Source organism: Lagopus muta, chromosome 3 (assembly GCF_023343835.1).
Source record: "Lagopus muta isolate bLagMut1 chromosome 3, bLagMut1 primary, whole genome shotgun sequence".
Classification (NCBI taxonomy): domain Eukaryota; kingdom Metazoa; phylum Chordata; class Aves; order Galliformes; family Phasianidae; genus Lagopus; species Lagopus muta.
The window spans coordinates 38,866,674-39,119,151 of record NC_064435.1 but is presented as its reverse complement, the minus strand read 5'-3'; the positions used below and the strand labels follow the sequence as shown (position 1 = coordinate 39,119,151).

The window sequence follows — 252,478 nt, the reverse complement described above, 5'->3', positions numbered from 1 at the left end:
TCTAATTTCTTACCTCACTGATGGTACAGGATACACTATATTATTCAGTTAATTTGTCATGGATATATATGGCATTCTTCACAGAACATAAATAATATAGCTAGTAGTGTCAAACATTGTTCTCTATTCTACAATATGTCAAGTTTTTGTTAGGAAGCCCAAGGACTGAATTTCATTTCAATTTCTACTCAGTTTTTTTTAGTAGGTAGACTTACAAATCTATCTCAAACATTTTGTTTTGCCCAACCTCTACAATCAGTCCTGCAAAAAAAAAAAAAAAAAAAAAAAAAAAAGGAAAACGAACAAGGTCACTCTTTCCACTTAGAAGAGTGTTTTCAACTTTTTCATTGCATTGTGTATCTTTTTCTGCAAGAGGAAAAACCTAACATTGATTCTTTGAATTTATCTACATTTTCTGTTTTCAAAAGTACTGAAAACTGTGTCCTCTGTGACCTCATCACAATCAGCAACTGCTTCTTGGTGACAATAAGAAACTTGGCATTTCTCAAGGTTACTTCCAGAGGGGATTTTCTGTTTTCTTTTGACTTTGGTTTTCCAAGTTAGAAAATCTACTTTTTTTCTGAAAGCTTCAGTAGTGTATTTTATCCATAAAAGTTCCCATCTAGAATCTAAAACAAAGTACATCACATCTAAGTTCAAAATAAGCAGTACTGAAAAACTTCCCTCATAAATATATACATATGTGTGTACACAAAGATGAATGGCTTGCCTTTGAGAAATGCCCAGTGATGACTGGTTTGGACTTCAGTTATTCTTTCTAAACAAAGTTGGAGGCTACAGCATAGGATTACATTATCTAACTACTCTTAGCAGTGATGTTTCTTTCTCTTTAAGGGACTATAGTTTTGAAGTCCTGCCTTTAGAACATGTGTTTTTCTTTCCTGCCATCCTGATTGTGTATACTCACAGTGCTTCCTTGCAAACCTTGCACTTTGGGCATGCACAACAGAGTACCCTGTACAGCACCCTTCTGCTGCTCATCCACTCCTCTTTTTAACTGATTTTTTTGACAAAATAGAAAAATTACAGTTAAGTTCAGACAAATCCTCAAATACTAGGGCAAATGTGTCAGCAGGTGTTCAATTCATTTAGACATGCTGGTGGCTGTAGTTCCCCAGTTGAAAACCCTCAGAACTTGTTCAGGAACAGGAGAGGACAGGGCACCAAGACACCTGCAACCCAGCAAGAATTAAAAGCCTAAGAAAAGCAGAGACTACTTTATGCACTGTGTTTTAGGATACAGAGATGACTATGACAGTATAAAAAAAAGAAAATAGGTATGTAATTTTTTTTTTTAATAGACATACTGAGATTACAGAAATCATTGCAGCTACACTCATGCTGATGAACCATATCACCTTTCAACTTTTGCCCAAAGACAGGCTGTGCACCTCCTTCCAAACGCTATGCAAGTTGCCATGGATACCACTAGTGTGACTGCAGAAATGGGGAGGAATTATAGATTTCATCCATACATAGCTCATACGTATACTGTGTTTTCACAAACACAAAACATGAAATGACACACAATGGCAGGCTCCCTAAGCCATTTTCACACAACAGGAGAAAGGATGCCCATACAGAAGTCACCTTTGCTGATCCTCACCTCTTCAAACCAACGGAACCCAGAAGGAAAGCCCATCAGTAAGCCCTGTCCCTTTTCAGATGAAAAAAATAGGGCAAAATGCCAATCAATGACTGTTTAATTTGTTTTAACTGTCAAAATTTGCCACTAGTCACATTTTCCTTTACTTCAGTTTTGCACATTGTTCTCATATATTGATATAGCATTTAGAATATGAAACATTATATATAAAGGGAGCATATAAGAAAAGATAATGACTTTTTGCAGTCTCAGTGACAGAACAAGGGGGAATGGCTTTCAGTTAAAACAGGGGTGATCTAGGTTAAGGGTAAGAGTGAAGTTTTTCACTGAGAGGGTGGTGAGGCACTGGCATAGACTGCACAGAGAAGCTGTGGGTGCCTCATCCCTGGAGGCATTCAAGGCCAGGTTGGATGGGGCCCTGGGCAGCCTGAGATGGTGGGTGGCAGCCCTGCCCACAGGGGGCTGGAACTGTGCGGGCTTTAATGCCCCTTCCAATCCAAGCCATTCTACAATTCTATGTTAGTGGAGCATTTCAACCAACCCTAACAGCTTTCTAACAAGATACGAGACACAGATGTCTCTGTCTCAAGATAGTCATCTGAAAAAAAAAAAAAAAAGTAGATGCAGAAACAGGAAACAAGATAATGGTTAGCTCTAGTTTTAAATTTCATCCCATCCTTTTGAGAGACATATATGCCTATATTGCCTGGTAAATTCAAGGACAAGAGGTTAAAAATACCATATATATATGTATATATATATATATGTGTGTGTGTGTGTATATATATATATATATATATATATATATATATATATATATATATATATAAGAAAGCAAACTGTAGAAGGGGAAAAAACAGAGGTAGGGGACTCTACTAATTGTTCTTGGGTTTTATTGTTTAAAATGCTCTTAAGGAACATCAAACAATCATCTCGTCAGAAAACTTTCATATGGCTGCTTATGGAAGGATGCAGTACACTGGAACATTCATATCAGGTTACTCTGAATTATTTTGTGTTGTGTTAAATAAATTCTGTTTAGGTAACTCAAGAGATTCTGACAATAATTTTTTATTTTTTTCTTTCTTTTCTTCAGTGAAGAAAAAGAAATGCCTTCTAACTGGCTGAATTGTATTTTTTGTAATTAATTTAGCTTCATCTTAATATGTTGTACCACATTTTTATTTTTACTGCTTTGTCCTGCTCTTCTGAGCAAAGAAAAAAATTAAAAGGTAAATTACATTTCCTCACACAACTTTCAGACTTATAAAAACTAGGCAAGCATTGCAAGTTTAAGACTGGGGAAAAGGAAAAAAAAAAAAAAAAAAAAAAGGAAAAAAATACATTCCCTTTCTAGGCCCCAAACCACTAAACATTTATCTAGTCATCAGCACATGAGTAAGTAAATGAATTCTTGGATGGAAGCTAGTAGATATTAAATTTGTGCCTAGCCAATGCACACAATCTGTTTCTCAATGTGATATTTACATATACATATATATTGCATTTTCAGAGACTAGAAAAGCTGTTTATAAGCCAGAACAAAAGGCTAAAAGTGTGATTAAATTCATCCTGAAAGTCTTTCTGTTGATATGGTGAAGCACTGAATAATTTTGTTTGTGAAGAGATTGGAAGAACACGGATTCATGCAATTTACATTTAGCTTATTTTCAACTAAATATGGCAGGCAGACAAGCTATGAAGTGCAAACAAGTGCTATGCACAATTCAGAATTTCAAGATAGCTAAATGCCATAGAGTGGTTTTGATATTACCTTTTTCACTGGCATTGAAAGACAGCTGTGAGTTAAAATTACAGCTTAATTGGTATTTTTGCATTTTCCCAAAAATCATAGAAGTAAAACAGCATCTTTTTTTTTTTTTTTAAGCTGAATGTGAAGAAGAAAAAGAATGATTTTTGACTCTCCAAGGAGAATTTCTTCAGTTTGACACGAAAATTGAACTAAATACCATGAAGGATGAGATAGCCTAATGTTTCCAGTCTCAAGTTATGCAGTCTTAACTGTCAGATAATAAAGTTCAACTTTTCTTGGCTAAGATAATATATTCATATTTTTGTAAATACCCTTTAGGAAAGACAGGCAAAGCTAGAGTTAAGTAAATAGAGATGCTTCCACCCTACCACAAACCAGGCATTTAAAGAAAAGGAGTAAATCCTGCATATTTTTTTTTCATATACCAATAACCTGATCCTGTTGTAAATTTGCCTCAGTTGTTCCGTTTGGCTTAATCCCCCACATACTCACAAATTTGAAGAGACACCCCTAAGCTCTCTTTCAAATCCTACTGATATCAACAGTATTTACGTTAAACTCAAGACAGCCTGAAGTTAGATCTTTAAGGGGCTTTATACTTATTGTTGCTACACTTGGCCTTTACATTTCTCATCCTTCAGGAAATCTGCTTGCACACAGAGACTCTACACACTTGTAGCCAGATCTGGCGATACAAAGAAGATGAGGTTGGGACACTAACATAAGTCTTTGAGGAAAAGGGAACTTAGTGCTTATTCTGGTCCACTAGAAAGGAACTCACACTGCTCCATTCAAAGCTCAGTAAGATCAGCTAACAGTTCCTAGTTCTCAAAGTCAAGATGAGGCCAGATCCTTTTTCCCAGAGAAGGCTGTAGGACTCTGCTTCACAGTCCAACAGTCTACTGAAGTGCCCCCTTCTTGTCACCAATAAGAGATTCATTGCTTATAAATTGCAAATGTGCTTTTACTCTTGTCCAGTGATTTCAATTGTATAAAGATCTAGTTATCCCCCTTATGGTAAAGGGAATAGCTATAGATCTGAGGACTTTAGTCCTTATGTCTTCTGAAAACAGATCCTCATATTCTTGTATACCCAGAGAACAGAGAGAAAAAGATCCTAAAGATGTCACTGTAAAAGAGAGAGGGATATCCATCTCCTCTTACAGGCAAAATCTGTGATAAACATCTTGGAAATTCTGATCCAAGAGGATTATTTTCTCAGAACCTTCAGTAGGTGGCCTTCCCTGCAATCTCCTCTCAGAGGACCAACACTGAGTACTGACTCCTCAGCTTTGGAAAGCCTCTTTCCTTTACTTTAATTAAAAAAAAAAAAAAAAAAAAAAAGCTGCCCTCCTTCGTTAGAGGGAGTGAGCATTGAAACAGAAGCAAAGGACAGTATTATCACATCTCACCACATCACATATCACCTATATTGAAAAAGCAGACATAAAAGCCTGAGTGATGGGAAGTTTTTTTTTAAGCTATCCAGACTTAAAGAAACTTTTCCACAGCTCCAGCAATTTTTACAGGTTCACTGCAACGGATAATACATTTTCTGCAATAAAATAGCGGTTACCCATCACAGTGCAATTACAATATCAGTTTTGAAACGAACATTCTGGTTGCCCCCATTTACTAGGCTTAGGTTCATAACGCAGTCTCAGCACCTGCCAGCTGTATCCCCTTCAGATGAAGGTAAGGAGCACATTTAAGAGTGATAGTGGGTTCCCTAGTCCAGATCTAGCCCACGTACCATGCTTAACCTGCAGGAACTACACCATGATGTACCAAAATAAGCACTCGCTGCCATTTCACTCTATGAACTGCTTTCGTTGTGCCTCACTAAGTGCCAATGCAGACATTGTTGCCCTGCATTGTGTTTAAATCTCATTTTGAGGACTGTTGCTCAAGAAAAAATTGCTCAGAAATCGGTCAGAAAAAAATTGCCTTAAAAATCCTCATAAGATTCAACTTTAAGAATAAGAATAAGGTTAACATACAACGTGTCTGTCTACACCAAGAAATGTTTCAGTGCTCTGGATATTGTCCTATGCAGGAAGATGCACAGCAGTTGTAACAATTTTGCCAAATCCACAAAGTGGAAGGTACTTTCAATTTGATGCTTTTGAAAGTAATAATTTCATCAGCTTCAAAAAACAAGCAGAAATAGATCTACATAAGTGTCCCCCTGTGTCCCCAATCTAAATTTATTTATAATTTTAAAGTAATTAAAGTAAGCACTCACAGTTTATGAGTAGTCCTGAATATTCAGTATATATTCAGTTAATGTTGATAGGTTCTCATCTATGTAACAGCCCATCAGTGCTGATTTAATTTTGTTTTCTCACTTAACTTTTTAAATTTCACTTTGGTGCAAAAATGACTCAGAAATTCATCTTTCTATACAATCTTTTGCATATTCTGGCTTGTTGCTAAAGCTTATTTTGGAAGTGTCGGCCAATGGTAAGACTGCATCTTTTTCCTTTCATTTCTGCCATAACTTTATTCCAACACTGTATTTTGACAGAAGAAACGCTATTCCCATTTCATAGGCAAGAACAGCTCTTTTTCCACGCCTAGAAATTCCTGCTGCCTGTGAAATTGCTGCAATAGGTGCCGATGTTATGTGACAGCAATGACTCAGAGAAACAGCACTTCTGACTGAAGGAAGGCACCATGACAATTTTACCCTTCTGTGCTCTTTCCTTCTCCGCACACTGTTTCAATCCTATCTTTTGAGAACTCCCACACACTTTGTTCCTGAGCTTTTCAAGGTACTTATCAACATTTTCACGGCGTGGGAGCGCAACGTGCAGCGTTAGGCAGAATACACGACACTTGTGTTTATGTTGGGAGCATCAAATGCTCTGAGCTAAATCCAAGTGTCATGTTAGCTCCACTGATTTCATTGTTTGCACACCCATGTTCACAAACGTACACAGAAAGTTCATTTTAAGACTTTCTACCTCCCTCCTCCAGCTGGAACGATCTCCTTCAAACTATGCAGTGAGCCTGAGGATACTAAACACTTTCGGTAACACATTTTCAATTTTCTCAAACCATATCATATAACAGGTCTTTCATTGCTATAAAAATAATTAGGGGCAAAAATAAATTCACTGCCAAGGTATACTGTAGTGACTAGAAATCATAATGGATTCTCACTGCCTCAATCAAACCATCTCAACTGAGAAAATTAAACTCAAAAATTGACATTATGAAAACTTTTTTTAAGATAACAAATACATACAAATATATATTTTTAATGACAGTTTCTGTTAAAAAAAAAAAACTGTATTTTTATTTTCAGTTAGAACAATACCTGTAACCCATTTTCTACTGAGCCAGGAAATGCCACAAAACTTCACATATTCGTATAACGCCAGTAAGAAAATAGGAAGAGAAATATACAAGTAAAATCTCAGTGATCATCAAATAAGTTACTTTGTAAAAAAATTACCTCTCATTCTCCTCCCCATTTTCTAAATAACAACATTACTACAATGGGTTGTAAACTACACTAGAGTTCACCGTTCATTTGCAGACTGAAATTCATTTTTAACCATTTTAATCTTGAATAACACTGCTGACTTCTCTCTGGTTTAATGAAATATTTGTCTTTTGTCATGCTGACTTTTCTATTTTACTTTGCAGTTGCTTCATTTTCCCAAACTGATGGGTTTAGAAGGCAAAAGCTTAATAATTTACACTAGTAGTTCTCTTCTTTAACAAAATTCCATCCTTCCTTCTCAAAAGAAGAATGTTCTTAACTGATTGCTAGAGAAAGCATCTGGGGTTAGGACAAGGCACACCTCTCATATTACCTGGCACAGGAAGCTAAAGGTCCTAATGCTAGCTGTCCTCTCCCCAGGCAAATCCATCTGTGCCCTTCTGTTTTTCTTTAGAGGCTGAAAACTGCTCAAGTCATCACTTGTTATTACTGAATATATAATCTCTGCAAAATGGAACCCTTGAGTCATTTTTCTCTTTTAAATTACACAGCAGAGCAAAGCAGACTTGTTCTGGGATGAGGCTTTCTGTTTTCTTACCTCAACCACTATTATTATTCTCTGGAACAGATCCAGTCTGAGTGTATTGCTGCTTTGCCTCCTCACTGCTGCATTTCCACTTCTGTTGCATTCTCACAAGAGTGAAGGTGAGGTGAAAAGCTAGAAGCAAGGGGATGGCTTGTGTCTTTTGAAAGGATTTCTATATGCAGCACAAAATAACAGTTTCTAATTGAAAGCAACTGAATAAGCCATTCCTGCAGATGTTTCAAAGCCTCTCATCATTCACAGATGCGCATGACAGTAATATTAAAATTCCTTCCTCTTTCCATCCAAGCAACGTAAGCTGCACACATTCACTAGCAGTGCACTTCTGTTACCAGGATAACGGCATGGTGAGAAGAGCAAGGCCAGCAGCACATTGGGTCCCTTGTTGGTAGGCGGGATGCTAAGATTCCTGACCCACAGCCAAAGGGAGGACTGACCCAGGTCAGACCCAGGGCACAGTGCTTGTGTGTACACTCTTGTACCTGGATCAGCCAAGTGCATCTGTGCTCATACTACGCACAGATCACATTCATCACGATGGTAACTTGGGAAAGTAATTTGAGCAAATTGTGAAGGTTGCTCATGGTTATATTAATCATAACAAAATATCTTGCTCTGACTTAAAGAACACTTTCTTTAAATACCTAACTGATATAACCCAGTCTCATGTCTTATTCTTTCTGGGAGCCATATTTCTCCCCAGACTTAAAACATTATCTCAATAGAGTTTAAAGAGAACATAATCTTTAGAAATCCCCATCACTTAGGAGATCTGTCTTTTACTTAATATTGACAGAATCAGTTTTTTTTTTTTCCACAGATGAAATATTTTGTCTTAGACTGTAGAAGTCCCTATTTACAATCTCTTTCATAACACTTATGGTAATTATAGCACATTCTTTTCCTGACCACAAAGTTGTCATAAAATGGAAGTGTTACACACTCATCTACATCAGAATTGCCATGAGAATTAGCTCAGTCCAGATATAAGTTACTACAGTTCCATATTACTGATACTGAATAATACCACCTATATAAACTTCCAACAAACTGCAGCTGCTCTTTTATGACAGAGCATTTGTTGCCTGACCTTTTCATAGCTTTTTTTTTTTTTTTTTTTTTTTAATTTTCCTTGCAAATTCTGGCTAGAAAAAGTGTCATAATTTTTGTATTTACTGCTTGAACTTTTTCCCCTTAAAAATTGTATTGTTTTATTTTATTTCATTTGATTTTACTTTAACTGCTTGTCCTTTTTACCTGAAAAAGACAAAGCTCATTTTAACTGTGATGCCCCGGCCATTCTAATGTAAATATCCTGAGCAGAGAAGCTTACCTATTTTATTTGTTCTTAGCCTGGGAGAAAGGCTTTGTTACAGGCAGCTTGAAACCTGGTGTACTTAACATGCCCAGCAGATATTAACACTACCTCCTCAAACAATCACAACTCTGTCTCAAAACAATATCTCCAAAGGCATCAAAAATTAGAACAGCCGTTTGACAGATGCTGATAACAATTTGTGCTTTACTAATTGGTTTTAGACAATGCATTCTTCAGCTTGCCTACAGGGTGTTACTTCAGTGTTAATCTGAAGGGCCAGAACAGTTTATCCTTCAGTGAACTCAATGAATATTAAAAGATGTTAAAGAGATTTAGTCTCTCTAATTTCAACTGTTTTTATTTTTAAAAGTTATAAAGAAAGAAGCTTTGGTAGAATGAGTGAATTCTAAAGAGAGTGTTGCTAATGGCATAAGAAAAACACAAAGGCTAGAGCAGAAAAAAAGAAAATAAGCAGGAGGTAAACTTCCAAACAATCTAATTTCAGTAGTTGAACTAATATAAACAAAGCCTGAATCCAAACTCTATATCAGCTCTTTCATTATAAATAACCAGTAAATCCAGCTTAAACATTTAATGTAGAAGACTACATAGAAACAGATCAAAATATTCTTTAAAAATGTGCAACTAACCTTTTTTTGTAGTTGTATTGAAATACTGAACATCATAGCCAAAAAGTTTTCAGATACACTCTGACTGTTACTGAAGATTTATTTAGCTTACTAATGCAGTTTTAAATAATTACTCTCAACTCCTGGTGAGAGTACAATTCTTCACTAAAAAAATATCTTCTTTCTGATATGCATTTGATTTCTGGACTTTAACAAATTGGAAGTTCAACTTCCTTCACTTGAAATGAGTAACATATTGTACTAAATTATCAGAGCATCCCAAAAGCAAGGCGATAAACGGTGATCTCAAAACTGCTGAATGGGCCTTTGTATCAGCAGTATTAAGTAGATCTGTCTCCTATATCATATATATTACCTTCAGGCTATTGCTTCTGCCTTGCAATAAAAGTGTATCAGAGAACATCTTAAACTTTTCCAGAATTGAAGTACCATTCCATATCCTAAAAATGACTGTCCAATATGAATGGACATGAGAATTCTTTTTGCACTTAAAAAAATGTAAAATTTTCTTGTTCATCAGGTCTGCAATAAGTTTACATGCTTTCAATCCCCATGTAGCAGTTTTTATTCATTTCTGTAGTGTTTTCATTGTAGCAAAAGTCTTTCTGGGCCAAGGATCTGGAATTATAGATTAGATAAAGAGTAGACACCATCAGTATTTATTTGCCAATGGCAGTAGCAATTATAATTCCTTTCCTTGAAACTGAAGAGCAGTAGTTAGAAGAAAAAGACCCTTAGAATGGTTCTGAAGTGAAGAGTAGGTAAAGAAGGAATTATTTCTCTTGGATAAATAGACCTTGCTAGTAATGTCAAGTAAAACATCTGCGTGATAAAACAGAAATGGGTGGGAGTGAAAAAGGATTGAGAAAAATGAAGGAGAGAAAAGAGAGCAAGAAAGATAAACTTGTGAATAGGAAACAAGTCAGTCAGGATTAAAGCAGAGTAGGAGGTTTTTTTTCTAAAATAGATCATGGCAGAAAAGGAATTAATGAAAGTGAATCTAAAGGATGTGGTTCCTCTGTCACTAATGTCACTTGATCCTCCCATGATCCCATGAAATTCAGCAAAACATTGTTTCTATTGTTGATGATGAAACTTTGAGAGAACAAGCTGACCTCTTCCAGATACAAGAAAACATGAGATTTTGAAACAGAAAGCTGTACCAATTTCATGCCACTGAATGGTACTCCAGTATTATCAAATAAATTGTTCAATTCACAAAACAGCTGTTCTTAAAAAAAATATATTAATGTTTCTAGAGATTAATCTTTTCAGTCAAAGTTAAATTTCTGCTTACAACACTCTGCACTAGAATTCAAGAAAATTAATTTATTCTTAAAAGCCAATAAAAATATAAACGTAAAGCTTAATATTTTAATTTTAAACCTACCACCAATAATGTTATGACCCAACAGTAGTCCAATACCAGTAAAAGTCCACTAAACATTTTCCATGACAACAATTAAGAATTCTCTTCCAAACCTTTTCCTTCTGAGACTTTCAAATTCCAAAATTAAAAGGTTAACATTGCGTTGTTTGTTTTTAATTTGAGTAGCATTTAATATTTGTTCAAAACACCAAGCCATTCCTCTTCTGCTCACCAAAATGACTTTTCCTGGCAATACTACTAAATAGAGCTAGGAATGGCTTGCTTGTTTATTTCCCACAGCTTTTAGAGGACACTTCACCTCTTTGGGCTTCTATTTTGTTTATCTCCCATTTTCTTCTTTATCTTCACCCTGTGAGCATCTTACTTTTTAGAAAGATGATGTCTACAATTCACTCCATTCAATTCTTTGTCTGGCATCTTCAGAAACCTCTTGTGAATACCTGATGTCTTTAGAAAAGCGCACAAATAATTACATTAAAAGAAAATTTGTCACTTTCCCAAGCAAGACATGTTTGCCATTTTGATTTCAGTACATTTGCAGTACTTTCAGATTCTAAAATCATTAAGTCCTTCCCAATATGTGTACATAGCATTTGATTTTTTTCCCCCCAAGACTTCCCTATTTGTTTTTGTATTATTGTAGCTTTAAATTGAATGGGCTTTTAACTTTAATGGTTTTTAGTCTATAAATTAAGCCTGTTAGCTCTTGGGTTGCACAAATTTCTGAAATAGTTTCCCTAAATCAGTGGAAACAGAAGGTATGCAATTTCAAGATTTCTCATTGCAGAATATCTTTGCCAGAAGGAAAATATAGAACATCTGTGAGATTTTTTTTTTTTTTTTCTTCATTTAAAGCATACTGTAGGATTCCATAACAAATAAAATTCTTAGGATTGTTAGGACAACTTGCTGTGCAAAGTTCATCCTTCCAAGCAAAACGCTATACTGTTTTTCTTTACAGACCAATATTCTGTAACTTCTGTATTAAATGTAACTTAAAAATTCACTCAATTTATAACCCTAGATTATATAGGATTTTTTAAAATCCTTACTATGGAATGATTAACAATAGCCAGGAAGAAATATCTGTCCTGCACGTGCTCCACCTGCACATCAATTTGCAGCAGGCAGGAGTTCTTTTGGCCTTTTCTTTCCACTTTGTGGCAAATTTCTCCTTCTAGTCCCCAGAAACATAATCTAGGACATCAACACCTTTGAATCAATTAAAAGCAAAAAGTCTTCTCTGTTTCTGCAACAGATTTGAGCTTAGTCAAAATAGTGAAACACTAAGTTTAGGCTTTGTCTTAAGATACACACTGATGTCACAGCAATACTTAATTGCTTTTGGAATTTAATTTTTGGAATTGCCTTTGGAATTTAAGAAACTGCTTTAAAGTCTTACTCCAAAAGCAAAGAAGCTGTAGAAACAATTGATATCTGAACTTCATTTTTGTTGTTGTTCTATTCATATATATATATATATATTTTATATATATATATATATATAAAAAGTATTAATTTATTTTCTTAGCCTGATTCCACTAAGGTGACGAAAATGTAAACTACATAATTGATTTTTTTCTTACCAGACCTAGTTTCTCAAAGTGGCAAATCTTGTAACATCAATCCTTCCCAGTTGCTCAGCAATCACCCAACTGCATTTGAATGCAGGCCCAAGCCTGAAAACTTGAATGTTGGAGACTTTTATGTAATACATCAAAAACTCATCTCTTATTGCTGAATTCTGACATGTTGCATTTCTAGACCCTTTGTGTCAGGATCCAGTTTACTGGAGATTGAGAGATTTGCTGGTGTAAAATTTATTGCTTTGAAAGTGACTTTTTGTTTATTTATACCAGACCACAGTATTACATGGCTTATTATGCCTCCAGTATTTCAGTCACTTGAAGACAGTACACAAAATCTGTTTCTCACATAGTATGATAAACCCTCTGTTTGTCATGCCTGGCATATATATTTAATTGCAGCCGACAGTGTGTGGGAAGGTCTGAACTGTAGGAGGACAGAAGTGATAGTGACAAACCCTGTGGGATCAATACTGAGCTGCAAAGTTGCCTGTAGGCTCCTACCACCCCTCAGTTCCATCTTTGCTTTACAGCATTCCCCTGGAATTGGCATGACCTCAGCCATCTGATCCTCACACCCATCCAGGACAAGAGGAAAGACAGCTCTGAACCCCTCGAGAACATCCTAACATATATGCTGACCTACCTTGTAGTTCATGACTGTGTTAGACTTCAAGTTTGATTATTGCATATGTTCTAATAGAAATCAGAAGACAGCCACATAGCAAGCTTTCTTTCTTTGTGAATACATAAGAGACAAAAGTAGGTACATACAGCCTTAACCTATTTACACCTTTACTGCCCAAAGGACCTGGAGCATGTTCCTAGGGAAATGCCACTTTCACTCCCATCACCACATGTAGAACATATTTTATATTAGTGCCCACATAGTCCCACATTTTTAGAACAGCCACAACCAGTTCCCACATCAACTCATTGTGAGGAAGGAAAGAGCTAAACAGCCTACACAGTATCAACCATATTATTCAAGACTGTATGGAAAATGATGACAACATGGAATAGCTATTATCCACTAGTGAATTGCTTGAACAATTACTCCATCTCAAAAAATACCTATTTGGGACAGTGCAAGCCCCAGAAAAAAAATGCATTAATTGTCTATCAATACAGTATATAACAAATGAAATAGTTTTTAACATTCTCATAAATGCACTTTGTGCAACAGAGTAATAACCTGATTTGATATCTAATTGTCAAAATAATTTTTTGTTCTAATTTCCCTTCTGTGTACATTCCTACTGAATTGTTGAGAAATTGCCGTGTAATTTTTAAGATGTTTAAATGTTTTTCTAATCTTAGTCTTTGCTTCACATACACTGTAAAGTGGTTACAGATAGACAATATTTTAACTGGAGTTCATAGAATCATAAAATGGCCTCAGTTGAAAAGGACCATGAAGATCATCTAGTTGCAACCCCCCTGCTATGTTCAGGCTCGCCAACCACTAGATCAGTCTGCCCAGAACCACATCCAGCCTGGCCTTGAATGCCTCCCGGATGGGGCATCCACAACCTCCTTGGGCAACCTGTTCCAGTGCATCAACACCCTCTGAGTGAAAAACTTCCTCCTAATATCCAATCTACACCTCCAGTCTCAGTTTAAAACCAGCCCCCTTGTCCTATTACTATGTGCTGTAGTTGCTAAAGATAACCATAGCAGACATGCAACTGCATTTCACATCAGACCAAATCTTGGAAACTTGACAGGTGATTTTTTTTTACAGTACAGCAGAAATCAAGCACTGAACTGACACTCGGCATTTCTAAAACATGCATGGCAGGATCCATTTATTTGATCCTATCATCTCTATCATTCTTAGCAGAAATGACCTTTCCTCTAAATACAGTAACAAATACAGAAAATGCGCAAAAAGAAAAAAAAGAAACAAGAATGAAAAAATATACAAGTTCTGATCTATGCATTGTATATATAAGTGAGTGCACTTAAGCATTTTTTCCTCAGAGCGTATAATTAGTCCAGTTGAGACGTGGCAGAAGACACTCAGAAATCCAAGGACATACTTACTAAAGGTAGAAGTCAGACTCTACTGTGCACTAATGAGGACAGTGATATACCCAGCATAAGTCAGGAAACCCAAGCACTTTCCCTCTTGTATTTGGTAGATAGAAGAACTTAAGATAAATAAACAGAATATTACTAGACAAAAGCCTTCATCAAGTTCCAGAATATTTAAATTTAGATTAATCACTGCAAAGTACCTGAGTGGTGGTGCTTTGGCTGGAGGAATTCACATCCGCTGTGCTGTGTTGCAAAGTTAGAAGTCAGATTTCACTTTTTGCTTCCCTTATGTTGTTTGCACAAGATGCTGCAAAGCACCAACTTGCCAAAATTACTTATTGGAAGTCTAATGTGTAAGTGCAAGAGAAAGAAAAGCACTGAATTCTCTGCATATATGCTATTAAGTGTTTAAATTGTGCTGTTTTGTTGGGTTTTTTTTTCCTCCCCCTCTTTTTTTCCTTCTCCAATCTTGCCAGTTCCCACAATCCAATTAGGAATTCAGGACATTCAAGTTCTTAGTTATTAACTGTAATTTTGTCTGTACATTAAGGTACAAGCAACCATTTTCTTCCTGCCTGCAACCTTTTTCATTATCATCACACCCATACTTACATGAAGACATTTTCCAAACAGATGATAAGAGGCCAAGTTCAGATTACGGTTAATTCATTTCTGCTAGACATGAGGTCACTCTTTCGTGTCTTTATTAGGAGATGAACACCGTGGCTCTTTTCATTACTATTACACATTGTTCATTTCAGCCCTCCATTATTCTTAGACTGTAGACTCTTATCGTACTGTATTCTCTTTCATTAGCTGCCAATCATCCTATTTTACATGGAGCCTAATGGTCTCAAGTGCCATTATTAGTCACTGAGTTCCTCAGCTATAAGTGAGACTTTGAGTGCACTTAACTGAAATATTCTTTTTTTTTCCTGGTAAAAAATCTGAATTGAAAGAAAAATATATTTAATAGTCATGCATATGTTCTATGAAGCATCTTCCATATTTACAGATGCTTTCTATGCTAGTATCTTGGACTTGCTGATGAAAAACTTCGGGTAACTTAATAGAACTCAGTACTGTGCCATTATTCATTTGTTACAAGACAGATCAGAAGACCAGCATTTTTTTTTCCCAGTCATAATATCCCAAGAAAAGAAGGAAATCATTGTACATGTGCCTCTGAGTATAATTTCTTAGTAATGGCTTTTAAACCCTGTGACCAAATGTCAATCAAAATTGTCAGAATGATTGGCTTCCCAAGCATATAAAATTTCCACAGAGTTCATGAGGTAAGGTACCAAGTTAAAGAAGAGAAAAATCACCAACAGCAACACTAATAAATTCAAGATGCAGCTTTTATGTTGCATTACCTTCTTAAGCTTCACATACTATATGAGCTCTAACATTCACAGATGGGATCCAACAATTAATGTAGGCATAATTTAGATTCTGAAATGTAAGTCAAACCAGTCATCAGGACTTCTGCCTTGATAGGTAAGTCACCAAAGTGCACAAGCACTGGTTGTGAACATGCCCACACTTCACTCTCATCTGCTACCTCATGCTTTCAGCCAAGACTTCTATTAAGAGGGTTCAAATATCCAGCCAACCTTAGCAGCTCACTTGAAAAACAGATGGTTATTGTTGTTTTCAAAAAGAAAGGAAGTACTGGCTTTCACACAGAATGGCACTCTCTTCCCATAAATTTTCTTCAACAGCCTTCTGATCTGAGACCTCAAACATACAGCGGGGTTTTTCTCTATCCCAACAAAACCAAAGCTGTTACACTTTAAAGACACTGCCAGAAAGGGTCAGGAAAAATAAAAGGAAAAAACTGTGACTATCATTACTTCTCAGACAGCTCTCTTGGGAAAATGAAAACCCTCTTTTGCAACCATATTTTAAAATTTATTTCTGTCCTTGTATTACTCAACCATTAGCTGAAAAGGTATCTGTACGGCCTACTGTTTATTGCATTACCTTAAGAGCTGAGAGCTGCTTCAGAGTCCACAGGCAACAGCAGAGTGTGAAACTGGGAGTTTTACATTATAGGTAAATACTTGCACTCCTACAATAATTTGTAATAATTTGTCCAAGTGAACCACTTCAGCACATTCCTGAAAATAAATTGACTTAGAAGCTTTCAGAGAATGTGAGTGAATCCTGGCATGCTCACAGGAACGATGGTTGGCCACAGGCTTTCCAGTATGGCAGATGTGTTGGGGTCAACTCTGTGGGGCCACTGCCTACTGAATGTTCACATTTTTAAAACACACATAACTGAATAATGACATTCATAGAGGTCCATGCAAAAACAGACTTTGCTTTTGCAAACAGACATTCCAGGAGTGAAATACAAGATGTGTTTCGCATTTGGCCATTCAAGATGTTCCACTTAAGGAGAAAAAAAAAAGCAATGAGGAGATTCCCAAGCACTGTATAACCTATATGCTTCAGGTGACTTTAATGGAACTAGAAATCACAACATACTACAAACTACTTTCAATTATAAACAGCTGCTGGATATCTTTAACAAAGTGTTACAATCTTAATGTAAAACAAATCAACATGAGGATACTAAAATTTGTACATGATTTCCATTATTTTGCAGTTACCCATGTCAAGTTTCCTGCTATGTTCTCACCTATTTACTTATATATTTGCAAAGTCTTTTATGATTTTCACACATGACTTTTTTTTTTTTTTTTTTTTTTATACCTTTGCTCCAGTATGTCTCCCTCATACATGAGCCTTTCCACCATCCCTACATTCTCTCCCATGCTGGAATCACTCCTCAAAGGTTTCCCCTCTTACATAAAAGGAGTTCCTCATTTTCCTAGTTCTGGAAGCCAGTTTCTTGTGTACTACTGTATTCGAAAAGTCAGTGGAATATGATTTGTTCCAAACTTTTTGTTCTTTCACTGCACTACAGAGCTTCTGTTTCACAACTAATTTCAGCATTTACACAGCAAACGTTCTGAAGTTATGAGATCTGTTTAAGGACCTGAAGGAGTCCTAAAGGAAATGGCACAGTAAAGCGGACAAAATATAGGTGGAGTTCTGAGTGCTTATAACTCCGCATAATTCAGTGTGAAACCATAAACTGCAGGAAGATAAAATTCATCTTCAAAAGATAAAAATGATGGAAAGGAAGAAAAAAAAAAAATCAAAAGTCTAGAAGACTAATAGACTCTAGAAATATATGTATCTTGTTCCTCCTGCAACTCATTGAAGCCACAAAGGAGGTCAGGGTCTACAAAGAGATCTTGTGTTTATGGGCTTCATAAGAACATAATGCACTGACAATAAATATTGTAATTCACATTCTTGTCAAGGTGAACGCTATTCATGCTAGAAACAAGGATGAAAGCTGACAAAATGAAGTCTGCAGATATCACAGCAGGTACTAGAAATAACAAAGTTTTTCAAGGTCCTCTAAGAGAATATACAGTAGTCTTAGTAATTTCTGCAGAAATATTTGCTGATTTTCCACAGTCAGCTTTACATGGAGTTGGTCTACATAAATAAATCCAATTTAATCTTGTTAGATAAATTAGCAAGTTAAAATTCATTGAACATAATTCAATATCTGAGTGGACAGTTTCATTCAAAATTAAATTGAAATCAATATAGTGTGGAATAATTCATTTTCAAAATGAACAAAGTAAAACCAAATTTTGTCTTGGTTCCAACAAAAGTAAATAAAAACAAAAGTGTGGTTGATATTCTTTGTCACTAAGCAATCTAAATTAAAGGTCACTTTCTTAGTGTCAGCTTCTGGTTTATTCTCTGGACTTGCCTGAATGAACCTAGAAATAATTGTAACAATATATGAAAAACCTTTAGTTCATCCCAATGGGATTTATCTAAGGCAAATTCCCAGCAAATTAATAAATTGTAACAAAAATCATGAAGTATATTTGACTTCTGATCTTCCTTCTCCAGAGAAAAACTTTTGCAACAATTTCTCCCTGTATCGACAAATAAAATAATGATTACTAGCTAATGAAATGATTCAGAAGCAAAAGTCTCAGAATTATTAAGACAGCAGTTCTGACAAACGTCTGTTTATTAGCAGTTAAAATTAGAATACAGCCTTTTACCTACTATAAGATTTTTCAACCCTAGTCCTCCATTAACGTAAGAAGGAAATTAAAGAGCAGACAGACAGCTTTCCCTGGGGAACTTCACCTTCCTTTTACTTCATTCTTTTGAAGTTTGAGTATTTTAATAATCCACTGAATACACAAAGCCATTCAATTGATTTTTATTTCTCTTACTTAGTGCACAATAGCAAAGCCTATTTATAGCACTTTAGGTTAGATTAGACTCAGACTGACTTGTCTGTAACATAACAAACGCTGCTCTAGTATGTCAAAAGGTTCTTATGAATAATTAACATACTCACGAGTGAGTCACTCACAAATGGAAATTAAGAGGAAAAAAATTAAGTGTGTAAATCAATTTAACAAGAAGAATTTAATGAGAGGCTTACTTTGCATGTTAAGGGCATAGCAAACAAATCGGAGAACATCACTGTTGAATATCGCAAATTAAATACTTATGCTCATCTGGCAGTGTTTGACCAATTTCTCATAAAAAAAATACAATAATTGTACTTGGTCCTTTTTAAAGTATAATTCTTTCCTATCATTTCCTCCTATGAATCGATACAGCTCTAACGTGCCTCTATTTTTAAACAGATAACTATCCTCTTAGCTTCTCCGTAAATTCAGTGTGACACTATATAATTTTAAAAACAATAATGTGTAACAGTTTGTTGCATAGAAATCATTGAACAGTAAACTGGGAATGACCTCATTCAGCTTTTCTGTGGGGCAGGAGCAAGTAGGAACTAGGCCACTGCTCACTGAATGCTTGGTCCTCAAGAAGTCCAATGGTGTGGGCTCCACATCCTCACTAATCTTCCTACCGCAGCTCAGAAATTTATCTTACAATTACAAAGTTCACATGAAATTTTACATTTTCTTTTTGAAGCCCCATACAAATGCCAGTACTATTACATTTCCCAGTCTTTCTTCTTAGTGAACGAGCAAAATTCATTTGATAATCACTTACACTGTTACCTGGGCTTGTACCTGTTGGCTCACATCTTCCTTGGTCCAAAATTGGACCCTGTCCTCAGCAGAAACTTCACCACCATTGGAGGAAAAAAGTTGGTTTGGATGATATCAGGGCTTTTGTAACACTGCCATCACTGAGTGAAGTAGTGCGAATGACACATTACTCCTGTAGAGCTTCCTTCAGCAAAGCCTCTGAGGCTGTCATTTTCCAGCTCTGACTTTGTTAATGATGTGAGCTTAAATGTGCAAAATACTCACATAGGTAATTGCTTCACTTAGGAACAAGAGCTAGGAAAATAATCTGGCCCAGAATACCATTTTGTTTTACTTCTCTTATGCAAGGATTCTTCATATTCAAATACTGTAAGAATAAAACTACAGTTACTTAGAAAACTCCACCTTTCTTCAGAAAAATCTAGGGCTAGTTCTATACACTTTGCCGCACACACTTTTCTATAAAAGATGGATATGCAATTGTTAAATGGGAAATTGACTAATATTTTCTCCCAGACAAGTCTACAGTATTGAGTTATATTTGAGTTTAGTAAGCAATTTTCTAACTTTTGTTGAAGTTAGAAAGTTAGAAATATAGACATCAAATTTCCCAGGTAGAAGTATATTGCACATGAAGTACTTCAGCAAACCAATTACAGTAACATCATTGCCATCACTGCCAGTCTCAGAGGGATCAATAACTCATTAGCACCTCTATCAGGGGCTTTTTACTTACACCTCTCACTTTGCGCACATGCAGCAGAATGTACTGGACCATAAAAATCACAGCATGGCAGATGAAACTTTTTAGAACTATCTGATGTACCCTATGCTTAATGGGGAAGACTTACCTTCTCTTGAGATATTTTCCTTACGAAGGAGGGGGAAGAAACTAATGTACTTGGCTCAGAAAACTATGCTCAGCTTCTTCCCCCCACCCCCCCATGTTCAGTTTTTTCTAAGAACTTATTTTCACTTAGAACTTGATAAAAGTATGCTTTCTCACTCACAGTTTCTTGGTTTTAATAAGGAAAACCACATAATTTAAGATAGAATATTTTATCTCAGGAATATGCCAGCTGTTCTTATGTATATAATTGAAAATCACCTAGGCAACCTGCATAACTTCTTGGCCCATTAACATCCTCCAGTAATATTGTTTCTGACAGCTTGTACTTAATCATTTTCTTCTTCAGTCAAGAGCAGTGCATAGACTTGCATTTGTGCAGAACGTCACCTTCTCTAGAGATGGCAGCTATTTCCCTCAAATTCATCCTGTGTACAAGAGCCAGCCAAGGCTAGCATTAGGTTTCTGGGCTTACCTTCCTTAGGCTGACCTTGCAGGCAAAGGAGGAAGGCAAGTTCCTCTGAAAGATAGGTGAAAGTGCCCCTGCCTCCATTGTTTCTGGAGGGAATTGGAGGCAGAGAGCTCAAATAGACTGAAGATAAAAAAAATGTGGATCCTAGTCTCCATTCATGCACGGTATGTTGAAACCCCATGATCCATATCTTATTCCAATGAAATTTTTCTTGACAGATTAAGCCCTTTGCAAAAGTTCACTCAATTCAGCAACTGCTGATAGCAAAACCAATAATTTGGTTGTCTAACTTTTAATTAGAAGTTTTTTCTGGTCTCATAGTAGTTAGTTCTGTGCAGCTTCATATTCACTGATGCAATGTAAATTAAACACTTGATATGCAAAACAAATAATGTGTCTAGCCCTGCTAATAATTAGAAGTAAGTAGACATACTTGATTTCATGCTGTGTCATTTTTAACTAAAGGCTAAACTCAACACTAAAAATAATTCCACGCATCAATCACAATGGTGACAAAAGCATACAGCTACCAAACAAGCCAATCTGAGCAGAGTTCAGGTAAAAATTTGACCACCAGCTAATTTACCATCCTGAACTATATTTATTAATGAAACTTCTTAGTCTTCTGTGTGGCATTAACCTACATAGCCTCTTACCTTCATCCTTGCACAGATACAGTTTTCAACAGGAATGTAGTACATTTATGTACACAGGTTGCTCCAAAAGTAACACATCCTTTTTATTTCCATGAAAAATACAATTTTGTCTCCACAAACATTCAGCCAGCATCAATAACATTAATGGTTGCTATTTATTTTGCATGGAAGAATTCATATTATAAAGGAACAATATTCCTTTGCCTCACCCACACTTCCATGTCTGACACCATTTTTTATTTTTTTTTATTTTATTTTTTTGTGTGTGTGTGTGTGAGTGCCCCTCTGCTGCCATCTGTCACACAGCAACAAAATGTAGTGGGAATGTTTAACCTCTACTGCCATACTACCACCATTGCCTCTGATATGGACCAACATCATAAAACAGGAGGATACTGATAGTGTAGTGTAAAGAAATAGTGACCAAGTTGGGAACAGATAAAGAGAAGCGCCAAGGGCAAGAGTTGATATCAGATTTGACAGTGAAGTTTCACAGCATGTCTGACAAGTCTTCAAGGTAACATAGGATATGCCTAGGGTTATCTCAGTGACAGGGAAGTTTAAGGGTCACGGGTATTAACTGTATGAGTATTTTCACGTTCCTACAACATTCATCAGAAAACCTCTCAAAGTCAAATAACAACAATAAAAAGTCAATAAGACTGCAATTCTGAAGCTCCATGTTAAAAAAAATAAAAAAATAAATAAATAATCCTAAAAATATCATAGAGATAGTCCTCAGGAAGATGTGCACCTGTTACAGTTGGTGTTATAGCTGGAAAGATTACTGTGGTGAAAATAGAAGAAGAAACAAACAGGGAAGGAACACTCACCTACAGCCAAAGATGCAGATTTACAGGAAAGACTCCATGGGGTGGAATCTCCAGAAAAAGATCCCTCCTCAGTGGCAGTCAGCCCTTAAATGGGATCTAGGAGAGGCGCAGCCAGCCTCCACCCCTTCCACTCACGCAGGTGAATCTCCTTCACCTGTGCTCCCAGGGCTGACTCAGTCCTTGCCTCCGTGATCAATCAGTGGTTCAGGCGGTGACTCAACTGTTCTCATACAGTGGCCTACTACATTTAAAACAAATATCAAGGTAGTTGACTTCCATGTTAAATACGCTGTCATTTTATTTCTATCATTTCTTAGAATAAAATTATATTTGTGTTGTTTTTCTTGAACTATCACCAAAATTATGTAAGCTGTTGTTATTTTCAGGCACCATTTCCATCCCAGAGATTAATGAAGGGCAGACAATCTCAGCTGTACTTCATAGAATCGTGGAATCGCTTTGCTTGTAAGGGACCTTAAAGACAATCCAATTCCAACCCCTCTGCCGTTAGCAGGGTTGCCATCCATCAGATCAGGTTGCCCAGGACCCCAACCATTCTGGTCTCGAATGCTTCCAAGGATGGAGCTTCTACAGCTTCTCTGGGCTGCCAGTTTCCATCAGAGCTAGTTTCACATGAATGCTATTTAGCTCCACTTGTTGAAAACAAATTAGCAGTGTGGTGCTGAACAGAGCTGACAGATGTGCTCTCACTTACACCCAACACCCTCTGTGCTTTGGCACATAAAGGCCCAAACCTGATAAAATCTCAAATCAATCAAAATGTTACCGTCATGAGCTGAGTAATGAAAGAGGGAGAAAGGAAATAACTGAAAAAGAGAACACTTTTAACTGAGAGCAGCTGCTCAGACTGTCAGAAAGACAATAATTCAATTGGTAACAAGAGGCAAAAGTGAGACACTTGAAAATGTTTAAGGGGAAGAGAAAAATCTCAGATGCAAACATGACAAGCCTCCCACACTGGTGCAGCTGGCCCATCTCCTGCTCCTCCCTAAGCGGAGTTGTCTCACTTCTCTGCAGCACAGTATCACAGCCTCTCGATCTGGGTCTCACAGAACTGCACTGGCTCAGCCTGCACACAGTTCACTTTCTAAGGCCAGCCAAGAAGTCAAGCATCGCATCATATCCCTTACAGCTCCTCCAGATAATGTAGCTTGTCTGGGAACACCCGTGCAGATCATTTCTGTGTTGGAATCAGTTGTTCCTGGGTCTCATATCTCCAGAGAAGACATCTGCACAACTGGAAAGTGACTGGGAAAAAAAACTCATGTTTAGTGATGAATCCTTTTTTCTAAGAGGGAAGAGATCCCTGTCTGAGGCCCTGAGCCTCTATATTTTCAGCTGTACTGAACCCCAACCCTCACATCCCCCACACCGTCAGTACACAAGCAGCCTGAATTGCAGCCCTTCTGGAGGATGCTGTGTTTGTTTTCACTAAAAATGATTTTGGTGACATTTCCCCTAGAAAAGTTTTATCAGGAAAAAAACAAACAAATTTAAAAAAAAAAAAAAAAAACCTACAAAGAAATTTGGGTTTGATTAAACAATACTTCTAGAGATAAGTACAGCTTCCCTGGTTGCATCCCAGCTGACACATCAATGTATGCTGACTACTGGGATGTGGTGAGCTTTGTGCACTGTTTACAGTAATGAGGGCATAGGCATGAACTTTTCTTGTCAGCTGTCATAATTAGCAGTAAGTTAGTGTTAGCTGAAGAAAGCTTCTAGAAAGCTGTCAACCAGAAAATTGAAAATCAAAGCAAGAGCATTTATCAGACTTGAAAATAAGCATGGCTTTAAGCATATGTGAAGCAAGGTTTGGTTTTACTCTGTACAGCCACTGTATGTAGAGTGGAAACAAACAGAAGGAGGTATCTGTTGAGAGAGAGGGAAGGGAAGAGATTAGCTGACAAGGGGAAAAGTGTTACAGGAATTTGCAGGGAGATAAAAACAATTTATCTTCTTTACTGGAAATTTCTAGAAATAGTTTGTAGTAGAAGCCCTTCTTTATTTTTCCCCTTTTGTGTATCTACAGAAGAAATCCACCTTTCACTCGTTCCTCAAGTGCTTTTGTCTCCACTGATAGCAATGAAGAATAAGAATGCTGAAGGGGGAAATGCTTAATCAATAGCAGTAAAAATTTGCAGGATTCACCATGTCAGCTGAGTCTGTTACTCTAGAAAGATCAGAGTACTTCTGCAGCACAGATAAATTATTCTGCAGAGGGAAATGCACAATGCATCTCAATCCAGGTTAAACAGAACAGCTGCATATCACACTTGCATTTAACCATCTAGTTTCTCGTTGATTTTTAATACCACTAATAAATGTTATGAAACATGATATCTGATACAGTTTTTCCATATGTAGCTACAACAAGAATGTGTTAATGAGGAAAACAGTTAAAATGAGCCATCAAACTGAGGGCGTTAGGACTTGTTAAGAATATACATAAAGATAAAAAATAATGATGCAGATGAAAGCCCACCTATGCCACTTCAGGGATACATGACTTTCCCTTTATTATTGGCAGAGTTGTTCACAAGGCATGTCCTGAGGTGAGGGAGAAGGGATTCCAGAGGAATACTGAAGAGATCGTGTGGAGGATAAAGAAACCCCCCCATTGCAGACCCAGAGAATACAGCTATCCTCAGGCACCACAGGCACCAAGGGTATATGATGCAGCTTTTTCTGTTGAGCTATATGCAATTTCTGTGAGGGTGCAGCCCACAGAAACATTAGACACAGTGACATTAGATTATATAAAAGATAGATGTGTGCTTACAAGTGAACACAGATCTGAACCCATGGAAAAGGTCTGCTTATTGTTGGTGGGCTGTCTGCAGCTGATATTTGTGATTAGAAGATGAAATGTTTGGAAATCTTGAATTGAAAGTCAGCAAGCCCAGTTTAAAAGATAACTACTTAAATAGCTTTAATTCTTTTCTTTTATTATTATATGCTCTAACAGCCTTCACCAAACTTCAGTAGGTAAATTTTCCTCACAAAGTGAGGAAACGTGCATGAGTCTGCATGGAAGCCTAAAGCAAGAAGGAAAATTCATGCCAAACTAACTCCATAAAGAAAAATTACTTAAGTAGTAAAATTTCTGTTTGCAGTGTGGGTGTAATAGTCTCAGAAAACAGCAGCAGGGAGAAGGGTGATAATCTATCTAACCCACACCCTGCTAGCATGTCTGCTCCCTCCAGCCTTCAAAATAATATTGCAACTTCTCTGAGGCAAGATCATGTGGCTTCTCAGATTTAATTCTGAACATAATGACAAAATTGAAAATTCCCAATGGTACACTGAGGACAGGTATCACTCTAAAGGACAAATTAACAGGGTAAATACTTCCCACCATCTCCAGCTGCCCACGAATGAATGGCCAGCAGCTGGAAGGGGCTGGGAGAGAAGTGGGGGAAGGTCAAGGAGAACAAAAACACCACATTTTTGTATGTTTTTGTATCCTCTCTTTAGGTATTTATCCACACTGATGAGTTCCCCCGACCTTCATTTTCTCCAGGCTGAACAGGCCCAGCTCTTCAGTTTCTCCTATCTTTATAAGTAACTACTGTGAATGCAACATGCAGAAACTAATACAGAATGCAAATCAAATGCAGTATTTTTGCATTCACCTTACCTTGCAAAGGCCATAAATTTTAAAATTCAACCTGCTTACCTAATCTTTGCCCTTGAGCTAACAAAAAAGCCTGTGCTCTTAAGCCACTGCCAGGTGCCACAAGCAAAAATCTGCTCAGGATGTCAGTCCAGCTCCTTTAGCAACTACTGGATACCTGTCACAAGCTGGTGATGAGATTGGCAGGCCACATGCAGTATGCTTTTTCTCCCCAGCAAAGAAGAAAAAAGTATCTGTTTTTATCTCACATTTTCCCCAGTTTGCCATAATGTTTTTCCAAAATGAATTCTATATTCAAAATAGCTGTATTAAGAAATATGACAACTTTCTCTATCTAACAACTTCTTGCCTACTAAACAGCAAATTCTAATTTCTTTTCTCCATTTATTAAAGAGTTATGTCAGATGTGCTGCCAGATTGGATCAACTGAAAACATGATCTCTGTAATTTTCCTTCCCTAACAGGAAAAAAAAAAAAAGTCCTTCCTTCTTGTAATTAAGCGAGCTTAAAAACAGATTTATAGCATCTATGAATAATGTGGTGATAAAGGAGAAGACAAGGTAGATTAATGTATGTAACTAATATGCATGTTTGCACTGAGACTGGTGAAAGGGGTTGGACCTGATGATAGTTAGGATACAAGTGGTGTTAATCCATATTCTCACTGGAGACTGGAAACATTTATTCACCTATGTGTTCCTAATTTCAGCTTCTTCAAAGTCATTCTCACTGAGGTAGAGCATAAGAATTAAAGCTTTCCAAGAGAGAAGAAGAGCAAACCTAAGCTTTCCATTGCGCTGCCTCTGATGTTACAGGGCCATAAGATGCCACTCCAGAAATAGCTGGTACATCAACCTTTGAACTTTCTTTACAAGACACTGCAACTCTGTAAAACAGAAGATCCCTAAAGTACCATCAAAGGGACTAAAAATCTTCTGAAAACAGCTGTTCAGATGGGTGATATCCTGTGAAGGAAAGCCCTGCTTTGGAGCTGCAGGCTCTAACAGTGATTCTTCTCTTTGAGCTCTACTCATGCCTTTTCTCCAGTGCTAACTCCAGCCCTGTTTCCTGTGTGCTTTCTTATACTTATTTAAATCAATTGATTTCCCTTGCTATCAGCGACTGCTCTCTGGGGACTTCTCTGCTGTAAAGAACATTAGAAAGACAGGGAACTTCTGAGAGAGTCCAACAGAAGGCTACAAAGAGGATTCAGGACCTGGAGCATCTCCTGTGTGAGGAAGGGCTGAGACATCTGGGTCTGTTCATCCCAGAGAAGACTAAGAGGCAAGCTTATAAACATCTAACGGGTGGGAGTCAAGTGTATGTGGCCAGGTTTTTTCAATGGTACCCAGTGACAGGAGAAAGGACAATGGGCACAGGAGGTTTGCTGTGAACATATGAAGGAACTTATTTGAGGGTGACAGGGCACTGGAACAGGCTTCCAAGAGAGGTAGTGCAGTCTTCTTCTCTGGAGATATTCAAAACTCTTCTGGATGTGTTCTCATGCAACCTAATATATGTAACCTGCTTTAGCAGGATGTTAGACTTAATGATCTAGCAGAGGTCCCTTCCAATGCCTACAGTTCAGTGATTCTGCAAAATCATAGCATTTTCTTCAAACTGGCATTTAAAGAAAGATCTTCCCACTTCTCACCATAACTAAAAAGGTTGCTGCATTTCTTCAGTAAAGATATTTCTATTTGTCATATATATTTTGTAAAGTACCTTGGGACAATTTTGTAATCTATCTTGGGGCAAATGAAAAGGCTATAAAAAGATACAGTTTCATTATTTTATTTCCAAATCTGAGACTTCACAAAAATGTCTGCCACAGAACAACACACTGCTTATCCTGACTGATTTATTTTTCAAGCCGTATAGATGTTATATATCCCTATATAAAAATCCTTGAGTATTTTTCAACCTTAGTTAAGAAATGAACACAAATAACTGCACATTTGTTGTACAGAGGAAAACCTATCTGACATGTGGCGTATGTGACAACAGTTAATATTATTTGAATAAATGATATTCAAAATCATTGTGCATTCAACATTTGTTTGCTCCTGGCCAGACCTGGTACACATAGGTAAGCTTGTAAGATGATAAAAAGAGTTCTATCTTAGTCATCTCATATTAATAAGGTTTTATTTACAGCTCTGATGTTCATGAGGTTACCATTAGGTCACACAGACCTAATGGTATTTTCTTTTCTGCTTCGAAATCACTTATCAGAGTGAAATCAGAAGTGTAATTTCTGTCACACACAGAACTGTTACGTTCAATACAAAACATGAGATGAGAAAAATCTACTTTAACTATTAAGTGGAATTTAACAGAATTTTATACATCAACAGTGCATTTGAGATTTCCTGCCCATCTACCACCTAACTCTACAGAAGTCCAAAGTCTTATATGTTTTCTTGAATGTTTCTACGCATCCAGACCTTCAGTTTGTCTACGCTGTGCCCAAGCCAAGCAACTCCTTGCCTAGATCATGCCTTCGCCTGACAGTTGCAGCTTGGAAATGTCTCCCTTATGCCTATTCAAGTTCAACATAGAGTGCAGTTGTAGCTTTCACAATCTGGTGTTCAAATAGGTGAATATAACACTGTAGTAAGAGCACTAACTTGATGGCAGGGTACTCCGTGCTATGCTGAAACCCAGCTCGTGGATTTTATGCTTGTATCACTGCTGAACAAACCCCAACAATGCACTTCAAACATAGAAGAGTTTTCAAAATTTCCTGAAAGTTGTGGAAGACTTTATAGAGAGAAATCCAAATCTAATCTGCAGTATAATAATAATAATAATAATAATAATAATAATAATAATAATAATAAAAACACAATGTCCAGAATTGAAGAGTTCTCCTGGGATGAGGATTCCTCCTGTTATCTTCTTGATCTCAGAGATATGATATGCATTTTTGCGTTCAAAAAATGCAATGTCACAAAATGCTTCATTTTATCAAAAAGAATTTCAACTACCTTCATAATATTTTATATGAATAATTTATTATGCTATTATTATTACTGTTATTACTCATTCTTATGGCTGCCAAACCAAGGAATCAGTGTGTAAGTATTTCTCGGTTGCAGAAATAACACTAAATAAGTTTTTTTAAAGAAAACATAAATGCATGTAAAATCATCTATGTTCTTAATACCTACAGTGTGCAGTAGAGTGATTAAATTTCACTTCGCCCTGTCAGAAAGGAGGCAACTGCCAGGGGAAAACTCAGTGTGTGCATTCACACATTGGGCAGAACTGTAGCATCTGCCATGATTCACATAGGGCCCAAAAACTATATTTTTGATGACACATATAACTGCAGGTAACCACTGAGTTTGGGGGATTTAAAGGAGTTGTTAAGATCAGAAGAATTAAAATTAAAAAAACAATAAATAATAGGAATAACAATTTAAAAAGATAACAGAAACACAAAGCTGATAATGTACACATAGCAGTTCTATGCCTAAGCATAAAACATCTAAATCTGTTTTCAGTCAAGAAGACAAAGCCTGAAAGTGGAACAGGAGAGGTAAGATGCACAAGATAGATCTAATCCTTATGGCAGGACCAGCAGCACCTCTTTTAGTAGTTGCAGTGGCCCATCTCTGAGCACCACACAGCCTGTGCTTCTCCCTCTCCCGTCCCGGATGTTTTTCAAACCCTGAGACAAGCTGGAGATAAGAAGCATCTCCAGGCTGAGGGGGAAATGGTGCCCTGAAAGCACAAAACATCAGCTTACCTGCTACAGAAGACAGGGTATTAATGCTGCTTTTGAATTGAATTAGGCCATTTTTAAATAAGGGTATTTTTTGTCATGCAAAATTGTTCTTCTGGATGGAAGAAAACACAGGAGGGATGTGTATAAGAATCCCTAAAATGCTTCCTGACATTTCCTTGACTGACTGACAGTGCCTTTGGCAAGTACATTACAATTTCACTGTACAAAAGTATTTTCACAAATCGATCAGCCTATTGTCCAACAGGCAGAGAATTTCAGTGCTGGATTTCAGATCTTTAGAAACAGAAAATAAATACATTCAGTAGGGTTCTTGTCCATAGTATGCAGCAATAGCTAAAGATCAACCCAGGCCTTCATGAATGCTTTCATGTTGCTTTTTGAAAACCTTCTAATACAGCAAAACACTCAAAGGAAGGTCATGGCTTCTTTGGAGAGAGACAGTTAAGTATTTGCTTTGACAGGAAACAGTCTGGAACAAAATGCATCAGCAGTAATAAGCAGCCCCTCAAGACACAATGACCTCTTCCAAGAAATTCTTCAGTATTTCACCGAAGTCTCCAAACTCTCTTTTTAATTCTACCTCTTTTCCACCATGTCACATCTCACAGGGTTCTATATCTTCCCATTACCATACTCACAGAATCTCGCTTTAAGGTGACTAGGCAATCAAGCTGCCATATATGAAGAAAGATATAAAGCTAAATATTTAGAACAAGCATTAGGAGAATAAAATTCTATTTCACCCCATGAAAACTGACACCTTTTAACTTCCATGATTTGTGAAATCTGGATCTACTTTCAGTCATCATTTCTGGACTAGAGCAAAACTAAATCCATGTTTAATTCTGGAGCCCTGTGGGATGTTTCATTTCTGAGAAGAAACAAATGAGAAAGTCAGCTGTTTCTTTGAGGTAACCTTTGTAAAATAGACAGAGGGAAAAAGAGAAGAGAGAGATCTTATACGTTTACACATAGATATATGCATACTTACACAACCTATTGCTCCTATCTTCTAATTTTTATATTCTCCCTGAACATCTAGTCTCACTCACTGTCACCATTTATTCATATAAGGTGCCCTTCTCATACTTCCAAGTTTTCACAACGTTAAATCACTAAATGAATGCAGATACTTGCCACCACAACTAATCATTTATGAAGAAATGTACCTCTACATCTATGAATTACCAAAACAGCTGTATATTGGCTCAAAATTTTATATTTTCCTTCAGAAGAGAATATTTGCTACCTTCTGAAAAAAGCAGGAGGTCTCAGACCAAACATTATAATGGATAGAAGAGTTTGAAGATGATGTTAAATCTCAGCTTTCTAATTATCAGCTGTCACACAGTTCTGATCTACTCCAAGGGTATGCTCAAAGCTGACAGATTTCCACTTAGAGCCATAGGAGTCAATTTTCCCAGAATTTCTAAATACAATCAATCTGAAATTACAATCAATCATGCAGATTAAAAAAAAAAAAAAAAAAGATATTTTTCCCTCCTTCATGTAAAATTTTCTAACTACCAGTTCTCTGGAAAAGTTTCTTTAGCTTTTTATTTGCAATCACAGTAAAACAGACTTGCCTCTGGAGATAATTCCTGAAGTATGGTATTAAGTAATGCTGAGTAACATAGCCTGCTTGCATGTGGTATAGACATGGCAGAATGGAGGAAAGTGTTTACTTTCCCAGTTACCTTATGATTAGTCATGGATACTTTGAGGCAAGTATTTGCATTGATTTTCGAGATGAAGAAAAAATGTGTGCTTTTTGAAAACAGGATTATTTTGTTTATTACCCTGATATCACTCATGCAGAGCACTGTTTCAGATAATGAAGAAGAAAACACAGAATCAGAATCACAAAATCACAGAATAACAGAATAATTTCATCTTTCATCTCTTCTGTTTTTCAAAATTACATCATTTAACACATAGTAGAATATTGACATTAGGGTAAGAAAATGTTTAAAATTTGGGTGTAGACCAAAATGGTTCCATTTTAAAATTTTAATTTCTCACTCTTACTGAGAAAAGCTGCTGCTTAAGCTCGTTTCCTTTCCCATCACACACTGATTCAGCCTAAAATCCCTGGATATCCTTCACAGAGAGACATCCACAAAAGTGCTGTGATGTTCTGAGTATGGATTTGGAAAAAAGCTGGACACCAACTTCCCCGGTGGTAGCACCTGCTATGTATCCTATAAACCAGAATTTGTGTTATATCCCTGGCCAGCTTCATATTGGCATAATGTCAAACATCCTCCTAACTTTAAAATTCAACTACATAAGTAATTTTTTTGGACTTTATCTTAGCCATTGGTTTTATACATAAAGGATATATTGTCAGTACGTTGTTTTCATATGGAGTCTATCAAACATGCTACAACAAGCAATTGTATCGTTTCAGTAGTGGTCTGTTTACATTGACCATAACTTGGCAGAACCAAACAGGTCTGAAATTCTAGGAAACATTCTGTTCCCTGACAAGTGACTGTTTTTAAAGAACATTCTCTTTGAAGTTGGAAAGCAGTTTGGCATGTTGGACATCCCATCAGGAGCTGTTGTGGTGACAACATTTAATTGACATCTTTGTTTTTCCAAGTGTAAGATTCTGTTAATAAATTAATAGAACCTGTCTTCCTTTGAATTAATTAGCAGTGAGTATCTTTAAAATAAAGTGTTACATCACTGTAGGGAAGAGGTATTTAAAGGCACAAATGAAATGAGATAAGCAAGGCCTACTAGAAGCTCTATACATCATTTCATGAGCATTTCTGAAAGCTTTTCTTTGACCCATGGGACGTAGATTGTATGACAAATTTTTTCCCCTAGGACACTGAACAGTCAATTCTCTCAGATTTGTGACAGTGAACAACACAAACCACGTTTTCTCTGAGACTACGGGAAATAATACTATTCTCATAGTATGTTAGTTTGCTCTTTTGGTTCCATCTGGTATCAGCACAGAAAAACATGGAAAAGAGCATAATCTATGCAAATCTGAAGATTCCTTCTCTGCCCGGTTTTTCAATGTAAGACAGTGTGAGCAGCAGCTTAAGTTAGGTACTTTGGCAGATGCTAAACAAAAACATTTAAGTGCAATCCAAAAGAAGATTCAGCATTAATCACCTCAAACTGAAACAGAAACTGCCTGAGGTGTTATCTGCTTCTCTTCACACTCAGCATCAGAACATCTCCTTTATTTGTTTTATAGTAATGATACATAATCTTCTTCTAATATTTCATTTATCCATGTAGATAGAAAACTATGTGATGAATATTTCTTTTCAATTTGATGCATGCTGAATGTAGCAGTGAGACACTGAACAATTTTCCATACACACAAGTGTGCACGTGCAATTCAAAATCGTTTCTCATGTCACAAGCATCCCATCCTTCATGTTATCATCACTGTAGGTAAGATCTTCTGCATTTGCATGGCAGTAACCATACTTTCTTCCAATTTCTAGACTGTCTCTCTCTTGGAAATTAGTTACATATTTTGTCTCTCTTTCTGTGTCTTTTCACTTGATTATGAGTAAATCATGACTTCCATTAAACAAAACAAAACAAAAAATCTGATGTAATATAGTAATAATAATAATGTAATATAGTCTTGTACCGTAATTAAAAATGCATTACTGAGCTGTAGCTGAGGGAAAACCTTGTGAACAGCTTGGTTTTTAGAGGGTAATGTCAAACCTAGGCAATAGCTTTCATATTGGAACAGAGACATTTTCAATGTGTAGAAGAAAAGTGAAGGACATTTGACACACAAGGATTTTACTGGGATTTTTCCCAGCTTAAATAAATAATAGAAGAATAAAACCACTGTTTTTCCTTGAGGAGCAACTCTAATACACCAACATCCATGGACTCAGTTAAATCCCCAGGTTCAGAGACATTTGAGTAAGAATTCCAGTTATTTTTAACACCTTTTCAATCTACATTAAAAGATGAACAAAATTAACCATAGGGCTTGTCTAACAGCAAGTGCAAAGCAGTTAGCTAAATTTGCAGTGGAAAGAGACATGACACTGAAGCAGCCCTCCATTCTCTAATTAATCCTGTACCTCTACACAGCAGAAGTCTGAAATTATGGAGAAGACATTTAGCCTGCAGTAACTCAGCAGTAATGCTCTTCTGCTGTGCTTTCTGAAGCACTGACAAAAGCACTGGAGAAGAATACTATTTCTCATGTAGAAGATTCTGGAATTGAATGAATCAGGGAATAGAGAAGGTGATTCCCTAACACTCCCTCTAGACAATACGGAGATGACCCCACTAAAAGGTCAGATGACCTTGTACTATACATCTGCAACACCAAATTTTTGGAACCTGTCAAGGAAGAGAGTTGAGGCCAGCTGCAGTGGGAAAGGCTGATTGCCAGGCTGCCTGCACACATCTATCCCATGTTGTTTTTTTCCAGCAGCTGTGGGGCAGCAAACCCCTTCCCCACTGCCCTGTCCCTTGCCCACCACAAGGACTGGAAGTAGGAGACTACACAACAGTGAAGGCAAAATATTCATCCAGAATCACACAGAAATTAAGGTATTTTACAAGGCTTCAGTACAGGTTTCCAAAGTCAGCATGCATGACTTTGAGGATAATTGTTTTTGTCAGTTGGTCATTCCAGTCTGAGAACTTCTGAATGAAAAACGGGAATTTAATCATATGGAAACAGGTCCAGTGAGCAAAACCATAATATTTTTCTACTTATTATATCTTTAATCTCATCAATTGTATCTATTAAGAAAAAAAAGAAAGGAAGAAACCTTGGGCAACTTTCCCTCACTGTTCAATGAACAGCACCTAATTTTGCAATAAATCCTCCAAGACGCCCTTCAGCTACATCTGGATTAATCTGACTGTTAATCTTCCATGGAAACAGATCTTTAGAACACAGATCATATGGCTGTAAAAGCCTTGTATATCCATAACACAGAAAAAAATGTTAAGATCTCATTCTTTCCTCCACCTATTATAGGGAAGATGCTCTTATTACTCAAAACATACTCATTAAAAAATCGACAGTTAGCATGCTTCTTTCTTACACGCTAAGAACATCGATTTTTCTTTGCAATTCAGATCAGGGTACATGATGTGAAGAGTAATAATTCTATTGTACTACAGATATACGCATGCAGCACAATAATATAATATGAAAAAAACACGTGATTTGGAGTGCAAATAATTCATTAAGCCCTAGTTCTTTCACAGTACATTTACTGGTAATTTGATAAATACCTCTGACTGTCAATTTTTACTGCAAGCATTCCTTTTTTTTTTTTGTGACTATTTAAAGGTCAGAACTTTATTTATTATTATGTATGTATGTTGCAGAGAAAAATACCAAAAAAAATAAATTAAATTAAAAAAAAAAAGATGGAGATAGAGTAGGAAGATAGAGTTATACAATCAGATTTCTGAGCATCATTCATTTCCTTGGGCAAATCAAGTACCCTGAGGTCAGTTATTCACTTATTATGCATACACTGTCAGGAAGTGCTAGACTTGTCAAAAAATAATTATCTTCACTATTGTTGTTAACAAAGATAATTGCATGAGTGCAGTTAGTTCCCAAGTACTTAAACTCCAGAGCCAGAATCTCAAGCCTCTGCTTCCCAGAGCAAAAGCATGGGAGTAGACACCAGTGATTGTTCAGCACTGGTCTGACAATGTAGAAGCACTACACTTATCTGCTTGATAACAAAAATATGTTACATATGTGACTGAATTAATAGTAAAAGATGATGAAGTTATCCAGAGGATTAAATTTCCACTATACTGTCAGCTACAAGAACAAATTTCATTATTTATACCTGTGTGCATAAAGGATTTTTTGTTGGTTGCTCCAGTAGGACCAAATCAGTCTGTGTTTCTCAGAAAATTTGCTATGCAGTGAGGACACCCACACCGAACATGATTTTGCATAAGGACTAAAGGTACCAGAAAGATATCTGGTGGCCAAGATGAAAAACTACAAGTTGAAGTTTAGGTTCAGTTTTACCTCAGATTTACCCTCAGCAGATTGATAATTAGTGTTGTTGTGCTTTAGTTTCTCCATCTTCATAGGAAAACAAATGCTTATATGAGTTCATAGGACTGCATCAAAGAAAATATGTAATTATCAAAAAATAAAAAAAAGAGAACCATCAAAAGAAGCATGGTCTGCATCAAAAGAAGCATGGCCAACAGGGTGAGGGAGGTGTTCCTGCCCCTCTGATCTGTGCTCATGAGACCTCACTTGGAATGCTGCATCCAGATGTGGAGTCCTCAGTACAGGAAAGGCATTGACCTGTTGGAGTGCATCCAGAAGAGGGCCACACAAATGACCCAAGGGATGGAACACCTCTCCTATGAGGACAGACTGAGAGAGCTGGGGCTGTTCAACCTGGAGAAGACAAGGCTCTGAGAAGACCTGGTAGCAGCCTTTCAGTATCGAAAGGGGAGCTGTAAGAAGGAATGGGACTGACTCTTTAGCAGGGTCTGTTGTGATAGGACAAGATGAGGAGAAATGGTTTCAAACTAATAGAGGGAGATTTAGATTGGCTATCTAAAAAGAAGTTTGTCACAGTAAGAATAGTGAGGCACTGGAACAGGTTGCCCCAGATATGTGAATGCACCCATGTCTGGAGACACTCAAGGTCAGGCTGGACAGGGCTCTGAGCAACCTGTTCTTGCTGTAGATGCTCCCGTTCACTGCAGGGGAGTTGGACTAGATGACCTGTAAGGGAGCTTTCAAACTCAAATGATTCTATTACTCTATAAGAAACCAGACAATATATTTAGTCTTCATCTCCTTTGTATCAGTCCAGTTAATCTATTTACTAATTCACTAGTTTCTATCAACAGCTGTTTGAATATTTATTTTGAATCTGCTAATTTCTTCAGGAAAATGAGAACAGCTCTATTTTTATGTATGTTCCATTTACTGAAAATGAAATTGAACTATTTATTCCCATATAAAGAATGTGGCACAGTTTTCCATCAGACTTTTAACAAGTTATGAATGTGAAGCTTTCTAGTCTCTTGATGAAAGTACACTCTGAAAATGAATACTATATTATCCAGATGTATACAAACATCTTGGAAAACCGCACAGAAAACATTACATACAGGTGATTGATCACGTGCAAAAGATATACTAACAATTTTCCTTAAGTCCCAGTATTTTTAAACACTGCAATGCTTTACCATACACAGACATAATAAAGTCATTTTGATATGTAGGCAGTTCATGCTAAAGCTGCATTTTCACAGAACAGACAAATGTTACAAATACATTAGTTGAGGGGAATGTGGTAGTGTTCTGCTGAAACATAAATAACACTTTTCACTTTAAAAGAATATGACAAATCATGTTGTCAACCTGTATACTTCAGAAGCAATCAATATTTGAGTAAATCTATGCTTTTGGCATAACTTACTGTTATAATTTAATGTCAGTTAAGATAATCTTACAGTGTAAAGAGAAAACCCAGAACTTTCTTTACCTAACACAATAATAAGCTTCTCCTCTTTCCCAAGAAATGTGTAGTAGCACCTGGTCAACTACCGTAATTATGGTGCCAAAATCAGACCACTAATCAGGTCCTCTACACTTGAACTTATTTTCAGAATGTCTTTGTGTGTCAGTAATTGACTTGGATCAACCCACGAGGACTTCTTAAATGTTCCAGAAATGTCTGTGTGAGTCTAGTTCAAACTGCAGTGGTAATCTGTGTCAGTCCGAGATCATTGGACTCTTCTCTCTCTTGCGGACAGTAAGACGACATTTCCACGACTAGTCATACAGGTTTGTTTGTCCCATCTGCTTCCCTCCTATAAGCTGGGTCTTGCACGGTGTTTCGAACTCTGCTGGTACTCTGCCTGTCCATCCTCATCTTAAAGGGGAAGCAGAAGTCTTTGAAACATCTCTTGAAGTTTTCATCCAAAAAGGCATAAAGGATAGGATTGAGGCTGCTGTTGGTGTACCCCAAAGCAATACAGAAATAATAGCTGGATACAGCAGCAGTACTGTGGGACACATCCCCCAATGCTTCAACCAGCACAAAAATGTGAATAGGAGTCCAACAGATAATAAAAACTGCCACAACCACAAGAACCAACCTGGTGATGCGGCGCAGGTTTCGATCTTTTTCTCGAGACCCTGAGAGAAGTCGTACGCTTTTAAGGCGCAGGATCATCAGAGTATAGCAAACAATTATAATGAGCACTGGAATAACAAATGCAAAGACAAAGACACAGATTTTCATGAAGATGTCCCACCACACATAGTCTCTGTCTGGGAACTGCAAGGAGCATTCAGTGCTAGCAGTATCTAGGAAAGAAAGAAGCAAGAAAAAGAAAATTGCTTTATTATTATTCTAAATAATATAATTATCATGGTGTAAGCTAGAGAAAGCGATTATCTTGCATTGTGATACTAATAAAGGAAGTTATCATTAAATCACTCAATGAAAAGCTTTACATTACCACTGAAATTGGTTTTACACAGCTTTCTCTGGAAATTACTTACACAGAGATGGGTTTCTTAAACTGCATAACATTGTATAAATGTAATTTCCCACAGGAGGAGCTAAGAACACAGGCAGAAAAATTAAAATTTATAAAATAGGATGAACAATTTTTTTCCATTTGAATCTCACTGAGATTTAAAGCCAAGAAGAGTATACCAGGTTTAATGGAGTGGAAAACTCATAATTACTATCAAACTATACAAGATTTTGTCTGCGTAAGGAGGCAGATTTTTCATATTATGAATGGTGGCAGAGAAATGAGCTTTTGATTGTAGGAAGATTTTGCCAATGTGCGATAATTGTGTAGTAATCTTTTCCCATGTGTCTTCTTCAGAGTAAATTGAATACACGGAAATTCTTGCATTCAGAAAAATTAATTCCTGGCAACAGATTCTTTTCAGTCACATAGAAGTAAACAAAATAAGTTTGTGTGCAGAGTCAAATGGAAGCTGCTCTTTTTGCAGATCACATCACTGAAAATTCAGACTGCGCAGCAACTGTGGGATCTGAACCACCAGTGCCATCCCACTTCCTTTCTCCTTGCCTATGCCAGGATTCAAAGTCACGAGCTGTCACATTATTTTATGTCCCAGAAATATTCCATCTGACAGGAGGCTGCTAAGGTGTGAAATATTTGAGGTTTCATTTTCTGACCTCATGGCCACCTTCCAGCATATAAACCACATAGCAAAACAAGAGATAAGATAAATAGCAAAGCAAAACAAGGGGTAAATTTATAACTACTATCAGCAGTTAAAATTCACTGAAGACAAGCCAAGGTAACACAAGGTATTTCACTCTGAATTGTATCTTATATTTTCTCCTGCCAAATCTGCATTATTCTTTGGTTTGCTTTTGTTTTGTTTTTTCCCCTAGGGAATTCATCATTCCTCTGCAAATTGGTATCTACTGGCTATGTTGAATCAGACCAAAGGGTGGAAAACTTCAATACACTGTTGCACATCACTTTTTTATATGTCTCTGTAAGACTAGTCAGAAAAAAAATCCATCAAACTGTATTTCCTTGCTATCAAAATGCTTCACAAACCAAATTGATGTTGCTGATATTGTTGTGAAGAAGGGCTGTTTGCGTGTGCCTGCGTGTGAAGTTATCCTTATGGTATCATACAGACATGTCCATGGATAGATATCAGAAAGGTGTCACTGGATGAGTTAAATTCTAAAATAACAAATAAAAAGTTGAAAATGAAGCTAAATATTTTGAAATTTTGTTTCAGAGAATATAACTAATGGATGATTCTGAAAGCTGAAAAGTGAAAAGACATCTTTCAAGACTGACGCAGAATGATAAACTGATAACACAATTATAATGTCATAGGCCTGAAGCTTTCAATCAACTTCTCTTAATCCTCTGTGATTATATGTTGACGAAGTAAGCTGCTCTTCTGATATTTTATTCTAGAAACTTTAATAATGATCTTCAAGGAAACTTCCACATTGATTACTGCTGTTATTTGTAGTAGACCACAGCCTAGGCGCAGCAATCAAAACAGGATGAAGGTACAACAGTTAGACCAGTAAGCTGCAGCTAGATATGCAGCTGAGATAAATGTGAGCTGTGATTGATCAGGGATGACTGCTCTACGCCACATCCATTCATGCACTGAAACTGTCCCTCTTCACAGATAATTTCAGGGATTTATCCAAATTATTAGGTTAGAAAAAGCTCCTGCTGATTAAGATGTTTATTCCAATCAAATCTTCCTGAGAAAGCCAGAGGAATCCACGCGTTTTGCTGCCACTTCTGAGAGGGTAGGTGTTACTGAACATCTGGAGTCACGCTGAAATGAAAGCCTGGAACTTTCAGATGCAGGTGGAAGAGCAAGTATAGCCCAGCCACCATCCCCCAGCAAAGGGCTCAGAATCCAGGCAGCCCTTCCAGTAATAGAAAAGGAAAAATCAGAAATGACTTAGAAATTGTACTGTGCCAACATTATTCTATCCTAATCAAAACCATCTGGAAAAAAACAGGTTTACAATGTTTCACATTCTGTGAATTTGAACAGATAATTTTGACATTGCTTTTCATTGAAAAAAAATCTTTTAATTTTACAGTGAAAGATATTTAAACTGCACTTAATTACTGAGATAAAAAATGTGTAATTAATTGTATTATAAATATAAGCAAATATTTTAGTATTAAAATAAGTATTGATATACTAATATACTAAATAAGTACGAATATAATAATACTAAATATAATATAATAATAGTACTAAAAATACTAATACAATATTAAATTGAATATACACAAAAATAAAAATAAAATATGGGCATAAGTATACTCTGAGAAGGTTAAAAAAAAAGAAAAGCATTAGTATACTTGATTCAATTTTAATTTTGGAAGCTTTTTTAATAAGAATATTCACAGAATCACAGAAACACCAACGTTGGAAAAGACCTACAAGATCATCCAGTCCAACCATCCACCTATCACCAATAGTTCTCACTAAACCATCTCCCTCAACACAAAATCCAAATTCTCAAAAGAAATGCTTTATCTCCTTCAGAAGATAGACAGAAAAAAAATCTGCAGGTCCATGACCCCTAAATACAGTTATGCTTGCTACACTTTATATAATTTTGTAAATGACAATGGTATTTCAGGAGCCAATAAATTACTGAATATAAACGTAATGGCTGTTCAAGATTCATAACAATTTACTTAAGTCCTATCCTAAATTCATAGTGTTGTCTCTCCCAATGACATGGATGCCATATGGAATCCATTTACTTTTTCGTGGTTTACATTGATGGCCAACAAATATCCCTGTCAGAGATACACAATATCACAATCATATTCAGGTGTTTGAGGAAAGAATAAAATGCAGGGCTCTTTTGGGCTACTTTCTGCCTGAAGAAGTTCAGAACTAAGTAGAGTACAGTGTCACAAAATGAGCATTTAAAATTTCAGTGTCTTGTCCCACTCTGAAGCCAGATATTCCAATATTTCAATGTACTTAAAGAAAAGTACTTCACTTCAGATGGTACTTTTGTATAAAGGTATATTAAAATATTTGATAAGCTACCGCTTAAGATTCATCTCAATCCTTGTACAGGATATCTATTTCTGTTAAATGTCTTAGTAACCTACTGCCTTCAGGCATTCATACTTCTCTCTACTCAACTGAGTTATTAAACTGGAGCCTTTTCTTTTCTAAAGCAAATGCTTCTTCAGCAATAAAGGCTCCATTAAGTCCAGAGAGGGAAAATTTATACAGATATAAGGAAAATGCATCTGGAAGGACACTGCAGGGAGAAATCCTGCATTGTGAGAATAAAAAGGACTAATTGAGCATGGGTTTGTAGCTTTAAATATAGTCAGTTTCTGTTTGATGTTGTTTAAATCCAAACCCAACAGAGGCCCTGTAGCATATAAACAGCAACTATTGTCACCAATGTAAAATAAAGTTTCTGTCCTGAGCTCCTGCTGTAAGGAGTATCTTAGTATTCTCCCCTTTGCCACAGCACAATTCATGAACACACCAGAAAAAATAACTGGTAATAAACGCTCAAGAGGCACTGTAGATCAGACAAGCAGGGCTGAACAGTAGGGACTGACAAACATTTACCAGTGATTTCCAACCTCATTTGGCCCAGCTGTATTTCTAATAGGTGTTTCTGCAGGAAAAAATATCTACCTGCCATGAGGTGTGAACAAGGCATTTAATCGTTTCTGGCCTCAGAGCAGCCCCTTGATCCAAATGTGATGATTACAAAATGAAAAGAACATTCTGGTAGTTAAGCATGCTTCAAACAAAACACTTGGCCAATCTTTTATAACCTTCAGAATTTCTTAAGTAGACAGACAAAAATTCTTCTCACAGATGTTCTGAAGTGTTTTTTTCCTGAGCTGCACATGGCTTTATAGAGCCTGCAAGAACTTGATAGGGAAGAAGAGTTACAGCACTGCAAACTGGGAAACTTGAACTCCCAAATGTCTGAAAGATGTTTCCAGAGACGCTCTCCTTTCACATACCCACTGTAAGACTAACAGAAAAAAAAGAATTTGAATATCCTCAATCAAACAAAACAGCACTTGAACAGCTGTTTTATTAATGAACACCATTGTTTTGTTTGCACTGATCTATGCCAAGGAGTTAAACACACTGCATTTATTTTCTCTCCCAGATAAAACTGTGCCCTTATGTAAAGTTTACCAGTTCTCCTGGGAGGAGTGAAAACTTTCTACTGGAATAGGCAGCTAAATCAGCAATTTGTTAATCATTTGTCAAAAGAAAAGTAACATCCCAGACATCACTACTACCAAATAAAAATGTATGCCTTGTATTTCACAGAGCCCTCCATAACAGAATGTCCTCAATACCAGAACATACATTAGAGGTTTTGAAGACACAGTACTGCACCCATATTGCTGCTATACCTGCTGGTAGGAAGTACATATCTCCCCTTTCCTTTTCAAGGATTTCAAAATAAGATTAACTCCCTAGCAGAACATAGTAAAGAGTCACTGGATATAGGGGCTAAATCTGCAGTCCTTCACAGATTACAAATTTCAACAGAGCCTACAGCACCCCATGGTCACATTCATTGACTTTATGTTCTGTAGTTGCTTCCCTGCCATGCTCTGTGTTCCTGGTTCCTCTGCTGATGCTTCTCAGCCTTTCCAAGTCTACATACATGTCCTACTCCTTTTTAAATAAGAATTTCTGACACTGTCATTTTCTCAGCATTTAGCTTACCTTTTTTCTCTCCAGCTACTGTCTTTCTTCCTTTTTTCACCATATCTTTAAGTTCTGTGAAATGGTTGCTGACAAAAAGCTCCCAAGCTTTAATAGTAATGCTAATGAGAAGCAAACTAGTTTCTGCTCTTGAAACCTCATCAGAACTACTCTCACAATGCCTACAGAAAAAACTCTCAGCCTACATTTCAAGTTTCATCTGGTCTTTGAATTTTCAGCCATGTTCAAATACCTGACTACTTCCCCCTGCTGTCTGTTGTTATTTTCTTATGGTCTCAGTCTAGCACAAATAGTGCTTCAAAGTGCACTTGATTCTTTAAGTCGGCAAGGATATCTGAGCTTAAATTCTTTATACGCCATATTTCAAAATGTCAGAAATTTAGGCACACTTTTTGAAACAAGGAATGTGAATGATCTTCTATGTGTAAAGTTTGCACAAATTACCAAAGTCAAAATCAATCAGGTTTAGTCAATATTCCAAGCAATGTTTTACATTCAAATAAAATGAAGTCTCCGCTTTGCATGCTCACACTCACCTTCCCTGACTTTGGTACCTCCGAGAACTATGGCAGATATGCCAACAGATGAGGACAACAGCCAGATACAGATGTTGATTATCTTTGCCTTGAGAGGAGTACGGAAGTCCAGAGCCTTCACAGGGTGACATACAGCAATGTATCGATCAACGCTCATCATGGTCAGTGTGAATATGCTGGTAAACATGTTATAATAGTCGATCGAAATAACTATTTTACACAGCACATCCCCAAATGGCCAAGAGTTCATCAGGTACTCTGTGCTTTGGAAAGGCATAGTCGTGGTAACTAGTGCATCTGCCATAGCCAGATTGAAAATGTAGATGTTGGTTGCTGTCTTCATCTTTGTATATCTGAAAGACAAAAAAGTAAGGTTTATATGACTGAGTACATTCAAATACGTAACAGTTTTTCAGACAATCTGCAGTCGTTATTTTTTTGCTATCATTCCTAATTTGTGACAGAAGTGCACATATTCAGGACCCTTGAATTAACAGTAAACACCTTTCATTCAGTCCCTCAACCTGCATGATCAGTTACAGCTATCCAGTACGCGTAAAACCAGATAATGAATAAATTTAATCTAATAATCCAAACAATGATTTCCATGCTACCTTCTCAACTACATCTACAAGCAAATATCATTGTTACATTTGCAAGTGACAAAATTGTTTTGTGTTTCCTTTTCTTATTGCTAACTGTCAGTATTTACAAATGTATTGTTTGTTTTGTTGTAGCAATAGACATTTCATGGATGTAGGAATCTCTGTTAATAGTTACTTTTGCTGGGCCAGATTGCCATCTTGTACAAGTTCTAGCAATTTATCTTCTTTTCTCCCACATTTCCAATTTCTCCTCCTTCATCTCCAGATTTTCCCTGCCTACTCTTCCACAACTTCTATTATAAAAGATGATAACTATTTAAGTAGAATATCTCAATGGAAAAAAGTACCATAGCAATGCCTTCTCTGCATCCTTTAATTTCACCAAAATGAAGCATTTGTTTTTTCCATGTAGCGAGAACCTTAACCTACACAGAGAAATATGATCTTAAACAGGACCATGCTTTCTTCTGTATAATGCTAACTTTAACTCTGTGGGCACAGGTTCTGTACCAGGGTGAAGAGGACTGCTGCCAGCTCTACTATGGACACAAAGCATCAATCAGAGAATCATAGAATTACAAGGTTGGAAACGACTTGCAAGATCATCTAGTTCAACCGTCCTCCCATTACCATTGCTACCACAAGCACTAAGCCATATCTCATCCAGACGTCCCTTGAACACTGCCAGGGATGGTGACTCCACCACCTCCCTGGGCAGGCCATTCCAGTGTTTGACCACTCTCTGAGAGAAAAGTTCTTCCTTATGCCTAACCTAAACCATGAAGGAGAGCCTCTCTCATTTCCATTATTAACATAGGAATATACTTAACTCTCCTCTCTGAAATGCTTTTCCCCTTTCACTGTGTAACTTAATGTGAAAGTTACTTTTGCTCATTGCCATCAATTTATTACAAGATTCAATGACAGATTTTCCTTCTCAAAATTATTTCATTATTTTGAATGTGTGCCCAAACTAAAACACATACATTCAACACACACAGAAACACATCCAGCTAGATCTTGTTATTCATTGTTAATGAGCTTACAAAGGAAATATTAGATCTAATCTGTTCAGCTTATAAACATGTTGTTTAATGTGTCTATTTGTCTTTAAAACTGTGACATGTAAAATCAAAATTAATTTGAAAAAACTATATCTAGCAGAGCTTCAAAGTGCTGTCAAAATATGCCTAGTCAGTAAGTCAAATATTAATTAAAATATGGGCCAGTATGTAATTTAATGACCAACATGAAGCGTGAAAAATAGCGTTCATTCTTCTATGCTACTCTTACTAGAATTAATTGAGAAAATAAAGCAGAATTGCTGGTTCAAAGCACAGAAACAAGAACTGAATGGGAATAGAAGGTAAAAAACCTCTCAACTGAGATGCCAACAGCCTGCAGCAATTGCTGACATGACTGCAAAGATTCTTGGTACTTGCTTCTTGGGATAGTGCTCTACAGCTGTGAGTGCTCTTCCCCTTACTCTGGTCTCCCTCTGCGCTCATTTGAGATTCTCCAAGATCAAAGGCAGAATAAAGATGGGAAAGAACCCACCAGTCAGAGCTGGGCTTCTCTACAACCAGCCTCCTTAAACATGTCCTCAAGTAGAGGAGGTTATTTGTCTTGTAGGCCATATTACAGCCCATAAGACACTGTGAAAACAGAAATATGAGAAGACAAGGTGAGGAAAAACAAATACAAGTATTTGTATTTGTAAATTTGTATTTGTATTTGTATTTGTAAATACAAGTACAATACAATACAAATACAAAAAACAAATACAATAATTTTCTCCCTTGGGAAAAAAGAAAAAGCACTCCTGATGGTGATTTTAGTTCTGAAGATATCACTGAATACTGAAATTTGGAATTATTGCCTGGTTCAAAGTAAAAAAAAAAAAATAAATAAAAAAAAAATTATGAAAATACAGAAAACACACCTTATTGTACCACAAAAATAAGTCAATTAAGTGGAGAAAATTGTTACTGTGTTTAACATAGAGAGCGCAAAACAGCTAGCTGATCAAAAAGAACACTGAGAGCTGGCCTGATTGGAGAGTCTGGAGTTCTTCACAAGGAGAAAATATCAAGGTCTGAAGAGCTCTTTCAGACTGGAAAGAAAAGTATAACCAGAACAAATACATGAGTCACAGCCAGAGAAACTCAGCTTATAAAGAACGACAGATATATCTCAAAAACTGAAGTGATTATTATGGGAAATAAATTTCACAAAAAAAAAAAAGGAGTAATTTTTCCTTCTTTTATGTCTTCAAATCAATGTCTGCAGTTTTTCAAGTAGCTGTGCTTCAGTCAAAGACAAGTTACTAGGCTCAATACAGGAATATTTAAATTAAATGTAATAGCCTGTGGTAAGCAGATGTGAAATTACTGCTAGCTCTTCTGAATCACTAATTTTGTGGATATTCAAAAATTCCCCAAGCATTTGGATAGGAAAAGTTTGCTTTCACAAATGGAAGAAATTCCTTGATCTTTACCCTTTAAAGAAAACCAGAAAACTTTAATAAGAAATATCTAAGAGGATTTCATTAGTGTTAAAAAATCAAATCTCTGAAAGCCTTTATCTCTAAAATCTCTTGTTCCTTGCAAACTTTTTTTATGTGCGTGTATAACATAGTTTAATTATGTGTCAATGTACATTTTATTTTCCCAGTAGTCTTTACCCCTCACCCTCACGCTTGCACCCTCATCCTAGCACCCTGTGCACCCTTGCACAGAAAAGATCCCCTGTAAAATAGAAGTAATTTTTTAGATAGCTTCCAAATTCAAAATTCTGAAGCTGGAACATGAATAGTGTTCTCTGTATACACACTGTGTGTGATATTATAAACATAAAGTGAGCAATTTTAATTTTTTAGACTCTGTATTACATGCACATGTAAGTAAAATAATACTCCTCACTGCACTGATCTAACAACAAGGATGTCTTGTTATTTACAGGTATTAAGAAATTCAGAGTCATCCAAGCATCAGAATTTATACGACCTCCAATGTAAGCAGATGAAATTGATATGCACATACATGCTTATATAAAACAGTGTGCCATTCCATTTATAAAATTCTGTGGAAAGCTTTGGTTCATTTCCTTGGCACATGCACATAATAGTGCTAGCTTTGATAGCCTTACCTCCTGTGTGCCCAGTGCTTCCCCATAGCTCACTGCCCTGGCAGGCCCATGACCAGTTGGCCTTGCCCAATTCCCTCCCAGTTCAGAAACCACGGGCAGGTGCTGCTTGCACTGTTCTCTCTCAGTCAGAACAGGCACTTGAAAGACTCTGACCCCTTCTCTGTCAGACTTTGAACAAGAAGGAGGAAGACTAATAAATACAGCTCCAATTAATACTTTATTTTATTTATTTAGGCAATCAATTCTTCCAGGTACAGCCAAGCAGCGATGGGTACCTAACTCAAGTTCACTGGTTAACCTCTGTAATGCTAAGTACAAACACATTTTACTGATGCCACCCTAAATCTCTTTTATGTCACAATAATAATGGAAAGCTTGAAGCATTGGCCTTCACTTTGGTAAGATATTGGCCTTTTAAGCTGTAGGCAACATGGATTAAATCACACATTAATTTAGGAGTTCATAAATTCAGAAAATCCTTTGAGAGTCTGAACTCAATCATCCAAACTTCTTTTGAATTTTTGGAATTAAACATCCAAAAAATATTAAATGCTTAGACGTCGCTGAAGATATGTGTTTGCTGGCTTAATCAAAAGTCCAGCTAAAGTAATAGAGCAAGAACTGTGGCTGTCAGACAGTTTGAAGTGGACCCTGATAGAGTCTTGAGTCTAATTCTAGATGAGAAAATTGTCTGCTTTTCTACAACACTTTTCTATTGCACTGAAATATAGGAGGCAATATTTTTTATGGTTTGAGCATTCCCCCTATGCCCAAATCTGCACAAGAAGAAGATGAAAATAGTCATGAAGTAAGGGAGTAAGGGAATCATATTTAAAAAATAAACAAAATTATTGATTCAAATAGTTGAATGTTATTTAGGGGGAATATACTATAACAAACTTAAATTACTCTAGCAGAGTAAACAAGAGTGATACAACACAAGAATGGAAGGTCTCACAGCTAAATCAGGTGTTAGCATCTTATTTCAAGAAGCAGACAATCCTTCACTGACTTAAGCGAGTTGGTAGATTTTGAGACTACTGGTTAAGCTATTAGGAGGACTCAATCCTCTGCATGCTTTAAATAATCAGTGAATACATGAAAAACCTGCAGAAAATAGTCAAGATGAGAAAGAAAACTCTGCTTTAGATGTAATTTTTTGGATATATATATGACAGTGTTTTTTAAGAAGCAACATTAAAATCAAATCTACATACATATCACAAGAAAATTTCTTGTAACTATCACAACTTAGCCTAAGCACGTTTTTCAAAAGTGGAAAGTTCTCTGAGGCTGGCTTTAGACTGACCTTGAGAAAATTTTCCCCATCTCTCACTTCAGCCATCACTACTGAACTTTTCCTCTTGGCGCAGAATTTACTTTGCGCATCTTTTTAAGACACTAAACAGGAAAAAGGAATTGCACCTCCAATCAGTGAAACTGTGGTTATGGAAGGAGGAAGCATGCTAGCAAGAAGTTGGCATGCTTTCAGAAAAAAATAAAAATGCATTAGTAAACCTACTAGAAGAGCCCCTTAAAGGCATTATCTTAACTAGAAGGGAGGAGCGTACATGCTAACATACAGCATAATATTAACAAAATTAATACAAGCTGAAAAGGAGACTCTGGTACAGCTGTAATAGGCTCAGATTTTCCCTGTGGTATGAAATGGGGGGGGAGGGGGAAGGGGAGCAAGTCTAACAGGTATACTACAACAACAAGCTGCAATACCAGAATGAAAATACAAAAGCATGAAAAATACAAGCTATAACAAACATATTTTTGGCAGATACCTGAGTCAGTGAATGTAAATGAAATGCTAAGCATGTCTAAAAGCAAATTGCAAAACCACCTATCACCAGAATGCAGGCACTGTTCCACTAGGTTCCTCTGGGTGATGTATGTGGAGATTAAGCAGCTGAAAAGCTTATTCATGAAAGCTCTAAATCTCTGTATTCACGGCATGCTCAATATCATATTGCATCAGGGGAGGGAGGGGGGAAGGGGGAGGCGGGGGGAGGGGAAAGAAAAAGAGGAGGAGGATATATTCCAAACATATTAATTCAAAAGGATGACTCAGCCATCTTTTGGATCTTCAAACTCAATGTAAGAGATTTATGATAATATGAAGTTAAGATTGAAATCATTTGAGGAACACAAAAATTACTACTTTTTGAACGACAGTCAGATGTTGCAGTGGAGAAGGCGTCAGAAAAACATTTTAATTGAAGGTGAAAGTTATTATCACACATGCTTAAATGTTGCCTGTCTTTAACATCAAAATCACAAAAAGCCTACAAAAAAGTTGTATATATTGCCTTCAAAATCACATCCTAAAGTGGAATTCTGTTTATTAATAAACACCTCTAGGTGTTTATTTTTGGGCAACTTAAAGAGGCAAAACATGATCGTGGCTTTCATGTTCCCATCAGGGAGCATGATCTACTTAAATTTCAGAAGATGCCATTAAAACCCTTACGATTTACTACTATCAGTATTCCTCTGACCTAGCCATAGGCTGAGCCAGAACAAGATCTTCTAGATTTAGATGTGGAAGATTTCCTTCTTCAGCCTAACAACCAGCATCTGAATTAGGGACAGGAAAAGTAAAGTTTACATATATCCGGGTAAAAATGAAAAATGCTCACTACTTCATAAGAATGAATATTTTTTTCTGCTTCTGTGATAAGGACTTTTAATATTTTTGTGTGATTTCAAGAGCATCTTTTCTGAGAAATATATTTAGTGTTAGAAACACCAATACTCCAAAATTTGTTCGTACAGCGTTTCCATCTCTGATGGTGTCCACTTTTCCCTTTGCTCTTAAAGCCTTGAAAGGATATGCTTCTCATGGAGGGCATTGTGAGTCCCAAAAGCAGAGAAAAATGCTTCTTCTATGTGGAAGAGGGAGATTATTGGAACAGGCTGTCCAGGGATAGTGATGGAATCAGCATCCCTTGAAGCGTTCAAGAAACATGCAGATATGGCACTGAATTTAGTGGGCATGGTTGTAACGGATTGGTGGTTGGACTTGGTGATCTCTATGGTAATTTCCACATTCCATAATGATTTTGTTATTCTATGATTTTAATAAATGAATTTTCTTCTGTAGGTCGGAGATTGGCTGGCAAAGAGAACAAATCTCATTACTCAGAAGGAAAAGGATAGCAGGGATAGCAGATTTTTCAGGGCCTTTCCAGCTACATAAGCAGCTATGCATGCAGACATTGGCTGGAAGCAATCAGGTATAGTTGAACATTTTCTCCTAAGTAGAAGTTTCTGCAGGTAAGAAATAAAGAAAGAATTCAGAAGGCTCTCACATAGGGAGGTCCTGGGAATTAATACTGTGCATACCAGCTGAGGATTGTTTAGTCTGGAGAAGAGGAGGCTCAGGGGAGACCTCATTGCATGCTACAACTTCCTGAAGGGAGGTTGTGATGAGGAGGGGTTTGGCCTCTTCTCCCAGGCAACAAACAGGACCCAAGGAAATGGCCACAAGTTGTACCAGAGGAAACTTAGGATAGACATAAGGAAAAATCTTTTTCTCTCAGAGTGGTCAGGCACTGGAATGGCTGCCCTGGGAGGTGGTGGAGTCACCATCCCTGGAAGTGTTCAAGAGGTGTCTGGATGAGGTGCTACAAGAGATGGTTTAGTGCTTGTGGTAGCAATGGTAATGGGAGGATGGTTGGAGTAGATGATCTTGCGGGTCATTTCCAAACTTGTAATCCTATGATTTTATGAGCACATATTTTCCATAGGAGATGAGGCAAGTTAAGTGCAGGAAATATTAAGACAGTCAACTGAAAATCACGGCTGACAGCTCCCATGAAAATATTTTTCTTTTCCAGTGCACCTTTACAAACCAATAATTCAGAAAGCCATATCTAAGATTAAGATGCAATGCTATCCAACAGCCGGCAGCATGGTAAAAAATTCTGCATGTGAACAGTAAATTAACGTATTGAATAGCTTAATTGAACTAATTCAAACATGCAGGTTCTCATCTACCATTTCTCAAGTAGAACTTTCTTAACTGCCCTATGTTAAACACTGTGGATAGTCTACTGACAATGCACTGGGAAATGCACTTGTCTATCCAGCCAACCAGCAAATATGAAATCCCCTGTCCTCCAGGTGCACGGTAGCTAGGTTTGGGAACCCTAGATGTTTGCTCACAGTGCGCTTCAGAGTAGCACTAACCTCTGCAGCGAAGAGCAGCCAGGCAGAGTGCTGTGTGCTGCACTAGTGGTTTGACGGATGCAGAAAACAGAAAGGTTCTCCATGCACTCTTGCCGCGCATTAACAGAAACTCATGCATTGAAGAAAAATATGTTGGGCTCCAATATTCACAAAGAAAAAAAAAAAAGAGCTTTCATTTTAAACAATGTCTTGAAAATTGAAAATAGCAAATTTCCTAGAATTAATTTTCACTTCTCCAGGGATTAGAAGCTGAGTCTAATGAGATCTGAACCCTCTGGCTTTAGGATAATTAAATATTTCAAAGATGATACACAGACTAGCATGCAAACTTCCCAATAGGATCATAAAAATGCTTTGCATCTTCATATATGCCTTATTTATATCTATTTTATAGGTCGGAGAATGCCAGCACTGGTCAGACACTCCTCTTTCCACGTCCTCTATCCATCTGTACACACTCCTTCCCCAAAGTTAATTCAGTTTGTGCACTCATGCCAACCAGTAGACAAGATGGCATTCATACTAATATTTCCTAATGCCTTTCAGGCTCCACAAAAGAGCATAGCAATGATCAAAGCACAAAGTCTGCCTTCAAGAACAGAGCACAGGGTCTGCATTTTGAGACTTATCTGGTTCTTACAGACGGAAGGACCAAAAGATAAACATGAGGTAATCTTCCTAGAAGTAGATTTTATCAAAGTCTTCCTGGTTGCTTTTCCTTTGGAAAGCAATATATAACTGAAATTAAATTTCTCCTTGACAACTCACCTGTGTCAGAGAATTTCAGATAGAAATCAACTAATCACAGTTTGAATAGATAGTAAGTAGCCAGTAAAGATTATCCCTCCCTACCCTTAGCACATCCCAGGACAAAGTCACTAAGTTAAAGATGTCCCACCATGACACCCTTCTAGCAAATTCCAAATCTTCTTTGGGGAAAAACAAAATTAAAAGTCCTCAGTCTTCCCTTTTTCTGTCTCCTCACCAAGGACTAAGCCAGTCTGTCCCCACTGTCTCCCTGCTACACCACATGTTTCTCAGGGACATGCTTGCATCTTGCATTCCCCCTGCTGAGGACTGATCATCTGTCTCAAACTTGCTGTCTCACCAGCAGCCAAATTGGCAAGTGCTTGTATGTTTTCACTTTCTGTCAGCTCAAAAGGACTCCCCATAATTTTTCTTGCTCTAGTCATTAATACCAGTTATGCCTTTCCCTGAAATAAATGACCACCTGGCTGCTAGCCCAGTGGAAATGTCTGGAAAGATAACAAATATCTTTCCACAAGCCAAACAGATTACACATTATAAGCAATAGCTTCCTTCTAATATTTTCTCTAATAAATATTCCTTCCAACCCCTTCCTGTGTTCTCTCTAGTGTCTCAGTATCAGCTCTTCTTATCATAGCATCTTTTTGGGAACTCATGTTGAGTTTCTTGTCTCTTATAAATCCCAGGTCTCGCTTACTTATTGTCTAGTAGGGTATTAAATAAATTAAAAACATTCAGATTTTGTTTAAATAAGTGATGCTTTTCAAGGTACCAATATTTTCACTTATAAACCTGTTCTCTTTCTACTACCCTGGTCTTTGTGCCATCTGTAAAAGCTGGCAGTAGTGATTAGTAATCAAAGTCTTTATGAAAATGGTGCCATGCTAGGCCAGATCCTGAAGAATCCACCAAAAGAACCTTCACTCTGAGAGGTGAGGCCAGACATTCCCTCAGGTCCCATGATGAACTGCTATCAATCCATTTGATACTTCTGTGCTAATAGTAAGATGTTGCCTGTTCATCAGGTAAAAACAGATTAAAAGACATAAAGTTCAGACACAAAGTTCATAAAGTATGCTGCAGCTAGGTCTTTACTTTTAGCAGCCAATTCCATAATTTCATTAAAGAATGAAATCATGCTGGCTACAATTAATAGAGAACAGGCAATTCAGTTAGGTTGACTCTTCCGCAGCTTCTGAAATTTTTCATTTCAGAATATTACTTCAAAATGTAATTTAATAAAATTAGGACAATAGTTTAAAGTGCTATCTTTGTGTTGCCAAAATCTAGTTATTAATTTAAACTTGTATACTGAATCTATTTCATTTTTTATATATATGTATTTTAATACTTTTATTATTGTTTAGAATGAATCACAGAAATCACAGAATTGTAGGGGTTGGAAGGGACCTCCAGAGATCATCGAGTCCAACCCCCCTGCCAAAGCAGGTTCCCTACAGCAGGTCGCACAGGTAGGCATCCAGGCAGGTCTTGAACATCTCCAGAGAAGGAGACTCCACCACCTCCCTGGGCAGCCTGTTCCAGTGCTCCGTCACCTCACTGTAAAGAAGTTCTTGCGCACATTTGTGCAGAACTTCCTATGCTGCAGTTTCTGGCCATTTCCCCTTGTCCTGTCTCCACTCATCACTGAAAAGAGTCCGGCCTGGCCATTCTGCTCCCCACACTTTGGATATTTATAGACCTGGATCAGGTCCCCTCTCAGTCTCCTTTTCTCAAGGCTGAACAGACCCAGTTCACTCAGCCTTTCTTCATAAGAGAGATGCTCCAGGCCCTTCACCATTTCTGTGGCCCTCCAGTAGACGCCTTCCAAGAGATCCCTGTCTTTTTTGTACTGGGGAGCCCAGAACTGGATGCAGTACTCCAGATGAGGCCTTACCAGGGCAGAGTAGAGAGGGAGGATCACCTCCCTCGACCTGCTGGCCACGCTCTTTTTAATGCATCCCAGGATGCCATTGGCCCTCTTGGCCACAAGGATACACTGTGTCGTCCACCAGGACATCCAGATCCCTCTCTGCAGAGCTCCTCTCCAGCAGCTCATCCCCCATCCTGTACTGGTGCATGCAATTATTCCTCCCCAGATGCAAGACTCTACACTTGCTTTTGTTAATCCTCATTCGGTTTTTTCCTGCCCAGCTCTCATCATGGAGAAGATTTAGAAACAGTCTGGAAAGGAGTTGAATTTAGCTGACATTTCTTTATAAATTCATTCTGTTGCATAAAATGCCACTCATTTCTACGAATATCACAACAAACTACAAGCTTTCTCTATTCCCCTAGGAATGAATATAGATAACAGTGACACAAACTCCTGTTAAAAGTGCTTTTGCATGCAGAAAATTATTCAGTTCACTGGAAGCATCAATGGTAATTTTAAAAGAAATAACAGGATTGGCTATTTAAGAATTAGATGATAGCAACTGTTCTCAGTAAATGACTTCAGGAACAATGGAGGTAAGGCACATGCAAAAAGTGATTCAGAACTGGGCAAGAGACAGCCACATGGCTCCCACAGAGTTTTTACCAGAGCATGTTTATGTTTTTTGTAAAAGCAAATCCATTGCCAATGCTGTAACTCAGCTTTCATTCAGAGGACTTTTCCTCCCATCCAGCTGTCACAAGAAAGCACCATGTTATTTTAAGCTAGAACTAAATTTTAGAGAAATAAAGTCAGGAGGAGAGGAGAGAGAGAAAGAGAAGAAGAAAGGAAAAGGACTATCATGTTTCCAAGGACAAGCAATTTTATTTATCAACACTGGCCAACTATTTTACTTCCAGAGATTAAAAGTTCTGAGGGCTTGAGATAGGCTTTGACCATGTCAAAATGCACAGAGCTGTATAACTTCACTCAGATGAGGTCAGATAATTTTATCTGGTTTCTACAAACCCATTTCTTGCCTCCTCTTCTCCTCTGTACTGTGCTTCCCACATAGCATTTGCACTTTCTACCACTGCAGCAGGCAGTAAAACTCCCTGTTCCTCTCCTACTGTCTCCCAATGAAAAGAAGCAGTTTTAGGTGAGCATTACATCCCTTGTGCCATACTGGCTGTTGGTCTGACAACAGACCCTTGGTACTTACACATGGACCATGCAGCTGATCTGAACACTGGGAGAGCTCCTGCAAACCATCCACAGCATTAATATCAACTGCAAGGAGAGAGCCAAGGGTGCAGGTTTCATTCCTCTTTCAGCGCATTAAAAGTAAACTTTTTTGATGTGTCTGAATTGTCTGGAGTGCTTACAATAGAACTGGTCTTGTTCTGTTAGGATTTTGAGTGACAGGATTTGGGTTTATAAATCTAACTGTTGTTTTTTGTTTAAAGACAGTAAATATCAATGTATGCACTTTACAAGAGGAAACTGAGCCACAGAGCCACAAATTGACCTTGATCACTTTGATAGGTAAGAACAACGCTTTGTAGCCCTGCAGTAAAACCAAGGGAAGAATGAATCCAGGTTTCCTGAGTCATGGTTTAACAGGCCACACTGGCACCACAGTACTAATGTACTACTCCCACTGTGCCTTCAACACAGCTCTCAATAAGAGCTGGAATGACTGGTCACCAAAATGAGGTGACAAATACATGATCTCTCTATTACCCTATTTCAGCTTGAATGTTTTCCTATCACAGGGATTTCTTAACACATTAAAGAGATTTCAGAACAATGCCATTTCCAATTTTCTCCAACTCATATTCTTTCTCTACATCACTCAAGTGTTGGAAAGATGTACCTACCTCTGTCTCAACTTATCCCTTTCTTTTTAGCTCTGTCTCCCTTATCTGCATGGCTTTCTCTTCTTATCAATTTTTTTTCTATTTTCTTCCTGCTTCCATTTCTGCACTCACTGAAAACACACCCGTTTGTCTCAAGAAGTCTGCAGCATCACCATGAGGGTTGTCTCCTCATCAATGAGGATACAAAAATCTCACTCCTCCCTCATCCCTGGAGATATATGAACACCAGCTCTCCAATCTGGGGAAGAGCAAAGGCCTGTGACACAGCCCATCCCTCCAATAAATGAGCTGTTATGATCACATAGGAAGCATACTTTGGCTATTTGAAAGAATTCTTTTCATCTTTAGTAAGCCACGTAATTACACAATTTGCTTCCTTATCACAACTGAAAATTCATGTGCCAGTAGTGGGTGTTGGTCAAAACAGCAAAGGGAGCAGGAGCAAGGCCTGTGCTGCCTGCCAGTCCAGTAGGTATCAGGAGGAAGGATTTGGGGTTTGGAGACATAAGAAACAGTAAAGAGAAGACTCCTACAAATATAGTGTTCCTGGTGGTAAAGACAAGCCATCGCTCCATCTTAAAATTTCTGTTAGCTGCAGGAAAGTCAATTTGGGATGGCTAGGGGACACGATTACCCCCTTCCTGCTTTGTCTTTGCAGACCTTGGCTTTCCACATAAAGCATCGGTGCAATCTGCATTTTTCAATGGGTCATGAAAACTCATCTTGAGATACACTCGTGAAGAGAGAGAATGAGTGGGAAAGAGAAAGGGAAATTAAAAATTAGGACAGAAATGAAAATACACTCTTGCAATGAACATTTGGAATCTTAAATGTTCCATACTGAATACAATTAAATTTGTAATGTAATTACAATGTATTTAAGACTAAAGAAGGATCTGGCGGAGAGGAAGCCAAAGCTAGCTAGACCTTCATAAAAATAACCTTAGGAGGGTAATAGAAGAAGATAGAAAAAGAAATACATACAAATCAATATGTTCCATCCATGCTGACTTCCAGGGTTCTGGATAAGTTTGAATTTTCTTCCATTGCTTGGACTGGCAAATCAGCACTGTACTGTTAAAAGATTGATGGCTTAGGAAAACTCTGCCTATGGCACTGTGCATGTTAAGATTGGAGTCTCTCTTCTTGCAAAAATAAATTTAATATTTACTCTGAATGAAGAGTAAAATAGCTGATATAATGATGAGATATAAAATCTGCAGCATCACAGAGATGGAGCAAACCCGTTACCCTGCATTGACCACGGGAATCTTTATTTATTGAACTGACTTTTAAATGAGATTTCATTTTTCAAGATATTCACCTGGTTCTAAGACATCTTTCATAAAGTACATCATCAATAACTTCACTGATTCCAGTTAACTCCTCCCATACCAAGTCTGGCAGAGTTATTTCATCATTCTGCAACTGCTTGACCTTTATCATGCACACTTTGTTAACAAGATCAACCTGCAATCCCACCATTTTTCTTCCTATGTTCAAGGTGATTTCATTTATTGATCAAATACACCACATGCCCACCAAAAACAAAACAAAACAAAACAAAAAATCGAACAAACCAACAAAAACCAGAGTTTTTTGCAAGATTCATATAAAATATGATGGAAGAGACTGAAAAGTTTCATGATTTCAATTTCTTTGGTTAGTCATTACCACCCTGCTGAGCTGCACTGTCCAGAAATTACTACAAATTACAAATGGGAAGAACAAAAAGAGAGAGAAAGCATAGCGCAGGAAAAAAAATATAACAATACACCAATATTGATGCATTTCTCTAAGTATTTCAATATGAAAAACTATTTGACACAGATACACAGTTTTCTCCTGTTTCCTGAAAAACAACAGGAAAAGTAGAACCTTCTCTGCATCTGCTTTGTTATCTTCAAGGCAATGCCAACAACTGTAGTTAAACATCACTAAGCAGAGAAACAGCATCCCTTAGCTTACATTAAATGGATGTGATTCTTACTGTTTCCTTTTCTCCTACCTCATTAAGAGAGCTACTAGGTGACAAGGCAGCAAAATATCAGTGTCCACACAGCTGGATACATAAGCCATGTCTAGAGGATTCCTCTCAGGCAAAGAAAAAAATAAAATCACAAAAAGAAGGTACCCTGCAAAAGTTTCTATCTCCCACTTTCTCTCAGTCAAAGGCAGCCTCTCATCCCTAGAGGGCACCCGATGAACACAGCTCAGGGGCACCAAGCACCTTTCCCACAGGCTGCAGGATTCATCACTTTACCCAGCTTCTCCCTTCTCTCTGTAACTGCACTTCCATGCAGGTTCTGTGACTGAAAAGATTTGGGGTCATTCTGGCTCCTTTTTTTTGTTCAGTTCTTGATATATGCAGACTCAGACAGCTTCCATAAATTCCCCCTGAGCTGCCAAATTTCAGGACAGCCGTTTGCACCTCTTTCAAGTAAAGCCCCTTACCTTATGATGACAAACATCACCAGAGAGTTTCCCACCAAGCCAACAACGAAGACCACCGAGTAGACAGCGGTGATGATGATGGGAATGGAGGGGGAGATGCTGGTGTAGTTGTGCTGGGTGTCCCCAAAGGTCCCAGTGGCATTGCTGTCATAGTCTGCCCAGCCCAGGGGCCAGCTGCTGCTGGTGCTGGGAGGGCGACAGGGCCCCGGCATGCAGGTGGAGTCCAGCTCCTCCCGGAAAATCTGTACAGGGGCATCCATAGAGACCACGGCTCCCACAGACAAGAGAGAGACTGGGAGGAGGCTGCAGGAGAAAGGATGCTAGAAAAGGGAAAAAGAGGGAATGAGACAGAGGTGCTATCGCAGCCACTGGATAGTAAGAGCTATAAAATTTGTACCTGTTAAGGGGAACACTGCTGTAGCAAGAAGTGTAGCTTGCCAAGCAGGGATTTAAATAAACCACATTCAAAATATATAAACATAAGTTTTACATCTCAGTATGTAATAAGTGTTTCTCCTCCAGGTGCATGAGGAAAGTTTCCCTCCACTTTCAGAAATTACAGAGAAACAAATCAGATGGGAAGCAGTTCAGATCCACCCCCACTCTTTAACTCTCTCTTTCCCATCCTCCATCTTTTAAGTCAAACAGCATCCTAGTGACAGGGGCTCCTTGCTCCCTAAACTCTACTATAAACAAGGAAAAAAATCTACCACCTCTCTGTATACCTGCTTTGGCATAAGCCCTGCCTAATCTTTTTCTAGATCTCATGCTTGCTTCTAAACAAGAGACAAATTAATGACACGAAATACCTCTCAATCCAGGAGAAGGAGCAGAGTCCTCAGGCAGATATTAACAGGAAAAAAAAAGCATCCACTTGGCTCCTGGGAGTATCACAGATCTTCTAGGACTTTTGAACCCGAGGCACTTGAGCCCTCAGAGATGCATGCTAGCAGCAGAGCTGACTCCTGAGCATGAGCTATGGCATAGTAGCAGCAGCTGCTGCTGTTCCAGCTCCTACCACTTTACCTTTTCCCTCCCAGGCTCTCTCTGCTTCCCTCTCTCCGTCAGGGCTCCAGCAGCACGCTGCTCTGATGCACGCGTTCTCCTCTGCCTCTGTCCCTGCAGCTCAGAAGCTCACATGACTTCTGCCTCTGCGCTCAGAGGCAGACAAAATAAAAGAAATAACTTCTGCTGTGAGTGGGTGCTTGGTTTTGTACACTTTTCCAAATCAACTTTTCTCATTGCCCTCACATTCCCAGGCCTTAAGCAAAGACCCCCTTTGCCTTCCTGAATTCTGCATGCATTTACAGGCTGGTAGATGCTGAATAAAACAGAATTTTTCAGTTTAGATTTCTTTCCTGACCTGTCAGACTTTTCCTGCCTCAGCTTCACAACTGTGGATCCCAAATGCTTCTCACTGGGTAGCTGTGCTCCTCTTCCTTTATGCCTGCAACCTGGAGGAATGCCAGAAGCTGGATCCCACAGCACAGAGAGGCAGGAACATCTGGGAACAGCCTGATTGCTGTCTATTTTTCATTCAAACTGTGCCACGCTGTGAGAAGCCAAGTACATCCTGCTGTGGTCAGGGATGGAGAGGAGGAGTGTGCAGAAATCAAATTCCTCAGGCTTAAACCCTTAAACACTCCATCCTGTGGGGCTGAAAACACACTAATCTTTGTTTGAAATCCCAAGTCCCAACCAGAGTTCCCTGAGTAAGTGGCATCTCCTTTGGAAGGAGCAGAGAATAGGCCAGGCAGGCCGTGCAGGACAGCAGGTCTCTGCAGGCACCTGCAGGGTGTCATGCCTCTCTGGACATTTTCTGAAGCTCAGATGGTCAGGAAAGGGGTTGTGAGTTTCCTTCATCCTTATGAAACTTTACTCCAAGTTCTTCTGATAGGCTGAGGTTTCCATTTTTGAAACATTTTTTTCTTTCCAAACCTATAATCAAGATGAGAAATGGCATCAGCCATAGACTCAAAAGTCTAGAAGGAGTTTTAAAATATACAGAATCCCTTTCTGAAAGATCGAGGCTCACGCAAGCATAGTGATGGCCATGACCGTGCTCACTGGAAAACATCAGCATCTGCTCACTGTCACCTACTTGGAGCTGTCTGGAAGTTTCACCCTTGATGAGAACATCAAAAGTGCAAGGCAACAAACACATGACAGTAAATCCCCTCAACCAAATATATTATAAAGGTGGAAAACTCGCCTGGGACAATAACCGTTACTTGGAAGATAAAGTGAGATCCTAACATAACATACCCCCTGAGCCTGTTTTTTCCTTTTGCAATCCATGGGCCCACATAATTGTACCAAAGGGAATTATTACTGCTGCTTCACCTCCTACATAGATTTATTTGGAGATTTTTAACTTCTTGTGAACACCTTCACTGAACTTCTCCACATTCTGTAATTAAAAAACAGGAGAGCCAGAAGACAGTAATAATTTAGCATTCGTTGCTAAATTCTCTCTTATCAACAATTGTTTGTTGCATTGGTTTTTGTTTGTTTGTTTGCTTTTTGTGGGTGTTTGTGTTTGTTTTGTTGTTGCTTTTTTGGTTTTTTTTTTGTAAGTATCTGAAGTGTGAGCACATACAGCTGCAAAATAATTAAGTGAACACTAAGGGTTAGGCTGGAGATACTGAGGAAGAAGCAACAGTTCATCATTCTGCTATTGCTACAGTTGGATCAGAAATGGAGAAGAAAAGCTTACTATTGCTCTCTGCATAAATCCAAAGCAAAGATAATGTGAAAAATTCAGTAAGATTAGTTAATAGCAGACAAAGAATATTCAAGCCTCAGGGGCTGGACAGTAAGCTCCTCTTTCTCTAGCTACGTTCTGTGCTGAAACTCTTCAGGCATCTTAAAGTCAGCACACACACACACACACACACACACACACACAGTCTATGTGTTTACAGCAACAGTCACTGACCCTTAATGGTGTAAGTATGCATTATATCTGCATGAAGCTGGACTGAGGTGGAGCTCAGCCATGGCACTGCTAGCTGCATGGTGAGGCATATGAGGGGCAACATTTAATTGGCTGGTGCTTTCTGTCTGAATGTGCTCCACTTCAGGGGCTCTATTCTAGCTATTGCTCATTGCAGGTCTTTACAACTCAGTAGAAAAAAAGCATTAGGAATAAATAAATGCCTTTTTTCTTCTGCAATTTTAGACAAATTCAGATAAACTCTTAAAAATAATATTTCCCTTTTGCATGTTTGCTTTTCTGAGGAAAACTTCAATAGCTGGATTACCAGGAATAACTGGCCTCACTGCATATCCTAGAAACTTCTGCAGTGGTGGCTAAAGGAAGCCTGAGGACAGAGGAAGAACCATGCTCAGTCACACCCCCCTCTCCTCCAGCAAATAACTGTTCGGTTGCCACTGGGCCTTTCCAATAGTCCCGAAGTCACAAAGGAAGGAAAAGAAAGGGTTGGCAGGAGGTCAGCTCAATCGGTCCACACCAAAATTTCTGCCAGAACTCCCTGTTCCCCTGAGGGACTCCATTAGATAAAAGACCTTATTCTTCTTGGGGAAAGCAAGGAAAAATCTGGGAAAGGATAAGAGCATAAAAGCACAATATCAAACACACAGCTACAGTCTGTCTCTAGCTCTGATTGTGCACATCTGTGGCTTAAATGCCACAATTTTCTTCTTATTACAACACTATAGATTCAGCATTCAATTCACAGGACTTTAGGAGAAAGAAGAGGAATAAATTGGACTTGTTTTTGATTAAAAACAGAAAACCATACATGAAATTCGATATTTAAGAAACACTATTTAAGTCATGAATGCCAGTCCTCAGAGTTAAAGAAATACCACAGCCAGCTGTCTGATAGCCAGGCAGCAAAACACAGGGGTTCTACGCCTCATTCTTAGATAAACTACACAATATTGCAACATTTAAGCCAGAGGAAAAAAACATAAACTGGAAATTTTGTAGCTGTGAAGTGTTTTCTTTTACAATCCTAGTGAAATTATTTGAATGAATAAAGAACACCGAGGGCAGGGATATGTGTGATGTTTAACAATAGCAGGTGGGAAGGGCTTCCACATTGTCTTCAGGTTTTTTATCTCTAAAATGTAAAATCGTTTATTGCTCAAAGAGCCACCACCATCAGCGCAGTGCTTCAAAATCATCATAATGCACTGGAATATTAATGCAGCCCTGACTCAGAGGTAAGAACAAAGCTCAGTGAGTCATTGGCACGACTCGGGGACCACAGCAGCATGCATGGTTTTAAGTGCCATGTGAAAGTTGCTGAGCTTCCAACACTGTCTCCCTGAAGATCGTGACACATTCCAGGTTTAAGGTGAATTTTCAGAGCAGGGCAGACCTTGAAATCCAGCTGTGAACTTCGAGATCATGTGAAGAGGCCTCTTTTTATTCTAGAAATTGTGAGGGCGGCAAGATGAGTTAAGTGGAGCAGACTATCAGAATGCTTTTTTTAGTCCATAATTGTTTTTCCTACCTGATTGACCAATGGATACAATCATGGTGAACCCGAACAAAGGGAAGAGATGCTGGAAGAGCTTTTCTGTGGCTCCAGTTGCCAGGGAAACAAAGTTCTCCTGTCTGCATTTATCCAGAAATGCCGTCTGGCTGCATGAGCCCACACCTCGGGAAATGTCGCATTTCATCCATCCTTTTCAGAGGCAGAGGAAGGGGAAAAAGAGAGGCAGGAAAGCATAAAGAATGCTTCCTCCTAAACAACTTTCATACCTATATTTTAGTCACAGAGACTGTAAGTATTCAGCATAAGATTCATAGTTCAGTTCTTAATTGCAGATGGCAGAAATTTGTGACCCCTTGGACATCTTCCTTTTGTTTTGCTTAATCAAGGTCCCTAACTGGAAGTTTTCTGTCTTCCTGCTTGTCCACAGCAGGCTGCACCTGTGTTTCTCTTCTTAAGAAATAACTGTAGTATTTCACACATGTCTGTACTTCAGTTCCTACTTCAAAAATAAAAATAAAATAAACCCCCTAAATCTTAAAGTCTATCTAATTGTTTATGCAATGATCGTTCACAATTAGACCTCCTATGTGTAGATCACTATCAGTTAATCATTTGGCATGTTGAAGTGTTGGTAGCTGGCACACAGTTCTGTGAAGGGAATGAGGATCAACCAACGCAACCCAGACTTCAGCTGCAAGGCATGAGAAGCTCTTGATGCCATTGATAAGCTTTATGGGAATAAACAGAAGTCACTAAGATTAAACTGGTGGTTTTTTGCAGATGATGCCATTGGATTGTGTCAGATAAATACTGGCTCTAGATCCTGGAGAGACATCTTTTTGCCTTTTCAACATGAAAAAAAATAACTCATTTCCCAAAAGCAAAAGCTACTATCAATTATATGAATCATGGTTATGGTCGGAAAAGATCAATAAGAATATCTAGTCCAACTATCAACCCATCCCCACTATGCCAGTAAACCATACCTCTCAGTGCTGTAGCTGTGTGTTTCTTAAACACCTCTGGGGATGGTGACTCCACCACTCCCTGGGCAGCCTGTGCCACTGCCCACCACACTGAAAAGACAGTTTTCTTAATATCCAACCCGAACCCCCTCTGGATATCCAAATCTTAATCCTTTTCGCAACAGAATTTGGGCTGGTTTTTTTTCAGTTTTCAAATGCCCAGAATAAATAAGAATCAGTCTGAAAACAAAGATTCAGCTGAAGCAAAGCATATAAAGCAAATTTTACATATATAACTCCAGAACCTTGCCTCTCCTACCTCCTCTGGTATCTTCAGTCACACATAATTAATTGTTTAAACAATGAGATGAAAAAGGGCAAGTTTAGCTCTCAGAATAAGAGGCTCTGCCTGCACCAGCCGACTAAGCCAGTCTCTGCTGACTCCAGGACAGAGTGGGGAAGGCAAACCATCCCCAGTTCCTTTCTTCCCGCCTATCGAATTCTGTTCATCACCCAGCTGATAGAGCTCCTGCTTGAGCCTGTAGGAGTGAAGAGTACATAAAGAGCGATGCTGAGAGCAATGAGTATGGTGAAAAATCAGGCACAGAAGGCAAAGCTGTGCAGGAGCAAGAGTGAAGGAAAAGAAGGAACGTTTAAAGCACAAACAGATTCACAGCAAACCCTGAATTGCTTGAGGGTTTGTTATTTTTTTAATTTATTTGGGCATCAGCGAGCAAAGGGTTAAGAGCTGACAGGCAGTTCCTCAAACGCGAGGCCCTGGGGGAAGCCCAAAGATGCCAAAGGGCACCAAAAGCCGGCAGTCTGAGGGACACATGGAAAAAAACGGGCTGAGCACCGCCCTGGGAGAACGGCGGTGCCTGAGGAAGCAAGCCACGCGGAGAGGTTACGTCTAGCAAGAGCAGAAAGCCACTGAAACATAGCAAAGCTCCTAAACGTTATCCGACACTGACTGCAAGCACACCTAAGCTCCAGCTATGCTACCGGCTCCTCCCGCTGCTGTGTCACCCCAAAAGAGCTGTCGGTTCTGGCGCTGAGCGCTGTTTTCTGAAGCAACAGCAGAGGGTGTCGGTGCCCCGCGCCGCAGCCCCGCTGCCCACCGGCCCGGCCCGGCCCCGCGCCCGCCCCGCTGCTGCGGCAGAGGGGAAGCGGGTGGCTCCGCAGCTTCCCCCACCACCCATCCGTCTGCCTGGCAGTGCCAGCGCGGCCATCCGCTTTTTCCTCAGGTACTACTGCTGTTATCATTATCATTGTCATCGTTAGTGCTCATTGCCATCAAGCCAGAGATAAACACAAACTTTAAGCTGTTTCCTCAATGAGTGAAACAACTGCCTTTCTTAGGACATAAAGACTGAAAGATGCTTCAGCTCTCTTAGAGTATGTCATAAAGTGCACAAATGCGTATTTTTTGGCACTGTTACTAAATCATAGCTTACTAATCGCAGACATGAAGCTGAAAACCCGTGCCAATGCTTTGCAGCATATGGAAGTGCGACGTGTGAGACGTTTGCTTAAATAAATGATGCGAGAAGAAAATGTGTCTGTGATCAGTTGCTTACAGCCCAATTGATTAGCAAGCTGGAAAACTTGTGCTTCACTTCAAAGAGTACTAAATGGGTGCCATAAAATATCAATGCCCAATTTAGTTGCCATCATTTGCTGCATGTAGTGCTATTAAATGCAGCAGTATGGGTTATGGAGTAAAAGTATCAAGCTGAAAATTTCTTTGGTAAAAGACAAGGAGAAGCAGAGAGAAGAACAATATCTCACTAGATTTATAACACACAAAAATTTAAAGGGCAATCCAAGCTGAACAAAATGTACAGAAGAGAAAGAGCTGTACAGATAGCATTAGGGCGAGCAAATGGCACCAAAAAGAAACATCCACTGTAAATTAAGACTTTGGCAGAGGAATAAAGAAAATGAGCAGAAGCTGAGGCACTACTCTGACAACATCCACACGACTTGGCTTCACCTTTTTTAAATTTCACTTTTTTTTTTTTTAATAATTGCCTACTACTATAATTATCAGTATTCATAAAGTACATGATGCCAAGGAAGTTCTTTTTTATTTGAATAAGTTATGATCCCATACCACCTAGTTCACAAAAGTACTTTTCAATTGTGATAAGACTGCTAATTGCTTACTTATTATTAGCAAATGCAAAGATCTTTTGAAACCTCAGGAATACAAAGTACTTAAGTGCCCGATAGTTTTCATTTAATTGTTTCAATAGCATGCTCTCACAGAAGACACCAGTGTGGTATTACTAAGACTATTATCTAAGACTCCCTGTTTACATCATTAGAATGACAGAAACTGCTTCTTCTTGCCAATGGGGACAGTTGGCCAGTCAAGCATTTTGCACGGCCAGTAGTTTTTGCTGGAGCAATCTGGGTTTTATTTCCACAGACTATCAAAGGACAAGGTATGAAACAGCAGAGAAGTGCTTATTTCAACTGGTGCAGAAGAATCACTGAATAACTTCAGAAGACATGACACACACGTATATCTCGTGTGAACATGTAACGATCCTAACATTAACCTTTTGGTTAATTCCCATCCTACAACTCTTTCAAGAAATACTCACCTTAGAGGGAATGAGCACAGACCCTTCTTAGAGAAGGATAATATAAGGATGTGCACTTTTTCTAAGAAAACTGCATCTATATGTATCTATAACCGTAACTAAAGTCAGTGTTAGTCTTAAAAATTTACTTACAGTTAACAATAACAGAAGTTGTGGATGTGTTTAAGCATTTTTACACAACTCCTTGAGACTGTCCTATGATCAGCTGGCAAAGACCATACCTTGTGTGAGAACAGCTTTTTCTCGTGTCAGAAAAGCTCAACATCTGTTAATAGCCCGTTAGAGACTTCTGAGTTTCTTGTATCCATTCTTGCTGAAAATATCTATTTCAACAACATTTTATCACTATGAAAGACTGAAGACAGATGCAAATTTACACATACAGGGAGAGTGGGGGAGAATGAGCTAGCAAATGAGTTGGTGGTAAGGGTTACATAAATTATGCCTTTAGGCATTAGCCTCTCCTGTTGGAGCCAGTCCATTGTAGATAAACAAATATTCAGAAAATTATAGGTAGCTCCCTGTTCTAATAGCTGAAACTCTTGACAACGTAGAAAGCTGAGCTCACCTCCTTGTGCCATGCAAATATATTGACTGTCTTGCTCTCCTGCATGCTAATCCAACGCTCTAGTTACAGTCAGTCCATTAAGGTGAGCCTGTTCTTATTGTGTACTACCAGTAACATATTTATTCTCACCTAGAACCTTTCCATTTCCTCTTCGTAACAGAATATAGCAACTTTTCTCCATCAAAATTATGACCACAAATAATTCAGTTAATACAATAAAGTTTTCTTTTCTTAGGGAAAATAAATAAAAATAATAATAATGCAGCATTACAAAATCCACACCCTCCTAATGCTGCATGTGTGAGCCATACGGCATCATTTCAGAAATCACATCATCACAGAACACTGTTTCAAAGACTTTGATAACTACAGAGATAAATCCTGGTTCCAAGAACATGAAGGCCTAGGTTTCACAGAAAGGCCTAATGAGTATCAAGAATCAGAATAAGGTATTTTCCTTTCTCCTCTACAGAAGAACTAAGGTTACCTCTTGTCAACTTCTCCTCTTTTATTTGAAATATCAACTGTCCTGAAAATTCCAGACTATCTTTTAGGAAAAGAACAGGATGAAAGAAGAGTCAAGAGCCATTCTTCTGAAGTAGAGGTGACTCTCCAAATGTTGTATATAGTCTGAAGAATACAAGAATGAACCATCTGAAAGCAGAAAAACTCAGGCAGAGGCCTCTGTCCTTGTACCTTTGTTTTCCCCAGGGGAAAAAAAAATAATAACAAAATAAAACAGTGAGAACTCAAGACCACAGGAAAAAGTTACATTCCTGGATGTCTGTGTCTTGGGGGGCGGGGGGGAGAAAGGGGTACTAATTAATTACAAGTACTAAGTACTAGTAAGTAGTTCTTGTACAGATGTTCTCTTTTTGTATGTTTATGACAACAAAAATAACCAGGGTTCTTGGTAGTTCACTGCTATTGCTAGTGCTTAGCCCAGCCATGCTGGTCAGATTGATTTTGGCACCCTCAGAAGTGCTTCTCTCTCTCTCACTTACTTTCACACACACACACACGCACACTGTTGTAGGTGAAGGTTTTCTTTTGTAGATGTTGCCATGGAAGCTTTCTTAGTAACCCTGGTATGATAAGCCTTTACGATGCAATTACCAGCTGAGGGTCCCTCAGCACTGTCATAAATCTGAAGATTTATGGTGTGTTCCAGTCGACCCTCAGATTACATGCCCATGGTTGCGTTGGGATGTTAGCTCTACTGGCTTTCCTGGGTCACCCGCTGTCCCTGTCATTCCCTGCAGCTGTGACTTTATGCCATAAGTTAGCGTGTTATACCAAGCACATCTTTCTAAAGGAAGAAATAATGGAATACAATAGATGGTTATTGATAAACTGTGATAACTCAATCACTACTGTGCATCTAAGGTAACCTAATGATCATCAGATTAAATAGTAATCCTATCTATATAACATTTACTTTCTACAGAGACTGTTTCTTCTGTAATTTGTTTCAACGAATTGAAGGGCAGTTTTATTTAGCATTATTCTTTTGCAGATTTTATCACTTGAAAATGTGTGAACTTAACTGTCTTTAGGTTAATCCTTTTGAACCTTTACGTCGTGCGTTATTTTTCTCTGATTCCAGATCAGTAAGGATGGAAAGTAAAAGCATGCCTAATACCATATCCTGTGTATTTCACACTACATGCAGATCCAGCAAATTAGTCTCTTCCATAGTTTGAACATGTCTCTTTTCCCTACAGGGGGACAGAATGATAGATTCCTTAGAATTGGAAAAAACCTTTAAAACCTATCTAGTCCAACTCCCCTGCAATGAACAGGGTCACCTACAGCTAGATCAGGTTGCTGAGTCCCATCCGGGCTGACCTTGACTGTCTTCAGGAACAGAGCTTCCACCACATCTCTGGGTAATCTGGTCCAGTGCCTCACCACCCTCACTGAAAGGGTGGATATGAAAAATGCATTAAAATACAGACTAATGGAAATTTTACTGATAAAAATAACATGGCCACTTGGTTCTACAACTTTACAACAGAAGAATTTACTAGTCAGTATGGATAAGAATAACTTCAGAAATTTAGTAATAGTAGTACTAATGGCTTACTAAGTGCCAGTCTTTAAAAAAGATTGTTTCCACAAATAAAAAAATACATGTATCTAGTTGATAATTAGTACATGTATTGCTGTTTTCCACTGAAACTTATAAATAACAATTACAACAACTATAAAAATGTAATTTTCCTTTCTAATTTCCATTTTACTTCCCATGAATTGCACATGGTCTATTAAAACCTTTCAGTAAGTCTTTATGCATATTTAAAGTTGGAGAAAGATCTCTTAGAAATAATGAATTTATACATGAGAGATGGCAAATCCTCTAAGTATTTTAGCCTTGTGAGCCTTTTAATGTAACCAAGAAATTAGAAAACCAGAAAATAAGAAAGGTTGACACATTTCATAGAATTGTAGAATGGTTTGGTTTGGAAGGGACCTTTAATCATCTAATTCCAATCCCCTGCTATAGGCAGGAAATCTCCCACTAAAACGGGTTGCTCAAAGTCCCATCCAGCCAGGCTTTGAACACCTCCGGAATGGGAGCATCCACAGCCTCACTGGGCAACCTGTTTCACTGTCTCACCACCTTCACAGTAAAGAATTTCTGTCCAAATCCAGTTTAAAGCCACTTCCCCTTATCCTGTCTCACCATGGTCTGATAAGAAGTCCCTCACCATTTAATTGTTCCTTATGACTCTGACAATTAAAATTATTTGGCAGAATCATTTAAGTAAGTCATTTAACTGAATCACCAAGTTTAGCCAAATAAGCACAGATCCATGCTCTCACCAGCATTACTCTACAAAATAGCATCAGCAGTAATCCCTGGAGAAAAATGAGAAACCTTCCCTTGCAATGGACAGGACAGGAGGGAGTCTCCTCAAAACCCTTCCATACCCCCAGTGAAAAGCTTTCCAAAGACACTGCTGCAATACATAGCGATTTCCAACACTTGTCCTACTCGAGACATCATTTTTTCAGCTTTCTGATAACATTTAATACTAGCTCTGTTTGTTTATTCATGCAAACTTTCTGCCTTTAGCTTCTGAGGTATATTGACATAGAAGAAAAGTACTTAAAGCACTTCAGAGAACAAGTTTGATCTGTTTGTTTTACCTCGGCTTCTTGCTCAGGCACTCCAGACTGACACCAGGAGAAAGACTTCAAACATTTTCAAAAAGTGTCACCTTGAGCTAAGAGTATAACTCACATGGAAATTTCTGGAAATAGTGCTATGTTGAAAACTGTTGGAAATCTCACTGAGCAAGTGTCTTGAGGAGATGTGTCAGACCTGGGAAAGTGAGATCACCATAGAACCAGCTAGACCTCAGCTCAACACAACTGAGGAGAAATAAGGAAAGGAAGGGAAAGAGGGGTATCAGATTGGATAGACTGGACAAAGGAGGAGACAGAGGCTGCCAAAAGTATCTGGCTTTAGGCCTTTGCTTGAAATAAGAACTAATACTGCAGATACAATAGGGAAAAACTGATTTCTAATGATAATATCGTGAGAGAGATTGCAGCCTAGGGAAACAGCTTATGTTTTTTTGTACTGTGAGCAGAAAAAGTAAAAATAGCAGTTATGATTACTTAAATACTTTTTCCTTCCTATTCAACTTCAGCATTTCTTTCTTAGTATTTCCTTATTTTTAGTTCTCACTTAGCACACAATAATTGAATAACATATAATAAATCTAGCTGAAAATAGAAAGATTTGCATATCTCCCTACGGTTTTCCAAAATCCAAATATAAGACAGGAGTTCTCAGAAGATTTGTTTCACACAGAGTAACTCAATATACAATATACATTTAGGAGGAAGGTTTATCTGAAGTAAAGTGGTCAAACAGATGAACTGGAAGTGGAGTGGAAGATACTCAAACAGAATAAAGCGATTCCAGACACAGGTAAGAGCTGTTTCTGAAGAATAAGGAAAGGATACCATCACAGAGTGGCCTCAGTCAATGTTGGGAATTCTGAAAAGGAACTTGTATGAATTTGATAGGTGTAGGCAGGAAGACCACCAGTTTGGTGTAACTGTCAGGCATAGCTTTTCCCAAGTGACACTGAAAAGATCTGAAGATTTAAATTCCTGTACAAGCTATGTCTGTAATCAAGGCCCTCATACTCATCCAGTGTTGTTAACACAGCCTACTATTCTCTCTGGTCTTGGGAAATTTCCTTTTACTGAGCACTTACTTTTTCTCTCTGTTAAGCCATTTTACAATCTATCCAGCCTTTTCTTCTACAAGTATTATTCAGCAGGACAACTCACGAGGAAAAAATGTTCAATAATCACATTAATGTTTCCTTTTTAGCTCAGAAGCTCATAGATTGCATTATTATTCACATCACTACAAAGCAGATGAGCAAATTAACCTCTTTTATAATATTTTATATGTTTATTATAAAGGTGCTTTTAAGAAAAATCTTGTAAAAAAATTGAAATTAAATTTGAAAAAGAAAATTATCCTCTCAAGTCCTGCACTTTTTATCAATTTTGCTGCCCTGATACCTACAGGTACTCAGCAGTGTGAGCAACACTATCCTGGTTATCCAGTGGAGTTGTTATTGAAATAAACTTCTTTTTTAGCATTAGCAAAACAAAGATTTTTTCAGGAAATCTATCCTCAGTTGAAGGCTTGTTTCCCCTCCTTCTGGCTTTTCCTTCCACTTTTTTTTCCCCTCAGGACCCTGCAGTTTTTGATCCAAAAAGTAATTGGAGAAGAGAACAGTCACTGCTTCACAAATTGGCTACATAGTTCCAGTACAGAATAAATAAAACTGAGGTAAGAAAAGTTACAGTAAAAGAGATGAAAAATTTCAGAAATTTCCAGCTAACAGAAAAACACCCATTGGCTGCTTCACCATCATGACTGTATCTGTTCATATCTACAACGTCCATTGTTTATGTGTTCTAGAAAACATAGAAATGTTTAACAAGTGGAAGATGGAAATCTTCTACATTTAATTATACCTTAACTGTTTATCCTGGGTTTTTTTGTTTGTTTGTTTCTTTAACATAGTAATTTTAGACAGCATTTCATCCAGCTCTTACATGGACCACCTGACATTTAAGATTCCAGAAGAGTTTGGTGAATTGCTTGGAAGGACACTTGCACTGACATTTGTGTGCTTATATTTAAACCTACAAAAAATAACAATTATTTGTAACTCTCTATTGAAAATAATATTTAATATGAAATCATATTGTTTTCCATTTTAAAGACTACTATCTTTGTTTGATTAATATAGTGTTTAATGTTTGAAAGGAAAAGCAAGGATGGGTATCCAGTGGTATCTTTAAAAACCAGAAAAATGTGTAACAAATATTTATTTTATAATAAGGCTAACTTAACATTCATGCCTAATCTAGAATGCAAAGCTATAAACCCATATAATATACATGTCTATGTAGGTCGCTCAAGAAGTGATGGCTCTTATTTCCATGGAAACTACAACAGACACAAAGAGTACAATAACATATTTGACAGAGCAAATTCCCTGCTACAAAATACTCCTCAGTGTAGTCACCACCATTAGCTATGCATTTTCACCAGCGATCAGCAAGAGCCTGCATGCCACACTCATAAAAATCTGTACTATTAGAGGTGAACCTCTGTTGCTGTCATCTCTGCTGAAACACCACCCACCACCTCTCTGCGCTCACTTCCACTGCTCGATCTCCATAAAAGTTCAGCAAGCATCAATGAATGTCAGTGCATGCAATGTGTTCTGCATGGAGGAATTTAATGACACTCCTTTGCTTCATACACATTTCCATGTCAGAAGACATTCTTTCAGACTGCCCCTCTGCTGCCATCTGTCACCCAGCAACAAAATGCAACAGAATTTTAGCAAGAAGATTCAGCCTCTAATGCCACACCATCAACATACATCTCTGACATTGTGAGCCGATATAACAAAATAGGAGGCATTATGTTCAGAGTAGCTCACATAGTTTATAGCTGTTCTACAAAGATGACATATTCCCAGTCTAGAGAAAAACACAGAGTAAGATGTTGATACTGAAGTTAATCAACATGTCATTCCCAGAGAACCACTCCATCACAGACTTAGAGGCAGTAATGGATTGGTAGATAAGCACTGTTCCAAGTAAATAAATGATGCTCAAGCCAACATTTGGAAAGCACAGATTTAAACACTTAATCATACAGTGCATTTTCAAGTATACTTACTTTGGAAGGAATTAGGCATGCATACTTATCTGTTAGTATTTTCACAATATAATAATAAAAGAGGGCACTACGCCCCAGATAACAAACTTAAGTCAAGTCAGGGCAGTGGTCATCATGGAGACCTCTAAAAGCTCATCAATATACATAAAATAAGCTGTGCTAGTAGTACTGGAACAGCTCCCAACCTGCGTAAAGCCATTTTCAACCTCTTAAGTGAGAACACCTTTATGGCTCCTAATGTTTGCTCTCTTGTCTGCTTAACAGTCCAATTTCAAACTCATTCACATCTGATTTTTATTATTATTATTATTATTATTATTATTTACAAGCAGAATTAAAACTGTCCAATGGGTCTAAAACTCACTAGGAAATACAGAGAGAAGGGTATTTAATTCTTTCATTTTTAACCTAAAAACTATACGTTCAATCTGATACCTTCTGTACTGTAGACATTCTGCAGTAAAATAAGAATATAAGAATATAGTACCACCAATCATGACACGGTTTCACCATTAACCAGCTGTATGCAACTGGGATTTAAAAGAAGATACTATTCTGGAAATGGGCTGCACTACCACCTGGTTTCAACGGAGTCAAGATTCCCTAAGAAGAAATTAGTCTCAAAGAGGTTAAAATGCATAGAAATTTTTCCCATTTCAAGAGAAAGAAGTCCCTACAGCGGAGATGTGTGCAGAGCAGCAGCAGCAGCAGCAGTTGAGCTCCCTTGGTTTGCTCAGCCCAGAGAAGAGCTGAGGGGCAGCACTGAACAGGGCTCTGCTGACAGGGCCTGAGGGAATAGCATGAAGCTGGGGCAGGGAACGGTCATGTTGAATATGAGGAAAAGGCTTTTCACCAGAGGATGGCCAAGCACCGGAACAGTCTCTTCAAGACAGAGGAGAACGTTCTCAGACATACGGTCTGAGTTTTAGGTGGTCCTGTGTGGAGTCAGGAGTTGGATTCAGTGATCCTTGTGGGTCCGTTCCAATTCAGGATATTCTGAGATTCTATTATTCTATTATTCTACAATTCTAGCTCCCAGCAATGACTGGGAGTCATTTTCTTGTAAGTGCAAGCTGGTGACAGTTTGCAGCATAAATGCTGATTCATCACTTCTGCCTTACAAAAGAGGAAGATGAAGAATGTTTGAACACAGGAGTTTGAAATGGAGAATCACTGAGAAAGAGAGAATTAATGTGGAACAAACGGAGGCCTCAAAGGCAAGCAAATTTAGTGAAAAACAAATAAACAGTCAGTAATTAACTATATGCGTCAACAAATACCTAACTGAAGTTTTACTCCATCCAGGACTAGTTTAATAGAGGAAACTACTTCCTAAAGATAAATAGAGGTTTTTTTCAAATTAAAACAAAACCAGTGAAGAGCAATATAAGCAATAAGTAGATTAGAAAAAAAAAAAAAAACTTTCAGAAAAGGGAAGAAATCTACAAGACAGTTCAAAAAAATGAAAATATACATTAGAAAGAAATGTATTTTATTGCACTCAGGCTTTGTTTGTTGTTATGAAAGAACAAGATCCTTTCCTCATCTACTGCAGCTACACTGAAATGAAGCAAGGGCATTGAAGAACAGCCAATTTCCATTCAGTGAAGGAAAAGAGATGCTGGCTAATTGTGAACAGGTCAAAACTAGAGAGAAAAGGAACACTAAATAGTATGAAAAAGACAAGGGTTTCAGAAAAAGATTTTTTTTTTCTCCTGAAGGTGGTTTAATTAAAAGGGGCAGGAAGTACAGTAATGAGAATGCTCTTGTTCTCTGCAGCTGGGAATGAGCAATGAGCTATGTCACAGAGCAGAGTGATTTGAAATAGATGAGAAAACAGAATAAAAAAACTTTACCTCCATTTTTAAGACTGAAGAACAAGACTGATTGACTGATAGCTATTTCTGAGTCTAGAACTTTCAATTATCATCAGTTAGAGTAAACTAGTGGAGTGTATATCTTCTGAAGAATATATCAATGCATTCTTCTGCTGGCCTCTTATCTGGACTACCATTTGAGCTACTAATGAGAGAAGCTGAATTTACAAAATTAGTCATATCTTAATAGGTGCATTATACTCTGTTAGCTATTTACTAACTTTTAGAATTTATGAAGTTGTTAGCTCAGTTCACTCATAAAAAGCTGCCTGTGGAAACCAAGGAGGTGGGTCACAATTTCCTTCAATTCTGTCTGCAGGTTTGAATGGTCCACATGATGAAAACTCAAAGAAATTAGTTGTGGAAAGCCTCTTTGCTTCTGGATGAACCCTGCAATGAGTTTTCCTTTTGTTGAACCAGAATAGCTCACAGACATCCCAAGAACTTGAAACATCGCTGCTCCATTACAGCACAGAAAATGCTATTTCATTAGCAAGCCAACAAGGTCTAATTCTGGGGCACAAAGCCAGGTGGCACCTGCTGCTCTTCACCCAAACCTGCTGCCTTTGCGAATGAACATTTTCTGCAATTCCGTCACACGCAAAAATGGTGGAAAAGCTCCTGCACCTTATTTAATTTCTTGCTCCCTTTTTGCATCAGCTGATGTGATACATCCTCAGGGAAAAGTGATGACTGAGAGAAGCGTTGATTCATTTTGTCGTAAGGTTTTTAAACACCACCTCTGGAAGGCTGAAATCCCACAGATCTGAAAGCTTTTTTGTCTTAAGTAAAATTTGATAAAGAAACATCGAAGAAGCTAGTTGCCTTTTTGCTGCCATGGAAAGTCACTAAGCTTCCTAAGAAATGTATGACATGTTGGCATCCATTCTGCAAGCAGTGATCATTTAGTTCATATGTCAGCCTCTGGTCATCCAAAACAGGATTTTGACAGTGTGAAAAACTATTATCAGCGTTACCTTGGTTTTAAAATAAATTTTAAAAACAGTAGCAAACAACTTGCAACTTTGAACTTAACTGAAAGTTTCTTCAGAACATATGCATTCTAAAAAAGTCATATCTTACTCATATCTTCATAAAACAGAATGTTAATTGCTTTCTGCTCAGCAATTTATTTATTTGCTTCCCTGTTTAAACTCCAATTAATTTACTTTGTAATTTTAAAATACACGTTAACATTCATGCTTTTTCAGTCCTACCTAATCAGTTTTGCATTCTTTGTCATATTTCCACATTTCACAGTACTGATAGTACTTACCATCTATTTCTTATTTTAGTTACATTTATGAAACCTTATTTATACTAAATTTCTGAGAAATCTTACAAAAAATACTTTTAAAGAAATAACACATAAGAGATGCTTTATACCTACATTCATTTTTGAAAATTCAGTAGGAAAGAGGAATCAAGGATTTAAAACAAAGATCTTTTTTACATATGTGTATTACTGTTTTTTTTTCCCTTGACCAGTATTGCTAGAACAATTTAGTATATTGATTAATTTATTGATTAGATGTTTTTCTAGTTAAGGAAATGAATACAGACTAAAGATTTTTATTTTTATTTTTTTACAAACAGATTTCTAAAGCTAGCAGAAGTCTCAGGACAATCTTAAATCAGAGGGGAGAGAGAGAGTAATCCTCAAGAGTGATGGCAGACTTTCATGGAAAGTATTATTTCTAAAGGGTAATGTATGCGAAGAAAAAAGAAAATAAATCCTGTGAAATATTCTGGAAAGTAAACTGCAGTGACAGACTCTGACTCAATATAAATTGTGAAGCAAGCAAAATTAGATTAAAAAAATAAATCACTAAAATTAACTCAGGACACTTTCAAGCCTTGAAGCAGGCACTGATTCAAGTCCTGATGAGAACAGTTCCCTTCTTGAGTAGCTGATCAAAGAGACCAGAAAGGACGCACACCAGAGACCCCAGAGACACCCCTTGGCTGCAGGCAGTGCCATGCAGAGCCCAGCCTACTCCCTGTTTGCAGAGCAGGACCAGAGCTGCCAGTCTTGAAGCCTAGGACTTACAGTGACATTATATTTAGGTGCCTCTAGACGTGTAACAGCTACATCATGGCCTTAATGACTCAATGAGAAGCAAATGGGAAGATGAAGAATACTCGTCTCTGCCCACAAACTACTTTTCCTGCTCTTAGTTGTAAAGCACTTAGACCCTAAAGCCAGCTACATAAAAGACAGGAACTTCACTTCCAACATGACCCAGTTACTGCTATATTATTGTCACCCAGTATCAATTGATCACATTGGCTCAGTTTTCTTAATCAAAGTCCCTAGCATTTTAGATCTCTCCTCTGATATTTATGTGCCAGGAACTTCCAAAGTTACTTTGTGCCAATTTTTCTACCATATTGCAAATTTTCAATTAATAGAGAAGTGCAACGAGAAGCATTTAACATCCATAACTACCCCCTGCCAACACACAGGCAGCAAGGAAATTTGTTATCTCCTTCTAGCACATGCTACTTCTGTACAGCACATAGTCACTGAGCCGCTCTCTCTCCCCAGCACAGAGAAATTAAATAAGTCCCAAATTTCAGTTTCAAATGAGTATTAAGTACCAAAGCCTGTCCTGTAAAACTGGACTGCCACAGAAGCCTTGTGGCAGGTAGCGACTCACAGTCATACATGTTTTCAGCACCGACAGCAAAGCCAGCCACCACAATGAAAACAGCTACTTAAGTCTAGTTTAGGGGAGTATTGTGAACATCACAGGGTTCATATTCCATATACATCATTGCACCAGTGCTCATTTGCAGACAAATTAGCACAACCCAGAATGAAGATTCTTTTTTCCTGAGCTCTCTACACTACAACTGTCATAGATTTCTTATTCACTAAAAAAAAAAAAACCACACCTTTGAAGCCCACCTCAGGTTGGGGCACTTCTTCAGTGCACTGAGCATTTGCTATCTGCTCAGAGTTAGTCCTCCAAAATTCCTCCACAGCTAACAGCAGAATTGCTGACTAAACACCAGCAAGGCTGGCTGGCCAGGTGCTGAAGATGGCTACTGGATCAGGAAGCCATAGGTTAATTTTCTACAGCAATAAATCATGAGCTGGTTGCCCACATTGGATGCAACTTTGAGCAACCTGGTCTAGGGAGAAATGTCTGTGCCCATGGCAGGGGTTTGGAACTTTACCTGCACTTTAAAGGTTCCTTCCAACCCAAATCATTTTATCATTCTATATGAAATCATGTCATTCACTTAAAGGTTGCACTTAGAGAAGAACTCCATTCAATTATTAGATCACTTTGAAGAAAAGCCCAGGCTATAAACAGAATGACTAACTTTTTTAGATGAAAGTATTGCTGTTACACCTAATGTACAGTCAATTGGATTCCAAAGAGTGCCTAACTGAAGCATAACTTCTATAGCTATGGGAGCAATAAGAATGTTATAATTTTGAGGATTTCTATTAGTTCTTGATGAATATATTTGCATATATTCACTATAAACATGAGTGCTTTGTTTTTTGCTTCCTTTAAAATGTGAGCAGTCACATTGCGACTGTTCTAACAATCACATTGTTCTATTTGATCAGACAAGTACTTCACGCCTGTAGACTCGTACTGTTATTCTCTAGCTTGATATTAAAGTTATTTTTAATATGGAAGAAAAATTGAGAACTGAAATTCCTTCCTCCTGAGAAATACACATCTGTTCAGTACACAATAGATTCTGATGCTATGCATAAAAAAATTATATTCACTGCTTCAAATGATAGCCCTCCATAGTGAATAAATATATTTAGTGTTCCAAGGACATTATTGTCCTACAGAATACAAAAAAGTTTTGGCATTTCACAAATGCCTATTTTTATTCTTCCTCCAACTGGAATATATTCTGTCTGGAGAGAAGGAAGGTCTGCTGATCTTACTGATCTATTAAAATTAACTGTGTAAAATTCCACTCAATATATCTATTTAATTGCATGGAAAAATTATCTTATTTCTGTTTATTTTCCCTGAAAATTCATCTTGAAAAACAAAATGTACTTTGAAATTGTCATAACATTTTACTTCTCCAAAACATCAAGACCTACCTACAGTTGAATGCAAGAATTTTTAATCCAAAAAGAATTTTGGATTAAAATTATTTTGTTTTTGCTGTTGGGACATAGAATATATAGAATATCTCCAGTTCATAAAGCAAGAATGGCATTATTGATTTTCATGGTAATTGTGTCTCAATAAAGCGTGCATCAATTGAGAAACAGGCAGTTTTGTTAACCACCTGCACCTTGGAGACTCAACAAAACTGGAAAAGTAGGATGAGTTTATATTCTTTTTTTTCCCCCTTCAGAACAGGAATAAACATTCTTTAAATGAAATCTCACCCTTGTTTGTAGTTCAGCAGTTTCCACATCTCTACTATCTGCTTTTGGAGACAGCTATAACACCATCAGACATTGTATAATGAGATTCATCAGCTCGTCAGAGGGTACAAACTATATCAGATCAGATTTCTTTACTGTGGCACTGACTGGTCCTTCACTTGAATAAAGAGACACACTTTGAATCATGATCAGAAAATTATTTCACTTGATCAAGGTTTACCCTAAGAGCCCCTGGTTTTTGAAATATGACAAAAAGGTTATTTCATTTCACCAAAGCTTACCTTGGGTTTTTTAACAAGGTGGATTTCTGAGAAATATAAAACCAATTATAAACAGCTGATCTGTTTTCATACAGCTGTCACTATCTACTACATGATTAAGATAGATTTCATCATTCTTCTTTTAAAAAAAAAATGTTTCTATTCATATACATTTCTGATAAGAATGCTTGGAGTTTTAATCCTGTCCTCACTAAATCTGTTTATGTCCAAAACTGCCAGCCATTGCCTCACTTCTGCTCCTGTTCCAGCCTATGAAGAATGACAGCAGTTTTTCCAAGTAGATAACAAGAGCTCCAGGGAAATGCTCTTTTGTGATCCTCTCTATAAACAGTTTCTCTTCAGTATAGCACAGCTATCCTTCCTCACTGTGAAAACAAGATGTCTATAACACAAACAGACTTCATACTGCTCCTTTACATCCAGCTGGTTGTCCACCAGGACTTCAAAAGATGTTTTGCACCCACACTGAAAAAATGAAAACGAATGAGTTTGAACACACAATGATTGTAAAATGTTGATCCCTTCACTATTACTGTAATGCCAACAGGAGCATTTATCCTCCTGTGGTAGTGACTGAAGACTTCCTCTCAGCACAGCCAGCAGGAACTTCATCAGCAGTGCATGGGACTGTGCACTACCTTAGCTCTGTGCTGCTCCAGGGGACAGAATTGTGGCACTATAGTACAAAGCTGAGCATGATTTACACTGTCCAAAGGCACAGAGATGGTTAGGTATAAAAAAAAAAAATAACTGAAGCAGTGAGGATGATAGTTCTGCTGTTTTTCTTCTTCGCAGAACCTATCACAGCATGTATTTATTTCAATCAAAAAATAAAAGCAGACAACATCATTCTGATTTGACTATTCTATGTTGCAGTGTGAATATATATTTACAACAAAAAAGTTTTGTCACAATAATCCTCAACTCTGATCCAAGTTTTAGTAATTAGTTAGTATTTTTGTTCTCGATCTTGCCATTAAAACGTTCTTTCAAATGCTTCTGGCAAATACATATTTTTTAGAACGTATTTTTAATGGTTAAATCTTCAATTAAATATATTTGATCTAAGCTAATCTCACAACTTCTTATGCAAATGCATAACACTGTCTATAAATCCATGTGTATGTTTCTGTGTGGGTTTGTATGTCAATACATATACTGAGTATGTAAATAGAGAACTGTAAAAATTGAGTTGAGTATTTAAAGCTGCTTTTATTTCCCATAGCACTTCTCAGATTACTGAGGAAACAAAATTTATCTTGAATTACCATGGTTGCAGTATACTTATTTAAGAGCAGCATTTTCAGTGTGGGGAGCTCCCCAGGCTGAGCATGGAGGATAGAGAAAAGGCATAGAGAGAAACGTTTGGCTCTAGCTTGGTATCATTTGCACAGCAATCCCTCCTGAGCACATGCATTACCATGGAGATTTTAAAGGAGATGAAGTGTTTGATTACTTTTGGGATTTCTGCTTCATGCAGGGAATACATTCAACTGAGAGAGTGGTGAAAAGATAGCTACAGCTTTACCTGCCATGATAAGCACAAACTGGCACTAAGAGCACCCCATCACTGATTTTGCAGTTCCAGGATCCTCAGGTTCTAAGTTATCTGTCCCAGCTTGCTTTGTGACCTTGAGCAGATCCTGCTGGGTATCACATTTGTTTACGCAAGGGCAGCAATATTCCTCAGCATTAAAACGACAAGTTTAGTCTCAGCTAAAGAACATATCACTTGTGATAAACTAAGAAGTTGAAAAGAAAATGAAGTCTTAATTCAATGCTGGGTGAAAATAAGTTGTATGGGCTGTGTGGAACATCTCTCTTCATCCTGAGATCAAGGGTACATATAAAAGCGCTTCTGATCACAGCCCCTTAAGTTTATCAACTACTACAACTGCTTATCTCTGTGGCTGGGAAGAAGAGTGAAAGAACTGTAAATGTATTCAGGCAGACCACATCTACTCACATCCGACTGTGCTCCTATCAGAAATTCCTTAGTTCAAAACCAGGATGAAGCTATATTTGTCTAGATTTTGGTCTGTTGTTCTCCTCTGCCCCAACTGGTTCTTAAATTGTTTTCGTATACTACCCGTGGTGGGTTGACCTCAGCTGGCTGCCAGAGCACCTCCTAGCTCTTTTCTCAATCCCTCCTCAGCAGGACAAGGGGAGAGAAAAAAAAAAAAAAAAAAAAAAAAAAAACACAGAAAAGCCCACAGGCCAAAACAAGGACAGAGCACCTCATTACTAAAACCTTGCCACATAAACCCATTATAATCTCACAGACTCTCATGCAATTTTTCAACTGAATATTGGCTCAAGCTAAGGCATTGTCACAAACACAGTAAAACTTTGAGGACTCTCTCATTCCAATGCATGCATGAGTAGAGAAACTGAGGATTCATAAAATGGCATAAAGTCCTCAAAAAAAGTTCTAAAGAATTGTAACAGTTTACAGAACAGAGAAAAGCATTTTGTGAATTTTTCTGTAATTGTATTTGCTCCAATATCTTTGGCATTTGCTAAAGACAACATTTACCATATTACTCCAGCACACTGCATAATTTGCTTTTAGTACCACCTGGATGACACGACACTTTTCAAAACCCACTGAGAAGGTAGTAAATCAGCCTAATGGTTAGAACAGATAAAATTCATTATTCAAGCACCAGTGTTATTGACAGTATATCAAAAAGGTCAAACGAGCAGATTAAAAACTCGAGTTATGAATTAAACATATCAGATGATTTCTATGACAGCAGTTATATTTCACAGGAGCAAGAGAGGTTTATACATTGTGTGAACAGTTTTGGACACATGTTTTGCACTTTGAAAAAGTGCAAAATAAACGTAAAGACAATCAGATGACAAACAATGATATAAGCAATTGTGATACATTTTTCCACGTGACAAATTTGAAGGGAAATGGTGACTGACAGGACTGACAGTAAAAGAAAGAATAAGTGTAATTTAAAATTTTTTGTAATGGACAATATTTATGAACAAGAGATGAGTCAGAATCTTGTGTAATGGATACTACATATACCAATAGACAGTTTTCCTTTTATAATGTTTAAAAAACCTGTAAAAATGCTTGTAGCCTACACAGTGAATTTGGTTGCTATCTGTAATCACTAGAAACCATAATAATCTAGAATTATTATTATCTAGAAACCATAATAACATAACAGTGCACTTGAGTCCACAGACTAGAGGCCCCAGACACAGGAATGAAAAATTAAGACAGAGCATAATGCAGATTCCTAATAATTACATTAAGTACTCCAGGCTAATCTGCATTGTTAAAAAAAAAGTCAGGAAAAAGGCAAACTGAAATACATTATACCCATCCCATATTATGCTTTCCTTCGGGCCTCTGACAGCAACAAATTTCAAGGAAAGCAGTAGCTTTCCTTGAAATTTGCATTTTTCTCATTGACATCTTCCTTATAGGAAGTCATGCATATACAGTAGAGGCACCAGTGCCTATAGTTAACACTTGCTCAGATAGAAGTCGCTTGAGTTTTGTCAAGATAAACCCACGTATTGTCCTTATAGGTCATGGTCATTGTTATCAAGATTTTCTGCTTTTCCTCACTTTTAGCCTAATTTTCAAAATATTAAGACTACTAGAAACCAAAGCTACTATCTCCTATCTGATCAGGATTAGTTTACTTTTTTTTAATCTCAATTTAAATTGCAAATTGCTTTGTAACAGGAACCATCTCCAGAAAAGCAGGAAAATCCAGCTTGGAAGGGACTGTGGGGATCTACCGCCCCCTCAAACTATGTTGAGCCATGAGGACAGCCCAAGTTGCTCAGGGCTTTATTTAGCCAGGAAAAAAAAAAACCACAACAATGGGAACTGCACTACTGCTCTGGGCAGCCTCACTGTCCTCATGGGGAAAAGTTTTCCCTTTTGTTCAGCCTGAACTTTTCTCATTTTAGTCTGTGCCTGTGGCCTACACTCTTCTTGCCATGCCCTGTTGTCAACAGCCTGGTTTTCTCTTCTCTGTGATTTCCTCAAATACTGGGGAGTTGCTATCGGATGTCCAAAAAAGCAATGCAGTCTCTCCTCACAGGAAAGTGCCCCAATCATTTCAATGGCCGTCTGGTGAACTCACTTCAGTTGATCAGCTTTAAAACAAAACAAAACAAAAAAAAAAAAACCACACAACCTGGAGGACCTAAAAACTAAATGCGGTTTAAAGAATGTTTAATAAAGGGAAAACATCATTTTGCTTGCCCTGTGTTGCCTTGCTGTTGGTACCACCCTGGATGCCATCGGCCTTCTTTCCATCAGGGCACAATGAACTCACATGTACTTGCCTAGCTGCTGCAGCCCTTCCAATCCAAGCAGAACTACCCTCACCAATCCATTCTCAGCCTGCATTACTGCCAGCCATTCCTCATTCCCAGGAGTAGATCTTTGCACTTGCTCTTACTGAATTTCACATGTTTCCTGTTCTCCAGTTCCTCTTGCCTCTCCAGCTCAAACTGGATGGCAACCCCGCTTTTGAGCATACTGACCGGTATCCCCAGTTTGGTGCCCACTGTACATCCACTGATGTTGCACTATCAGTTTCCTCTATAATACTGATAAATATGTAAAACAGAAGAGGTTACAGGATAACCCCTCTGGTACTCTGCTTCTCATCATCCTCCAGGTAGAGTACATCCCATTAGCAATCACACTCTGAGCCCAACCATCCAGCCTGTTTGTAAGACTCGGCAGTGCCAGAAGAACACTTGCTAGAGAAATAATGAAGTAGTATACCTCCATGAAAAGCACAGGGGCTTTGTTTATCCCAGGTCTGATGGTAAGATTTTTCCTAACTTGGTTTTCTTACCAATTATGCACTTTACAGATATCACAAAGAGAAAAATCAAACAGTCTTGTTCATTCACATGAGACTACTTACATTGCACCAGGCCATCTGAGTACTCACGTCTCCAAAAAAATAAAGTGGGCATTCAGCCAAAAAAAAAAAAAAAAAAGAATAATGACCAATAAATCATGGGAGATCGTACAGGGAATCAACAATCATAAAATGCCACTAAGCTGTATCTCAGGAACAGAATAGGAGGACATATTAGTCTGAATCCTATGGAATAGTTGGGTTATTTCCACTGCTGGATTTTTCAGCTTTAAATGACCAAATTTCCACAGGAAATTAAAGAGAAAAAGAAAGTAACTATGGCTGTCTCTGCAGCTGTCAGTGAAGCATGAGAGCTGAATCACCAATGGTGTTACAAGAATGACAGTTACCTTTGGCCAAAAGGAATTCATCCCCGGGAACGTCAGATCACCAGCTAAAGAGAGCAACAACTTCTTGGCTCAATTACTGTTGAAACAGATGGTCCCCTCCTTATTTCATAACAGGGCAGTATCAAGCTTTCTGCTCTGATACCTTCTTTATACACTGGTAATATGCACATTCCTGTGGTATTGAACAAGCATTTTTTAATGCATGCCAAGTATGTGTTTAGACTTTACAAACATAACTCTGTGATAACCTTAATGACTTCCTTGGAAGAGACCAACCAACCACACGACATAATTCTTATCTTTTAACTTGTACATCCAAACCCTTCAACAGCCTAGCTCTATTCATCATTGTAGAACTTCAGCTCCTAATTTGCATTGATTTTCAGCACTCTTCCACCCTGGGTTCTCCTTTTTAATGTAGTATCTACAATTAATATAAGCAACTTTTTATCCACAACCAAAATAAAATACCAAGCAGTAATCCATTGACCGAACAGTTTCTGATGCAGGAGAGTTCTTTGCAATACTTTCCTGTTCTTACTTCAGAATCTCAAGCAATGCAATTTCTACCATGTAGTGTTTTTTCGAGATTTAGGATGCATTTTTATGTCCAGTAAGCAAAATCATGCCCTTCTTACTTACACCCATATGTGGAAGCAAAACAAGTATGTTTCTTTGGGTCCTGGAGCTACTCCATAACTTTTCTTCACACTCAGAATTTTCCTCCTGCTCCCCATTGGGGGACAACCTGAGGATGCTCAAATTAAGAGCATGGCATCTCTACCCTGATCCCTGGAAGCACTGTTTTCCCACAGCCACAACACCACATAACTGCTCTTTGCCTCTACACTCCAGGCTGCTGAGAATCAGAATAAAAACCTCTGTAAATTTTAGAAGGAAGCAGGCATCTCCAATCACACTTTTATGCTGTCATCATAAATACCAAGATGCTGAAAGCTAAAAACATGCTGCAGCCTATATTAAAGTAATCATCAAATCTTACTACAAACAATGCAGTACATAAGCAGTCAAACCACAGATGGCATTTGCATTTTTACTTCCAGAAAGTGAAATAATCCAATTTTAAGTGAAACAAAACTTCCAGAAAGTTTAAGAACAAGCTTAGCTAACACATTTTACAATGAAGATTGTCTGTACTTGCACATTAGTCCTTCCTTCCTGTTTTCTAAAACTATTCAATTGCACAGTCAAGCACGCTGCATTTGCAGCTCTGGTAAGTGGTGAAAAGCTCAAAACCCCTCAACAGTACTTTTCTGTGCCTGCAGATCAGCAGAACCATGTCTGTTTTCCTCTGCATCTGTATTTTCTAACAAGCAATCATCACAAGGTTGCGAAAGGTTAAGAATATCATCATTTATAGCTGATCTGCTGCCCACTGTCACATCAAACTGACATTTTTCAATGTCTGTACCTCATCTGGAACTTTCCAATCCCCCTCCCACCCTAATTTCCATTTTTTCAATTTGAATTTGATTTTACAGTGTTTTGTCATCAGTTCTAATCTATCTGGATAGAAGAGCTAGTCTTTTGATCTGAATGACTTTTGCATTCTGTTACTCCTGTGACTATGCTGCAAATATACCCTTATTAGAAGCTTTTTTTCCCTGAGGTAAGTTATAACCCTGTATTTAACTACACATCTGCATATGCATATAGATTAACATATTTTACAAAAGCATGAGATTGGCTGCCTTTTTCCCTGATCTTCCTAAAATTAGCAGACTCCAAAACTTAATACAGTCATTCCAGCATGTTAAATAACATAAATGTTAAGGTCTCCCATAACAGATCTAATACATCAGATCAGAAAGAAAAGGGATATTAAAGCAACCAAGTGTGTTTGGAGTCCACTAATCTAAGCCACTTTGGCTGTGTCATCTGTCAGCTTGTAATCGCATAAATTGATGCTTAGGCTATGTATAAGGGGGATTTCTTTCCTATGAATTTTACTGCATCTCTGCCTCAGAAAAGAGGAAGAAAAAAAAAAAAAAATCCATGCCACATTCCCCCAGCTTGTGGATGGATCAATACTGTTATTTGACCACAGAAACCAAGCTTTCCACAGAGGAGCCCTTAGCAGTACTGGCACGCTGTGGGCAGCCACATGTTCAAGCCACATTCCTGAATTCACAGCAGACATCCTGAAGCAAAGTTTTGTACAGCATCAGTCTATACTGTCCTCAAGAGCAACAGCTCTTAAGGGGCTCTGACCCAAAAATTCTGATCACCATGTATCAGAGGAACTTTTTTGGGCAACAAATTTTCAGATGAGCTTCAGGAAGAAGAGAAAAGATGAAGTTTTTTACTCTTTTGGCAGATAACACCCTTACTGCAACCTACTAGCTCTGTCAACATAAATTAAGCATTCTCATTCTGTTAGGCCTAGTGCATTACTTACAATTTGTTATGAATATTTTATATGGTGTACTTCATTTATGGGAAGTTGTTTATTCTTCATGCACATACATGGCCTCAGGAAGTTATATAACCAGGCTACACATTCATACATATATACATACATACACATTTGTATGCACTTACCTGGAGGGGCTGTGAATCTAGCTGTTCAGATCAGCCCTCCCAGGGCACAGGGAGAGCTGAATTTAAGAGCCAGCAGAGCCCCCTGAGTCATAAGGAGGTTACTTATGGTTAAGGAGTGATTCCTGCCAATGAAATCTTTCCAAATCATTCACTCTTATGCTGCATATTCCCCAGTACTTCTGGGGAAGATCAAAGGCAATTGAGGGATATGGTTTAGTGAGAACTATTGGTGATAGGTGGATGGTTGGACCAGATGATGTTGTAGATCTTTTTCAACCTTGGTGATCCTGTGACAGGCTGAAGCTTGCTGATATTTAAGGTTCCTTTCAATCTAAACCATTGTGTTGTTCTAGGAACATCTCAATCTCAAACAGAGGGTGGTGACGCACTGGAACAGGTTGCCCAAGGAAGTTGTGGATACCCCATCCCTGGAGGCATTCAGGGCAAGGCTGGATGTGGCTCTGGGCAGCCTTATCTAATGGTTGGCGACCCTGCCCATGGCAGGGGGGTTGAAACTAAATGATCATTATGGTCCTTTTCAACCCAGGCCATTTTATGATTCTATGAACAGGGGTGTTGAAGAAGAAGCTCATGAAAAGAGGTTTTTGTCCGAACAGATAAAACTGTGCATTGACTTAAATAGCTCTTGAGGAGTTCTGATAATCCAAAACTGGAATAGAGCTGTTGAGATAAATCCCTATCCCAAAGTTTCCCTTATGATATTGCAGTTTCTTCCAAAGAACATTTTTAACCCAGCACTTTGATGCAAAAAGCTGAAGCAATAATGGTAGATGAACTGCCTTCAAAATATGAAACATACTGGTATGTAAATTCCCAAGAGAAAGATGCTTGTCAAAATATGTTTTCTCAAGGGTTCTTTCTAAGGTCCCATACCTACCCATCAAGCCGAATTAATCGACCAGTCTCTCTGTTCTCTTTACCTTCATTCTCACTGATTACAACATTCAGTCTTATAGCCATGTCTGTCACTTCTGCAGAACCATTTTCACTTGATTCTCTCCAGAAGAGAGCTGAAACAGAAGAGAAGATAATAAAGATAGTTCCCATTCAAAAACACATGAACAATAAACAAGTGAGCTTACATTAACATCACTGGAAAGTGTTAACTCCCACGGCCAATTCTAGAGTGTAAATTGAAGCTGCTCATTTGAAAGAAACTGAATCTACAGGGTATATAACTTCTTAGAAATGACAGTGATTTATTCCAGCTGAGAAAGTGATAAAGCTGGGATCTGGAAAAAAAATTAATAATAAGCAAAAGCTTTAGCTCATTTGGAACCCTCTCAGTAAAATGCTTTTGCCTTAGGACAAACACATTTCCAAGTGCTTGTTTACAGAAACACCTGGTCTACACTGAGATAAAGATACATTCATTTCTGACTAAATGTGACCCCCAGCGCCACCTGCAGCCTTCTGCTCATACTCTGGGCTTCCTGCTCAGCAGTCACTGAAAACGAGAGCAGGTATGCTCCCATCCCACATTCAGCTGAGATCATTCTGCACTGCTAGAATTTTACCTAAGGTGCACTGTTGTTGTTTCGAAGAAGACAGTTAAAGGGATCACACTCAGCATTTGGTGCGCCAAACGTCAGCTGCCCCAGTCAAATGCAAATGTCTCTCACATGCCTAGATATCAGTGTCTCTGAGATCACCTCTATTTTTTAAGCTGCCTCCCTATTATTGTGGGAGAGCACAAAAGGCCATCCACACTTCTCTTTATGAGTGCTTGCATTCCCATAGGCACATTTCTCAGACTGATGGTTATGAAGAGATAAGGCTGAACAGAAGGGTTGGAGTACTGATCTAAGAAGCCTCTTAGAGTCTGAATAATTCAATGACACAACACAGCAAGGGCACACACAAACACAAGCGAGTTCCTGTTTAAGAAGAAGCAAAATTACTTCTGACAGATTCTTGGTACTACCAGAAAAAGTACCTACAGACAGGCCAATAGTTGTATACAGAAAAAAGAATCATACTCACCCAGCTGGTGAAAGGGTTCTATAGCTATACAACACTCCCTCACAGGAAGCAGCCTAGGTGCGAAAAGAGCCTTCTTTTCAGTAGTTGGCCCTTATACAAACCCAGGCCGCCCTGGGTCTACACCTTCTGATCACCTAGAGAGCACAGGTGCAAACAGTTTGCTTATGTTCCCTGGGCCAGACACAGACCTTCACCAGGTGTTCAATCACTGGTTCAAGCTGTGACCCAACAGTACCCCTAACCCATGCCTGTGATGCTAGCCAACTAATCCTCACTCAAGGCAACCTCCCATGTTTGGTCAGAGTCTATGCCTGCCACTTCTCTTTCTCAGATGTCTTTATCTTCTATTCCTTGATCAGTGGCCAGGTGCAGTGCACTGCACAGGAATAGATATCCTCCAGGATCTCTGAAGGAGAATTCCCAACATTGACTCAGCATTACTTGTGCTTCTCTGGGTAACTGTTGTTCTGGCAGTCAATTGGACATTTCCTCAGTCACTGTACCATGATTTTGCCTTATCTCCAGTAAACCTTGTTTATCTACTATTTTGGAAAAAAAAAAGAACTAAATGTAAATAACTAATTTTTGGGTTGTATTGATTCCTTACAACTCTTCATTTCATTGTGTAGCTGTTGCTGTCAGGATCTGAGCTGTGTAGACCCCTGTGTAGACACAAGCCAGCTTCTCAAATGTCAATCATCTTCTGGAAGAAGCTCATGATCTGCATTTTTTTTCCCTTCTTGACCAACTGTGTACAAAGGTGTACAAAACCACTTGCAACAGAAAGTAGCACTGAGATGGATTGTGCTAACTGCATGTTAAGCCACATTCCAGCCAGCTGTGTATCGCTAGTAACGTACATTTCCCTGTTTCTATATTAAATAACAAAAACAAAACAAAACAAAAAAAAACCTACAAAGGCATTCCATTATTCCATTGTTAGACACCACAGAAGAAAAATCTGGAAGGAAACCATCAGCATCCCTAAATGACAGTTATTGCACCAATCAGTGGAAAAGTGAAGTTGCTTGCCATCGTGTTGTCCTACCTCAGTGAAAACAAGAAGCTAATAGGGTCAAATACAGTGAACTGATACTTTAGCCTAGAAGTGTGTTCTGATTCTCTGAGAAAAGAGGAGGAAAAGACCAATTTTCCATGAATAAACCTGGTATTTTAGAGGACAACTATAAATATAGCTCTGTTTCATCCCATTTTATTACATTTACTATGTTTGAGGAGGAGGAGGAGAAAAGAAGTAAAGAGCCAGCATTCTGTCTGTGAATGCTGAACTGGAAAATGTAGCTGTTTCCCAGAACAGCTATAACAGCAATTGTAACTCTGATTTAACAAACATGGCAGGTTAGTAAGAAATAAACAGAAGTTTTTATTACCAACTTGTGTTCTTGCTTTCATTGAGTATTGTGTTTTCTTTGCCAGACAGAATATTGTTTTCTTCCTTTACATCTCAAATGTCTTAAATCTCTACAAATGAGGTTTTTTATTCTTCAATTACACTTCTACATATTTATATAAAAAATGTAACTATGTACAAACAAATATTTTTGTATTAAATATTAATTATTTACAACCAAATTTATATATTATATATACTTAAGACTTTTTCTTCTATGTATATGTCTAAAAACTTCTTTGCAGGAAGGTTTATGGGATCCGCATTTGGAGTAGTTGCATACTTCAGAGAATTTCACTGCGGTTGGGTATCATGTGGCTGAATTCCATGCTGTCCCATTTCTTCACTTTCTTTAACTTCAAGGGCTACGAATAAGAAAAATCGCAGTGCTCTCCCACTTAAAGCTTTTTTTAGAGATCTCCAGTTCAGAAGCACTGCACAAGTGCTATAAGTTTGGTATAAAAATGACAATCTCCCCAGGTTTTAGAACAGACTAAGGTTTCCAAGCCAGTGAAGGACTCAGTTTCTTAGAAGTATATTCCTGAGCCTTGGTGGCTGGGTCAGCTTCTCATGTTAATTGGCGAACCATTTGCCAATTTCAGTCAACACTGTCATTGGAAGAAATGCATGAAGACACATGCATTCTATACACAGTCCTGTCAAAAGTGTGGGGAAAAAATTAACCCAAATGAATGTAATTACTGAAGAAAGGGTGGTATTGCTTGTTTATGAACTCCACAGTACAAATAGTTCAGTGAGCTTAGACTCACCAGGAGAATTTTCTTTTAAACTGTTGTTATTTATTTGTTTTTCTCATTCGACTGGTTTTTTTTTTCTCTCTTGTTTCTTTTTGAGAACAAGGTTTTATACTGGAATTTTAAATTTGAGCCTCCAGATAAGCACAGACTCAGAAATTCTCAGCACATCATTTGCACAGTTTTAATTCCACAAAATGCTTGTACTTGAAGGAATAGCCATGGGCTTTTTCAATGGATTCAGCTGATTTTATTAACTGTGGGAAACAGTTGCCTCTGGCAAAAAATAAAAAAGGGACAGATGTTGCACTGAGGAAGGAAGACTGTTTCCCCTTTCATATTCAATATCTGCTTTAATCTGACCTGCTAAATGATTAAGTTCCAGAGAGACTGCACTGAGGTGTTCCTGAAGAATCACCTCACCAGGAGGTTTTCTGCAACTATTAGGAAGGATTTGATGATCTACCTGTTCAATAATAACATCCTGCAGATAACTCTGCCACTTTTCTGTTTTAAAAATAGCATGTTCCTTTTCTGTCACCTGGTCGCTTCTGTGTGTAGAACAAGCAGACTGCTGTACTGAGCATCAGCAGATTTTTCCCTTTGTACATCTTTTTCTTATAAATTTAAGTCAATAAGAAAGGCAGACAAAAGTATACAACATAAAGATGTGAGTACCTCTCTGTTACTGTTATGCCAGAAGAGCTTTTCACCTTGAAAACGTTAGCATCTGAACACTGATGGAAGGAAGTGACCTTTAGAGACTCCTTCTAGTTGCACATACAGTTTTATCTAGAATGTCCTTCAATGCAAATGCTGGGGTTGTAACTGTTAGATGCAGATTTTCATTGTCTGAAATAGAGATGGACAGAAGAACTCACTAAAGAACTCACAGAAAGCACACCAATAACATTGTTCAAGGAATCATATTTCTTCTTCTCTATATGGAACACTTCACAGAATCTTAGAGACACAGAATCATCAAGGTTGGAAAAAATTTCTAGGATAATCTAGTCCAACCACTCACCTATCACTGACATTGCCCACTAACCTACATCCCTAAGTATTACATCTTCTCTTTCTCCAGACCCTTCACAGCTTTGCTGCACTTTTCTGGACACGCTCCAGGGCCTCAGTGTCTTTCTTGTAGTGAGGGGCCCAAAACTGAACGCAGTACTCAAGCTGCAGCTTCACCAGAGCTGATTACAGAGGGATAATTACTTCCCTGCTCCTGCTGGCTGCTTCTTATACAAGCCAGGATGCCATTGGTCTTCTTGGCCATCTGGGCACACTGCTGGCTCATATTCAGCCAGCTGTCAACACTCTCAGATCCTTTTCCTTTGTGCATCTTTGCAGCCACTCTTTCCCAAACCTGTAGCATTGCACAGAATCACATAATCACAGAATTGTAGGGGTTGGAAGGGACCTCCAGAGATCATCAAGTCCAACCTCCCTGCCAAACCAGGTTCCCTACAGCAGGAGTTGTGACATAGTGCAGGACGGGGCAGTTGGTCTTGCTGAAGCTCATTCAATCAGCCTCAGCCCATCAATCCAGCCTATATGATGAACGTATTTGGTACGTGGCTTTAAAAAGAATGAAGTCTCTGCATTTTGTGTGATATGGAGCCTACTCCAAATCAATGTGCTTGAATTTAACTAAACTACAAAGGGTTTACCTGCCATCTTCTGCATATGCCTTTCCTGCTGCTGTCATAAGGCAATGCAGGGCTATATTCTCTAGGAAGCGGGATCCCATTCAAACCAGACCAAAGTGTGTGTAAACTCATCAGGGCTGATTTGTAAAACATTTTGCATTCTGTAAATGTGGTCCAGCATCACATCTTGGCTTGTCTTTTAGAGCAAGATCTGTAATTAAAGATGGCTTTCTATTCTTCCTCTTTTTCTTTTATTATTTTTTTTTCCAAATTAATTTATATGTGCATAATTCTCCCCTAGGAGTGTTTATCATTTGGATTGCAGTACCTATAGCTGTAGGATAACACTGCAGTGTCTGTGCAATAGGCAGGGATAAGAGGAGTTTAACAATATCTCAATACAAGCCAAGCTGCTGGCTTTGTGCAGAGGGGTGCGCTAAATTAGCTTTGCCACAATCCAGGGAATTTTTCTGGGACTTGGTCTTCCATAATGATAGCTCATCTTAATGAAATAAACCAATATAAATGAGGATAGAGTAGAATTGAATCCAATGAAACTTGGCACTGCAGAATCACAGCAGGAAACCTCTGGGTTTCATCTCTCTTTGCACTGCGTACTCCAGCTTGTCCTTCCTGTTCTCCATGAGTTACAGCAGTAGAACTCAGTGATCAGAGCCAGACAAGGCAGAAAAAATGTGGACAAAATGCTGCTGGTCAACGTCCACAGTTATTCCAGTGACAGAACTGCTGTTCTTGAGATGATTCTGACTGTGTAGGTAGCTTCTGCTAGAGGAGCTTTGCTGTGGCTGGAAAATCTCATCACTTTGTCTGTATGGTTGTCATGTCCAACTTCCCTTTGAATTGAAAAACTTGAATGGAAAATTTTATGAACACTTTAAATACTGTCCTATATAGCATATTTTATAGGTGTCAACATAAATAATAGCCTTCTGTATTCTTTGAGAATGATGAAATAAAAATGCCTACTTGGAGTGAACTGTGTACCAGCTGTATTTATTGAGTCCTTTCCAGGTTTCTACAGTGCACACTTCTCTGTCCATTCTGGAAACTCAAACATTTCAAAATTGGTGGTGGGCTTCCCAAAATCTTTTTTTTTTTTTTTTAATTACCTCTGAAATCATGTGAGACATTACTTGTTTTATTCATCTTACTCATGTATAACTACATATCTAAGTGGCCTTAGCCCCAAGGATAAGGAGCATGGCACAGTTGTATTTTCTTTCCAGTAGTCTCTGCAGAATACCAGCAGTTGACTATATTATTTTTTTTATCATAAAAGGATAAATGAGCCCTCAAGGTCTCTATCATCAACACAATTTGTATTATTAATTCTAAATATTTAAACAGAGATTTTTCCATACGCTCAAAGAATCTGAGTTTCAAAATAATTTAATTACCAAAACTCCCTTTGAAAATCCTGAAGTTATCTGATAGAACTTTTATCCGGGCTTGTCTTTTGGATACAAAAATTAGATGTGTCTCAGGATGTTAACATTAGGATCTGTCTTGTGTGCTATACATAGCCATAGAGCAAGAGATATCATGCACTGCATCAGTTTTAATTTATGTCTAGCAACGTTTACCAGCTTATCAGTTACTGGGATTCTGAATGATCTGCATTAATGCTACTGACAGCAGTTGGAAGATGGATATGACAAATGCAAGAATTTTGGGTGGCAAGTGTGATAGGACTCTGATTAAAGGCTCAGGATGGAGGGATATAATTTACCAAGAATTTAGAGTCCTATTCGAAAGATGATGTTATTTTTAAAAGTACTTTTTATTTGAAAGATGTAGAGATAATCTCATGCAAGAATAATGTGTCTTGATGTGGAGTTAGACTAGCTTAAGGTTTCTCTTATCTTTGTCCAAGTCTCTGGGTTCTCATTGTACATACAGGTCATACTTGTACTGAAAAGTTTTTCTGCACAAATTATGTCCTATAAAATTTTAGTAATGGTCATGATGTGAAAAAAGGAGTTACTTTACCATTAGCGTGGTGAAAAAAGAACCTAGCCTTAATGTTAAGATTACATGAGAATTATGCGGATGAAGGAAAATGAGAAAGTAGAGTGTAATGAAGGAAGTCGTTACATCCCAGGACCTCTGATTTGCTAAACGCAGGTACAGTCATGAGGAGGAGTTGTACCTGGACAGGATCTGCAAAGCTGTAGGAATCAATAATAGAATACCTTCCTGTGTGGGATGTTTTGGGATCCAGAAGAAGTTTCGACACATCTGAATATCAATTTCTGACAACACTGACTCCAAGCAGAGACAGTAGAAAATTTTGAGATCATTTTTAGGGACTTATAAATTGCAAATAAAATCTTCTGTTTAGAAACAGGGGTCAGTTGTAGCTGCCAGAAGTAAAAAAGAGAGCTAAGTATTTCAAATCCTGCTTCTGCCTATCACCTGAATCTGGCAGTGATCACTCCTTATGTTTCCAACACAAAAGGTCAGCACCAATAGCCATACCCTGACAGCTCACTCCCACTAACCTGGTTTTGTGGCACAGGGCTGTGAAGGCTGCATGAGATTGGCATGCCTTAGATTTTGGTTCCACTACACTCAAAATCATGACCATGAAGCACATCTTATGCATATTCTGTGTAAGTAAATAAAGCTGGGAGAACAAGCAGGCAGATGTTACCATTGAAGGATAAAGCCCTGTGTGTTGAAGCAAGTACCTGGGCACCTTACCGTATAGACAAACTGATGGGAATTGCTGGGGACAATCTCCTTTCAGCTCTCTATCTTGGATCAATCAAAGAAGTTTAAATGAGAGTCAAGTTTAGCTGATGAAATATGCGACCAGGAGTGGGATTCCATGCAACTGTTGAAGCAGGACTAGATGAAGTTCTTCTTCTAAGATCTCTATAACTATCTGAAGGGAGGTTGTAGTGAGCTGAAGGTTGGATTCTTCTCTCCTGTAACTAGTGTTAGAGGAGATGGCCCCAAGTTGCACAGGGGAGATTCAGGTTCGACATTAGGAAACACTACTCCAAAAGAGTGGTCAGGCACAGGAATGGGCTGCCCAGGGAGATGGTGGAGTCACTGACCCTGGAGGTGTTCAAGGAACATTTAGACGTTGTGTTGAGGGACATGGTTTAGTGAGAACTGTTGGTGATAGGTGAGTGGTTGAACTGGATGATCTTAGTGGTCTTTTCCAACCTTGGTGACTCCATGATTCTATGATTCTATCAAAGAGGTAGCTGTGAAAAGTGGTTGTTTTATATTTTGCCATTCTGTCCAGGGAAGTATTCCCTGTATTCAGCTCCAGTGTAGCCACACCTCAAATACTGTGCTCAGCATTAATCGGACTAGATGATCTTAGGGATCTTTTCCAACTTTAATTATTCTATGATTACATGATCTCACCCTGGATGCCATACCAATCTGATGGCTCCTCTGCTTAGTAGCAAACAGGTCTTCCCCAGTGCAAGCAACTGTAAGGCAACAACATAGATCAGCCCAGCACTATGCTACCAAAAGACTTACTTCACAAAACAAGGATTCACAAAGCATAAGTAAACTGACCAATCAATAAATTGCCATACAGGATAGCTAAGAAATAATAAGAGTACTGGATATGCACTGCGATCTTTTTATATATATATATATATTTATATAATTTTTATTATTTTATTATTTAAAGGAAGATAAAAGCTTTCCTTTCCTTCCTACTTTCAAAATCTTCCTGGAATATGATGAAAATTTATACTGTCTCCCAAAATAAAGGAATTTTATTAAGTGCATTTGACAGGCCAAATATTATCTGAAGACTTTTATTTTTCAATAATTTGAATAAGAGAAGTTAATCCAGAAAAGTCAGAAATACTAATTTTAATCTAGATTAATTCATCGTCCTTAGCTTTGTCTTCTCAGGAGGAAAGGGACAATTTGCTGTAAAAGCATAACTTAGCAACTCTGAATTCCTCACTAGGGAAGTCTGTTCACCATCAGCAATATATAGAACATATTTTAAAAGCAAATTAACATTTGGTGCCATTTTTTGTTGTTTTTTTGTTTGTTTCTTTGTTGTTTGTTTGTTTGTTTGTTTGTTTTTTAATTAAAAGTGCCCCAGGTTTCCCAAGAATTTTGAAAGATTTTCCCCATGAAATGAGTGCTGGGAAAAGATTGGATATTTTTCTATTTTTCTGTATTTGCATTGCAGGACAAACAGAAGCAAATGCACAGCTGTCTTGGGAAACCTAAAAGTGGTTGATTTCAGGCAACTTGAATCACACAAAAGATCTTCAAGTGCTGCAGGCACCAGCACAACTACAGCTATGACAGAACTGAGACAAGAGTGATTTTCTATATCTATAGTGCTCACTCTGATGAATAAGAGGTGGAAACCAAGTCTTCACTTGGGATATCACATGGGGAGAAAACTAAGTTAGCTTACTCATCCTATAAAGCCCTGAAAAATGTGAAGTGCAAGCAATCCATTTGTTATTCTCACCCCTTATTGGTATCACCTGCGTGTCAGAGTTATTTAATGCAACAGAAAAAGAAACTAATCCTGGGGAGTTTCCTTCTTCCATGGATAATAAAAACAACAGTAAGTCAAAATAACTAGGAAATACAAATTCAAACTTTTAGCATAAAAAATGACAAGACTATGAAATGATCTACATCATCTGCAGGTGGGCCTCCTGGTCACCACATTCATGTATTCAAGTAACTTAACTCTGGATGTCTGCTTTATTTGGTGAACAGGATGAAGAAATTGTTTAGAGGGCAGCCCCACCATGTGTACTACAGTCTGACTGGCTGGAACTACAATGATGATACATTCTTGTATCCATATTATTTCTACAAGATCTGCTGTGCAAGGTCTCCTTGGAAAAGGTTTTATCTGTATATATAATAAGGAAAGAAAGACACAGGAGCTCTATAGACAGTCTAACAAGACAGAGCTAAATTCTTCTGAAACAGTATGTTCCAGATCAGACAAAATAAATACTGAACTGCACAACTGGTTGTAAGTTCCTAGAAAAGTTTCTACAAAATGAAATAATAGAAAACAATCTGGAAGACAGAGCAGTGGCATTTTTCTTACCACAGTTTCAGTTCACTTGTTTTAAGTTAAATATAAAGTATATGGTTTTGCCAATATCCCTGCAAACCCACATACAACAATACTAATCAAAGATTACAATCATATCTAGATCAGCACTGCTCTCAAGTGATCAAAAAGCCATCAGTACAATCTGAAGGTGTATAAGAGCTGATCAAAAGTTTAAGAAATACTCCAAAAGAAAATTTTATTTTACAATTTGTAGCACCAACATTTTTGTTTCTAAAAGTCAGACCTAGTGGTATTCCATAGTGAACAGGCAATGTTGTATCTTCAGAAAACAGGAAAGCACATTAATAAAACCAATCTCTCAACTAACTAAAAGCACTGTTTGCTTGACCATTCCTTTCACATTCTAAAGGCAATGAAAAGCTGTTAGATATCATTTCTGCCAGATGACCTCCTACTGGGACCTGATGCGGAATTCATGAATTAAAGCTTCTGCTGTTGAAGCAGTTTAATCCCAGTTCCTTCTGAATAGAAGAGTGGTAATATATGAAAACAGAAAAAGGGAAAAGGAAAAGCAGGATACCCAGAAAAAACAGACAGTTAAAAAAAACCAAACACATTGTCATCTCATAAATTAATTTCTTGCAAGAAGCAATTTCTTCATTGCTTCATTCCTTGCATTTCAATTGTTTCTATTTTTTAATAAACAAAGTACTTCCCCAGCCATTAATTCAGTTACAGTTATGTGGTGTTCTGTTGTGTGGCTTTATTTATTTATTTAATAATGTTCCCTTTAATTACAGATTTGTTTTACAAATTTCTCTGAGCATTCTGACAAAATACCTTCTATAATTAAAATAGAACTATGTTGTGCTCTGAGGTGCATTATAAATTTCTGTTACTGTTTGGAACATATCCTTTAAAGCATGGTTATCTAAACAGCCAAGTTACCCAAGGATATAGACTCAATAATATTTGGGCTATGAGATTTTGCCTGTGTGCCATAGGAGAGAAGTGAGTTGACAATAAATTTGACATAGGTTTGCAGCATTTCAGCATTGTGATTCCTTGTATTCAAAGCTTCCAAAATTCTAATATTATTCAATAATAGCTTCATCAAAATCTCATTATTTAAATGGTTTTGTCTCCCCCCCCCCCCCCCCCCCAAAGAAAGAATGACAGTAAGTAAATATTAAAATGTGCTTAAGAAAATCTTAGCCAATAGGCCTTTACACTCATGGTATTCAAGACAAATTGAAATGAAAAAAGAAAGATATCTTTCACACCAATCCAGAAATAGGCATCAACACTTTAGGACGTCCATGAATGTGCACTGCTGTTCTCGTTCCCCATAGAAAGCAGCACCACAGCACAGAGAGTGCTTGCTCAGCACCAGAGAGGTTTGGTGCTTCTTTTCCAAACATGCAGAAATAGGGTCCCCGTTCCTGCCCCACTCTTCTCAGATCCCACAGGAACATGCCCACATGCAGCACCCACCCAACTCTGTGGAGCTTTTCCCCTGCAATAGCCAACAATGGGAATCCAACATTGTCTCAGCTTTAACTTTCTATCACTGGGAAGAAAAGAAGATATATTAGGCAGTGAAACACCTAGGAAGACACTGTGTAGCAGTGTTCTCTGCTACTGTGCCACAGCTGCCTTCTGAACCTGATGCATTACCAGGGTCAGTCCCTCTGAGACTATGAGTGCTCAGCGTTGTCATGGAACCAGCATTATCTCTCTAAATGTGCTAGCTCTAAAGCCAGGAGAAAGCCTAGATTCTACACTGCAGGTAGCAATGAATGCTTGGTATGCTTTAGGAAAATATTGTCGAGAGGAGATTTTATTTAGATCATTACTGAAAGAGCAAGTGAGTAGAGCAACCACTTTGCTGTATGAGAGGAGGCTCAGAGAAGACATTCAAATAGGAAAACAAAAGCTACCAGGAGTCAGTTACCTGTATTATGCAGTGCTGAAGACATAACCCTAAGCAATGCAGGAATGCTCCATATGTTCCCATGTACTTCCTTCCAGGCCAACTATACAGTTACTAGCATCAACACAAGAACAGCTATGATTCTGTCTTGGTCTTGTTTATCTTCCTCTGGCTTGAGGATGCTCATAATTATGATGAGATGAACAACATTGTCTCTAAACAACATTGTCTCTATCCCTATAGCAAGTTGAAAACAACTATCCACACTGCTGATTTTCCAAGAATGACTCAAAGAATTGAAACACATACACACCCCTCCTTTCCTTCTGTCTTCTTGTTCTTGTAAAAAATGTCTCCAACTGTATAGAGAATATGGACTGTGCTACTTGGCTAGGACCCTCACAGTGCAATTCATGAAAGCTCTATTGGCTACAATATTCTGAGAACTTTAAGTTGCAAAACTGAAGACATACTCATCAGCAGATCTGAATGCAGCTGGCTTTTCAGCCATTCTCGTGCGTATTTTTTTTCAGCTACAATAAAATAGTTACAAAAGAAAGGGGCAATAATGTTGCTGATGATGACCAAGATTTAAGAGTTTTAGCAATTCAAAACACCATGACATCCAGTAGGGTGAGCTGGAGTAGTCATAAGGGATGACAGATGACAATGAGTAGACAAACGTATAAATTCTCAACTACTTGAAGATAAACATAAGCATTTATGATACAATGATAATGATAAAATCCATTAGGTGAGAGGATGGGAGAGCTCATACAGCATGCTAAGGACAGAGGATTTGTTAGCAATTTCTGATATTATTTCATGAGGAGGTGGAGAGGTTGAAAAGGAGTTTCCAAGCACAGAGTGAAGAACACAATATAGAAAAGTCTTTCCAGAGACAGCTATGTAACACTTTCTATTTCCATTCCCATTCTTTATCAGTGACTTCCTAGAGATTTTGAGATCACCCATCTCTGAGGCAGTGAATTAAAGCTTGCCCATGCTGCCATTCTGGTTTGACATGCTGATGGCTCCTTTGTTCAATTTCATTGAAAAAAAGTAAACTCATCAAAAGGTTATTGAGGAGTAGCTATTGCAGAGCATTGCCATGCAGTCATGTCTTTTCAAAGCATGCAGACATCTTACAGGAGGAAAACCAGCAATAAAGCATAGGCTAGCACGGATAGCAAAGTATCTGCCATTTAACCCTCAAGAAAGATGTGTAAAAAGAGTGCCTAACAAATGTTTTCCTGAAATGGGAGAACTGCCAGACTGCTCCAGGTGTCATCACAAGCTCCAATACCACAATGACTTTCAATCAGCAAAAACCTGAAAGAATTTTGAATGCCTATTTAGCTGAAGATTATTGCTTTCTTTCCATCTAGCCAACTCATGCATACCTACTCTAGAAAATGAGGATACTCTGGCTTTCTTTGCAAGTAGTTTAGCATTCTTTTTCTAAAATAGATTCTTGGAGTCTTCCAGACCAAAAATTACCCTCATGCTAGAGGAGGGCAACAAAGCTGGTGAGGGGTCTGGAACACAGGCCATATGAGGAGAGGCTGAAGGAGCTGGGAATGTTCAGCCTGGAGAAGAGGAGGCTCAGGGGAGACCTCATTGCTCTCTATAACTTCCTGAAGGGAGGTTGTAGTGAGCTGGGGGTCGGCCTCTTCTCTCGTGTCATTAGTGATAGGACCAGAGGGAATGGTTTCAAGCTACGGCAGGGGAGATTCAGGCTGGACATGAGGAAGTATTACTTTTCAGAAAGGGTGGTCAGGCACTGGAATGGACTGCCCAGGGAGGTGGTGGAGTCACTGAGCTTGGGGGTGTTCAAGGAAAGGCTGGATGTTGCGTTGAGGGACATGGTTTAGTGGGAGCTACTGGGAATAGGTGAACGGTTGGACTGGGTGATCTTTTAGGTCTTTTACAACCTTGGTGATTCTATGATTCTATGAATATCACAGTTTTAAACATCATAAAAGATAAAAGATTCTGAGCAGAAAGCCATGCTTAGACTACAAACACACGGAGCAATGCAAACTGAAATAGATTGCAAGTATTTTGGGAGAAACTTGCAGACCTTTGATCCTAAGGCCGTGCAAAGTTTAGCAAAGTACATGCCAAAGAAAAACACCCTGAAAATCTACAAAAAGGATTCTTCCAACAAGCTTTTAATGCTCTCTGGTTGGTCCACAGAGCTGTTTCAGGACAAATCTCAGATGAAAGCAAGCTTTTAGCAGCAAACAACATGAGAGAAATCTATGAAAAACGAACAGACCAGATATTCAGGAAACAGTTTTCCTCTGGGGAAAAAAAAATAAAAAATAAAAATTACCTGACAAAAAATCCCTATAATTTGTTATGTCTCCGGAAGGTTAACAGTGCTTTAGTTTTGCAAAGGATCATGGAATAGAATAGTTCAGTTGCAAAGTAGCTACAAAGCCATCTAGTTCAGCTGTCTGACCTTGAAGGTTAGTTAAAAGTTAAAGCACATCATTAAGAGCATTGTTCAAATGCTTCTGGAACTCTGACATCAACCACCCCTCTAGGAAGACTCTTCCCATGTTTTACCAGCTTCACAGCACAGAAACACTTCCTAATGTCCAGTGTGGCACTGGTTCAACTTTGTTCCATTCCCATGCTGCCATTGGTTCCCAGAAGAAAAGACCAGCACCTCTCTCTGCTTTCCCTGCTCAGAGTGCTGCAGAGAGCAGGGAGGTCCCCTCTTAGTCTCATCCTCTACAGCCTGGACAGCAAAATGTCCTCAGCTTCTCCCCACAAGATGTCTCCAGCCCCGTTACCAGATTTGGTGCATTCCACTAGATGCTTTCAAGGACCTTAACATTTAAGGTGAGGCCACATCAATACTAAATACAAGGAGAAAATTTTTTTGACCTATTTTGACCAGCTGGCTGTGCTGTGTTTAATGCACCCCAAATGCAGTTTCCTCCCTTAGCACCCAGGGCTATACAGTGCATTATCTGAGCTGCTGTCCCTAGCAACCCATGTCTCTTTCTGCCAGGCTTCTCTGTAGCCCCTTGTCTCTAGCTCCATGCTCATTTCTTTTCCAGTTTCACATCTATAGGCAATTGAAATGTTTCTTCTAAATACTATAGTACTTGCTTTAATTCTGTAGCCAAATTAATGTTTGAACAACTTTTTGAAGAAAGAATCAACTGAGAAGCACAGGAAATTAGAAATTCATTCTACTCAGAAAAAAAAAAGAAGAAAAAAGAAAAAGAAAAAAAAAAGTTCTCATAGCAGTGAAAACAAGTCTCAGGCAATAAAACTTTTGCTGCAGCCATTTTAGCACCAGTAATACAGTCATATCTCAGAAACAAGGCTACTGTGGGAGATCTGTTAGGTCACGGCTTGAACTGGTTATTGACTACCTGGTGAAGGGCTGTGAATGACCCAGGGAGCACAGGCAAATTGTTTGCAGCTGTGCGTCCCAAGTCATCAGAAGGGGGGGACACAGGATGGAGCCACACTGGGGTCACATAAGGTCCAAAAGGAGGCCCCTTTTGGACTTAGGCTGCTTCCCAAGGAGTGCTGTATAGCCAGAGATCCTCTTCACTGACTGGGTGACTTTGACTCTTCTTTCTGTCTATGACTATTGGCCTACCTCTTAATATTTTACCTAGTACCACCAAAAATCCATCAGAAACAATTCTGTGTCTTTGTGAGCAGAACAGCTACTGTAAGAGCTTCCCAATTAAATATGTATCCTCCGGTGTCTGGCTCAGACCACTCTGAACTCTGTCTAATCCTAAGCTTCCTCTGGTCGTGACACACTTGCTGTGCACAATCTCTCAAAGGGAGGGGTTAGCTGTACTGACAAAAAAAAGTGTAAGCATAGTGTTGTATTGTGAGCTGTAAATTGAAGCACTTCATATAAAGCCGGATAAAATGTTACTCCACCGGGGGAAAAGTGTGGGGGAGGAAGATAGAGAAGAAGCAATCAGCTTTACCACACTGCCTTCTTCAATGCCATCAAAGTCTGATTGTTAGGCTGACTAGATCTCAGGCAGGAAAAGCTAGAAAAAGCTTAAAACAATCCTAATGGCCATGTGGTATAGAGGGGAAACTAAAAGAGGGTCGATTTAAGGCAGCAAGCTAGTTTTAAACATGCTTGGAAGTGTGAACAAGTCAGTCACCTGTGATTTGCACAGCCAGGATTTCATGCTATTTCCATGTTCTTTGAGAAGAAACTGTAAAAATAAAAAAAATAATAATAAAAAAATCCTACAGTTTTTCCTTCACCACAGGAATAATCCACCTCACTTCAAGCATTAGGTTAGTCCCTGAAAGCTGCAATAACGTCAGCTCTGTGCCCTTAGTTTTAAGTGCGACATTAGAGCAGAGATCATTACAGCATGTGAATATTTTTTCCTTATCTTTTGATAAAGAGTGGCAAAGCCTTTCAGCAGCACATGGAGTTTCATTCCATGTAAGTCCAATTGAAAAAGTTCAATGTATGGGAAAATATCCCTTTTTGAGTAGCTTGTTCAGGGGAATCAACTCCAGCCCCATAGAAGTTTGACTTGATAGTCTGCTTGGATATTTGTTAGAGAAATCTCCTTCAAGTCAAACCACAATGAGAATTAAGGTGGTGTCTTTTATAATTTCCTGGCTCAGTGTTTGTCTTTGAATAAAAAGATGCCTCATTCTTCCCAAACTTTCACCTTAAAGTTTTTCTGGAGTTAAACTAGTTCAGGGTTAGCTAGTAGCTCTCAGATATCCCATTCTTGGACAAGCCCCCATGGTGCTAAATGCAAGGTCACAAGTCACCAAGGCATCATGTAGAGCCTTTCACCATGTCACACCTGTGTAACCACCACAGAAGGAAATTATCAAAGCATGTGTCAGTCAAAGCATCTTTGCAGATTGCAGAGGAAAAGATCTGGTAATTACAGCATTCCCCTTGGGAATATTACAAAGACATTTTAAAAATTCATTCTGGAAATGGCCAGAGAATTTTTTTTCTCTATTTTCAGGAAAGGTCATGTAATTTCTGTTATGGAGGCTATAGGTGACAATAAAAACATTTTCTGAGAAAGATATCAGGCTGTTTGCCTAACAGTCTGGAACAGAATGAGCAGAGATCAAGAAGAGAAGGAATTTATTTCATGCTCAATCATCATAAAGAAAGATTATAACAATTATAACACTGCTACTTAACAAGACCCGCTATTACTATCTATTCATGTCCCAGAGCACAGATGAAGGTTTTCCACCAAAATCTTTCTGATTGGAGAACTCAAAGGTACAGTAGAAACCACTTGATTTAATTTGGTGGAGATGTATATTTGAATGAGCCTCATGTATTTTAAGAAGCCGCCTTTATTGTTCATTCACCTCAGAATAAACATCACTAGAACTCATGCTAAAGGTCATCCTGTTGACAACAATTGGAACATAGACAGCTAAGCCCTATTTTGATGAATGCACCTATGCTGTGACTTCTGGTAATTGCTCCAAAGCACATGTTCTACTATGGTATGTGGGCAAATAATGATAGCTTTATAATGAATGTTTGTATTTTTAAGGTGACATGAGGTAAAACCAGGACTAGACAACTGATTTGAAGTTCCTATGAATTTCATCTACTTTAGCTAGTTTTGAAAAATTCATTAGGATGTAAGTCCAAGATTGATGGTAACATTAGGATTACATTTTAGAACTCAAAAATGGCCCCAGAAGAAAACTGTGCATACTGGGGGATAGAAAAGGCTTGAATAGATGTACCACTGCTATTGCTATTATGTGAGAGGGAGATAGTGATTTGTGGAAGATACCACATGTGTCCACCACGTGTCTGGCTGCTTTTATGCCTCTCCAGCTGGTACACCATCCATCTATATCCTCACAGTGTTCTCACTTTTTTTTTTTTTTTTTTTATCATTTTTTTTTGAGTCCACAGTGAAAGCAACAGAGCTTTGGGAGGAGAAGGGGAATGGAAAAAAAAAAAACAAAAAAACAAAAAACCCCCCACACTTGAGATATTCATCCCACGGACAGGCAATAAATATGTGTTGGCCTTGTTCATCAATGCGTAAGTGATGCTTTTTTTTTTCTCCTTCAGCACTTGCAAATGCTCAGAGCAACTTCTTATGTATGTATAAATTGTTCCTGCTTCTTGGCTTTCCAAGCTTGAAATGGATCCTGCTGATCTGCACTGCCATTAGAAAGAAACACAGTTGCATATTTCTCCTTTTAAAAAGTATTTGGTTTAATCTTCTCATTTCAAAGCTTGATCTACAGTTCAACTTTACTGAAAAGCAGCCCTGAATATGTGTCATCAATGCTTCTGGTAACAAAAATTGATGTGAGGAAATGATCTCACATGATGGAATGCACTTATTCTGTGGTAGTCCCATTTTCCAACAGGCTGATTGCAGCCCAGACCCTACAGAGCTGCTGTTCTGTACATAATAACCACAGTTATGGTCATTCATCTCCAGCTTTGTGCTCTTCAATTTTTCCCTTTGCCCCATTTTTGAATTCCAACAAAGCTGTATTAACACTCCTTGATTTCAGTGGGTTGGCCTCATTATTTTTTGCAGGATATTTTCTGAGATTGCATAACTTGTTCCTACTTGAGCAAGCTGCGTAATCATAGTCCTAAACATGTTTATTTCCCCTTCCTCTTTCCTTATGTTGTTCAGAGACTAAAGTGCTGTGACACTATAATCTCAAACTCAGGCTTACATCTCTCTCTGGACTGTTCTCTAACAACACAGCCATATGTTGGCAATATTATGACCCCTCCCAGAAAGTTGTTAAGTTTAACTGCATTTTGAAAATTATCATCTAATAGTTATACTGGAGTTTACAAACTGCAATAAGTGCTTCAAAAGCCTCTGCATGTGTAATCAGCAGAGTTTCTAGTTCTTGACTCCTACTGCAATAAAAGCACATGCACACTGTTTATGATGAGACCTTTTTTCTTGTGATGAGATCTTTTATATCATCAATAGCATAAAAATTACTCTGTAGTAACTAATATAAAACTCTGATGTTGTACAGTAAAGCAAGACGCAGCAGCTCCAATGTTCCCAATTGCTATTTTCTTTGAAGCCATCCTTCACTCATCCACATGGAGCAGTTTAAGTCAATTTTATACTCTACTCGCAAATTTTTGAGAAATCTAAGACTGGTTTACACACTGTCAAAAGAAGAACATTTACAAGTGAGCTTTCTAGACAGGCAGCCATCAAGCAGAATTGTCTCTTAAAAAGGGGAGAAACAAGGCGCAGTGAGAGCTGCTGGTTAGCTATCAGAGCTGCAGAGGTCTCCAGTCATTTAATTCTCATTAACTTGCCATCAGAGCAACAAAATTACTTTGTACTTCTAACTCCTCTCAGAATACTGAAAAAAAACAAAACAAACAAACAAACAAAAAACCCCAAAAGCTTACTGAAATATTAGCTAATGGGAAGTTTCCTTACAAGATATTGGTACATATGTAATAGACGGTCACAAGTGTAATTCCCTGTGGTTATGGGACTGCTGAATGCTGGACATTTCAATTAGGGATTATGAAAAAACATGTAGAAATTTCTCCTGTTGAATATCAGAATAAAGACTGAGAAAGCTTCCTTCAACTCAGAACATTTTTTCAGACTTGCCTTTTAAATTATGTTTGTCTATAACAATATTGTCTGTGTAATATTTGATGAAAGTTGATAATAATCCAGAATATGCAATGGTATTTCTGAAATATTCAGGTAAGATATCCTTGCATTATCCATTATCCTCATTTCAATGTTAAAGTGATTGAAGGCAGATATATTTCATATAAAATAGCATCTTGTCTTTTCTAAATTACTGTACCTCTCTCTGCATTGTCGTGTAACATTTCTAGGATGAAAACAATCCTTAAAAAGCCATTTTGCTGAAGTGCTCACCTTGAAAGTGCCAGATCTACATTCACATCCTCATTGCAGTGAGTGGGACAGTTCCTGAAGAAAAGACAATTGTGGAGTGTGCAGGAGTTTTTCACTCGGCACGCTTCCCTCAAAATAAAGCGGGGGAGAGAAAGATTTCCCTCCAACCTAAGAAGCATCTTATCAACAGTATTCAGGGATCTAATGGACACACACATACAGTCTTAAAATCCCAGAAAGTATGTGCTAGGATCACTTTTTATAAAGGTAAAAGAATATATGCTCTTGCACCAGATAGAGCTCCATAAACAAGAGTGTCCTGAAAAAGACATTGTGATAGCCTTCACTCAGCTGAGTTGTCCTCAACAGTTATAGCACACATGCAATAGCAGCATCTAACACTGGCCATTGGTCCCAGATATTGCCAGTACATCTAAAAAGCCTTCAAAATAATATAGCTAGTAGAGTCTAGTCCTGGCAAACCAGTGTTCTGAGCTGATTGATCCATAGCTGCCATTGCACTCCTTACATCTTTTGACTGCTCCTCCATTCCCAGTAAATATTCCCTGATGAAAGGAGCATCATGCTGGGGCAGGCTAGAAGTGGATGGTTTCATATTCTTCCTAAGAAGGGGAAAAAGTTCATCCCTGCAAAGAATAAGAACATACTTCATCTTTAAAAGGTACAGAAAGTTTTTGTGTGGCAATGAAAGCAGTTTGTGGAGTGAAATGATGTGTACTGGTGTGTGTGGTGGTGGTAGTAGTGACAGTAAACTAGAGCACACCCAGTATTTTTAATTAAGGACATGGAAAACAGCCTCTGATGTGAATTAAAAATGTATATGTAGGTAAGCATAGTAAGCATATTAAGGTAATCATGGGTGCTATTATGAATTTAGATACCTAACTTTTAAGATTAAGAAACACCTCAGAATAATCTTAAAATTGCCCTGAAACTCTACTTAAGGCAGAATTGTTTACACATAAATCACTTACCTCTCAAACCACTGTATACAATTTTAAAAGCATTTAAGTAGTTTTGGAGTCTAAGTGCCACTGTTTTCCAAAGAAACATTTATAATAGCTAAGCTGTTGCAGAAGTATGTCATTGATATCCATAAGCCTCCTAAGTTTCTATGAAAACACAGACTGTTTTTTGTTACTCATGTGAGCAAAATTAGGTGGATTCTGCTATTTGACAGTTTTTGTCCCAAATCTGTTGCAATACAAAGGGAAAACAGTCATATTTCTGTATAGTACATAAGCATTGCCACTTCTTCTGGTAACATAATAATGTTTATTTTGACAGAAGCTGCTGGGAAATTTGTGAATACGCTAATCTTGCTGCCTACACATTCATCTGCTGAAGAGCTCACTAAGCTGAAAACACACTCAGCTCCCAGAAAACAGATGTTTTAGAGCTCAGCAAAATCTTTTCCCCTGTGCTTATTTTTTCATATATCTGTTTCTCCTTCCGCTGGAGAGGAGGCTGGAGAGCTCTGCTCTGTGGATCTGTGGGTTTGGTTTGAGCCACCTCTTGGTACTTTGGGGATGGGTTGTTACACAAGTGGCTAGCAAGATGTCCCAAAGCAGTCTAGTGCCTGCTTCTCTCCACCTGGGTCTCTGGGAGCAAATGAGTTACCAAATCAAGGTCCCAGCCCATTATGACACTCTGACAGCCTGCTGGAGCACAGAAAGACCACTCACACATGATACAGCACATCCCAATTCTGCAGTGCCAACAGGTGATGGCTGCATCTTGCCCAGAGGGATGGGTTCAGAAGGAAAAAGGGCTCCAGTGCATCTTCAGCCACAGTATTTCAGACCACCAGGATGAGATGTCCTCTTTAAGATGTGATGCCAAGGATGCAAAATGGATTTTAAAAAATGCAAGGCTAATCAAGGCTGCAGCACATAAATATGCATCTCTTAAGAACAAAGCGTGGACCACAGCCTTTGTAAGGGTTTTCTAAGTTGTCGGCTGATGTCTCTCCAGTCCCATTACTTCTTATTTCTCCACCAACACTACCCCATTCTCTCTCTCCTCCTTCCTAATCTAGCTTTTCTTCATGAATAAAACATTACAAGAAGCCCTTTACATCCTAAAGCATTTTGTGCTGCCTGCCTACACAAGATATTCCAGTTTCTGCAACAACAACTGCAGTTTGTAGTATTCAGCCTTCCAGGATGTCTCAAAAGGCACTCTGAAAAAGATGGCAGAAGATATCTTCCTCACAACAGAAGTAAATGGTTAAGAGAGAGCTGGCTGCCCTGTCTTGGAGAAAAGTCATGTACTCTCAGTACCCGCATACAAGTCTGAAACCAGTGCTAACTGGAATTGAAATATTTTGCCTTGTAAATTACACTTCATCATGCACATTTTTACAGAGTTGATTTAGTCTGTAGTTGCAATATGAGGCTACTGGGCATATGAAGATTCAAGGCTCTGCTGCACAGCACAGAGGTTTTCCATTCCTTTATAGCACACAGAAGAGAGCTGCAAATTCACAGCCAAGCACTGCAGGGCCTGATTTCCTGATGACCTCCCCAAAGGACAACAACAGCACAAATTGGGCAGAACCAGGGCAGAGGGAAGGCAATTCACACTACTTGTTTTGCTGCTACATCAAACACGAGAGGTTTGGAACAAGAGGCTCTGTAACTCTACTCATAGCACTTTGGTGTTATACAGCACCATTTGAGAAACTCACGTTGACTTTCCGTCATTTCAAGTTATTGCATAATCACATTTGGGGGGTTGTGAGCTCCCATAGACATTCATATGGCCTGGAAGGTTTCACGCAGCAGAAGAAACAAATGAAAATGCAGAAAGAGAGAAAGAGGCAGAACACAGAAGCTGTGTTGTTCTCAGCAGTCACATCACAGAAGTGCTAATTATCATAATTTGATGTTGTCCAGATTGTAGCACTCTGACAAGTTAATGAATATTAGCATAGTGACAGATTGGTTTTGTTTTTAATTAGGCCACACAGCGTTCTTCTTTTCAGTGGAATAATGTTAGAGTTTTTCAGAATGTTTGGTTGCTTTTGCTGTGAATTTTGTTTTGTTGTTTTCTTTTTTTCATTTGAGGCAAATGAGTACTTTGAGAGAACTTTCCCATTTTTCATCTGTCTATTTAAAAGCACACGCAGTTAATTTTTGTTAACCAGTCCTGCTGTTCACAATCATGCCTAAATCACTCAAATCACATCATTCTTTGCATATCTCCATTCCCCATAGCTCCAGATTGTGCAAAATGTGGTTTTAAGAGTCAAGGAGGTGCTCAGACATGAAAGCGTAATTTCTGTATTTCCAGACTGCAAAAACATGCTGATGAATGAACAGCCTCACAGCTGCAGGAATAGATGGTGCTTTTCTCCCTGATTGCCTCTGCTAGCATCCTCACAGAGGACTTAGGCAGTCTTTTTTTTTGGAATTACTGAAATGCTTTGCACCTAGAGCCTTACGAGCATTGATGCTGTGTTGTTACCAGATGCTTACACAGTGGAAATTCTAATTACAGGATTGAATGTAGTCTAGATGATGATAATCTGTGAAATCAATAAATTATAACTATTGTAACCCAGTCATTGCTGGCACCACAAAGTTTTTAAAATGATTTTGATTCAGAGCAGAAAGTTAACTCCTGCCTCGCAGAAACAAGAAGTAATATTACGTCAGAAAAGGACATATAGACAGATTTATAATATATTCAAAGGCTAACACATAAGGTTCTTCATTTAGACACAGTTCAAGCATTTTTTCTTTCCATGTTGGCCTTCTCCAAGCAGAAATGACAAAAAAAAACCCAAAACAGTAGGAGATAAACAGCTAAAAATGTTGGAGAACACAGACCCAACTCATTAATTACAACTGTTTTGATCAAGGTGTGTAAGGTGCTGAGTGCTCCTTATAGCAGGAGTGAAAGAAAGCTAGAAGTCATCCAGAACTCAACTCTGCTGGACAGTTTCTATTCAAAGCAGTGACTGGTATAGAATTATTGAACCAGTAAGGTTGGAAAAGGCCTTTAAGATTATCAAATCTAACCATCAAAGTGACCTACCAACTCCCATCATTAAACCACATCTTTCAGTGCCGTGTTCATGTGGCCCTTAAACAATTCCAGAGATGCCACTACTTTCCTGGGCAGCTCATTCCATTCTTTGACCAACCTTTCTCTGAAGAACGTTTTCTTAACGTCCAGTCTGTTTTCTTTAATGAAACTCAACACTACGATTCTCTGCTGACTGGAAATAATTGTATACTATGGCTGTGTTTGAGAGAAATAAAATTAATGCCGTCCAAATTCTAACATACATGAAGTTCTTTCATCTTCTCATAGCAAACAAAAACACAAATCCTCTCCCCCATTAGTGAGGAAAAGATTTTATATTTGATCTCATTAGATTTTTCCACTGTAGCTGATAAGTACTTTTTATTAAACTTCTGAATTAATTACCTTGAAAGAAATAATTGCACCACCATCATCTGTGTTTAATATTAGCAAATAAGGGGAAGTAAGAGGGAGGAAAAAAATCACCTAGATCACAGAGATTAGATGGAATTAGATGGATTGGTCTTCAAATTAACAAGCTGGGAGCTAACAGTCATTAAATACAAGACCAAATAATCCTCCTGCATTTTTTTATATGATGATGATGGATCCATGTACCAAAACCTCAATGGACATTTGGATTCCCACAGGCACAGGCAAGAGCTTGTCACTGCCCCATGCTGATGCCCTGAATGCCTGCCTTTGCCTCTAAGAACTGACACCAGCACAAGCTTTATAACATTCTGATTCTCTCTGAGGCTTTCTATCTATTGCTTGGAGCAGCAAAACATAGGACAATTATCCCTCTGATGTTGTTGCTGAATCTATTTTTCCACATGGGTATTTAATTCCTGATCATGAACATGAACTAGAAGAACATAGTATATCTAGAAGCATCAGCATTAAACTCCATTCAATTCCATTGGCTCACAATTTTATAAATAGATGAGTGCTTAGAACTACTGTCAATATCATAAATATTTAACTTACATATTGCCAACAGCTAGAAGAAACAAATTAAGATGAGATTTAACACATTAACAATAATCAGATACAACTGAATCTTCCCAGTATAAAACAATAATTTAATTTAGCTGAGCAAGCCTGCATATCTGATGTGCCTTGTTGCTGTAGCAGCTGGAGCACTTCTTCAGAGCCTTGCAGAGCTGCAGTGCCATAGCCAGAGAATCCATTGCAGCATTCAGCCCTAATTGCACAATTTTGCTCCTGGACCCTGGTTTTAATTTAAGCCACTGGGGCACTTACCCAGAATTGCTCCTGGACCTCACAGTGATGGAGAAAACAGTGCAAAGGTAGATTACTAAATGCCTTGAGAGCTTCTCCTAAAACAAAATCATTACCATTCTTTTGGAATATTTTTTTGTAATTGTCTATGAAAGGTAGATGGAAGATGGAAAGATCATCACGCTTTTTAATTCCTGTAATACAAAATTAGATTTTGCCCTATGTGTTTTAGTTGCAGCATTGTCTATATTCTCCAGGATTCCATATTTAAAAAAAAACACAGTTCAGAAAGGTGTATGTAATCTATGTTTTCCTTCAGTGTCTATGACCTTTAAAAATATTCAGGTTAGTGTTTGACTTAACATTTCAACAGCAAATATTTTAATGTGCTGAGGACTGCTATCAAAGTTCACAAAACTGTTTGCATAACTGAAAGAAGCAGCTAAAAAAAATGTAAAAGAAAAAAAAAGCCATAGACTCCTTCCAGATATAGAATAACCTGAAGCCAGCAAGTTTTACCATATACTCTGACACTGTACGCATCTGAATACACTCAGCTCCAGACCAGCATTTGTCAACAGTTCAGCCCAAAATTCACATATATAACCAGGAAAACTTCCACTATTTTAGTGGAATTGGAACAAGTTTTTCCCACTTATTTTGGTATTTTCCTGAAAACGTTGCAAAGCAGAATCAGATTTTACAGAAAGAACAGACCTCTCACAAGAAAAGTACTTGAAGACACCAAAAGAAAATAGAGGTTACACCACCACCATCCCTGGCTCTTGCCCTCAGACTAGAGTACATTTATCATGCTGACCCTAGTTGTCAAAATGCAAGTGGGAGATTACACAAGATTAACAGAGAAGGTGTCTGGTGGTCTATCTATCCACAAGTGAACATCAAGATACCAGATTTATTTTCAGCGTTCATGGGTCTTTGGTATTCACGGACATGGGAAAACAAGCTGGTGTGCTAGCAAGGCAGTTCTCCTTCCCCATGGGATGCTCTGAATTTACCCAAGTATTTTCTTTACAATGACATAATCTTTGTAGTTACAGCTAGGCAGAGGAGGATTTCTTCCTTGCAGGCAGCAGTATTTTCAAGCCTATAACATCCAGCTGGCATATACATATTCACTGAATATTTAACTCTGTGGGGTTTTAGTTTTTTCAGGTTTTTCAGGAGCAGAGGAGGGGAATTTGCTTTTTCGTTATTGTTATTTTGTTTTTCAATTCCTATATCACTATTATTTTTCTGTAGAGTGCACAGATTATTATTAAGACAAACTGCTTTAAAAATGCAGTCAGCACAGAGTGCTTTTTTCCATTTCATTTCCACTTCCTTTAGCCACCATCCTTACCAGTGGGGTTCTTGCTGATACAAGCAATCCTTTACATGCACTGAAGCTGTACTTGTGGCAAAGCTCCAAGATGAATCTATCAACTTTAACTTTATAAAAGAAAAATAAAAATCTGTGCTTACAAGATGTTCACAGAATACAAATTCTTCTTGATGTACAATCTGATGGGTTTGCTTGTATATTAGACACTGCCAAGCCTGTGGATGCTCAGTCCAAACACCCCACATCTCCAGTCTATTCAGGCTCACACAGGGCCTGTGAGCTGCTTGCTGAGGCATGTGCAGCATGCCAACATTGAACGTGTCTGCCTCAAGTGTCAGATGGCCGCACCTGCATCTTCAGTGCTGCTGGCCATAGGACCTGAGAAAGCTCCAGGTCTCAGACAGATCCAGAGAGGATGAACTCTTTTCAGTCATCCACACAATGAAAACCAAGACCATTCATTCAGAAAAAAGAATGACGGAATCATAGAATATCCCAAGTTGGAAGGGACCCATAAGGATCATTGAGCCCAACTCCTGGTTCCATATAACTACCCAAAATTCAAACCCTGTGTTTGAGAGAGTTGTTCAAACACTCCTGGACCTCCAGCAGTTCGGGGCTGTGCCCACTGCCCTGGGCAGCCTGTTCCATGCCCACCACCCTCTGGTGCAGACCCCTTCCCTAACATCAGCTGCCCTCCCCTGACGCAGCTCCATGCCATTCCCTCGGCCCTGTTGCTGTCACACAGAGCAGAGCTCAGCTCTGCTCCTCCACTCCCTGTGAGGAGCTGCAGCCACCATGAAGGCTCCCCTCAGCTCCTCTGCTCTGTGCTGAGCAAACCCAGGGACCGCAGCCTGTCCTCAGGCTGCCCTTCAGACCCTTCACCATCTTCCTTGGACACTCTCTAATAGTTTCATGTCCTTGTACTGTGGTGCCCAAAGAGCACCCAAGATGAGGTCTACCCAGTGCAGAGAAGAGCAAGACAGTCACTTCCATCACTTCACTAGCAATGCTAAAAGTGTATGAAGAGAATGGTCTATACTAAATCATCTCCACTTGGGGATTTGTTTCTCCCTTTGCCTAGAATAATATATACATATTATTAAACAAAATCACAAGATTCTTCCTGTTTACCACTTCTTTTGAGCGAAAAAGTTGATCTTTTTCCCTAGGTATAGTGGCAAAACACTGCTTTTATTTCTCTAGATGGGCAACTGCTGTTTTTATGACTGTTGTTTGTCTTTTTCTGATGTTACGTTATTTAAAAGTTCAGTTACAGACAGTGGCACTCAGGCTTCATATTTTAAAAATCAATAAAACAAAAGGCCTTCAAAATATTACTTGGCATTGGGCAGGATTGTTTTACCATGACTGTACTGGATTTCACTTTTATAGCAGCCAACACTACTGACACAGTTTATGCTCATAGACATTTGCAGTTAAGAGTAAGCTTCAAGAACATAATGCTAATGAAATATTGGCAATTATAGTGCAAATCATTCAGTGTCCTGTTCTGCTTTGAATATATATTTTGGAAAATTCAGAAGCAACAACACAGAATGCAAGGAAAATGAGATAGAATCCAATTCATCCTTGGATAGATGCTCCCCTAACCTGCTCTCTAGGAAAGCCAACAGACAACTTAAGACCAATTTTTGTTGAAGGACTGAATGAAGCTCTCCTTCTTTACATGAAATACTGCCATTCTAGTTAGAGATTTCAACTAGTAGTATCTCTCAAGACCTAAAAACCAATAAACTTATATGTTTTTAAAGATGTTATGGTTCTTCACAAGGATTTACTCAATGAACAACACAGCTGTGTTTTCACTCAGTTCAGGAAGAAGATTTCTGAGCTACAAGGGGAAATACCTCGAGTCTCTGCTTTCATCCTCACAAAAGGGTAGCAAATGTGTAATTTCTTTCCAACTGAACGCTAACTGGTCAAAGATAAAACAGCAAAAATTGTTCTCTGGAAGACTGGTTGGAATGACCGTAGTTTTTCACACTCTGAGAAATAATATTGTCTCCTCGCCATGCTTATTTGGCTGTGTGGAGGCTCCATGTCAATGTCTGTCCTGAATACAATGCTACGAATATAAAGATGGTCCCCTAAGGGGAACAAAAGGTCTGTGTTTACATGGCACAATTTTGGAGATAACAATTCTGGAGATAAACAAAAATAAACCCTTCTATAGTTACAATTTCTTAGTGCTAAAGGTGGTTAGACTGGAGTACCCTGGCATGGTATGCTACAAATGTGAAGAGTTGGGTTCAAAAGGGCAATGAATGAATCTGTGCAAAATAAATTAAATCTGGAAATTACTAGAGAAGGATTTTGTCCTAAACAAAAACAAACACCCTCAGGTTCCAGAGGTCCATGAACTTTACTGGATTCCATCAACACATTTCAAGAAATTATCAGGACTATATTGCTCTCCCATTGTGCCTGCTATTCTGGAGCTGCCTACTCTTTCTGTACCAAATGAACTTTTGACCTCAGCAAGTACAGAGCTTCTCCTGGTGCCACAGACAATCTCCCTGTGTTGCTATTCCAGTAACCTGCTACTACACTGGGAAGGCTACTCAATATGGAAAGAGCATTATGGGAGTAAAATGAGTCACTAAGGGAGCCATAAGCCCACAGTTTAGTTATTACACCATAAATTGTCCAAGCAGGCGAGTCAAGTTCCACTGATAAAAAGCTTCACTTCCCAGAAAATACAAAACAACTCCTGCAACACATTTTTCCAAGGTATGCTACTACAAGGAGCCCTCAGATAAATTATACCCCAAATTATTCACAGCACAGTAATTTTCCAACAGCTATTTCCCAAAAGAATGGGGTCAAAATACCCACAGAGCTATTCAGCGAGTTACAAACATTTATTGATTTAGCTTTTCAACAGAATAAAGTGTTATCTAGGTTGTTATCTAGCTTGAAGGTTCATATTCCCTCCTCAAGTCCTGACAGAGAAGTAAAGGATTGCTGCCAAACTAGTTTATTGTTATGCTCTTTCCTGCACGGCCATCGATACCACAGAGCCTCATATGTCATCCTTCTGCTCAGAGATTGATTTTACCCCATGCTTTGCCACAGACATGGTGAATTTGGCAGGTACTTTTCTGATGGAAACAGTTTTCCTTCAGAATAGTATTAAAACACTCTCTTCATCCTAATCCAATATATATATATATATATATTTATAACCAGTGTTCTTCCTGCAAACTGCATACTTAAGATTTTTATGTGACAGAGGCAATCATGATATCGAGAGGTACAATCCATTGATGCACCAGATCATTTCCCATACAATTCTTCCTATCAACTCCAGCTGATCAGCTCCTTGTGTTTTGGAAGTCTCAGTAACAAGAAATTGTCTTCATAACAAAAGCTATTTTCATGTACATCTGTTCTACATGACAAAAGTCAGACATGAACAGATCTCAATGGCAATGTATTACTTCCTCTGTACATGGACAGTTCCAAAATGAGCAGATAGTGGGAAAACTTTCTCTGAAACAATTACAGATTTACCAAGATGATTTTGACATGCTTGCTGCCCATTGTACTCGAGTAGGCATTGCACAGTGCATATATATAAAGCTGTTATCCAAGTCTGGTGTTTACCCACTATCTATTTATTAAGCAAAATAATTATGATGCAATCATTACTGTATTTATTTCACCTTGAACCTTTTACCAATCACTGATATATTGTTGAGCTGAGAAAACTGAAATCTCTTCAAATCTCAATTTTCCTTTTTTCTTTAAAAAAAAAAAAAAGTCAGTTTTGTTAGCATGCCTTCTTTTCATCTTTTAAATAATTGGCACTGGCTCAATCACAAGCACACATTTCATCATTTAAAAAGCCTGCAAGTATCACTGTACTCTCTTACTACTGCATAGATGAAGAGCAGCCCAGCAAGCATTCGTTAAACCTATCCTTTGAAGTACTATATTTCTGATGTCATGGACATTTCTTCTAACCTGACCACATGAAAGAGATTATATGCTTTTCACTCTCTCTCATTTGCACCTAACTTGGAGCCTGAGTGAAACAAGGAAAAGAGAAATTATGCCTCTAAATTTTAAAATACATGGGTTTGGATTGTTGTCCTCTCTGTAAAACCAGCTTCTTACTGCTTCTTGATCAGAGCCAGTAACTGCACGCATTAAGAGAGAACCTTATTTTATCTAAGCAACAAGAAGGCACAGGCAGCACACAACTAATTTGCATGCCACTACCAGACCCCAGGAATCTATTTTGCTCGCACTTCACTCCTAACCACCGCTCCTTTGGCACAGCCTGCCCTATACAAACATCTGAGTGTTTGTACATATATTTTTCAGGTCCCTGAATCTCTAAGTGAGAGTTAAGGGTGCAAAGAAAGAGAGAAAGGAAGACCCACAGAACTACAGGATCAGTGAGCCTAAGCTCAACGCCTGGGAAGATCATAAAACAGATCCTCCTGGAAGCTACATTAAGTGCACAATAAGGTGATCCAAAACAGTCATCGTAGCTTCATCAAAGACAGATCATATCTGACCAATCTGGTGGCTTTCTATAGTAGAGAAACTGCTTCAATCAACAAGGGAGGACTTATCAATGTCATCTACATAAATTTCTCTTAGGTCTTTGATATGGTTTCACAAACATCCTTATCGCTGATTTGGAAAGATATGGATTTGAAGGATGGATAATTCAGTGGATAAGGAAAAGGCTGTATGAACACAGCGAGAAAGTTGTGGCCAATGTCTCTATGCCCAAGTGGAGGCCAGTCACGATTGGTGTCTTCCAGACATCCATACTGAGACCAATGCTCTTCAACACCTTTATCAGTATGATCAAGCATACTCTCAGCAAGTTTGCAGACACCAAGCAGTGTGGTACAGTTGATACAATGGAAAGGACTTGAAAAGTAGGTCTATGAGAACACACTGAGGTTTAACAAAGCCAAGTGCAAGGTCAGGACAATCCCAGAATCCCAGATACTTGTAGAGACTAGGAGAAGAATTAATTGAGTGCAGCCCTGCAGAGAAGTATCTGGGAGTTCTGGTGGAGTAAAAGCTTGGCATAAGCCAGCCAACAGTAGAAGGCTAGAAGGCCAACAGTATCCTGATCCACATCTAAAGAGAGTGAGGGAAGAGACTGTCCCCCTCTGTTCTGTCCTCATAGTACTTCAGATGAGGCAGTGTGTCCAGACCTGGGGCCCCCAGCACAAGAAAGATGCAGAGCTGTTGAAACTGGTCCAGAGGAGGCCACAAGAATGATCAGAGGACTGGAGCATCTATCTTAAAATGAAAGTCTGAGGGAGCTGGGCTCATTCAGTCTGAAGAAGAGAAGGCTCCAGGGGAACCTTATAGCTGCCTTCCAGTACTTAAAGAGGGATTATAAAGACGACTGAGAATAACTTTTTAAAAAGACAGATAATGACAGGCCAAATGAACACGGTTTTAAACTAAAAGAGAAAACATTTGAAACAGATGTTCAGAGGAAATTCTTCCGAGGACTATGAGGCAGTGATACCCAAGTATCACAGTACAGGATACCCAAAGAAGCTGTGGATGTCCCATCCCTGGAGGCGTTTAAGACCACGTTGGATAGAACTTTGGGCAGCCTGATATAGTGGATGGCATCCCTTTGCTCTCCATTTTTAAGGTTTCTTCAGACACAAGCCATACTATAGTTTCAGGGCTAAGTGCAGTCTTCATGCAAACAGGGGATGTGTCATTAAATGCTGCATTGCTACAGACATGCACAAAAGTATGAGATGCATTTCCTATTACTCCCCTTTGATGAGCTGTTGGTCAAGCAGATGAGGATATGCTCTGGAAACACTTTTTGCACATATTCTGTTGTCAATTCAGTCCTCAAGCCTTTATCCAAGCATTTCTGGCAGGCTTGCCATTGGCCAAGACTCAAGGTTTACAGCACTGACCCCCCTATCAGGAACTGCTTTGTGCTGACACAGAAAGAGCTCATGCTGTAATACAGAGCATCATGTAAGTATTTCTGCTATAACAACATAAAATGGTTACAGATTCCTAATGTATCTTGCTTTTCACCTTTGAGAACTCTTCTGTATTCTTAGAGTTTCACTATGCCTTCATTATTACAGTCTTTATATAATTGTCTCAGTTGATTTTTTAATCAAAATAACTCTGTTGACTTCAATCTGTTTTGACCTCCATGCTTTTTGCTGAATGCTACATATCAAGAACACATGCCTTCTGTACACAGCAGTCCATAGCCAGCAAGTGAAGAACATGTACTCTCAAATGGAGAATCAGAATCATCAAGGTTGGAAAAGACCTTCAAGACCATCCAGTCCAACCATCCACCTATCACCAATAGTACTCACTAAACCATGTCCCTCAGCACAAGAGAGAACAGTAGAGAGCTGCGCTTTGGGCAACTATAATCTGAAGGTGTCTTTCATGACAGGAATGAAAATATAGCAAAGGATTGGAAACCTGTGCTCTTGCTTTAAATAAACTTTAAATCACACTAAGTATGTGTGAGTATTGCACAAAGTATTGCACAAAGCATGAATGGTAAATTACTAGTTTGGTGGTGGTTTTTTTTCTTGTGCTTTTTCTTTTTTGCCAAATAATCTTAATAGTGATGTTTGTTCCTTCCATGGTTGTATTCACACATCAACATACTTCATTTTTAAAACTCATATTGCAAACCACCTTTCAAAATTTACATGCTGGATACTTAAATTTTCCATTAAATGCTTTTTGTTTCTACCTTTAAATAGAAAAACAAAACAAAGAGAGAGGAAAAAATAGACTAAAGTAATTTGTTTGGATAAGCAGTTTATTCACTGTTGTTTCTCTATCCTTAGCATGATTAAATCAAGAAAAAGAGCCATTGTTATTCTTTCATTTCAAAAAACGAAATGCATGCAAGCCAACTAGGTAGAGTGCATATCAGTACCCTTTTCTGTTTTATTTGAAGACGACTACTAAAGCAGTAGTCTTCCATCAAATCTCTGCCACCTTGCAACTATTTCCAGACCATCTTTAATATCTAAATGCTATAGGCTGACTGTCAATTACAAGTTTTTGTTTCAACTAACTCCATAGGAAAACCAAGCTTGAGAAGAACATAATTCAGGAAATAAAATTATGGAGCCTATTACAATAAAAGATTGCTTTCTCATAAATAACTGATCCACTTTCTTCTCTTATTTCAGTCAACCTTCACAGAAAGGGAAGCACCAGGCTTAGAGCACCCATTCATATTAACAAATGATTTTATTAAAAAAAAAAAAAAGGAACAATAAAACATGAATACACATGTTTCAAAAGGATTGAAACGCCAACAAATAACAAAACACTTGAAATCAACATTGTGCTGTAATAGTGATTATAGGGAAAGACACTTCAACAGAGACCCATAGGAAACCTCTGGGTTTGGGTTTTGTTTGTTTTTATAAAGGACCTAGATAAAAAAGAATTAAAAATAAGCAGATTATATGGCTCAGTATACATATATGTATACGGGGGCAAATGCAAATGAAGACACCACTACAGATATGGCAGAGGATTCAATTCCTCTTCTGACCTGAGCTCTTATATGCAATTGTCTGCCTTTGAATGGCTGTTCCTCAGACAGTGAAAAACACCTGCTGTTTCCATAGATGTTAATCTTTCTATGGCCTAACAGCAGCTCTGCTCCAACAGCTCTTGCAGAAGATCAGAGGATTTAAGATGTACAGCTACCCATTTTGCTGGGCAGCCATAACTTCTTGTTTTTTGAAAACCTGTTGCAAATATACCCCAGAAGGATGGTTTAAACCAGGCATTGTGAAGCTGGCAGAAATATATATATATATATATCTTTATATATATCAGAAATATATCATATTTCTGATACATATCAGAAATATATATATATATATATATATCTTTTTTTCTCTTATCTATGCTCATGAAACATATCAGCTCATGAAACGATAGAAATTCCTGAATCGGAAATACAACTAAGAAGCCAAGACAATGTAACCTACAGAGTCAGTTTATAGGCCCAAGACCTCCTCCTCTACAGAGGAGCAGCATTTGGCACCTCTGGCCTTTTTTACATTCCCTGCTGGGTTTGCCTCAGGTCATGAATGTTCCCAGCAAAGCTCACGAATTAAGCATCAGGTCCTTCTGCCAGAATAGGACAGAAGTTGCTGTTTCTTAAGATAATGTGTGAAAAGAGCTTGCAGATTTGCAAAGAATGCTTGTCAAGGACCTCTCATAACGGATTATCATCTTGTAACCAGAAGGGCTGCAGAGCTGATGCCTCATTCCAGAAGGAGCTGTCAGCTATTCACAGGTAAAAGTGTGACATAAGAAAAATTATTGTGCTTTTCCCTCCTGATGCTGAGATCTGCCTCCCGCCTACCAAATCCTTGCAACTTCTGGCAGTTCTGTTTATGCTGCAGTTTAAGAATTAGGTTGTGTAATAAATTACTGTCTTGGATGTAATCACATTTATTTTGTTTGCTTCCAAGAATAAGAAAACAATACTGCACATATTCAAGATATAATTATATGTAAAAGTACTCAGCATTTAAACCACCAAGGCTCTGCAGCTAGTACAGCACATACAGGATGATGGGCCCTATTTCAGGCCAACAAGTGCAATGTTGCTAGCATGCAAGCAGCATAGCAAAAAGGGCAACAGCCCGCATTGGGGCAGGGAGAAACTACTGTAATCTAAATAATTTGCAAAAGATTGCATTTCATATCTGCAAAGTAGAGATAAAAATAGGCCATTGTGTCTGGAGCTGACATTTCAGATAATGCTTAGGTTAAGATAAGTTTCCCAATCCTCTTCATTTATTACTGCTACCCAAGAGTCAAATCCTTCTCTCCATCCACTGGTCTACAGTTCTTCCCCCAGTTATATATCTTGTGGAGCGTAACAGCTCTACAATAGAAACATTTTGACTTATATAATTACAACAGCTCATCAAGCTCACTAATGGCATCAGTTAATCACATAACTGCTGCCAATAACAACACAGAAAGGAACAAAACCCAGTTCTAAACAGAAAATTAAGTCAAATTAAAGAACAAAAAACTACCGATGGAATCATAATGTGCTCATGGGCATTTTTATGAGCAAACTTCATCTCAAATTCAATAACTTCTGTATCTATCCACTGAATACCACTTCTATTCAAGTGGATGAAATGTTACAGTAAAGTTCAGAGAGAAAAATAAACCACAACATTAAAAATCAAGACAATATTATATTAGCTCTTCTGTGTGCACAAGAGCTATTTCCTATCCAGGTGTTAAGTGGATTAACTTATATTGCCCTATAAGATGAAATCAGGTTTGCCTGGTGGGATTAAATTTCCATTCTATTTACTATATTTCAGAGTTCCCATCAACTCTGAAGCATTTAAGCTATTTGAGAAACTTAGGTCTAAATAGAAAAATCAGCAAGCCTTAAAATAGTGGTTTGATTGCTCAGGTTGTGAATGTTGATGTTCAAACATTTCAGCTGCTTAATTAGAAAGACCAGTTTGAAACCAAGTATCCGTGACCACAGGGGTACTGGGACCACCAGCCTGGCCTTCTTAGAAAACTACCCCATCTCCTTTGCTACAGGAGCTTTAATTTGTACAGATAATTCACTGAGGTAGATATAACCCCCACTTTCTGTTCCTCAAGCAAGTATTCAGACTACTCTGACTTCTAGTCTCTGCCTCAATATTTAGTGTCCTGTATATGGTAGAGAGCAATGCATCAAGAGATGATGTGTTTGCAATATCAGCTCCTCTGATCTAAAAGCTTTCAAAGATGGTGACTATAATTTCTGACCTTCTTCTGATCTCTTCAGCCTTCTGTTACTTTTCCTGGAGGGACTCATGTTGGCATCATTATTTCAACAGTTATTATTTTAAGCATACAGGAAAGTTGGTGTCATGCTCAGAGTAGTTACCTATACCATTATATTTAAGCAATTTAGTTATGGCAAACAAATTAATCTCATAATCCAAACACATTCTAGTAAAAATATTTTATGCTACATTAACAGTCAACTTATTAAACTTCAGAAACATTTCAGGGCAGTTCAGCTCAGGAAGAAGACAGCAAAGCTTCTTGGTCAGGTCTTGCTACATAGCTGAGTGCATGCAAGAAGACTCCTTCATGTCAGGAAAACATATTGCCATACTTTTAAGTCTCACCAAGCACAAACAGGAATTAACCTCTTAGCTCCAGTACCAGAAAAAAAGGAGAACTTCATTCTTTCTGCTAGCAAAACTAGCAATACAAACACATACAAAATATATCCTACTCTTGCATTCAGTAACCTTCTGAAGCATGACAAGCTTTTGCAGGATTATACCAGTTTTTCTCATCAGGAACACAGATGGTGCTCATTTACTGTAATCAAGAATTGAGTTACAGAGGACTGTGTTCTGTGCTGTCAGGCTGCAAAGACCAAACAGAAGGAACAACTGAGATGGGGGAGGGAAAACAGAACTCACTGTTGCACAGCTGTTACACTTAACGTGAAATGAGTCAGCATAGGAAAGGCAGTGACATCAAGGGCTGTGTGATTAATAAGTAAGGTAGCACAAAACTATCTCAACTTTAAGCCTACTTAGTGCTATCTACAACTTTGTATGCATTGAATAAGTTGTGAGACCACTGCAAAGGCACCAATGAAACAAGAATACCTGTGTGATGCTAGCAAAACATCATAGGAGTTGCACCAGAAACAAACTATTCAAAGAAGGAAAACAAATTTGGTGGGAAAAAAACTGAGACTGCAGAAATGACATTTCTCTTCAAGAAGAGAACATTACCATAGAAATAGAATTTTGCAATCATAAATAACCATCCTAAGTCACTTAGGTAAGAGTGAAGTGAGAACTAGCATATTTGACCACATATTCTTTCAAATACAAGACAAAAACAAATTCAGGTATTTATTTACATACGGAAAGTATATTGTCATACTATGTTCGTTCTGTGTGAAATACAAGTCCAAACAGAAGACTCAGTCATAAGATAATGATGAAGTGCCACATTTACAAAAGCTATTTTGCTCCTCTACAAAAGAATGCAAAAGGTAGTTGTGTGTAACAGCCTAACTCTTTTTTTCCTTTTTTATTCTTGTGTCACAGTACTGCAGCCTTCCCCAGAAAACTACAAATCTGACCCAAAAACAAACACAGTGCACCAGTTGGTAACTAAGGCTCTGGTTACTCACCCACTTAGTAGTTGCATGCATGCTTCTCAATCATAGGATTATTATTTGTGTGAGGAGGTATCAGCTCCATTACAGATAACACATACAGCTTATGTGTCTTTAACAACCTCCCCATAATACACGACTTTCATGCCAGCACTTTCTGAAATCTCTCATACATCAGATTTATGGTGCGTTTAAGTGTTTTTTCTTTTGGTTGGTTTTTGGTTTATTTTTTTTTTTCCATTGTGACTTGAGGAAGAAAACAGACTTGACAATACATTTAAGTCCCACTGGAAAGAGAAGCTGTTGGTGTTTCTAGGTGATTTTGCTTGAAATGATCTTAAGAGCTGACTAGTGGGAGCAGTTACTGTTAAAGAAGGTAAGCAGGTATACAAAAATATCACAAAAATAAATTACAGTATCCTTGCTGCTACTATCTGCATTTACAAATTCAAAGACTCATAGCTCTTCATGGAAACCCATTAAGCCCTGGGAAAAATACATGAGGAAACTCAGGAATGTCTTTGTCTCACAGAGCTGCATCATCATTGCAGACACAAAGGTCTAGTCTTAATCCCACATCTCAGGAGAGATCACTACAAGGATCTGCCCTTGGGAACAAGAGATCACGGAATTATGCTTTATAAGGGATGAAATCAGGAGTAGTTCTTATGCTGTGGGCAGTGCAGCAAGACACAGCTGGTGCCTCAGAGTCCCAAGGTGCACTGGCATAGTGCTCACTATGGTGAGCCTGGGGATCCCTAGCAGTGCCACACACTGCTCATGGTGCCCCATCATAGAGCTGGGCCCTACTGATGAGCTCTCTGCTATTGAACAGCAAGTAGTGACTGCTTGATACCTTGTCCAAGAATGGTGGCTTGATGACCCGCTAACTAGGAACCTGCCTCCACTAACTGGATTAAAACCAGCTATTTTCATAACAGAAAATGACATGTTCATGTTCATTCAGACATGTTCATGTCAGAACACAAATTAATTTTGTATGGCCTTTTTAGCTTATTTTTAAATCCTATTCTGCAACAGCAGTTATTCCATAACTTTACTAAGCATTGCAGGATTAATTAAGAAGCGTCATTAAATTACACTAGACAGGAGGTCCCAATAATATTGTAACCTTCATCCTTTCTTCCTTGTGCAAAACAAATCTACGCAGAGAAAAACACCATCTGTCCCCTTAGTATTTTCCAGACACATTCCCGTTCTGCCATTTCAACATCTTTGGGAAAAGGACACGTTTTTTCCATTGTAATGTTTACTGTAAGCAAATTCCCAAATGCCTAGAGAAGTTTAATAATGACAGTGAGGGTGGTGAGGCACTGGAACAGGTTATCTGGTGTTGTATCTGATGCCCTGTCCCTAGAAACTTTCAAGGCAAGATTTGATAAGGCCCTGGGCAACTTGATCCAGCTGTGGATGTTCCTGTTCATTGCAGGGGAGCTAGACTAGATGGCTCTCAGTGGTCCCTTTCAACTCTAAGGATTCTATGATTCTTTGATCCCACTGTAAATGCCTAAACTTTCTTTGGCAATTACTGAATCCAAAGTATCATAGCTAGGAGATACTGAAATACACAAATTGCTACGCAGTTGGGCAGTGTAGTCCACAAAATACCCAGAAGGAGAAAAGTCAGTGCAAAAGACTTTAACCTTTGATCATCAGTAAGAAGTCTCTCTGAAAGTGAAACAAATTGTTATACTTGGCGTTTCAAGTATATAAGGTGTCAGTTAAATTAGTTGAAGTCTGATACCAGGAATTCAACCAGCACATCAGGGCCTCAGAAAGATGGTTTTGTACCTACAGAGCCCAACCAGTACATCCTGCCCCACAGGATATGTATATGAGATGATGTTCTCTCAGTGCACAGGCAAAAAGACAGGAGTACTATTATCAAGTCATGAGCAAGCCTCAGAGATCTGGTTCTATTCCTGCCCCAGGCAATTCAGATAGGAAATAACTTGTCATTTTATGAAGAGACAGGCATGTTTCATCTGCAATTTCTAACAGCTTCTCAAAATAGGAAAAGATGAAAAATAGTTCTGAAGGAAGAAGAAACAACTCTCACCCCCAGAAACGTTGTATGAAACTACAACAGAAAAAAACATGACTTCTGGCTTGACTGGTGTTTTTGCTTTGGGGAGGGAACAGGTCATGCAGTCATGTGGAAAAAAAGAAAAAGGAGGCTGTACATCTAAGTACAGAAGGAAGTAAATTGGCAGAAATTAGGTATACTCAGAACAGACCATGTAAACCCCTCTATTTCTTTTCCAGCCTCCTAGAAAACAAAAAGCCTAAGTGGGACAGCAAGCAATTCTTCAACATCTTAGGAATCAGCATTTGCCTCAAGACAGGGTACAGAAGTATGGTGAAATGCCTTTAGAAGAACATGAGCACTACAGTGATGCCTCAGCTCATGTTCTCAAGGGAGCTTGTTGGTTGTTCTCTTTTCAAAGGAAAGCAAGAAGCAGTTTTATCTACAGAGGTGGGAAAAAAGTCACTGATATAAATTCTTTACAACTTATGCCAAACAATTTGTGAAGAGTTGCAGTGCAGCTTCAGCAGTCATCCTCAATATACTGATCTCTTCTGGAATCTTCTGGAATATTCCCAGTTCAGTTATTACTGTAGGATCCAGGTCAGGCACAAAGCAGAAGCAAATAGCTTGAGATGGCACACCATAGGAATTTCAAATGAAATTCAGCCTGAGACACTGAGCAAAATAGATGGCACAGAACAGTTTATTTTAACTAAGATTTAACTTTTTTTTCATATGTTATTAATAGCCCCTGCATAAGCAGTAGCAGAGGTCATTTCAGAATGTTACTTGAGAGCTGGTTTACATTTCACTGTTACCAACATATGACCGAAAGGAAACTGATGAGAAACAAAACACAAGGAATATTTTTAATAACTTCATTTCATAATTGTTTCATAATTTGAGAGTACATTACATAATTCTACTTGGCTATGGAACCCAACGCACACCAATTAGTTTTCAAGTACCATGCTGGTTATGCCATGGATTCTGCACCTTGTAAGCCACAACCACAAAGAACACAAAATACTTCTTTTACAAGCACTGCATGAAAAAAGATCTTCAAGAACACGGTCTTCAGAAACAAATGTCATAAAATGATGATTACCATGCCATCTTGGGGCAGGAAAGAGAGATAAATGTATTAAAAACCTACTGGTTTCAAGTATCTTATGTATTTATCATAACTGGTGGTGTAGGATTAGACCATAAGAACAAATTAGCTTTTTTTAGCCCAAATCATGATTTGTTGTATCTGCCTAGACTGCAACACTTCAGCAATAAAAGAACTAAAATTCAAGCTACTCTACTCCATTACTGTAAAAAAAAAAAATATCTTTCTTCATATCTTCAAAATGCACAATAGAAATGAAATTGCTTTGCAATTTCCTATTAAACAAGCTGCCAACTTTAAATGTTTTTGTTTTCTTGCCAGGTTGACAGGAAAAATGTTACTTTAGACAGAAAGAGTAATTGTCCAAGATGAGAAATGAGCAGGCCTCACACTTCAAAAATAAAGAGATAGAGAGAAGGATAGTGATGGTATCTGAGGCTGCACTGAAGATGATCCAGTAAAGATGACTGTAGACAGCAGATCTACCTAATTGTTTTAAACAGCCTCTCAATGAAGAGCTTTTTTGTACAAAGCACTGGGTGGCTGGGAACTGTAGCTGCATTTGGAAACAGAATTCATACACTAATTTGATAGAACAGCCAACTTAGCATTTGCAAGTTAAATAAAAGTGAGAAAAAAAAGGTCTTTATATGACCAAAAAGACATCAGATAAAGTAACAACCTTGCCATGCTTCCAGAACAAGGAAGAAAGAGGCAGAAAGAAAAGATAATGGCTAAAACAAAAATCCAAATGAAGACTACATAAGATAAAGGCAAGGCAGAAGATCAGCTCTGTTCCATTCTAAGAGACTAGGATGTCTGTCATGCAACTGTATATAACTGATGCATGATTTCTCATGCAATGAACCAGGTAATAGAAAATTTAGACTGTGTGTTGATGACATGGACACAAGATGGTGAACAGAGTATGAAAAGGATCTCAGGGCTTTGATGGATTAATCCACCACTTATCCTCGATACAGAGCTGCACCTCACAACTCTTATCAAAGCTGGCAACTACTATATCCAGCTAGGAAACAATAAAAAGGAAGATTCAAGTAATCTTCAGCCAAGCTCCTTCCATCTCCAGGAAGGGCACAGAGGCATAACAGGACCCACAGGCTGTTATCAACAAGTTACAACACCTAGTCCCCACAAGACCGCCAAAGTTTGCTCCAGCTCAGCTTTGGCCCAAGATAAAGGCTATTCAGATGGACTAATTAAGGTAGGGAAATGGAAATCTCCACAGAAATGGAATACAACGAATTTATCCTATAAAAGGAATTCATCAATTTAAGACATCAGTATTTCAGTTTCTTAATTATCAGCTAATGTTGATTATGATGTAAAGCTTTGTGATTAGACATCCTACTTATTCCTTTTTTAACCTTCCTCACATGGCCTTTTGAAATGCCTCCAATGATTTTTTGGAAATTATTTAAAGTATTGAAGAAAAATTTAGAAATAGTAAATTAACCAACCTGTTAACCCACTCTGTAATTCTCCATCAAGTGTTAAAGCTTGAATTGAAAGCAGTTCAAAGAACAAACAGACAAAAAAAAAAAAATCAAACAGCAGTGGATTCATACATGCGTATCTGGATAGGAAAGAAACATTTGATTCACGCCTGCTAGCTGGAGAAGTCAAATCCAAAGCAGCTCTCTGAGATTAAAGCATCGTATGATCTCTTAAGCAAAAAAACGTTGCAACATTGAAACATCTTAAAAGTGAAAAGAACGTTTTAAGAAAATTATTTTTGCATTTAGTATTCAAGTCAGATATTTTTTACCTATCTAACCAATCACTAAAGTATCTTGCCCTGCATTTGTATACAACCACAACCAAACAATTAGCTGTGAACCCCATGCAGGCAAACTACATGAATTGTATATTAGCCATCTAAACAAAACAGGAACGTCATATTTTGCACCACTTTCTTAAAGCACACTGACTTCAGTTCTGCATCATTAGTACCTTCTCCTGCAAGAAAAGATTCTAAAAACGTAACAGTTCTGTAGTATTTGAATCAATATGCTTTAACTTGCTTTGCCACAACCACCAACGAGGCTTCTTCAACAATGTTATGGTTGAGCCAGATGTACAGGGCTTTATTAAAATAGCTGATGTCTGCATTAAAAAAGTTCTGTAGTTTTTAAGCTTTGTCTCTACACAGAATCCAGCCAAGGCAAAGTAGCTGAAGAGCCTTTAAAAAGAAAAAAAAAAAACACATCGCAGAATCACAGAATGGCCAGGGTTGGAAGGGACCTCAAGGATCATGAATCTCCATCCCCCTGCCACATGCAGGGCCAACAACCTCCATATTTAATACCAGACCAGGCTGCCCAGGGCCCCATCCAACCTGGCCATGAACACCTCCAGGGACGGGGCATCCACAACCTCTCTGGGCCGCCTGTTCCAGCACCTCACCACTCTATGTAAAGAATTTCCCCCTGACATCCAACCTAAATCTCCCCTCAACTTAAAACCATTTCCCCTTGTCTTGCAATTATCAACCCTTTCAAAGAGGTGATTCCCCTCCTGTTTGTCAAGGACACCAAGATGACTCATGAAAAATGGAACGGCTCTTTGATGCAGGTTTAGTTTTTCCTCAAAGACTAATTGTGCTCATCTAGGAAAATCTGTGATATTACCAGGTTAGAAAAATGTGGTGCCAGTGCCAACATTTATATGAAGAGCTTTAAAAATTCTCTTCAATAAAGATTAAGTTCCCAGAGCACGAAATTTTCTTGGATACAACCAAAGAGCAGAAACAACTAACCGTTATTCTATTTCTACTGTTGTGCTCCTTATCATAGAGTAACTTAGCTTTCAAGCAACAGTAAGGCTAAGCAGCAGGTCACAAAAAACATCCTTAAATAAAGATACTGTTTTTAGCACCTTCAGTACAGTTTTACAGATGCAGTATTCATACCTTAAGGAAAGGAGCTGTAGATCTATTAGATCACAACTCAAACTGGTGATTGAGCACCTGGTGAAGGTGAACTAAACATAGGCAAATTGTTTGCAACTGTGTTCCTCAGGTGACCAGAAAGGGTAGACCCAAGATGGAACCACCCTGGGTTCATATAGGCTCATTTAAGGGACAGCTACTAGAAAGAGGATGTTTCCTGGACCTAGGTTGCTTCCTGAGGAGTGCTGTGCAACCAGAGGGCCCCTTCACTGGTTGGGTGAGTTTGACACTAATTTCTGCAAATGACTATCGGCCTACCTGTAAATACTTTGTCAGGTATTGCCAATTCAGTGTTTGAAGGTTTTCCGGTGTTTGTTTTGTTGTTTTGTTTTTGTTTTGTTTTTTAATATTGATTTTGGAATTTAAGGGGAAGTGAAAATGATTAATGATCATCCTTGTTTCTAGCCCAAAATCTGTCTGCCTCTTCATCCAGGCTACATATCTAACAGCTTGCAGGAGCAATAAACATGTACTAAGCATAGTAAGGCATTTTCCATGGCTCAGCTCCAGATGTCAATACTGTTCTTCCACTTTTCCCTTCTCTCTTCTGCTTTGAATGGTGCCAGGTTCAAGTTCTTTGTATTGTTGTTGCATACTGTAAATCTGGACCAAAAGTTTAGAGAGAATCTTCTGAGAAGATGTAACGTAAACAGCAGAAATTTTAACACCTTGCTTTAGGAGTAAGCTAGCCATCTGGTCCATAAAAGCTCACCTTTGGTAATCTCTAAGTCTCCACTCACCAGAGCAAGAGAAGGAAGCTGCTGGCACCTCATTCTCTTCCCAAAACCAAGCTGTGCCCACACTGTCACCACAGTGCCCTGAAGCACTGTATCTGCCACCACAGCATCTACCTGCAAGTCTGTGCTAGATTTTGGGAGCAACTGAATAAGTTAAGTGAGCTTCTAATAGGTGAACAGTACTGAACAGTCTATCTCATAGCAGTAAAAGCTAAAGCTAATCAGAACTTTTCAGATTAAAAACTGGCACAGTATAAAGTTTTATAACTTAGTTGAAATTTAAAGGCTTCTGAAGTTTAAAAGCTACAGGACAACTCTGTTTTCTGACTGTGAATCCAAGGCCTTCCAGTGCCTACAGGAATAAGGCCTGTCATAGGATGGAAGGTGGAGAACCTTACACATGGGTAGGTTCTTGTACCTACAAATTGCTGCTATGCCAAGGCTCTCCAGGACCTGCAAGATGCAGTAGGTGCTCTTGACTCCTGCAGAAATCCCAACTCTGGCATAAGAATTTCACAGTCCTGGTTCAGATTAGCTAGCTAGTCAAGCTTCTAGGCTTTCTACTGTACAACTGACCCAAGGGGCTCAGTGAAATCACAACTCTTGGGCCAAGCAAGTCAGGGCTGGAAGTGTCAGAGCTCACATGTTTCACAGGTACTAGAGTATCCATACTTCACCAGGCTGTAAATGAAACACCACTTTTTAAATTATTATCTGCCAACAACAAATTTCTCAGGAAAATGAGGGAAAGCACCAAGCATTGCACAGCTTGGAAACTGTGACTGCGTAATTAAGATAAAGTCATAGAATGGCTTTGGTTGGAGAGGATGTTAAAGATTGTCTAGTTCCTGTCTCCTGCCACAAATAGGGTTGCCAACACTAGATCAGGCTGCCCAGGATCCCATCAAACCTGGCCCTGAACATCTCCAGAGATAGGGTATCCACCTCCTCTCCAGGCACCTTGTGCCAGTGAGTAAGAAATTTCTTCCTAGTACCTAAACCTGCAATGAGGTCTCCCAAGAGCTCTCTTCTCCAAACTAAACAAGCCCAACTCCCTCAACTTTCCTTTATAGAAGAGGAAGGAGCCCAGCCTCCAGCCCTCTTTGTGGCCCTCCTTTGGAGTTGTTCCAACAGCCTGCATCCTCCCTGTACTTTGGGAGCATACCGTACTCCAGATGAGGCCTCATGAGGGCAGAGTAGAGAGGGACAATCACCTCTCTCCTTGCTGGCCACCATTTTTTTTGAAGCAGCCCAGGACTCTGTTGGCCTTCCAGGCTGCAGGAGCACACTACTGGCTCATATTGAGCTTTCTGTCCACCAGAACCCCCAAAGCCCTTCTCTGCAGGGTTGTTTTCAAGATCTTTGGAGTTTGTACTCATATCTGGGACTGTCCCAACCCACATACAATACTTTGCACTTGGCCTCATTAAACTACATTAGAGTTTCACGTGCTCACTTTTTGAGGGTAACCAGGTCCCTCTGGATAGCATCCCTCCCTACTATTGTCTCAATTACACCACTCATTTTTATATATGTAGTAACATTAGCAAAGCAAAAGAATAGGCTTTTATAATAGACAAACAATAGTTAGTTGCTTGATGACAACCACATACTCCACAAACTCCTGCTTTTGCAGGCGTGGGTATATACCATCCCCATCCACACTTCACTACTTTGTGCCCAATGTTACAACTGTAACCACAGAACTAACTTCTACAGCACCTTCAAAAGAAGTCTAGGGTTCTACTTATATCAGCAAGAAGTGTGACACAAGGATCTTATTTATGGAGTGAGAGTTGGCACTAAGAAACCGCAGTCCTTCACCCAGCATGCATTCCAAGAGCCTCATTTCAAACCAACTCTTACCTGGTCCAGATGACTGAAAACTTGCCAAGTAGTCAGTGCACACACAACACACATCCTGCAGGTTAGCTTTATCAGAGAGCCACATTCATGCCTCAAACACTCCTGTGTGGTGCCAACTGAAGTGTAAAATCAGGGAAGACCAATTTTCAAGAGCACTGACCCATACTATTCCAGCAGCTTTCTGGACAACCAGTATTCCTCATCACTGTGGGAACATGCAGCACTGAAATAAGATCCATCCAGATAACCCTCAAACTGAAATCAGTTAATTCTATTCAGACCTTATCTATCCTCATGACGCTAACTTCAGTTTCCAATGCCTGTTTCTTACATACATAAGCAATCATTAATCATAATGGGAAATCATTAATCTATATAATTCACTTTTAATCCAAGAAATCATTACAAATTGTTATCTCTCTCACCCTTGGTTGGTGGTCAAATTTTAGTTACCTACAATGAAAATCCAGACTGAGAAATTAGTTTTCCATTTAAGTATCCTATGCCTCTTCAGAAACCTGTACCACACAGATTTAAGTCACATTCTCTTATATCTTATCATTTTAAAAGTGAATCATGAAACACTAAGCAGTTAATGCTCACAAGTGCCTGCAGCCAAGTTCCTGCATAAGCAACACCATTTTTGCATTCCAAATCAATGATCTTTAATTCTCTGATGCTTGTATCATTTGCACTACATGCTAGAAAATTAAAAAACTTGGCAGGCAAATAATTTTACTTAATGTCAAATGAAATATGATGGATTTTAGAATGACACCAAAATTCTAGTTATTGAAAATGTTTGTAAATGCTAATAAAAACACTCCCATGAAATTCCAAGTTCAACTGTTACTGAACATTTTTATTAAAGAGCAAAAATCACTTGATCTTCAATCTATAATTTAAACATTGATTGTTTATACGGCTCCACTAATTTTTACTGCATCAATTTTCATTAGATTTCTTCTTCTCATCTCCCAGCCCATCTTGTACACTTTTGTCTCAGAAAAGGATAAAAACCCCACTCAAAACTGCCCCCACATATTTGCATTTATTTACGATATTAAAACTGTTTTGAGACTCAGTATTTATTTTAGTACTGTTAATCATCAGTTTTCATGCTGTCACATTCTCTACAGAACACCAAATCAAAACTCTTAATTTCTCTGGAGATAATATACAGGGACTTATGTTCACTTTTCCCAGAAAGTCAAAACACTGATAAGCCACTCAAAGAACAGAACATTTTTTCTAGGTTAATTGACATGGAATGAAAATAATATTCTTTATTATGAGAATAAATACATAAAATAAATGCAATATATTAGCCATATTTACTCAGATATATTCAGAACAAGATAGACATATTCATCAGAACTAGTTGAACAAGTTTTTACTAAGCCAACAACACTGGAGGAAAGCTGGAAAGCTTACACACTAGTAGAAGGCAAAGAACATGGACTTCACTATTTTCTTGATATTAGAAGACAAACATTTTAGATAGAAGCATGATCTGCTTTGCACTGATGGAAGTGTTTAGCTCCGTGCAGTGGCCGTTTGAGGTTGTTCTGACTGCAATTGCTTCCCAAGGTACTCCCTGAAATAATAAAGAAAAGTAGTTTGAGAAATATTCTGGAAAGAATGGAGTAATATGGTAGTAGGAATTACAAAGAGAAGTAGTTTTTACATATAGTGTTATTTACATTTAGAGATTCAAATACATTTCACGCTATATTTTGAGCTGCAAAACTAGTCTACTAATAGTAGCTTCAGTTAACTATTTAATATACGGGTACCTAAGCTTTAGGTAGCTATCATCTAACCCTCTGAAAATAAGGCATGAATTGAACATCACAAAAACTCTCAAGAAAAAGCAAAGATTCCATGTTCATTCTTAGGCCTGGCAACAGCTACAAAGCACCCACTAAGCCCACAGATTTTTCTTGCTAAATATGCATGATAAAGGTCATTGCAAAGTATTTTAAAAGGATCTCTTCATGCTGCATAAGCGCATGTAATACTGGTAGAAATATTGACAATTTAACCCATAGGTGAGCAAAATCTTCACACAGCTGAAGAGATGCTGTGGAGCTTCATATTCAAGCTGGAAGAAAGAAGAGATCCAAGCCAGGCCTGCTGCAGACAGGCACTTCATTTACAATGTTTTCTTCGCCTTGTTTTGAAATCCATTGAATCAATTATTTTGTATCTGTAATCTCAACAATCAAACAAACTCTGACCACTCCTCTCAGCAACAATACATAAATCCTATGGAAAACACTGAACATTTAATTTGAGTCTTCCCATCTTTCACTGTTTAACCTAGGATAAGCAATAGAAGCAGTTCAGAGAACTGTTATTCAAAATCAAGTTCACAAAACATTTAAATCCAGAAGAAAAAAGATCAGTTCCTACTGAACATTCTAAAAAACTACTTTTCAGTCTAATGTCTTCTCAAACTGCTATTCCCTATGCATAGTAATTTCTACTGCACAATAGAGTTCGGCAGTTTTAAGACTAAATGGCCAGGAAAGCAAAATTCCAATGGTACAATCCTAACTTCAAATTCAGCTAGTAATAAAAGAATAATAATTTGTATGCTAGAGCCGTGAATTATGATTTAGCACCTTCTCTTCAAAGTTTTATCAGGTGTTTCTGCAGAATCACAGTATTTTAATATGACTTTTTATTGTACTATGTAGTTTTCCATCCTTGAAATAGAGACTCCTGATGACAAAGAAGGAAATCATGATAGAATGGTTCAGGTTGGAAGGGATCACTGTACTCAAAACTGTAATACTGAAGTAATTGAAATTTGACAGCCAACAGAAACTACAACCAACCAGCAACTATGGAAGGGCTTCAAAAATCAAATGTCCACATGCTCTCTCTTCTTGCCCCCCTTCCCCATACATAACTGTGTGCACATACAAGTTCTAGTACATCTTTGCTCACACTCAAGCCCTGAAAGCAATGATGCACAGATCACCTCACAGCACAAGCCTGCCAAATTACTTATTTTCAAAATACACATGGACCACTTAGAACATGAATTTCCTATGAAGTTATTCAGAAGCATAAAAAAAGCTAACAGTCCTTCACAATACAAATTGCATGGTTTATACTGTCTCAAAATTATAGTTGATGCATACTAAAACCCAACCACACCACACTGTATTCAGCAATAATATCTCTGCTGAAAAGGCAGAGAAGCATGGTTAAAGCATTCAGAAGTATTACCTTCCACATGCTGTTACAAACACCAGTTACTCTTCAGGTTATCATTTATAAAATGTGTTTTACTAGGTGACATAGGAAAAGTTTTTGAATGGGCTACACCTGGTAATAGGTAGACTGATAAGACACTCAGTAAAGATTTAGGCAGCTGTGGCACTTTCCTGTGAAGCCCTAGGAGGCTGCCCTGTTACTCTGCCAGGCCTTTGATCACTTTCCACACACCCTCCACTAAAACTCAAGCTACTCTAGCTTCAGCAACCACCTGTTTTCCCTGTTAAAATAAATACTAAAATACATGAATATTCAAAGTGTTTTTTTAAGCGTTCATATTTGATCACATCATGAAATCAAATACTATTGCAAGCTTCAGTCTTCATCCAAGTTGAGTATGGGTATCCATCATCATGCTGTTAACTACAAAGCATCTAAGATGTGATTTATCCCACACTGTTATTCATCCAAATTTTAAAATACAGGCTGAGGTTTCAGAATTAATCTTTATACCACAGAACTGTAGTTATCCTTAATAATGCAAGCATTCCACACACTGTAAGATCATGCAGGATGAAAGATGAATAGATCATCAGCCAAGTAACAAATAGCTTCACAAAATACTTAAAAGAAACACCTGGCACAGACTAGAGGTACATACTACAGTGGAAAGCAACTAGGAATAGAAGTGCTTTCTAAAATAAGCTGTAAACTCACAAATAGGACCATTTCTCCTTATTTTAAACACAGTTTGTTATTTCTTTTTTCCTAATTGCAGAAAAAGACCAACTTTACAGAAGCATAACAGTCAGTCTTTGAGATGGCTCAACTCAGAAGCAAAAGTAGAAACAGTATGACATACAAACATGGCTACCACAGGTTCATGCATGCCTGATCAGCTCAATTATATAGACTAAGGCAAAACACATTCTGCTAACATTTGACACAGACAAGTTTTGGGACTTCCGTACTTACTGTCTTTCACTACACAAATTTTACAATAGTTTTTCCTTTCTAATCAGGCCAAGCTGATCTTTCTTAACCAATATATATTGAGTGACACGCTGAAGGTATACAGAAGTATACTTTATATACACAGCATTCCAGTTGACACAAATTCAATCAATAATTCTTCTCATTTGAAAGCCATCTTTCATCTCGAGTAGGCATCATATTATTGTAGAGAATACTTTAAGCTAGTCAGAAGTAGAAAAGATTTTCTGATTACATGTACAGCACCTGTCCTGCCATTATGTAACACTGATGTGCCCTTCAAATCATTTAAAGGGATGAAAGAAAATGAAATTTTGCATACCAGTAACATCGAACATGCTTCAATAGTATGTAATGCTTTACTGTTTAACCGCTGTCCAGAAAGGGAAGGAAAGTTACCACACACCTACTGGTGCTTCTTCAGGATAGTATCCAGAAAATTTTGCATTCTTAGGAAAAGGCACAAGGTTTTGATCCAACCATCACATTCATTAAGTACAAGGTAAGGAGATCCTGCTTCAAAATTTTATGCTAGTTTTCACATTTAGTAAAGGACTTGTCAATAACAACCCATGACAGATGGAAAATTTTTAAGGTACATAACATCTGATTTCTAGAGCTTGTGTGCTAAAGAAATAAGCTTTGTAGTTCAATGAGTACTTCTTATAGAGTTATACTTCTATTTCTAGTCTGGTTAGATCTACCTTTTCCTTAAGGAACAAAGTGACCTGGAGACTATTTGTTTCAGCAGGCACAGAAAAAGGAGTAAATGAAATATAGCAAAAATGAAGGGTGAGGTTTTCTATCATGTACGCCAATATTTGTTTTACATCTTACCTCCAATTAGAATTAAAAACAAGGTTATCTTAAAAAAACTAAACATTTACAGATTCGATACAATGGTAAGAGATGCAACAAAGCCAAACTGTTAAGCAGACAAGTTATAAAATTTTAAGCCATTTTTTTTCCTGCCCCAAATGGAGATTCTAATGTAATACACGTAACGTAACAATATGAGTGGGCAACCTTAAACGTATCACCTGATTATGGAAAAACAATTCACTGTATGGATGACAGCCTTCCTTATGATGTGAAATTCAAGATTAACACACATTTTCAGATTGTATTAAATTATTTCAAGAGCTTTGCAGGAAGCACACTTTGACTCAGCAGTCTCCTTTCAGAGAGGTTTTTCCCGTTTTTTTCAGAAGCTGCCATAGTTTCACAACTTACATACAGGCCACAATGAAACAGAAGATCAATGAGTCTCTATTACTCAAAAATTTTTAGATTTCCTGAGGAATTCAATTCAACAATATTCCTTCCTATTAGAGAAACAAGATGAAGTCATTTTTTCATTTATGTGATTTGTTATGAGCTAACACTCAGAGACATTCGATGAATTAAAAAGAACTAGACTAAATCATGCAATGTGGTTCAGAAGTGGCTCTGTATTGCAGTTCACTTGGCACAATGAGCTATAAGCAAAATGCTTTCAGTATTTAAGAGCTTCAACCTCGTACATAACACTTTGAAACTGCCATAAATCACTTAACTGCATTTTACAATCAAAACTTGAGGACATCACATCTTTAAGTTAACACTAATTAGAAGTGAAACTATCAGAAATTTCTTTGGTGACATGGTTTTTCTTGTTATTGAGGATAGTGCTTAGAAGTGCTTGAAACTCAAGAAATAAAGTGTGTTTTACAAATGATGCAGATCTCACAAAAAAAAAAAAAAACATTGTACAGTGTGAAATCCCACAGAGCACAAGCCCAGCACAAACAACAGCCCCTGGTGATACTGAATGAGACTGTACAAGGACACATTCACTTCCACATAAAAGGATGAAGCACTAATGCTATGTATCAGATGTGCCTATGATTAACTGGATTTTTGCTCAATTTGTCTCATATCTAGGAACTGTGCTCTTCAAAAAAAATTTAATTAGACTATTTTCTCAAGTTTTTGAATTAGTCAAGTTCTAGTTAGTAAATAACTGAGAAGAAATAGTATTGATAATGAAGACCAAGAAACTGGGTAAATGTTAGATTTAAGCCCAATGTGTTAAGCATTACATCTGCCAGTTTACTATCATTACACTCTGCACTTGGTAAAAGAGCCAGTAAGGTCCAGAAGCTCAGGAGATGCACAGGCTTAGGATAATGTTCAACCGAAAAAAAAGAATAAAAAATCTTGACTGTTCAATATTAACCCTAGAACAACAGCTTCCAGATAGATCACATCACAAATTCTAGGCTGTTTGGTTTTTTGTTGTTGTTGTTTTAAATGTCTCTCAGCATAACTAGCCATTTTAAAAGATGAAGAGCAAGTAATTGTGTCTGGTAAACACTCTCTGAAAAAAGCTCATTTGAAGCTTATCTGAAATCATTGCTTTGTTCAATAGTTTATTAATTTTATTTCCAATAAATGTGCATCAATCATGCATCCTAATTCCCATTGTTAATATCCTCCAGCTCACTCATACTCTGCACTTTGATGTCTATTCACTGAACCACTTTTTATTCTAAAAGCCTACTCATTTGAAGCAGGTCTCTAGCTCTCAGCCCACACAGGTGAAAGGATGCAGCAGAAATTAAGCACCACACCTGAGCCCAGAGGTAACATTTGCAATCCCTCACTAACAGTAACTCACTACTAAGACTCAAGCAGAAAGATGCAACACCACAGTCTAGTACTTTAGTCAGTGTGAACAACAAGTGTGGTTGGACTAGATGATCTTGCAGGTCATTTCCAACCTTGTGAATCTCTGTGATTCTGTGTGTGTGAATAATCAAAGACGCTGCAAGTTCAGTCATTATCCCAACTCAGAGGAAAAATGAACTTGCGGCCAGATCCTCCATGGTTTTAGTACTCTAATGAAAACTGAAAACCTTCAATCTATAGAGGGTGAGCCACCATATTTTATGATACACTTCCATGGAGAAAAAATAGCACAAATAATATAACTCTGCACATCTCAGCCAACAATAATTCCAAAAGAAAGTTATTCCCTTGACATAAGGAGCACAACCACGTTACCATAATTTGTCACCCCTCCACCTTTCCTTCTGCAGAGGTAGAGAACAATTCAGCACAAACCTGCACAGGCTCCTTAAAACAATATACTTCAGGTCTGTCATTTTAGAACTTAATATCTTATACTTTCCAATTGTGCAAAGACATAGCTCCAACTAGCATTAGATTATCAAAATCAGTTCACATTAATAAAATAGTCATGTTGGGCACTGCTCTCTGAATTCTGTCAAAGCCAAGGATGCTTCTCACATATATGCAAAAGGCACAGCAGAAAAAGAGACACAGTAGAAAAGAAATTCTACACCATTATTTCCATGCCAAACTTTCTCATCTGCCAATAACAGGTTTTTAATTGTCATTAGTGCCAGGACTAACATGCTCTTAGTTCAAGTGAAATTAAAGCACAGGATAAGTTACCATTTAAAGACATTAAGTGATGCTAAAAAAGATATGTTCTCTTTCTGCTTCATCAAACGCGTGATCATTTAACGTGCAAATATAAATGGAATATTTCACTTAGATTACCTCACCTGAAAAAAAAAAAAACTGTCAGCAGTTGCTGCCTTTGCCAAGCTAGTTTTGCCATTGAACAGAACAACTGACAGTCTGATTTCCTCCCCATTTATCCCTGACTTAAAATCCCCTACAGAAAAGACAGCTGAGCAGCCTGTAATGAACTACTCAAATTACTTAGAAATTAATTGTATCCAAGTTGACTTAATAGCAGTCTAAGGATACAGGGCTGTTTTAAACCGATCGTCACTTCAGCTGTTCCGTGGCAGTCCCTCACTCTGGTTACAAAAGTTCTCCTCACCCTTATGCTCCAAAGGCACACTACTCACACTGAGCCTCAGCCTGGCAGAGAAAGCCTTTATTTGCTTGTCCTCTGCTAGGCTCCAGGATGTAGGAAGAGCCTCATTGCCTCTGTCATGCATGTACAACAGACAGTAACGGAGGGTTTCAACACACTAATTAAAGTCAAGGAAAAACACTTGCCTCAGTTGAAAAAGGTGGAATTCCGAAGTACATGGAAGCAAGGGAAAAACACTTATTTCTCCATCTCTGAAAATCGAGGTAGGGGAAATGTTGACTTTGCCCAGTAATTCATATTATGGCAAAACAATGCTAAACAAGTAGGCTTTCAACTGCACTATGCAGCACCTAAAGGGACTGGTTTCTCTTCTCTCCACACAAGCTATGAAACTGAAGAAGAGCTCATACTTATCAAAAGCCAGATCTATACAAAGACAGATTTAGCTTCTTACATGTAGCTTGTGCTAAAGAAATGATACATCACTTATCTATTACAAGTGAGCACTTCTGCAATTATCAGTACTGACAAGGACAATGGGTCCCAAAGACTCTCCTTCCAATAAGTATTAATGGAAAAATCCCTACAGAGGTGACAATACAAGTCTGATAAAATGCACTAACTTTTTGACACCTCTGTAGGTTTGAAACTAGATTTAACTGCAATTTCTCTCTCCATTCTCAAGTCTAAAAGTTCAGAAGCTGTGAAAGAAAAGCAGGGGCTGATATGTTCACACTATAGAAAGAACCAAGACAAACCCAGAAGAGCAGATTTGATATATTTAAAATTAGTAGACCTAAGATAGAAATGAGAAAAGCCAGGCTAAGCACCCAGGAAAACTACTGCCAGTGAGGAACGTGCTGGAGAAAGGAAGATTACTATTTTTATTAACAGACTTTCAAGACATTAAAACACAAGCAAATAAGACCTTTCCCCTTATTTAAGAAAAATTCAGTATCTAGGCCTCTATTATAACTCTATATATGTAAGAGAATTTATAACACCAAGAACATTTAATGTTTTTTTTTTTTCCTTTGTGTTGTTTTGATATCACCAAACTGAGAAGCAAGGTGGAAAGCAATACAAAATCCTGTCCCTTAATTAGGTTGTGCCTCACCATACATTTAGTCTCTAACTCCACACATACAGAAAATGAATATTATTTATCAAAGTCCTCCTTACAGGTAGAGAACATTCAGTCTGTATAATTTAAATTTATGTTTCACTGTTAGATAATGCTACCATGGTATGAAAGAGGAAGAAAGACCATGTGAATGTAATAATAAGTATGCAAATTAGAAAACCAAGTACTTTAGAAAGAAAGGGGTAAAGTTACCATTATTTAATAAGAAAATATGTATTGTGGGGAAGGGAATCAGGAGGCTTTTGTCACCCTTCATAGCCTGTTTTCTACAGAGAATAGATCACTTAAAGAATCTGCCAGAATATGCTTGGTAAACCTTCTTCCCGTACCACTTTCACACTCTTTGAACCATCACTAATCAGCCTTCTGAAAACCAATCTGTATAAGCAGCAAAAGCAAACAAACAAAAAAAAAAAAAACACGACAGAAATTGCAGGTACTTCAAAGAACCAACATTTTAATTTTAAACATAAAAAATAGGTACAGTTAGCATACCTAATCTATGTGACAGGTTATACTGAAGCTATGTGAACACTAAAGTTTTTCACAATGCCAGCCCTTCAGAACTTTATCTATAAAAGTCCCATTCTCTCTCTATTGCAAAGGCAGTATGACCTACCAGCCATTTCTATGGCAGAGTTCAAGATTTTTGAAGCCTTATTAGAGAACTAGTCAAAAACCAATGAAAGGAAAAGCCTCACTTCAAACACCATTCTAGGCAAGTGATGAAAGAGAAAGGAGTGAGCAATTTTCGACTTCACCTAAATAAGCAACCCACAAGCTTTTGCTGCTCCAGAAGACTCAAGAAAAATTTAAAGAACACTCCTCAAAATGGAAACAGGAAAATACTAGTGTAGTGTGGTGGAAAAGATTAGAGTAATGAACAGTGCAACAGGCTAGTCAGAAATGCAGATCGCAAAATAACTGCTACTATAGTATTTGATATTATAGTACTCGTAACTACCTCAAGCTACCATTTCATTCAGCTAAGACTAATAAGTTTGTTAGGACATTTATACTTCTTGTTACCACTTTCATGACTTCACAGTTTTGCAAATCTGAACTGCAGCTCAGAACAAGTGTTAAACAGTTCAAGGAAGCGTGTTACTGAATTACTTCAATTCCGTAAGGTCAAGCTATTCAATTCAACTGCCATAATAGCAGAGAATGTAGCTGCAATCTTAGACATTAGCATTAGCATCATAGAACCACAGAATACCCTGAGCTGGAATGGACCCATAAAGATTAAGTCCTTTCCTTAGCTCCACATTAGATGTAGATTTTTGGGTTGTCCTTTGTCAAAGAGCATCATCCCAACACTTCCTAAGATCAAGCAACCTGGAGCTGTGACCTGCCTGGAAAGCCTGTTCCAGCATCCAGCCACACTCTCAATGAAGAACATATTACTCTACTATTTAACGAATGCAGCTTTACCACATGAAAATTTGATTCTGACTCTATACAAACACACTAAGAAATTGGTACCTCTTTCTAGCCCAACATTTCTTACTGTTAAAAGAAGCTTTACATACCAGTTGTGAACCATCAGCTTCTGCACAGCCAGCAGCGCATTATAACGAACTTGTTGATCTTCATGATGCATATGGTTCATCACTAGCTGTTTACCACCAAGTTGTTCAATCACTCTGAAAGAGAGAAAAGTTTTTTCCCCACGTTACTTCAGCTTCTGGGTAACTAGCCCATCCAACTATTTGATAATTCAATGCATCCAAATTTAATCAGCTATCATAGATATTTTATTGAAGTACTTATTTCCTAGCACAATGTAGCAATCAGACAGATCAATGCAACAAGAAAGGTGTTACAACAAGGGTGTGATGACAACAGGACAGCACAATAGAAGAGTGCTATAAAGGAAGGGAAGAAGATTGAACATGGAATCTTCTGATACAAGTGAGCACAGGGGAAAGTTCCACCAAGGAGGGATCTCCAGAAAGAGATCCTTCCCCAGTGGCAGTCAGACCTTAAATGGAGTCTAGGAGAGCTGCAACCAGGCTCCACTCCTTCTGGTCACGCAGTTAAATTGCCTTCACCTGTGCTCCCAGGGCAGACCGAGTCCTTTCCTCAGGTGCTCAATCAGTGGTTCAGGCCATGACACAACAGTTCCCATACACACATACTTTTTATTTGACATGTTACTAATACAAATTTCTCATGCTACCTCCTGAACAAGTTGCTTTTTAGAATTTATTAAAGAATTCACAACATCAGAAGAAAGCTTGCTATCCACTACATACTTCCCTAGTTTTTAACCATCAAGCAATGACCCTTTTCACAAAAAGACTAATTTACCCAACTTGCTAAAGAACTCAACATTGCCTTGAAAAGACAGTATTTTTTATTTCACATTATCATATGAAGTGGAAGGCTAGAGAGAACTTGAATTCTGAGTCTGTGCTATATGCAGAAGGTAAACTCATGAAATGTCAGGTTCTAATTAACTCCTGAAACCTTCAAAAGCTTAAGGATGATCCCCTTAAGAGATGAGGAACAAAAGTGGAAGACATCTGAATTCTTCTAAACCAAAGAAGAGCATCCCTTCTCAGAGCAAGTCATACAAGTGAAAAAAAGAAGTGTGGAACACCAGCCAAGCACAAGAGTAGTAAAGAGCTGAAGATGAAAAACTATAGCCATTAAGTTTTTTTAATCCTTTAGTCCTATAATTTCTTATGTCATACTTAAGAATAAACCAGATTACAATGAATTTCCTTAAAAGAAATATACTGAGGAATTTTAGCTTGTCCTTCAAAACAGAAAACTTAATTTAGGGCTGTGCTCAAAAAAAAAAAAACCCAACAAATGATGTATTAGAAATCATAAGAAGGTTAATGCAGGTTAGAATTGAAGACACTTGTTACTCAATAGTAATCATTCCCTTTAACCAACAACACACTTCTAAAAAGGTTTAACAGCTAAGGAGGACCAGGTGTAGCAACTTAGCAGAGGTGCAGTCCCACCAGTATTTTTTCCCAGCTAGAGACAGAGAAAATAACAGCAATCACAGAAGGGCTTGGGTTGGAAAGGACATTAAAGGTCATCCAGTTCCAGCCCCTGTGGGCATGGTTACCATGGCCAGATCAGGCTGTCCAGTACTCCATCCAACTTGGCCTTGAACACTATGAGGGATGAGGCACAACTTCTCCAGGCAACCTATTCCATTGTCCGAGTAAATAATTTATTGTAGCCCTCAATTGTGTTATTCCAGTTGTGTGATTCATCCCACTATGCGTCCATGACAGCAATTAGTCATAGTTTTCTTGTACCACAGTTTCCAACTCCTTCTACTCATTTCCCATAGTACATGCATTGGTGTAGAGGCACTTAAGCTGGGCTATCAGTTATGTTACCTTCTTGGAGGAGCCCTCCCAGATTCCCCTGGCATCAATACAAAGATTTCTCCTGCTGTTCTCTTAAGTGTCAGCATTCCCTCGCTTTACTCTGTCACTCAGAAATACACCTCCATATCTCATCAAATCCAGCTAAAGCTCAGCTAATCAGTTCAGACAGCTTGCTGCCCAGAACATTCTTGTCCCTCCTGGTCAGTTGTGTTTCATCCAACGTCAACATGTGTATAATCAATGAATGTACAGATGTTATAGTTATGAAATATACCAGAGAGTTTGGCTATGCAGTTATTATACTAAAACAGAATAGATAGAATGCTTACCCGTATACTGGGCTCGCTATGAAACTCCAGGGAAGGGGATCTCCAGAAGAGATCCTTTCCCACTAGTAGTCAGCTCTTAAATGGGTCTACCAGCATGGAGGTAAAAGGTGGAGCCAGGCTCCACCCCTCCTGGCAGCACAGGTGAATTGCCTTCACCTTGTCTATTAAAGATGCATCCAGATCATAGTACCAAACCCTGAGTGCAACACCATTCATACAACCATTCATTCAACTGGTCCATTCCTCCTCCTGCTCAGGTCCTAGTCACCAACCAGGAGAATACCATCCTAGAATACCACCCTATTCACTGGTACAGGTTGGGGGATGAGCTGCTGGAGAGGAGCTCTGTGGAGAGGGACCTGGGTGTCCTGGTGGATGACAGGTTGGCCATGAGCCAGCAGTGTGCCCTTGTGGCCAAGAGGGCCAATGGCATCCTGGGGTGCATCAAAAAGAGCGTGGCCAGCAGGTCGAGGGAGGTGATCCTCCCCCTCTACTCTGCCCTGGTAAGGCCTCATCTGGAGTACTGCGTCCAGTTCTGGGCTCCCCAGTACAAAAAAGACAGGGATCTCTTGGAAAGTGTCCAGTGGAGGGCCACGAAGATGGTGAAGGGCCTGGAGCATCTCTCCTATGAGGAAAGGCTGAGTGAACTGGGTCTGTTCAGCCTTGAGAAAAGAAGACTGAGAGGGGACCTGATCCAGGTCTATAAATATCTAAGGTGTGGGGGGCAGAATGGCGAGGCCGGACTCTTTTCAGTGGTGAGTGGAGACAGGACAAGGGGAAACGGCCAGAAACTGCAGCATAGGAAGTTCTGCACAAATGTGCGCAAGAACTTCTTTACAGTGAGGTGACGGAGCACTGGAACAGGCTGCCCAGGGAGGTGGTGGAGTCTCCTTCTCTGGAGATGTTCAAGACCTGCCTGGATGCCTACCTGTGCGACCTGCTGTAGGGAACCTGCTTTGGCAGGGGGGTTGGACTCGATGATCTCTGGAGGTCCCTTCCAACCCCTACAATTCTGTGATTAGTGATGTGCCATGCCCTGCTTGCCCATCCTAGTCACTCACACTTCATGTGCGTGTGTGGTGGGGAATGTCATGCCACTGCACCTGTCCCCACCTACACCTCCTCATAAACTGTTGTAAGGACTGGGGGTTCCTGACAGTTGTCTCCATGTTCTGGGGTTTCCTCGATTTCAGGACTCCCCCTGTTGCACACATTAATGTCTCCCCAGTCCACTGCAGAACACACCTAAAGAAGAGGTAATTGCCTTAGACACAGATTCTGTTTGTTCATTCATTTGACTTCATAGTTTCAGTGCAGCAACTGCACAGCCATATTAGACCAATCATAATGCCACATTTGAGTGGATATGGGCAAGCTGTTTAAGGATTACAGTAACCATCTAATACAACTCATTCAAAGGGCAGCTTGAAGCAGAAGTATTGTCTATTAATCCTTCAGCTTAGCTTCCTTGAAGGCAGCAGCATGAGTTTCCAGATGAGAAGATACATCGCCTCCACTTGAAATACTACTTGTCATAAATCTCTTTGGAAAATACAGGAGCTATTTGGAAAATATATAGCACTGCTAGCACAAGCAGTATACTGAACACCTCTGGTCTTTCGTAATAGACCTGTAAGAGACAGTCAATTTGCTCCAATAATCTAAAATTATCTTCAGTTCAAATTGCTTACAAGATTTATGAGGCCTGGGAGTCTTTCTAGAGTGCACAAGTCTTTCAAGCAAACAAAGTTATGGTCCGCTATCTTGACATTAGTAGAATCACGTCAAGCAGTACACAAAAGACATATTCATTATTCTAGAGAGGCACACCCAACTTCCAGTTAAACTCTGTACGGAAACCAGAAAAACTGTTTCTTTGCTGCAGAAATTGTCACATGTCCCTTTGTGTGACTGACTGACAAGCATGGTTCCAACAAAATCAAAAGGCCCCTTTCTGCTTCAGTAGTCTTTTCCTTATAGATACAGTTATTCAGCTAGTAACTTATTTGCTTGTAGTTTTTAACACAAAACAAAGTAAAAATAAATGTCTGTATTTTTATATGTTTAAAATACCATTTTCAATTACAATTTGTATTTGAGTAGCAAAAGGAAAACATGAGTGATTACTGAATCTGTACTAACACTACTGAAATTACAATTTGAACTGTGACAAAAGTTTTAAACAAAAATACTTAATCATTGAAATAGCTTATCACCACTTCAAGTTAAATAGTTATAAGTGGCAAAAAATGATACAGTGATTGAATTATTACTAGCTATTTTAATTTTTTCCTATGCACGTCTTCTGCTTTAGACTGAAAAAAGTATTTAAGAGTGCTTTAAACGTAGGTTCCTTTCAATTAGTAAGGGACACTAGAATATACTGAGGCAGATATCTAGTTTGGATTTTCCAATCTGCAACACCTTCTCAGTAAATTACCCTTAATCAACACCTGTGATCTCAAAGTAGCATATTTTAATATAAGAGAAAAAGAAATGCAATCAAGTGTGTACTGTGGCCCAGTGTCAAGAAACACAGTGCCAAACACACCAATGCATACCAGCATTTTGCTTACCGTTTCCCGCGGGGATAGTGCCGCACATATTCTCCCACATCATGAGCAGCTACAGCAAGCACTTGTGGGTCATCAGAAACCTCCAGAAGTTTTGTCAGGATTCTAGGAAAGGATAAGAAACAAAGAAGTCCCAGGTTTCGGTTGTTGCTATTTTGTGTGTTTGTATAGCTTCCCTTGGTCTTTATTTTTGTTAAGTTATCAGCTTAGTTCTAAGTTTGCAACCATACAAACAATAGACATTCTAAAAGCCACACAAACAGCAATTCTTTTTTCCAAATATGCAGCTGCATTTAAAAGAAAGATGACCCTGCCTTCATTAATGAAATTACAAAAAGCATTTGCTCAATTCTCTCTAGTAAGCCACACACCTACAAACAAATACCTATAGCAATATTTACAAATGCCTCCATATTTGTGTATGCTGTGTTCAGGACCATCAGTTTAGAATTCCAGGTAAGCTGTACTTAACAAATGTATAAAATAGGATAGAGGTAGGACTCAAAAACAAAGCACACAAGGCAGCCACTGCTGCTTCTATTGCTCGATAGACTCCAGTCATGCCTGCATGCTGTTCCCCAGCTCCTGCGCTCAAGGTCCTTCACTATGGATTTAGGAACCTACAAGACTCCATTGCTAATGACAAAGCAAAGGGCTGCATCAAGAATGCTATCAGTCAGCCTTTCCCCATCTCTGTTCCTCTCTTCACCTTACAGCAGCAGCCTTCTTCAGCTCAGCACAGAAATTTACACAGAATACTGTCATGCAATGGCATTTAAAAATTAAAAAAGCATCCCAGCATTGAGAGGAAAGCAGCCTGCAATAAGAGTTATGCAGTGTATACAGTTGTGAACTCACAGTTCAAGATCAACAAATTTATCTCAAGAACATTCATTACTTATTGAACTGTTGTGGTCTAAAAAGTAGTTCTGTGAAGATAAAAATAATACTTTGTAATCAACTCCCTTTTCATATATCAGTTATTTTGTTAATATGAACAGAAACACAGGGCCAGAAGAATTAAAAAACAATTTCTCAACTTATTCTATTGTTTTCATTTGCTAAGAGGTAGCTCAACTACTTTTAGTGGTGGATAGCCAGCAATAAGACACTGTTCCCTGCTCTGTAATGAGGAGGGGAAAAAAAGGGACAGATATGAAGGCTAGGCAACGATAATAAGTTATAAAACGTTAAACATACAGAACATTGGAAAATTAGACTCATCTCTGCTTAATGAGATGACAAATGTGTTAATAACTTTGCATAATTAGAACAAGTTGAAATAAAAAATTTCAATTGGAGTAATTTTACCTCTTTTCTTTAAATGCTACAGACACTTCCTAAAGACTGGAAAGTGACAGATGAAGAACTTTGTCCAAATTGTTTAAAGTACAAGATGAATGGGCAGAAGCTTGAAACATTACACTAATCAGAGTACTACACTAATCAAAGATGATAAAGGATCTACACAAAGTTGTTAAGCAAAAAAGTCCATCACTTGCATAAGTAGTCAATCTTGATGCAAGACAGAAAGAACAGCATGTTCAACAATAAAGTATATTAGAGCTAGAATCACAGAATCACAGAATCACCCGGGTTGGAAGGGACCCCAAGGATCATGTAGTTCCAACCCCCCTGCCTAGCAGGGCCACCAAACATACACATTCAGATCAGGTTGCCCAGGACCCCGTCCAACCTGGCCTTAAACACGTCCAAGGACGGGGCATCCACAACCTCCCTGGGCAGCCTGTTCCAGGGCCTAACCACTCTCCTAGTAAAGAACTTCCCCCAACATTCAACCTAAATCTTCCCTCCTTCAACTTAAAATCATTTCCCCTAGTCCTGCTGTTGTCAGCCCTTTTGAAGAGTTTACTCCCCTCCTGGGTGTAGGTTCCCTTCAGGTACTGATAGGCTGCAATGAGGTCACCCCGCAGCCTTCTCTTCTCCAGGCTGAACAAGCCCAACTCCCTCAGCCTGTCCTCATAGGGGAGGTGCTCCAGCCCCCTGATCATCTTAGTCGCCCTCCTCCGGACCCTTTCCAAAATCTCAATGTCTTTCTTGTACTGAGGGCTCCACACCTGGACACAGTACTCCAGATGGGGCCTCACAAGAGCCAAGTAGAGAGGGACAATCACCTCCCTGTCCCTGCTGGCCACCCCTCTCCTGATGGAGCCCAGGATCCCATTTGCCTTTCGAGCTGCCAGAGCGCACTGCTGGCTCATGTTCAGTCTCTCGTCCATCAGGACCCCCAGGTCCTTCTCTGCCGAGCTGCTCTCAAGGACCACTCCTCCCAGCCCGTACAGGTGCCTGGGGTTCTTCCGGCCCAAATGCAAAACCCTGCACTTTGCCGTGTTGAACCTCATCAGGTTCACCCGAGCCCAGCCCTCCAGCCTGTCGAGGTCCCTCTGAATGGCATCCCTTCCTTCCACCGTATCAACCGCACCACTCAGCTTGGTGTCATCAGCAAACTTGCTGAGGGTGCACTCAATTCCCTCATCGATGTCATTAATAAATTAATAGAAGACAAACAGAGTGACAGATACAGGAAAATAAAACGATAAGACTTGAAGTGAAGAAAAGGTTATTTGTCAAATTTGTCAAACACTCAAATTCTTAGGTACAAGAATCTCTTTGCCATGCATTTTGTGGGGGTGCTGTTGTTTGTTGAGGTTATTTTTTGGTTTGGTTTTAAGGAACTACTGTAGATCATTGTCCTTCTAGCAGTACAAGCACAACGCATTTGCCAAGCTGTCCCAAAATACTGCCATCGCTACAGGAAATTAGTCTCAACAGCATCTTCACATTGCAGCTGGCAGCATCTAATTTTTTTGTGTGTGTAATATTTAGCATCTAGAAACGTGCTCTTGGAGAGGAGCTTATCAGACTGATTTCAGGACAGACTGAAGTGCATCTAAAGCTCAGACCCAGCTTGCTCATCATGCCTTCCAATGTAAAATACACTTCAATTATCTCCTGCTTTCTGTTAGGTCCTGCACTTACTAGTAAATACTCAATAGGAAGAACACCACATATTATCAGCTAATGACAACACAATTAGATAACCAACAACTCCCATAGCAATTTAAAACCCAGATTTCTTTTGAGCACACACTTCCAGAACTCAGCAATTACTTGACTCCAACAGGAAAGATAAGCTTAAGATTCAACTTTATCTATCAATTTTCTATAAGACTGACTCAAGACAAAATGAACTGGAATGTAATCATAGAATTAATAAGGTTGGAAAAGAGCACTAAGATCATCTAGTCTAACCGTCAGCCCATTAGCACTATGCCCACTTATCTAGTATATCATACAATAAGTTTAATTTTCCTTGAAATAGTATCACAGCTTTGAACACCTAGTTTATTCAAGTGAAGTGTTCACTCAAACCAGTGACAACACAAAAAAAAATTAAGGTATATAGTTGCTTTCCAAATGAAAGCATTACATGATTCAGCTGTACATGTTTAAACTTCAGAGAAAATATTTCTAGCTTAACTATTATCAAAACATTTTGATAAGTAAAAACAAATACACAATTCAGCATTTAAAGATAAGTTTTTAAAAGTACCATACAGTATATATATTAAAAAAAAAAAAAGGACCAAAAATGACCATCCATTCCAATGACAGCAGGATGCTCTGACTTGCACTTGTTTTAGACACACGTTGAAATAAAGCAGATAAAAGTTCACTTAACTACTGAATTAAAGAATTACATGATTCAAGAACTGAAAACTTACTTGAGTAATTCATAGTTCTTCTCATTTAACCTTACAGCATTCTCCCGCCAGAACTTCTCAGACTTATGTACAGGACTCCACTCCAGCCTTCCTGACTTGAGCTCAGAACTGTACTCATCGAAGGAGCTGCAGCACAAAAGACCTGAATGAAACATTGGCTATGCTTCCATGGAGTCTGAATTGTGCACCAAAGCCCGCCTCCTGAAAGTTGGAGCACAATTTGTTATAACACATTTGACTCATCTAGAAGACTGCTTTGTGCAGAGCGTTAGAACTACTCCTTGATTCAGAGTTCAGCACTGCCACAAAAAAAAAAAAAAAAAAAGCATGAAATGTGAGAAAAAATTGTCTTCAAACATACCCATCCACCCATCTCAAAGCAGAATTCCTGGAGAGGAGAAAAAAATCTCACACAACCCTATGCTTTTTGGGAATTCTCGTATTTTGCAATTCTACACTTAATTTCTCCAATCAAGGATCCCCGTCTTTGCCTTTCATACAATAAAACCTTTGACATGAACTACAGTACAATTCAATTTATACAAAGAAACAAGAACTACATCAGCATTATTAAAATCTTGAGTTAGTGTGGATAGCAAAACTATGCTAAGTAAGCAGTCTTTAGCATAAACTGGGAACTCCTATAAACTCCTCATGGAGCTGTTTCTGCAAGGTTTACCACTTATGAAGATTACATATCCAGAAATGAAGATTGTGTTCAGCAAATAAATACTTATTTGAATAGGAAACTTATATAACCAGAATATCTGTACATACCTTATCAGCCATCATATAAAAGCTGTAATTACCATATATTACTGTACAGCTTTAAAAAAAGAAAACAAAGGTTTCTAACCAACATTTGTTGGATTGTGTGTTTGAAAAATCTTCATACTTAAAAACATACCTAAGGTCCTGCACACTCTCACCAAGCTTGTCCAGTAGAAACTTGATATCTTCACTTATGTCTTCATCATCATATTTCTGTTGATCCAAGTTCTCCAGCTGCTTTAAAACTTTACACTGAATCATGGCAAGAGCATATTCTTGGCGAGTTTCTCTCTCAGTAGATTTCTCCAGCAAGTTCTAGAGAAATAAAATGTTTTTATTTCTTGATTTTAAGAAAAGACTATTTTGGAAGACTAATATCACTAAGAAATTCTTATTGGCAGGATTGAGCACTTTCTGAAATACTGTCTCCAAAGAAGTACAACTACCAAATAATGGCTGCTCTACATCTGTATTTAGCAGTGCAGGCTGTCTAGGACCAACCATGCTATATAGGAGTATTCATATTTGTTACTAAAGCAAATCAAGAGGAATGTAAATGATAAATAAATAAAATCAGGGCTCTTGCTTGCAAGGTAAAAGTAATGCAAACATGCATGCTGAACAGCACAAACAAGACTGCATTCAATCTGGGGTCACTTTGACCCCTCTCCTTCTAGATGGTATGCTACCTTAAACGTAGAGAAGCATTAATTTACCTGCTTTGATCACTTTCTATGTCAAATAGGACCGACTAGAAGATCAGTCAAAGGAAAAGGACACAATGAAACACCCCAGATTCTGGAGCCTCTGCTGTAAACAACTGCTTCCATCTGGGATTGTCATTTTAGCTTTCCATATAGCAACAGTATAAAGCAAGAAAGCCATCAAAAAAACTGTAGCCATCTAACTCAAGAGCTAGTATCTAGATTAAATAGCTTCTTTCGAATTTGGGAACATTCCAACTAGCTATCTTTTATATAAACTTATGGCATGAATTACAACCACAGAATGTAATAGTCAAGTTCCAATGTTATTTATTCATTACATTTCTAACCAATCAGCTTCAGATTATATTGTTCTGAGTTAGCCACCTACAGTTTCTGGTGCAACATGAAGTCCATAGAAAAAAATAGGTCCTTATGAAAAGGACACGCATTCATATAAATAAGTCTCAATATCAACCTGAAATAAGTCATGCAATCACACAGAAGAAACTGGACTGCACTCCTGCTCATGTCACAGAACTTCTACACTTATGTTATTACTAAATAAGATAGAACACTGCAAATGGATGTTAAAAAATTCCTATTTAAAATAAGTCAAGTTACAGCTTTTAAAGTGAATTCTACGCAGCCATTAGTGTAGGAAAAAAAAAAACCCACATTCCTATTTCAGTAAGTAAAGATAATTTACAGAAAAAAATGCTGAACTACCTACTTCAAGTTGTAAGTGCTGACAAAAGAACAAATAACAGATCTCAAAAGACCACAAATCCTAAGAAGTTCAAGGAACAGGTAGGAAAAAGCGTCCCAAAAAAACCTCCTAGTTATTTATGAGACAGACATACATAGAAAGCTACTCAAAATACTATGACATAAGTTATACCAAAGAGAGGTTTACAAGCTTTTCGTAAGTGAAATTTAAGTTAATTTGGAGTAACTAAGCAGTGAGGGAGAAAGGATGACCCAGGGAACTACAGGCCAGTGAGCATCATCTCTGTGCCAGGGAAGATCATGGAGCAGATCCTCCCGGTTACCATGTTAAAGCACATACAAGATGAAGAGGTGACCAGAGACAGACAGCATGGCTTCACCAATGGCAGATCTTGCCTGACTAATCTGGTGGCCTTCTATGATGGAGAGATAGCACCAGTGGACAGGGGAAGGGCAACAGATGTTATCTACGTTTGACATGGTCCCTTACCACAACCTTCTCTTTAAATTGGAGAAGTACAGATCTGAAAGACAGACTGTTTGATGGATTAACAACTAGTTGACTGGTCGTAACCAAAGGGTTGTGATCATTGTTTCTGTCTTGGTGGAGGCTGGTCACAGGTAGTATCCCCCAGAGGTCAGTCTTGGGACCAGTGCTCTTCAACATCTTTATCAGTGACACAGACAATAGAATAGAGTACGCCCTCAGCAAGTTCTCAGACAACACCAAGCTAAGCAGTGCAGTCAATACACTGGAGAGAAGGAAAGCTATCCAGAGAGACCTGGACAGGCTGGAGAAGTGGGCCCATGAAAAAAAATCTAATGAGGTTCAACAAGGCCAAGTGCAGGGTGATGCACTTGGGTTGGGGCAATCCCAGGTATTTATACAGACTAAGAGAAGAACCTCCTGAGAGCAGCCCCGCAAAGAACTTGGGGATTCCTGGTGGACAAGAAGCTGGACATGAGCCAGCAGTTTGCACTTGCAGCTCGGAAGGCCAACTGTGTTCTGGGCTGCATTAAAAGAATAGTGGCCAGCAGGGAGAGGGAGATTATTGTCCCCCTCTACTTGGCTCTTATGAGGCCCCATCTGCAGTACTGCATCCAGGCCTGGGGTCCCCAGCACATCAAGGACATGGAGCTCTTGGAAGCAGTCCCAAAGAGGGCCACTAAGGTGGTCAGTGGGCTGGAGCATTCCTATAAGGAAAGGTTGAGGGAACTGGGCTTGTTTAGCTTGGAGAAGACTCTGGGGAGACTTCATTGTGGCCTTCCAGTACTTGAAGGGAGCATATAAACAGGAAGAAAATGACTGTTTACAAGGGTGGATAGTGATAAGACAAGGGGGAATGGTTTTAAACTGAGACAGGGAAAGTTTAGGTTAGATATTAGGAGGAAGTTTTTCCACACAGAGGATGGTGATGCACTGGAACAGGTTGCCCAATGAGGCTGTGGATGCCCCAGCCCTGGAAATATTCAAGGTCAGGCTGGATGTAGCTCTGGGCAGCCTGGTCTGGTGGTTGGTGACTCTGCACATCGCGGGCAGGCTGAAACTAGATGATCATTGTGGTCCTTTTCAGCCCAGCCCATTCTATGATCATGAGTTACTGTTGCGCAGCAAGTCAGTAAGCAACAACTGATCTCTCCCCATCCAAATTCGCTTTCAACGCCTACTACTGTAACTCAACTAGCATCCAGAGAAATTAACAGTATCCAAGATCTACATCTCCAACTTAGGGCACAAGGATTAAAAGTTTTTATAAGTAGTCCAGTATCACAAACAATACAATTGAGAAACATGAACATAAAACCATGTGTACATCACAGTTAGCAGCTATAAACACAAACTTGTTTTCATTGTGAGAATACATTAAGCCTCAATGCTTAGTTACTCTAAATTACCTTAATTAAGACCTAAGAACTTCAGGTAGTATAGACACAATAATGAAGCACTCTTAAACAGATACCCTCATCCATATTAACAGAATGACCATGAAAAGATTTCTGGACTAGCAGATAAAATCCAAGTCGGTCAGCTAGCAAGAGAGATGCCTGGTTAAAATAATATTTCAATTTGTGTTTTATTTTCAATATTTTCATTACATTTAATTCTAGTTGATTCATAAGGCAAAATGTACTGCTAGTAAACTCCAGCCTTTTAGACAAGCACTAGAAGATAAAACTTTGAACTAAAGATGGCAAACTACTAATGCCTACACTAACAATTTTTGTCAACTGTTGCATTGCCTCCTACTACAGTCAACTTCACTTTAAAACACTGAATAGTAAACATCTATTACCTCTAATAGTAGATCTACTACTCGAAACAAAGCTCATCTCACACAAAAAGAGGAATAATTAAGCAGTCAGTCCAAGACACCTGATAATGCCCAACAAAAACAGCTGCATGTCAGAAGCATCTCAGATCTAATCAACTGAGAGATGAGTACAGCGCAATTGCAGTCCGACACTCACCCGAAATGCTGCAAGGATGATTCTAGTTACTTTCTCTTTGACTGATTCCTGAAGAATATCTGACAGCACTGGAACAATATTATACCGACGTAGATATTCACACATTTGAGGGCTAAATGCCAGCAGCCACACACAGAAAATCATCTGATACTGAAGCTGGAAGCCACATTTGTTGCTCAGGACGCCCATGATACTGAAAAATTAACAGCATACATTTGATCTTTTAATGATAACACACATTGAGCTCTTATACCTAGAGATGTGTAACGTTTTAGAGGAACTTTTTGAAAAGAGCAGAGTATACAACACTTCACAGCATCCTGCACCAGCGTTTAACATTGTAAAAGCAGCTCGCTCAGAAACCACTCTTTTGAAAATATAATTATTTCTTCCTCTGCCATAAGGAAGCTTTTCCAGTGTGAAGTGCTGTGGAACTGCATTTATCTTAAGTTCACTGCAATTCTTTTACCAGTAGCAAGTTTAGAGCATCATTTGTGGTTTTAGGAGAAACAGAGGAATATAAGAGGAATATAAAGGCAGAACAAAATCTACACAGATTCAAATTGTTCCCATAATTGGTATTTATCCATGCAAGCATCTGAAATGAGCTTAAGTTAACTAGTGACTATATGCGAGTTTTCAAGAGATATTTTACAGGTATAGCATATATGAGATGGGATACACATACAAAGTACAACTGGAGAAGAAAAAGTGTCACAAGACTTACAAGAAAAAGAAGTTCCGCAGAAATTTTGTTCAGCTGAGCTTTTAAAACAAGCAGTTTACAAGTTGCTGTGGTTTAACCCAGCAGGCAGTCATTCACTCACTTGTCCCCAGTAGTATGGGGGAACAAGATTAAGTAAACTCACAGGTAAGGTAAAACTCCCAGGCTGACATAAAGACAGTTTAGTAGTTCAGAAAGTGAAGGGAAAATAATTATAATAGATAAAGGTACATAAAAAGCAAGCAGTGCACAATGTGATTGTTCAAAATCCTCTGATTGAAGCCCAGTCAGTCCCCAAGCATCAGCAGCTCCCCCAGCCAACTCAGTTTTACTCTTCAGCATGATGCCTTTTGGCCTGGGATATATCCCTTTGAGCAGTTTGGCTCAACTGGCTCATTCTGATCCCTCCCAGCTCCTCACTGGCAGGGCAGCATGAGAGGCAGGAAAATCTGACTTAGTGCAAGAAATGCTCAACAAAAGCTACAATATCTGTGTTATCAGCATTACCCCCCTCCCAAATCCAAAACAATGAACTATATCAAATAGTAGGAATTATTTTAACTCTCTCCCAGTTAAATCTAGGATACAAGCCAATTCCAAATAAAGGCTAATCAAGTTAAGAAGTGTATATGCACAAGCTGTCATCAAAATTGAGACAAATTCAAATTTGTTGAAATACAGACTTATTGTAACACTTAAACTGTTTATTGCTGTACCAGTTTCCTTTGAGAAAAAGTTTGCTCCAATGGAGCTATCTTGACACACACAAGCATCCTTTGAATTTTCATTTTAGAATAGCTCAGTTACAAAGTAGCTACAAAGCCATCTAATTCAGCTGTCTGACCTTGAAGGTTAATCAAAAGTTAAAGCACATCATTAAGGTCATTGTCCAAACGCCTCTGGAACACTTACCGACATGGTGAATCAACCACCCCTATAGGAAGACTGTTCCCGTGTTTCACCACCCTCACAGCACAGAAACATTTCTTAATGCCCAGTCCAATTCCCCCCTGGTGCAGCCTTGTGCCATTCCCAAGCTGACACTGGTTCCCAGGAGCCTGGCACCTCAATCTGCTTCCCCTCCTCTGAAAACTGCAGAGAGCAGTGAGGTTACCTCTTGGTCTCCTCCTCTACAGCCTGGACAGCACAATGTTCTCAGCTTCTCCTCTCACAGAATACACCTTCCAGCCCTGTTACCAGCTTTGGTGCCTTCTTCTGGATGCTTTCATGGACATTAACATCCTGACTGTACTATGGAACCAAGAACTACAAACAATATTTAAGGTGAGGATGTACCAGCACTAAACACAGTGGGAAAATCACCTCTTTTGACCAGCTGGTTGAGCTTTACTGAACCCCAAAATGCAGTTTGCCCTCCAATCTGCCTGGGAACACTGCTGGTTCAGGCTGAGCTGCTGTCAGCCAGCACCTCTATGTCCCTTTGCACTGAGCTGCTTTCCAGTCACTTGCTTCCCAGTCCATGCCTGTGTCTGGCATTATTCCATCTCAGGTGCAGAACCCTTGCGATATTCCTCAATTCGACTGCTACTTTGAATATTCTCTAATTCAGAGTACAAGGTACAGCCACTCTCTCCAAAAGACATACACATGGTATAAAAGTCGTGTAGACAGCTTTAAAAGATGAGTGACATCTTGGACTCATGCAGATCTTTATGAAGAGAATTTGTATTAAAAGATCTAGCTGAAGCCATGTTAATTATTTTCTCCTTTCACTAATATTTTGAGATCAAACAACTCCAAAATGAACAGCAAAAATGAGCAGAAAATCACTTCTTCAGTCCTTGTTCTATCAAGTGAAAAACAAAGACTCAAAGTTGAAGGCAAACAGCTATAATCTGCTTCAGATACTAGTCTGAACAGTTCTTCATGAAAAGTAAAATAGCATCAAGGACTCACATTGGTACCTATATCTGCAAGTTTCATTACTGTCAAACAGAAAAATGAATGTTCATTTTCAAATAAATTTTGTACTCAAGCAGAGGAGCTGTCCCTTTGTATAAGAGTTCCATTCCAAAACAGGTCATTGGAGAATATACTATCATAAGGTCAAGTATATCCATATTAAGTGAAAAAAATGCTCACCAGTTTACCCCATCTGCTTCTACCCAGGCAAAGCGATATTCATTAACTCTAAGCATCAGCTGCAGGCATCCAGCAACACACTGTACATACTGGGAACTCTAAGGGAAAAGAAGAGCACATCACTTTTTACAGGAGAGGCTTAGTTTTCCAAACTAGGCTCTGCTAGCATACATCAATGCACTTTTCTTCAGCAACACTTCAAAGTTAAGACGACTCACTCTTACAATATTTTACAAGCTTCTATTTAAAAATAAAATAAAATGAAAACAAAAGTTGAGAAGCAAAATACAAACAGAAAAGACTTTTGAGCAGGAAGAAGTTGTTATGCAAGCAATACCAGTTTATCATTACAGAAAGAGACTGTAATAGCCTATCTGAGCATGCGTTCTTTTAGCACGTATGTAGGCAACGTTCTGTTTGACTATAGTGCCAAAGCTATTTGATCCACAGAATCAATTGCTACTCTATTGAGTAAACTGTGGAAAACACAAACTTTTTAATCAAGTCTGGTTTTTAATCAAGTCTTTGTAGCCAAGTGAATCCAGATTGGTTTCTTTCCACATTCAGTTCCTAATATTCCTAATATTCAGTTCCATATTCATCATAATGAGATGTATATTGATACAGAAGAATACCATTAGGAAGATGACTATGCAAAATCATCGTCAAACTTCAGGCTTACATTTTAATTTGTTCTCTATTCATTAAAATCTTAGCACATTATACTGTGCTAAGAAGAATAAGACTAAAACTTTCCCATCAGGAAAAGGTTGAGAGATGCATCACTGAACTCTACTTTCAGCAAGGTTCCTATACAAATTATCACAGACCAAATGTTTAAACAGATTTTCATCACTAAAAGCATGCATTTTTTTGTGCAGTAAGATAAGATCAACTGAAGTTCATAAATAGGTTTTGGTCAACATAAAGGCAGCTCCCGAGGTACAGAATTGGCATTTTATTCTCTCTGTGCTCAGTTTCTGGTATTACCTTTACTAATACTCAGACATGCTACAAATAAAATACTTTTTCCTATAAGCTCTCTTCTTTACTAAGTGCCTCCAAAGCCTCACGGTAGATCAGTTACACAACAGAAGGTCAAACCTTTCCAATGTTTACTGGAGAAAAAAAATTAGGCAATCCCACATGAAAAGAAAAGAAGCAAAAAAGAAAATTTGACATCTGATGAGTATCACAGAATGAGTTCATCCCTATAAAAATCTTTGTGTAAAAATTGAGTCTGGACACCCAGATTTAAAAAAAAAAACACATTTATTTCACTGGATCAGTATGTATTCGCTTACGTAAATAAAGCAAATATAAAAACACAAACATTCTGTCCTCCTGAAATAATCTATTAATTTATTTGCATTACCAACCTACATATTACCAAACTTTGTAAGGTGATTATCACAAAAGCATTCTCTTCCCAACACTTATAATTGAAATTTCACAATAAATCCCAGACAGCATTCCCTACCTAAAATGTTACAACAGCATCCCTATTTTACTTAAAAATAAATTTGAACCTGCTTGAAAATCTTGCACAAGCTATATCTGAAATCAGAAACACTGTAATGAAGTCAATAACAAATTTGTCCAACTTAATTAACTTGGGGTTCTGCTGCTTTGAGACCTTACAGTCTATTCAGTGCCAGAACACAACCAGTATAGATTCCTAGCCAAGGGAATAGCTTACATTTCTATAATGAATGGTATGGCATGCAATAGAGCTATTCACTGTCATACAGCCACATGACAGAAACTAACACAGCTTAGCAGTATGGAACATGGAGCTACACACAAACACTGACATACTTCAACTTCCATGCTCAGGCTGTAATTTCCCCAACACCCACGGTGATATATAGCAGTCTTTCATCTTTACTATTTCCAATTCTGGTCAGGCAATTGAAAAGGCTTTTCTCTATAGGAGGCTAACACTTCAAAGCTATAACTACTTTTCTAAAAGAAACAAATTCCAGGTTCATATTTAAGTCTTCTGAAAGACAAGGAACAATTTCAGGCTGAAAGAGGGAAGAAAAAGACCACTCTGAATTCCACTTCACATTCAAGAGCCACAACAAACTGTCTGTGTCACAACAAAGTCAAAAATCAAGTGTTACAATCTTTTGCATTTGCTATATTGCCGAAGTTTATCTCTAAGCCCAACACTCATTATAGCTATGTGCAATTCAGTATAAATGAATACTGATGAGAAAATGACGATCTACTCTCCCCTGAATTCAGGCTATTCAAATATAACTGCATTATAGCTTCAAAAGCACTCTTAGTAATTTCATGCTACAGAGATTTGAGGGACAATGTTTGCTATAATATCCGATATGCCTTTTCAAGTTCTGCACATTGTAAGAGTCATAAGCTTCATACTTTGTCTTCTTCCAGTGAGACAGTTCATTGCTAAACAGTGTTGTGCAAATGTTAAATTAATTGCCCATCTCTTCTTCAAGTTATAACAGTGAGGTTAGACACATCTGCAGTTTTTAACAACCCAACTTGTAAAATATACATTTCCAGTGCCAGTATTTTCTGTGAAAACAATGTTTTCCAAAATAATTTCATTCCTTGGCGCCATCACCTGGCACTCTGTAATACAGTTCCAATTCCATTTTTTGTTGTTGACTCCAGAACACTTCTGCACCTTAATCTGAGGAGCGGATATCATTCGCCTGAAATATCAAATTAACAAATCTTCAAGATATACTCACATCACTTGTGGAGACTGCTCCTGCTTCCACAGAACCCCCTGTACCACGTAGCTTCTAGCAAAAAAATACAGAAGTTGAAAATAAGATCTATCCTTCATCCTCACAAAAGGGCTGTTCCCAGCACTGTTTTGATTCTCCCATCCCTATAGTTATAAAAAGCTAAGACCATTAGATATTTTTTCTGCTTCATAAGTTACAGTAGTATAATGCAGTTATTCCACAAACACCCCAGCATGACTTGTTTTTTGGTTTAAGTGTAGATTTACAGAATACTGTGTTCCATCTTCATTCCAGGGCTTAAAGGCTGTTTCCTTGAATCTTTCTAGCAAAATTCCAACTTTATCTGGAAGATTTTTCTAGAACTCTTAATAAGCCTACAATTTGAAAAATACACTTAAAAATATACTTATGTTTTCTATTCTCTGTACTCCACTTCTGTTACAAAACTACCTTAGAGAATGACAAATCACTAGGCTTTGATAAGGTGAAGAATAAGGTGAAGAACCAGGTCAATTTCAAAAAATGACTTCAAAAGAGAAAAATTCATATCTGAAAGACAAGCCAGCAGTAAGCAGTTCACACTAAGCTAAGTACATGCAAATACTGTCCAAAAAAATCAAAATTTATTTAGCTTCAAGTGGAAAATAATTTTTTAAATTTAAGACGACTCAGTATAGCAAACTGGAAAAATGCTTCCATGTTCACCTCCTGCTGCCATGGGATTATTCATCCTAGTAACAAGCTATGAGAAGCAAAACAACATAAAGAGACAAAGAAAAAAATCTCATGCTTTCTTATTAGTGTCCAGAAGAGAATGAGCATTAACCAATCAAAAAAAAAGATTATTTTTAATTCAAAATCTTAAGTTGAAATTTCAAGAACTGGTGTTTCCAAAGTCATTCTAACATTTAAGCAGAAGTAGGTTTTTACCTGTGAACTGAGCTGAGTTTTAATCCAGTTAAAGTAGTAATTCAAGTCACTGCCTTCCATAAGTTCTCTCCCCCAAGCAGCCAGTTTGGCAATAATTCTTGCTGCCTGAAAGAGAATACAATAAAAAAAATTCCCAGACACAACAGTTTCAGGATTTAGTGTTAGAGGGCATCTTGAAATCAAGTTCAAACAAAAGATGGCCCCCTAGAGAAATCTGTACCCTATATAAGAGGATCTCTATTCCAAGTAACTTTATTTTGTATCTGCTTTGTAGTAAGTGGTATATTTTCAGAATGTTATCAGATAGCTGTAGCTGATAAAGCTCACAAAAAGCTACAAAAAATGAGTTTATCAACAGGCTAATGTTGTAGGATACTATTACAGTCAGATATCCATCAGCCCTATGACACAATGGTCTAAAACATGCATGAGTGTTTTTATTTCTGCACTAGCACATGCCATAATTACTTAACGGCTGCAAGCTATTCAAGCTGGCTATTTTCCCTTAAGCTGAAGCAAGTCATTTTCAAGATGGAAGAAACTTCCAGCCCAGAAAAAGAAGAGCAGAACATCAAAAGGAAACACAAAAATTAATAATGAACTTGAGGAAAAAATGTTGCCAAGCTCAGTGTTCTCATGGAATCTTCAGTGCAAGAACACATGCAATGAACCAGAAGAAAAAAATCCAAAAACAGCATTTTACTGTACCAGCTACCAAGATTTATTGAAAGCTTACCATATGAACAGTGAAAAGATCCTGTCGATTCAACATTGGCAGAAAGTAGGACCATGCAGTGTTTTTACCACGTTTAGCATAATCAAAGAAGATACAAACACGCTGATGATTTTCCTGTAGAAATTAAGAGTCAGAAAAGGAATTGAAAGACCTGCAAAAACATTTAATGTAAGACAAATATTTATGCTCCTCATTATATTGATAAGTCAATATACATTACCAGAGCACATTCTGGACTGTAATAGCCCATGGAAAATTTTCAGTTCAATAGTTACTTGCAGATACAGTCTATTTCAGCACTAACAAAGTTCAAAATTTAGGGAGTATGGAAATGAACTTGGAAACCCCAATTGTTTCTCAGTGCTCCAATACTTGATTCAGTAAAAAATATACCAGAATAAGAGTGAGAGACCAGTCTCATAGAGGAACACCACTCCTCTTCAATAAAGTTTATACGAAGTTTTCCACCTGTTTTTACTTCCATACTAAAGCTGGTTCAGCTGCACAGCAGGCAACCTGAGCACCAAGACAACAAACACTACAATTCTGTTCTGGAGAGCTTCTAGGCTAAACCACAAGACGAAATAAGACATTGTGCACAGCTGCTTCCAGCATTTTGTCTAACAACAGCTGTGCAAAGCACCTACGACTTTAAAGAAGATCAGAGAAGACGTGAAAATCTAAAGGAGAAAGGGGAGCTATATTTCCTAGTTGTTTTAAACATTCTTTCAGAAAATGCAATATTTGGATTTCTGCTCTTCCTCAGCATTTCCACAAGCTTTCTAGCTTGTGGATAAGATGCTGTTATTCTAAAGAGATGCTTAGTCTTTGAAGTCAAGCTACTACAAACAAGTATAAAACTCTCTATCAAGGTAGACAAACCTGCTCAAAACACTATAACAAGGCAACTTGCATGAGCACGGTATCTCAGTCTCCACTACCCCATGAAATTTATCAAACTCCACTAACTGAAGGTCTTTCCTCCATGGATACAGCACCCTAGTAACAACACTACGGATGAAAAATTAGCTAGGCAAGCCCACTTATTGAAGTGCCATGCATACAGCACAACATGACCTGAATGCATGCATCATCCAAATACTGGCATCTTACCAAATGTCAGAGTTGCAGCCAACTCTTCCTTGAACGTAGCAAAGTTACTGCACTGGACTGCATATTTCCATCTTCCTCAGTTACTGGGTAGGACTAAGTATCCCTGGTTATCTGATACTCATAACTCTTACAACAGCACATTATTCAAGTGCCTAGCATTCTATCAGGCACATATCAAAAGCCACACAGAAATATCTTACTGTCTGCTGTACAAACTACAGAATGAAAAAAAATCCTAAACCCCAAGGTCTCACAAATAGCGTCTTAATGAACAGCCTCAGCTCCATGATGACCAGTTTAATGAAAAAAATGAGTTTAATCAAATAAATCACTTAACATTCACACTTATGCTACACGAAGTCCAGCTAAAATGATCAAAAATAAGTTAATTTTACAACAGCTATGAAGGAGACAGGATTAAAGAAAGAAAGCACAACAACTTCAACATGTTCTCAGTCAAAAAATAAGTCTCCAGTTTTAACTATGCAAAATTTCAGACATACTGTTCTAGTGTATAACATATGTTGGAAATCTAAAGCTGCAAGAACTACATCCTCTTGCAAAGGGTGGCCAAAATGATACCTTCATAGGAAAAGCTTCAACAACTTCATGTTCATTGTCATATTGTATCTAAACACTGGGAAATGACTGAGATCACAAATTGCTCCTGAGTATCCAAGTTTTGTAACAAATACGATTGAGAACTGACAGATAAACATATAGGCATATTTATTTTTAGAATACGAACATGTATACGCAAGACTAAATCACCCATGCATCTTTAGCTCTGACATTTAACTTCTTTCCAAAGACAGAACCTGCAAGTTTCATAGAATGTGAAACCTATATAGTCTTGAAGGAGACTTCAGTAAGCATTCTAACATTCATTTAAAGAGAGATAAATAAGACAGATTATTGACCTACTTGTAGCATATCATCAACCATAGTCAGAATGTACTGAACTGTCTGTTCCTTGGAGATATGAGTCATCAAGTTTATAAATGTTTTAGCACACTAGAAAATAAGAGACATTCATATTAGTAATATCATCATCATTCCTTTTGATAATGTAAAATTGTGAATTAATGAGATCCCATAAAGTCTTACGTAGGCACTGAGCATCCCAACATCTTGATTGCAATAGAGATACCATTTGGCACCACATTACAAGAAAATTTTCTGTCACATGGAACACAGAACTCTGAACTGCTGCACTGTAATTAGAGTGGCATATGACACTCACTATATATGTTTCTATCACTATGCAAATTATTACTTATTACATAGTTGTAGCGTTTGACAACATGGGAAAAAAACACAGAATACTCTAAAATAAGGTAGAAAAAAACCCAGAAAGCTGTATGTCTTCAGCGCATCTCCTCTCTCTTGCTTTCTATTTAATAATAATATACCAGGTGATTAAATGAATGTTGAGGTATACATCTAGCAAAAAAAAATTCTATTTTTATACAGGTTTTATACTTCTTCCATAACATCTTAACTGTACTATCAACTTTACTTTAAAGTTTCCTTCCATCCACCTCCCCTAAAAAGGTATTATTAAAAGAAAGGAAAATTACTTGATTGCCTTCTGTTTGCAACAGCTCTTGTTTCTCTTCTGGATTTCTTTTCTGTTCAAACCTTTGAATAAATTCACAGTCTTCACCTGAGATCATTTGCCCTCTGAAAAGCAAAATACAGAACCATTAGTATCACATAAGCAGATTATTTCAAAACATCCTTCTTTCAACTTTGGTATCTCAATAGTACTGCTTTACCAATCCTACATTCTACAGCAGAAAATAAAGATGTCCTTTCTGCAACTGGTATCACATACAATGAACAGCCTCTCCAAATCTCTCCCTGTGCATTGTCTCTATTCAATGGCATTCTTCAAATCACTTTCAAGTTTTCAGAGGAGGAATGCAGTGTTCACTGAAAATAGTTAAAAGAACTGAAATACATAACATTACAATACAGAATACGAATAACGGTAACCCAAGCTGAAATAAGTGCTGAAAAATGAAGTTAATTGCTATTTTAAGTTTGCTATAAGCACTGAAGAGAACTTTAAGTAGAGAGAAGTTAATTTATAACAATTTAATAATACACAAGGAATCAAGACATTTCAGCTTTTCATAGCTATTTAAAAGTTTATCTTTGTTCAAGTTCATCCAAACACGTAGCAAGAGGGCTTGAAATAGACAACTGCTGTGGGGCTACTATAGGCTAACTGCTCTGTCTGGTCTTTTCTTTAACCAAAAGAAATAATGAGAAATAAGTTTGCACTGATGATGGCACTAGCCCCTTGAATACTATCACAATAAACTGTTGACTCAGCTGTAGAGCTAGCATAATATCGTGCCTTTTGTTGTTTGCTACAATGCAAAACTCACCATCACACCAAACAGAACACTACAGACTGGTATTCTCCAGGTACAAAGTTTGATTTTAAATCAAGTAGTCCTGGAATTTTTATATTATTACTTATTTTTTAAATTGACTAGTAGCTGACTAGCTTGACTAGTTAATAGCAGGACTGATTCAGGAAAGAAGAAAATTGTACATGTTACCATCATCTGCATAAAAATCAGAGGGTATGTTAAGTATTAGACATTGCTTTGTTCCAGTATTTCCAAGATTCATCTCTTCACATTTCCACTGACTCAGCTGCCTCTTCCACTTTTCAAAGCCACACAGCATAGATTCTTTTAATTCATCATCTTTTCCATATTCCCAGTTGGTTTCCAGATGCTCCTCAACTAAACATTCCACTAAAGTCCTGGTAAACTTACAGAAAATTTTCACTTTTTTGTTTCATCTGAATTTATAAGCTACAGAAACATAAATAAGACCTACACCATGTTCTCAATTTTATTTTTCCTATAATGACGATAGCCTCATTACAAAAAAACCTTCTACCTACTTAATTTTCAAGCAAAGAACATAAGCAAGCTCAGTACATCACCTGCTATTCTTGCATTTCATCACTATTTTAAGGAATATTCTAATTTACACTGAACAAAGGTAATTAAGACTTACTAGATGGAAGACTCACAGTAGTATCTACTAAAATTGAAGTAATTATAGAGAAAAAAATAATTACAGTGATGAGCATTCTGCCTTTTAGATTATTTCTTTTCTCTCCTATTAAAAATAGTTGGAGCAGTTGAAAAAGGACCAACACTTTGCCATAAATATTGGCCATAACTACAACAAACTAGCAGCCACTAATGTTTCAATCAATGCTGGCCAATCTAGGGACACCTAGATAATAATGACATGAAGTAACCAGATGAACTATCTATCTTTTTGTAAGAATATTGCCATTTAAGAAGCACTTCAGAGATAACTCGAGGTGAATTCTTTATTTTTTGCTTTAGTAATTGAAAAAGCCTTACCATGAGAATTATTGTTGTTTACAGGCAGGTTGTTAGAAAAGGTCTGCCAAACTTCAAGGAAGAAAGCTTTCAAATTTTTGCTTTCATCTCACGTTGGACTGCAAGGTTGGGGGGAAGTAGATACAGTGACAAGTAAGAGAGAGAAGAGAGACCACTGCTTTTAGAAGCTCTTGGTCAAGATGATTCACAAACTTATGATTCCTTTTTTTTTTTTCTTCCCCCTAATTATTACAGATTCTCTCCAGCAGCTTTTCTTCCTTTTTTGAATGATGCTGGACTCTTGTCCATCTGCTACAAATGGCTCATTTTCTTAACTACCCACCACAGTGTCAAGGCATGGTCCCTCATCCAGTTATCTACACTACGTCACATGCACCAAAAGGGCACTCACTGGATTCAATTGTTGGACAATAACATAGAGACAGAAAACCTACAGTGCAGCAAGCTGCAATTTCCAAAGAGTTCACTTCTCCAAGAAATCATTTACTACCTTTAACAAGCAGAACTGCATTTCCTTCAAGACAAGGTACCCTATAAAGGCAGTATTACCCTGAGGCAAATGCTGACGACATCCATACAGGATGCAACAGTGGCATATTGTATTTTCAATCAGACAACAGCATCAACATCTCTAACCTCCTTAGAGTTTAAAAAAAAAAAAAAAAAAACACAAAAGAGCAGAACTAATTGCCCTGAACCACATTTAGTTTCCAAAACAATTCATCTTCAATTGTTCTGAGATTTGTTTAGTTCTTCTCCCAAAGATGCCTGATTTGTGTTGACTTCCAGCTTGGGTTTCTGAGTTTCAGTAACAAAATTTAAAAAAACAACAACAAAAAAAAAACTCCTCAGCCTAATTTTGGAAAATTCAGCAGCAGCAAACATAAGTACAATATTTAGGTATGATGACTGTTCATATCACGTGTGATAATATGTGTACATATCATGTGTGATAACAGTATACATAGAAAACATCAAAAATCAGCAGCTATGTTAGTGTAGTTTGACATCTAGTTTACAGTTATAACCTTCAGATGAAATGAACAATATGCTGGTTAATCTTTAGCTTGAGTTGACTCCAAAAAAGAAATCAGACTAGTGCAGCCTAGTTATTAGCAAGCCATATTACTTCTGCACTGAAGAAATTTCTGCACTGCAGGAAAGATCTTCAGAAGCCCTTCATTCATGACCCAGACTCCATTGCTATTGTGAGTGGTGCTGCCTTTAAATCATCTTTACAGAACTGACGCAGCCAGATTTGAAAACAAAAACAAGCAGACATTTCTTGTGAGGTTCTTTACTTCCAGCTACATAAATGCTATCCACACTTCACGGAACACAAATCAGGTCATGCTTAAGTTGATGTTTTAACTTACGAAAAACATACATTTACAAGGACACTTAAACCACTAACTGCACAGACCATCAGAACAGCAGCTCAGAAGCAAACAAAGAAAAGCGTCCTTGAGAACCACCAGCACACCAGCTTCCTTCTACTCTACAGGACAGCACAAACCACTTTGACCTGCTTCTAGCAGGTCATCAGAAGCCAGCAGATTCCAGTCAAAGTGAGCTTTGCTCTAGAAATACCAGCCAATACTGCTGCAACATCTGACTTCTCAAAAAAATCCCTTAAAGCATCAGCCAGCCTCAAAGACACTATCATGCCCAAACCTTGCTAAAGTAGAAGGGACGAGTTCAAAACCAGAAATAATTGTTTCCTCTTTAGAAGCTCCAAAACTTTATATAACATTTCCATTAACTAATGATAAGGAAACTCCTCAGCCAAAGAACTAGCTACCCCCACAATGCTCTTTAGTCCCTCTAGTGTCACTCATGCTCATCCCTGAACCTACCTTAGCAAGCCAGCAGGCTGTTATCAGTAAATATAAAGCACAAAGATTATATTTATATCTAAGAGCAATAATAAACAAGACACAACCTCATTGACTTATAGAGGACATCAAGCACTGAGCAGTCTCACAATACAATCACTAGCCAGATAACCAGATGCAGTACATTACTCTCCCAGTACATCAGAAATGAAATAATTAGCACATTCTTCTTTTGTAGAGTCCATAGCGAAACAAAATCAAATTCTACATTTAGGATCTGAAAAAGAATCATCAGCTCTACCTACTGGTCAAAAGAAGTTATACAGGAAATCGCTGATAAATAAACAAAACCGCCCAATCTATATACATAATCACAGAAAAGAGGATACCAAGAACAAAGGCAAATTATAAATGGCAGACAACATTAAACACAGTCAAGCAATTAATACTATATGTATTCAAAAATGCAACTTCATACCACACAGTACCAACTCCTGTATGACAAAAGCAACAGCTCAATCTTAACAGCTCAGTAACACGAGCCACCAGAGACTCCATGAAAAATACTATCCCACAGTCAACAGAACAACTGTACTCCCACTGTTATCCTGAGTAACTGCAAATTAGCCAACAGAACAAAACAGTTGCCAAGCTTTCTCAGAGAACACTTTCTGTCAGATAAACAGTAACAGCAAAAGCCATTTAGACTTGTTAGCAAGTGCTTGGTAGCTGCCACTGTCAAGTTACAACACTAAACTTGCTCTTTCCCCTGCACAGTCACTGTAATATCACACCATGAGCTAAACCAGGAACAAATCCATCTGAAAAAATAACTCAGAAAAAGTAAGTTTCCACTATAGATCAGTTCCTTAATCTAGTTTACCATACAGACGTACAAAGAAGAAAAAAACAACAACAACACAAATGAAAGGCAAGACTGGGCTACCCAGCACAGTACTCAAGTCACCTGTCATTCATCAGTTTCTACTGCACAAGCATTTCTTAGCTTGCACATGTACAGTTTTACAGGGAAAATTACCTGCCTTTCTCTGAAGTGATGAAGTGATAATCAGAAAGCACTAGCAGCATGGTCTGTACCTCTGTAACTCAAGTGGCAGAAATCTTGCTGATTCCAAAGCAGCTAACACTGAAGTAATTTGCTACCATACCTGGACACTCAAGAGATGATATCGCTTCACACTTCACTAATATTCCTCACAGTCAAGAATATCAGTCAATAACAATGCAGAGATACAAGAATTCTTCATTTTCCTTCAGGTTACAGAGATGAGAGAATAAACAAAATTCTATTTCTTTACCTCATTCTCTACCTCACACACAAATCTGTTTCCACCCCCTTGATCCTTTGTCCTTTTTATTCCTCTCAGTTTCCACTGCTGTTACTTATTTCCACTGCTATTACTTCCAAAGTAAATTCTGACCTAACATGAAATGGCAGCAGAGCTCTCTCCACAAAGAAGTACTTGCTTCCAACCATTCCTTGATATACTTGCTTGTTTTCCTGGATTTTTTTTTTACAGTTGTTTCATTTGTTTTCCAACTTCTTTAATGGCAGCATGACAGACTGTCCTGCATTGTAATGTTTCAGTATATCCCAAAAATCTCAAGAATCATAGAACTACAAGGTTGGAAACAACCTATAAGATCATCTAGTTCAACTGTCTCCTCAACACCACTGTCACCACAAGCACTAACCCATATCTCGCAGCTCCTCATCCAGACGCGTCTTGAACACTGCCAGGGATGGCAATTCCATCAGCTCCCTGGGCAGCCATTCCAGTGCCTGACCACTCTCTGAGAGAAAAAGTTCTTCCTTACGTCTAACCTAAACCTCCTCTGGTACAACTTGCAGCCATTTCCCCATGTCCTGCTCGTTGCCTGGGAGAAGAGGCCAAATCCCTCTTCACCACAACCTCCCTTCAGGAAGTTGTAGAGTGCAGTGAGGTCTCCCCTGAGCCTCCTCTTCTCCAGACTAAACAATCCCAGCTCCCTCAGCCGCTCCTCATAAGACTTGTGCTCCAGACCCCTCACCAGTTTCGTTGCCCTTCTCTGGACACACTCCAGGGCCTCAATGCCTTTTCTGTAGTGAGGGGCCCAAACCTGAACACAGTACTCGAGGTACGGCCTCACCAGTGCTGAGTAGAGGGGGGTGATCACCTCCCTGCTCCTGCTGGCCACACCATTTCTAACGCAGGCCAGGATGCGTTGACCCTCTTGGCCAGCTGGGCACACTATTGGCTCATGTTCAGCCAAGATCAGCTAAAGTCTAACACATAAGTAATAAATCAATCAATGATTTGTGAAAAAACTTTACTTACTGGAGGTAGGACTGCCAGTTTACTTTGTTTGCCCGAACTTCCGCAGCTTTGGCAGCAATGATATTTGTTGGGACAGCAGCATCTACAGCACCTCGGATATCCATCTTAACTGATATTTAGAACGCACCTAGAAATAAAAGTTACATTTGAGACCTTTTGTTAAAGTATTAGTGAGCTGAGTATCTGTCCAATGCTTTCAGGTAAAAAATAAAGTAACAAAACAATATCTGTTTTCAAGTGCCCCGTTTCCTAAAATCATATTCAGTATTTTCTAAGAAACTAAAGCACCTACCACGACGCCTTCCCTGAAGCAAACAATACATGCCATACACTGAACTCTAACCACAACCAAGGTTGTTAGGATACAATCATTATTAAATTACTTCCGGCCTTGTTAATTCTCAAACAACCAAATGAAACCATCTTTTCTACACAGCTCAAGTAGCCCTACATACAACACAAGCCACCTACAAATTAGGACTGATGATCAGGCTGACAATCCCATGCACACACACACACCAGCCTCCCCACTGTACAGTAGGACCTATCTAGTTCAGCTGCTTGCAATTATTAGACTAGGTAAATAAAAAGGCATACAAGCAAATAAACTACACTAGCAGAAAAAACAAACCCTATATAAAGTAAGAACCACCTTACATAGGCTACGATAGTGACCTTCACCACTTCTGCTTTCTCCTTCCCGTATGATTTAATCTCCAGCTGACTGTGATGCCAAAACAAGAAGCATGCTTGCAGAGGCTCCGGGCCCGGCTGGAGCAGGAATCTGTTACAGCCCAAACCAGACCAGGCCTCCCACCCACCCTGTTTGTGGGCATTTTCATTTCCCATTACAGAAGTTATTAAGAGCAAACTGGCACCTCCTGCCCCACCCTTAACAGGCACAGCACCTTCACATCACTGAGCAAAGAAAATATGACGCTAACAAGAATGAAATAAAATAAAATAAGCAATGAAATCGATTCCCCTCTGAAACTACCTCTGTGATCAGACACCTACAAAGACGGTAACGTTCACTGCGTCCCCTCAGCGACCACCAGAGGTGTTTCAGCACCACGAGGCCCAGCCAGAGCCGCTCCTCGTGCCACCAAAAGGACGGGGCTGCCACGAGCAGACTCGGTTCGGCTGGGAGGCCGTGGGGAAGAGCAAGAAGGGGCTGCCGCCCGCCGAACTGACCGGGGCGCTCACAGCGCCACAAAAGAACCGTGTCCCGGCAACCCTCACCCGGGAGCCCCGCACACGCACCCCGGTGAGCGGCACAGCCCGGGCAGCGCCCACTTACCCCCGGCAAGCCGACAGCACTGCTGACCGCTAGAAAAACGCCGGTGAGCGCCGCTCCGCAAAGCGCCCGCCGCCACGTGACGCCGCTCAGCTGACGGCGACGGCGGCCGCCGAGGGCCAACTTAGCCCAGTTTGCGCACGACCAGCTGGGCACACTGCTGGCTCACGTGCTGCCGACCGTCCGTCAGTACACCAAGGTCCCTATCCATCAGGCAGCTTTCCAGTCATTCTTCCCCAAGCCTGTAGGGTTGTTGTGACCAAAATGCAGGACCCGACACTTGGCCCTACTGAAACTCATGCAGTTAATCTTGGCCCATCGACCCAGTCTATCTAGGTCCTTCTGTAGATATGATTCTATCCGTTTTTCAAACCAAAGTGTAAAGGATTCACTAGGCAATCAGAACAACACTTCAGGCTTTTAAAATGGGACTTGCAGAATGAAGGGTCTGGAGGGCAAGGTCTCAGTGGTGCAGCTGAGCTCCCTGGGTTCGTTCAGTGCAGAGCAGAGGAGCTGATGGGGGGGGCTGATGGCGCCTGCAGCTCCTCACAGAGACAGCTGCTCTCTGTGACAGCGACAGGGCCCGAGGGAACGGCGTGGAGCCGTGTCAGGGGAGGGGCAATGGGGCTTAAGGGTAGGGTCTGCACCAGTGGGCGGTGGGCATGGAGCAGGCTGCCCAGGCAGTGGGCACAGATGGAAGCTGATGGAGTTCCAGGACTGTTTGAACAGCGCGCTCAGACATAGAGTTTGAATTTGGGGTGGTCCTGTGTGGAGCCAGCTGTTGAATTCGAGGATCCTTGTGGATCCCTCCCAACTGGATATTCTACCATCCTCTGAAAGCATCAAAGGCCTATAGGGTGATCCTACAAACTACCAGTCAGCCCACATCTAACCTGGGTCTACTTCAGATTTTCTTCCTTGAAACTTCCTCAATCAACCACAATGATACTTCTGCCCAAACCCTTGATTTCTCACCTCCTGTTGAGCACACTTCTGCCTTTAACTCAAATACCAGTATGTGAGTACTCTGAGTACTGTGTACACATATACATAGGACTATGATTCTCAGCTCTAATCCCTACTAATATTATTGCTTCAAATGCTTTGTGTTCATGTCAGAAGAACAAATTCATGGCTTCAATTTGATGCCCAATGTGATCTCTTATTTAGAATGTAGGCTGTCATTGGTCCTTTTCATAGCAGACTTTTTCTCCTAATTGCACCATCTGCAAGATTTATTGCCATCCACTCAGTCTGGCTGAAAGAAGAGAGTTTGCTGTTGGAAGTTAAAATTTCGTACTGCAGAAACATGATCATTTTCTACAGTGAAGAACTTTGAAAGGATGTTATTTGACATGCCAATTTTGTCATAAGTGGCAGATTCTAGCTTTATTGTTCATTTCACTAGCTGTTGAGAGGCTGCAGTAAAGAAATATTTTCCTATAGCTTTTCTGTAGCCTTGGAATGAGTCATAATGTCTGGAAGTATAAATCTACTGAACTAGCAAAAAGAGAAATGCAAAAAGAGGAGAAGAAATTGTAGTATTAATTAATTACAATAATTTTGTAATAGGAATTCCAGAGCATTTTTAAGGAGCTACCAAATAGTAAACATGACATTTAGACCAGGCAAGTTAATAGACTCTATCAGAGGAGTCAAATTATGGAACACAATGCACCCTATTAGTGAACATCAACAGTGAATTATTCTTTCATATACCAGTGAAGTAATAGACTTTATGCACATATTTTTCTCTACTTGGAAAAAAGGAAATAATTAATGAAAAGTCACAACAGCTCTGTAAAGGACAGTCAGATCTCATGTTTCTGTTGGAGTTGTTTGTAGGCCTGGAGAACATTGTCACAGTGGATTCCATCTGGCTGATACATTTCGCTTGAATTTCCAAGAGGCATTCAGTAAGATTCCTGAATCTCAGGTAATTTTAAAAAGGTAAAAAAAAAAAAAAAAAAAAAAAAAAGCCCTTCTGCTTTGTTAAAAGGAAAGATTTCTGAAGATTTCTGTATTGATTGCTAACTCTTCAGTGGTGTGTATACAGCAGAAGGTAAGAATAAACAAGCAGTTTTCGCCATGCAACAGAGTGCAAAAAGCATCTGGCTGGAGTCTGCTCAGAAATATTTGAGAAAGGAGGTAGGCAGTGAAGCAAAAACCTTTCAGATGATAGTGTTACTCCTTTTGCAGGTGCCTTGCCACAGGATACTGCATTACTACAGATTTACATGCATTCATCCCTCATCTGCCAAAGGCCTTTGCACGTCTGAAAATTTCACCCAGTGTAAGTCTAATGAGGCATTTTGTGTAAAGGAACTTCACTGCACTGCCAGGGTGGGCTTTGAGAAATAAAAACATTATATAATAATTACAGGAACATGTCTCAAGCATTTCTCAGTTACTATGATCCTTACAGACAGCAAGATGCTATCTGAACTAACAGTAAAGCCCCACTCCACAGCATCAGCTTCAGAGAGCACCCCATTTTGCTTTATTCATGCTGCTTGATTCTCTGAACTGGATGCTGCTAAAGCTTATGATTGAAAAAGTGCTATGTTACACCTTGTTCATAAGCATCCAGCTTTAGGATTCTGGTACTGTGAAACTAATCTCACTTAACTAATTTTTATCATATCCATTAAAAGCTAATATTGCTATATTTAGGTGACCTTATTGATGTGTGAAACACATAGAGAAGAATTAAGTATGACCATGCAGGAATAAAAGTCACCAATTGCTTGGATCACAGAGAATATATATATATATTAAATGTTAAATAGTTTAGTACTATCAAAATGGATGCAGGTGAGTCATCCTCACAGTAAGACTGCAAACAGTTGAATCGTGAGGGTTTTTTTCTGTTCCCCTTCTTGTATAAGAACGGTGTATCATCATCTCTCATGCATTCTGCAAATTACAGAAGTGTTTTACATGTCTGCCATTTAACCTCTCAGCATTCACTGCATTACCAGGCTGTCTTTTGTATGTCTGTACAAGTTTCCAGCATGTGTAGAAGTGGCTTGGAAAGCTCATTCAGCTAAAACAGAAGTAGAAGGTAATGATAAGTGAACATACTTCTTTGATCCACAAAATATTTTTGACAAAACATAGAGGATGGCAAGAATTGTAAAGGAGTACATTTTTGAAGTGGTACCTATACACTTGAAAAGCATAGGGAGTAGTCTCACTGTTTTCCTAACACAAGCAACTCATTTGACCTTAAGGTCATCCGGGGCTTCAGATCAGATCTGAGTGCTCACATTCCCACTTTCCCAAGGCTTAAAACCCACCCCCTAGGGCAGGTGGAAAGAAAACAGTACATGCATTGCATGACAGGGAAGGGAGGAAAGCCACAGGCATGGGCTTCTTAGCATGAGTTCTTCAAGCATGAATCATCCATGGCTGCACTGGAGGACATCCTTTTTCTATCACATCTCAGTGCCAGGTGCACTTAGTGGACTGTATATTAAGCCTGTTATTTTTGGTGAAGGGGATTCTACAGAAGGAGAGAGGGAACAGCAGAGAAGAAGGAACTAAGATTCAGGTATGCTTATGAATTGGAAGAGGAAAATGTTAGAGGGGATCTAAGTTTCCTAAGGTATGAAACATGAAGGCATTTTAAGCATCAATAGCTAAGTCTATACTAACACTAATGTAAAAGAAGAGTCTTAGTTTTCTAAACAAACTGAGACACAGGGAAATATAAAAAATTAGCTCAAGATCACATGAATGGGGAGTACAAAAGCAAGACTAAAGCAAATAGTACGTAAATGTAAAATACTCCTTTCCCCAAAGCATTTCTTTTAATGTGTTTTTGCCAAGAAAATTCACATCTGAGGTGCTCCTTTAGACTTTCCAGGGTATGAAACTAAAGAGCACAACACATTTTGAAAAATCATAGAATCATAGAACCATAGAATCACCAAGGTTGGAAAAGACCTAAAAGATCACCCAGTCCAACCGTTCACCTATTCCCAGTAGCTCCCACTAAACCATGTCCCTCAACACAACATCCAGCCTTTCCTTGAACACCCCCAGGCTCGGTGATTCCACCACCTCCCTGGGCAGTCCATTCCAGTGCCTGACCACCCTTTCTGAAAAGTAGTAATTCCTCATGTCCAGCCTGAATCTCCCCTGCCGTAGCTTGAAGCCATTCCCCCTGGTCCTATCACTAATGACACGAGAGAAGAGGCCGACCCCCAGCTCACTACAACCTCCCTTCAAGAAGTTATAGAGAGCAATGAGGTCTCCCCTGAGCCTCCTCTTCTCCAGGCTGAACATTCCCAGCTCCTTCAGCCTCTCCTCATATGGCCTGTGTTCCAGACCCCTCACCAGCTTTGTTGCCCTCCTTTGAACACATTCCAGGGCCTCAATGTCTTTCTTGCAGTGAGAGGCCATCAAAATATGTCTTTAGATACCCATATTGCCTATAAAAAATCTAGCATGATTTGAAAGTGCAGTGAACCGTAAATATTCCTCCCATTCTGGAGCAAATCCCAGCAATTTCTGGTGACCCACTGATACACACCGGACTTCTTTTCCTGGAGAGAAAATGCTGCAACATTTGCACTTACAAGTGACCCTGACTTACTCTGCAATTCTGGTTTCTCCCTATGTTCTTCTCACGGTTTTCCCATTCAATCCACCCCTCCAGCAGAATTTGTGTTTGCCTTACAGTAACGTGCCTCATGCATCAGGGAGGACCTGTGGAGCAGAACAGTGGGGGCTCAAGATGCTTGTCTCTCCTGTGTAGTAGTGAAGAGTTGATACGGAAGGGTCTTCCCCTTCACAAACACAGAAGTGTTTTCAATGCACAGTGTTTCACTGAAGCTTTTTCCTGGGTAATTATAGCAGGATTGGCACACAGCTTTTTCTTTACTGCTTTGGCTTTTTTTTAGTTTATCTTCATTTCAGTGTCTATGACACTGTGGGCTATGGTTATTTTATGAACATTTTTTCTTAAACAATAGTTGCTTTCTGTAACTAGTACAGAATTGTGTGGCTTCTAGGTTAGAACTTGGTTGATTTACTTTAAAATTGATCAGATCCTGGCCTAAAGGATCTGATAAAGCTAATTCACCACAATTTAGCAAATTTTTTTAGCAAGAGATCTTCTGCTTGCTTCACAACCTTTTTGAAATTAAATTCTGCATGCTCAGTTAGGGTATGACACGTATCCTTAGTAGGAACCACGTTTTCAAAATAAAAATAAACTAACATTTTATTGTAATGACTACATCTTCAATTTTTCCCCTAGTAGACTGGTACAATGCTATATTGTCCAAAAATTGAAAGTGAAGTACTGTTTTAGAAAGAGGAACATAAAGGTCAGAGCAAAGGTACCTATTTATAGCCTTGAGTAATAAATGCAGCTGAGGTCTAAAAAGAAGGTGCATTATTTGGAGATCAGGGAAAAGTGTCTCTCAGTGTCCTGGGTATTCAATTCTGTATTGAAAGCTGGAGTATCTTGGGCTCTCCATTGCCTCTTTACAGCCTGCAATATCTCCTCTTCTGCCACCATCCCTCTCTGCTGCAGTCTCGTGCTTTGTGCTGATGGCAGTTATGAACAAGTGGATGGCACTTGAACATGTGGAAGGAGCATTCTTCTCTGGGAATGTGCTGCAGGTGAAATGAAGCCTACCCCTGGGATAAAAGAGTAATAAAAAAGGAAGAGATCCTTAAACTTATCTCACAGAAAAAGCCAGCTCAGAGCACTAGCTTCTTGCTGAGAGAAGGAAATGCTGAGCTACCTGATGCTGTTGATGTTAACTCTATATGGAAAGCAGGAATGAGAATGCTTACTTAAATCTCAGCAGTAACTCTGCCAAAGTCAGGCTTACTACCAAAGCTTATACAACAGCTTTCTTTCTATGCAATGATTTCTAATGCAATTCAGCTTGTTAAGCCGAATGCTGAAAACAGCATTCTCTCATTGTTCTGTATTTTTCTCTCAGATAGAGGCGTGACCAAGGCATTTCTTCTTACAAAAGGTATTATAAGGGTGCGTAGCATTATACTTACATTATACCCGCAGTGCTGAATCACCCAAACTTTTTAATCTTAGCAGAAAAAGATTATTGCATCACATCTGTGCCTAGGAAGATCATGGAGCAGAATTTCCCAGAAAAGATGTTAAGGTATGTGGAGGTAATACAAGACAGCTGGCACAACTTCACCAAGGGCAGATCATGCCTGACTAATGTGGTGGCCTTCTGTGACAGAGTGATGGCATCGATGGGCAGAAGAAGGGAATTGGTGTCATCTACCTGTACTCGTGCAAAGCCTTTAACATGATCTCGTACCATATCCTTCTCTCTAAATTGGAGAGAAATGGATTTGAAGGCTGGACTGTTAGGTGAATAAAGATTTGGTTTTGTCATCATAGTCAGATAGTTGTCTATGTCTCTAGGTCCAGGTGGAGGCCAGTCATAAGTGGTGTCCCCCAGGAGGTCCATCTTGGGACTGGTGCTCTTCAACATCTTTATCAATGACACAGATTATGGGATTGAGAGTAGCTAACTGTATGCTGAGCTGCTTCAAAAGATGGTGGCCAGGAGGGAGAGGGAGGTGATTGTCCCCCTCTAATCTGCCCTCATGATGTCCTACCTAGAGTACTGTGTCCAAGCCTCCAGTACAAGAAAGATGTGGAGCTGTTGATGCAGATCTAGAGGAGGCCATGAAGATGATCAAAGGGCTTGAGCACCTTTTCTATGAAGATAGGTTGAAGGAGTTGGGCTTGTTTAGCTTGGAGAAGAGAGGACACTGAGGAGACCTCATTGTGACCTTCCAGTACTTGAAGGGAGTTTATAAGCAGAAGCAGGACTGACTTTTTACATGGTCTGATAGTGATAGGGCAAGGGGAAATGGCTTTAAACTAAACAAGGGCAAATTCAGCTTAGATGATACGAATTTTTTTACCCAAAGAGTGTTGAGGCACTGGCACAGTTGTAAGGTTGTGGATTCCCCATCTCTAGAGGTGTTCAAGACGAAGTTGGATGGGGCCTTGAGCATTCCACCCATGGCAAGGGGATTGGAAGTAGATGGTCTTTAAGGTCCACTCCGACCTAAACCATTCTATGATTCTATGAGCTTTTTCAATTTGAAATGGATATAGTAAACTTTCAAAATTGTTTGAGTTCAACACTCAAACTAGAAACTCTCTTGATCCCTGTTTATAGTAAATTATCATTTGGAAATTTCAGCTAATACTAATACTAATAAGAATACTAACTTAAAATATAAAATTGTTAAAATTGGAAGTGTCTTGAAACAATGAGCAAATTTAAAAGTTGATGATTTTCAGTGCACACACACTACTGTGTGATTTTGACTTTCTGCTGTCTGAATAATAAGAATTTTTTAAAGATGTTGCCACACAGGGAATGCTATCATTTCCTTAATTCTCTTTATAAACGGTAAACAATTGCAATTAATATTTGCAGTTAATCGATTAATTTGCAATTAATTAATTAAACAGTTTCAATTAATGTTTGAATGAAAAGTTCAGCATTGCTCAATGTTCCTTTTACTTCTCTGTGTTTCTTCCATTTGTTTTTCAAAAAGGAAAAAAAAATGAATCCTGAGAGCTGACAAACAGGAGACAAGGGCTTGGCAGTCCTCTGCAAAACTGAGAGAGTAAACTATTAATAATCTACCTGGAGCATTAGTCTATATATTTAGTTTGTCTCTGTCTGCAGACAGGGCTGCTTCTAATGTGGTGTTTTCCTTTGAGCTGGAAGGATTACCACTAGGCCATCTGTTCAGTCGGTTAGAAAAAATGTGATTGACAGGTACCACTGACCTAAAACAAGACATCTCCTTTTGGTACTGTCTGCAGAGTACAACCACATAGTGAATTGCTTCTTCCTGTGTGATAGAATGTGTTTCATGGTTGTTACAGCCCATTTCTCTGACAGATATTTAACCACTACATACCGTTCTTCCTCCTTTTCAACTTGCTAAAACCCACAGAGCAGTAAATCTAATCTCTAAGCTGGTGCAGTGCTCAGGGGATGAGGCATTGCAGATATCTGAGGGCAGATAATCCTGTTTGTCTCCAGAATGTTGGGGACCTCAGGAGGAGCTGGCAAGCTGTGAGAGGCCCTGACATTTGCCCGTTGGTGTAAGGAGAGCCATCTCTATGTTGTTGTCATTCAGTCCAATGTCTGGGATTTGGTTTTGTTTCATCGTTAAATAAAATCGGTGCCAAGAAAGGTCACTGCAAGATTGAATTCCAGAAGAGCCTTTTATTTCTCAATGTGGAGGCAACTTCTGCTCTACTTCAGGACTCACAGCTACCATGCAGACAACTGTCAAGCAAAGGATGCCCTGCAAAATGAAAATGAAGAGGATATTAAAACAGTACAACAGCTTTTCAAGGTAAGATCTTTTCAAAGGTTGCATCTAGAGGAGGATGACAAAGGTGGTAAAAAGGCTGGGAGGCATGTCCTGTGAGGAGAGGACAAGGACACTTGGGTCACCTAACAAGCACAAAGCTGCACCAGGGGAGAATCAGACTGGGCAATAGAGCACTTTGTCAGCAGAGTGGCCATACACTGCCCCAGGCTTCCTAGAGAGGTGGTTCGTGCTCCTTTCCTGTTACTGTTGAGAAGGTATTTGGTCAATAGCTTCAAAAACACACTTTACCTTTTTGTTAGCCCTGAGGTGGTCAGGCAGTTGGACTCAATGATCTTTGTAGGTTCCTTGCAATGGAACTATTCTAATTCAAAGATAGAATTCAAGGTTTCTGAATGTTCTGGACAATGGGGTAAATGCTCTATCTGGAAAGAAGCTAAAAGAAACTGTGAATGTCATATATAACAGTTGTAGACAATTTGTCACCAAGACATCAGTAGCTTTCTTCCATTCCTGAGCCCCACCCTCTACCCTCTGTTCCTCAGCATATTATAACTACAAGGACAAAGAAGCTGGTGATCCGCCTTCTCTTTAAGTCTGCTTTCAAACAACAAATTAAATGCATCCATCTAACTCATAAAAATGATTCATACCTCATGGAGTTTATCTGTGGTAAAAGGGTGAGGGAAAACATGCAGTTTCATGGCATTTAGATGCTGAGGAGATCTGCATTTTTACTGATGCTACCTCAAATGTTTTTTAATGATCATTAACAAAAGAAGATATCTCAAAGAAATCAAATAGTACTAAAATCTACTAGAATGTTATAGAAAAGTCTCTCTAATGAACAGATAAAACATTTTCTTAATTAAAAGCAACTGTTATTTGTCCTCTAGATTTTGTTAAAAGCCTCAAAGCTGTGTGAGGCCTGAACCAACATAATCTATGGTGAATGGCATGCTCCTGTGTACTCAGCAGAGCAAGGGAGGCAGATGTAAGAAACTATCTTATTAAAACTTTGATGCAGAAGTAATACACCCTGGTTCATGGTAGGGAAGAAAATGAAACAGAAAACTCAGACAACTTTGAAATAACATAGTCGGTTAGATTTTTCTCAAATTAATCTGATTTAGCACCAGAGTAGACAGAAAACTAAGGTAACCAGTCCAAAGAGTATATCTCTTTGGTGAAAGGCAAAAAGGGAGAAGAAGCCATTCCCTAGGATCCTTCAAGTTAGAGCAAGAACCGGCTTCTCCATCTCCCCTCCTTAGCCAACACATGTTTCCTGTAGGCCATTTCACTTGAATTATACACAGGAACACACTCTTCAGAAATCCTAAGTGATAGTGCTTTTACCAAGAGGAAATATTCAGCCAGCTTTGCCACTGTCGGTTACCCATTCCTGCTCATCAGCAAAGTGCTTTCATGTCGTTCTAATTAATTATCTGTCTATTTAGCCTGGTGACTTCTTGGCTTTCTTCAAGGGAATGGGAGTTCTGTCACAGGCACACCTACTTCTTGGTAGTCACTGCTTCTGAACCCTGCATTCTCCACAGCTCATGTCCCCATTCAGGCCTTGTTTTACTGTCCTATTATTCATTGTAGGTGAACAGTTCCTTTCAGCTTGTCTCTTACATGAAACTGTAGTTTATTGATGCACCTTTGAGACTAAGTGGAGAGGATGGAGTCAGGGACCTAACAGAGTAGAACATATTTCACTGCTCTGCAAAGGAGTTTACAGATGGACTTAAATGACACTGCAAGGCTTAGGGTTGTTTACTGTCCATGGTTCTTTAAACCAGTGCTGCCAGCTTCCTTTCTCCCACTGGCTACCTGTCCCATTTACTTTACTTTGTGTTTATGTTGCTAAATGCTGCAGCTCCACCAGCATGGATCTGATCTCTGGAAGTAGGGACAGCCTGGGAACTGATCTCTAACTGCTCCATGAGCTTAGCTGTGGTAAAATTTCTGACCTATCTTGTATGAGACTGCATGTGTTGGGAGAAAATGCCTACACCACTTCATAAATCATAGCAGCAAATGATTCAGTCTCCATATGCAACCTGAGCATTGCTACTAGTAGTTACCAAGTGTCCAAAGGGACTGTGTTGGTGGTAGAAATTACAAAACATACCCATCTGGGAATGTGTACAGCCCTAATACTGAGAAAATAAAATAAATTGCAAGACTTACTTCATGTAGGAAAGCAATACTTTCATTTTTTACTGATGGGGAACCAAAGCAGAAACGGTTGGCGTGATTTCCCAGGTCTTAGGAAATGAAATTTGTAAAACTGAAAACCAGTTTGTCACTTACACTTCCAGAATAGACAAGATGATATTAAAACTTTTTTCACGGTGACATTGAAGTCAGCAGAAAGTTCAGATTCTATCTAGTTAAGTATTTCTATATGTGACACTGATCACTGTGGGCAAACTGTGTCATTAGACTCATATATTTGATTGACTGACAGGCACTCTGATCAGAATGATTCCACAGAACTCATTAATTCTGATGTTCCCTTCAGCCTTAGATGAGGTTTTGAATGTGATGCCTCTGAACGTGAGCAGTAGCTGCTTATGAGAGCAACTTGCCTTCTAATTCAACGTGGTAAAATGTTGAAACATTAAATAAATTGGGCTAAAAAAAGAATCTTTTAACAAAACACTTGGATTAGATTTATTTATTCCCGAATGTGCTTTCAAAGAGAAACTGAATTACAAGATGAATATTTTTGAAAAATGGCAAGCAGAGTTGAGTCCTTTTAAATTCTCTTTGTGATATTTAAATTAATTCAGTTAGTTATTTCTAAACTTCATTTGCATTGTTGAAAGTACCTTTCCCTCTGACATGTTTTATCTTGTTTTGTAGAAATGTTAAAAAGCAAAAGCAAATAAACTATTTTGCCAGACTCAGCACAAAGATGCAAAGAGTCATTTTACTCAAAGCTATCATGGGTACATTTTAATGTGCCCCCAGTGTACTTTAACAACAGCCCAGAAACGCTACACTAAGCAGGAATATAATGAGAGGGTACAAATAGGTCACAATATTTTTCTAATGGTAACATTTGTCTAAAGTCCTATTAAGCACATCTCAATGCCATCACTTCCTCAGAAGAGAAGGAGGCTGTTCTCCGCAGAGATGCCACATTTTCATTTGTGTCCAGGTTACAGCTGAATAGGATCTTTTCACTTACATAATGTAATTATTTTTTTAAGCACATAGGCCACAGATTCAATTGATTTTACAAAAATGGTATGCCTATGGACAACGCATGACTGAAGAAGTGCAAATGAGATGGCAGTGTCAGTTGTCTGAGGGCACCAATAAGCCTAAGTGTCCCTGACCAACCTCACCTCGGGCTTCCACCCACACCCATGGACCCAGCTGTTCTATTTAAGATCAACCCTGGGTGCTTATTCCTTGCCTGAGCTGTGTAGGAGGAGCACTTGTCTCTGGCAAAGCTTCAGTCATGTTTAATGTGGTAATGGAATCACCTGATTGAGACCATAACCCCTGGGCTAACTTCCTGTCTTGACCTTTGTTTTCCTGTGACAGTTTGGGTTTGCCAGGTGATTGAGGGACCAGTATTAATCCCGAACAGGGGATTTAATTCCATACTGCCCTGGTATTATGATGTTGCTTTATGGTCTGGATTCTTGGTTGGACCTGGTCTGTCCTTTTTGCTTTGCCCAGGTACTGTGGCATGGGATGTGGCAGGGGAGGTACTTGTCCTGCTGACTTCAGGATCTCCTTGGCTTCAAACTAAACTTTCCAAGGGATCAACGCTCTTGCTCTTGCAGCTCCCTGACAAGCAAAAATTTTTCCAGCTTCTCTGAGGTTATCTTACCTGTAATACTTTCTATCTGCTGTTCCCCAAGTCTGGAACAGAGAAATGAAGGAAGGTGAAGAAAAACATTTTGGTAAATAAGGCATGTGCCAAGGAAAGGCAAAGAGCAGCTCTCAAGCCTCTCCAAATATCTACCTGTAGGCTGAAGCCTTATGAGCACCAAGGTGGCACCTTGGTTACAGTACTTTTGCCTTCTACTTCCCAATTCTCACCAGTCTGAATCACAAAATGGCCAGGGTTGGAAGGGACCTCAAGGATCATGAATCTTCAACCCCCTGCCACATGCAGGGCCACCAACCTCCCCATTTAATAGTAGACCAGGCTGCCCAGGGCCCCATCCAGTCTGGCCTTGAACACCTCCAGGGACGGGGCATCCACAACCTCTCTGGGCTGCCTGTTCCAGCACCTCACCACTTTTATAGTAAAGAATTTAAGCTGTGCGTAGTAAAGAATTTAAGAACTGAGCTGTGTGCAAAACAAGGCTGACATAAGCACACTGGAGCAGCATCTGTTGGGTTTGGAGATGTCGGACATTATTCCATGAACTGCACTTAATGTGGAAATTGCTCATGACCATGCATAGCTCATGTAGATTAGTCAGCAGCTGGTATGAATCATAATTTGTTTGATGGAATAGGGATCCATTCACAACCCCAGAAAGGTCAGAAATAATAAAAAACTACTATTTGTGAAAGGCAGAACACCATTTACATGATTGCACTCTTCTGTAAAACACTCTAGTGTCTTCAGGTGATAAGTGCTGCATTAATTACTGTTAACAGTCCTGCTGAAGTCAGATATTGTCACGTCTTTCATAAGAGTAGCATGAGCCCTAATATCAGTAAATAGACTTACCTTCTGCAGTCACTGTAATCTCTGCTGAGCAGATTTTCATTGCAATATTGTTTATTTGGTGATGTCCGTTTTTCACACTTAGTTGCGGCAGTACTAGTATGTCATAAAGCTTGTGATTGCATCACAAGATGTTAGAAGCAAGCTGAAGAATAATTTATACCAAGAAGAAATTATTGCTGTCCTTTTGAACAAGCATTTTGCCTAGTTAAATAGACTGAAATACAGTTTAATCGTCACATTTTATTTAATTCTTATGTTTGAGATGTGCAGGGGGTGCTAACTATATGTGTGTGGATTGAATCACTTGGCAGCTAACACTCTTCGTCTTTGCCAAAACAGTTACTTTTACATAGCAGCTGTAAAATCTGAGACATGTTTAGTGCTCTGTTTTATTCATGAGCAGCATTGCTTCAACTGGAGCCAGACTTCTGGAAGGGAAATAGGAGTATTACAGGGTGTTGACACCATCAAATTATGATTATTGTTGTCTTACTGACAACTTATTGGAGGATACTCTATTCTTTTAGGGGGAAAAAGGGCTGTTTTGCTGGCTAGCAATAGATAAGATAATGAGGTAAAATAATATGCCATTGTCTGTGCTGTTTAATTTTGTTTTCTTGACATGTATCTTTTATAAGAAGGGTTTATCATGTACCTGATGTGTTTTTACTACGGAAATGCTACTTCTGCATAATTTCAGACTATAGATCCTTCTGAGACCTGCACTGTCTATCAAAATATTGGGATCCATCTCTTAAGCAGATCTGTTACGAAGATTAGGACCCCCCCAGCCTCCTGACCCTATAGAGAAGTCAGACAGAAACTGGCCATGTTTTCTATCATTTGCAAGAGAATTCCTCCAAGTAAAAGCTTGTTGCATTAATTTCCACTTTTAAAAAGCATCCTGGGAGTATTTCAGCATTACTCACTCCCAAGTCTAGAGCAGTTATTAGGGTCACTCATGCTGTGAAAAAGACTGTAGTTGTCATTTGGAGGGTGAGAGTTCTGTTTTTCAGCACATTTATCTGAAGTGGGAGTTATTCTAGCTTAACACGCACTGTGGCAAAGACATTTTTCTTTGAAGGTCAGGTAAAGCTCCTACAGTTTTCTGTATTGAGTGAGGGAACTAAAACTAATAACTGGAAATTGAAAGGTACAGGACTGATATGCTGCTCTATGTAAGTGCACTGGTGTCCACTAAAGCCCATGGTTTCAAGGTGAGAACTTGCTATCTCACTAATAGATGAGCAGAACTGGATATATAGGAACAGGATTCAAAAAGCATGCTTCTGGAGAGGCGGCCATCAGCAAAAATACCAAATAATGTTAGAGATGGGCATCTCCTTTCATTTGTGAATCACATACTCAGACGCTGTCCTGAAATTAGGCCTGACACAGGACAGAGGAGTGCTTTCTCATTTGATAGCCCACTACTTACTGCTGTTGCCCAAATTACGGGCAGCCCCACTTGAAAACCTTTCTCTGACTCGACTTTACCAAGTAGAGATGTGAGATTCACTTTTCCTTCTTAATAGGTACTCATTGAGCCTGAACCAAAATCCATAGGAAATTCCAGGGCAGCCAGAATGGAAGGTCATCCCCCTCTCCTCCACGTTTAGCCACATCCAAATCTGATGGGGCCCTTCTGGAAGCAGAGGCTGATGTAGGCCATCTCCTGCAGCCATGCCACCAGCCTGGGAGATCAGAACTCAAAGTGAAATTCACAGTGAAAAAAAAGATGCACCGCAAACACTTATTCCTCTGTTTGGGAGTTCCCTCTGTCCCCACGGAGCAGCTCCTTGCTCAGTGATTTGGAGTTTTCTGGATGGCATGTTTGGATGCCTGCGTACAGGGAGGAAGCCTGGCTCAGACCTATAGGTCCTTGTAGGAGCTCTGCTGTAAACAGTGTACTCTGAAACACTCAGCTTGCGAAACAAAGAGCTCCTCACAAGGTCCTTTTAAACTGTTCTGTAATTACTGAATCTAGTTGGCGTAATCACTGTTTTTTACTTTATCAAAGATTTTTCTTTGGCATCGATAAACACTGCTCAGAGAATAGATATTTATTGTTCAGTGCTCTCTGTGAGCCAGCAATAGCTATGCTGACAAAAATCAGAGGGCATTCTTTTGTAAAAGTTGTCAAAATAATGATGTATTACACATTAATGGATGTACTGCTTGCATATTAACGATGTGCAAATTTTCTAGCCCTCAGAGATAATTTGTATTAATTAGCAATCATGGGTTTTTCTAGTTTAGTGATTTACATATTTTACCTGTGAAATAACACTAAAATTCCTTTTTTAGCTATGCACCTTCAACATGCAAAATGCCAAAGCCTGAGCAGGTTGGATATTACTGTCAGAGGAAGAATTCAGTGATCACAAAAGCTAAACTATTGCAGTACTTCTAGAATGTTGTCAGCAAAGCAATCCTAGACTGGCCTAAATTACAGAGTTTGTTTTCATTAACACATGACAACCTTCTTTAAGTGGGATAAAATACTACACTGACTAATATCTTGCCTGCTTAGCTGAACGTTAATCAGTCAATTCAATTTATAGGTAACTTAAAAATATACTCAGGATCTTCTTCTACCAGCTGGGATCAACAGTTTAGCTAAAGGATACAGAGGAAAAACACCAGCTCTTTCTCTCTGGAAAATCTTGGAAGCAGCTTCTTCAAATGGCAGGTAGTTCAGCATCTGTGAGATAGGAGGAACTAATATTTATTCCATGGTATGTCTCTCCACACCCAGATGGATGAAAATAAATGATTGCCAATTAAAAATAAAAAGTTCAATGACACAGAATAATTAAGAGGAACAGTGGTGGGTTGGGGTTTTGTGAGTTCAGACTTCGTGATTTCTGTGTGTAGGAGGAATCCCTACAGGCTAGAATAAATTGAGCCTGGGTCACAGGCGTCAGCCAATCCTCCTTAATTAACACTCCCTTCTAGTGCACAGGTGCAGTACTGCCAAGTGCAGTTCTAGGTGTGAGCTTGGTAGTATCACCTGACCCTTGATGCTAGGATCAGCTCTCCTCAAACCTTTCCTCATATGGGTTTCTCTCACCTGCTCTTTAAAACCTCGCTAACACAGACCCTACAGTCTAGGCAGACTGCTCCATTGCTTCATGCTCTCACCATCAAAAACCCATTTTTAACCTAAAGATCCCTATCTGCAGGTTAAATCCATTATTTGTTGCTGTATGTTTAGTGAGAATGAAGAGGACTTTATTCTTTCCCCATCTGGACACAGCACACGCTGCCTGTTTGCCACAAGCGAGGCAAAGACACAAAATTCATGAATTACAAACATGCTTTTTCACAGTAGTTTCTTTCCACAAAAGAAAAAAAAGAAGAAAAAAAAAGAAAAAGACTCCAGGAACAGATAAATGTTTCTTCCAATCTGTTCAAAACTTACCCAGTCCTATGTTTTCTGACCCCTGTCCTGCAAAAGCAGGGCAGCTCTATGCTCATATTTAGTTACATCTCTTTATAAATCACCCTTGTCTAGCCAAAAGCAAGATGTAAAAGGAAATGATTAAACCCTACCATAAACACCTTTATTTCAAAGCCCATCTCCAGGTTGCTAGGGTTCCTCTGCCAAGCCAGAATATGCAGGGAAGAGCCCATCACACTTTTCTCAGAGTCCAAGAGAACTGGAACACAGTGTTGTACCATATAGGGAACTGCATGCTTCATCACAAGCATAACAACTCTGAGGCAGGCAGAATGTTGCTTTTTTCTAATAGTTACATCCAAAAGATGTGCTGAAAGCTGCCACCTGTGAAATGGAAAGGATCTGTGAACATGTGCAATGGTGGAGCCTGGCTCCTGGTGGGTCTGTGCCTCTATACTGTCTGATTGTGATTTCCCATGGCCCACCCCTGCAGCCAGCACTGATTCCAAAGAAATGTTTGGGCACTTCGATTTTGAGGTCTTGGGGCTCAATAAGGGCAAAAACATCTCTGGCTGATTCTTTCAACTTACCTGTTTCCTTTGGGGGCTATCAGGATAATTAGAGCAAAACCCATGGATCAGCCTTGGAGATAAGATAAAGTGTTTGTTCTGTAACTGAAGCATTTATTATGAAAAGAAGAGGGTTGTAATATTTTAATGTATCCAATTTCTTCAACTGCAGTGCTTAATTTTGAAATAAAAAGCATAGTCTAATTTGATGACCAAAAATGTTGGTTTAAACACAATTTTGGGAACATCTTTGGGGAAAGGAATATCCTTTCAGGGACTCCTTACCAATCCTGGAGTTGAGAATCGCAAATAAGCTCTGACACCCACACTCCTTGTAGCTTCTGGTACTTGGAACTTGTATTCAAATTCACACAAGTGGTGCTAAATAAGAGCAGTAAGGAGTGTTTCTGCATTTTCATCCAGATCATCTGGATGGTTTGGCATGGAATAGCAGGCTGGCTCTCTGTCAAAGACTGATAAATTGAGTCAGAGCCTTAAATGACAAGGACATTTCTTCTAACTAGAATTACTTGCTGTTCACTGAAATATCTGATTCTGAAGGATGATTGCTGTTCTTATGGCAGACCAGCCTTCCTTGCTGCACTGCCCATTGTGTTGGTACAGGCCCTGTGCAGATGAGTGCATATGCTTCATTTAAGTAACGGAACAGCATCTGCTTGTATGATTTACCTGATCAAGAGCGGCATGCACAGACTGCAAAACTGTTTCAGACTCATAGAAATCTGTGCTCTCTTGAGTATCAGACTGTGTGGTAAGGAGGCACCCTTTAAGCAGAAAGAAAAGCCAAGCTCCACTGGATTTCCACCAGCCTTTCCAAATCATTAGGAGAAATAACATAAATCACAGAATCACAGAATCACAAGGTTGGAAACGACCTGCAAGATCATCTAGTCCAACCACCCTCCCATTCCTATTAGTACCACAAGCTACTAAACCATCTCTCGTAGCTCCTCATCCAGGCGCCTCTTGAACACTACCAGGGACGGCGACTCCACTACCTCCTTGGGCAGCCATTCCAGTGCCTGACCACCCTCTGAGAGAAAAAGTTTCTCCTAATATCCAACCTAAACCTCCTCTGGTATAACTTCTTGCCATTTCCTCGGGTCCTACTATTTGCCTGGGAGAAGAGGCCAGACCCTTTTGCACTACAACCTCCCTTCAGGAAGTTGTAGAGTGCAATGAGGTCTCCCCTGAGCCTCCTCTTCTCCAGACTGAACAATCCCAGCTCCATCAGCCTCTCCTCATAAGACTTGTGCTCCAGACCCCTCACCAGTTTCGTTGCCCTTCTCTGGACAAAGTTGTTACGGATCATAGAAGAAAGTGCAGGCTGTTGCAGGCTGGACCCTTTTGTCTTTTCAAGTGTTTGGACAGGTTTGAAATGAACTGCAGAAAGGAAGTTGGCAGGGGCATTTGGTCTGCCTAGGAGAAGGAGGTGGTCTTTAGAAACAGCAGTATCACAGAGAAACTGCCACCAATCTGATCTCTTAATGAGTTGCTTTGAACAGCAATGTATAAAGGGGAGATATAAAACTGTTTCTACCCATCTGGAGCTTCTGTTGTCCCTCTTTTAAAATATTTCTAGAATTCATAGCAAAGTGTATTGTGTTTTTGACTGTGATTGCAGGGAATGGGGCAGACAGCCTATACCCTTAGTACAGACCAGGGAACAAGACCGGCCTACAGGAAGGAGTGCCTGTGTCTCTCAGCATCAGATGAGAGAAATGTGACTTCACGGGAAAAATCACATGCCTTTCCCAAAAGCTCAGTCATCTGTGTCCATAACAGTACCTATGGCATTAAAGAAGGCCTGGGAACCAACACTGTTTGTGAGGCTGCCCCTAAGCCTAAATCAAGCATGACACTGAAGCAGTAATTTGTGCTATCTGAAGTCACAGTTGGCGTAATCTACACGTGTGTGCTTATGTGGGCAAGTTTACATAGGGCTTCTCTGAGAAAAATTAGTAAGAGATTTTTCAAAGAAGCCACAGGGCTTTCTTCTTAATTTCATAGGAATATCTACTTAATAGGGATAACCCAGCCTCCCCAAATCTGTCCTTGTTCTGCCATTGATAATTTAGTATGCTGGGGCAAATACCATCTAAAGTGTTCCATTTCTCAAATAGAATCATAACTGCTGCTCACCATCATTCCTATCAGATCTGCTCCCCTTCCTCAAATGATCATTTGAAGATCTTTTTCAATATTGCAGAATCATGGGGTCATAGAATCCTTAGAGTTGGAAGGGACTTTTAAAGTTCATCTAGTTCAACTATCCTGCAACAAACAAGGACATGCACACCTAGATCATGATGGAGTAACACTAGTAGCCACCACCTCAAACTACCATGCAGTGAAGCAAACACAGGATTTGTTCTTTGTGCCAGCATCTACCAGCCAAGAGTATTCTAGTTTGTGATATGACTTCTTTTAACATCATACTCACTCTTTTGCAGTTTCTTATTGCCCTCTTTTTTTTTTCTTTCTTTCTTCTTCATTAAAGGAATTACGGTTTATTTTAGCCATCGTGTCTTTTCACATTCTTCCCTCTGGCAAGTGAATGATGTTTTCTCCCATTGGTCTTTTAATCATTCTACATCATTCTCCAAATTCCTCCAGATTTTCTTTGGCCCAAAATTTGATTACAAATCAGCATCACAAGTCCCGGTGTCTTCCTTAGGAATGTTGCCAAGGCACAGTATTACAGTGCAGTCACACTGTGCAACCAGGTCTCTAAAAGCACTTTGATACTGCTCTGAAAAACCAAGCTGTTCAGGAGCGCTGGTTCTAAATTAATCTATCAATCTTCCTTTCTGAATCAGCTCTGGAATATAATTACAAAGTACTTTTGTAGTTTTCCAGACTGCAGCATCTGATGATCGGACTCAGATGTGAATGATCCAAATAGTTTATTACAAGTTCTCACGTCACTTATATACCTTCACAAGTTTTCTTTTTCTAGCTTTCCCATCCACCCTTACAACTTTCCCATCCACCTTTACATGCCAACAGAGCATTCTACAAAACATTCTTCAACCATTCACACAGGTGCTTATCCAATCAGAGCCGTAAGATGTTTTCTTCTTCTAGAGGTGTCCTTGGTTCTCATGCTGTTTATCTTGCTCCACAGCTTCTGCTCTGAACAGTTTTTCTTGCATTCCCACACCAGACCTTAAAATTGCAGTCATGTCACTTTTGGATTCTTCTATAATTTAACTATATTTAGTATTTTTCAATAGAAAGGAGTCTGCATAACAATTAGCTTACTTATGACACAGAATATTGGGAATATTTCTGAAGGTCATGGCTGGATATGAATCTCTTGAGTGACGTTGATACCTTTTTTTTCCTTTATTAATCATGAAGAGAGGAAAACATTTTTTGTTCCCAGATCTAGTTTGGTTGCTTTCCACTGTGAGCAGAGAAAAAAAAAGACCCCCAATAGGAATAGCGCTTGGCACGTAACATTATTAATCCTCAACTGATGAGGTTCTCCATTCAAAGCATAGGTGCACAGTGACACCTTCTGGAAGTTTGATATGAGAGTTACTTGAGCAGCTTCCATCATCTGAAAATTCATAGGTTTTACATGTAGAAGCTAATATTTTGTCAGATCTTTGGCACTTATTCCCTAATGTCAGTGGGATATGTAGCAGCACAACGTTGTCCTGATGGAAGAGTTTTCCTCAAAAGTCAACTCCATAGTGTAGGGGTTTTAATGATTACAAATAATTCAAATGTTTATGCAAAGAAAAAAAAAAAGTAGGATAGAATTAGAAATGTATCTTAAGCTCATGTTTAAAAAAAATGCTATTAACATTTCATTGTTAACTGCTTATTCACACAGACAAGGGAAGAGGGTCAGACAAAATACACTGGGACATCAATTGGCCTAACGCAGCAAACTAAATGTTGGCATAGTAAGCTGTTGGCAAGACTAAGGAATGGCATAGTTTCTTAATGCAGTCTGACTTCAGCAGAAATTTCATTTTTGTACATGGCATATTGCAATCTGTAATTAGATGCTCTTTGCCCAAGCCACCAGCTCCCTGAGTAGTCTGCCTGTCAATCTGCCAGCAACTCTTGAGTCAACGAGGTTTTTCAGCACATGGGATGTGCCCCAGACCTCAGTACGAGGGCTCACACACCCTATGGTGCCTGCAAGCATCAGCTGGATGGGAGCCACAACAGGAGCAGAGCCATCCCTGGATAAATGATGCTGTAAAACGCAGCACTCACTGCTATTACTGGAACGCCACTCCTTATTTCTAATAGTGAATTCCGGCTCAAAAATGTTTTCTCCTTAAGCTGCCTCATCCTTAGAAATAACAAAAATGTGATATGTAGGAGTGGAAAAGGAGCAGGGTTGTGAGTGGAGACAGCAGAGGCTGATTTCCAGACTTCCTGAGACTTCAGAGTAGGCGCTGACTGATAGAAATACTCAGAGATCCACAGAACTCAATAGATCTGTGATTCACACCAGCTGTGGATTGACTCTTTAGTTTCCAAAGAGTATCTCTGACATATCTGGAGAAATGTTTTTCACCACTATCTAAAACAAAACAGTCACTATGGATTCAGATGTAAACTGCATGCAGAGCCACATCTTCAAGTAATGAGGTGCAATTTTGGCAGAAGAGTATGTAAAAATAATCATTATGTAGCAGAAAGAAATGGAGCCTGATCGTTTTGGCAGAACGTACACTGAGTCTTAGCCAACCTTGTGACAGCACATCACCCTGTAAAACTACCTTATGGAGCTGTAATAATCAGCAAAGTTCTCAGCAGAGCCATCGATAGCAAACAATTCTGGCTGCACTGAGATCTAAGCAAGTGTAACAATCACAATAACCTTTCAAATTAATGCAGTCACCTGACAATGCAACCACAAGTTTTAGCACCAGTAAAAGTGTAAGAGAAACTCCGTGCTTTACATATCTCCTACAGAACACTTACACTTCAACAGTGTAAATGAAATAACCATAGGAGGAATTTCTTCCCAATGTGAATTTCACAATACAAAATAAATTTGGCTGAAAAATGAATGCATTTCCATTAATTTTTGTGAAAAAATCAAGCACTAACATGTAGGCCCTGCATGTAGGGTAAGTTTTCTCTGTGGACTGCTCCATGCAGCTGTATAGCTTGTTTTACATCCTGAAAGACTCTGGTTTATTCTGCCTCCCATCAGCCTTGAACCTAAGTCTTCTGTTTGAAATCAACTACTAACGGGTCCATTAAGGAAAGCTGCTTTCACCTGTAACTAATGTTGAAAGAACAATAATAGCTACAAGTTCAAGGAAGTCATTACCCAGAATATCATTTGCAACATGCTCACTGCAAAATATGGTTAATTCAAATGCATCTTTAAAGATTGTAAATATATATTTACATTTTAAGTTTTCATTAATGAATAAAATAAATTTCATATTTTTATAGAGTATTGCTGATATTAACAAATAAACAAACAAAAAAACTAAGAAGTTCGAGTAAAGTAATTTACTTCTGAAAATATTTCTGCTCCCAAAAAAGCCTCAAAGTAATTTGTGGCAAAGGCACTTTCATGTCAGTGAAAACAGGCAAACATGGCTCCTTACCTCTGTTTGAATTGCTCCCTAATGCACTATGAATCATCTCCACTCAACAGTCTAGAAAATCTCTACTTAACAATCTAAGTGAGCAGGAAACAGCAAAAAAGATTGATATACATAAAGCAACCAGGCTACCTGTTTGTTCACATGAAAATGTGCAAAAGCTCTCCGAGGGCAAGGAGAGGGAGTTGAGGAGTGGGGCCCAGTCTGTCCTAGAACCTGAAAGTAAAGCAAACCAACACATAAAAGCTTTTGACATTATGTCATTATATGGCATTTAAGTCTGGTTGACAGAATGCTGAAATATAATAATGTTACTAAAACATGGATGCACATTCTATATTGCCTTTATTATAACATGATCTCAACATTTTCAATGGTAACAAATTTTTTTTAAAGTTACAGTTCGGATTTGTGATAATAATTGCAGGCTCCTTCATTTCCACAAATGTTCATGAGAGTCTAATAGGGATGTGTTTATTTATAATACCTTATATCCTAATAGATAATATCAATATTGAAATGGAGTTGTGATTTAATATTTACCTTGTGTGTTACAAAGAGGTGCAGCTATGTGGGATTAGGTGGTGATTTTATGAAATGCAGAGTTCATGTGTAAACAGTGAATTTTCTGTGATGCATTTTCCAGCACATAACCAAGACCCAGACCCAGGACTCACAAATAGGTTGACGAGGTGTACACGTTTTGCCTTCTCTCTGTCCTAGTGAAGTAGAACTAACCTGTAGAAGTGATGCAGCAGTGGGGACTGGGTGTGCAGTCACAGAGGTGGAAATATAGCTCAAGTTTCTCTGATGTCCGAGGGAATTACCTTCCCATAAGAACATGAAAAATGCATGATCAAACTCATTTTAGGAAAAGAAAGGGAATGAATCTTTGTATCCCAACTTTTGAAGTTCCTCATCTTTAAGTCTCTTTTCAAAGAAGTTCTGGCTCTCGTTTACATAGTCCTGCCTTATGCAGCCAAACATTAGCCTGCAATCATTAGTCAAGGAAAAAGGAGAGGAAGATGCCTGTTTGTACCAACACTATTCACTATTGCTATTCATGTTGAAGAAACTGGCCATCATTAATTAGGTGCTAGTTGATCATGACCCTCCTCCCCCAAGAGAAACAGAGTAAGACCATACCTCCCAAAGGGTTACATTGTGCCCTTGTTGAAATGGCTCTGGGCTTAGCCAGAGGGGTTAAGGGACTCACTCCAGCTTACTGCCCTGAGCCCATCCCTGCAGAACAGCTGAGAGCTGAAGGCAGAGGCCACTGGTGTTAAGCAGGTGTCTTGCTGTTGATATCAAGACAGAGGAAGAGCTGGAACCCTCACTGAGTCTTTCTTTTTCTTTGCCAAGGAGTGAGGCAGGGCCATGTAATACTAATTGCCAAGCCTGTGATATCTCCATAGATCCTGACCAGGCCATGACAACTATAATTCAATAGTTAAATGTATTAAACATCCCAGTCACATGCTTTGTGCCACAACAGAAAAGGCAGAGATTTCCAGAAGACCTTCTCGCCACCATGCAGTGGAAATGCTCTTTCTATTGTCTCCTCTCTCCTGGGAACATTGTCCAGCTTCCTAGCTCACCCCTCTCAGCAGACCTAAGGGAGCTCCCTGTGCTGCCAAGCAACAGCAGACTTCATGTGTGCCAGAGTGGAAGCTTCCCTGCAGCCTCAACTCAGGCAAGCCTCTTCTCCTCACACCAACAGTGTTGCGACAATGGTGTAGGCCTTGGGGGAGAACACACCACCGCAGGGAAGGCTGTCTTCACACTAGGCAGGCCTCACTTCCTCTCTTTCTCTCTGATGCCAAGACAAATGGCTGTGGGCCAGAAAAGGGGAAGGTAGAAAGGCTGTAAATAAAATGAGCCCAGAACTGGAAAAGACAGAAATTGCAGCTAGAGAAAAGGGAGGCAGAATCTGAATGGCGTGAGTAATTTCTGCATCTTCCGATTCTGGGCTTGTACTGTAGTAGGATGACTTCCTCCCCTTTGGGACCTTGCAATTCTGCTGGGAAAGGGGAAGATCGTATTGATTTACTGCTGGGAAACAGGAGCGTCTTCGCTGAGCAGCCGGGGCAGCCCCGAGGTGGAGCCGGGCGGGTTCAGCACCCTGGACAGCGTCCTGCCGCGGTGGCTCCTGCCTCAGCGCTCCGGCCGCGCTCACTGTATCGCTCGGTTTCCTTCTGTTACGCGGGTCACAGAATCATAGAATATCCTGAGCAGGAAGGAACCCCCACGGCTGTTTATTTTATCACGTCTTTTCTCTCTCTTTCTCTCTCTCTCTCACCCTCCCGCTCCCACCCCGCCACCCCGCAGCCCCCGCGGACAGCCGGGCTCCTTTCCCCGCTCTCAGCGCTGCTCTCCCGTCCCTTCCTCCGCCCGCAGCTCCCCTCCCACCGGCCCCGCCCGCGCTTCGTCTGCGCGCCCCGTCGAGACGCCCCGGTGCTCCGCCTTGGCCCCCTGGTTCGGGCGGCTCTGCCGGCCCCCGGAGGCACGGCTCCCCGCTGCCCGCTCGCCGCCCTCCTGCGTAGACGCTGGGCTCTGCCTCCCCCGGCAGCCCCCCTCCTCGCTCCACCGCCGCCACAGCCTCGCCGCCGCCCCTCCCCGGAGCGCCGGAGATGCCCGGCGTGCCACGGAGCCGCGCCGCCGCAGCCCCGCGCTGCCCTCCAGCCTCTCGGCGCCGTGAGTACCGCTCGGGGCCGCCTCCGCCCCATCCTCCTCCTCCTCCTCCTCCTCCCCCTCCGCCGCTGGGAAGCCGCCGTCTTCCCACGTCCCCCATCCGGCTCCGGACTCCGCAGCACCGCGGGCGGGGAAGGAGCGGCCCCTACAGAGCGGCCCCGGGGTAGCCCGCCCGCACAGCGCGCGGGGTGAGGGGGCGGCTCCTGCCCGGCTGCCCCCGGTAGCGCCGTGTCCCGGAGTGCCGCGCCGTAAGCGACGGGCGGAGGGGGCGGGCGGGAGGACGCATCCCTGCAGGTACTTAACGTGCGGGCGTGCTCCGTTCCCGCTTTGTACAAACGCGGCTCTCATTTAGGGAACCTCTGAAAACCTAAGCAGCCGTGCGAGCCCGGTGGCTGCATCACCTCCCCCTCCGGCCCTTCCCACCTACCTCCCCCGAGCGCACGCACACGCGCACCCGCTCCCTCCGGCACTTCTCCCCGCCGGGCGCCCACTGCCCGCCTCGCTCCGCTCCCCCGTCCTCGCAGAGCGGCTCCGGCCGGCGAGGGGCGCATGCGCAGGGCCGCGGAGCCGCCGTCCCCGGGCGGGGAGAGCGCATCTGCCGGGCCGGCAGCGGGAGTGGGAGCGGGCACGGCAGCCCCACGGGTCCCCGCCGCCGCCGACACCGTAAGTAGCGCTCGGTCCCACGGCGGGACGGGACGGGACGGGACGGGACAGGGCGGGGGCTGCCTTGCCCCGGAGCCTGCAGTCTTCACGCCGGCATCGCGGGGCTCCCCTCCTAACGCGTGGTAACATCACTCCCCGCCGCTCCTCTGCGGGTCCCGACCTCCGCCGTCATTGGCACCGCCGTCGGGAGGACGCTGCAGGTGGTGAGAGTGAGGCACGGCCTCAAATACTGAATGAGATTATTTCGGCACACGCCGATGGGAATTGCAGTCATTTACTAGCGACGCAATGTGCTTGGCGCGACCGCTCCGTCATTTCATTTTGGCTGTTGAAAAATTCGCTATCCGAACGTTCCGCCCCGTGCCGCGGTGCCCCGTGCAGGTTCCGAACCCTCGGCCGCTCCGTGCGGGGCAGCGGGGCCACAGCGCCGCCCTCAGCTCGGAACAACGAAGGGTGTTTCCGAGCCAATCGCGTAGCGGGGCGTGCGGGGTGCTGCAGGACGAGAGCATCCCACCTACTCTCCCACCCATCCTTGCCCTCGCTCTAGGTCTCGCATCTCGAGAGCACCACCGCTTAGGTGCTCCCCGTGCCCCGGGCGGAGCACCGCGCCTGTTCCCTGCTGTTTGGGTCTTCCCCGGGGCCTGGGGTCCCTCCCCGTGTCCCCGCTTCCGAAAGTCTGTCCCTCTGAATGACTGCCACCTGTTGTCCCGAGCGGGCGGCGGGAAGCACCGCGAGGATCCTTCGCGCCGGGGAGCGGCGCGGTGCCCTCATCTTTGAGAGAGCGTTCTGCCCACGGAGCCGCCGCGTGATGCAAAGGAGTCCACACAGCGTCCGGGCTGTAGCAGTGGTGCGGGATACCGAGTCCGGTACTCAGAGCAAAGCGTCGCAGCGCGACCCGAAGCGAATCGCGACGGCGGGCAGCGATAGGAGCGCAGCGTCAGTCTCTGCTCCCCGGTGATTCACCCCGCGCAGCCCTCAGCGCACCGCACCGCAACCCGCTCCGGCGGGAGCCGCGTGAGTCACACCCGCGCCCGGCACCGCGCGGGATGAGTCAGCGGCCGCTCCAGCTGCGCGGCCCCGGCGCAGCGCCGTGAGTCACCGCGGGACGGCAGCGCCGCCCGGGAGGAGCGCTTCCCCGTATCGCCGAGCGGCCCGCTGCGGGCGGTGGCGGCGGAGAGCGGAGTGTGCGCTGTTTGCGTGGGGGAGGAGGTTTGTAAAGCACGGAGCTGAATGAACTCGGTGTGCGTGTGCGTGCCGAAATATCAGCACAAGCAATAGTTGAAGCAATACTCGTTCTGACTGTAAAGCTGGAGGTGCGGCGTTTGGGGCCCGGTGTTGGCTGAGCTGGAGCTCACGGTGATCCGGTTTGTGAAGAGGCTCAGTGTTGGGCAAACTTCACCCATACTCACTTTTATACCGCTCGTCTGCCATGGCACCCATACATGTAGCTGGGTGCTTTTGTTGCTTTTGCTGTGTAGAAGGTGTAAAATTCTCTCATCTTTCCAAATTTACAGGAGAAATAGTGACAGAGTGACTCTGCTAAGCACATTTTAGGGCAACTTTTTCAGTCAAGCCTTACAGGATGGAGTCCAAATCAGAGGTATCATAGAATCGCAGAATGGTTTGGGTTGGAAGGGACCTCAGAGATCATCCAATCCCAACCCCCTGCCTGTGGACTGGGATGCCCCCCACCAGCTCAGCTGCCCAGGGCCCCATCCAACCTGGACTTGAGCACCTCCAGGAATGGGGCACCCATAGCTTCTCTGAGCAGCTGTGCCAGTGAAGGAGGAGCAGAGCACGTTTAAGCCCCTGGCAGAAAACCTGTACTGAAGTGACACGAGGGAGGCAGTGGCACCTGTTATTACGTGGGTGTGATGCATTTTTCAGCTGTTTCTTTTGAAATGTAAAGCAATGCTTTGATCTGGAGAGATGAACCCAGCTCTTCTGAGCTGCTCATCTGAAAAAATAAAGGAAATACACCAGGTAAAGACACTAGGTTTCTGGACCCAAAAGCACCTCATAATTGTTACTTACATTCAGGGAAATGTCCTGCTGTCCACTGTCATCTGCTGAGGCCTTTAGCAGGCCCAAGTACAGCCATGGCACACAAAGCTGCATTATGTGGTGTGGCTGCCAGCATCCCCTTACTGACAGCCATCTCTCGCTCCTACATTCTCAAAAATTGCCATCATCCCACTTCTGTTGCAAGATGCCAAATCTCTGCTAACACAAAATCTCCAAAGAGCTCGTACTAGGTACTCACTCAGCAGGTAACACAATAACTATGCCTAAAGCATGTGCGTGTGTGGGGATGTGTTCATTAACATGCATTTAATTCTTCTATATTTAAAACAGCACACTGCTTAGTGCAGGAAACCTGTGTCACTTTCCTCAATGAAGAGGAAGAAACATGACTATCAAACTTGCTGTTCATATTCCAGTTGACAACACACTGCCATAGCCTACAGTTCTCATGAAGAACTTCAAATATTCAAATATTTCTGAATTAATAAAATAAAGATTTGTGGAATCATAGAATCACCAAGGTTGGAAAAGACATCCAAAATCACCCAGTTCAACCATCCACATACCACCAATATTTCCCCGCTAAACCATGTCCCTCAGTACAACAAATGTCTCTTGGACACCTCCAGGGACGGTGACCCAACCACCTTCCTGGCCATCCCACTCCAGCATCTGACCACTCTTTTTGGAGAAGAAATTTTTCCTGTTATCCAATCTGAATCTTCCCTGGCACAACTTGAGGCCATTCCCTCTTGTCCTATTGCTAGTAACATGGGAGAAGAGACCAACCCGTCTCGCCACAACCTACCTTCTTGGAGTTGTAGAGAGCAGTAGGGTCTCCCCTGAGCCTCCTCTTCTCCAGACTGAACAATCCCAGCTCTCTCAGCCGTTCCCCATAAGACCTGTGCTCCAGACCCTCACAGCTTGAAATTTACTGTGATCCCAGCCCCAACAGCAAGCCCTGTGAGGCATAAGTGGGCAACAACAGAATTCTTCTTCCATTTCTGACTATCACTATTGGGGGAGGTCTGAAGAATAAGCAGAAATTGCAATATGGATATAACTTCACTTGGAGCTACTGAAGTTGAGTGCTTCTCATTGGTTTCATGGAATTTAGCACTGCCCAAGGTGTTTACTGACAAAGGACAGCACCACTGTGTTGGCAGCACGTGGCTCCATGCTCCGTGTTCTCCCTGCAAGTCATCAGGCTGTAGCCATGCAGGTGGGCCTTAACAGGTCAGGGCTATGCTGTATATGGGGGTGAGACTATTATTTTTGTGCTTAACAGCATCTGTGTGCTTCAGTAGGCTGAGAAAATCTCGTGCTCTAGCATAAACTGAAGAAGAAGGTGTAAAAGTTTTGTCTGCTGTCTTTTATTTTGTTTTCTGGGTATTCCTGTGAATTTTTTTTTAATATCTGACCTTCTTAGTTTATATTTTAAATATTTCTCCTTTGGGAAGGCTGTTTTCTTGGTAGGTAGATCATCTTCCTGCCGAGAGAGAAGCAAATAATATAAATGTTACGTGTCAGTCAAATAGTTCTTGAGGTGCTTTCAACCAGGGAAAGAATTTTAATTCCTGACCTTCACACTCTTTTACATTCATAAAGTCACACAGAGAAATGCTTCCCCATCTGAGAGGTGTGCCAGGGAGTGAGATGAGTACAACAGCCATATTTTTAGGGTGAGAGGTAACAGCCTGAAGTTTCATCATGGGATTTCAGGTTGGGTATTAGGAAAAAATTCTTCTCAGGATGTGGTGAGGCAGTGGCACAGGCTGCCCAGGGAGTGGTGGAGTCACTGTCCCTGGAGGTGTTCAAGAGCCATGGAGATGTGGCACTGGAGGACGTGGTTAGTGGACATGGTGGGGGTGGGATAATAGTTAGAATAGATAATCTTAGAGATCTTGTCCAACTTCAACGATTCTATGATCTATTCCAGTACCTCAGCATTTCTCTTACAGCAGACGTTACGGTTTTTCCACTAATGTAAAAAGTAGTTTTTAAAAATGCTTCTTTAAATCCACTGAGGTTTGGATGTGTTATTCTGTTTTTGTTTGTTTGTTTAAATTACTCATTAGCATTCAGTAACCTGAGTGTGTACTTTTTGTTAAGAATCTCAGATGCTATCTAGCTGGATAAGAAGTAAGATAATATGACATATTTTTCTTTATTTTTGGTTCATTGCTTTTTCGGCATATTTTTATAACAGATAAAGTTTGTTGTTGTCATTAAATGGAGGAGAACATCTCTCTCCCTGGGAGATCTGGAAATTTCACATCTAGAGGCCTGTAGGATGTTACATTAGAGGAACTTGTAACGCTGAGCCAACCAAAGGCAAGCCAATTATCTTGACAAATACATCCTTTCCCCAGTTAAATACTTGACCGATGTGGGAATGGGACAGTTTTGTGGATGTCTCCAAACAGATCCTTGTGTGTTCAGCCCAGTGTCTGTATGTTTCTCTGCGCTGTTTAACATCCTGGATCTGATCTTTCCAGACTCCAAGACTGCAAAAGTGGCCAAACTCTTGCAAGTAGATAGAAGAAACCTGTTGCTAGTCTCTACTTGAAAGTGGTAAGAAGACACCTCCTGCAAATGCAGAAAGGCTGATGATGTAGTCTACCTAGACTTCAGCAAAGCCTTTGACACTGTCTCCCACAGTATTCTCCTGGAGAAGCTGGCAGCCCGTGGCTTGGACAGGTACACCAAGTACACTCTTTGCTGGGTCGTGAACTGGCTGGATGGCTGGGCCCAGGGTATGAATGGAGTTAAATCCAGCTGGCAGCCAGTCATTTCTGGTGTTCCACAGGTGTCAGTGTTCAGGAATGCCCTTTTCAATATCTTTACTGATGATCTGGATGAGGGCATTGAGTGCACCCTCAGTAAGTCTGCAGATGACACCAATTTGCAAGGAAGTGTCAATACAGAAGGACCTGCAGAGGGATCTGAACATTCTGGATGCCTGGGCTGAGGCCAATGGGATGAAGTTCAACAAGACCAAGTGCTGGGTCCTGCTCTTTGGCCATAACAACCCCAGGCAAAACTACAAGCTTGGGGCAGGAAGGCTGCAAATACTGTGTAGAAGAAATGGACCTGGGGATGTCAGCTGAAATGAGCCAGCAGTGTGCCCAGGAAGTGTAAGGAAGTGAGCATCCCTCTGTACTCAGTGCTGGTCAGGCCACATCTCAAATACTGTGTTCAGTTTTGAGTCCCTCACTACAAGATATCAAGGCCTTGGAGCATGTCCAGAGAAGGGCAACAAGGCTGTGAGGGGTCTGGAGCACAAGTCTTATGGGGAACGGCTTAGAGAGCTGGGATTGTTCAGTCTGGAGGAGGCTCAGGGGAGACCTCACTGCTCTCTACAACTCCAAGAAGGTAGGTTGTGGCGAGACAGGGGTTGGTCTCTTCTCCCATGTTACTAGCAATAGGACAAGAGGGAATGGCCTCAAGTTGTGCCAGGGAAGATTCAGATTGGATAATAGGAAAAATTTCTTCTCCAGAAGAGTGGTCAGATGCTGGAATGGGATGGCCAGGGAGGTGGTGAAGTTACTGTCCCTGGAGGTGTTCAACAAACGTTTAGGTGTTGTACTGAGGGACATGGTTTAGTGGGAAAAATATTGGTGATATGTCAATAGTTGGACTGGGTGATTTTGGATGTCTCTTCCAACCTTGGTAATTCTTTGATTCTATGAAGTGCCTATGTGCAAAAGACTGTCCTATAGGATATAGGTAGCTGAAAAATGCCCTATGTGTAGCTAATGATCATCCCTAGGGATGGATCAGGAATGCCTGCAGAAGTCCCATAGAGCACAAGGCAGCTGGATGCAGAACTCCACAGGAAAGCATGATCCAGGGAGAATCATCTGGTCCAGCCAACAGCACAGCAAGGAGTTTTACACCAGAAACTCCTCGTGTCACCTGGGCATCAAGCAACTGTCTTGTTCAAGAGATTTTATTCCCCATACAAAGAGCAACTCAGGCAATGATAGCTTATTTTTTATTATTATTTTATGTGGTGTTTGAAGTCTCTCAGACTCAGTGCAGATGGGTCACAACTGGTGTTGCTGATGCAGTGCTCCTAAGTTCTTTCAGCTGGGACTGAATGGTGACAAAAATTTGAGCATGCCATCTCCGACCACAATGACTTGATTTTAACAAACTCAGATCCCACTGACTACCCAACAGCCCACAGAATAGCGCCTTTTAGTCCTTCCCTATTCATATGAACTAGAAAGACTTCTATTAATTTGTGGCTACCCACGCTCTCACCAAACAAATAGAGGTGTCTTTGATAGTGGGCAAACTAACAGAACTGGACACAGAGATTTATTTCATGCTATATCCAGCAGTTGGCTAAACCTGTACCCAGACTAATAATAATAATGCTGGAGATAGTAAAGTTAAACTACTTTGTTCAAGGTATCTTACCTCATTCCATCACAAATCTGAATGAATTTTTAGATCTGTTTCAGAACACATAATACGAACAATCCATCACCAGTTGTTAAATCTTTTTCCCCACTGTTTTCTTCTGAAATCCATGTCAAGCCAGGCAGATTTCTGCTGCATATGGTGGGGGACAGAGGAAACAGACCCTGATTCTCAAGATCAAGCAGCATCCAATACAAAGGCTTCCTCTATGGTTTGTTCTTGCTTTATAGCACCTCCTAAGGGGCCTGGAAATCTGAGAAGATAAAGGAGGCTCACGGCACAGGGAGTTTACAGCAATGGCAATTCCGTTTTGGTATAAAGAGACTATCTAGAGGAACAGAAGCAATTTCTGATAGTGTTATTTTTTCCCATCAGACCAAACTTTTGAACACAGATCTCTCTTGCAGCAGAGCAACCTAGTAAGGGAATTTTAGGTAACAGGGAATTAAAAAAGCATGAGAGAGTAAGGAGCATGTGAGTTTGATGGGATGCTGGCATACTGAGGATAACACATCTCTCACAATATAGTTTGATGAATGTCCCCCTGAGCTCTCTTCACGCACCTTTCTTCCCTTACCTTGAAGAAGTGATACAGCCTTGCCCAAATCTTCAACAAAGCTCAGCTCAGTGCGACTGCCCAAGGGACTTTCAAAATCAACAGGCCAGTAATCTGGACTTGTACCTGCAAGAGGTTGGTCATCATAAAGATTACAAAATTTCTCTGTGAGGATAAACCTATCAGCCTGATCTTGAGGTGGTTCTTTCCCACCTCAATGCCATACTGACTGAAAAGCAGACTCCTGTCTGATGTAGGCGATCTGGAGGCACCGGGTGTAGGAGGAAGCTCTGTACCTTATTTTCATCAGCAATGTACCCTCTTCCTCTACAGCCAAGTAATAGCTCCAAGGCACCCCTTACCCTTGGACACACTGATACACACTTCATCTGTTCAAAGTGTTCAAAGAAGGGCAACGAAGCTGGTGAGGGGTCTGGAACACAGGCCATATGAGGAGAGGCTGAAGGAGCTGGGAATGTTCAGCCTGGAGAAGAGGAGGCTCAGGGGAGACCTCATTGCTCTCTATAACTTCTTGAAGGGAGATTGTAGTGAGCTGGGGGTCGGCCTCTTCTCTCGTGTCATTAGTGATAGGACCAGGGGGAATGGTTTCAAGCTACAGCAGGGGAGATTCAGGCTGGACATGAGGAAGTATTACTTTTCAGAAAGGGTGGTCAGGCACTGGAATGGACTGCCCAGGGAGGTGGTGGAATCACCGACCCTGGGGGTGTTCAAGGAAAGACTGGATGTTGTGTTGAGGGACATGGTTTAGTGGGAGCTATTGGGAATAGGTGAACGGTTGGACTGGGTGATCTTTTAGGTCTTTTCCAACCTTAGTGATTCTATGATTCTATGATTCTATGAAATCTCTCAGAGCTCCTCAAGCTCCAAAATCTTCCAGCTGATTTCTACAGCTAATGCTTTCCCTGCCCAGCATTTCTCCACAACATCACATTTGCAGTTTAGGAAAACATGGATCATTCTTTCAGTTTAAAACAAAACAGCAAAGCAAATCATTAATCAGGCTGTAAGCCACCTCTTCTGCTATGCGTGAAAAGCAGCAGCTGGAGGGGAGCAATGCACCTGTGCCTCTTCCTCTGCTTCCTTGTGCCACTGCCTGCGAGTCTGCAAAGCGTATTCTCAGCTGGACTCGGAAAGAAACATAGTTAGCTAAATATATGTGTATCAGCATCTGTACTTCCCTTTACCAACTTTATAAGTATGCTATTGGCTTGTTATGCCATTGATAATTGCCATTTTTCAGCATTAAAACAACCTGATTGCCTGCAGTGTTGGTCTGGAAAATAAGGAAAGCCCTCTCGTGGCATTTAGCAGTCACACTTTTGTTTTGATTACAGGTGGTTTAAGCCCTTCAGCCTCATCACGTGGAATGATAAGTCTGCAGAGATAACATCGCTAATACTATGTACTATAGCAGTAGAATCCACAGGGCAGTAAGCAGAGCCTAGTAACTTACAGTGGGTTCAGGCCTCACGTTTGGCACTTACGTGGTCTCAGTGTGATCACAGTTTCATGTTGCAAGCATGAATTTTTAGCTGTATTTCACAGTTGTGCTTAGATGGAACAACAAGATGTAGATGTTTTATACAAGACATCTGGTTCTTCTGCGCATTAATAATTCTTACGTGACCAAAGGGAGTTAGTCCTACTGAAACAGAATAGGTAACGATGTACCTGTGGGTTGGATTAGAGCCAGAGGTTAGGAGAGTGGTGCTGCCTGGATCATTGGCTCATTGCTTGTTTTGTGAACCTGGACCAGCAGATGGATTTTTTCTTAATATGATCTGCCAAAGGAGTTTCACCTACTTGTAATAATGTGCTGCACCCACACAGCACATGATACCCGCAGGTACTCACACAGAGGGGTACAGGATACTTCCTGTATCTTAACACGGTATTCCTGCTAACACAGCAGGGAAAGTCACATCCTGTTCAGTTTGTGATCCACTCCAAACCTCTATCATGTCTCATACGGAAAAAAAATGAATTTATTCTGCTCAGTACTTTCTTTTCCATAATATATGTGGGAAGAGATGGACATTCATAAACGTGTGTAATATCAGAAAACTAGAGTGGTGAGGCAGTGGCACAGCTGTCCAGAGAAGCTGTGGGTGCCCCATCTCTGGAGGCACTCAAGGCTATGTTGGATGGGGCCCTGGGCAGCTGAGCTGGTGGGAGGCAGCCCTGCCCACAGCAAAGGGTTGGAACTGGGTGTTCTTTGAGGTCCCTTCGAACCCAAACCATTCTGTGATTCTATGAAATCTTCTAGGTGAATATTCACAAATGAACCAAAGAACTCACTGCTACCAGGTAGTTTTTACTGAACAGCTACGTCTTCATCAAAAATGTCAAAGGATAAGTGTGAAGAATAAACTGAAATGGCAACAGTGGAGTCCAAAAACATTTTTTTGAATTAAGATATAGCAGGAAGAAGTGGGGTGAAAGAGCATATTCCTCCTACACCCACCACCCTCTATCTCTTCCCTTGAATAAAAGCCAACAGGCACCAGCTTTTCCACACACCACTGTCAGTTAACAGAATGGATTATTAGGGAGATGAATGTGTGAACTACCCATGTAAAACATCTCAAAAAGGAAGCCTGGATAGGTTAGGCAACATAAACAGCACATCTCTGACCCCAAGTTACTCTTCTCTTGTCAATAATAACTGTTTACTGTTCAAGGAAGCCTGAAAAACTGTTAGATGTATTTTCAATCCCCCTGTGAGTTACAGTTTTTACATTCTAATTGAAACACAAAAACTGTTTTAAAAACAGGAGAGGTACCTGCAGGGAAGTTAATATTTAGTCTTTTATTCTATTACTATGAAATCTGAATTTCCAGATGTGATCTACATTTCACATTTACAGTTCCACACTTTGAAATGAGTGATGCTGTGGGTTTTCTGGAAGCTGTGTTTTTTTTCTCATTTTCTATTTCTAGGCATTTAGTTATTGCTGCTGAGATTAGGCCTACAGATTTACAAATGGGCTATCATTTCTGTCTGCACTGTTCTTGTGCTTCATTCCTCCTGCAAAACAGGTGCATCTTCTGCTCAGCATGTCATATGTATTTCCTTTGTCAGAGTGGGTGGTTCTCACAAAAAAAAGCAAAATAGAAACTCTTAAGATCTATAAAACAAAAAGAAATTGAGCAGAATAATAATAATAATAATAATAATAATAATAATAATAATCAAGCAGAACTGAGTGCTGTGCTCTGCTAAAATAGTGCACTTATTCGTGACTCTCCTTCAGTCTGCAACGTCTCTGCATTCCTCCTCCACCTCAGAACAGCATTTCCTAAACTTGACCTAACATTTTAAACAGGCAACTTTTAACCATCTGCTCTTTGACTCCCAGATTATATTTCAAATATGGTATTAAATTATCAACACAAAACTAACCCCAAATCTGTAACTACTAATTTTAGTTTCCCTACAATCATCATGGCCTCGAGAGATTTCATAGAATGGCCTGGGTTGAAAAGGACCACGGTGATCACTGAGTTTCTACCCCCCTGCTGTGTGCAGGGTCACCAACCACCAGACCAGGCTGCCCAGAGCCACATCCAGCCTGGCCTTGAATGCCTCCAGGGCTGGAGCATCCACAACCTCTCCATGCAGCCTGTTCCAGTGTGTCACCACCCTCTGAGTGAAAAACTTCCTCCTAATATCTAACCTAATCCTCCCCTGTCTCAGTTTAAACCTGTTCCCCCTTGTCCTATCACTATCCACCCTTGTAAACAGCCATTTCCCCTCCTGCTTATACACTCCCTTCAAGTACTGGAAGGCCACAGTGAGCCCCCCTCCTGGAGCTTTTTCTTCTCCAAGCTAAATAAGCCCAGTTCCCTCAATGTTTCCTCACAGGAGAGGTGCTCCAGCCCACTGATCATCTTAGTGGCCATCATCTAGACCCATTCCAAGAGTTCCACATCTTTCTTGCACTGGAGACCCCAGGCCTGGACGCAGTACTGCAGATGGGGCGTCACAAGAGCCAAGCAGAGGGGGACAATCACCTCCCTCTCCCTGCTGGCCACTATTCTTTTAATGCAGCCCAGAACACAGTTGGCCTTCTGGGCTTCAAGTGCACACTGCTGGCTCATGTCTAGCTTCTTGTCCACAAGGACCCCCAAGTCCTTCTCTGCAGGGCTGCTCTCAAGGTGTTCTTCCCCCAGCCTGTGTAAACAGGATTGCCCTGGCCCAAGTGCAACCCCTTTGCACTTGGCCTTGTTGAACCTCATTAGGTTTACATGGGCCCACTTCTCCAGACTGTCCACGTCCCTCTGGAAGGCTTAGCTACCTGAAAAAAACCTTACACGCAGAGGTATCATTTGGTACAGGAGGATGACTGTTACGTATCCAAGGATCAAACACAATCCAACTGAAGCATTGGAGCACTGGCACAAGGTGCACAGAGAGGCTGAGAGGCTGGCAGCCTCCTTCGCTGGAAGTGTTCAAAGACACGTTTGGATGCTTTCCTGTGTAACCTGCTATAGGGAACTTGCTTTAGCAGGGGTTCCAGCTAGATGGTCACAAGACATCCCTTCCAACCTCTGCGACTCTGTGAAGCTGCACTCACTTTTCTACAAGCTGGTAATTCATCTACAAACACATCAGGCACTAAGACACAGCACAACCCTCTGAGTAAGAGAGCACATACTGAGTGCTGTAGAGCAAGGCCGAAGCTCACACAGGTCAGGAAGGGACAGTGCCCGCAGCACAGCTTGTCATTTCACTGACATCTTTTTTTTGTTTTGTTTTGTTTTTAAACAATCAGCAGAACTTGGGCTCCACCAATAATTGTCGCATTGTTTGCAGGCTTGAAGCTGTAGCTTTCAATAGCTTTTGGTAGCTTTGTGTGACAGAACTAAAATGATAAAACCCAGATGTGCCTTACTTTCCCCTTGTCCTGCTCTCTTGCAGCCCATGGGATCGGAGCGGACGGAGATGCGCAAGCGGCAGATGGCAGCAACCCAGGAGACCCCAGGCACGGTGCAGACTCAGCACAGCGTAGGGAACCGCGGGCCCAACGCCTGCTGCTTCTGCTGGTGCTGCTGCTGCAGCTGCTCCTGGTATGACCCTTATCCAGCACAGAAGGGGAGGGAGGTAACAGTCAGCACGTGGGACAGCAGGAAGCAAAAAAACCACCTGGGGCATTCAGCAAGCCTGCAACTAGGAGACACTGCTTTCTGCTGCAGTGCCACTGAAATAACATTATGTGCATATTTAATCTCTATGCAGTACCTTCAGAAGAGGATAAGTAGGAAAGCATTTTAAAAGATGTTTTAGTCGTTGCCTTAGCCTTTCTCTAAGCTTTGAAGGTGCGCACACATGTGATCACCTTCTTAGTGAAGCCCCAGCAACACATTCCACTGAAGTTAGAAACAGAACAAAAAAAAAAAGGCAGCAAGGACATTAACTCTTACATACCTCCTTTTAGAAATCCTTATCATTGCCCCTCTGCGTACTCTTGTCAGTGAGCATCTAAGTCTATTTCAATTTCTGTAGCCATTTATCCTTAGACAGAAAGCTGTGGTACCAGGCAGCCCTCAGCTCAGGGAAACCCCTGCTTTCTGTTGTCTCAATCAGTACTCATCGTCAGAGCTTAGAACATCTCAACAGCTGAAGCAATAGGCCCAAGCCTTGCCCATCCCTACAGAACTGCAGGTGTGATTCAAGTGAAATGTTTTGTCTAGCTCCTCCTCCCCACCCCTTTTACTTCCTTTTTCTTTATTTTTCTTCCCTAGTAGGCTTTGTTACCTGCAAGCTAAGAACTGGTTGTTCTTGGCCTTTTCCTTGAACTGGTGTATCACCTACTAAATGAACACTTAATGTATATCATGTACTAACACTGATTCTCTTCAAATTTGAGCTTCACTGGGACTCCCAATAAAAAGCAAAAGCAATACCATAATGTGTAACAGTTCTAGATGGAGGATTGCACCTTAGAAGGAACACAGATTGCTACAGGGAGTTAAGAGTACATGTAAGGATGTGTAGGTCAGAAAGATAACAGCCAAGTGTCTGGCACTGCTTCTTTGTTGCAAAGGCGAGCAGATTTGTTGTCATTAATTAGTGGTGTCAACTCATGGCACCTGCAATTCATATCAAGCTAACTCTTGGGATCAGAGACTTTAAACACTGAAGTGTTCAATGCTCACCTTCAGTAAATAGTGAAGCAGAACATATTTTCAAAGAGCTCTTATTACAAGCTGTTGAAGAGGAAAATTTATCAGGGAAGGTATCAAGACAGGAAAAGGAGTCACTGGATTCCTTAAAAAAAAAACGAAACAATTTGTCCACCTTTACTCTCATATCAGATGCAGTTTATTTCATTTAAAACTCAAGCAAAGCTTGCCACATTGTAAACTCCTGTTCCTGTCTGGGGTACGTTACTAATTTAATGGGTTAGACCAGAATTTGCACTGAAATAAAGAAAAAAAATCTAAGTCATAAGAATTAAACCAAAACACTGACAGCACGCTGAGTGCTTCTTGTAAATACACTATCTACCATATGAACACTTCAGAGCAAGCAAACCTAGGACTGAGGTGGAAGAAAGAAGTCACAAAACAACCTGATTGACCAGACAAGAAATCTGTTCCACCATTACTTTTTCCCAACAGCAGCTGGTAGCAAATGCTTTGGAGAACATAAATTAGGGAACAGCAGGCTCATCATTCCTTTGCTATTAGTATGCAGCTTGTCAGAGCCTATACACACCCAACCCTGTCCACCCTGATGGAAACAGAAAACATTTGGTAAGGACAAAAGGCTTCTTTTTTTGCAGGATGCCAAGGACTCTAGCTCTATCCTACAGAGCCTTGCAGCAGGTGCTTAAACTATGGTAACGCTGAGACAGAAATACCATGCTGGTCAGGATCAGAGTTTGCTTCCTTGCAGAATGGTGCCTATACTCAACCATCACTGTACAAACATCAGTATCATCTGAGCAGTTGTCCAGTAACATCTCACGTGGGTCATTTGGAACCTGCATTATTACACTTACAAATACATTTGTACATATAGAATGAAACCCCAGACATTTACCTATGAAGTCAGAGTACATAAAACTTGCATTGTCTTGGAAACTATTGATAAGCTGTTTTTGTTTTGTTTTAACTTTTTACCTGATATTCCCGAGGATGCTGATTATCTGTTGCAATTCACTATTCAAACAATTCAAAGAAAACAATTTACTCAATAGATGGAAATATATTACCCAAATTTCACAATGTTGAAAATTCTTACTTGCACTTTAGAATAAAATATGAATCCAGTACAGGTTCCAAAACAGAGTTGCTCATTTTAGCTTTAAAATAATCCTTGATTTCTTTGAGAACAATTGTTTTCTAGTAGCAAGAAATGCAAAACAAACCACAATTAAGCTATTTTTATTCCCTGTTCATAAAGCCTTTCCTCTAAATAGCTCATGTACTTTGAACAGAAAAATTATGAATAGGAATAAAAATAACAGTCTGCATGAGTCATGCAGCTGATTTGCAGAACAGCCAATACCCAGCATACACTTAATAGTAGATTTAGAACGAAATGGTGAAACGAGTCTCTCAGCCAGATTCCCACAGCCCATGTTCATTCTGCAGCTAAAATTGAAGCCTCCAGCACGCTACTCTTTGGAAACCTGAAAATATGCATTTTGAATCTTAGCTCTTTTACCCATACGTTTCTAGGAAATGAGCTAACCTGCAAAGGCATCTTGTGAGGCACGGCATGACCTCTGAAGGAAACTTAATTTCTTTTGGGCTTATTTGTCTTCTTCCCCTTTCTGTTGGATATGTTTGTTCCCCTCAATCTAAAAACAACTCTGACAAGCACATCAGTTCTTGTGTGAGGAATGCATACCACTTCTCTTATTAAAAAAAGGCCAGAACCACTGGTAAAAAGAATACTTAATGTAGACACAAAAATAATATAGAAAAGCATGAATAGGCTTTAACCACTTATTTTCTAAAAACACAAACTCCAGTAGTTCATTGGTTTGAATGTATGGTTTGGATTGTTGCAGAGAAAAGATGTGCTTGCAATAGGTGATGTGCTTGCTCACAAATCTCACAACAGGAAAGCTTCCTTATCTCTTCAGTTTTTCTCTCCTCTATTGCCAAACCTCCAGCCACTCTTCCCAAGCCTTAAAATATTACCATTCTCCATCATCCTCCCACCAGGTCCCTGCAGATGATGGACCACCCGTGGAGACAGCAAGAGAAGGAATAAGTGGTAAATAGTAAGGCTGCAAATAAGACAAAGAGCTTAAAAGGAAGAAGAGGAAGGGAAAAAAAAAAAAAAAAAAAAAAGAATTGGTTGGTTTAGCAAAAAGCCTTGCTAGAGACAAATGAGATTCTTAGAGATTAAAGCAAACTGTTACATTGAGGGAAAGAAAGATACAAGTGAAGAAATAGAGTTTGGTATTTTCCTAGAAGTTGTAGCAACTGTACCACTTTATCTCAGCTGAAGTACAGATTTAATATAAATTACTGGTTGTAAATCACTGGGATATTTTTTCTTGACAAACTGTTAGCAGCTTTACAGATCACGGGAGTTTGTGTGCACACGCGCATTTCTCACTGAAATGCAATAACCTCAGAATTCAATTCCTGTTTGCTAAAAGGAGACATGCTGAAAGTCAGCGTCAAAAGAATCATCAGCAAAGAGAACACTCAAGTCTAAGTGACATAAAATACTTGCATCAAGGGTAACTTAGGTAAAAAAAAACAACAATGCAGTATAATAAACCTCAATGGAGTACATATAGACTTTGTTGCAGATATAGGTTACTTTCTATCCAAGGACATGCCTGATATTGTATAGTTCTGCTGCATGAAGGTTTGCTAAGCTTAAACAACTGAAGAGCTAGCATCAGAGTATAACTATGGCTCCTGTTAGCACTTTTTCATTCAACCTTTCCTTTCATAAAATTGGCAAAACTTTTGCTTGCTACCTTGCAGTCTTACTGTTAGAAACCAGGAAGAAGAGAGAGCAAGGAGAACGTCCCATGAACTCCAACCAGAGGGAATTCCGAACTGTGAGGAAAGGTATGGCTTTTATCATGCGCTCTATCAAACAAGAAATGAAACAAAAATTCAAATCTTACTAAATAATGAAAATCGATTATCTGACATATGCAAACAAATGACAAATAATCATAAAGCTGAATTTGCAAGTCATCCATCTCTTGCTCCTCAAAGAACCAAGAGTCTCATGTACAGCCCATTCTTTCATCCCATTCATATGCAGTGCGTAATCACATTCCAATTTTCAATGCTTTCTGATAAAATAAATAAAAACAAAGAAACACACATAGTAAATCATAGAATCATAAAAATCATAGAATGGTTTGGGTTGGAAGGAACCTCAAAGATCATGAAGCTCCAATCCATTCCCCCCTACCTCCCCCCAAGGGGGTAGGGCCACCAACCTCCCCATTTAATACTAGACCAGGCTGCCCAGGGCCCCATCCAACCTGGCCTTGAACACCTCCAGGGATGGGCCATCCACAGCCTCTCTGGGCAGCCTGACTGTAAACATCATCTATCCTTTATCTGAAAAAAAAAAATTAATATTTTCCCCACTCAATTAATACATAACTGGAGCTAACTGGCAGAGCTCAGCCTTAGAAAAGGAATAAACACAAAGGCGAACTCAGATACTCTTAAGAATCAGGCATTTGTCTCTTAAGAGTTGCCCAAGCAGGTAGGAGGACCTGTGAAGCTGCCGTAGACTGGAAGGTGTCTGCTGTGGTATTTGGATTGTCACTTCTTCTTACATATTTTCATTCACTTTGTAACTCAGTGATTCAATAAGGACTATTACAAATAATAAAAAGCTTAGTTATTGCCAAGGGTTTCTATTTCTACTGCAATTACTCTGAGCAGTAAAGTGCAATTTCTGCATCAATGTACAGGTAATCACCTTATAAAAAACGCACCTGTTTACTGCAGTTTGCACGTGGGTAGTTCCAGTGAGGAGTAAAGAGGTTCATGAACTTTGCATTTTTGTTCCATCACGATGGCAGACGCCTTCTACCAGATGAAAATAGTTTGAGTAACAATTGTTCATTTCTCTCTTGTCCTCTTGTCCTACCTCCACAGCCCCGCTCCTACTCTTGAAGAAGTGAATGCTTGGGCTCAGTCATTTGACAAGTTGATGCTTACGCCAGCTGGTCGAAATGCTTTTCGTGAATTTCTACGAACAGAATTCAGTGAAGAAAACATGCTTTTCTGGATGGCCTGTGAGGAACTGAAACAGGAATCCAACAAAAGCGTCATCGAAGAAAAAGCAAGACTGATTTATGAAGATTATATTTCTATCCTTTCTCCAAAGGAGGTATATTGCTTTCCCCATTCTTTGATGCTGTTTTGCATGGTTGATGTGTTTATAGCTAGAAGAATACGTGGGGATAACTCTCTTTCCCCCACATTCCACTGCTAAGAAGTAGAGATTTAGGGGTAAAATACAAACCCAGCACTGAGGTGAGATGGTCAGAACTACTTTCACCATCTGTAAGAAAATTCTTCCTATGCTGCTTTGGCACGCTGATGTGAAGGCTTCAGTTTGAGGCACAACTAACACAGAATGCTGAGTTGGGAAGGACCATAAAGATCATGGAGTTCAACACAGAGATGAAGATTTTATTCTTGCTCATCTTAAAATTTATTTGTTGGACGAATCAGTGGGGTTTTCTTTTGCAGTGCATGTAGATCAGGTCTCCAAAAGCACAGTAACCACAAATGAAGTGTTATTTGCACTGCACAAATTGCCTTTGTGCAAAAAGCAGCTCTCAAAATATGGCACACAACAAGAACGCTAAGTTGAGAATTTTTCAAACCTACCTGTCACTTTGCTGGTAGAAAAATGCCCCAAGTTTCAAGCAGGTCTTGGTTCATAATTTGAGTATAATTCTAGAAGAAGGCAGGAATTTTAAACTTTCTTATATTCTTGCAAAATTTGTACACTTCATTATTTGTGGTGCCAAGTGCATGCAGATAAAAACACAGTTTAAATCTAGTCGGTCCATTCTAGTAATGCTAACACCTTCCCACAGACTGGTGCTTGCAAGAAAAAAAAACCAAAAAACAAAAAACATCACTTGGATGCATGTGGAATTGTTCTATAACTATGCCTGTGGTCCACATCAATTCATCCTGCTTTTTAAGATAGGGATTTGATTAAGCATCATCTTTCCAGGTTGCAGTTTGCGTCTGCATCATCCTGCTTACTCCAAAGTCAGTCTCTTTACCACAGCACTACTTTCCAAGGAAATCAGCTGTCACAAAACATTACCAATCCTCTCTGCTACAGAGCAGGAAGTCGGTCTGGAAATAATCTTCTAGTCCTTCAGGTTTTAGTAGCAACAGGGTTGCAGGCAGCCTTGTTCAAGTAATACTGCTTCTACGAGGAACTTTCTCTGATGATATTCAATACATTTTTATTGTCAAATTTCAACGCATTCATTCTTGGTGTAAATATACGCATATTTAACAGTCCTTATACTCATAAAGGACACCAACTGAAACAATAAAAAATATGTACATTTTTAAGTCAACAGAACAAAAAGCAAAGAAACTGGCTACTGTACACCACTATTACTTACATGATTCTTTATTTTAACATGCAGGTCAGCTTGGACTCCAGAGTAAGGGAAGTGATTAACCGAAATATGCTGGAACCCTCACAACACACCTTTGATGACGCACAGCTTCAAATCTATACCTTAATGCACAGAGACTCCTACCCACGGTTCATGAACTCTGCTATTTATAAGGACTTGCTTCGGTCCTTATCTGAAAAATCCATCGAAGCATAGGATTCCTTTTTTCTTATGTGTATTTATTTTAAAACAAATGGGACTCTGGGCTACCCTGATCAACAGGGAATTTAGTATTCATTTACCTGAAAACAACTCAGGCAAGTTTTACTACAGACTGAATGCTTGGAACCCGCACAAGGCTCTGATACGATCAGCTAACTATAGTTTCTGATCAAATGAAGTATTACTTTGCAGAAGAGAATGAAGAACAAACATTTAAGTTAAAAAAAAAAAAAAAAAAGCAGTATTTTTACATTGCAGCATACAACTTGGACACAAGTCTCTTATAATGTATATCTGAAGTACTGAGCATGAAAACTAATTTTAAGTGGACTGTCACAGTTTTCTTGAAAGTCAAACCAGTTGCTCCATCTACACTACGACCAAAGTAAAAACAGTTGTACTGTCACTCTCTGGGTTACATGAGACCAAGTTTCACCTCCTGTATGAATTGTGCTCAGTGCAGGTAAACCCCACTTGTCTTATCTGATATGTATACAGTGTGATAATGGAAATCACTATGATCTCAAGTTTCCAAGACCTAATTGTTGAAATAATTAATGCTGCCTATAAAAACCTTTTGCTGAAAAATTGTTATTTTACTACCGGAGTCCACTGAGAGCATTTTTAAGTTCAGATTGTTCATGTTTATAATGTTAAATTATTTACGTAGTAGGAAGAAGAGTCTGGGGATTGAAATTCTCAAATAAAGCACAATTCTCACATATTTTTAACTTCCCTCTGCAGGTAGGTGTAAAAAGCATTTCATTGTTTGTTCCTGAAAGAGTAGCACTATCAGCCATCTTGGTTTTGTACACACTAATTTGACTTGTTCACTGACAGAGCTTGTAAGGCTTAGATAATGAATACTCATACCTTACACTGACAAAAGATGGAAGCCAGAATTATCTCATTCCATTACACTTTTTCAGACTGTCCAAAAGAAAAGCAACAGCTTTATCAGCTAATAAACTTACGTTCATTACACTTCACCCAAGGCATTACACTACACCTAATTCTAGCAGCATGAAAAGAGCACTTTCAGAAAAAAAAGAAATGGGAATAGCAAAACAGAATTTAGGATATTGATTTGTCTGCCTCAGTGCACTAGGTAGGAGATGTGATCTCCCCTAACCATATTCACATCATCAAACAAATAAGGAGCTTTTTCATTGCAGGAAAAGACCTAATACAAGGTAAGTTTACAATAGCTGTGGACTAGTTTCTACAGTCTCCTTCCAAAGCTGAAACATGATTCAACACACCAACTTAAAAACAACAACTCGTAAAACTAAGCACCTTGAAAGACTGGAAAGCAATGTTCTTTTTTCCTTCAGTACAAAACTGAATGACCCAGAGCACCAAGTCAAGAGGAATCCGTTCTATCTACTTCTACTGCACACACGCAGCTGCTTCATTTTCAAACGCACGTTCTCTCAACTGACTTTGGCATATCCCAAAGCACTACCACTAACTACTACTTGGTTATATAAAGTATAGCATGATAGGCAACAAAGGAACAAACTGGATCTGCTGGTAAGGCAGCATTCAGGGGAGCTTGCAGTCCAACTGAGAATGCCATTGGTGCTGTTTTAATCAGACTGGGTAATGCTGCTCTAAAACTCTAAGCTGACAAAGTAAGTTTAACTAGGTCAGATTCTGCTTGCTGGAAAGATCAGACACACACATCAGAAAAAGTTCAAAGTGTGTCATTTCACTGAAATGGCCTGTTTCATTTCTTTTAAGTGTTCTCCCTTCCCTGCAAAGATACCTCATTAAAAGCTGGAAGACAGCTGGAACGCTCATACTTTACAGTAGACAATGCATTCTATTATCCTGTGGGGAAAAAAAAAAAAAAGATACACTGAAATTAAAGGGGAGACAAGATGATACTGGATTGGGCAGTTCTGTGGCTAACAATCAGAGTACTACAAGAAAAAGTAGCTATTTCTAAACTTATTTCCCATTTTCCATATCCAAATAATTAAAATACTCAAGGTAATTTTCACTTTATTTCGGCATTACAGTGTGCTGATATTTGCAGTGCTCATCTTTCTTGGAAAACCTTAAATTTTAATGCTGAGTTTTAGATTTAAGCTCACATTCAATGCTGGTCCCTAGGCACCCTGAGAGTATCTCATACAAAATAAATCACTTCTCCCCTAAACAATGTTATTTTGAGGCTGTTCAATGCTGGATTTAATTGAAAGAAGAAGGAAAAAAAAAAAAAAGGCAAAACAAAACTCACACAGAAGGCAAGTTTTTAACTACACTTCATTACGATGTACTTGCTAATTGTGCACAAATCCTTTCCATGGCAAATGTGAATTATAAGTTACTATAAGCAAGATGTTATAGAAATGAGAAAACAATGATATTGACACAAGATATTATTTATAACTCATAAAGTAAAAAATTACCAGAAAGTCAACTTATCCTAGCTTGAAAATAAGCATGGGTGGTTTGCCTTGGCCTTTATTTCACCACAGGATATCATTAAGCTATAACAAGTATCCAGCCCACTGGTATTTTCTTCAGTGTCTGTACTTTACAAACCAATAACTGTCACAGAACATGCATATTGTTAAAGACTGCTTTTTTCCAAGAGCCTGCTAAGTAGTATTAAAATTGTATGGCCTCCTTCAGTCAACACACTGTGCTTTATACTGACCTTTAAAAGCAATTAGCACAGTACAAATGGAGGGGATAAAAAAAAAAACAAACATCTAAACATACACAGGCTGAAAGGTTCTACTGTATCAATTAAAATTGATCAGAGAAACATTAAGCACGCGTCCCAATTAATAACAGCTGAAACAGAAAATGTGATCAGAGCCCAACTCAATGTAATTTAAAGTATGTGATCACAAGGCGAATCCAGAACTCCAAATTAAAAAAAAAAAAAAAAAGGCAGTTGTTGACAATATCTGGGAAATGCCATGTGACTTCAAAATGGGATTCATAAAAGCTTAGGTCACTGAGCAGCTGTTTACCTTCTGTTTAGTGCAAGTCAAAAAGCTGTAGAAACTTCAGCTTATGCTATGGGACAACTATGTTCCAGACTCCTCTTCGTTAAAAAAGTGTGCGTGAAAAGCTCACTGCTGAGCACTTCTATTTTTGAATTTGGATAACCAAAATGAAGCACAACTAGAATTTAGGCACCTATGTTTTTTTTAAGTTAATTTCTTGGACTTTGCTCTTCCGCTAGGACAGCTCTTTATTCTGAAGTCAGAGGAGTAAAAAGTTGAGGCAGCTACCACAGCCACAAAGCTGGAGCAGGACCAAAGAAGGGCAACAAGGCTTGTGAAGGGCTTGGAGAATATGCCCTATGAGAAGTGGCTAAAGTAAGTGGGGCTGTTTAGTCTGGGGAAAAGGAGGCTGAGGGGAAACCTTATTGCTCTCTTCACACACCTGAAAGGTGATTGCAGTGAGAGTGGGTTTGGGCTCTTCTCACTGGTGATGTGTGACAGGATGAGGAGAAACAGCCTCAAGTTGTGGCAGGGTAAGTTTAGGCTGGATATCAGGAAAAATTTCTTTAGAAAAAGGGTTGTTAAGCACTGGAATAGGCTCCCCAGGGAGGTGGTTGAGTCACCATCCCTGTGTGTGTTTAAAATTGTTTGGATGTGGTACTCAGGGACATGATTTAGCAGAGGGTTCTTAGAGTTAGGGTAGTATGGTTAGGTCATGGTTGGACTTGATTATCTTTAAGGTCTTTTCCAACCTGAGCAATTCTACAACAGAGAAAACATTACCACAGGTCTAGCTCTTTTAATTATTTTCTTACATGTGGCAGTCAGGCAGAAAGATTGAAGAACAAATAGCATTAGGAAGGTTGCATAAACAAACACTGCCTCTCCTGTATGTGTTTTGAACAGCAATGGAAATTTAGGTCTACTTGCCATCCAATTTGCGATCATTTTTAACTTTTTTTTTTTCCCTCATTCCTCTAGAAATACACTAAAACACAGCACTCTCCTCGATAGCAAACACCTATATAATTAGTCTGCTGCTGCCTAAAGCAAATTAAATGAAAAATCTATTATGAACCTGTAAATAATTTCTAAGAAGCAATTCTGCCAAAGGACTCACACATAGGCAAAAAATATATCAAATATATCTATTCTTCTAATAGAAAAAGGAAGGCTTTCTGAATTACAGCCATAATATCAAGTAAGTTGAATTTAAAATGTTTTTATGCAAAGTTATGCGAGAAACCTTGAAATGCTGAGCTATTTTGTGCCTAAGAAGTGTTTAGATATGTAACTCAGCTTCTTTGATTTAAGCATTTTTCTTTCCACCATAAAAGCCACTTTTTTTTTCTATGTATAATAATAAAATACATTATGGGAATAGGATGCATATTTCAGACTTAAAAATACAATAGACGATTCGCATACTTAGGGAAAAAAAACAAACATTATCAAAATACTTCATTGGTAAAAGTTTAATTTCAACTTACTTACAAAAATGAAAAAATATTTTAACATTCACCATACAATCGAGCAACCTGGCCCTACTGACTATCAGCTATAGGAAGGCATTTAAGGAAATGATGGCTGTGTCAAAATGAAGGCTAACTTCAGGCATGTATGCTGCATTAAAAAAAAAAAAAGAAGAAAGGAAAAAAGAAAACCAAATAACCTCTTGTTCACAGGAAGCTAGCTGCTTAGCCTAGTTTTTAAAGCTAATTACAAAATCCTCTTTCATACTGGTCCAGATGTCTTGATAATTTCTTCCTCTAACAGAACTGTGAAAAGAAAAGAAATTTTATGAGGTCTCCATAAAACTTAATTCTAAATCTTTGCAAGAAGAAACAGCAATATGACACTATACTTTGGATATGGAAATTAGTATTCAAAGCATTTGCTTATATCATACAAGTATGCTGTCACTCAAGCATTTTTATATAGAGACTTTTATAACTACTACCTCAGTAGGGGATTTAAGGACAAATCAACTTTTTCTTTGTGCCATATCAAACAACTTCTAAGCTTTATAAATTATTTAGATATCTTGTATCTGTATTCAGTAACAGGAAACATAAAGCAAGACACATAAAAGAACTCCTAAGGCAGTAATCCTAATATATGCTGTGCAGCGTTATTCAGAGAAAAAAACTAACAAAATGAAGATAGCACACAATATTAAACTTAATATTATATCTTAAATAGTAAATTATGCAGGCCTTCATTTCAGTGTTTCTCTACTTCATTACAATCGTTCCTGAGACAACTTCTGTTGTTGTTTTAACATTTTTTAACTCCCATTTCTTGAATTTTTTAAGAAATGAAAGCAAATTATCACTGTATTACACTTAGCCCAACACAGGAATATGGCAGCAGTCTCCACTTTTTTATATTCCGCTTTTATTTTAGACTAGAAAATAAAAGGGAAAAGAAACCCACCAAAATGCCTAAAGGAGCCCATTCTACCCATCAAAGCAGAGATTAAAAATGGTCAGAAAATCCTCGGGAGAAGACTGAGAAAATCCAGTGGCTATCTTGCAACCACTTTTTAAGACAAAGCATAATATTGTACCTGGATGTCACAAGGTCTAAGTCAACGTCCTGACTTTTACCCTCAGCCAGAACTTGTGCATTCTCAACACCTTTGGCCACAGATAGCTTCATATTAGAAAACTATTTCAGAATATCAATGTACAGTATCATTTTTGGGTTAAGAAATAACAGTCAACAGAAACTCAACTGTCATTTATGGTAAAACATGAAATTAAGCACAGAGCCTGGTTGTCTCCTGTCAGGTATACAGAACAGTCGAATAGCCTTACCTTCCATCTGTTTCCACACTCATTACAAACAACAAACGTTGTCATAGGTTCATCAGCACTGCGGGTTTGAACCTTTGACAAAGGCAAAAGGCAGAGCAGGAAAGGAAAATTAGTACGTTCAACTTTTGTTAGCATGTGTTCAATGTAAAGGTTTAAAATCAAAGTTTAATGTCAAGTAACTGCATTTGGATAAGAATATAAGTTAACTTTGCATCCCAGTTGAAACCACTTTATTTTGTTTGGACTATCCAGTGATTATAAGCTTATGTTTTGACAACTTTAAAAGCAGTAAAATACCAATTTCAGTATAGGAACTGTTTGTATATTTCTAGGAAAAAAAATCTGTGGTGAAGCTACACTTTAAAGCTACAACATAGGATACAGACACAAAGGCTTAAAGTCTCATGACTCAAACACAGCTTTCTGTTTGAAGTACCTAACAGACAACAATAAACCATAAACATAGCTAATCTTGTGATAAATACTACATGTCCTGCAGCACCACTACAGTTCTTGGACGTATATTATAATAAGAAAAAATTCTAAGTCAGAATCCTGCATCAGTCCAATGGTAGATGATAATATATACATACTCACTACCTCCATTAAAAAAAGGCTTACACATTACAAACAGTGAACTAGTTCTCTTCCATGTAAAACTGTATTATTAAAATTAAACCAGAGGAATTAGCAAAAACTCAGCATCAGAAACTAGAATTTCAGGCAACACTATGCTTGAATTTAGATAAAATATTTGGTAAATTAATACAATTAATACAACATTCTTTACATAAGCACACCTATGTAGACCCAACTGCCTCCATGTTTTGTATTTTGTTAGCATTTTGTAACACACCATTTTGTAATGAACTCTTTTTTTCTCTGACCATGTTTATACAGGGCTTCTGCTATGAGAAAGGAAAATGAACGTCCCGAATAACCACATACCTGGGTATATGTACAGTTCTTCTTTTTGCACTTGCCACACGTAAACAGATCGGTTTGGGTACCTCCTGTTTTGGCCATCTGGTGCTCTCTGATAGCCTCTTTGGTCAGATTTTTGCGCATTTCTTTCAACTCATCACTTGCCATTTCCTGTCACAGACAAAATGGCAGAATTTAGTAGGAAGTTCTTGTTTTAAAGAAAATGAAGTGTGAACCATAGCTCCCATGTGCAGGATCTCAAAAATACATAGTAAGCATTATGTGCACAGTAAAAAAAAAAAAAGTTGCTTCTTTTTTTTCAATAGCATTTTACTCTGCATTCTGCCTTGACGTGGAATGCAAAATTTTCTATTAATGCCATTTCCCTTAAGACATCATCTGCATGATATAATTATATAATAAGGTTTTATAGCCATTAAATTTGAGACCTTGATCCAATACAGTAATTAAAACAAATAAGGAGCACTGGACAACATGAAACACATTTCTGCATTTGTACTTAAACACACGTAGAATAAAAACACTGAAAAAATACACTTCAGATACAACCTACTTTTTTTTCCCCATTCCTTTGCCATCATCAATTTTTTCCTGGCCTCTATATAAACTACAAAAAAAGCCACTCCTTGATATCAAAGCTAGTCATGATTTTTGTTACTCCTAGATACAACTTTATACCTATCTGGGGCTGGGTACAGGGGAGGGTGAGAAGTAGCAGAACCCAACACATAAGCAGAACTACAAACTGAAATCAAATGCTATCCATGCTTTTATTTTTCTTTCCTATAACATTTTATTTTTCACTTCTACTTTCTTTATAAATCAAAACAAATCTAGACAGTGAGCATCTGTTTGAATGGGAGCTTCTGTTAAAGTGCTCAAAATGTTCTTTCAATAACAAATCTAATTTGATTCAAAGGCCAATTCTCCTAGCTTCCTTCCCATATCATTTATGTCTTCTATTTACTGTAAAGTGTTTCCTTCAAAATCATTTGACATAATCTGTCAAATTTCAGATAAGCTTTAAATCAACACTAAAAATGCCAACAGGACATGCACTTCAAAAGCACAGTGCTACATCTTTCATAGGAGAATAACAGCAGAGGTTAGTATTTGAAAAGCAAATGGCAAGACAGGCTAATGTGGATGGTAGTGTTTCATATCCAGAAGGGTGAATGGCTTAGCAGCTTGAAGTCAGTCACTACCCTGAGCGTAAACCATCACTAACAGACCACAGAATCATAGAATCCTTAGGATTGGAAGGGAGCTCTAAAGGCCATCTAGTCCAACTCCCCTGCAATGAACAGGGGCACTACAGTTAGATTAGGTTGCAAAGAGCTTATCCAGTCTTACCCTTCAAAGTCTCCAGGGACAGGGTGTCAATCACATCACTAGGCAACCTGTTCCAGTGCCTCACCACCCTCAGTGAAAGAATGTTTTTCCTTATATCTAACCTAAATCTACCCTCTTTGAGCTTGAGGCCCATTGTTCTGTATTTCAGAGATTCTGGCAGAAAGCTTACCTGACTCACAGAGAAATTACATTTTCAGGAACCACTAAAATACACCACTTTCATTTCCTCTGCCCTCTATAATTCAGACTGTGCAAACCATGAAAAAGTCTTAGTCCTTCAATAGTACAGGCATTTTTTATTAGTTAGTTAGCGGCCAGGACATAAGTCCAGTAGGAAACCAATTCAAGAGCTATGCTTTACTTACCTCCGCAGTCATTTTGGCAAATTTGTCAGGAGGTATGTTCCCACATAACACGTTTTTTCTTAGGTTTGGATTCTTTGCATCCTTGAGATTCGCTATCCTACTTCGTACCCTATTTTTGTATTTCATATCAGTGTTTTTTAATTCTTGAAAAATAGGTGCTTTGGATTTAAGGAACAAAACGAGTAAAACAGAGCACTGTGCATTGGGTTTTTTTGGAGGGGAGCAACTGTTTTAAAGAAAAGTCTTTCCCCACTCTCCCATCTCCAAACAGCAGTTACTCTCTGCTCAACACAGCAGACAGTACTTCACATCTTGCCAAAGCCTAATCACTGTTTAGCACATAGCTGGCAAAACATGAATTTGGGGATAATAGGATTTTAACAAAAATTCACAAAAATCACCCAAGGACATAAGCCCAGTTCCTTGTTCTCATTTAATTTCTAACATAATTTCTGTATTAAAAGTAAAAAATAGAAATCACACATACACAGATCCCTCTGTTTAGTTTGTGGTACTTTTCTAAATACTGAATTTCAGTACTGACACGTTGAACACAGTTTGCTTGTTTTTGTTTTAAATGAAATGAAATACTCAATCGACAGATTAAGTGAACTATTTTTTTTTTTAAACAGTATCAATGTTCTTAAATACTCTCATCCTAGAGCACAGAGATGCCCAGCAAAGGATATCTTCTTCAATCTGAGAACCCAATTCTTCCTCATCAGCACCAATAGCAATGTAATCATCTGAGGAAAACAAAAATTAGAATATTAGCACTCTGATGATCTCGGCAGTGTTTTATATCACCGAGATCCAAGCTGGAACATGAAACAAATCGCAAATAACTAAAAGGAATTTCATTTGCTAAGGATTGGTTGACTTATAAAATTTGCTAACAAGACTTTGAAGAAAAATCAGTGTAATGAAGAGCAATAAGAGTTGTAAAAAAAAAAAAAGTAGAATTACCTTAAATCTTTCAGACAAAATTATCTCTAGCTGAAATACATAAAAAACAACTTTGCTGTACAGAAAAAAAACATTGTCTTCTATTATGCTTGGCAATTACCCATCTCTAAACACAGTGCATCTGTGTTTAGAATAGGCTGTTATAATGAGAAAACATTCTTTATCAAGTTTTATCAATTCTTTCAGCCCACACAACACCAGCTATGTTTTGTATGCATGCAAGAGAAAGATTTCTCTAGAAATACAGTAATTAAATATTATTGTTAAAAACATGCCAAGTAGGGAATGGTCATAAAATGTACAAATTAGAAGAAATGAACCATAGCAATATTGAAGACAACACAATACAACCTAAAACATCTCCAGATAATTGTTTAGTGTTTCTAACCCAAACCCTTCTTCATAAAGACAGCTGCCTTTCCAACACAGCCAGGGACAAATTAGACACAATATGTGTTTTCCTCCTCCTCATTCTAACATGGGTGCACTTTGATGAGTAATAAAAACGTAGTTTCTTCTTCATCTCATGCAGAAGGCCATAGAACCAGAAAACAACCACATATTTTGTGACTGGCATTAGACCTATGGATGATCAGCTTACACATCAAACAGGAGGTAACGCTACAAAAAGATTTCTTGGAAACCTAGTGAAAGTTTCAACTACACATAATTACAAAACCAAAGAAACCATATGCATCTTTCTAAAAACCTGTTTGTCCTCTGAATTACATATCTGCAGGATCGAAAGTCTACGGCCTTTAGTCAGCTCTGATTTCTGCCTGTGTCAGAATTCATGTGAATTAAAAGTGAAGTACAGAGTGAAATGAATAAAACAGATAATTTTGGAAGTCTGCTTACATTGAGTCAGGTTACACTAAGCTAAGAACAGAGAAAAGTTCTTGCAGATGAGAACAACGCATAAGAAAGAATTCAGGTCACTGAGTACAACAGTTGATTTGCTCACTATCTAGCATATCATTCATCAGTTTAAAGACACACAAGTGTACAGCATGGGGAAAAGCAAAACAACAACAAAAAAAGTCAAGCAATTCACAGATGCCTCAAAGGCAGGAAGATGAAGCAGTTTAAGACTAACTGTGACTATATCCATGAAACTTCAAGGTTAAATCAAAACAGAAAGGCATCCTTCAAGATCTAGAATCTGAAGGCTCACAGGACCTCTAGAGTAAGAAAGGCAGTCATGCTTATGGTGACGTTCTCACTCAGAGATAAGACAAAAAATAGCAGTTTCCATTAATAGAGTCAAATGAGGAATTACAGAGGTAATAACTTCCTGTAATGAAGGTTCTCTGTAGACAAGATATCAGATGAATAGAAGCCACAAAATGTCCCATATCACCAGCAACAAAAAAATAGTTCAGTACACTCTCATCTTGCCGAGATTACTCAGTTTATTGCATCTTGAATGAACTGACCTATGGGTATGCACACACAATTGGGCATAAGAAAGGGTACAGTAAACGGAGACAGGAAAAGAACAGAAGGAAGAAACAGTTAAACCTTAAAACATTGTCTACGGAGCTCACCTCCTGTTCTGAGAGCAGCAGAGAGCATTTCTCTACATTTCACTCGTACAGAATCCGAAGTGCTTGGAGCCCGAGGAAAAGAAGGGATGAAAGAATTTGAGGGAGCACTACCCTCCTCCTTCCTGCTGCTGGAATTGCTACTTGAACTGCTAAAAAAAAAAAAAAAAAAAGTAAAAAAAAAAAACCAAAAAACCTAATAATAAATGTTTTTTGCATTCTTCAAATCGCTTTGTTTGAGGGGAACCCACAGATCTTTTGCTATAACCATTTAATGATATTAATAGAAGAACACGAGACGCTGTCTAAAGTCAATACAAGACACCACTCCAGAGTCAAAACAATTTTCAGAGCGTCTTCAGAATATTTACCAGGGTATTCCACACAACAGAGACAACAGCAAGTATTTAATCCCATTATGTGGTTACTTATATAGTAAGTTTTTACTCTCAGTTCTCTACATTAACATGAAAACATTTTTCCCTTCAAGGAACTTTACTTTAAATAGTAAAGAAATATCACACTAATGTGCAGTCTGCTTACTGTACTGAAGTGGTACTATGGTTTAAGAAAGCTTTTGCATAGTGTGAGAGAATGCTTTCAGACAAGGGACAAATAGTTATAGGTTATATTCTAATTTGAAAATGGCTGTTGTAAACAGATTTGCTACAAGCAGAAATTCATAGAGAAACCAGACTTGCTGATACTATGCAAATATTTTCAGCACCTCAAGTGCCATGTAGATGGGCTCATCTTTCTGACAACATATATTTTGTCTTTACCAAAAAAAGGTGCCGAACAAGGCTGTTTATCAAACATAAAAGCTAACAGACAAAAGAAGTATTCTAAACCTCTAACGTATATAATTACCACAAAGTTGTAACTGAAAGCTACACTTCTCAAAGCTCAGTACTAGTATCAAGAGAGGAAGGAGTCTCTGACAGATAAGACAGAATAAACAAAAGCTAGACTGTCCATATCTTATCCTGTGGCTTTCATCTTTTCTTAATGTATCAGCAGTAGTCGGATCTTCTTTCTTAGCAACATATCATTTTTTGTACAATGTACATATTTCACAAAATAACATGGAGGATGTTAATATTTAAAATTTTGGCCCAAGTGTATGTATAAATTGGTTGATTTTTCAGGTTAATCCTAATTTATAGTGAACGAGGCTATCCGTCCTCAAGGTTTAAGTACCTTTCCTCTCTTGCTTCAGGGCTGTTTTGTGAGGAAGATGCAGGCTCCTTTTTCTTTTCTTCAGAATCTTTATCAGTTGAAGGTCCATCTGGGAATACAAAGCATGAGAAACTTTCACTCAGTAATCGATTTAAAGCAGTGGTACAATATCTCTGATAATTTCTTCTGAGCCAGTTAGACGTGCTGTCAGCTCCTACTCTGATTTATCTCTCTCTTGCAGTATAGTTTTCACCTCTCACACCCTTGCCACACCAGCAAAGAAAATCTACGCCAACACTTCAAACCCTTCAGGTCAAGTCCAGCATCTGCTTTAACTGGCAGTGAAGATACAATAAAAAAGATTCTAAAGAAGCTTGACACTAAATCAGCCGCCTGCTTTGGCTTGCTTTCTCCACTACCTACACAGAGCACCCAGTGACACTGCCATCCTGCCATCACTCACCTAATTTCTGTGAATTTCTCCTTCCAAGCCCTCATAGATCTGCCATTACACATCTAACTCTGTATGCTGTTATTACTTGGATGAGCTTATTACAAATTTTAAAAGAGAACTAAATTCAAAGAAAAATAGAGAAAAGCCTCAGTCATGAACTGGGTATCTAAACCTTTGCTTAAGCATCAAAAAGGAACCTCATTTCCTGAAGGATCCTATCCCCATGTTTCTCATGGGAACTTGTGGTATAAAACACACAGATTCAGGTCTCTTCTTACTCAAGCACTTAAAGCACACATCAAGAATTCCATCTCCAGATGTAACCAAAAATTAATGCTTACAAAACAATCTGAGATCCAGGCAAGTCCACAAAATTCTCCAGAATATTCTCTACAGGGGAGTGCATATCTATACTCCCCTTATATATTACTATTATATATATTACCTTATATATTCTGAGTGATTGCCTTTAATAAACTAAAAGTGTTATTTAAAAAATCCTAATAAAGATACTGGCTCAATCAAAGTATTTATTTAAAAAAAAAAAAAAATCACTAAAAAAGTAAAGTGTAAGCAGAATGGACTGTAGAAGATTTTTGCTATGACACCCAAAGACAGAGAAAGGAAAGAAACCCACAATCCATTTTTAACACACACATTCACAACTAGTCTCTATGGCTACAAACACTTACATGATAAATACATTTTTAAATATTCTATTTATGCACGTTACCTCATCTACTCACATCTTAAGCACATGACAATTTTTGCCAGAGGTTTTTAGACAGATATATCAGTATGTATCTTAGGGTAAACACTTGTGAACATTTACTGATACCCTGACTGCATCTTTCACTTACGTAGGGCAAAGTATAGATGAGACCAGAGGGTAAAGTAGGAGGTAAAATCATGGCTCTTTCTAACCTGAGCAGTCTATGCAAGCATGTCTCAAACAAAAGGTCAAACTTCAGCAGCTGAGACAATTGAACCATCTTCAGCAAATACGTGTTCAAAACTATGCTATCTTTAATCTCTCAGAGAAGAGTTTATAAATATTTCTCTTAAATCCAGCTTCGTAAATCTGAAAATAAAAACATTCTCTGCTTAGTAGAAATACTCTTACTAAGTCACTCACTTTTATGCATCATACATTGAAAGTATCAAGAAGGTTCAGTGCCAAGCAGTAATTACTCTTAAACTCACACACAAACTTATTTAAGGATTACTTATTTTATTAATTACATACTGTTCTTTTGTCAACACAGTGTTTAACAGGGGAAAAAAATATTTATCCTTGAGAAATGAAAGTCTCTTGTCTCCTCCAATTAGCTTTTTTACATCCAGTGGCCAGACTCCGGAGCAAAGGAAGAATGACAGCTAATGGGAACTACAAACCACCATAAAAATACAACAAAGATGGAAAAGTGGCTTGTGACAGATACTTAAAAATTCAAATAAACAAGTGATTCACATCAGGAAACACATAGAAGCAGACAAATATTTAGAATTAAAATTTAAACTATCTAAGTTCCTCTGAAGAGTCATGTTTTGTTTTTTTTTAATTGTACAGCTATTATAACTTACAAAACCCTTTTTTTTTTTTCCAGGAACAAACTGAAATTATCATCAATTTTAGAAATGAAAAATTTAACTCCAATTTTAGCCACTACTGCTTCAGAAGCCCATTAACAACAAACTAACACAGACACTTGAGGCTTTTGCTTCCTTTTAAATAACAGCAGTTAATTTAAAATAATATCCAGTTGACTGAAGGTTTGCAAACACAACTCCAGTCTACCAGAAGGGCAGGAAGGAGGATCCAGAGAATTATAGGCTTGTTTGTCTGACCTCAGTACCAGGGAATGCCATGGAGCAGACCATCTTGAATATCATCGTACAGCACATACAGGACAACCGAATGATCAGATGCAGTCAGCACAGATATATGAAAAACAAGTTCTGCCTGACTAACCTGATCTCCCATGACAAGATGACCTGCTTAAAAGATGAGAGAACACGTGCCGATATCGTATATCTTGACTTTAGCGAACTATTTGACAGTTTCCCCTATCTACTGGAGAAACTGGCCTCTCATGGCTTGGACAGTTGTACAATATGTTGGGTGAAGAACTGGCTAGATGGCCAGGTTCAAAGAGTCACAGCAAATGGAGCTCAGTCCAGTTGGTGACCAGTCACCAGTGGTGTCCCCTATGAGCAAGGACTGGATCAGTTTTGTTTAACATTTTTATTACCAATCTGGATGAGGGAATGGAGTGCACACTGTCATCCAGTGTGACAGACAAAAACATGTTAGGCAGGACTGTCAATTTACTTGAGGGTAGGAAGGCTGTGCAGAGGGACCAGTTGCATCCAATTATCTAACATTCAACAAGACCCAGTGTCGAGTCCTGTACTTGGGTCATAGCAACTTCACACAGCAGTGTGAACAGGAGAAGTGGGGCTGGAAAGTTGCTCAGCAGGAAAAGACCTGAGGTTGCTGGTCAGCAGCCAGCTGAATGTGAACTAGTCATGTGCTAAGATAGCTTAGAAGGCCAACAGCTCCTTGCTTGCATGAGATAAAGCGTGACCTAAACCAAGGTAGTGACTGTCTCCTTGTACACCACATCATTGAGACTGAACCTTGAGTATTGCAGTCAGTTGAGAGCTCCTCACTATGTGAAGGATACTATGTTGCTCAAGCAGGGGTAGAGAAGAGCAGCAATGGCAGTGAAGGACTAGAAAACAAGGTTTAATGAGGAGTGACTGAGGGTACTTGAGCTTCAGTTTAGTTTAGAGATGAGATGGCTGAGGGGGGACCTCTTTACTCTCTAAAAATCCCTGTAAGGGAGTTGTAAGGAGGAGGATGTTGCTCTCTTTTTCACATGCCTAGTAATTGGACATGAGAAAACAGTCTCAAGTTCTGCTACGGGAGGTTTAGATTGCATATCAGGAAGAATTTCTTCAAACAGAGGAGCTAATTGTTGAAACAGGCTGACCAAAGCAGAGGCATTTAAGAGATGTGCGGGCAGGGCACTAAGGGATGTGGTTTAGCAATGGGACTCAGCTTGTCAACCTGATGGCTGGACATGATTATCTTGATTTTTTTTTTTTTTTTTGGAACATGCTGCCCAGAGAGGTTGTGGATGCCCCATCCTTGGAGGTGTTCAAGGCCAGGTTGGATGGGGCTCTGGGCAGCCTGGTTTAGCATTAAACGTGGAGGTTGTTGGCCCTACATGTGGCAGGGGGATGGAGATTCATGATCTTTGAGGTCCCTTCCAACCCTGGCCATTCTGTGATCTTTTCCAAATCAGATGATTCTACAGCTCACACATGACATGTAAAAGAAGAGGTATTCTAAAAGTACTTTTGCACTTGCCATCTTATAAATAGACATATTATACTTAACAGTAAACACTATTTCTGCACACAGACTGTAATTTAGGAGCTTATTTTCCTCAATAAAAATTTGAATTCGGCCAGTAAGTTTTTAGATGTCCATGAATAACTAAACCTAATGACAGCATTACCATATCTGTAAGATAGTCTTAGACTGTACCAGACTTGCTCCAGCAGAATCAAAACTACGCTTGAAATAACAGAGGATCATATACGCAAACTCAACTGAATAGCAGACTTCTGCATAGTCTGGCTAGTGTTAACTTGGTAACATTGAGACAAAATTGCTCAGGCATCCTTAAGACAGACTTTTTTGATTTTGAATTGACATTTCAAAGTGCGCTTGACACATTTTATTGTGGTTGGTTTTTGGTTTTTTTTTTTTCCTGGCAATACAGGATCAGACTTACACTTAAGATTATTGTCCAATAATTCTGCATTTCCAGCCCAGTACATAAGCTGACTGAGGTTAAATCTACTTAAAGGTCTAGACATTCTTTTTCACTGTATACCCTTAGATTTTAGTAAGAAATTAGTGATTTTTCTACACATATATATAAAATTTTGGTTATGAGGAGTTCTTCAAATATATATATATATACACACACACACACACTTGAATTGATATCCATTGATATCCAAAAAATTGATATCCATTGATTCATCTCTATAACAATCTACATACTCAAGTACTTGGCAAAATAGTAGCTCCTTGCAAACTCCATGTTATGACACAGTGTTATTTTATTCTGAGAACAGAATTTGCTTCTTCATGTAAATTGTGACCAACTAGGATGTGCGGTTTAACGTTTTTATAGCAACATCTGAAAGTAATCTTTCACTATAGCTCACGCAGTGACTCACTCCAGATATTGCCTAAGAGCCCTCTGCTGGGCAGCTTCTGACCTCACTTGAAAAACCATTTGTAACCCAGCATAGTTTTAAGCAAGCCAAAAAAATCTGTTAAAACTCTGGTGATTCACAACCTTATTTTGATTTCTAGTTTCCCATGCACCCCTGAAACATAAGTTCTGAAAGCATTCAACTTAGTACATGCAGCCTGAACAAAGATTCTTTCCTAAATTCAAAATATCATTTGTAAAAATAACTCACAAAGATTTCAGATCTCTGAGTACAATGCTTGGTATGATTAACAGCTGTCCGCTTCTGTTGCCATCTTTGATCCATACCATTTTACATGCACTATAAACAGCATAATCGAAACTGATTTCTCAAGCAGCTCAACATAGGGTAATTCGTATTCTTCTGAGAAAGTCAAAACTAATGATAAAACAGAATAAGATTACTTTGTAAAATTCCCACCCAGTAAGTCATGCAGCCCAAATAAGTCTTGTAATTCTGGAAGTTCTAATTACCAACCAATGAAACAAGAGGTTTACATTTGACCTACCGTGCTTTATTATGCACTCTACATTGTCATCAACAAGAATCTAATTATGTCAGATTTTAATACAAAGAATGCTGTATTTCCAAAAATAATTTGATTTTATTCTGTACATGCATAACCATAAGTGTAACAGACCTGGCACAATCATGTACATGCAGCAGTGTCTGTCCCATAACAAAAATTAGAGTAAGATAAAGGTAACAAACTCTCTGTCCCAGGAAGAACATATACAGTTCTGACTGTAGTCAAATATTTGCTATTTACTTTCCAGTTCTTCTCACATTTGAGATCACCTGATGTAAGCGGCCTAAAGGTAGATTCTCACAATTGTCTTAAAACAATCTGAATGTAGCAAACCATTAAAAGGGGCACCTTTTAAAGTTCCACTTTTCCCCAGCTGTGTGCTACTGCTACAATTCGTTTGCAAGAACTGCAAAAGAGCTGGATCAAGAAAGCGACAGTTGAAAAGAACTCAGAAGAAATAAACAAAATGTTTAGTTTACAACTCCTGAGTTCCCTTTTCTGACCTCTTCAGTACAGGAATGAGCAAGAAGGCCTCTCTGCAGAAGGGAAGGAAAACCTCTTTCAGCTGCAATCTATACTTTGCTGAATCTACCATTACCATCAGACACCACAGACTTATTCCAGTTTTCCATAGCAAGAACACACTCAGAGGTTGAGGAACTGTTTCACAGTGTTTGAACAGTTAAATATCAGTCAGCCACAGCTAACAATATATTAACACAAATTTGCCTGACTTCAGACATTACAGAAAATCAAGCAGAAGACTATTTCTATTATCTTAAACAAATAGCAATCCCTTTGTTCAATGGGTAGTGACACCAAGAAGAGCTACCATTACTCACCTAATTAGAATTATCTAATGTTTAAAAGTGTTAAAAAATATCTCTGGTACAGAAGCTGTTGCATACGAGGATGTACAAATTATTGAAAAGCAGATTATAAGAACTCTCACAATTTCTCCTTTTTTTTTTTTAACATATCAAGGCACTGTCTAATTGAAACAAAGACATTTCTATGCCATTTTACAAAAGGAGACATAAAATGTTTGCTAATGCTTCATGACCGATAACACAGCTAACTGGGATAAAATAAGGCTAACAAAATGGATAAATTGAAGTTGACTGAGGCTGGCAATGAAATGGGAGGCATGTATTTAGCACATTCATCTAGAGAATATCAAATATTTAAATCAGTAGAAAATCATACAAACTGTTTCCTATTTCAAAACCTTGAGCCTCCTGAAGCTTAATTTATCTAAATTGGGATACAAAGAAACACAACTGAGTACAATACTATGTTGTATTAGATACACTATCTAGAAGACAGCTTAAGATTTAAATCATTTCAAATACAATAAGTGCTACAAGATATCCTCATACAAAACCCTGTTAACAGAAAGCTTTCGGTAACTGCATTCATTGCAGTAACGGAAATGAAAGAATTTTCTAAAACTATTCAGGTTTTACAAAGTACAGGTTTAATTAGAGAAACATTCACTATCTCTAACAGTATTTTAAGCTTTTTTTTTTTTTTAGTTTCTTCTCTATACAAATGAGTTTATAACCAAGCTTCAAAGGGTACACACTTTCACACGAGGTTCTGCATGAATTCTTCAGAGTACCTTTTACGTTTGACAGAGGAAATAGTCAAGAAAAGGCTTTTTAGCTTTTAATACTGCAGTACAATACTGCTCACTCAACAGCACGCAGCAAGGTTTGAGAAATGAGTCATGTTGCAGAAGCTGGTTTCCTACTGTTTGTCAGCACTAGTCAACGCATATTAACTTTGCTTCTGACTGTATTTTCACAGTAATCATCTGTGGTAGTCAAAGAGGTTAAAAAAAACCAAAAACCTACCTCAGCACAGATAGATTCAATACTTAAGCAACAGCACAACTATTTCTGAAGAATGGAAGCGTAAGGATTTTTATCAAGTCCACATATAGTTGTAATACACAAAATTAGGGGTTTTTTTTCCTTAAAAAAAAAAAAAAAAAAAAAGAAAAGGTTGTGTCATACCTAACAGTTTCTTCCAAGATTTGATCAAAGATTTTGCTAAAGAAGTAACTTCTTCATCTGTGCTTTGCTTGCGTATTGCATTCACTGACATTCCAATTCTGGTAGTCTGCAACAGAAATGAAAATACACGCTATAAAAAGTGGCATGAAGATAATTGATTAAATTAACATTTCTAAAGCTGCTTTTTAGACAATTTTATTTTAAAAAGATGTATTTTTATTTATCTTCATGAGTATCAGGATGAAATGCTGCAAGCCTTTACAGAACTTTTTTTAAAAAACACACAGTGCATTTTACGAAGAAATACAACACTACCATTTGTCTCCATCACAGAAGTTCAGAGTTAAGGGAAATTGGACCAAGTATTTCTGTCCTTAAACCACTTCAAAGAAACTCTACAAACTACTGACCTAAACTAAGTGTGGCATCCAGACTACCTAAGAATGTGAAAGTCTTTTACACATTTTAAAGTCACAAAAAAAAAAACTTTAGTAAAGGTTATAACCACAAAATCTTATTTTCCTGTGACACAATGACTGCAGTTATATTTGGTATGAGCAGAAACTTGCTAAATGTTTCAGTAACTTCATATTTTTCAAATTCCCATTTACTGACTATGGAAGAAGCTGTACCTGTCATGTTGGGAGTGATCGTGTTTTAGGTCCCAGTCATTTTAGCAATACTGAGACTTATTAGAATTTTAAGCACAGAGGTTTCTGCGTTTAGGTAGAAACAATAAGAAAAGCTTATCTTTCTGAAAAGGCCAAGCTGACAATAGGCTTTAAAGCTTTGGCTCTACTGCCACCTATAGAGTGAAGATGATATTTATGAGCTACTCAAGATTTTATTCTTTTTTTTCCCCCCTCCTTTTAAGATCTATAACTTATGTCCTCATGGACATAGATTTAGATAAACAGCAGTAAAAGTATCATTTTACAATATTTTCAGCAGGCATCTTAATATAAAAAAATAGAACACCTCCACACTTTCAGTTTTGGGAAAGTAGTATTTTGCACCAGTATTGTACTACAATACCATATTTTGACTGATTACTATATTTTTACATTGTTCTTAAGATGCCCAGCTTTGCTGCATTTATTAATGGCCAGACTCACTAAGTATGATTTATTCCATTCATTTTTGCAGTGGCTTGTCATAAATATCTTCTCCTTCTCCTTTAAAGGAGAAATTAAATCTAAGCATTACACTAAAAAAGGAAATAATTTGTTTCTGAAAATTACCCCTTACAGCCCACATAGCACACTTCTCTAGGCACTCTGGATGTGCTAAGTGATTGGAAACATACTGAAATCTTCAGTAGATATTTCAGCAAAGGAGGTACATCAAAATCCCAGGTCTGAACATAGTTCTGAACATATTTTAGACTGAAGAAAACAGATGGCTACTCACTTGTAACTAAGGCTTCTCAAGATGGTCTTTGTGCACATCCACACTAACAGAAAGCGTCAAACAGATGCAGAAGTTCTTCCCTATTTCACCTTTCCCCCTCATGGCTGAGCAGTGAGCACAGACCAAGGACTTCACTCATTGGCAGCTATTTGGCATTTCTTTACAGCTGCCTACATGCTCTTTCCATGATATGCTGTATGGGAACTGCTAAATCATGGCCTGAACCTCTGATTGATCACCTGAGACAAGCAATAAGTGAGCCCTGGGAGCACAGGTGAAGGCAATTCACCTGTGCTGCTAGAAGGGGTGGAGCCTGGCTGCACCTCTCCTAGACCTATTTAATAGCTGGCTACCAGTAGGGAAGGATCTCTTTCTGGAAATCCCTCCTTTGGAATTTTACAGCTAGCCAAGGACAAGGGTAAGCCCTTTATCTATTCTTTTTGGTGTAATAACCTGCTTAGCCAAACTCTCTTGTGTATTTCTAATTACAACACCTGTATATTCATTGATTATACATTTGCTCTAGCAACTAGTTAAGTATCACACAAAGACCTAAACAGAGCAGAATTGATCAACTGCTGGATATTATCCACAACAATAATTAGAGGGCTGGAGCACCTCCCATATGAAGATAGGCTGAGGAGCTGGGCTTGTTCCTTCTGGAGAAGAGAAGGATGTGGGGTGACCTCACTGCAGCCTTCCTGTCCAAACAGGAGCTTATAAACAGGAGGGGAGTCAACTCTTTGAAAGGGTTGATAACTGCAGGACAAGGGAAAATGGTTTTAAGTTGAAGGAGGGAAGGTTTAGGTTGGATATCAGGGGAAGTTCTTTACTATGACAATACTATGACAATGGTGAAGGGCTGGAACAGGCTGCCCAGAGAGGTTGTGGATGCCCTGTCCCTGGAGATGTTCAAGGCCAGGTTGGATGGGGCCCTGGGCAGCCTGGTCTGGTATTGAATGTGGAGGTTGGTGGCCCTGCATGTGGCAGGGGGGTTGGAGCTTCGTGATCCTTGAGGTCCCTTCCAGTCCAAACCATTCTATGATCCTATGATTAATTTTAGATTAGGAAAGTAACATTTTTGAACTCCATAAAACTGTTGTTTGAATGAGAGAAATGTACCTAACAAAACTTACCCTTCACTGGTAACTGGAAATGATCCTCTAATTTATTTACTTGAAAACTCATGTAAGCAATCACAAAAGGTCATTGTTAGAGCAGTCATTTGGTGTATATAACTACACATCAGCTATCAGCATTTGAAGTTTCCTCAGTCTTCCAGCCTAGAGAACTGCTACTATAAGAATCATTTCAAGTCAAAGACTCTTGTATTTCTGTCTAGTCCAATTTAACCCCCAAAACTCTTTTTTATAAGTTTATAATGTGCAGGTATTTAAAAACTCTCCTCTGTTCAAGTGAATCACTCTTCCCTATTTCATATTTCTCAGCACTTGCTTGCATTTACTGTGTTCTATTTTTGAATAGTAAAGAAACTCAGACTTGCATAAACACCTGCTTTCTCTTTCCACCAAATCATTCAGGCTGGAGGCTTAACAGCTAGGCCAAGCAGCTGAGGAAGAACAGCAATCACTAAAGCAAGCAGAGATGTTACCAACTTCAAATTGCAATGAGGTAGTAAGACAGAATTTGGAAAACTTGGCCCAAAGGATTGACAAATAAAGCTCTTGAGAATAACATCAAGCTTCCCAGGTCTCCATGGCTTGCTATTGAACTGGCAAGTAACTAACAAGGACTGCATTTCACAGCACAGTTTCATATAGGGGTGTGCACCTGCACATGTGCAATTTCCAGTAAAACCTGCTGGTTTAAATGAAGACATCTACCTCACTCACTGTCCAGCTGCGCACTACCTACAATAAGGATCTGAAGACCAATGTATTTATTATGCAGCTGCTAATAAATCCCATGATAATAAATACATGAGCTACTGGCTGTTCACGCAGGTGAGCAAGCTTACACATAACTTGTGGTATGTGAAACTAACTGTGTTGTAATTGCTTCATCTTACTGTGACAGAAGTCCAATAAGACAGACTCATGCCACAAGCACTAGCCCAAACTGCTGAAGTGCACTTTCCCACCCCATGCACCTGTAAATTGTCCCCAGTTCAGACTGAAGTGACAGTCATGCTATGAGATGAGATGTCACTTCTCTTACTGTAAAGGAATAATGAAGCTATCAGTCAGAAGTGCTCTTCTCTGTGTAGGCAATTTTGAAATGGTTTTCCCTCATGTCCAATGTCCATTTGAATATATCAGTCAATATCTCCATCTACGCAGAGGAAGTTAGTGCTCCAATTCTCTCACTGTCATCCCCCTTGACATTAGCACACCAATGACCACCAACTAGCAGAGCTGAGAGTGTGATCACTCCACATTTGAATCATTCTTCCAAATCCTCCATTGCTTAAGCAATGTTAGGAGACTACTAGAAAACATACAGCAGACTTCACATATTTATCAAACTCAGGAAAAATAACACAAATTTCAGTCTAAATGAAATCTTACACAGCCAAAGAAGTGTTTTGGATACAGGAATGGATGCTTCAGAAAAACTTGACTAAGCTACAGTTAGTCTACCAAGTAAGAGTAGACAAAAAAACAGTTGATCCCTTTAGATCTACTATAACAGAAATTTTCTTTAATCTGCCAATACAGATTAAAACCAATCCTTTATTAGAAACATTTTACTTTTAAAATTATTCATGTGATGTAGATGGGAATAAATAAGCTTATTTCAAATAGAACAGAAAACAGGACAGAATTAGTACGCAACCCCATATAAACTGAGCTAGTGTGACACAAGTACCCTAAAACACAGACAGCTAAGTTGAAATTTATCAAGATTAAGAGTCATCTCTGTTTATAACATTACTAAGAAAAGTTTACACAGCAACTGAATAAGAATCAATTACCTACTTTATTCAGACCCTCAAGGTCTGAAGGGGAAAAGAGTACAGTGTCATGAGATACACTAATTCATGCAAAAAGGTGAAATTTTGATTAAAATTGCAAATATTAAATGGCAATCACTAATAATGTACTAAAAGACATTGTACAAAAACATAGGCACTGACACTACTTAGATCTTTCCAGATAATCCTGCATCTGCAAATTAAACATCACTTAAGACAACATTACTTTTCAGTCTTTTCCAGTTTAAGTGCCTACCACAGCAAAAAAAAAAAAAAAAAAAACCTGAACTTTTGCTAATCTCTGCTATTTGCAAATTTTCAGAAATGGGTAATCTCCAGTTAGTTTGGGACAAAGATTGATCACTGCAGAACTATATAACCAACTCTAAAACTTTACATGTAAATAAAGTTCACTGATATGCTTTTTTGAAAGAATTTATAAAAGTAATGTTAGAGATGTAAGAGATAAGCAGAATGAGATTGTAATGCATGTAAGAGAGATTGTCCCACACCACTACACCCCATACAAAGGATGCAGAATTGGTACTGTAATTAACTATAGAATTACACTACTGGAAGGTACATGTTTAAACAGGTAATGAAGAAACACAAACCTACCAGAAGGTATGAACGATGGTTCTCTTCAATTACAGTCCAGAAACAGAACTAACTACATAAAAGGAGGACCTCTTACCAGGTGCATAATCCTTCATCAAATAAGGAAACATATCACACTTGTATTAACAAGAAATTAGGAGTGCACGTAAGGGAAATCTATGAACAGTGCTCCACCATGACAACATCCACTATTTTCAAATCAAAGGTCAACTTCAATAACTTGCTGCTGGAAGAAAGCACTTCAGAGCCCTAAATCATAGTGAAATAATACTATTTAGCCAAAATAGCAACAATTCTTCAAGACCTTTCTCCACATGAATCTATTTAAATAATGCAACCTTCCAAATTTGCTGGCTTCACTTTCATTATTATGGAGTTAATTTTTGCAACATAAAAACAAAAGAAGTTGTACCTGTAATAACTCAAGGGTCATGGGAATATTCTTAAGCTCCTTTAATAAATCAAGAGCTCCAGCCTGCAAAACCAAAAAAAAAAAAAAGTCAAGTCAGTAGGAATCAAGAACTTCAAATATAGTGCCAACAGCATATTCTTAGTCTTAAAGTCCCAGATTGGATCCAAACCATCAGCTTTCAACTTACCCACAGAAAAATCCCAGGAAAAGTAACATTCTGATTCACCAACTCTAAAAATTAACCAACCTCAACTCAGAATTCAGTTTCTGAAAGACCAGAGAAGTTTAATCCTGTATAATTCAAATGCTAGTCACTGTATTCTGTAAGTTGCTCCTTAACCACCACACATCCTCTCAATGATGTCCTCAGGTGCATGTCACTTATCATAAATTAAACAACAGCACACTACAGTGAAGAATCTCATGTGTTTGAGAACAAGAACTTGGAATTGAGAAACTCTGCAGAGTCTATCAGTAACACAGCTTGTTATGACTAACTTCCCTATCTGTATTTAGAGTGGTTAAACCATAAAGTTATACTGGTTTATACACTGTTTTACTAGACACAGGTTTAATGTCCACCACAGAAAGAGACATCCATGTAAGCAGGTTTACTAACAAGTGCTCCAGTAACAAAGCTGCACAAGACTTGCTTAGAAGTCTTATTTTCAACTATTCACTTTAATTCAGTGAAATTACGTATATTAAATCACATAGGTTGGTGCAGACAGATAACAGTATTCATTCTACATCACACTGGCCAAGCATCAACTTTTTCCAAAATGGAAGCCAGAGACCATCCCAACGCACTACAACATCTGAACCAACACATTTGTTTATTATATGACGTGGCTCTTTATTCCTTTTGCACTGCTATGACAAGGAAAGGTACAAACAAATACTGTATGAGCAGCAATCTTCAAGATAAATGAGTCCATTTCAGAGACTGCAATTAATAGTAATTAATTAGTAGCAGATTAGCTATCTATACACACAACTACTTTAACAAGTCATTCACTTGCCATGCTGGCCTTACTTAAAAGTTTTCAAATACGTGAGCAACATGCTTCAGAATTTACTCATTTATTTCAGCAAAGCTCTGCAGCACCCACTCCTCACCACACACAGGGCTGCCCAGCAGAGGACAGCAGCCTCACAAAAACTAAGTCACGCCTGCTATTCAAATGCATCTGGTTCTCAACCTGTGACTTAAGGAGAGCAAGGCAGCAAAGGACCTCTCTCACAAGAGGCCACTGTACCTGAGCTAACTTCATCACATCTCTGCCTTTTTTTTTTTTCCCCTTTAATTTAAATTTGTTAGGAAACAAACCCCCAAATCCCCTTCTTTCAGTTCATTAAAATTCAATTCCCTTATTTTTCTTTACCTGTCACTCAACATATCCCATTTCACTTACCATACTTGCTTTTCCATACTTAAAATATACATTTTGCATATCTTCATTTGCATTTGTCCTTCCTTTTAAGTTCTCCCCAATCAGCTTCTCACACTTGTTGCAAGGGAACTCAAGTAATCTGCTGCTGCACCCGCACCATCTTACAATTTAACCACTAAAGATAACACACAGGACAACCACTAAGAGGCTGAGAAAAACAAAAGTTTCAGGTTTGTTTTTTTTTTTTTCAGCATCACATTCAAACAGACACAGATTGGGATGCTTTCAAGTTCTGCTACAACTTCTTGCGAGTGACAAGCAGCTAAAACCAAAAATGTAATGAATTCCTACCTTACACAAACCCAATTCACTCATGAAACCAAAGCTCTTCTATTTCACTGTTACAGAAAAAAGTCTTAACTTCTGTCCACAAAATACAAGGCTTCTCCAAACTGAACTACCATGCTAATCCATATCCTTCTCTTTCCACTCACATGCATGCTTTTCTGTTTTTTCCCCTACACAACCACTGATTAGAACAAGTTCATTAGCTTTAAGAACACAAAATAAAATCAAATTCAAGGAAATTTTCTTAGCCAAAAATAAGCACTGTATTACAAAAAAAAAAAAAAAAAAGAAAGAAAAAAAAGAAAAAAAGATGTCCTTCTCCAAAAGACAATCCAGTACCACTTACCTCCAAAGTAATTCACTTATTAGTAAACTGCACAGTATGTGATTTCAAAATAAACTCAGGATATTGGTATAGCACAGCAATAATACTGTAATGCAAAGTAGGAATTGCAGCACGCTTCTCATCTTAGAAATACATTCTATTCAAAATTTCCCTCTAATTTTTTTTTTTAACTGGAGGTACCAGAACAATTTTATTATTTCCAGCCTAAACACCTTCCAAAACAGCTTGACATACAGCAGGTGAGCAAGCCATACAACTAGCAATAAGAAAAAAGAAATGAAGCACTCTTTACACAGTAGTTACCTACATGTGACGCCCTCACATTCTCAAAATTTGTAATGCATTGATGCTTTCTAATCCTTAACACTTCTCTAGTCAATTACATTAAGTGTACTAAATAATAGATGCTTTACAATTAAATCTGAATTAAAAACTGCACCACCAGTAAGTGTACAATCAATAGGTATGCAGATGTTAGGCTTAGTAAAATCATAACAGTGAAAAGTTAATCAAAATAAATGGAAACGCTCACCAGTATCATAGGCTCACAGTAAACTCCACAAGGAACAATTGCCAGGAAGAAATTCCTACTCAGTGGCAGTCAGCCCTTAAATGGGGTCTAGGAGAGGTGGAGCCAGGCTCCACCCCTTCCAGTAGCACAGGTGAATTGCCTTCACCTGTTCTCCCACGGCTGATTCATTGCTCGCCTCAGGTGGTCAATCAGAGGTGCAGGCTGTGATCAACAGTCCCCATACAAAAACACACTACAAAGATAATTATAAATCTTTTTTTGCAAAGCATTTCTGTAATTTTATAGGAATTGAAAGACAGGGTCCCATTGAAGGAGGTTTCCAGCTTACCTTAACTTTCATCTACGCATTTAGCAGATTATCCTTCTCAGCCTCCCTTAGATGATCAAAACATAACAACAGAAACGTGCTCTACGTGTATAGTTTAAAGTTAGGCTTCAGGCTACAGAAAATGTAATGTGTTTATGAATATGGCAGACTTATACAGTTGTACATCTGATCTACTTCAGGAAACAAACATTTATTGACACAGACAACTTTATGTTTTCTTTTCTGAACTTACTCAACTGTTTTATCATCCATCCTCATTGTTTATACTTATTCATCAAAGTAACTTAGTGGAAGAAGTGTACCTACACACAAATGAGAGCTACAGGAGGGTACAATATGCATTTTAACCAAATCCCAATAATTCTGAAGAAGTACTGACATGTATCTCAAAAATGTAGGCACCTGAAGTAATAGCAGAATATGTATCTACTGTGTATTAAACACAAAATTGCATCGTTATTTTGTCCTAAAAAAAACAAAACTCTGTGCACCGCATCAGTAAAATAGTTATGAAATCTGCCCAGATACAATTAAACCCTTCATTAAAGCAAGTCACAAAGAACGTGACTCAGGATGGATGTCTGCTCTGACTGCCTTTTCATCCCATCAAAAGAAATGCCGCACAGCTCTCTGTCACAGGCACAGAGCCTCCCTGTGTAGCAGACTGTTTCCTGCCATCGGGCTCTTGACAACTTCAGAGAGAAATGGCATCAAAGCCTTTTTTATTGATGGGTTTCATCAAATCATTCTCAAAGACACACACTAAATGTATACTAAAACACAAAAAAAGTGTTTCAGACTAAAATGCATGTTGGCAGCATAAAGAAAGGTTTCCTGTTCATTTTAGAATCATAGGATCATTAAGGTTGGAAAAGACCTCTAAGATCATCTAGTTCAATCATCAGCCTACCCCCACCATGCCCACCAACCATATCCCTCAGCACCACATCTCCACATTCCCTGAACACCTGCAGGGATGATGACTCCACCACTCCCCTGGGCAGCCTGATCCAATGTGTCAACACACAGGACAATGTGTCAACACAACACATTAGGAAATTTTTCCTAATATCCAAGCTGAACCTCCCTGGCAGCGTCCCACTGAGGCTTGCCCCATGGACATGGTACCACTCTCTGCAGCTGTGAGATAATTTGCTTACACACACCAGAGCATGAGCATGTCCCCGGCTGCTGTTAGAAGTTATAGCCCTAAGCCTCCCAAATCCCCAGGAAATAGATGATGGTCAGTCACCAGGAGCATCCATGGGATCAGTGCACTGGTGGCCATTCCCATGTTGTCTGACAGTGTCACTTGCCTTCTGTTGCCAGAAGCCTCCTAGATAACACTGAATTGACTGTATCTCACTATTCTTGCTATCATGGTATTCAAACATTCAACATGTTTTGACAAGCAGTCAACATGTTTTTCTCAGAATCACAGAACGGTTTGAGTTCAAATGGACCTTAAAGCCCATCTAGTTCCATTTGCCTGCTGTGGGCAGGGTTGCCACTACCAGCTCAGACTGCCCAGGGCCCCATCCAACCTGGCCACCAGGGATGAGGCACCACAGCTTCTCTGGGCAGCCTGTACCAGTGCCTCACTACCTCTGAGTAAAGAGCTTGCCCCTAACATCTAATCTAAAGCTACACTCCTTTAATGTAAAATCATTAACCCTTGTCCCTTCTCAACACAGACACAGTCCAGTCCCAGCTTTCCTGTATCCAGCGTCCTGACTGGATGTCCTCTGATACACTACTCCAACATCAGAGCTGGGAAAGCGAAACAATGAATCCTTTTGAGCTTAGAAGTTGAAGGGGGGAAGGGGAAAGGAAAAAACTGAGTGTTACTGTATCACGAGGAGCTTGCAGATGAGTTTTCTAAGAGCAAAAGGGATGTGAGCCTCCACTTGTGAGGCAGACTGCTGCCGGAACTTCAGCGCCTAGGTGCAAGTGCTGCAAGCTGCCGTCCCTCCTCTACCAACTTTACTTAAAGTATCTGGTGCTGCTGTTGGCTATACAAAACTTGGTCCAGTCAGTGGGAACCAGATAAGTTTCATTGCTTTACTGCAACCAGTAATGCTACAAATATGCAAGCCTTAGTAAGTACTTGCTTTTTTTTCTTTTGCAGGAAAAATAAATATTGCTGAAGCATCACACAGTTTTTAACTGTCACTTGTATGCTACTTTGTGTGTCACCGTATCAGGCACTTGGCCTGATAAAGGGGGGAGGGAGGTTTGGGGCTCAGCCCACGTGTGCTTCAGAACTCTGCCCACACAGACGTGGCCAGCAGGACCATGGCTGCTCAGCCACCTTCACGGCTTTGAAGCCTCACCGTCAGTGCTCCTACACGAAAACAATGTATTCGGAGGAGAAACCCGCCCGCGCCTTTCCCACCCAGCTGCCGGCCGCATATCCGAGCCGGCCGCCGCCTGCTCCGCCGGGCTCAGCGCGGACACCTCTGCGGGCCGGCACACCGAGCCCGCCTCTCCCGGCGGCGGGACGCGAGGAGCCGGGCCGGGGGAAGCTACCCCCACCCCGCCGCCAGGCTGAGGGCTCCAGGGGCCGCCCCTGAACGCCGCGTGGCCGCTCACAGCTTCCCGGACGGCGGCAGCTCCCGTGGGCCGAGAGGGGCCCGCTAAGAGAAGGCAGTGCGGAGCCGGCCGGGGACCGCGCCTCGCCCCGCCCCGGCTCACCGCGTTCTTCTTCTGCACCATCTTGTCCATCTTCTTGGCGATGCGGATGATCTCGTCCTCCGTCGTCATGGCTGCCGGGGCCGGCGTGGCGGCGGCACCCCCAGCACCGAGACGCGACGGCGGAGCCGGGCGGGAGGGCGGGACGGCGGCAAGGCCGGGACGGAGGCGGGCCGCGGCGCAGCGCCCCGACCCAGCAGCCCCAGCGGCGGCGCCAGGCAGCGCCCGCCGAGCGCCGGCCGCGGGAGCCACAGGCAGCGCTGCGGCGCGCCGACAGCAGGCGGGGGCGGGGCGGGCCTCGGGCAGGGGGCGGGCCGCGGGAACGCCGCTCGTACCCGCCTCGGCTCGTGAGCGAGAGGGAAAAAGCGCTGAGGGCACGGCAGTGGCTGCCAGGCAGAACAAAGTGCAATTGAATGAGCTGCTCGCTGCGTTATCCCCTCCAGTTCGCGGTGCTCGTCAGCCCTGAAAGAAACACACCTTCCCCGCACAGTTACAGCCCTGCCTCTCGGCATGCCGCCAGGAATCAGTCATTTTGTTTTCGACTGCAAGTAACAGCGCTTCTCTTTAAGCGGGGGGAAAATCCCTTCTTCCCTAGGGCCTGAAAGGTCTTTCAGAAGGTCTGCCTCGAAGTGTGTCGTGGAGGATTTCAGATGGCAATTTTAGTTGAGGTTCAGGACTCAGCTCTAATACAAAAGCAACGGAGACACAGCAGAAACCTTTACCTGAGCCCCACATTACACTGCAGGGTGCTAAATGGATCCTGGTCTCCCTGGTAGCCCAAGCCTTGTCTGTGTTCAATTGGGATACAAACTGATGAAATTTGATGTAAATCTATGATGTGCACCATCAGTTAACTTGTCTGTTAATATATCCCCCTTAATTTTGTTGTTGAGAGAATAACAAACAAACAATAACACAGCTTCATTTAACTACTTTCACTGCATTTACTTCAAGAAAGCAGTCAGTATATCTGCAGGTTACATAAAGATGATATGCAGATTATCCACTGCTGAGATTCAGGAGGGTGTTCATACATGCCTTTAGACTCTATTATTAGGAAGCTTGCAATGCTGCAGA

At 39.3% G+C, this 252,478-nt stretch overlaps 4 protein-coding genes and 1 long non-coding RNA gene across 14 annotated transcripts; 1 reads left to right on the top strand and 4 right to left on the bottom strand.

The window, feature by feature from the left end:
* Positions 1–31,221: 31,221 nt before the first annotated feature.
* OPRK1 (opioid receptor kappa 1) lies at positions 31,222–89,791 on the bottom strand. 2 transcript variants are annotated; one of them, XM_048940124.1, is made up of 8 exons: positions 89,677–89,791; positions 88,571–88,703; positions 62,944–63,117; positions 59,269–60,397; positions 58,460–58,779; positions 56,990–57,079; positions 43,530–43,882; positions 31,222–38,070 (listed from the first exon to the last, which is right to left on the bottom strand). In XM_048940124.1, the coding sequence occupies exons 5-8, from the start codon at positions 58,717–58,719 to the stop codon at positions 37,538–37,540; spliced, it is 1,236 nt and encodes a 411-aa protein (XP_048796081.1). In that variant the 5' UTR covers positions 58,720–58,779; positions 59,269–60,397; positions 62,944–63,117; positions 88,571–88,703; positions 89,677–89,791; the 3' UTR covers positions 31,222–37,537. The 2 variants fall into 2 exon arrangements, with proteins under 2 accessions (XP_048796081.1, XP_048796082.1); XM_048940125.1 differs by lacking the exon at positions 56,990–57,079.
* Positions 89,792–102,074: 12,283 nt separating this feature from the next.
* On the top strand, positions 102,075–223,191 carry RGS20 (regulator of G protein signaling 20). Of its 5 annotated transcripts, none has more exons than XM_048940134.1 (5): positions 102,075–102,294; positions 209,805–214,195; positions 218,087–218,173; positions 219,230–219,464; positions 220,756–223,191. In XM_048940134.1, exons 2-5 carry the CDS (start codon positions 213,996–213,998, stop codon positions 220,942–220,944), a joined length of 711 nt encoding a protein of 236 aa, XP_048796091.1. In that variant the 5' UTR covers positions 102,075–102,294; positions 209,805–213,995; the 3' UTR covers positions 220,945–223,191. The 5 variants fall into 5 exon arrangements, with proteins under 5 accessions (XP_048796091.1, XP_048796093.1, XP_048796092.1 ...); XM_048940136.1 differs by lacking the exon at positions 102,075–102,294 and adding an exon at positions 198,991–200,677 and having other exon boundaries at positions 214,047–214,195; XM_048940135.1 differs by lacking the exon at positions 102,075–102,294 and adding an exon at positions 201,291–201,432 and having other exon boundaries at positions 214,047–214,195.
* Positions 135,819–176,215, bottom strand: ATP6V1H (ATPase H+ transporting V1 subunit H). 3 transcript variants are annotated; one of them, XM_048940121.1, is made up of 14 exons: positions 176,086–176,215; positions 174,786–174,912; positions 168,791–168,893; positions 168,135–168,224; positions 166,098–166,211; positions 165,362–165,466; positions 164,432–164,485; positions 161,703–161,800; positions 158,876–159,068; positions 155,110–155,288; positions 154,203–154,328; positions 150,460–150,561; positions 145,728–145,841; positions 135,819–136,574 (listed from the first exon to the last, which is right to left on the bottom strand). In XM_048940121.1, exons 2-14 carry the CDS (start codon positions 174,887–174,889, stop codon positions 136,514–136,516), a joined length of 1,443 nt encoding a protein of 480 aa, XP_048796078.1. In that variant the 5' UTR covers positions 174,890–174,912; positions 176,086–176,215; the 3' UTR covers positions 135,819–136,513. The 3 variants fall into 3 exon arrangements, with proteins under 3 accessions (XP_048796078.1, XP_048796080.1, XP_048796079.1); XM_048940123.1 differs by lacking the exon at positions 176,086–176,215 and adding an exon at positions 175,783–176,079; XM_048940122.1 differs by lacking the exon at positions 176,086–176,215 and adding an exon at positions 175,803–176,079.
* Positions 190,550–201,969, bottom strand: LOC125691139 (uncharacterized). The gene is made up of 4 exons (XR_007375930.1): positions 201,857–201,969; positions 198,871–198,954; positions 195,591–196,841; positions 190,550–191,858 (listed from the first exon to the last, which is right to left on the bottom strand). It is a non-coding gene; the product is annotated as an uncharacterized LOC125691139 (long non-coding RNA).
* Positions 223,192–225,376: 2,185 nt separating the features above from the next.
* Positions 225,377–251,586, bottom strand: TCEA1 (transcription elongation factor A1). 3 transcript variants are annotated; one of them, XM_048940130.1, is made up of 10 exons: positions 251,405–251,586; positions 245,763–245,825; positions 240,388–240,493; positions 233,109–233,196; positions 231,912–232,057; positions 230,088–230,144; positions 229,399–229,553; positions 227,684–227,830; positions 226,736–226,807; positions 225,377–225,694 (listed from the first exon to the last, which is right to left on the bottom strand). In XM_048940130.1, exons 1-10 carry the CDS (start codon positions 251,471–251,473, stop codon positions 225,686–225,688), a joined length of 912 nt encoding a protein of 303 aa, XP_048796087.1. In that variant the 5' UTR covers positions 251,474–251,586; the 3' UTR covers positions 225,377–225,685. The 3 variants fall into 3 exon arrangements, with proteins under 3 accessions (XP_048796087.1, XP_048796085.1, XP_048796088.1); XM_048940128.1 differs by having other exon boundaries at positions 231,912–232,060; positions 251,405–251,585; XM_048940131.1 differs by lacking the exon at positions 251,405–251,586 and adding an exon at positions 248,383–249,155 and having other exon boundaries at positions 231,912–232,060.
* Positions 251,587–252,478: the final 892 nt, after the last annotated feature.

Coding starts and splice junctions, on each gene's coding strand:
- ATP6V1H (XM_048940121.1), bottom strand. CDS start 174,889: ATGGATATCCGAGGTGCTGTAGATGCTGCTGTCCCAACAAATATCATT. Junction 165,467..166,097: donor ATCTTTTCACTGTTCATATG/GTAAGCTTTCAA, acceptor ATTCTCTTTCAG/GCAGCAAGAATTATTGCCAA. Junction 155,289..158,875: donor TCATCCTTGCAGCATTTCGG/GTGAGTGTCGGA, acceptor TTATTTCTCTAG/AACTTGCTGGAGAAATCTAC.
- RGS20 (XM_048940133.1), top strand. CDS start 201,979: ATGCGCAGGGCCGCGGAGCCGCCGTCCCCGGGCGGGGAGAGCGCATCT. Junction 202,093..214,046: donor TCCCCGCCGCCGCCGACACC/GTAAGTAGCGCT, acceptor GCTCTCTTGCAG/CCCATGGGATCGGAGCGGAC. Junction 214,196..218,086: donor TGCTGCTGCAGCTGCTCCTG/GTATGACCCTTA, acceptor GCTACCTTGCAG/TCTTACTGTTAGAAACCAGG.
- OPRK1 (XM_048940124.1), bottom strand. CDS start 58,719: ATGGATGCCCCTGTACAGATTTTCCGGGAGGAGCTGGACTCCACCTGC. Junction 43,883..56,989: donor TGGATGGAACATATTGATTT/GTATGTATTTCT, acceptor TTTGTCTTTCAG/ATATACAAAGATGAAGACAG. Junction 38,071..43,529: donor AGGTACCAAAGTCAGGGAAG/GTGAGTGTGAGC, acceptor TTTCTTTCCTAG/ATACTGCTAGCACTGAATGC.
- TCEA1 (XM_048940128.1), bottom strand. CDS start 251,473: ATGACGACGGAGGACGAGATCATCCGCATCGCCAAGAAGATGGACAAG. Junction 245,826..251,404: donor TGGTGCAGAAGAAGAACGCG/GTGAGCCGGGGC, acceptor TTGGTTTTGCAG/GCTGGAGCTCTTGATTTATT. Junction 240,494..245,762: donor TGACCCTTGAGTTATTACAG/GTACAACTTCTT, acceptor TTTCTGTTGCAG/ACTACCAGAATTGGAATGTC.